At 42.8% G+C, this 244,032-nt stretch overlaps 1 protein-coding gene and 2 pseudogenes across 4 annotated transcripts; 2 read left to right on the forward strand and 1 right to left on the reverse strand.

Moving 5' to 3' along the window:
- Positions 1–71,235: 71,235 nt before the first annotated feature.
- FTSH11 (FTSH protease 11) lies at positions 71,236–231,736 on the forward strand. 4 transcript variants are annotated; one of them, XR_015688167.1, is made up of 19 exons: positions 71,236–72,332; positions 88,095–88,248; positions 88,373–88,465; positions 100,288–100,376; positions 101,416–101,542; positions 137,808–137,927; positions 149,399–149,449; positions 149,551–149,612; positions 188,119–188,176; positions 188,264–188,389; positions 188,475–188,555; positions 188,950–189,079; positions 201,016–201,164; positions 201,289–201,570; positions 226,259–226,357; positions 226,452–226,505; positions 226,593–226,802; positions 226,950–227,034; positions 227,259–231,736. XR_015688167.1 is itself a non-coding variant. In XM_087664683.1 (19 exons), exons 1-18 carry the CDS (start codon positions 71,554–71,556, stop codon positions 226,990–226,992), a joined length of 2,622 nt encoding a protein of 873 aa, XP_087520809.1. In that variant the 5' UTR covers positions 71,236–71,553; the 3' UTR covers positions 226,993–227,034; positions 227,259–231,736. The 4 variants fall into 4 exon arrangements, 2 of the variants coding, with proteins under 2 accessions (XP_087520809.1, XP_087520808.1); XR_015688166.1 differs by lacking the exon at positions 227,259–231,736 and adding an exon at positions 227,136–227,215; XM_087664683.1 differs by having other exon boundaries at positions 226,593–226,715; positions 226,948–227,034.
- On the forward strand, positions 209,011–211,178 carry LOC148016054 (uncharacterized; annotated as a pseudogene).
- LOC148016055 (uncharacterized) lies at positions 228,097–231,351 on the reverse strand (annotated as a pseudogene).
- Positions 231,737–244,032: the final 12,296 nt, after the last annotated feature.

Here is a 244,032-nt window from a genome sequence, read left to right on the forward strand (position 1 = left end):
ATAGTATCCATGTTGTTTGCCTCTCTAATTAGCTTGTTTTTCCAACAATCTTTGGCAATGTGGCCATACTTGCCACAGTAATGAAGTACTTATCCTTGTTAGCATTTGCATGCACTGTCTGTGTGACTGCCATGATTCTCGATCTCTAGAGTTGGATCTCCCCCTTGCTCAGAAGTATCCACCACCTCTAACATTTTTCCCCTGCTAGTTATTGGCATTCTGAGATACATGTTGTTGAGTTCCTCTACCATGAGCAAACCCTCTTTCATGGCTACCACGGGCTCTTTGATTTAAATAGAATACGTATCCCTGCCTTTTGAACTACTTGAACCAGTAGCTAATCCCAATTTAGCCTCTTTATGTATGAGCAAAGACACAAGCTCATTAAAATCTGGCATCTTAGATCGCAGTGAGATAGAGGTGTCAAAAGATTTATATTCATATCCCAGACCATTCAAGGTCACAACTACCAAATCCTCATCACCTACATCAGCTCCTACTAGAGCTAACTAATGTGCAATGGGGTTTATTTCAATCACATAATCTTGTATGGACCATCTGCTTTAACTCGATTTTGTGTGTACTAGTGGTCGTGCCATAATACCTCATCAAAATATTCCAAGTATCCTCTAGTGACTTGGAATTCATTATTTGCACGACCATTGCATCAGAGATACATAAAGACAGCCAATGGAGCACTCTTTGGGCTCATTCCATCCATGCACGATGTGCCCTAAGCTGATCCCCAGTTGCATTCTTTTCAGGAAGCTTAGGTTCAGCTTCCACACCTGTGACTAAGTCCTAGTAGCCTTTTTCAATGTGAAAATTCTCCATTCTGAATTTCCAAACAGCATAATTATTATTGTCTAACTTCTCACCCACTATTTGTGTAATGTTGTCACCCCTCTCAGGGTTTGCCATGTCTGCAGCAGCTGAAGTTGCTCAATTCAGTCTTCTAAGTATTAATGCCTAACTTCCTGCACGCAACCAATAGTCTTTTTAATGAGTCGCTGCTTGCATAACACTGAGGAAATACTCATACATTATGTAGTTATTCTAGTTCAGCTCATTTCAATTATCAAGTACCTATCAATTCATCAAGGACATCTAAGAATCCTAGTTGCATAACATAAATATGCTTTCTCTCAACTAAGACACTTTCGATTCCGAGTAACTGCACTAGTATCTCTACTATACCAGTAGTATATCAACTTAATACCCTGCTTTGCATCTCTAGAATTTTGATATGACATCCAGGAATGATATCGTACCATTGTAGACATTATCTATTGCATAACCCTTTTGCAAACAAGATGTCCAGTAGTGAATAGACAAGCAGTCTGTGACATAACCCAATCAACTCAATGATATCATGGACATATGCTACCCTCACTGAACCTCAGTATCATTGCTCATGCACTTTCCAACCTCTAGTTCGACTATAGCTAGTCAACAGTCTGTGACATAACCCAATCAACTCAATGATATCATGGACATATGCTACCCTCACTAAACCTCAATACACGGGTGTATAAGTATCACTGCTCATACACTTTCCAACCTCCAGTTACACTATAACTAGTCAACAGTCTATCAAACCAGCCTCATATAAGCCAAGCTTGAGCATACAATGCTCTTTAACATGCATGGGTTTATCATTGACCATTTAACACCATACCGACATCAATAATCAGTACCTTGAGCTCCGCAAAGACATTCAATTCAGGATTTGTAAAGATTCCAGCTTATATGGCTATGCAAAGTCCAATACATGCAGGGAATAGGTACTTAGAGTTCCTTCAACTGCTTTCTCAGATAGATTTATATTTTGTCACAGGATTGCTGACATGACCATGAGTGCTTTAATCAGTCATCATACCCTCCACAGGTATGCCGTTCATCAACAATGGGCTGCCTTAGTCATTACCAATGTAGAGAAAGCATTAAGTACATTCCATGTTAAACCAAGTGAACTTCAAACCTGCCTAAATGCTCAAGACCTACTATCCAAGCTCACATGACTTGCAGAATAACTTACAATCGAGTTCAAAGACAACTTGCACCCGTTGTTTCTACTTGGCACCTTGCCTAAATCATGGGATGTCTTTCGTATTGCCATATGCATGAACAAGCTTGATGGGCTGAAAATCAAAGATGTTGAGAGTGCTTTATTGACTGAGGAATTCAATAAGAAAAATAATGATGCTTCCCGCTCTTCACATGCATTGACCGTTAGAGGTGGCAGACATGGCAGGCATGATAATGATCATAAGGGCAAGGACTCTCAGAAGTCCAGGTCAAAGTTTTGTGGCCACAGTAAGTCCGTGGGGACGGAAGTCTGATCTCACCTATCATTATTGTGGGAAAGCAGGACATATTAGGCCGCAGTGCCATAAGATGCATGATGATAAACGCAAGTAAAAGGGAAAAGAGAAAGTGCATGAAAAGTCTTCTAAGCGCAGTATTGTACTTGTAAAGTCAAGTGTGAAGATAGAAGAGGTTAATGTCATGCAAACCACTGATTTAGATGATGATTAACATACTTTCAGCTTCTTCATGCAGTGCCTTACATGCTTTTGAGACACATGGCAGGCTTGTGCTTGCAAGAGGTGCTGAAATGCCTAAGGTCAGATAATGGAGGTGAGTATGTATCACGTGCTTTTGAGAAGTTTTGTGATGAGCGGGGTATTAAGTGTCAGTTGACCACCCCTTACACCCCTCCCCAGAATGGTATGGCTGAACGCATGAATAGGGCCATTCAAGAAAGGGTACGTAGCATGCTTAGCCAAGCTGGCTTACCGTAGCACTTTTGGGCTAAGGCAGTTACTACTGCAGTGTATCTCATTAACAAGTCACCTAGTAGTGCATTGACTTTCAGGTTGCAGAGGAGGTATGGGCAGGCATGCCCCCCTCTTTTGATCATTTGTGTGTCTTTGGATGTGAGGCATTATGCCATGTGCCCAAGGATAAACGCAATAAGCTGGATCCTAAAAGTGACAAATGCATTTTCCTTGGCTATGGAGATGCAAAAGAGATGGGTTACTGTCTATGGGATCTGCAGGTACAGAAACTGATCCATAGCCATGATGTCATCTTTCATGAGGAAAAATTGCATATGCAGCCTGAGAAAGTGGTTGAGGTACACAGAGTTATCTTTCAGGAGGAGCCACCTGCTCCCTTACAACCCGCTCCATAGCTAGCTAGACAACGTGCAGCATCACTTGATGCTCATGGCCTAGATGTTAGACATGCTGATGTTAGACATGATTTTGGTCAGGCAACAGAGCTTGGGTTGAGTTGGATTATGTACTGGTTACAGATGTAGGAGAGCCTCTCACTTAATGAGGCTATGCACAGGGGTGATTGTCACTCTTGGGAGAGGGCTATGTAGTCTGAGCTTGACTCATTGCATAAGAATCAGACTTGGGATTTGGTTTCCTTCCCTCAAGGTAAGAAGGCTTTGCCATGCAAGTGGGTGTACAAGCTGAAAAGTACCCCTGGACACCCCAAGCCAGCATACAAGGCTCGATTGGTTATTAAGGGCTTTAAGCAGAAGCATGGTGTTGACTTTGATGAAGTCTTTTCTCCTGTGGTCAAGATGACCACCCTACGCTTAATCTTGGCTTTGGTTGCACAGCTTGACCTGGACTTATACCAAATGGATGTCAAGACAGCTTTTTTACATGGGGACTTGCATGATGAGATTTACATGGAGCAGCCTAAGGGCTTTGCAAACCCTAGCAGGGAACACCTAGTGTGCAAGCTAAAGAAGAGTCTATATGGCTTGAAGCAGGCACCTAGGGAATGGCACCATAAGTTTGATGCATTCATGCAGTCACAGGGCTATAGCCGTAGTGCTATGGATCTGTGCTTGTACATGAAGAAAGCCCATGACGGTTCTTTACTAATTTTGGTACTCTATGTGGATGACATGCTTTTAGCAGGGATAGCTCATGAGGAGCTAGATGCTCTTAAGGCTCGACTCAAGAAGAGCTTTGAGATGAAAGATCTAGGACAGGCCTCTCATATACTTGGTATGCGCATTACGCGTGACAGATTTCAAGGACTACTCTATCTGTCACAGAGGGAGTACATTCATAAAGTCCTTGAGCGCTTCTGTATGCAGGATGTTAAGCCTATTGGCTGTCCATTACCTTCTCATGTCAAGGTTTCATAGGCCAATTGTCCGCAGATAGATGAGCAGAGGGCCGAGATGGCCAAGATTCCCTATGCATCAGTCGGGGCAGTCTTATGTATGCCATGATAGCCACCCGTCCAAATATTGCTTTTGCAGTTGGGGTTGTGGCACGTTATATGGCTACACCTGGCAAGAAACATTGGGATGTTGTGAAGGGTATCTTGAGGTACCTGAAGGGCACAACATAAATGTGTATTTGCTATGGCAGCCAGGATACAGAAGTCGTGGGGTGCACTGACTCTGATTATGTAGGACATGTAGATAGTAGGAAGTCCACTTCTGGCTATGTGTTCACTTATGCTGGAGGGGCTATCTCTTGGATGTCTAAGGTGCAGAAGTGTATGGCTCTTTCTACTACAGAGGCCGAGTATATTGCAACCACAAAGACTTGCAAGGAGGCTATCTGGTTAGGCCATTTGATTGCAGACCTTGGTATGATAGATGCTATGTCTACATTGCATTCAGATTCTATGAGTGCCATTCAGTTGGCCAAGAATCCGGTCTTCCATGCGAAGACAAAACATATTGAGGTGAGGTATCACTTCATTCGCAAGGTCATTGAGGACAGGTCTGTTGACCTTGTCAATATTCCGATTGAGCAGAATCCTGCAAAATTGCTCATGAAGAGCCTCACTACAGAGCACTTTGCCTTCCTCAGGAGATTGATGGGCGTTGGATGAGATGACGTATTTTTTCTCATCCTGTTGTACATGTGTACATGTTGTACTGTCTTTATTCTTTTTTTTTCTCTCTCACTGGGACAGATTCGCCTTTAAGTGGGAGGTTTTTGGGCGTAAAGGCACCTCCACCTAGCCGCCTGTGTATTAGTACACTTTACTACACTGACAGTACCTGCCACTACACACTGCATGTCGTGAACGCCCGTCACAGTCACTTATTCTTTATTCTTTTAGTGATAGTTTGAATAAAGAAAGGCTCGGCCACACATTGTGGTTGTTGGAGTTCCCACTTTGAGTTTCTCTCTCTCTCTTGCTCTTGCTCTCCATCTGCCATAACTCTCACCGCCAAGCTTCTTCCTCCTAGGTTCTACTTCCCTTTCAAATGCTTGAAGCAATAAGCGGTCCATGGGTTTTGGCAATCGAGCGAAAGCTCTTACAAATAGGAAGGCACACTTAGTACCATTGATCTCCGCCTTCAGCTTCTTATGCTTCTTTAGCTAATATGCATCCATTTGCATTGGTGCCTAGGAATCTCTAATGAAATGAGAAATATATACATTCCTCAAACTTAACCATTACTAAAGAGATCTCAAAGAGTTACATATACCTCGCATTGACTTGTTTAATTAAGGGCATGGCATCCAAACAATGTTATGCAACTAGAGGCAAAGGAATTGATGTCTACACCTACATGTCAAAACATTAAAATACTTGCTTATAAGATTGGTATGATAAGGCAATACACAAGAACATAATAAATGTTACTTATAAACACTCACTGTTAAAGATTCTAATTGGTCCTCGATACAAGCTTGCACACATGATTGTAAGAGAAGTTTCACCACTCATGTCCCCTACTTCTAACATTAGGTTCTTTCTCGGTTGCCTCTATACCTTTTCTATTCTAATTTGGCCCCACACCCATTTTCGCACTACTCGAGGAAATACTTTCTTCATTGTTACTTTCATCTTCTCTGACCTCCTCTTCAATGCTCTTCTCAGAGATTACCGATTTCCTCCTTCCCTTGCAAGCTTGCTAAGTCCAAGCAAATATGCCCTTACATGAGGGGCGAGATGGCATAGCCTCCCCCAAGGTTATTCTTCCCTCACATAGGCAATCACAATGCCCTCCTCTATGTTTGCACATGTTAGTAGTCTTGATTGTCTTGCTTTTCCCCTCCCTCCTGGTGAATGTCTCCCTCTATATTGTTGAATACCTCTAGTGATTACATGGCATGCATCTCAAGGGTGAGGAGGCATATCCATGTCCTTGTTCAACAACTTATTTGATGGTCAAGATCTTTCCTACACTTGTCCAAAAAAAGTGAGAACGAGCAAGTGAAATATACTTATTAACTTACGACATAGGAGAATCCGTCAAGTCAATTAGCCATTGCACAATTTTGCTTTCCTCAAGGGTGATTTTACTTGTACTAATGGCCATGACCTTCACACATTTTCAATGTAGAACTTTAACAAGGATTCCCACATATCTAGGGAGCAAGCTTTTTGAAGTCATCATCTATTGAACATGGACTTCTCTCACACATGCATCACCCTAAAAAATGGTGCCACAACCTTGCCTTTTGAACTCTACTCTTACCACATGATATTGTGTTATTGGTATTTGCTAGATGTGAGGATATGTATTGTTGAAACCCACATAGATTCATTTCCACGCACACACATAGCAATGAACAAAGTGATAGAGTGGACACACAAGTACACGCACGTGTGCACACACACATAGATGTAAGGATATATGAATGGCTGCAAGAGGCCAAATGGCCTACAAGCCCATGAGTTACAATCGTTTGCATGATGATACAACTATCCAAAAAAAACAACAAATGTAAGGGTAAATGAATAGTAAAAGAAAACTAAAAGCTACATGTGAAAAAAAGAGAGAACTCTAGTTGATGATACAATCTTATCAGGGTACAAAGGAGTCTAGCTCTAGCTCGAGCAATAATCTCTTGTATCCACTTATGAATGTGTCATTGATGCCTATGTTGAGGTCTAGGACATTTGGATTGACCAAGTTAGATTGCTTGATCAATACCCATACCCCCATTATGGGTAGACCATGGTGGTGTCAAAGTGCCCTCAGTAATCATCCCCTATGTGGACTGAGACTATGATTGTGGTGAAGTCTCCAAAGTCTTCTTCAACACAAAAGAATCTATCATTTTCCTCTAGTTAGGGCTTCATAAATTGATTCTATCTATCTCTTTCTCTATGAATGCTTCAATTCATTTATTTTTTGTTGAAAAGGGAATCCCTAGCAACCCCTTTTTGATGAAATAATTTTCTCCAACCCTCCCCCTCCTTGTCCCATTTCCTCTCTCTCTCTTCTTCCCCTTCTCTCTTCGATTGTAATAGAGGCCCTCACTAGATCAGTCACATGTGTACATAGTCTATGGGATCTACGTAGACATAGATATGCCTAAATGGCTCGAGAGTCCTCTCGACAACTTGCCAAAGAGGATGATACTTCACATTGGTATCCACAACTATCAACTTGGTTTCAGCTACATGGCTTTATCATGGACAAAATCCCCCCCTTATAACACTCCCTCAATGCACCATCTCTTACCTTGAGTTGTTCAAAGATTAGTAGGGTCATCAAGATGGATCTCAGCTGGACACCATGGTTATGCTTCGCACTAGTGCAAGAATTGCTAACAAAAATGCCTTTCCATATAGAGCATCTTCTCCATACTACAAATGATGGATTTATCATTGGTCCAAGATACATGGACACCCACCTCTCACACGGGATCAAATGTGCTATTGGCCAACTACACACCTCTTTAGATTAGTTACAAACTGACTAATAGATATAGATCCATACCACCAAAAGAAGTGCATATATTAAATATGCTAGCTAGAGCCAAAGATAGAGGAGCACTACATTTGCCGCTCCTCAACATACTATGAGATTTGAGGCCGTTTCCACTCTCTTTATAAATAGATTTGGGCCACTGTCTAAAGTCTTGGATTGTTAAGGCAACCCCATTTTTTCTTTAATTTTTTTTGAAAGCATTGTGTGTGTGTGTGTGTGTGTGTGTGTGTGTGTGTGTGTGTGTGTGTGTGTGTGTGTGCGTGTGCGTGTGTGCGTGTGCGTGTGCGTGTGCGTGTGCGTGTGCGTGTGCGTGTGCGTGTGCGTGTGCGTGTGCGTGTGCGTGTGCGTGTGCGTGTGCGTGTGCGTGTGCGTGTGCGTGTGCGTGTGCGTGTGCGTGCGCGCGCGTGCACGCATGCGTGCATGTGTGTGTGTGTTCCCATTGAGGAGGACTTTTCCAATGTGCGTGTGCATGTGCGTGTGCGTGTGTGCATTGTGTGTGTGTGTGTGTGTGTGTGTGTGTGTGTGTGTGTGTGTGTGTGTGTGTGTGTGTGTGTGTGTGTGTGTGTGTGTGTGTGTGTGTGTGTGTGTGTGTGTGTGTGTGTGTGTGTGTGTGTGTGTGTGTGTGTGTGTGTGTGTGTGTGTGTGTGTGTGTGTGTGTGTGTGTGTGTGTGTGTGTGTGTGTGTGTGTGTGTGTGTGTGTGTGTGCGCGTGCGCGCGCGCGCGCACGCCTGTGCGTGTGCGTGTGCATGCACGCACGCGTGCATGCGTGTGTGTGTGTGTGTGTTCCCATTGAGGAGGACTTTTCCAAAAAAAACTCCCAAAAGGGGATTATTAATAAACCCCCCTTTTGACAAAAAAGAATTTCGAAGCTCCCCTCTCCCTCATATATTCATATAATGCTAGTTTTGACTTATTGTAATAATAATATTCATATCATATTATTATATGAACATACCAACATTATTATCCACAATTAAGTATACTTATAAATAAAGTTACTATTTTTATATAATATAATATTACATTATATTAGAAAATTTTAATTATTATATTATTACTATTGGGGATTATAATAACATCAAATTATAATGTAGCTATAATAACTATCTAACATATAATAATATTATATATATTATATTATATTATATAACATGGTCATAATAACTACCTTAAATAACTTTATAATGTAAATAATTTATTATAATAATACTATACTACATTAATATATACTTATATTTGAATATGATTATATGTATAATGTTGTAATAATATTATATCTAGATTATTTTATAATATTATAACAACATTACAATATATAATGTAATATTATGTTATTATAATATATGAGAGGAGAGAGAGAGAGAGAAGAGAGAGAGAGAGAGAGAGAGAGAGAGAGAGAGAGAGAGAGAGAGAGAGAGAGAGAGAGAGAGAGAGTTGCCAAGCTACCCATCAAGCAACTTCAAAAATCATGCCTAGATTTCTTGCTTTTGGGACTCCCAATCAATCTTTGACTTTGTGTTTCATTCTAAGTGAAGTACCTTCTTGTAAGGTAGTTCACTTTGAGTAAACCTTGCAATTTAGTCATTTACCCACAATGGGGCCAATTTTCCTAAAGTTTCCAGTCATCAATTTAATTAATTTTATATGTGAGTAATTCTCATTAGATATTGATAATCAATATCTTGAATCATTGAGATTTAGTAGCATCAAAATATTTTATCAAACTTATTTTTATTTAGTGAAACCCAAGGCAGCTTATAATCTCACTGGTATTTTTTGCATTACTTTTAGAATTCAATATAATTTTTTTGCCACCCATTCTTGAATGAATATTTTTAGCCTGTAAACATAGGGTTTCTTTTGCTGAATATTCTAATAGAATTTTTGGATTTCTTAGGTAAATTTAATTGACTTGTCAGATCCATCCCCACATTGAATTATTAACCTAAGATTAAACCTATCTTATTTGAATTCTAAATATTTTGCATTTGTACATTAGTAACTAAGACATGCCCTAGAAAATGAGTTGTTTATTTCTTTTGAAAGCTAAGAACTTGAAAAACTTTGTTAAAGTAAACTGAAGCTAGTATGGACACTTTGAATCTCTCTCTCTCTCTCTCTCTCTCTCTCTCTCTCTCTCTCTCTCTCTCTCTCTCTCTCTCTCTCTCTCTCTCTCTCTCTCTCTCTCTCTCTCTCTCTCTCTCTCTCTCTCTCTCTCTCTCTCTCTCTCTCTCTCTCCCACATTTAGTGTGATGCCAAGATGGTGTTGGGGCTTGGCTATTACGGTAATATAGTTTGCTCGTGACTCGACAACACAAGCGTGTCATGACATGGTGTAGATTGTGGGCTTGACTAACATGGTGTAGCATTTAGAGTCAACAATGTTAAAATGGAGTCAGGACCTAGCAATAGCACAAATCCCTCTACTTTGTTGAAGTGGCAAGGGATTCAAGGCACTTGATTTCATGGAGCTCCCATCTCATGCATGTCTCCCACTACATGTCACTCATGCTTTTGGACCCCTCACTGAGTTGGGGCTTCAATAAGTCTTCAATGAGTCCCCAGGGCATTGCCTTCTAGGTAAGAATATACTTTAAGCTTCATAAATAAAGTGCACATGATGAAGTTAGCTAGCTTAAGACTACGACATGCATAACATCTCAAAATTAGCTAAACTTAGAAATTAACACAAGCTTTAAGCTTAGCAAAACTAACACCTCTATCTCTCTCTCTCTCTAATAATCATTTGAGTATATATAATTTATTAGATAAGTTTTTATATAGTATATTAGTAGTTTTAAAATACAATTATATAGATATACAAACATATGTATTAAAACTATTTTGATTGTTTACATAGAATGATTGTTAATGAGTAAATTGTTATTGAATGTATTATGTATAAGTATTCAAGTAAATGAGTACATATAAAACTTTGTATTTAAATGTCTATAAATACAGTATACATAAACATACATGAAATTTACCTAAGTAAATGTGTGTATACATGTTAACATGCTATTTATGTGTGTAAAGATATGTAAGATGAATAAGTATTTATGTCTATATGTGCAAAAATACATCTATTTGTATATATGTTTTATGCATGATTACATGTGTATGTATACATGCATATCTATAGGTACAATGTGTACAATTGTGAGTACCATTCATTTGCAATTGAGACAACAGTTGAATTGCGTATATAGTTTTTAAATAATGCAAGTCAAAATGTTGTATCAAAAATTAAAGTAAATACAAGCATAAGAATAAGGAAAACCTTGTGCATCACACCTTAGCCATTTTCTCACAAAAAGCCTTGAAAATTCACAAGGTAGCTCTAAGATTCCTAGTTAGTATTCTAAGAGTATAATTGAGCTCTCGTTTTCCTATTTATAGGGATTGCCATTACATTGCCTCCAAGGGTAGATTCATTTCTGATCTTCCAAATGAACTCAAGAGTCACAACCCTAACCATGTAAATTACTTTCATGGTCTTTTCATCCATTTTTTTTAACATCACCAAATAAGGTTGTATTCATGCTTAGATTGTCATTAAGATAGTAGCTTTTGACCAGCTTTTCACCAAATTCCAAATCGAGTGAACCAAGACACACTCCCATCAATAGATGGACTAGTGCTTCTTCTTTTCTACAACAAGCCCAAAGAGAGGGAATATTGATTATCTTAACAAGACCACTATGGACCAAGAGCTTATGGCTCACCACTCTCCAAATATGAGAGTTCATTTTATGGGAAGGTGTTGTCGTCCAAGCCTTGCAAAGCCTTCCTACCAATATGCCATCCTAGCCATTATTTGAGTGGCTAAGTATATTCTTAACCCCTTGACTTATATTTCAAATATTAGGAGGTCATATGATGCTATTGATAATGCATGAAAACAAAGGCACAAACCATTGTAAGAATTCAATTCCAAGGTTCATATTAACAATGTCAAAGCATGTAATTGGGTATGTTATTCCTTCTCACCTTCATCAATGTAACTTGTGAGAGAGTAAGAAAGAACTTGGAAGAGGCTTTTGCTTTGTATTCTCTAATTCCAATCATCTCCTTCTTCCTTCCACATCCACATGGTGAGTGAGAAGTGGTATTGCCATATCTAGAGAGAGAGAGAGAGAGAGAGAGAGAGAGAGAGAGAGAGAGAGAGAGAGAGAGAGAGAGAGAGAAAGAAAGAAAGTTATATTAATGTCTTCTAAAGACCAAAACTGGCCTATGAGACAAACTGTGATACAACTGATGAGGTCCAGCTATCCAAAAATAAAACTGTTGAGAGAGAATGCATGGGAGAAGTTTTCTTTCTCCTCTTCTTACTTCTATGTCTTCTTCTTCCTTCTCTTTGCCCATGGTAGCAACAGGAACCAAATTAAAGAGGAGGAGACTACAATGATCAAGGAGCTCAACCAAGGATTGTGAAGCCATGTTAAGCTATACTATAAAAAAAGATGGAAAATGGTGACTTTATTACATTTTTCTCGTAGATTCATTCTTATGTGCTTCCATAGCTTGGATAGAGTAGGGAGCATATTGGTGGTTCCATAGCTTGGATCGAGTGGTGAAGTTAGCCAGGTGAGAACTAGGTGTAGAGCATTCTCATGCATTCTATTCATTTGATTGATTTGCATAGATTACAAGGTTTTCATACTTCATTATCTTAAAGAGCATTCTTGGGTGCATATTTTTCATTAATGGAAGGTGCATAGCTCTATGATTTTCATTGTATTCATGATTGATTAGCATTGGTATTCAATTATTAGTGTTTCTAGCTTGTTGAGCATTGTCAATGCATAGCCTTACACTTCTTTGCACTTTGGTAGCTTGTAAGGTGTAGTGTACCCTCACTTGCATTATATAAGCACACTCTCATGGTTGGAGTTTTCCTTGAAAGGTTGTAGGCAACATTTCCAATGATAATTGAGCTTTTCAATCTGCTCCAACCCAAGCAACTCCTCGCGATCTTTGCATTAGTGGAACATTTTGCCTCTCAAGGGTGGCATAGCCTATTTTGGATCTTTTTGAGATAAAGCTATAGTTCTTTTCAAAAGTACCATCAAGGTATTGGACTTGGGAATACCTCAAGGCTTCTTTTGTGTTACTGTGACTCAAAACCACCTACATTAAGATTATAAAGCTTGTGGCCTTATTTAGCTTTTGAAGAGAATTTCTTTTAGGTGCATTATTGCTTCTATCATGACATTGTATTGGCAACAAAGACTCCAACTTTCCTTGTAGTATTCCTCAAGGATATGTGGCATACTCTACCCTTGAACCCTTGGAATGCCACTCTTCTTTCCACCTTGAAGGTTACAATGCTTACCTTGCCCACCTTTGAAATGGAGTAAGAGAACATAGCTCTAAAGTTTTCCTAGCAAAAGCCTTAGATTGGAGACATCCTAATCACCTTACCTAAAAACCCAAAGTCCTTACACCACCTTCTTACCTAATAATAGAGACCTTTATAATGTTTGAAGCACCCCTCAAGGTATTAATACCTCCAAGGTTCTTTTCATTGCCTCTATGCTCCATAGGCTTCTACTTTTGGCCCCTTAGCACCCCAAGGACTCGTCCTCACATTGATGAGAAAAGAAGCATCCCATCTTGAACAAAACCTTAGCCATAAGTGCGCTAACACATCAAGAATATGCATTGAGGTATTAATAACTCGAGGACATCCATCATTAAGAGAGACGTCGTTTTGAAGGTCTTGTATAAGTGGAACATAGTGCCAGCATGCCTAAGAGCCTAACGAGATTGGAGCTAACCTACTTGATCAGCTAGGGAGAACAAAGAACGTTCTTTTATTGGGCACAATATCCTTGAGACATTATTTGGAGGAATGCCTTCATGGAATGAATTCATTGGAAAAAGAAACTCATCGAAAGCTTTGCACCTCAAGTCTTATTGCTTGATATTCAAAGTTGACTTTCCTAAACAACAAAATATTTACATCTTGAATTTCTTGGAGAGAGACCCCATCCACACTTGATAGAGTACCATTGAGATATTGGGTCAATAAATACCTTGAGGTCTAACCATCTTGCCTCTACACCACTCGAAGCTCTAAAAACCACTCCAATTCCTTACATTGTACTCTAGAGCATTAGTAACACTACACTTGAAAATCTCAAAAAGGGAGATGTGGCAAAAATACCTTATCTATCCATAAGCAATTTCATATGATACTTCCTATGAAGGACACCTCAAGGGGCCACCATCATCCCTAAAGAAACTCTTAAGGCCTTGGCCAAGTTTGGTACTTTGCTTACATCATAGAAGGATCATTTTGCCTATCTAGAGACATCTCCAATCACCCTTGTTTGGGAAAAGTAGCCATATCCAATTTATTAAGGACCATATCCAACATATCCACTTTGCATCATAGAAGGATCACTTTGCCTACCTAGAGGCATCTCCAATCACCCTTGTTTGGGAAAAGTGACCATGTCCAGTTTATTAAGAACCCTTTGAATATTGTAAGGGGAACACCTCAAGGGATCATAGTCTACACTTTTGGCCATGATATATCTCAAACCAAACGTCCCATTTCCAAGCCTAATGCCTCCATAAGGCCTCAAGTAGTGCAATTGAGAAGGGCCTCCACAAGGCCTTCAAGTGGAATTGAGAAGGACTAGCTTGTTTTGATTAAAGTGAGACCACTAAAGCATTGCTATAGTACCCTCAAGGTATTGAAGTTGGGAATACCTCACGTCTCTATTGGGATTACCTTTGCATTCCCTTAGGTACAACTCCCTAAAAAACACATTCCCTTAACTCTTGAGAAGAGCTCCTATGTAACTAGAGGCATACATACTTGTCTTTTCTTGGAAGACCATCCATATTATTTTACACAAATATCCTCAAGCTTTTAATTGGTTGAATAGCTTGAGGGGACATCGATAAGGCCTTTGCAATCTTTTGATACCTATTGACTATTTGTGCCTGCTTCTAGGAGGTGGACCTTTGTGCCTAGGCATCCATTTGAACTGTGGTTCCTGGGCCTTAGCTCTGGTCTCTATGGTTTGCTAGCATTGAGGTTTGGCAGGTTGTGACAAGGCACGACCCCCCTCCTTAGGCTGGGTGGTGGGTTGCTCTATCGGTGGCTTCGCAGGCTTCGATGGAGCCGTGCTGCCCTTACTGAAAGCCATGATTATTTGTACGTTGCCAATGGCTAGATGAATGCATTGTGACTAGTAGTCCACATTGCATAGTATCTTCTTTTTAAACATACGTCCCAATAGCAATTCCACACCTGCATCCTTTGTATTTGAAAACACATAAAATATCATTGGTATGCTTCCAGACTCAATAGGGACTGCAACCTTGCACTTTCCTAGAGGTGCATATGATCGACCCCCAAATGGGCTGAGTTTGGCATTAATTGTGGTCTGCCAATTTGAATCCAATGGAGTCAAGATATTAAAGTCAGCTCCCTCATCGATCAATGCATCAAAAGTATGTGTTTTTTGGGCAGTGACAATCATGTGCAGGTAGGACGGCGGAGCTACAGCTTCCTCATCTTCATCTTCAATTTTCGTGATAGTGGCTACTTGTACCTTGACAGGGGATTCTAGCAATGGAAGCTCATGTAGTGGGTGTGTGGGAGGGTAGTACTTCTTTAAGCAGATGCCGTCAAGAAGCCTATGCCCTCATCCTCTAGGATTTCGAGTTCTACATTACCGGTTCGGCTGATGGTGCGAACTCTAAAAGGTCCTAGCCCTCTAAATTTCATCTTTTGTTTATGACATTTCATTGAGTACAATAGTACTAAGTCTCCCTATTCAAAATCTCATTGCTTGACAAGCTTGTCAAGCCAACTCTGCCTTCTCGCATATTAATGCATAGGTAGCTAGAAGTCAAGTCTCCGATAAGCATTCTAGCTCAATTAGGCACTCCCTCCATGCCTCTCTTCCATCACATCTCTCTTGAAGGGCCATTCTCAAGCTAAGAACAAAGAACTCTATCAGTAAAATTGCTTCAGTTCCGTAGGTCGACCTGAAGGGAGTCTATCCTATGGCCGTTTTATAGGCTCTCTAATTAGGCCCACAAGGCTGCCCCATTGGTTTGTTATCCTAGTTGCTGCGTGAAGCACAAACTACTTTGGTTAGGACGTTTACTAGAATCTTGTTTGTGGACTCAACCTGGCCATTCGCTTGAGGGTAGTACGGTGAGGATTTTTGATGGATGATCAGGAAGGTGGACAAGAGGTGAGCGATCACTTCATTGATGAAGTGCGTGCCTTGATCATTAACTAGTTCAATGTGGCAGCTAAATCATGAGATGACTTGCTCCACCCATTTCGTAAGATAATCGATGGCAACAATGATGTACTTCACCTGTGACAAGTATTGTGCTGCAAGACTAATAGGCCTAATGAAGTCAATCCCCCACTTTTCGAATGGTTGTCTTGCAATAATTGAGCTTAACTCCATTTTGTCATTGCGTATAGGTACCTTGGTCCGTTAGCACTCGTCATAGTGCTTTATGAATTGTAATGCATCTTGGAAAAGGGTAGGCCACCACAGTTGAGAGACTGCAACACATTGCGGGCTGTCGTATTTCCACTGAAGTATCCTTATGCAATCCCCCCATGTGCCTCTACAAGTACGTCATGCATTTCATGCTCACACAGGCATCTTCATAGCAACCTGTCCTACCCTAGCCTATAGAGTTGGCCTACTATCCAGCTAATAGGGTTGGACTATAAGAATGAGTCACCTAAGTTAGGCTTTTTCGATGAGTCTTTCAGGCAATCCGTATTCAAGCACTTAGACTATGTCATCTGCCTAGTGTGGAGTCAAGTTAGCTCTAAACAAATCTCATTCACTAGGCAAGTTAAACAGATGAGCATCTAGCAATTCGTTTGTAATGCCATGTCCAACGGCTTCTTTAGTGGGTATGCGAGACATATGCTCAGTCATGTAATACTGCTTCCCTTTGCATAAAACCATAGAGAAGTCAATTTCTAAGAGCAGAAGTAACCTGCAATATTCTCGCCATAACACTTCATATCAAGAAACAAATTCGGGCTTGGGATGTTTTAAAAATTACTCATTGAGCTATCACATAAGTGACCGCCCTTAATTTTTTTAATATCGATTCTTGCATTAAATCAATTCCGCAATCCAACACGAGAAGACACCTCAATGTTCCCAGCCAACAAGAAGCAAAGACGCCTTGTAAATAATATGTTAATGCAAAAACTCTTAATGCAATCAGGAAAAGTTACTATTGAGAAAGACTGAAGCGTGATGTACTCGGATATGTCATTGAATGCCTAAGTTGCCGACGGGTGAAAGCTAAGCGTGTCAAAATGCCAGGCAAGCTCCAGCCACTTGACATTCCACAAATGAAATGGAAGTTCATCAATATGGATTTCGTAGTTGGCTTACCTTCTGTTCAAGGAGGGTATAATTCAATCATGGTGATTGTGGATATGCTGACTAAGGAGAGAGAGTGAGAGAGAAAGGTGGCAAAGATAATAGAGCACACAAACATAGATGCATTGAGATGGAGGGGAGAAAGGGAGAGATATCAGAGGTAATGAATGTGTGAGAGAGAGAGGTAGGGGGAGAGTGAGTGTATAGACGTTTGTGGAGGTGCTCGGGAAAGGAAGCCTAGGGACTGCATACAATGCCATGCTCGACAATGGCCTTGTCGTGACTATGAAAAGGCTTTGAGATGTCACCAACATCAAGGAGTACTATACGACCTGCATGGAGATGATCGGTGGCCTCAGGCATGAGAACCTCATCCCCCTTCGAGCCTACTACTTCTCAAACTAGAAGAAGCTCCTCATCTTCAATTATATGCCCAATGGAAGCTTGTCTACTTTGCTCCATGGCAATAAGGGGTCAGCATGGCGGATGCTAAAAATAGGCCTTCAAGTTTAGTCAACATGATTAGTTAGTCTTTGTCCTTCCTTTATACAATTAGTTGTCTTAGTTTAAATTATTAGACTAGATTTAGTCATCTTATTGTAAACCATTAGTTTTAACGATTAGATTATATTATTATAGTTAGTAAATATATTAGTTAGTACGGACTTATGTCATATTAGTAGTGTTGGTTAATTAGTTAGACTTATTAGAAGTATTAATAATTTTACTAAGTAGCATTTGTAGTAGTTAATAATTAATTAGTAGTAAAATTAAAGGAAAAGAAAACAATATTTTGAACATATAGAAAAAACAAAAATGTCATGATCTTACAAATACACTGAAAAAAATGAAACCATATATCTTCAACAAACATGATATTTTGAATGGACTGTGAAATGGCACCTTCCCCCATAATTATTTAAATACGAAGAGACATGTGCCATCTCTTCGGCATGTTATATAACATGTTTTTTCATTTCATTTAGTTTTTGAAGTATTGTTAATGTCTATTTATTTGATTTATTTATTTGAAGTACTATTAAGCGAAAATATTGAAAACCATCTGTTACCGTGTTTCCGACCACGTTACCGCAGCACAGAGGAGCGGAAACTGGGAAGAAGGAAAAAGAGCAAAAAAGGTGCCTTGACTGGCAATCAATCCCTGAAAAATTCAAATATTCGGACACATCCCTCAAGAGGCTTCCGTGTTGGGCCACGGCAATAAAAGAGGAAAAGGCGCACCATTAAAATATGGGAGCGCCCCCAAATCTGTGTAAAAGAGTGCCAGGCTCGCTCCTGTGCAAAGTGTATGCATTAGTGGGAATAGGGTAAATTAGAATGGTGGGAAATGGGAAAGAGGGCCTAGGCTACGACCGGCCATGTAAAAGAGGAAAAGGGGATGACCGCCTGAAAGGGATTTAGGGTTTTGTATATAAAGTTGAAAAATGAATGAGAAGCTCATTCTTTGGTGTGTGGCAAAATGAGTCCTCTTCTTCCTCTCTTCTTCTCTCCTTCTTACTTGTGTGTGCTCTTGAGAGAGGGAGTGTGAGAGTGTGAGGGGGTGAGTGTGTGTGAGGGTGAGGGATCAAGAGGGTGAAGCTCTTCACCATCTCCTCTCCTCTTCTTCTCTTCTCTTCCCTTCTCTTCTCTTGCGCGCGCGGCTATGGAGGATGGAGCTTGGAGATGGAGGAGGCTTGAGGATGCTTGCGCTAGCATCTAGGATCGTGGAGCTACCGGAGTGCAAGAGAGAGGAGGGTACTTGATCGAGCATCAAGGTAATCTCACTACACTCGTAGGATCGACGGCGCGTCGGCTAGGTGAGAGATAGCCATTAGAGCTCGCTTGAAATGCTTGAAAGAATAAGCAGTCCAAGGGTCTTGGCGGTTGAGCGAAAGCTCCCAGATTTTGGTTCCGTCCCGGGACTAACGGATTCAAGCTTGAGCACTTGTGCGCCTCACATTGAGCATCGGAGTAGGGTATTCATCCCCGAAATGGAGCTTGAGATAGGTAGAAAGTTGGGTACTTTTAATCTTCGGAACAAGTAAGTATTTTGGATATTTTGGTTGTTTGATGATTGGAAAGTATGGAGAATCTATTCCAGTTTTTTGCCTTTGATTTTTGTTGAATTTAGCGTAGGTTAGAGCTAGGAGATCGAACCGGAAAAGGGTAGGGTTCACTGTTTCAAAACAGGGTAAAAACAGGGAAAAAGTCATGCAAATGCGCAAAATGCTTGCTAGTGAGGACTAAGATCGACAAGAGAGGGATCAGGGGTGTCAACGCCACAGCTGGGAGGGCATATAAGAACCGGGAGGCCAAAAGAGAACTCATTTGTGCCATTTCAATGTGAGAGAAAGAGAGAGAGAGCTAGAAAGCCCCAGGCCGTGTGATTCAATCGCAGCACCGACGCACTCACCGATCCATTTAGGTATATGAATCCCTCCCTCAAACCCCCTAGATGGTATCTAGAGGTTTGTGCTTGTAATGGTTGAGTAAATCATAAGAACTGGGCAGGATCGGCATCGCGCTGTTTCCGTCGCGCCGTTTTCGGCCCGTCCGAGCTATTGCTTCTGGGCCGAGGCCCAGAATCGGCCTTCGGCCCCTTGCCATTCGACCACTCGGTCGGAACCCTAGTCGGCACTCGGACCGTCTGAGTCAACCCGTTCGAGAGACCCTCCTCGGACCGTCCGAGCCAGAACCTTTTTGACCACGTGGCACATTCGGTCTTGTGCCATTCGGCCCGTTCGAGTGACCCATCCGAATTCCAAAATCGGAACTCGGCCACACCCCGGATTCGACCCTCGGCCAACTGCGGTTCGACCTGTCCGAATTAGCCTGTTCGAATCTGTCAAACATGCCATTCGGCCCGTCCGAGTAAAAATCGTCCGAGCCAGATCTGGAGATTCGGCCCTTGACCCCATGCCATTCGGCTGTCCGAGTGACCCACTCGGACCCTGCAATTCGGACCACTCGGTCCGAATGCAACTTTTTGTCAAAGTTGTTAGAAATTCGACCAGACCGGCAAATGCACATTAGCGCAACTTGTCGAAACCCTTCGGGCGTTCAGCACTTGATTTTGGCACACGGGATAAGAGAAATTGTAGTGCACAGCCGCTTAGCGGTGGGTAGTAGATAGTTGAGGGATCCACGGACTAGGACGCAAGCCGCTGAGCCATGAAGACCTGATCGATTGGAAGCAAACAAAGAAAAATACCAGGAGTCCTGAACCCTGACTGAACGGCCGGAAAATGGACCTACAAGCCTATCAGACCAGAAACGAGCAGGGGTGAGTGAGGCGCCGAGGAATTGCTTGCTACACTCACATTGAATTTTGCACTTGAAGTACACTTAAGAAAACTGAAAGCCTGATTGGGCACGAGTGCACGAGGAACAACACACTCACCGAGTGGCTGTAAATTAAGAATTGTATTCAGTAAATAACGGAACTCACTCAGATAAATCGCTCAAGGAACCCACCAATAGGAGAGGACCCAGGACATAGACAAACATGCAAAGCGCAGGAGAGAACAAAGCGAGGAGCGCCAACAACAAAGGACCTGTCACTCACGACTAGTCAGCCTGATCGACAACGCGGCGAGGCGCAAGAATTCGACCATGATGGAGGAAGGCTCAGACCATCGGTTTACCGAGGAGCTCGATGTGAGCGCATTCCCAGATGCTATATAGCAGATGGTGAGCAGTTACGATGCGCATGCCCAGTACGAGCACCGTGGCAGGATGGCAGATGCAATCATTGCAGACCTAGAGGAGGAGAGAAGGCTAGCTCGCAAGGCATTGCAAGGCATTGCCGAGTATAATAGGGATCAACAAGCCAGGAGCCTAAGGCAAAGCATGGAGTTGCACGAGGTGCAACGAGTGCTAAACTTGGCTGGCCGGAACCGAACGGACCAGGAAAGAGCACTAGAGGGAGACCTGATGCTGAGCTAGCTCCTCATGAAACGGCTGCTCGATAACACTACAGTAGAGTAGAGTGCCACTGCACTAGCGACGTCGCTGCTTGCAGGGTTAGGGGAAAACCAGGGCTCAAAGAGCCAGGCCAAAATACCGATTGTTGCCAAGCAACTCCACAAGTACCAGTCACACGACAATCCGTACAGCTTTGTAGAGTAGTTTGAGCAAGTCTGCGAAGCCAATGGCCTCAACGACCAGACTCAATGTTCGCAAGCATTCAGACTTTGCTTAAGCGATAAGGGTAGGACGTGGTATACAAGCCTAGATGCCATAGAACGAGCCAACTTCAATAACCTCAAGGATCTCTTCGTCAAGAGGTTTGCCGAGCCCGGATACTCTAACAACCTACTAGTACGCTTGATGAATGTCAAACAGAAGGAGAAGGAGAGCATCCGCGATTACGTGACCCACGTGAGAAGTCTCTTTAAAAGAATCCCCTTAGGCGAGCGACCGACTGACAGGGCAGTATCAACTGTATTCATCAGCGGAATTCGAGATGAGGAGTTATATAAGGCACTGGCAGGCAACTCAAGCTTGCAGTGAGACGTGGTGGCTAGGGTTTTTGAGGAAGCCATCAGAGTCGATGACCAGCTGAAAGAGCGGAGCTCTAGGGGCTCAAATCTAGAGGAAACCAACCCGCGGAGTTTAGAGAGAACGCCAGCCTCTAGTGAGCGGTCGAACCCGTCACCCCAAGATAAGGGGAAAGCCACTGAGACAGACCAAGGCTTGGCGGAGGTCAAGATGGAATTAGCCAAGATACAGGACATGCTGAGATGACCAACGCGCCCGCACATCCAGTGCATGTACTGTGGAGGAAACCACTTGCCGGCCGAGTGTCAAGCCCCTAGGTCAAGACCTTGCGCCAACTGCGGGAGGTTTGGCCACGATGCCGCACAATGCAGGCTACCAAGAAGGTTTCCATACTCGCAACCCTACGGCCAGCCTTATCTAGCTAACAGGCCGCAGCCATTCTTCGGAAGGGGAGCCCCATTGGCTCTACCCGCGCCTAACGATATGAAACTCGCCGTCCCTAGAATGGACATAAATCCCATCGGCATTCCTAGATCGCCTGGTCCTTATGTGACCCACCCACCGAGCGACGCTCCAGTTCATTACGTGGAGGAGCCAAATGATGAAGAGACCTACATATACCCTTACATCTCGCATGACGACGAGGGTAACGCGGTCCTCATGGATTATCGACCCGTGCCGGTGATGGCGTTGGGAAGAGGACGGGGTAGAGGTCTAGGAAGGCAGCCACAGGATCCAGTCACTTGTTGGACTTGCGGACACCCCGGTCATGTCTCATCACGCTGCCCTGAAAGAGAGCAGCAAAACAGGGACAAGGCTGATCAAAGGTGCGCAGAGTGCGGAATCACCCATCTTTTCATTGATTGCCCAAAGTGGAAGCCGTCCTCTAGCGCAACTAATTTGCCATCCATCCCATTAGGGCTGTTTGGTGTCGAAAACCCTAATGGGGAGGCCACACCTATCCCCTTATGAGTTATGACCCGAGCCCAAACCAAGCAGGCTGGCATCTCTCTGCCAGGACCTAGCAACCTGGACGCAGCCTCAATAGGAAAGAAAACCCATAGGCGGAAAAAGAAGAGGTCGGACGCTAAGGTCGCATTGAAGACCGAGAGTGCTACGACTTTAACTGCTGGGAAGAAAGTCTCAGACGCGGAGGCAGAGACTTCAGCCCCTAAGACAGCCGAAAAGGGAAGCACTAAGATAGGGGAATACCCGCACCCCAAGCGACAATTGGAGGCCATAGAAAAGGTGAAGGAATGGGTGAGGGAGGCTCAACAGCACCTCAAAGATGCTGAATGCATCACGGAGGACGAGATTGATGATCTCTCCAGCATAAGCATGCCAATGTCACCGCCTCAACCTAAGTCAGCCGAGGCTACTATGCCACAAGCAGTGCCACTGAGACCAAGACTAGATGCAACAGAGCCGCAGATCAGCCGCGGCCATTGGCCCGGACAATCTAGGTTAAAGGAGGGATGAGTATTTAGCAATCTCCTGACCACACTAGTGATCATCCCTGTAACATTTGGCCTAGGAGATCTGCTTAAGCAGCACCCTGCCCTATGGCAAGACCTTAGGCAGTGGGTTGAGGGCTCACAAGAGTAGATCACGGTAGACCCTCAAGACCAGGATGCAGAAACACAATTGCCCAGTCTCATGCTGCACTCTGTACCTAAATCTTTGCACGTTAACGCCTTTTGGGAAGGCTCTGAGATGCACGCAGTCCTGCCGGTCCTAGCCCTGGGTGACGCAACAAGGAAGGGAATCGTAGACATGGGAGCCGGGGTTAGTGTGCTTAGTCATGTGGTGCTGCAGACTTGGGGAAACTCGCCTGTTGAAGCTGCTAGGTTTAACGTCACGCTAGCAAACGGTATGAGAGTGAAACCATTCGGGGTCCTGAAAAATTGGCCAGTGAAGATCGCAGGAGTCCAATTCTCCGTTGACTTTATAGTCATGAAGGGAGTGGACTACGATGTCCTATTAGGCCGACCCTGGATGCGCAACGCTAGAGTCATCGAAGATTGGGGTAACGGCTTGATATTCCTTGGCAATAGAACTAACACCGTACGAATAGAAATAGACACTTGGAAGACCTCACCAGTCGACCTGGACTCCATGTCTGCTATGCTCAAAGGGAACACTCAGGTCAAGAAGCCCTATGAGTCCTTGACCAAGTATATCCCATGCCCAGAGGATGAGCGGGATTGAATGCACGTCCTCGCTACAATTGACCTGCCGTTCTCTGACCAGGAGGCATACGAGCAAGCCATCAAAACGGTCGGCAAGGCAAATGGAACACTTCCTATGCCACTCTACATGATGGCAGCAAGCCCCCATGGAGGGCCTGAGCCTGTTACCTTTCAAGTGCCTTCCTACAAAAGGGAACTCTAGGGAATACTGGAGTACTTAACGGACCGGCTAACAGGCAGCTCAGCCGCCAACTTCAAGCCACTCCAAGACCTCTTGGAGGAGTCCGAGTGGAGTGGACCAGGGTGCACGAGCTGAACCTCATGTATAACTAGGCCTTGGTCCCCGACCAATGAGACGAGGCAGAGCAAGCCTTGGGAGACGATGAGCAGTCGAGCGATAAAGATTCCTGTGATGAATACGAAGACTGTCAATCCTTCGGTGATGAAAGCGAGGGTGAAGTGGATACCATAGAGTACGACACTGAAGGACGAGAAATTGAGCAGATACGAGCAGACGCCAAGCCATAGAAAAAACAGGCCCTTAGAATTGACCAAGGAGTCATGTGTATGAAATGTGATCGTGCTTGGTTGGAATGCATAGGAGCCGTAGACCTTGAGCAAGCCGGCCTAGCCCAACCAGGAACGACATCAATGATTAGAACCGAATCGCCATCTGAACTGCGGCCACCAGGGGAGACCACCTCTTCTAGTGAAAATGGAGGGATTAACTATGAATCGGAAGTTACTTCTGATAGCGACCTAGAAATCCCTAGGCCACCCACCATGACCAGACGCACCAAGGGGGACTTACCTATCCACCTGAGGTGTAGACGGTTACGACAGGATGAGACAAAGCGTCCCAAGGATGCACGATCAGAGGAACAAAGAAAGCCGCAAGACCTCCCTAAACGCTTCACTAAATTCAAAAAAGGGGATAGGGTAGTGGTTCTGCTAGGTGCCAAGCGCCAAGGGCAAACAAGCGAACCAATCGAAGGGCCAGCCAAGGTCAAGGAGGTAAACCTAGCCCTGGAAGGGGAAGTACCCCGACCGGTGTTCATTGCCGAGGACTTGACTACTGAAGAACAGTTCAGTCTTGTCACTCTTTTGCAGGAGTACATAGACGTATTTGCTTGGTCCTTAGATGAGCTACGAGGGGTAGATCCGAGTGTTGTGACTCACAACATACCCATGACGTCGGATGCAACGCCGGTCAAGCAGCGACCGTACCCCATGAATCCAAAGCACGCTCATGCTGTCAAGGAGGAAATCGACAAGCTGATGAGAGCTAGATTCATTTACGAAATTGAGCACACAGACTGGGTGTCACCCATAGTCATTGTGATGAAGAAGAACGGCAAGATTCAAGTGTGCGTCAATTACAAGAAGGTGAACGCTGCTACAAAGAGAGACAACTACCCCTTGCCGTACACTGAGCACATGCTTGAGAGAGTGGTAGGTAAGGAAGCCTATAGTTTCTTGGATGGCTTCTCAGGGTACAACCAGGTGCAAGTGCATCCTGCAGACAGGCACAAGACCGCCTTTGCCACTGAGTGGGGCGTCTTTGTGTACGTGGTCATGCCCTTTGGGTTAACCAATGCCCCCGCTACCTTTCAACGCCTTATGTGCACCATATTCAAGGACATGCTTCGCAAGGAGTTGGAGGTCTTTGTTGATGACCTGTGTGTCCATTCAACCTGGATTGAACATCTAGACAAACTCCGCACGGTCTTTGAACGGTGTCGCTTATATCGACTCTCCTTGAACCCCTTGAAATGTCAGTTTTGGGTGAAGCACGGATGCATCTTAGGATACGTGGTGTCGAAGAACGGCATTGCCACGGACTTCTCGAAGATCAGGGTTATCATTGACCTTCCACCCCCAAGTAATTATAAGGGAGTTCAATGCTTCTTAGGTCACACAGGATACTATTGGCGATTTGTACTGAACTACGCGCTGATCGCTAGGCCATTGTACAAGCTACTAATCGTCTTCGAGTGGACCGAAGCATGCCAACGGGCGTACGAACAATTGAAAAAGGCTCTAACAATGGCACTGATTCTACGAGCCCCGGACTGGACCACTACCTTCCACGTACACATTGACGCCTCTAAGTTTGCCGTGGGAGCAGTGTTGTGCCAACCGGGTGAGCATAACTTGGACTACCCAGTGAGCTTTGCTAGCAGGCAACTCACTGAGATGGAGATGAATTATTCAACAACAGAAGGGAGGGACTAGCCATGGTGTTTGCCGTGAAGAAATTCCGGCACTATCTATTGGTCACACCTTTCATTTTCTTCGTGGACCATCAAGCCCTGCTCTACTTGGTGAACAAACCTTGTGCTCCAGGATGCATAGCTCGATGGCTCCTCCTGCTCCTAGAGTTCGATTTCTCCATGGTGGTACAAAAGGGAAAATAGCATTACATGGCTGATCACATGTCCCGTATACCCACAGAAGAAGCAGTTGTACAAGGCATCATTGAGAGTTACCTGACGCCACTTATTCCACCAGTCCAAAGAGAGAGACCTATTTAAGGCTGATCTGATGCCATACTGGGCAGATGACATACTCCAAGTGCTCGAGCACGGACTACTGGAGCGACCAATAGAAAAGGCATGACTTAGGCGCTTGATATTGAAGCTTCAGCCCTACAACTGATTGCAGGCCAACTCTATAGGTTGGGGCAAGACGGATTGCTGCGAAGGTGTGTGTGTAAACATGAGATGCATGATGTACTCTCAGAAGCGCACAACGGCATTGCAGGTGGACACTTTAGCGGAGACACGACAGCACGGAAGGTGTTGTAGTCCCAACTATGGTGGCCCACACTTTTCCGCGACGCCAAGCGATTTGTCAAGCATTGTGACGAGTGCCAGCGGGCAAAAGTTCCGATTCGTAAGGATCAAAGCGCGAAATTGCAGAGCTGAAACAGGAACTGAAGGCTAGGGATGAGAGGGAGGAACATTGGAGGCAGCTCCTCGAGAATGAGACGCAAGAGTTAGTAAACATGCAAAGAGGGCACAAGCTTCTCATAGGGCAGTACCAGGAGCTTGCTGCAAAAGCTGCTAAGGTGGATGCACTCAGGGAGGAGCTGAGTGCTAAGGACGAAGAAAGGCAACGAGGCATGGAGGAGCAGGAGGAGGAGCTCAAGCGGCTAACAGATCAGCTGACCTCTGAATGACAAGAACAAGAGAGGCTGGTCAGGGAACTAGAGGATTATGCATAAAAACTCATGATGTTGACCTTGAGACAAGGGGAAGGCCTGGAAGTGATGAACAAGAGGGCAGAGGAGTGGGCCGCGCATAACGAGAGGAGGGTGAAGACACTGGCGCGCCGCCTTGCTTTAACAGAAAAAGAGAAAATCATTACGGAGAGCTAGGCAGAGGTAGCCCAAGTGGCCTTCAGCGCTCAACAGAAGATCTTCATTGACACCATCTTGGACGCCACCCACATAGCACAAGGAGAGTCGCTGGAAGTAGTACAGAGGAAGCTTCGCATGGCGAGAAGAGCTCTACACACTGGACTACAGATGCCACCATTGCCGGCGGAGGTGAGGCTGAGTCTGGAGGAACAGTGGAAATACCTGACGAGAGCCGGCCTAACCCCCCAGGAAATAGATGCCCTCAGGTTTGAGGAAGAAGCAGTACACGACGCAGAACGGCAGGGGGAAGAAGCCGAGCTAGAAATCGATGTGAATCGCTTTAGGGAAGATGTGGTCCCGCAACCCCCTCACCACAGGCCCAAGATCCACCACAAGCAGACCCAGCTGCAGAAAGAAAAGCCATCTCTAAAGAAAGGCGAAAAAAGCTGGTGGAGGAGGCCAGACAGAAGCTGAGAGCTAAACCAGCCATGCTACCGTCCGCGCCTCTCCCTCCGTGCCTAGATGATCTCCCGGCGAGATTCCATGCAGAACTGGTGGTGTGGGAGGTGCAGGAACTAGGAAAGGAGCCATTCTCCTTCAGTTTTCTCCTACCCAACAGTCTGCGGAGGGTCCTGCCCCTCAAAGTGATGGACGAGGTGATCGCGGTCGGTGGCCGGCTGGGGAAAAGATGGCTGGAAGAGCGGGAAAAGACCCCAACCTCTTGGGGCACCGAAGCGGCCGACTACTGGCACGATAAAGTTTTTGAAATCCCCTACACTGTACAAAACTATAGGGACCAACCCCTGTGGAGGAGACGAGTATGCGACATAAGCATGCTCGCCTGGATGGCTTTTTGTAATACCCTGTCGTTCGAGCGGAACGACCCTACTTACATGGCATACCCTCGAAGGGTAGGCATAGATTTTGATGCCACCCTCCACGGGCGCTATGACTTCCCCGTCATTTATAACTCCACTGTAGCATCCTTCGACAACGCCCTTCTTTTTACCGCACAAAGCCTAGACGAATCTATGATGCGCTTCCTTGCGGACTTTTCCTCATGTCCTGACCCCGCCTTCATAACCACCTGTAACTATCTTAGGCTACTTAGGCTACTCCTTAAGCAGGACTCGACTCCACAAGAGCGTGGCCTGCCTCCCCTATTCTTCGACCCTAATGCTATAGATAATTGTGCCATGGCTTGTCTCATGATGAGGGCTACCCTCCTCCCTTCTTTTTGCCTAGCCCTCCTAGAGGACATGAACGACAGCCAGTTCACTAGATGCAACCACCCCTTCCTCTCCACTACCTCCCTACATGTCCGCATGAATCTAAAGAATTACATGCAGAGTCACCAATTTTTGAGCAAGTCTCTCCGCCCACCTTCTCCTCCTCATTCCGACTAAGATACTTGGGCCTATGTCTCATCTCAAAAAAAAAAAAAAGCACCTAGGGATCTCCCTAGCCCCCTCCCCCACTTCACGCCTAGGGCACATCAAGGGCAGGACTTTCAGACCTGTCACCCTAAGGCTCACACCGCACCACCAACGAAGCACAAGCTGGGTCCTCAAGTGTGGGGCGTTACCAAGGGCTTGCCCAAGGTTAGACCCATCTCCCAGTTCCACTGCCACGAGCACAACACACTACACGACAAGCAACACACCCCTTAGAGAGGGCACAACTCTTCTTGCAGGTTATATCGACTCTCAGGGGCTGGCTACCCGCGGAAGTCCGTCACCCCTGGCACCCCTTAAGGACCCAAAGCGTGCCGCCTCCAACCACCCGCCTGGTGCTAATGGCCACCATGATCGAACCAGCTCAAGGTGAGACTGCCATTGGCATAGATCTTGGAACTGTATCGTCCAACGATCCATGCCCTACGCCTCAAGATCCACGGATAGCTTACTGATTCCACCGGCCCGAGGACCTTTAAATCCAAGGCACAAATCTTCAATCCAAGCCACGGGGTTCAAGACAAACCGAGTTCAAGGGGTTTTACCAGAATAAATTCCCCCAACACCATCATTGCATTGCTTCAAGCGCTTCTCCTACTCACAAGACGACCGGCTACAACCGTGTGACAGATGCCGAGGGTCTCCATGGAGCTTACCATATGCCGGACTCGCTCCGGGTCATCATCCCTAACCACCCACCTACCTGTTCCGTCTACCAGCCGACCTAACGTGCCCCCTTGTCCCACCGCAGTGCCATGGGACTGGCACTTGGCTAGGAGGGGGGTAATGTTACCGTGTTTCCGACCACGTTACCGCAGCACAGAGGAGTGGAAACTGGGAAGAAGGAAAAATAGCAATAAAGGCACCTTGACTGGCAACCAATCCCTGAAAAATTCAAATATTCGAGCACGACCCTCAAGAGGCTTCGGTGTTGGGCCACGGCAATAAAAGAGGAAAAGGCGCACCATTAAAATATGGGAGCGCCCCCAAATCTGTGTAAAAGAGTGCCAGGCTCGCTCCTGTGTAAAGTGTATGCATTAGTGGGAATAGGGTAAATTAGAATGGTGGGAAATGGGAAAGAGGGCCTAGGCTACGGCCGGCCATGTAAAAGAGGAAAAGGGGATGACCGCCCGAAAGGGATTTAGGGTTTTGTATATAAAGTTGAAAAATGAATGAGAAGCTCATTCTTTGGTGTGTGGCAAAAGGAGTCCTCTTCTTCCTCTCTTCTTCTCTCCTTCTTGCTTGTGTGTGCTCTTGAGAGAGGGAGTGTGAGAGTGTGAGGGGGTGAGTGTGTGTGAGGGTGAGGGATCAAGAGGGTGAAGCTCTTCACCATCTCCTCTCCTCTTCTTCTCTTCTCTTCCCTTCTCTTCTCTTGCGCGCGCAGCTATGGAGGATGGAGCTTGGAGATGGAGGAGGCTTGAGGATGCTTGCGCTAGCATCTAGGATCGTGGAGTTACCGGAGTGCAAGAGAGAGGAGGGTACTCGATCGAGCATCAAGGTAAGCTCACGCGATCGAGCATCATTTAACTACACTCGTAGGATCGACGGCGCGTCGGCTAGGTGAGAGATAGCCATTAGAGCTCGCTTGAAACGCTTGAAAGAATAAGTGGTCCGAGGGTCTTGGCGGTTGAGCAAAAGCTCCCACACCATCATTCTCGCATGTAAAAGAGATAAGCTAAGCTTTTATTTATTTTTTAAATATGTAATTACGAAGTATAGCATGTTGTTTTCATGAACAAGTGCAGTGTAGTTAAATGATAAAAATCTATTGTTCTCATTAGCATCAATAGACACTACGCAAAAACAAAGTCATAGGGCATCCTTCAGGTCTTGTAGAAAAAGGAAAACTATGGCTTGTAGAAAAACATCATTAAAACCCTTTGCTGCACCTTGGTACGACATAGAAAAATTCAAATCATCTTGGGCAATAGAATGTGAAAGCATCATTGGAAGACGAACAATGTGTGCATCTTGTGGTATAGTCACAATGCCATCATGCTGTCATCTCACAAAAGAACAATCCATCTATAGAAGAAATACAAGTAACAATGGCCATGTCTTGCAAACAAAGACATAAACAAATACATGATCTCATTGTTGTCAAACTACACAAAACAAATTCTCAATGCAAAGCCATTTCAACTTTAACTATTGAGCATCATTGATATATCCATCTCAGTCCCCAAAATGACAAGACCAATTGTGAATGTAACCCTAGACTATCGATCAATTCTTGACAATCCTCTAGTCTCTTGGAATGATGGATCACTTTCGCGGCCATTTACTAGAATTGACTTGACTACATGTAATATTGCAGATTTGTTCGCTTTCAACATGCTACATAATCCACAGATCTAAAAGTACATGGCTATAGCAAAATATCCACATCCAAGGACAAGTCTTTGCATCCTCGGAAAGGCAATCCATTGAAAGGATTATAGAGCTCTATCGTGAAAGCTCTCCATTTGACCCCATGCTCCAAGTAGAACACGAGAATGAAAGAGGTTACGACAAGACGCATTCCAAAGAGCCGATCAACACAAGTTCATATGCATCATATTACGGAATAATAACCATATCATAGAAAGAATAGTGACATTTAGAACGGGCTGATTGCTTGCAAGAAGCTCGCCCTACCTAGATATCACATTGGAAAATGTAGCATATTGGTTCTTATTCCCACTTGGCCATGGTGCCTATGGTGGCAACATCTATCTTAGTGAGTGCATCAAGATGTGGGCATGAACTCTATTCTCTGTACACACCTTACACAAGCCTTACATCTTGATTCTGTACTAGCTAAAACAAGCTATCTTGATTGAACAACACAAGCACGACCTTGCCTACAAAGGGACATCAACAACTATATGCGCGCAAACAAGCACAATTCCAATGAGGAGGTTGTTAGGCACATCCTCTGCTATAGTATTCCCGCTTCAATATCGAGATCCCCATCTTGGCACTGACGTAACTGAAAGGACCTTATCACAATGGTCGATGTATGGGGCATGCCTCATTTCTTCCTTAGATTCACTATAGGCGCGCAAACAAGCACAATTCCAATGAGGAGGTTGTTAGGCACATCCTCCGCTATAGTATTCCCGCTTCAATATCGAGATCCCCATCTTGGCACTGACGTAACTGAAAGGGAAGTAAGGGCAAAAATATGAGAGCATATTGACCATGATGGATTGTGCCATTTTTAGCCACACATGAAGAGACCAACCTTGAGATTTCCAATACATAAACTCGTCATGAACTCAGGAAGACATCCAATCAAACAGATGTGAGGAGCCGCATCCACACCAATGGGATAACCCAAGAGCTTGGTAATTTCATCTTTGGAAACAACTGCTCCCTACCATCCCAAAACTTGCAAATTTGTATCTGTATAAGAAAGTAATATATATTTTTAAGCATTGAAATGAAGCCCCAAAGCCAAGCCAAACAAACTCCAAATAGCCATTGCCCTATTAACATTGGTTTGGTTAGCCTTAGAAACATAAAGGAATCGTTTGCCAAAGATTGACGTTGTGTTGGACATAATCTCCCCTTAATGTATTAGCAAACTCCAGTAAGCGTTCCTAGTCTAAATCTTGCGATTCCTCAGTAGTAGATGTGACTTGTGCATAGGAACGTGGCTGGTGATCGGTTAGCAGAGGTTCCTCATGGTGTTCCATCAAAGCATCAGAAGCATGTTTGCTGTGTTTGACTGGTGGTTGCAGATCAGGACCGGGTTGAACCTTGGAAGAGGGGACCGCCATCTTGGTGCATGGGGTGTTCAATTCAGACATGACTACTGTAGTAGCAAAGTACACGGGTTATTTTTGCCAAATCATCTGACTGATCTGTGATTTGTGATTTGATCTGATCTGAGATCTGCTCTGTTCTGCTCCAAAATCTGCTCTACTCTGCTCTGCTCCTCTGTTCTCCCCTTCTCTCTCTCTCTCTCTCTCTCTCTCTCTCTCTCTGCCTTGCATGATTTCTTCTCTTGAATAGCTGTAACAATCATTCATTGCTTGAGAACTATGATTTTGTGGATTTTCTTCAATGGCTTCCCCCCCTAATCCTCAATATCAAGTTGATTGGCCCCAAGTATGATATGTGGACTACATCTAATAAATAATGCTTGACGATGCACCAACATTGGGAATGAACAAAGGCAACATCGCAATTTCGGTTGATGATGATGATGCCAAGCATCATGCTACATTGTTCATCAGCAGCTTTAGCTGCTTTCATTTCCTTGATTACAGATAAGGTAACTGCTTCAGCAAGTAAGCACAAAGCTTCTCAACCTCTTTGGGCTTATTTGCAGGGTAGATATGATGGGACGAATAATCTCCACTGTTACCAACCTGTTTTAGCAAGCACAAAAAGCTAATTGATTTGTTGGATCAGCTTAAGACGGCTGACAAGACCTTTATGAATGATGATTGACATGATTCAAAAGCTTTCAGATTCCTTCCATGGTTTTAAGACCACCATCAAAAAGCTTTCAGATTCCTTCGGTGCTTTTAAGACCACCATCAATGTCCAAGACAAAGTGCCTACCCTTGGCAAGTTTTCCAACATGCTGTGGAAGGAGATTGAGGTCCATAGTCCTTCAAATAATGGAGGGGCCCTTGTGTTGTTTAGAGGTTGTGGTTAGGAATGCACCCAAAGCCAAGGAGAAAGAGGTGGTAACATCAACAACCATCACTAGTGTAGAGGGGGACTCCTCCACATGTATTATTGTGATTGGAACAATTGCATCTATAAATTACGTTGTTGTAATCAAAACTCAAACCCTAAATGCGGAATGCGAAACGCAAACGCAAAACTCAAAACTCAAAACTCAAACATAGAGACAAACATATAGAGAAGAAACTTTGAAGTGAATGAATGCTGTAAATGAATGTAAGAGTGTACAAAATGCCTAAGGGCAGAGCAATGAAGTGTTGGAGAGTGATGTCTACCAGAGATAGATCCTAGGTGCTGTAAAACACCAAACATAGATCACCAGAGAGTTAGGAGATTGAGGTGACTACCAGGATGATGCTTGAGGAGGAAGGCTACAACAGAAAGCTGCAAACGCAGCAATGGTAGAGCCGCTAGGAAGATGGAGAAGCACACCAGCTGCCACCAGGTCAGGAGAAGACCAAATGTAGGCTGCAGAAGATTGCTTGATGGATGGAGAAGGGCTGCCACCTAATGCCAGGGATTGTAGAGTCCGAACGCAAGCAACATGAGGGGCTGGTGATGATAATGATGCTGAACCCAACTAGAGGGAGGGCGCCAAATAATGGCGATAGCTGAGGAAGAAGGTGCTAGGCACTAGAGAGGAGTCGTGGAAGGAGTTGCAAAGGATAGACCACCATGTGGGTGAATGCTGACAACTGAAATCTATATGGTAGAGTAAGAAACTTGCACAAAAGGATAAGGTCAGTCTGTCTATTTATAGATGTTTAAGGGTGCCCCAAAAATTAGGGTTTTGGAGGACCACTGAAGTCTAAAATTCTCTCAAATTGCACATCACTTTTCTATTTTTCATTAATTAAGCATATTTTGGGACTGCTTAAAGATGCTAATCTCTCAGGCCCAAGACTAAGCCTAAAAGGGAAGGCTGACAATGTTTACCCCAAGGCATTCCACCCCAAAGTAGCCAAGGCATTGGACAAAGGGTGCACGACGGTTGCCTAATGGCCCACCAAGACTATAGAGGTGATGGTTATCTTACCAAGGGAGTCCAAGTAGTTACCTCAGAGAGGAGAAGACATTGAGCAAAGGGTGCTCGTACGCTGCCTTGGCCTACCGAGCCCTACAAAGGTGGACGGAACCACATTGAACTTTTGTTTTGTTTTTTTTTGGGTTTGGTGGGAAAGTTAATTTGATGGGTGGCAGTCAATTAAGTAACAATGACTGAGAAGACGGGTGTAGGGATGGTACATCCAACACATCTCAAAACAGTATAAGCTAACCCAATCACTCAAGGATGTCGATGATGAGGGAAAGGTGATGAAGTATCATGTAAAGAAGGATGGTGGTGTAATCCTCTGGTGGAAATAGCTTAAAATCTGTCCAGTGGTGCTCTATGGAGGGGGATGCATAGTATGCTATATGTTAAAGAATGCTCATGTAGTAGGTGCCATGTGGACAATGTCCCTTGTGGGAAATTGTTCACTTGCCCAAGTGCCCTAGTACAAAGATGATGAAATCATGCAATGCATAGGAGAATGTATAACAAGGAGGGAAAGTCGATGTTGAAGACAAGTGCCAAAACCCGCAGAATACGAAGAAGGATAAAAAACCCCTCTTAACCATGATGTCGATGCCAAAGAAGGAAGAGGAGTCTAATGATGTCGGTCTTAATGTGGTGTAGCGAACCTTGTGGATGAAGATGATGAAGCATCCCTATTTGAAGGGCAAGGATAGAAGTCATTGTCATGATAGCATCAAGAGAGATGCTGCATGATCCGGTGTGGGAGGGGAAGCCTCTAGGCTAGTAGAAGAGCGAGACTCCAAGTGGATGGAACCATGAATGAAATGGCATGTAGCTCCTATCTCCAACTCAAAAAGGAGTGGTGCAAACATGCATGTTAGTCCTACACTGAAATACAAAACCCTGCAAAAGAGATCAAAATTTGCAAGCATAGAAATAAGTAGCGAGATGCTCCAAAAAACAAAACTAAAAATAAAGGAAAGCAAAGCTAAGTATGGTGCAATGACTATGTAAGTATGCAGTGGAAGTCAAAAGGAAAAGGCTACATGTGTGGCCATCAACGCGTACGGCGAGGTGGAAAGTGGTCCTAGAAGGTGCAGTGGATGCCATAGAAATGGATGCATAAAGTGCAATAGGGGAACCTCTAGCAGACCAATCAACTAATCCTTTAGCAGTAGTGAAGGATGTAGGCTACTGAGGGTTGTCCACGTGCCACATGTCTAGTAGCCACTGGATAAGATGGAGCGGATGGTGCAGCAGGAGGAGGCGTAGTCCCACTGGACTAGCCAACTGGAGTGGAGGCAGTCACAACAATCAGTTGTGGTTTTCTAGGTGGAAGACCTTGGGCCTTCATATGACACTCCTTGTCCACATGGCTTGACTAGTAACTGCCGATATTCGGCCAACTTAACTTATAGATCATCCCCTTAATGAAAAACTCTTGAAGCTCAAAATCGAGATTGATATGTCGAGCGTGATCTGAGGCCGCATAATCATCAATGAGATAACTCCAACACTCAAATGTGAGGGGAAAATGCTATAATTGAGAGTGGAATTTAGGAAGCAACCCTTGCAATAACTAAATATTGGCCATGTTATTGCGAGCTCTCCATTGAAGGATGCAATTAGGGCAAGTCAATCGAGGGTCCGCTCAGTACCAACAATGAGGCCCCAAAGTCCTTGAGATAACGAGTCTTATCCATGAAGGCATTCTTAGCCGTTGCAATAGGAGTGGCAGTGCTAGGAGATAGAGAACGTGTGTAATGGGGTAGGGTGGATATGGGGATAAGGTGGGGGAGTGGAGTACACTTGGGAAGGAATCTGAGAGTGCCTACCATGCATATAAGAAGTGTGCATAGGGATTTCAAATGTGGGCATGGGCATACTAGGTATGGGCATGGTAACCGCATGAGGAGCCCATGGTGGAGGGATAGAGCAGAGGATGGAAATCCTTGCATAGGAGTGGCCCAAGGAATGTGTGATGACAGTTCATAAGTAAAGGATGGATATCCCTGCATCTGAAAGGTCCTGTGGGGGGTTGTGAGTGTCCAAGGGTAGCGAGGGGGATGCCCATCATATCCGCCCCATAGTGTAGAGATGTGGGAAAGTGGGGATATGTGGAAGGTGCACTGTTAAAGGGTGGCATTCCCCCTAACGATGCACCAAGGTGTGGATTGAATAGAGGGTAAGTAGATTGTAGGATGGAGAAAGAGAAAGTGCTAGGAGCTGAGATTGAAGATCCAACCCCTAGTGTGCTTTGAGTGGAAGTGGAGTCTAATCCTAGGTTTTGGAATAAAGATGCGAGTAAATTAGAATGTGGAGAAGATAGTGGTGGGATGGGAGGGAGTTGAGAAGTGTCGTTTATGTGCTCAAATGAAATAGATGGTAGAGATATACCTGATGAAGAGTGTCTGCTTCGAGAGCCTCCTCTATTAAGGTTAACATATTGAAAATCATCTGGATCCTGCGCAACAAAAGAAAAAACAGGAGAGGGTTTTGGCTCATTCGACTCAAAAGGGTTGTACGAACTTGACATAAGGCCCGGCTAAGATGAAGGAGATGGACCGTTTGATGCGCTGAATGCTGTGGTCCCCCTAAGATTAGAGAGATGGCCAGTCTCAGCAACAATCGGTCCAAATGGAGTAATAGCACTTGTTGGAGGGGTGTAAACCGAATTGTACATGATGTGCAAGTACTCTTCAAACTCCTCCTTTGTAAGATACCAAAATGTGAAGAAGAAGATGGTAATGGTGAAGTTCTGTCTACCTCCTCCTTGAGATCATAATGCCTTCTCAGAGCCTACAATGATGGAGAAGCTTGATAGGGCATCATAGGATCCGAAAAAGAAGGTGCCTAAGACATTATGAGTTAGAATCAAGTCATGTGTGAGTCTAGCACAAAGACTAGCCTTCACAATCACTGCATGATACTCTTTAAAAGAGCACTGGCTTTGATACCATGTGAAGATATGCTAAGGTTTACACTGAGGAGACACAGCATGTATGACCAAGACTGAAACACAAAGACTCAAACGGTGACAAGCAAAACTCAAATCCTAAACACAAAACATAAAACGCAAACGCAAAACTCAAAAATCAAATAGAGAGAGAATAAACTTTGAAGTGAATGGATGTTGTAAATGAATGTAAGAGTATATAGAATGCCCAAGGGCAAAGCAATGAAGTGTCAGAGAGTGACATCCACCAGAGACAGATTCCAAGTGCTGTGACCATGAGTTGGAGTGTGGAAGATGAGGAAAACACCAAAGGTAGGTCACTAGAGAGTCATGAGGCTGAGGCAACTGTCTGGATGGTGCTTGAGGAGGAAGGCGACAACAGAAAGTTGCAAACGCAGCAATGGTGGAACTGCCAAGAAGATGGAAAAGCATGCTAGCTGCCGCGAGGTGAGGAGAAGTCCAAATGTAGGCTGCAGAAGGTCACTTGATGGATGGAGAAGGGCTGCCACTTATCGCTGGGGACTATAGAGTCCAAACACAAGTAGCATGAGGGGCCAACAATGACAATGATACCTAATGCAGGTGGAGGGAGGGCGCCAAACAGTGGGCAACAGCTGAGGAAGAAGGCGAACTGTGGAAGGAGTAGCAGTAGTTGCAAAGGTCAGACCATCACGTGGGTGAATGCTGATGGCTGAAATTTGCACGGTAGAGTGAGAAACCTACATAGAAGGATGAGGCTGAATGGTGGGCAGCGTGTCTATTTATAGATGTTAAATGGGGCGCTAAAAAATCGGGTTTTGGGGGGCCACTGAAACTCTCTTGAATTGTGCACCACTTTATCGTTTTTCATTAATTAAGTGTGTTTTGGGGCTGTTTAAAGATGCTAATCAACTGTAAAGCATGTTTTATTCCTCTATGTTCTAAGTATACCCACAAATAAAATCCATGGATGTACTCTCCATTTTCTTGAAGGAATATCTTGAGGGTGGAGAAGTCCTCCACCTTTGACCTTTCAGTTTTATTGACCTGAGAGTTACTACATTTGAATAGCACTTCCTTGTACATTCCATGCCAATAAAAGTGCCTTTTAACAAGGCTATAAGTCTTGTCAACTCCTAGGTGTCCCACACTAGGGGCATCATGAGACTCAAAGAGTATCTTGGGTGTCATGAAGACATGCATTTTTGAAACCTCACTTAACATATGGATTAATTTTTGATCACATGATTAAGTAAATGTTGCACATGTGAGGTGCAACTGGGGTTAAAGTAAATTTATGAGCTCGGGACCTGAAGAAATCACGGGGTGTCAAAGGCAAAAGTTACTATAAGTTATGACGCACAGCTACTTGGTGGTATATGGTGCTAGTTGTTGGCCTAGGTCATCCATTTGGCCGTAAGTGTCAGTTGGTGACACTAAAGAAGTGGCGTTTAATGGTACCTAATGCCAATCTAATGGTCAAAGATGGTGTAGAGACACTCGGAATGGAAGTTGCCTGGCCAATTTAATTATTGGCTAGTCAAACTATTTTTCAGGGCACCGAAATAATTATTAGATTAATTTTCAGTATTTAAAGGTTAAAAATTAATATTTAATTATGAAAAATGCTGAAAAAACCAATTGGGAAGGTTGCACTTGTCAAAAATGCCCACGCAAGACTGAAAAACGTCTTTAGAGGCTGGAGAGAGACATTTTTATAAATTCAGCTTGCAAGAGAGGGAGGGGAGGCTGCTGATCTGATTTGCAACCATTGGAGGACCTTCTGAGGCTGCCAAGGGTAGAAGAAGATCAATCAACAGCAGGAGACAACATGTATAAGCTGTTGAGACACGATAGCAATAGTAAATGACTGATTTTTTTCAATTCTTTGCATCTACAAATTGTTGTGGCAGGGCAACAGCTGCATTTGACTGATTTTCAGTCATTCTTTGCGACAAAACTCTGAATTTTCTCTCTCTACAGTTTTCCCTCTCATCTCCTAGCCATTTCACAGCCTTGCTCCGAAGATCTCAGTATTTGGACCCTTGGAGGTTGAAAACTTGCAAATTTCATTTGGACCCTTAGAGGTTGAGAAATTGCAAATTTCTCAACCTCCAAGGGTTCAAATGTTGAGATCTTCGGAGCAAGGCTGTGCAAATTTCTCTGCTGTAAACCCTAATTTACAGCAGAAATTAGGATTTAGCAGCAGCCTCGGGAAGCATGCCGGAAATTAGAAGCTCCAAGACTTGGATTCAACAGGGCTGAAACTATTTTTAGCCTATTGAAGTGGAGGAACCAGCAAATAATTGAATTTGGGCATTTTCCATCTCCATCAAAGCGGGTGAAGGCCAATTGATTGCCTGAATCAAGGGGCAAATCAGATTAAAGACTTGCTGGTGATTTTAAACAGCAAGGGGAGTTGAAATACCGAAAGGGATTGGGAGAATCAAATTGTAAATCAACTTCTTCTTCAATAAAGCTAAAGAAATAGCGAAAGGGGCGCAAATTTTGGGGCCAATCGGGTGGGCATTGTCCAAGATCAGTAGGTAAATTTGTATTTTCAGATTTGCATTAACTGTTTGCTGCTGTAATTAAGTTGTAATCAGGGATTTACCACCCATCCACGGAAGGAAGGATGGTTACATGGTTCCATTGCTGGAATACTACTCAATCCCTTGATTTGGTGGGCCCGAAGCACCTGATTGCAAGCCAAAGCTTTGTGCTAGTGCTGATTTGTACTCTCAGCTGAGGAATTACAGCAATATGTTTTCATAGAGTGAGATGGACTCAAGCAGTGATAATGCCTCTCAATATGAACATTCACATGGGAATGAAGGAAATGCAATGCGTGACCTTGGACAAGGCTCAGACCATGGACAGCAAGCTGAAAATGTTGCTGTTGGGCAAGATGCACGGTCTTCAGGGCATAAGGAGACTGATGACCAGCAAAGTGAAGAGGAATTTAATGACCAGTTCAAGAATCGGATGAGGATAGCAGCAAATCTCTTTGCTGAATTGGCAAAGGATTCTCATTTACCCGATTTTTGAATGCTCTAAAGAAGGACAGTAAAGGCAAGAAGAAGAAGAAGAAGACGTCTTCTACATCTTTGGGACAGCAAGATGCACCAAAGATAATGCCAAACCCTTCATTTGAAGCTCCCAAAGATGCTAATGAAATAAAACAGTTGGTACCTACGGGGCCAGGAATGCAAATGCAAGGCCATCACAAAAGTGCCAATCCAATGGATTTTGGACAGTCGAGCATGCATGCTATGATGGGGCAGCCAGGATATTTTGGTGGAAGCACGATTTTTCATGCTATGGTTGGACAAGGACCGCATATGGGAATGTATGGCACAAATCCCTCTAGTATGTAGCAACCAATGCATGGTGTGCAAGGCCCAATGTATTCGCGTATGGCTGGAAATATTTAAAACCCTATGTATGGCAGTATCGGCTTGATGCTCGGGGCACAAAGTAGCATGTTTGGTACTGTATTTGCACCCCCGAATGCTTATGGGGCTCAAGGAATGAATGTTGGTCATGCAAATGCTTCGTTTGGTGTTGGTTTTGATGTAAATTCAGCAAATGCACCCTTTTTATAGCAGCCAGTGTATGACAACTTGACACCCAAAGGGGCAGCAAAAGACTATGATGAGGGTGGAAAAGGAGTGAAGTTTGAGTCCTTCAGTGGTGTATAAGATAGGCTGAAAGCTTTGACTTTCATTCAGCAGTTTGATGCAGCCTATTCAAGGGGGAACTTCACGGAGTCCTCAAAGATTCAAAAGGCAGCCACTTTCTTGAAAGGGAATGCATTACAATGGTGGTCTACTCTTTTGATGCAAGGTAGAGCACCGTCAACGTGGGTACAATTCAAGGAAATGTTTGCATCGAATTGGTTGACAAGTACCTTTGAGGTGGATATCACGATAGCTTGAAATAAGCTGGATGCCAAGGAATGTAAGAATTTGGAGCAATATAATAAGAAGTTTTGGGATGCATTGTTGCCTATTACTTCTTATCGCCTAGTACCCCTTCATGAGCAAGTGGAAAAATATATTTGTGGGCTGCCCAAAGGAATCAAAGATTTTTGCATTAAATCCACCGTGTCTAGCATGTCTTATAGAGATTGCTGCTACAGCCGATGCTTTGTTGCATGGGAAGGATTTGGGCTTCCTAGAGAGTGGGGAGAAGCCGAATAAAAAGGCGTTTAAGACTGAGAAAGGGGGTAGACCTGAAAATCAGCCTGAAAAGAGGCAAAAAACAACAAAGAAAGGGCTCGAAAACATTGGCACAACGTAGGAAATTGATGGCTGCAAATAAATGTTTTATTTGTGAATAGGAGGGTCACATTGCAAGGAACTGTTCCAATAGGCAGGAAGCTGGAAAATCAGAAAATTAGGGAGATTCTAAAGGAAAGAAGCCCAAAACATCAGTGGGATTGGTGCCTGATATTGTTAGTGATCAGTACAATGATGATGCTACTGAGTTGTGCAGAGCATGGGGCAAAATTAGGGATTAGCATCCATTGATTTTCTTTGATAATGGTACACGAGCCAACTTCATCTCTGTTGACATGGCCGCCCGTCCAGGCATCAGAGAGGATGAGATGGGACCCATGGGGGAAGTTGGAATAGCATATAAAGGCCATGCAGAGCGTGTCACACCGCTCATTGGAAAGCTTCGGTTGCACATACAAGGATATGTGGACAGCGAAGAGTTCTTCATTGCTCCACTTGAGGGTTGTGATGTATTGCTTGGTATGCCATGGTGTCACTGTATGCATGCCAAAAGATGACATACCGGCGAGACAGTAGGGTTGGTGGGGAGGAACATGGAGTGAACTCGGAAAACATGGAGAAGAGAAGAGAAGAGAGAAGAAACTCTGATGAATGGAATGATGAAGATCTGAATCATGGAGTGAATGTGATACAAGGGAACAAGGGTGCGGTAGCATAAGGAAGATGATGAAGACAGCCACGAACCATGAACCACAATGTCCTCCTGAAGGGGTGTGAGGGCAGTGGAGAGGCTGGAGAGAAGAGGTGATGGACTGAATGAATCAGCTGTAAGGAATGAATGAGAGAGTGGTCTATAAATAGGCATAGTCAGTCTAGGATGGCGCCTCTTTTTGGGGCTGCAAACCCTAAACGCAAAACTCAAAAATGCAAAAATGCAAACTGCGGGTGAAGGGTAAAGGATTTCTTAACACCCTCTCTCAGGCCCAAAAAGAAAAATAAGAGAAGAGCGAGATGGAGATGCAATGCTACATGTTGAAGAATGCTCATGCAGCAGGTGCCACTGGAACAGTGTCCCTCGTGGGAAAATTGTTCACTTGCCCAAGTGCTCTAGTACAAAGATGATGAAAACATGCAATGCATAAGAGGAATGTCGGACTTTTGGTGGTGCTGAGAACCATAAGGATATGTCTGTACTCAATCTCGGGAGGTGGCTCCATGCTGACCAAGTGACCAAGGCAAGAAGATGTAGAGAACCCCTAAGATCCAAGATTTCCACTGGAAAGGAAACCTGCAGTAAAGAACAATAGATAGAGTGAATTGGAGAACCTGATACTCAATCTCGGGAGAGAAGCCACTAGCTTCGAGGACAGCTTAATGTCCTCCGCGAACGGGGTGTGGGCAACAAGTTGAAACACCTGAAATTTGCAAAAATGAGATTTTGATGCAGTGGAAGAAGAAGAAAAGTGGATGCCGAATCAACCACCGGTCTTTGCCTTCACCGGAGTGGAGGATCTTTGCCGCTGTTTGAGCAGATCCAGCTCTGATACCATGTCAAAAGATGACGTACCAACGAGACAGTAGGGGTGGCGGGGAGGAACATGGAGTGAACTCGGCAAACATGGAGGAGAAGAGAAGAGAGAAGAAACTCTGATGAATGGAACGATGAAGATCTGAATCATGGAGTGAATGTGATATAAGGGAACAAGGGTGCCGTAGCACAAGGAAGATGATGAAGACAGCCACGAACCACGAACCACGAACCGCAATGTCCTCTTGAAGGGGTGTGAGGGTAGTGGAGAGGCTGGAGAGAAGAGGTGACAAATTGAATGAATCAGCCGTAAGAAATGAATGAGAGAGTGGCCTATAAATAGGCATAGTCAGTCTAGGATGGCGCCCCTTTTTGGGGCTGAAAACGCAAAACGCAAAAATGCAAAAATGCAAACTGCAGGCGAAGGGTAAAGGGTTTCTCAACAATGCATGCAATGATTGATTCTCGTGCAAAAAAGATCACTATTTAGCATAAGGGAAAGGTACTCATGCTTGATGTAAAGTTGAAAGGTGAATCTATCCTTGTTGTATCTGCAGCTGCCATTTCTAAAGTAATGAAAAATCATCTTTTAGCGTACTTGGTTTTTACTAAGGATAAATATGATAGTGAGAATGTTGGGAACATGTCTAAGTTCGAGAAGGATCGCATGTCATTTCTGAAAATGTATGCTGATTACTTCTCTCAGTCACTTCCAGGATAGCTATTACCTGAAAGGCCAGAAGATCATGGCATAGATGTTATCACTGGAAGTAGCCCACCTAATAAGCCACCCTACAAAGTTAGTGCAGCCCAACATGAGAAGATTATGAGTCAGGTAAATGAGCTGTTATAAAAAGGGTTGATTCAGCCCAGCTCATCTCCTTTTTGTTCTCCAGTTCTTTTGGTGCAGAAAAAGGATGGTTCATGGCATATGTGCATTGATTATCATGCTTTGAACAAGATCACAATAAAGAATCACTTTTCGATTACTCGGATCGATGATGTTATGGATAGATTGCAAGGGGTAGCCATATTTAGTCGTATAGATTTAAAAAGTGGGTATCATTAGATATGCATTAGACCGGAAGATGTGCCTAAGACAGCTTTCAGGACATCTTTTGGATTGTTTGAGTTTCTTGTTTTGCCTTTTGGACTTACAAAATGCTCTTGCCACTTTTAATTAGATAATGGATCATATCTTTAGGTCCCATAGAGGATTTGTGGGCACTTTCTTTGATGACATGGTTGTCTATTCAAAGAACGAGGCAGAGCATAGAAAACACTTGGACATTGTGTTCAATGAACTGCATGAGCATAGATTGGTTATCAATGACAAGAAAAGTGAATTCTTCTTTCATGAAATCCACTTTTTGGGGCATATTGTATCATCTGATGGTATTCGCATGGAGCTTGCAAAGGTTGAGGCAATACGATCATGACTGCCTTTGAGAAATGTGCATGAGATCCGCAACTTCTTGGATTTATGTTCTTATTGAAGGAAGTATGTACGCGAGTTTGTTGAAATTGCATCTCCATTGCATGCTTTGCAGAGGAAGAATGTACCATTTAGATGGATAGTAGTGGAAATTTCAGCATTTGAAAAGTTGAAGGAAAAGATGACTTCCGATCATGTGCTTGTGTTGCTCGGTCTAAGAAAGTCATTCATAGTTCAGTGTGATGCATGTGGTAACAATATTGGGGCTGTTCTTATGTAGGATGGCCAAGTTGTGGCTTATGAGAGCTGAATTCTCTAGGGTGCAGAAAAGACTTTGCATGTCTATGAGAAAGAGCTCTTGGCTGTAATTCATGCATTGTCTACATGGAAACATTATTTTTTGGGGGCTGATTTTATAGTGCAGATAGACCATCAAACTTTGAGATACTTTCTGACGTAGACAAAGTTGTTAGAGAAGCATATGAGATGGGAAAATTTTCTCTCTATGTTTCATTTTCAGATTGTACATATTGATGGTAAAAAGAATGTTGTGGTTGATGCACTGTCATGTAAGCCACAAATTTCAGCTGTCAGTATGGTTTATCACACTGAGTTGGATGCCATGAAAGAGCAATATGTTGCTGATTCGGACTTTTCTAATGTTTATGATCAACTTTGCAATGGCCAAAGGCATGAACACTTTGCGCTAAGAGATGGATTTCTGATGATGCATGGACGACTATGTGTCACAAAGCAGTTAAGACCTAGAGTTATCTCTGAAAGTCATATTCCTCCGTATGCAGGACACAGAGGTATTGATACCACAATCAAGGTAGTGGAGCATTTCTTTTATTGGCTAGCTTTGAGGGATGATGTAGAACAGTTTGTTAAGATATGCATCGTATGCCAGAAGGTAAAGCATGATAGGCAAAAGATGTCGGGTTTATTGCAGCCCTTGCCTATTCCAGATAGGCCTTGGCAGAGCATTGCAATGGATTTTATTTTTGAGCTTCCTAAGATACCTACAGGCAATGATGGGATATGGACGATCATTTGCAAGTTTAGCAAACAAGCCCGTTTCATTCCGGTGAGGAAGAAAATAAAGGCTGATTATATGGCACAATTGTTTTTGCAGCACATCTTTAAGTATCATGGTATGCCAGAGTCGATCATTAGTAATCGAGACTCCCGGATGACCAGCTTATTTTGGAAGGGTTCGTTTTGAGAATATGGGTACCACGCTGAAATTCTCATCATCCTTTTTTCTGTAGACACATTGTTAGTTTGAGGAAGCAAATTCCACAGTGTTAGATCTTTTGAGGTTCTATGTTTCAGACCACAAGACACAGTGGGAGCAGTATTTGCCCTTGGTTGAGTTTGCTTACAACAACAAGTGGCAAGAAGGTACCACCTATTCTACAAACTAAGGATAAGATCTTTGAGGCTGATCGTTATGTGGAAAACTTGGATGTGGCCTATGCAAAGATAAAATATGCACTTCAAAGATCGCAAGAAAAGCAAAAGAGGGCAACTGATTGCCACAAACGTGCTTTGTAGTTTGTAGAGGGTGATTATGTATTACTGCATTTGGAAAAGGCAAGGCTGAAAAAGATGAAAGGAAGAGAAAGATTGTATTCAAAGTTGAGTATGAGATACTATGGGACCTTCCAGGTGTTGGAGAAGATTAGCGATGTGGCATATCGGCTGAAATTACCTCCACATTGGCGGATACACAATGCCTTTCATATCAGTTTGTTGAGGTCTTTTCATGGTGATGTGCCAGAGAATATGTTTACTGAAATTCAGCCTGAGGTTGAGGAGCTAGATGAGATTTTGGTACTTGAGCAGAGTTTGGCACATAAGGAAAGAAATGTCAAAGGTAAAGTTTCCAGGAGATACTTGGTGAAATTTCAGAATTATTCACCAATGGATGCCAAATGGATGGAAGAGGATGACTTGGCAAATCGTCCTCAGTTGTTGCAGCTTTATCTAGATGCCTTTCAATTAGAGCCGACTTTAGTTCAAGCTCTGTCAGGTTCAGCAAAGCAAGGGTTCGGAGTATTGCCTGATGCTCAAGGGGGAGGTAGCACTTCTCTCCTCCAGTTATGGACAGCTCTCTTATGTAGTGGATCTCGGATGTATTCAGTATGCATCCAAGGTATTGCGCTGATAGTATGTTTGCCATGAGATCACTATCTAGTGTACTAGCCACTGTGAGATGTATGCAGATGAGTATGAGTTTCACCTGGGCACGGGAACTATACTTTTGCATCAGCTTATGATTAATTTAGCATGAATTTTGCCTCCATTTTGAGACAAAAATTCTGATCAGTTTCAGCTCAGTTTTTGATCAGCTTGAGAATGGTTTATGGTCACTTTTTGGATAAGTTGTGCATCAATTTTTGCACTGATTGCTAGTCAGTTTTTGCAATGAGTTTGTGATCAGTTTGAGGTCACATTTGCAATAGTTTGTGATCAGTTCTCAGATCAGCAGGTGATCAGTTTATGATCGGATTATGCTCAGTTTTCAATGGTTTACATCTAGTTCCATGGACAACAACATATGTTATGATGCCATTGATGTTTTAGCCATGGTTTATGCTTAGTTATGCTATGCTACGGGTTGGTTTTGCCAGATGAGTTGACTCATGAGAAATGAACATGTCACATGATAATTTGGCAACGTTTTTGAGATTCTTTGTGAGTCTTATGCTATGTTATGTTGGTTGGTAATTTTCAACATATGTTAGGCATAGGAATGGTTGAATAGCAGTATGCAATGTTGTGTTGACTATGATGCCCTATGGAAATTTCAGTGTAGTACTTTGCTTTTGATGCATTTGGCAGTGCAATCGAGGACGATTGCAAGGATTTCAAGTGGGAGGGCTGTCATGAGGACACGTATTTTTGAAACCTATTTTTGAAACCTCACTTAACATGTGGATTAATTTTTAATCACATGATTAAGTAAATGTTGCGCATGTGAGGTGTAACCGGGTTAAAGTAAATTTACGAGCCCAGGACCCGAAGAAATCATAGGATGTCAAAGGCAAAAGTTGCTATATGTTAGCCGCACAGGTACTTGGTGGTATCTGGTGCCAGTTGTTGGCCTAGGTCATTCATTTGGCCATAAGTGTCGGGTGGTAACACTAGAGAAGTGGCGTTTAATGGTACCTAACGCCAATCTGATGGTCAAAGATGACACAGAGACACTCGAGAACGGAAGTTGCCTAGGCAATTTAATTATTGGCTAGTCAAATTATTTTTTAGGGCACCGAAATAATTATTAAATTAATTTTTAGTATTTAAAGACTGAAAATTAATATTTAATTATGAAAAATGCTGAAAAACCATTTGGGAAGGCTGCCACTTGTCAAAAATGCCCACGCAAGATAGAAAAACGTCTTTAGAGGTTGGAGAGAGGCATTTTTAAAAATTTAGCCTATAAGAGAGAGGGAGGGGAACTTGCTGGTTTGATTTGCAGCCATTGGAGGACCTTCTGAGGCTGCCAAGGGCAAGAGAAGACCAATCAATAGCAGGAGACAGCATCTATAGGCTGTTGAGACAGGGCAACAACAATAAATGACTGATTTTCTTTAGTTCTTTGCATCTACAAGTTGTTGTGGCAGGGGAGTAGCTGCTTTTGACCGATTTTCAGTCATTCTTCACCACAAAACTTTGAATTTTCTCTCTCTACGAATTTCTCTCTCATCTTCTAGCCATTTCACAGCCTTGCTTCGAAGATCTGAGCATTTGGACCCTTAGAGGCTGAGAAATTGCAAATCTCTCTTCTGTAAACCCTAATTTACAACAGAAAATAGGGTTTAGCAGCAGCCTCGGGAAGTGTGCCGGAAATTGGAAGCTCCAAGACTTGGATTCAACAGGGCTGAAGTTGTTTTTAGCCTATTCAAGTGGAGGTACCAACAAATAATTTAATTTGGGGCATTTTCCATCTCCATCAAATCGGGTGAAGGCCAATTGATTGCTTGAATCAAGGGGCAAATCAGATTAAAGACTTGCTGGTGATTTTGAACAACAAGGGGAGTTGGAATACCGAAAGGGATTGGGAGAATCCCATTGTAAATCAACTTCTTCTTCAATCAGATTAAAGACTTGCTAGAGGGGAGTTGGAATACCGAAAGGGATTGGGAGAATCCCATTGTAAATCAACGTCTTCTTCAATAAAGCTAAAGAAATAGCGAAAGGGGCGCCAATTTTGGGGCCAATCGAGTGTGCATTGTCCAAGATCAGTATGTAAATTTGTATTTTCAGATTTGCATTTACTATTTGCTGCTGTAATTAAGTTGTAATTAGGGATTTACCACCCATCCACGGAAGGAAGGCTGGTTACATTGGGTGAGTTCTGGCACATGCCCTTTGTTCATCTAGCCATGGGTTAGGATTGACAGCCATGCCAATCTAGCAATGAAATTGTAGTCCCTTGCTGCTGAAGATCTTGAGTTTTTCCTTTGTCTTTTACATTCTTGTTGGTGCATGAAGATTTAGACCATCTGCTCTTTATTCTTGATGCAAATACAGTTAGACTTTTAAGTGCTCAGAAATGTAGAGTAGGTCAAAGAGAGTTTTCATAGTTAGGGTTATAGCCAGGTCTGATGGCCATCATGATAAAGGTCACTTGTGCATTCATGCACATTGTTTTATCATCAAGTACATGGCTAAACTTCAATTGATGTGCCCACTGTAATTTCAAGTATTTCCCAACACGACATTCTAATTTGATACTCCTGCTAATAATGCACACATGAATGCCAATTGGAATAAAAGGGTCACTGTCCTTCTATGTAAGACTTGGAATGTTCTCCTGCAATTCAACATTTAACTGTGTGTTTCCAATTGACTATGAATTTGAAAAGTTTGAAACAGGGAAGACCACCTCATATTAGACATCTAGCAAAGAAAAATATATGTTCGGAATGAGGTAAACAAATGCGAACAGACTTATGCCAACTGAAATGAAGGTCCTAAGTCATTCATGTTTTGAAATGCTATGCCTTACTCTGATATGTATGATCATTAGTATCTGCTGGAATCATGATGACTCTAATTCACATGTTTTGCGAAGAATGGATGTCAACCAGACTAAGCTTTTTTGTTGTTTAGCATTAAGAACCAGTTGCAATTTTTTGCTGTTTTCTTTCTTTCAGTGGTGTAAGTTTTCCTAAAGGTGAAATTATGTGCAGCCAATGCTTTGTGCAAGTGCTGTGCATAGCTACCTATATGCTAGAGTTCCGACTCTTGCTCATGTCAAGGAGATTAGAAGAAGATTGAGCAAACTGCTATCATGTGTGCGGTGCCCTCTGCATGGCCGCATACAACTCACAATGGGTTCACGTCGTTACCTTTTAGAGAACAATGATTATTTTTCTTTGCGTGACCTTGAAGATCTTTCCAGAGGTGTATTCGCAGGTATTGTATTTTTGAGTTCTTAAGATGCGTATACAGTTAACATTCGATGAAACTCCAGTAAAGGTTACAAGAGAAATAACTAGCCAATCTTAATGTTGGAGGTAAAGAATCTCTTCTGCAATATGGTCTGTTTGTTAGCTCTTGGCTAGTTTCTGAGGGGATGCTATTTATCTCATTGTTTCATGTTTCATAAAGGTGGTTTGAGCTACAGAATGTTCAGATGTATAAAGGGCCATCCAGTCAGCAAGGCAAAGCCATACACACAGATAGAAAACAGCCTAATCAGCCACATACTAAACCTGGTTGCCCCAACTATAAACCTGCCATAACAGTGGTAGTGATTGTAGCGCAAGTGAAACCTGAATGAAGAATATAATTGTACCTAGCTCTGCTTCTGTGCATTGTAGAAGGTAGGTCTTGTCAATTCCTTAAATCTGAGGGCCTTTATCAAATGTCCCAGAAGCTGAGTTTTTGAGCTGTAAACTTCTATAACCGTCTTGCATTCCAAGAAGTGGGTTTTCAAGGTCCCAAGTCTAAGCAGCTGACCATGGCATAGCTGTCAATTAGAAAATAAGACTTCACCTTTCTCATAGGAATGCACATTCTACCCCCAAGATCCTTTTATATATTCATGACTCCCAATTATACCTGGGATACTGTACAATCAAATGCACCTCATTGCATGACATCACTATTGAAGGTCAAAAAACCAATATTCCCCCAACAACCTAGTAGATAACCTATCACTGTGATGGTGAAACATATGGAATTGCAAATTCTGTTTCTTTGGCAAACTAGAAACTAATAGTTGGGCAAGCAGTCCTAGTGAAGACTCCATGTGAGGTATTCTGAGAATGATCTTTCATGTAATTTATGAGGTATATTTGAAGTTTTGAAACTTTTAGTGAGGTATTAACGTGAATGAACAATGAGGAAAATTCACTCCTTTGAATTACCTCCTAACTTGAAGGGATACATGCACCTGCATATTCCTCATCCAAAAGAACTGGTATGGATCGAGTGTGTTTTCATAAACGAGGCATGTAAGATGCAAATGATGTTATCATCTGATAAGAATGAACATGATCCAAGACTATTCAGTGAACAATGCCACAATCGAGAGGCCTCAATAGTGCCTGCAAAATAACTTCTTTGTCCTTTAACTTTTCACACCTGTAACATTATATTGATCTTATCCTGCAATTCAGTAAACTTCAAGGTTTTGTGCCTAAGTCTTGTTACAATCGTGGCATCATAGAAAGTGAAGGCATTAACCCATTATATGCCTGTTTTTCAATTATCTGTATATTTTGTGGTGGATAATGCCTGGTAGAAAGTCTGGAGATGGAAGCCAAGATCTTGTATTCTGGATCCCATGGATGGGTCTTCATGTCCTAATGTCTAGAGAACTTCCACCATTCTTAGCTACATGGACCAGACTGATGGACAAGCAATAAGGGATCTGTTTTTAGTCCCATTTGAGGTGGTGAAGTCAGCTCCTAGCATACAAGAAGAGGAAAGGAGAAAGTTAATCTTCTCTAGTGCACTCTGCATAGGATGAAGCAGAAAAAGCAGTCAGCAGTGGCATTAGGAAAAATTTGGACTCTCGAAAGGGGCCTTAGAATGAAGATTCCTCTCTCTCTTTGCTCAAAAATGGGGTCACAGCGAAGTTTTTGCAGTCAAGCTCTAAATTGGGTGCTTTTTTAAACTTATAATGTGCTTTTCAAGCTTTTTCTATCGATCTATAGGATGCCATTTGATTCTTCATATTTGAGAGGATTACATTATGTGATGTGGCATCTATACCCTCTCACCATGCACCCTTGTAGGGATCCATGTTTTCCCTTTCTACCATGGCATAGGCTTTGTAGCTATGCCCTGTCATTGGAGAAAAATCCCTGGTGTAGGGCAGTAGTGAGTTGACAGCTAGGTTCAAACCTCATAGAGCAAGGTCGATAAGTTGAGTCCCTCACCTGGCCTCTGGCTTATATAGTGCCTTCGGATGAACCAAACATCCCCCATGCTCATAAATCTCATTATGTCCTCATATAGTGGTATATACGGGGATGCCTCAATATTGTTATTTTCTTTGTGATGATGACTCTTCCATCTCTGTAGACAGCCCATTTACCTGCTTTTCGTGCCTCTAGAACACGTGGCATGTTTTCCCTCTCCATTTCCTTCCTCATGATACGCATTTTAGCACGGAGCATGGTCAACATCTCCTCATATAGTGTTTCATTGATTTTGTGGGATGTCTTCCCATATCTACCTGAACTTGGAGAGACATTCCAATCTTAGGTTTTACGCCCATAGGTTTTGTATCTCAGGTTCTTTGGCGGTGTATGAAACATTGTTTCCATGGTTGATTTTGTGTTTCCTTCATTGTCAGTTTCTTCCATCATGATTATAGCATATGCTGTAGCATAAACTGTTTATAGTCTGACTAGAGCAGTAAACCAGTAACATAAACTGTCACTATAGCATAAATTGTCAATGTATCATAAACTATCAATGTGACTGCACCATAAAATGTGACTATATCATAAATTGCCAGTATAGCATAAAACTGTCAATCTCCCCTAAACAGTCATTGTAGCATAAAGTGCCAATGTGTTTGCAACATAAAATGTGACTGTAGCATAAAATGTGTCACACTGGTGCTGTCTCAGACCTGGCAAGGGCATGATTTCTGGAGGAATCTGCAAATGTACTGCACAGGGTAAGTTCCAGAGCAGCCATAGGAGCTCCAGGGGCATCACAGACCCCTTTCACAGGGTGTGAGGCTTGGCAGTCAAGCCGACTTCTGGTGTCAACCTGTCATAATTTCAGGTTAAGTGCCAATGCAACTGAGAGAAAGAAAGAAAGATCTATTAACGTCTCTAGAAGGCCAGAATGGCCTAATGAGACCATAACTAATGCAACTGGCATCATCATCTCTCATTAGAAGAAAACAAAATTATGTCTAAGTCTACATGATAAACTGAAATGGAAAATGAAGAATATGGAAAACGAAGAATATGAAAAACTGAGAAACTGAAAAGAGTATAGAATATCTCCCTGTCAGTGTATGGAATCCACCAAGACTTTGCAAGCTCCCCCACGTGACTTGACATGGTAATCTTCATTTGTAACGAGCAATCATGATGCGAATGTGTCACATATGAGCATGCTTGCATTGCCGAGCAAGAACCCTAGGGTGTCGTGCTCTGCATAACGCTATAGCTATGTCTGCTGTGATGTAACATTTCCCCCCCTTTTTTTCTAAATTTTTTAAAAAAAAATTTCCCTTTCCCTCATTCCCCCCCCCCCCCCCCACACCCCATGTGCTCAGCAAGAAAAAGAGAAAGGTAGGAAGAAGGGGTAAGGAGAAGAAAAGAAGGAGAAGAGAGAGGGAGAAGAAGAAGAGATCGAGGAGAGGAGAAGAAGAGAAGGAGAAGAAGGGGGAAGAAGGAAAGAAAGGGAGAGAAGAAGAGGAGAGAGAGAAGAGGAAGAAGGGAGAGAGGGAAGAGAAGAAGAAGAGATAGAGGAGAGGAGAAGAAAAGAAGGAGAAGAGAGAGGGAGAAGAAGAAGAGATAGAGGAGAAGAGAAGGAGAGAGAGAAGAGAGAGAAGAAGGAAGAAGAGGGGAGAGAGAGAGGAGAGGGAGAGAAGAAGAGAAGGAGAGAGAAGAAGGAAGAAGGGGGAATAGAGGGAAGAGGGAGAAGAAGAAGAGATAGAGGAGAAGAGAAGGAGAGAAGGAGAGAGAGAAGAGAGAGAAGAAGGAAGAAGGGGGAAGAGAGGGAAGAAGGAGAGAAGAAGAGAAGGAGAAGAAAAGAGAAGAAGAAGAAGGAAGAGGAAGAGAGAGGAGAAGAAGAAGAGGAAGGGAGAAAAAGAAGAGAGAGAATTAGTAGAAGAAGGAGAAGAAGAGGTAGCAAGAGGAGAAGAAGAGAAGGAGAGAGAGAGAGAGAGTAGGTGAATAAGAGAAAAGAAGAAGAAGAGAGAAAGAAATAGTAGAAAAGAAGGGGAAGAGAGAGAGAGAGGGAAAGAAGGAGAGGGAGTGGGAGTTGGTGGGCAGCTGCAAGGAACCACACCCAAACCACCCTCTCAGCGAAGGGCCCACCCAGCGGTCTTGCCCAACCAAACCTGTTAACTCGAAACCCGTCAAGGTCCGGATTGCCCAATCTCCACGAGGCAAATGGCTCCCAAGAAGAAAGTCGCGGGAAGCGTAGGCGCCCAAGCCACCGGTAATACTGGAGGGCCGAGCGGAACAACCAACGCAACACACATGAATTAAGCCCAGGTTCTAAGCGTTAAGAATTAATTTAGGAATTAGTTATTGGGAAAGGGATGAAAGGATCCATGTCGTACATAGGGTTTTGTTTACTCTACGAACAAGTTGCATGCGTGAAACGGCAGAGTTGGAATTCGCATAGGTTTATACACATGAAATGATAGGAATTTACAATATTTCACATAAAATAATAGGCTTCCACCCAATCTAGTGCATGAACAATTATCTAGGATTCATGGTTCACGCCGTGATTACAATAAACACATGAAATGATAGTTCCCGTTCTTAGCATGCAAATGCACAAATGCATGGAAATTTAGGCTTTCATGTACTTAAGCCACACAAATACATGCATATTAGGATTAAAAAGTCATCGACTAAATGTGAAGGGAGTTAAGGATCGTAGAATGTGTCAGTTTATTAAACGACCCTTGTGCACGGGAGATGAGTTTGATGGCAAAATTCTGCATAGCATCGCACTAAGAGAGGATGGAAAGAATGTATGACAAGCCTTGCAATATATTTAATGTGTTTTAAAGATTATCAAGTATGTTAAAAGACGTGCAAAGAATCGAGGATTCACAACTTGGAACCCTAGGATAAAACCCAAGGGGAAGAGAGATTCAAAAGAAGTTGAGTGATTAAATACACATGCTTGTGAGTTGTTTTTAATGATCTTGTCTTAGATTATTGGAAGTGGATATCCTCCTAGTTTAAGCTATGCTAGTAAGCTGACTCTAAACGGAATGTTGATCAAGGCTTATGCTTGGTTGTTTTGAAAATGATATTTCTAAGTGAATTGGCTGGTTGCCTTAGTAAGAGGAGATCCTACTAAGGACAAGTGGTTTATAAGCAAAGTGATTGCTTGATGTAGAAAATGATATTTTCTTGATTGGAAATGAAAGGGATATTTTCCCTGGAAATTATTACTATGTTGGTTGCTTCAGCTGTGGTTGATTTCCTAAAGGAATAATTAAGGAAGGATGGCGCTAGCTACCCCCCGCAAACCGCCAAACCCTAACCAAGGGGGTTGTGAATCCGCGCCGGGAATGAGGACCGATTCCGCCGCGAGAGGTCTCTCCGTGGAAATCAGTTGGCGTAGGAGGACGCTTGGGTGCCAGTGGGGGCTCTGGCCGTAAATCCCAATGCCTCTGGGCCCTACACAAGTGTTCTACGTGACTCGAGATGGGATCTCGAGGCCTTGATTCTAGTTACAAGGCGGAATCTTGGAAGGATAAACCTTCGGGTTTTATTGCCGGAAGACGGAAGGATTTTTCTGCGGAGGTTGAAAGGAGCACTTAATTTTCCTGTATGGGCAGGAGACACACATTAATCCGAAGATAAGTTAAGGAAGTGTTTGATCTTGTTTTAAGTTGTCTTCATGTCTGTGGCTTAAATTACGTAAAGGAACCTGTGACTAACGGGTTAATTAAGGAAGTTGCTTTTATGTGTCAAGCATAACGTGGTAAGTAATTAGACAACTAAAACAACCCTTGAGGGAAGCGTGGTGGATGTGACCAATTGGTCTATCCTATGGAAGGGTGATCTCGGTTAGCCGAGATCTTTCCTCTAAGGAGATGTTACAGGAAATGGTAGGAAAAAGTCGGTCTATGACCTTAGACAATGTTGACTAGGAACCCGGACTTCAGGTCGATCCTAGTGGGAACGGCCGGATTAGTTCTGTTGCGGGGCAGACTCGAGAGACCCTAGTTGGCAAGCCCCGTGTCATTCCTTGGGAATGCCGGGAGGCGTCTTCTAAATATATCTCTCGATGGACTGCTAAGACGTGTCCCGCGATTTGAGGAGCGGGCACGTTACATGTGATGCCACTTATTGATGATGTCCCTCGATGGCGCTTGTCAGTAGGAGATGTATTGTTAAAGGTGGCAGTGGCGAGGGGGTCAACTATACTGAAAAAGTCTATAATTGTTCTCTGGAGGGGTGGATGTGATTGGGGTTGCCTTCGATCTCGTAACAATGTTGCTTTGTGCCATTGGAGCTCCAATAAGAAAAGGCCCAGACATCTCTAGTCCTCATAGTCCATCACCCGTCTCAATGGTCCAAAGCCCTCCTTAAAGAGACAATGGTAGTGGCGTGGGATATCATAGTATACAATGCATCTACAAATGTAGTGTTCCTCTGTCTTTGCCTCCCATCCACAAAGTTGGCACATCCTCTCATTTGTTGCAACATTGCTCCATCGACCTGTCTCAATCATCAGCTGATGTGATGAGGTGCGGATCTATCCAATAGCAACTCGAAGCTCGTGAGAAAGTTGAGCATCCATATATCTCGGCCTCACTATGAAACCGTCATGGGAAAGCTGCAAGAAGTAACATTGGTATTGTGCCATCTTCGTGCCTAATGGGAAAGGGGGACTTGGACCAAGTCCTCTTTGTCTCCACTTTAGTGATGTCTGCTCTGATCACTCTATTCAACTTTGAGCGGTTGAGACTCAAAGTGGGACAATCAAGATTGTGATTGAACGGTGGCAATCTGTCTATATTCATGCCATGCAAGTTCAGCCACGTGTTCATGTGTGCGTACCAACACTGTCTATCTCCCTTTTGCTGCAAGCTGTCTTGAAGACTCCAGAGCTAGCCTAGGGTATCGGTCTTGAGGGAGCTGCCATATTCTCTGGAGGAAGGTGATTGCTTGGAATAGTGCCTTAACTACCATGGGTGTTTCACCCAATTTTGCTTAGATGATCTCTTGTGGTATTGAGGCTTTTGTCCTTATCATACGTGCTATCATCATGACCACGGTCTCTCCATATGTTCCTAGCCATCGTGATGTCGTGCTTCAGGTCCGTTACAGTCCATGAGAGGTGGCCGTCTAGTATGATAAAGGCTTGGGCCCCAAATGGTTGCTCCATAGAGTAGTGTGGGCATAACTAAAGTGTTAAAGAGCCACAATTTGGTACGGGGCTCCTGGAAGTGTATGTGTGCACACTATCACTCTAGAGCGCCCAAAGCTACATATGCCCGTGGAAGCCTAGCCTCTGAAGTCTCCCTCCATGAAAATTGTGGCCCGTTGAGAGTGACCCCAAGGTATACATATTGCCTGACCATTTCCACAGAGTGACTGTCATACATAAACTGATGTTCTGAGCGTGTCACTCAAGGTGCTAAGGTGTTAAAGACCATAATTTTAGTCATTCCAAGATTAACCTTGAGGCCTTTCTCTTTGCAAAACACATGCAATGCATCCAGATGTTGCTGTAGCCCCTCGGGTGAATTGGAGATGAGCACAATATCGTCTCCATATAGCAAAATCGGTATCAATACCCCAGTTAAGCTAGCTCCCATACCACCCCATCTTTGTATGTAATCTGAAATTTCATCAATGTACAATCCAAACAGCAAAGGAGAGAGTGGACAGCCTTGCTTTACACCAATCGTGCTAGACACTGAGTCTGTTATGCGTCTAGGCACTCATACTCTACCTGTCATTGTCTCATACAATGTATAAATACACCATTGCATATCCTCTGGGACCTCAATGATTCGCAACCTCTGCATGAGTCTTGCATGTGGTACTGTGTCAAAAGCTTTGCGGAAATCCATGAAACAACAATAGATTTTATGCCTTTGTGATTGTCCCTCCTCAATCAAGGCCCTCAGTGTGAATATATGGTCTAATGCATTGTATCCTTGGTGGAAGCCAGCTTGTCCTACAGACCGTATCCCCTTTGTTTCAGCCCACCAACTCAACTCATGCTCCACAATAGAGGTATATATCTTCGCTAGCATATGGCCAATCATAATAGTGCAGTAGTTGTTAGTGACCAATGAGTCTCCGCTTTTAAAAATTGGCACTATTGTGTGGTCACACCAACTTGCTGGAAACCCCTCACATACTGCTCTATTGAACATATTTGACAAGATAGGGGCCACACAACAGGCATGTGCAAATGTTCTGCCACAAGGCTATCTTGGTCATGTGCTCTTCCATTCTTGAACCTCCAAATGGCATACCTCACCATTTTTTCCATAAAGAATCCACACTGTGTTGGCCTAGAGTTTGATGGACAGGAAATTTGCTCTTGTGATGGAACATCATATAGTGCACTAGCATGTTTATGCCATACCGTAGGTGATGTCAATTGAATAGGGGGTTGTCTACCATGAAATTTCCTTCATGCCTTCTTATTGTTCCTGCTCAAAATGAGCTCATACATTTCAGACTCTAGTTTGGCTAGATAATCCCTCTTCTTTTTTCGCACAAGACGACGGAAGACATTCCATGCATGCTTGTCTGTGCATGTCCCTAGCATAATATCCCTTTGTAGGCGAGTCCTAGTCTGTTTGCACTCATCATCATACCAAGCATTTCGAGAGGCAATGTATTTGCATGGTGCGGTAGAGCCCATCTTACATGGAAATGCCTCTATAGGTGCTGTATGTAAAACCTTCGCTAGAGATTTAGTGACATCCTCCAATGGTTCATGCTAGTCTAGCTGGCTTAAGCCATCTCGTACTACATCACTATAGATAGGCGAAGTTTGCTCTAGAAATTCATAGTGTGGGAATGGGTGTACCTCTGTGCATGTTTCCTGTATTTGGCCACATGCTAGGGTGAATTTTAGGATTGCATGGTCGGCTCCTAGACTGATCGTCTTGTCAAATATCTCAAAATGCTTAATGTCTAGAATTAATGTTGGTGAGCCCATTACAGAGTCCACAATGCTGGCTCCCTTTTTGCTGTTCCAACAAGTGAAAGCATCCACTCCCGGCCATCTCGATAAGCCATTGAATATAGCTAATCCATGAGGACTTCCTAATGCTAGCAAATGGGATCCATATGTTGTCATCTCCTTATCTTGAGATGTTGTGTCCTAGTTCGTCCAATGCCAACTCCTTAAACATCTCATGTTCAGTATCATAAAAGGTTGATTGCTCCCTCCCTGTTTGAGCATTAAAGTCTCCCAATAGTAGTATGTCTCCGATCCTTGTTAGAGAGAGAGAGAGAGAGAGAGAGAGAGAGAGAGTATATTAACGTCTCTAAAAGGCCAATGTGGCCTATGAGACCAAAGCAGTACATACAATGATGGTGTGTTTCTCATCTGGAATGAGAAAAAAGATGAAAAACATGCCTATAAGACTGAAAAAGAAATGAAGTAGTGTCCTTAAAAGGGAAACATGTTAGTGATCTGAAAGTGAGAGTAGAGAAAGGAAAACTCTCCATCAATGATATGTCTGTTCTCTAGGGAGGTGTATCTCTGCATGGCTGAGGCGTCTCGGCATCTGTCTCCTGTGGCGCTCAATGATGGCTTTAATTTGTCTGTGGTGTGGATGTCTAGGCCTTCGTCCGGGTGGACGTGGGCGCCTAGACCGGCTAAGTGCCACTGCTCTATCCAAAGGTATACCTACAGAGGATGAGGTCCAATGATGATGTACTCCTGTAGGCTGTGTGGCAGTAGTAGTGGTATCTGCCATACTCTGTCGTGTATCAGTGAAAAAGTCAGTGACTGCTCTCTGTTTATGTGAGCCGAGCTGTGGGGGCCTTCTACTCCGTAGAATTGTTGCTCTATGCCTCTGGAGCTCCAAGAGGAAAAATCCCAAGCATCTCTGATCCTTAAACTGCATGATCCGTCTCAGGGGTCCAAAACCCTCTCGAAACAGACAGTGGTATCTACCTCGTATGTCATAATATACAATGCATCGGCAGATGTAGTGTTCCACTGTCTCTGGCTCTCTGTCGCATAGTGAGCATATGCGTTCTTCTGTCTGTATACCCTCCCATCTGCCTGTCTCAATCCTCAGGTGGTGGGATGAGGTGCGGATCTGACCAATAACTGTGCGTAGTCCATGAGGCAGCTGTGTGTCCATGTAATTGGGTCGGGTGATGAAACCATCCTCAGATACCTGAAGGAAGTGGGTCTGGTAGTGTGCCATCCTCGTGCCATGGGGGGAGGGGGGTTGGATCTAGGTCTTCTCCGTATCTAACTTCAGTATGTCTGCTCTGATCACATGGTTTAGCTCTGATCGGCTTAGGTCAAGTGTAGGGCAATCCAGGCTATAGTCGAAGGGGGGTAGTCTGTCAATTTGCAGCCCATGTAGACTCATCCATGTACTCATCTGAGCATACCAACAGTGTCTGTCACCGTCTGCTGCTAGTTGTCTAGAAGAGGCCAGGGCTAGCCGTGGGTATCTATCTTGGGGGAGCTCCCATAGTCTATGTATGAAAGTCACTGCCTATTGTGAAAAGAAAAGGAGGAAAGATGCCCATTACGAAAAAAAATAGAAGAGATGGCTACACGAGAGAGAGAGAGAGAGAGAGAGAGAGAGAGACGATGGCAGCTGCCCCTCCTGATCGTCATCACACCATCGCTGCACCTTCTTGACAGGCATGCACACAACCTCCAATGTTGCTGCCCTACCCTGCATCCAGCCTGCGCACTTCTGCAGGTCAAACAGTGACCAGCAGGACTTGCTCTAGCAGCACACCGTATCAGACCTGCAATCACCCAGGAGGCAGAACCCCTGACTATCCTGCCATAGAATTGCACAGAGAGAGAGAGAGAAGGGAAAGGGGGCTTGGACCAAGTCCTTTGTGCCTCCACTTTAGTGATGTCTGCTCTGTACGATTGAGGCTCAAAGTAGGGTAGTCGAGGCTGTAGTCTATCTGTACTCATGCCATGCGAATTCAGCCACGTGCTCATATGTACATACCAACACTGTTTATCTCCCTTTGTTGCAAGCTGTCTTGAAGACTCTAGCGCTAGTCTAGGATATCGGTCTTTAGGGAGCTGCCATATCCTCTGGAGGAAAGTAATTGCTTGGAATAATGCCTCAACTACCATGGGTGCAGCGCCTAATTCTGCCTGGATGATCTCCTGTGGTATTGATGCTTTTGCCCTTATCATGCGTGCTATCATCATGACCAGCAGTCTTTCCATGTGTTCCCAGCCATCATAATGTTGTGCTTCCGGTCCATCACAGTCCATAAGTGGCATCCATCTAGTATGATAAAGGCTTGGGCCCCAAATGGCTGCCCCATAGAGTAGTGTGGGCATAACTAAAGTGTCAAAAAGCCACAATTTGGTATGAGGCTCTTGAAACTGTATGTGTGCACATTGTCGCTCTAGAGAACCCAAAGTTGCATATGCCCGTGCAAGCCTAGCCTCTGAAGTCTCCTTCCATGAAAACTGTGGCCCCTTGAAAGTGAGCCTGAGGTATACATATTGTCTAACCATTTCCATAGGCTGACCGTCATACATAAAGTGGTGCTTTGAGCGTGTCACCCAAGTTGCTGAGGTGTTAAAGACCATGATTTTGCTCTTTCCAAGATTAACCTTGAGACCTTTATCTTCACAGAACACATGCAATGCATCTAGATGCTGTTGTAGTCCCTCCGGTGAATTTGAGATAAGCACCATATCATCAGCATATAACAAAATTGGTATCAATACCCCAACCAAGCTGGCTCCCATACCAGCCCATCTCTGCATGTAATCAGAAATCTCTTCAATGTACAGTCCAAACAGCAAAGGAGAGAGGGGGCAACCTTGCTTTACACCCATCGTGCTAGAGACTGAGTCTGTTGTGCCTCTAGGCACTGGTACTCTCGCTGTCATAGTTTCATACAATGCATAAATACACCACTGCATATCCTCTGGGACCCCAATGGCTCTACTTTTAATATCATCTACAGAGAGAGAAAAATATTGATTTTCGGTTAGATGGTTCCTTGTATACAAATGACCCTAAAACTAGGCTAAGTCCACCTTTTGATTTTATTTCTTCATTACTCAATTACTATTGGGAATAGTGAACAAGATCTATTAGGTTATTACAAACACTTAGTTAGCAATATTCATATATATCAATATTATACGTAGGACTCATCAATCTTTGTTACAACTTCAAGGTTCTTTAAATGTGCTACAAAAATCCTTGCAAGTAAAGAATATAAATAATGTGAAAATTATTAATGTGGGGAAATACTAGTTACATTGGCTAGTATATAAGGTGTAAGAGGCTTCTTTTTTAAAATCATAAGTTAATACATAAATCTCTTCATATTACATCTTCTCTCTCTCAACTTTCATGGCTTCTCTCAACTCTTTCCTATCTTTCTTTCTCCTTGTTTAGACTTTTGCTCTTCTCTGCACTCATTTTCTCTCTCTCTCTCTGCAATCTTTTATAATTTGGTGTCCTCCTGATCTCCAAAAGGAGGCTAATTCATACAACAAAAGTGCTGGCCATTTCCAAGTTGCTAGATTGGCCTAACAAAGAATTGCAAACGAGATAAATTTACTTGGATGGCTAGATTGGGTGGCAAATTGTACGTGATGCTATCATTCTTGGTCAGCCCCATCTTTATTCTTTCCATCACATTCACTCGTCCTCTCGGGTGCCTAGAGGCTATAGCCAAATTTGGTCAACCTTGCAAGAGCAACTTCAACAACATACTTTGCCTAATTTTCAGCCTTCTTCCCCTTGGCAAGATTGGGTGTTTGTGAAACCACACGATTTCCTAAAAGTCTCTAATCAAATTAATCGTAAGATACTCAAGGGTAAGAGATGGGTCACTAAGAAAGCCAACAAAGTTTGGCACATGTTCAAGATACCAAAGGGAAGTGGCGGGACACATTTCTTCAACTAAGTCCAAGATTCCTTATCAGGGAAAAGTTTTCATATGGAGGCTACTTATTGTGGACCTTCCTATCAAAAATGACAGGTATGCTCTAATACCATGTCAAAATAAGCGACAATACAGAGAGATAGTAGGGTTTGTGGGGAGTAACACAGAGTATGTACAGCAAATAGTGAGAGAGAAGAGAAACTCAAAAACATAGGAAGAACATGGTGATGATGCACTGAATCATGCTATGAGAAGAAAGGCTGATACAACGGAGCCAAAGCTCAGAAGATAACAGCATTGTCCTGTCTGGCTCAAGCAGCAGCACCTGTGGGAAATCTACACAGTGAAGGGAGCGAAACGCAATCCTCCAAGCAGTGGGCTATCAAAGTAAGCACTGGAAGGTGAAAGACAACTATTGAGGGAATAGACTATAATCCTCTAATACTGTCGGAGATGTGGAAGATGATCACCAGCTATCAAGGGAGCAAACCGCAAACCTCTGATGCCAGGTAGTGACCTGGGCAACAAAACGCAAATCCCACAGTGTGGGAGCTGTCAAATGCAAGGAGAGCAGCCCAGATGCTAACTTCAAGTGGATAATGATGACGTCGGATGATGGAGGATGAGCATGGCTGCAAAAACATAGATCCCAGCAACCTCTATGACATACAAATGATGCCAAGTGATGGAAGAGGAGCCACGCTACAAAAACACAAGTCCAAGCAGCCCCTGTGATAGACGAGTGATGAGATTACTAACGCTAGGTGATGTAGACTATCGCCAAAGGGGCTAGGATGCTGACGCCAAGCTAGAGATGATGACGCTAGGTAAGAAGATCTCCACACTCAAAAATGCAAGTGAAGGTGGAGCCTGATGGAAAAGGGTGATGACGCCAAGCAAATGATGGTGACGCCAGGTGAAAGATGCTCCAAATGCAAGGCCCGATGATGGAACAAGGCGCCTAAAGTAGAAGAGGAAGGGTGAAAGTAGCCAAGAGCCATGAATTGTAATGTCCTCCTAAAGGGGTGTGAGGGTAGTGGAAGGGGCTAGTGAAGGAAGGAAAGGGTGTTTGATGATGAAGGAAGAGGGCTAAAGAATGATTGAAGAGAGTGAATCCATTGAGTACATCGACATCTCTCATACACAAATATGACAATGAAAGCTTGCAAGGACAAGGAATAACATAATGTATCTTGTGCATCTTTACTGTGATCGATCATTGAACTTAGAGCATGCAACATTCTATGACTACCACAAAAACTATAGCATAATCAAAACCACCATTGCATCTAACCACGAACAAACTCTTCGTGATGATTATGGCAATACCATGGAGCAACACACGAGACTGGTATGATTCACTAATTTTCACATAGGACACTGAGCTGAAGGTTTCTTCTTTAACATGTTATTGCAACGAACAAGCTTTAGGTCAAAGACAGAACTAATAAGCGCTGAGAACTCGTCACAATCATACTACATCGAATGCCAACTCCATGGTCTTGTGGCCAAGGAGGAAGACCTCAAAATGTTCATCACAGACTACACGTAAAGAAATCTGCTGGTCGTCTCAAACTGAACACACCAACAACTGACAAACATGATCATTCAAAAGATTCCTTTCATTAAAGACAACCCACGATAAGGATAAATATGTTACAACTCATGAAAGAGTTCCAAGCAATTGCTAACAAAACTCTAACAATAAAACATCAAGCTGTCTACAACCACCCCATTGATGCGACATACAGCCTACACATCGTTAGTGGCACATCAGGCAATGGAAAGAGCTTCCTCATACGTTACTAAAATTATAACCTCATTGCTAGGAATAAGAGCATACTCCTAACAGTAAGCACATAAGTAGCTACAACTAAACTATGTAGCCAGTCCACCACAGTCCACTACCAATTCAAGATACAAGTACGTGCACAACAATCTCTAGTACAATTGCAAGAGATGGACGAACACTACATTACAATAAGAGAAGTTGACACAATCATCACTGAAGAGAGATGTCCATGTTAACAAGGACAACGTTTGATATAATAGTGATGCCATGAGGCATATTCCATAGTGGATTCCGTGAGGTTTTTCGGTGGATTCCGTAAAACTAGAGGCATATTCCACGGTGGATTTCGTGAGTTTTTTAGTGGATTCTGTAAAACTATATGTATTTACTGGGGCTCATACACAAGGTGAATTCCTTGTGTGAGAAGTTGATTTGTAGCTGAAGACTGCTAGGTATTCACTATTGTTTGTTTATTTTATTTATAAACAATTGTGAATGCTTCAGTTGATGTGTAGAGCAAGTAGTGGTGGCTTTGGGTGGCACTAGGAGTTAGTGTAAGTCCAAGTGTAATTTTCATAATTATGATTAGTTATATTAAGTATAACATATAATATTATGTATTTATATGATATTGTATTATTACAATTATTACTCTATTTGTAAGTTATAAGTTTAAACTTCTTTAGTAATAATTAGATCATTGTCCTAGTACTATTAATTTATTTGTTTTTAATATAGACTATTTTAGAATATGAGATTTAAGATATATTTTTATTGAAATAAGCTTTTTTTATGGAATACCGTGCTATTTTCTTAATGTGGTTAAGTTTAGAAGGCTTTTCTAGCTTTCTTTATAAAAGCAACAGGATCGCACGCAAAACAGGAGAACAGGGTGAAAACTGAGTTTTTTCGTTCCTCCCTCATCCGGAATTGGAATTCAGAGCTTCAAGAGTCGTTTTGGGGGGTTTTGGCATACTCCAGATGAGGTGGTGATGTCAAAGCATAAAGATTCAAAGCACATAATTTTCTGCAGCAACTACAGCATATTTGCCATGTGTTCGGCTTCGCACCATTGGTATCAGAGCTTGGCTATGCTTCGAGTTTTCGATTGTATGATATCAATGTATAAAGGCAACACTATGGAACAATTGCAATCTATAAGACAAATCACTACAGATGAATATTGCAGCTGCATTTCTCATGTTTTGGACAGTCTTATATCCACAGTTGATTGACTCGAATTGATCCAATTTGTTCTTCTCTGAATTTGGATTATAGCATGCACTTGGCTATGCAAACAGGATGTTGCAGCCAAAAGGCTTTTGAAGTTTATTTCATAGTAAATCATAGCTTTGTTTTATTTTATAAAAGTTTTAAGTTTAAGCATATTAAGTCTTTATTTATGTAACAGTCTATATAGGAGAGACACTTGAAAGTCATCTAGCTATTGCATATGCTTCACCATAAAAATTCTCTTGAACAACTATTTTTCAGGTAATGTAACTTTTTACTGGTTTATATTTTGAGAATGGTGCAAAAACAAAAGTTTTAGACCTCATAAATATCTACAATTATTATTAGACACATATTTTACCAAATTTGATTCTTTAGCGAGTTATTTGAGTACTAAAATGACCTTGAATGCAAATTTCACAGCAATATGCAGAAAACTGTGTAGTAGCCAACTTTGAGCCCTATTTTTTATAACCTTACCTTCATATTTGATAATCCATCATAAGGACATGAATTGTAGACATTTTTGTTATCTACAACTCTCTAGTCATCATCATGACCTGATTCTATCTAGAAAGAAAGTTATTTATCTTAAAAGTAGGTCTCATAGTTAACCCAGACTTAGTGAACTTTGTAAATTTCAACATATACATACATCTAATTTCCTAGTAAGATAGCTTTTAATCCATTTGGAATTTAAGTATACTCCCAAAGAAATTTTTTAAGCTTGTACAAAGATCTAAAACGTATATTGGACATGGTTTTGTCTAAATATGCATATATTAAAAGATAATCATATCTAAATATGCCACGGAACTTAAGTATTACTATTTTTTACCAAGAGACTAGTATTTATCCAACTTTAGCCTTATCTTTAATATATTTCTTTTTAAATTTTAGTCTTAGTCATAAGTAAATGTTTTGTAAAATTCCTTATAAGCTCCAAGTCTCTAGCTGTAGACTAACTTGATTCACAAGAAGATGTCAGTTGTTTTTTAATTCAAAGTAGGCCTTCAATATGATTCTCACACTAATTTTTGACGATTATAGTATGCCTTTAATGTTGTTATCTTTTGATTTGATAAACGTTGAGACTAACAATTTTTTCTTAAAAGTACTTTGGAAAATTCTTCAACTTTCGAATGTTGTTGTGAATTCACGCTTTCTAGTAAAGATAGAGATCTCCAATCAAGGTAAGATAAGTAAGTCTTTTACTAGAAATCTTTGTTAAATTTTTACTTGCTACTAAACTAGAATAACAATTTTATTTGTTATTGTCGATGCTTTGAGTATGAGACCTAGCATTTATAATATTTATGTCTTATCTTTTGACTCTCTTACTCCCATGAAAGATATCTATAGCACTAATACTAGTTTTTAATCTTATTAGAATCAATTGTTTGCTAATAATTAGACTCTAATTGATTCATTGTCATATACTAGATACTTGGTTCAGTTGAAGAAGTGCAATGGATGACCGCCCACATCCTTAGTGCTTAGGAATGGTGGATAATTGCTATTCCACCCCGGGGGTATGATACCACGGTGGATTCTGTGAGGTTTTTCAGTGGATTCCGTAAAACTCTTTGTATTTGCTAGGGCTCATACACAAGGTGGATTCCTTGTACGAGAAGTTGATTTGTAGTTGAAGATTGCTAGGTATTCACTATTGTTTTTTATTTTATTTCTAAACAATTGTGAATGCTTCAGTTGATATGTAGAGCAAGTAGTGGTGGCTTTGGGTAGCACTAGGCGTTAGCCTAAGTCCAAGCGCAAATTTCATAATTATAATTAGTTATCTTAAGTGTAATATATAATATTATGTATTTATATGATATTGTATTATTACAATTATTACTCTATTTGTAAGTTATAAGTTTAAACTTCTTTAGTAATAATTAGATCATTGTCCTTAGTACTATTAATTTATTTGTTTTTAATATAGATTATTTTGGAATATGAGATTTAAGATATGCTTTTATTGAAATAAGCTTTCTTTATGGAATACCGTGCTATTTTCTTGACGTGGCTAAGTTTAGAAGGCTTTTTTAGTTTTCTTTACAAAAGCAACAGGATCACGCGGAAAATAGGAGAACATGGTGAAAACTCAGGAGAGCTTCAAGAGTCATTTTTGTAAAAATTACACGGCGCAACGAACAGAATCTGAGAAAGAAATAGAGAGTACACAATAGATAAGAGGAGAATCAGTAAATTCTTTAGCTCCAAACAACTGATACAATGTTGGCTTTGTCCACCTGTGCGCTTCCACTGTGTGAAGCTTAGATGGCGATCTAGACAGAAGATAGGTGAAGAGCTTAAGGCTAGCTGGAACAAACCTTTTTGCCATCCGGTCACATAGACCTCATCTGATATACAAGTCAGAACTCAACCAATGTCCGGGCTCACATTTGGCTTCTCCTCATAATGGGGGCCTTACAACTTTGAGTACCATGGATCATTGGTGGCACCTAATGAGGGTGGGGCATTGATCATATCTAACAATTTTGGGGGTTTTGGCATGCTCGGACGCCATGGTGATATCAAAACGTCAAGATTCAGAGCACAGAATTTTCTGTAGCAACTACAATATATTTGCTATATGTTCTTCTTCGCACAAAATAGTGAGCATCTACCAAGGCTCATTGCTCAGTCCATTCAGCAAGAAGCTTATAATACTATTTGGCGATCTTGCATAGTTACTACCTATCTGCAACCAGCAAATCGAGTTCTACGAATAATGTCACATCACCTCCTCATTATACTGGGCACATGGAAAGCAACACACTCTCCAAACCTCAGTTTGCCACATATGCAACTTGCCATTCCTATAGTTTCTACAAGTTATCATGTATCATTGTCTAACAAAGCAAGAGATACGTGAATGCTTACATTAGTGCATGATCAAGGAGAAGCATGTCCTAGGTTTTGTCGACCAAAAAACAATAATTGTATGCACACACAAGGAAGATAACACAACTACAACAAGTAGATTCTACACAAGTACTACACAGCTGAGCAGATCCACACCATCAAAGTTCAAATGAATGTAAACAATGAGCTAGCATTGCAAAACTGGCTGCATGACAATAACTTCCATGAGATAGACGAGATAGCAGTTGGGGCGATTCCAATGATAACTAAGAACATTGACCTCACCATAGATGCAACGACAAAATGATAATACAAATCCAATTTATAATTCATTCAACGGACCAACAACTCACCCTACAGCTCAACAAGCACCAACATAAGGCACCGAATAGCAAGTGGTACCATAAATCCACATTCTCTTTAACACTTGCATACGTAATCACCGATTACAAATCATAAGGAGCCATAGTGAACCAAAAGGTACTTCTACACATTAGAAGCGTGTTCACGCTCTGGACTAGTCTACATAATGCTCTTCCACATAAACGAAATAAGAAATTTGCATATCTTTGGCCTTCTAGATCCATCTCCCTTTGCTCTGACACCTTCCTTGACACCATGACTCAATTAAAGAAACAACACAACTCAACAAAAACACAAACAAAGATTAAACAAAACACATTCTATCATACAACAATCTTATACGCTTCTTGTAGCAAGTAATAAAACAATCTTCTTCTTTCAAACGTTGTTTGTTAATATACGAACATGTTTTCCTAATTTTCTTCTCCTACTAATAGATTTATTAACATATTAATGCGCTTTCCTCATTTACACCTTTATAGACACACAACACTCGTTGAAGCAAATATGACTCTGGACAAGGTACGCACAATTCAAATGATACCTAGTATGTATAAAAATGCAAATATATTACTTCACATAACCACATTAACCTATGCATGTAGATGGTTTAGCTATACATTCAAAACCACAAGAACGCCCATCACTAAATCGAGAATTGTCCTACAAATACACATAATCGTACCTACATAAGATGAGAATGGCAAACATCACTAGGCAAAAGGCATCAACATATGTCAACGGCTTCGCAATGTATAATTACCTCCAAAAATTGGTGGCCACATCCACTCAAATTCTCGACAATAAATATCATCTTACATTAGATGATAAAGCTCGCAACTAGTACACTACCTTCTACAAACTTTGCAACCTTCATTTTTACTTGAAATAACAATGCTAACTCATATGCACTTAACATGTAGGATTTCTCAAAGACATACTCAATATACTCAAACTCGAGTATGAAGTCTCGGTTGACAATCCACTACAAACAAACATGGTCCAAGCACATCTAGACACAAGAACAAACGGCATTGAAACATACCCAATTGCGTTGCTGCACTACAAAATTAACATCTTGCTTAACCAGTCGATAGAAGTTAAGAAAAAAGAAGGTAAGGATATACTATAGGATTACATGAAAATGAACCACTACAATCACGGTGGTGATAATCCTGCAATAACGATCGAGAAGGTTACATACCTATCGAGAAGGTAAGGATATACTATAGGATTACATGAAAATGAATCACTACAATCATGGTGGTGATAATCCTGTAATAACGATCGAGAAGGTTACATACCTATTGAGTAAAGAGGTCTACACCTAAAAACATGGTTTTAACTCCAATCCATTCAGCAACATAATCTATATAACATGCAAGTCTTCAAACACAACTTCTTCTCAAACATTAAAAAAGAACCCAACAATATTAACTTTTCTCACAGAAAACCAAACTTTAGCTATCGGTGCCAAACTTCCAGCCTCAACTATTGCAAGTCCTGCCACTAGCGCAAGCACTTCCATATTATCCGCCATCATATGTAGCCAAAATCCACAAGCTAATCCAGAAACACTAACACAAAGACACAAAAGCAAGTACTTCATCTACAGCATAAGGTGTAAGAAAAACGACAAGGAGCATGTAGGACAAACAATCAACATCAAGAAAAGAATCCAACAACACCGAAGAAATCCCGTTATGAAAATGAAGAAAGACATAGAAACATTCCAGCCGTTCGAGAATAACTTCAAGGTTAACATAAGAGCAATGGTTGATAGCATAGACAAGGCTATAAATTTTGAGTAGGCCACCATCCGTAAGAAAAATGCAACCGTAATAGGGTACAACAATCTACACAGAGACCCAACAAGATTTAAAAAGTATTATTTTTTGAAGAGAAGAAAACTCATTTAACATAGCAAAAAAATATGAATGTTCAAACTCACGATCATTGACTCGAACTATATAAGTATACATACTCTTTTTTCAAGATTCTCCATGTATTTAAAAAGCGCCAAATCTTATCTACAAATATAGTTCGCTTTGAAACACATCACATGTGTAAACACCATCAATAAAACTGCAACATAAGAAACATGCAAGAATTGCATATGAGACTTGGTACTCCTTTACTCACCTAAACGTGTAAAGCTAGTTTAGAATATCACAAAATTCGAAATCATAGCGCTGTGGTTATAAAATAACATGATGTGAGGGGGTGGTACTGTGAAGGTGAAGGCCGAGTATCTCTTCCTCACCACACATGACTCGCCTAAAGGACAAGCAGCTGATCAGGAAGCCAAATAAGAAGACAGCGATAGAAAGACACTATGCAGGAAGGAACATAAGGACTCTCTGACACAGCTCCTCCTCTTCTCCATCGCCATTGGAAGGACGAACGGGGCCAGAATCTCTCTCTTGAATCGGGAGAATTTTCGCGCCACAGAACGTATTATCGGTACCCCGCCCCCGCAGGCTTCTCCTCTGCGGTCCTCCCCCCCAGCCATGCCTTAGACAAGCCCCCCGGGCCCTGAGACGCCATGTGCCTCGCCCAGAGCTCCCTTATCTGCGGAAGCCGCACCGGTCCGGCCCCTCTCGCTGGCGGTGATTGTCCTCCCTTCATAGCCGACGCCTTCCACATCAGCCGGTCCGTCAAACTCTCCCATTTCCCTTGCACCTTCGCCAGATTCAAATTGCAGTGCCTCCCACCCGCCTTCGGCTGCACCGCGCTCCGCAGAGCACCTCACCATGTGCAATGCTTCCAAGGTTCTGAAGTCACCAGAGGTGAAGTCGCGCAGGATTCCGTAGAAAGTGAGGAACGGGCTTGCCAGCAGCCCTTGCATAGGGATTCGGAGGGTGTTGCTGGAGATGGTCGATCACAGGACATTGGAGAGGGCGATTGGCATCCATTGGACAGCGGGCAATCAAGGAATGCCGAAGTGGATGCTCTTGAGAAGTCGGAGTTTAGAGCAAAAACAGCATCCGAGGATGGTTTTTTAGAGATAGGAATCACCTCAGAAGGGGCTGGTGTTCCAGGCTCAAAAGGTATTTCACCACAGGTTGCACGGGAGGATGCTGAAGTAGGTAACAATGATCGCAGTTCAGGCGAAGGTGAGGTAGAAAATGCAGCTGAAGCAAGGCTACCTGTATGGTCCCGCCTGTGGGAAGGTGTCAAAGGGTTTCCACTGATAGAGCAGATTAGGCAGTGGAGCTTTTGGCAAGATAATCGGAAGCTCGAACATTTATTTCGGCTAGCTGATGCCAATCCTATGGATGCATCCAAGCAAAACGCACTACTTGCAGAGCTTAATAGGCACAGGTTTGCCACACCATCCCAACATAAAATTTCATGATTTGCCACTTAGCTTCTTATTAGAACTTGCAGCTTACTTGATGTATATGACACGTCTCAAACTTTTGGTTTTTTGTTGCACGGATCATTAAGGAACAGTTCAACTGCTGAGTGGCTGAATTGAGTATGTTGACATATTCGATATGTTAGACAAACATGAATCTGTTGATTGTAAATATTCATTTTTGTAGCTAAGGAGACAAGCTTGAGGCCGTTGAACAATGTAAGATAGCCCACAATGAACAAATCAGGTGAATCAAACAGGTTGCTATTGAGAAAATCAACCATGAAAATTTAAAGCCAATGTGAGAATATGGTTTGAGGCTGAAAGTTTTACTAATGGATAATATTGGAATTCCGAATTCCCCTAGCTTTGCTATGCATGGAAGAAGGCCAGATACAAACTAATCATAAAAGTCCAAATGGGTACACAGGGTTAATTGAATTGTTTGATGGCTTGAGGTGATGTTTATACTAGTCCAAGTTGACTTTGTCTAATTGTGTTTAGCCTACTTAGAATTGGTAGGCTTTTGGTACTCTTACCTATATGGACATACCCACATGGCCAAGTGCCAGTGGGCAAAGGCTCAAAAGATGGGTTGTATGGAATTCATGAACCTAGAACAAGAAGTACTCTTAAGAAATACAATGAAATATTTTTCCACTATCTAATGCTGCATCTATAGGTTAGGCACTACTAGTGCATCTAGTCATTCCTAAATGCTAAAACTCTATAATGCTTCAACCCTTTCAGACGGATGGTGGGTTTAATGCACATGTTCTATGTAGTAGCTTGGAGTTTGAGAAACATATAGATAGGAAATATATTGCCTTCCAAAATATACCAAAAATGTCTTCTAAACATTAATGGATGTAAGGTTTAACCTACAATTGTTATGCTAGCTCCCAAGCAGTCCATGAGGCTAGCATAGCATGGGGTCATTGAGGGGGTGATGCTTGATGGTATGGGATGCTGTGGTTTTATTGTTGCTTGTGCAAGTCTTGAGGCATTGGACCCTCTTGTATAGGGGCGCCATTGGATGATGGCTATGGCAGGTGGGTTTAGTGACTTTGTTCTCTAGGTTGTCATGTAGCTGGTGGGTGTGCTGGCACTTTGTTTCATGGTATAATAACCAAACCAGCAATGAGTTAGGACTGTAAATTGGGCACGATGGATTTAAACCTATGGTTTGCCAATTAGGTGTCTGTTCTTGCTGATGACTCGATGTGGATGATCATGATCTGCCTTGATCATGGCCATATTTGGAGAAGCAAGGAGATCCATTGACCATGACGGATATCATCTTTAATAGGTGCACATGCAAAGATTTGTCTGAATTCAAAGCCTAGTCGACTTGGACTTGGTCCACATCATCAAATAAATTGGCCATTTCATTAATTGGATATCTCGTTGGTTGAACTCGCTTGTCTCCTAGATGGGATGATTATTGCCTTCCAAGCAATGTGCAAACTCAGAGATCGTTGTGTTAAGCTATGCCAGAATTAGCCCAAAAATCTAAAAGATAATCTCATATTATTGGCCATCTGCTTTTGGCTCTCATATAGTCCAAAAAAGAATTGCATTTGAGTTTATAACAATTATGAGTTTCTTGAACTTTGGTAAGTAGCTTGCTCAAAAAGTTCTATAAAAGGGAATATTGGGCATTGCCACGGTCGTCCCTTTAATCTTGCATCATCATTGCTAGCCTTCCATCATTGACTTGTCAGCCAGGTTTGTATGCATTCTGCTAGTTGTTTCCTCCTCCACTTATTGTGTTTCTTCTTCATCCTCTCCTACTGTTGCAGTCACTCATCTAGCTATAATCTTCTTTCTCCTCTCTCCTCAGTCAGATTTTTCCTGCATTTCAAAGTCTAATACTATTATTAACACGCCAACACACACATGCAAGGCATGCTGTAGCAGCATTCTTTCTTGTTCACTGTCATCTCCTGCTTGCGAGCCTCAGTTTGACTCAGATGGGGACATTAGGAGCTCTGATATATCTGTCACGTGTTTTGACGGAGGAGGCAGTACGCATATCTCATTCTAGTTGAGATCTAGAAGTGTTCACACTAGCTAATTTATTCATCAGCATTTTTTCCAGCAATCAGCTATGATTATGCCACGTCAGCTACCACGTTAACATGCAGTTGGACTGCTTAGTTGGCCACTTTTTGGCTGTAGTCAGCCAGATAGAGCATTTTTTCGCTATATATATAGTAGTCGCTTGGTTGGTTACATTATATTCTGTTTTTGCAGGCTCCAGCACACTTCGACATTTGGGCATTCCTTTGTCTTCTAGTGCTGCCATCTGTCATCAGCTTGATCTGGTGCCCTCACTGATGCCTTGGGTTGTGTGTAGGGACTGATCAGTCCTTATATTTAGCATTCTTGCATTGTTCAATGCAGATTTTCCTCTTCCATTCACTTCTTTCTTTGCAATCTTCTTCTTTCCTTCTCTCTCTATGTTTGTGTTTCCTCTTTTGTTGTGCACTCTCGTAGCACCCACATGGTATGATTCCCCAACTGTGGTGTGATACCAAGAGATTCTAGCCTATTGCATTTTCCTTAGCTGTTGTGTTTTCCCTTTTTGGAGCCCTAGTCTCAGCCCCTATATGCCTATTCATGTGGAGGCACATCCGAGGTGTTATTCGGAGGATCACTTGCAACATTCATTTGTAAACACATGCCATTTTCTCTTGCTTTGTTTGTTTTCAAGGGATTCAAGATGTTAGACCTCTATGATTGGTAGGATTGTGTGGATAAAGAGCTCAATCAAGATCGTGAGGACCACTTTGAAGATTGTTGAGATCGCGAGGATTGTTTCAAAGACAACTCAAATTAAGAGGATAGACATGAATATCAACCCACTTGTGATGTAGTTGGAGATGTGGATAGTGACCGGATTCTCTCCTTTCCACCATCTCTTCATGTTCCTCTTCCCTCTTTATCTTTTGAGACATCTCATCCTCGTCTCACTCCTCATATCCTAGGTGTAGGTGCATATTCTACCCAATTTCTCCCTCAACCAAAAGCCTATTGCGCATCCCCGCTCAGGTGCAATCGTACATTTGGCAGCCCTCTAGGATAAGCTCAGTTCTCATGCCCATTCCTTTCTTTTATTGAATTGTGGTGACTCAGCACTTGTAAAACTTATCTACATTGCTTTCAAAATTTGGACCTGATTATCTATAAGAGTGTGTAATGGAAGAGGAAACACAAACTCAGAGAGAGAAGGGAAGAGAAAGATTACAATGAAAGAAGAGAATAGAAGAAGAAAATCTGCACTGGACTCTCAAAGAATGCTGAATGCAAAGAGGATTGACTAGTACTTAGTCTTAGGTGTCACTGAGTACATCAAATCAAGTTGATGTGGAAGGCTGCATTGGAAGATAGAGGAGAGTTCCAAACGTTAGCGTGTGCTGAAATCTGGAGTAGAAAACCTATGAATAATGGCTGTCCCTAAACCGTCACTATAAATAGCAAGAAATGCCCAAATCGGGCCCAAAAATGCTGGCTGGCTGCATCTGCAGCTATAAAATAATGCTTACAACCACATAAAATGTACATGGCAAAATAATAATATTGATCACCTTTGCCATGTGTGAACAAGTCCTTTGGCCATTGAATTGAAAGGTGAGAAGGATCGAAGCTTGCACGCTAGAGCTATGGTGAGAGAGCAAGAGCAAAAGCAAGAAAGAGAGACAAGAAATGGAAACTCCAACATTCACAATGTGTGATCGGGCCTTTCTTTATTCAAACTGTCACTAAAAGGATAAAGAATAAAGTGACGGTGACGAGCGCCCGTCACCTGTAGTGTGTAGTGGCGGTGACTGTCAGTGTAGTAATACACGGGCGGCTAGGCAGAGGTGCCTTTACCCCCAACAACCTCCCACTTAAAGGCGAATCTACCCTAGTGAGGAGTGAAAAGAAAAAAAGGAAAAAAAGACAGTACAACATGTACACATGTACAACAGGATGAGGAAAGATGTCATCTCATCCCACGCCCATCAACCTTTTGAGGAAGGCAAAGCGCTCTGTAGAGAGGCTTTTCATCAGCAGATCTGCAGGATTCTGGTTAGTCGAGATCTTGACAAGGTCAACAGATTTGTCCTCAACGACCCCACGTATGAAGTGATACCTCACCTCATGTGTTTCGTCTTCGCATGGAAGACCGGATTCTTGGCTAACTGAATAGCACTCATAGAATCCGAATGCAGTGTAGGGATAGCATCAATACCAAGGTCAGCAACCAAATGACCCAACCAAATGGCCTCCTTGCAAGCCTTAGTGGCTGTAACATACTCGGCCTTTATAATAGAAAGGGCCGTGCATTTCTGCACCCTGGACATCCAAGAGACAGCACCTCCAGCATAGGTGAATACGTAGCCGGAAGTGGACTTCCTACTATTTGCATGTCCTGCATAATCAGAGTTAGTGTATCCCACAACTCTTGTATCCTAACTGCCATAGCATATGCACATATCTGCAGTGCCCTTCAGGTACCTCATGATACCCTTGACGATACCCCAGTGCTTCTTGCGAGGTGTAGCCATATAGCGTGCCACAACACCAACTGCAAAGGCAATATCTGGATGAGTGGCTATCATGGCATACATAAGAGTGCCCACTACGGATGCATAGGGAACCTTGGCCATCTCGGCCTTCTGCTCATCTGTCTGCGGACAATCAGCCTGTGATACCTTCACATAAGAAGGCAATGGACAGCCAATAGGCTTTACGTCCTGCATGCGGAAGTGCTCAAGGACTTTATGAATGCACTCCCTCTGTGACAAGTAGAGGAGTCCCTGATGCGTATCGCATCTAATGCACATACCAAGTATGTGAGAGGTTTGTCCCAGAGCTTTCATCTTAAAGCTCTTCTTGAGCTGAGCCTTAAGAGCATCTAGCTCATCATGAGCTTTCCCTGCTATCAGCATATCATCCGCATAGAGTACCAAAATCAATAAAGAACCATCTGTTAGCGATGCCTGTCGTTAGATCCTGTCCGTATAGGCAGACTGGTCGGACTGACCAGTCGGACTGCCATGTGGCAATCCGACCTGTACCTGGTCAGTTGGAGCCGCATTTAATTCAGCCAACTTGCATATTTTGGGCGATTTTATGCTGGCTATTTATAGCCGATGTTTTGTAGTCTTCCACACTTCTGATCGCAGGTTTCAGGCTGGAGATTCGTGCAGATTACATCTCTGTTTGCAGATTTCAGACTGGAGATCGTGCAGACTGCAGCGGACTTCGAGGTGAACTGCAGGTTGCATCGTCGAGGTGGAGACACGCAGTCTCGCGCACTGCGCCCGTGTACGTATCTGCATATCTTTGTATACAGCATACTTTATACAGCAGATCTTTATCTTCCACTGTCTCTTTCTCTCTCCTCTCTGCGTTCTCTCTCTCTCTCTCAGTCTTGGTCCCACGCTTCCGCATCGCTGCACTCTAACATGATATCAGAGCAATGAAGAAGGGCTGACTGAGTGAAGAACCAACTTGAAGAGGAGATTCCATCGCGACACAAGGCTGCGTTTCCAGCGTTCGAGGGCGAGCGGGAGGGCTGCGCATCGGAACAAGGCTGAAGCGAGCGTGGGTGCGCGGGAAAGGAGTCCAGTTGGTGGGTTTGCTGCTGTTTGAAGAGGAGGAAGGCTGAGTTTTCAGCTTTCAAGTGTAGGTTTTACTTTTTCATCGCCTCCGGCGGATGAAGAAGGTTCGGGACGCGGAAGAAAGAGCCCTAGCAGACTGCGTTTTCACAGCCAGAGGGGGCTGCTTTTGCGTTTGTGAAGGCATTACAGGTGAATATGTCTACAGAGATTGATTTGAAGTTCCAGACGATCATGGATCGGAAGGTGCCCGTCTTACCGGCTCTTCCCGCAGTTCAAAAGCTCGATGGCGACAATTACTGCATCTGACGCGTGATGATGTTGGCCATCCTTGAGTCCTACGATTTGGCGGAGCTTGTACAGGAGATTGGCTGGCTCTCGGTGAGAGATGAGTCTAAACTCTCTTCCGATGCTCGTGCGGAGTTGGCCAAGGCACAGTCTCACTGGGACAAACTGAATGCTCGGATTCGTTCTTTTCTTTTTCTGTCTTGTACTACAGCCGTGATAGCCCACATCGAGCACTTGACGGTTGCTCGAGAGATATGGCTGGAGCTTGATCAGATATATAATCGGATGACCCTTATGAAGCGGGTTTCTTTGGAGGTGCAGATGCGGATCTTGTCCGTAAACAAGTCTTCTTCGTTGCGGGAGTACATCAACAAGCTTAGACAGCTTTGGATGCAGGTTCAGAATGCGGGGAAGCCGATTTCCTCCGAAGACATGGCGATCACACTCTTGTCCCAGTTGCCCCCACGATTCGGTGCTTTCTACTCCGCCCTTATTGCTTCGGGGTGAGAGTCTACTCTTCGGTGAGAAGAGCTGGTTCCTATGGTCTTGGACCAAGAGGAACAATTGAAGGGACATTATGTTTCCAAGTCGGAAGCCTTGACAGGTCAAGCCTCTCAGAAGAAGGGGAAGGACCAAAAGAAGAAGGAGGACAACAAGTCCAAGAAGGACAAGAACAAAGAATCCACATGCCATATTTGTGGAAAGACCGGCCATTGGAAGAAGGATTGCCCTGACAAAGACAATAAGGACACCAATAAGAAGGACATGAAGGATTCTGGAGCAGTGGCTGCACCCTCATCAGCTGCATTTCTTCATCTAGCTGTCATTGAGGACTCTACACCGAATGCTTCTGATGCTACGATGATAGCTCCCCAGGCTCGAGAGTGGATCGTTGACAGTGATGCCTCCCGGCACATGACTCCATCAGTTGGTGTTGCCCAGTTGCGACCTTCGAGTGGGCAGATTCTCATTGGAGATAGCTCTTCGGTGTCTATTGCAGGACGGGGTGAGATGCAGCTTATTCCAGATGGACGTGGTGGTACCCATACCTCAGAGGTCTTGCATGTGCCAGGCTTGGGGTATCATCTACTTTCGGTTCATAAGATTTGTTCACTTGGACTTTTGGTGGAGTTTGACAGTGATTCGGTGCGAGTCCTTGATCTTGGGTCAAGGAAGGTTCTCACATCAGGATATGAGGAGAACGGCATCTACAAATTGACGTCTTCTACCGCCCTCCCTACTCTTCTTCTTACCTCTCAGACACAGTCAGAGCTATGGCATGCTCGGTTTGGTCACCTCAACTATGATTATCTTCGGAGGGCGTCACGTGGACAGCTTGTTCGAGGGTTGCCGGATATAGTGGTGAGCTAGCAGCCATGCGTCTCCTGCATTCGTGGGAAGCAGCATAGGGATGCGATTCCCAAGAAAGCTTCGTGGCGGTCTACTTTCCCGATGGAGCTTGTATATACGGATCTTTGTGGCCCTATGAGGAACAAGTCCTTGAGAGGAAGCTCGTACTTCATGTTGATCGTAGATGACTACAGCAGGATGACTTGGGCCTATTTCTTGGTGTTGAAGTCAGAAGCTTTCTCCCACTTCAAGGATTGACTTCTCTTTGAGGAGAACCGATTAGGCCGGCGATCGAAGACCTTGCGATCCGACAAGGGTGGTGAATTTGTTTCTAATGAGTTTGCTCGTTTTTGTGCAGATAAAGGCATTCACCAGGAGTTTGCTAACACCAACACTCCTAAAGAAAATGGCATTCTTGAATGGAAGAACTGAAGTGTGATCGAGATGGCGTGCACCATGATGGAACACTGACAGACACCTCAGTTTCTGTGGGCCGAGGCTGTGGCTACTGCCGTCCACATCCTTAACCGATCCCCCACTTTGGCCGTTGATGGGATGACACCTTTTGAGGCTTACTTTGGGACCAAGGCCGATGTTTCTTATTTCAGGTTTTTTTGGGTGTGATGCCTATGTTCACATTCCCAAGACTCATTGTGATAAATTTGAAGCAGCTTCCCGAAGATAGGTATTCGTTGGCTATAGCTCTCAGTCCCAAGGCTATCGCTTGTATGATCTCGTCAAGCGGGATGTGTACACTAATCGAGATGTGCGGTTCGTGGAGGTTCCGGCCATAGCAGCGGGTGAGGAGAATCCCGTTCTTGGAGATCCAGGGGAGAGTTGGGCTCCCGAGACAGCTCCTTTGGAGCCAGCGCCTTTTGATTCCGATTCTGTTTCCGATACAGAGTCTACTGTTCCACCGGTCACCCTCGAGGAGTTACCACCGGTAGATATTCCAGAGTCTTCAGCTGATGGAGAGAGACGAGGAGAGGTTCGGCCTCCTCCTTGTTGGGCCCGTGACATACTCCGTGATTTAAGGATCGAGGGGGTCCCTGAGGAGTGGGGACCGCAGGATGGTCCGCGGCGGTCACGGAGGCACCAGGCGCATTCTATGGAGCTTGTTTGCTCTAACTATTGTTTGATGACCCGTGTTATGCAGGATCGAGAGCCCACCTCCGTGAAGGAGGCTTTACAGTCCGCACCATGGAAGAAAGCTATGGAAGCCGAGTTGGAGGCTATTGAGAGGAATGACACTTGGTATCTCGTGCCTCGTCCCCTGAATAAGAAGGTGATTGGCGTCAAATGGGTCTTCAAGACCAAGTACCTTAGCGATGGTTCTTTGGACAAGCACAAGGCTCGCCTTGTCGCTAAAGGTTTTGCACAGCGCCCAGGGATTGATTGTCATGATACTTTTGCCCCCACTGCTCGTATGGCGACTATTCGAGCTGTTCTTGCCTTGGCTGGCCATAGGAGATGGCCTGTCTACCAGTTGGATGTGAAGTCGATCTTCCTCAATGGTGATTTGAAGGAGGAGATCTATGTAGAGCAGCCTCCTGGCTTTGGATCTTCAGATGGGAAAGTCTACAGGTTGAAGAAGGCCTTGTATGGCCTCAAGCAGGCTCCGCATGCATGGAACGAGAAGATTGATTCGTTCCTTCAGTCACAGTTGGGATATTGGCGTTCCAAGGCCAATCCGTAGCTTTATGTACACACTTCCGACGCTGGTTATGTGCTTTTTGTGTTGTATGTTGACGATTTGATTGTCACAGTGATCATGCACCGAAGGTCAAAGAGACAAAGGTAGCTTTACATCAGGCGTTCGAGATGACGGACTTGGGTCTACTCCATTTCTTCTTGGGCCATGAGATTTATCAGTCTCAGAGGAAGATTTTCATCTCTCAGCAGAGATATGTACAGGAGCTCTTGGTTTCTTTTGCGATGGAGGATTGTCGGACCATTTCTACTCCTATGGATCCGAATTGGAAGGCCACTTCATATTCAGCTTCTCCTATGGCGGATGCTTCCCGCTATCGTCAGTTGATTGGATCATTGATTTGGCTCCTCAACACTTGTGTTGATCTTTGTTTTGCTGTTGGTCTCTTGGCGGGGTTCATGAGTGAACCTCAGACGGTGCATTGGCAGCAGGCTGCCCAGAGGATACTTCTGTATTTGAGGGGGACATCTGATTTAGGGATTCATTATGGAGCAGGCACGGGTGGTTCAGATCTTGTACTTGCAGGTTGGAGCGACTTGGATTGGGCTGGTGATGTGGACCATAGACGGTCTACTACAGGTTACTATTTTACCTTGGGTGCAGGTGTTATCTCATGGAGTAGCAAGAAGCAGTCCATGGTAGCCCTTTTGTCTACTGAGGCAGAGTATCGGGCCGCGTCTTCCACCACATGTGAGGCTGTGTGGGTTCGGAGATTGTTGGAGGAGCTTGGCTGCCCCCAGACTCGTCCTACTTCGCTGCAATGCGACAATGAGAGTTGCATTGCCTTGGCACGGAATCGTGTTTTCCATGCCTGGACGAAGCTACATCATGACTGCGGATGACTTTCCGCGCTTGCGGATCCCAGAGACGGTAACCCATCTCGCTTGCATTCCCATAACCAAGGAAAATGCATTTGACACTCTTAGGATCCAGCTTACTTCTCTTGTCCTTGGGCACATGGCAAAATGCCTCACATCGAAAGACACGGAGATGCGCGTAAGAGGGAGGTTTTCCAGTCCATGCATCCTCTGCAACCTCGAAATCCAAACCACTAGAAGGTGATCTGTTTATGATATTCACAGCTATACTAACTGCCTCAGCCCAAAAGCTCTGTGGTAGGTCTGTATGGCTAAGCATACTGCGTACACGCTCCTGGATGGTTCTATTCATCCGCTCAGCTAAACCATTCTGGGGAGGGGGGTGTAGAGGGCGGTTAACTGACGCTTAATATCCCTCTCATCACATAACTGCTCAAAAGCACGTGAGATATACTCACCCCCATTATCTGTTCTTAGGCATTTTAGTCTATACTCAGACTGGTTCTCAACCAATGCAAGCCATCTCTGAAACACAGCCAAGATATCGGATTTCAGCTTAATGGGATAAGCCCAAACTTTCTGTGAAAAATCATCTATGAAAGTAACAAAATACTTTGCACCGCCCATAGAATGACAAGGCATAGGTCCACAGACATCCGAATGTACCAATGCCAAGGGCTTACTCATGCGTGGCCTACCAGACTTCTTATGCGTAGACCTAGTCTGCCTACCATAAAGACAATGCTCACATGAATCAAAACATGCATAATCAAGGAGCGGTAAGTATTACAAACCAGAAAGCATTTTCATTCCGTTTAAAGACATATGGCCCAAACGGGCATGCCAAAGAGATACATGTGGGATAGAACCCACAGACAAAACATGATCAAGGGAAGAAGCGGATACAATCAAGGGATAGAGTTTGCCAGCCTTGGATACTCATTGGAAGCTAGTAGACAATGTTCTTCACAACCTATGCTATTGAAACCCTCCGAAGTTGGTAATATCAAGACAATGGCACTATGGCGATCCTCAGAAGAACGAATTTTGATACCTTCAAGACTGAATATCTTCCTCTCTATAGTGGAATGAAAGCTGAATTCAGAGACATTGAAAAGAAGGAAGTAGAAGAAATGTTGACAAGAGAGTCCTCTAGAGACTGAAGCCCTTCTGATTCTGTTCTCTTGAGAGTAGATTTTAGAGGCAATTTTTGAATTGGAAGAAATGGAGAAGTCCCATGTTTGTCATCTTGAACTTCTTGTGAAGTGTTGCCTTGGTGGTCTTGGCCATCTGTACATGGTCGCCTGTCAAAATCATATCATCCACATAGAGCACAAACAAAGCATGTGTCCCCTCTGAAAGGTGAACATAAAGTTGTGAATCGGTTGTGGAGCGTCAATACCGCAATGTCTGCTAGAGGAACTAGTCTATCTTCCCGTTCCAAGCATGTGGAGCTTGTTTGAGGCCATAGAGAGTCTTCTTCAACCTATATACCTTTCCGTCGGATGAGGAAAAGCCAGGAGGCTACTGAACATAGATTTCCTCCTTCAAATCACCATTGAGAAATGGAGATTTCACATCAGGTTGATAAATTGGCCATCTCCTATGGCTGGCTAAGGCAAGAATGGCTCTAATGGTATAGCCATCCTAGCTGTAGGTGCAAAGGTGTCATGGAAATCTACCTCTAGGCGCCGTTGGGCGAAACCCTTTGTTTTGAGTCACTCCTTGTGCTTATCTAGAGTACCATCACTGTGATATTTGGTCTTGAAGACCCATTTGACACCAATCACCTTTCTATGAGCGGGTTGAGGCACAAGGTTCCAAGTGCCATTCCACTCAATAGCATCCAACTCCTGCTACATAGTATTCTTCTAATGCGGTGATTACAAAGCCTCCTTAACAAAGGTGGGCTCCCTATCCTGTATAAGACGAGCCATCTGACAATAGTTAGAACAAATAAGCTCAGTGGAATATACTTCGTTCCTCCAAGAATTTTGTGGGCCATCCTATGATTGCCACTCCTCAGGGACTCCCTTAATCCCTGCCTCACGGAGTGTGTCACATGTCCAATGAGGAGGAGGTCAGGTTGCTCTTTATTTGTTGAAGTCTTTGGAACATCCACCGGCAATGGCTCATATGGGGTGGTGGGTGGTGAAAAAGAATCCTCATTTGAAGAAGAAGCATCCCCAAGAGGCACTGGCTCCAAAGGTATAAGCGCGGGGGAGAACATGAGAATGGCAATACTATATATATATATATATAGAGAGAGAGAGAGAGAGAGAGAGAGAGAGAGAGAGAGAAGTCAACACCACATTGAGAGGGGAACTAGCCTCTTCCCCTTTACAAGAATTTATTGAAACAAAACCATGGGCACCAAGTGCTTGAACCATATACAAAAGGCTAGTTGTTGCAATTCTGAAAATTAGGGTTTTGAAACCCTAATTTTTGCAAACTCAGATAGCAAGTTGATTTTTTTCTTTAGTGCTTGGATTAGACCAAACTAAGTAGAAAGTGCTTCTTGGATAAGAAAAAGATAGGAGAATACAAAGCATGTGGCTGAAATTTCAGCATGAGAGCTTATTCCAAATGAAGAGAGAGATCTCCAATATATAGGCGTGGGTTTGGGTGCTTAAAAGTGGAAAGTAGAGGCTATAAATGACAAGTGTTTGCTGAAAATGACAAGTGTAGGAACACTTGTCTCATCAAAATGACGCGTCTTCTTCTAGACGCCACATGTCACTTTTTTAGAGAAAGAAGCTTCCAAACCTTCTACTCTAATAATCTCTCAAATGGTTAAGAATTTGAGATAGTTGTTGAAGACAAAATTGTTTCTTGCGAAATTCTGGAGCCTTTGACGTGAACATAATTTCCATTCGAGTAACTTTTCAAAATAGTAACCTCCTAAATTTTAGGAGTCGTCAAATTTAGCTTCTAGAGAGCTTCATTATATAGGTTCCTAGAATAGAGAGTTTAAGGCAAAGTCCCACATTGTTTGAAGATTAGAATATAAGGCTAAAGCGCAATGGTAGATCCTATGAAAGATATTGCATGATTTATATGCAATGTGTGGGATATACTCAATTTGTCACCAACTAAGATGATGTCTATCTAGCATATGAATTTCATATCACATACATGTGGCATAATAAATATGTAGGGGCTCCTTAGAGGGCAGCAAGGCTAGATAGAGTATATGTTGATGATGATGGTTGGTGGGCAGGGCTTGGAAGCAATGTGCTCATCCTTGTCGATGTGCTAGCATCTGATCACAAACTAGTTTTGCTATGCTACATTGTGGTATGTACTACACAAAACAACCAAGGGCCACTACCTTTCAAAGTAAATGTTCCTTTTTTAGAAGAGCAATCATTCTATGTAGTAGTCTAGCGGATTCGGAAGGAGGAGTTCTCTTCCCCTCTATCTAACCTAGAGGATAACTAGCAGAAGTAATTAAGTTTCCAAAGGGATATATGGGTGCAACAAAGTAACGAGGAGAGGACTAGCCAAGGTTTTTGGCTACTAGTTTCAAAGGGAAAGTAATAATTGCTCTTTCTCTCTCCCTTGTTGACACCCCATCTAATCAAATTATTGAATAGCATAGAAAACTTCATGCATCCCAAGAGCAACATTGAGCTAAGTTAGCCGACTTACAACTAGTAGCCTAGGTTGCATTTTACATTATTCAAAATTTGTATTTTATGCGAATTATGTTTGAATTTCATGTTGTGCCCAAAATTTGGTCATATTATTTGATGACATGTCAACTTTTGAGGAAATGGCCAAATATTTTATGTGCTGGGCTGACAGTTTCAGACTACTATCATGGGCAGGTAGGACATGCAAGCAGCCACTTTTGAGGCTCAATCAGCAGATTTGACAGGTTTAAACATTGTTGGACACTCTTTGGCTGTTGGTCGGCCAGGTTTGCCTACACTACCTATTCAGGGGCTGGTGGTCTCTTGCTCCGGTCTTGCATACCACCTCTTCTTCATCCTCTCTTGCTGTTGCAGTCACTCAGCCAGCCATTGTCTTCTCTCTCCTCTCTCATTAGATTTCTCCATCTCCTACCTTTCAGAGTTCAGTGTCATGTTCACTTCAGTTTCACAAGGATACAGCCCTGTCTAACTTAATTGAAAAGACAAAGTATTGATTCTCTGTAATATCTTGATGTTGACCTTGATTATGTCAAGAACCTGAAAAAAGAAGTAAAGAAAGTAATCCTTTAAAAATGTGCTGGCCAAGGGTCCCCACTAGGACCAAAGTTGGATGGCCCCCTCTTCCAAAGATTGGAGGAGAGTTCTAGATCAAGATCGAGATAGGCTTTGTTACATCGTTGGACATGTGGATGGGTAGCATTGGTCATAGTGACCATGAAGTGACCTAGTGTGGTTCGATTAATTATTTTACTTCATTGGAAAGACAAAGTAGTGATTCTCTGTAATATCTCGATGTTGGGTCCTCGATTATGTTCAAGAACCTGCAAAAAGAAGTAAAGAAAGTGATTAAAAATGTGCTAGCTAAGGGCTTCCACCAAGACCAAAGTTAGGTGGCCCAATCTTCCAAAGATTGGATGGGAGTTCTAGATTAAGATTGAGATAGATTTTGTTACATCCTTGAACATCTGGATGGGCACTAGTAGCATTGGTCACAGTGGCCATGAAGTGACCTAGTGTGGTTCCAAGAGCAGGCTGCTTCACTTACCCCTTATTATGTATAGGAGAGAGCAGGCTACTTCATTTACCCCTTATTATGTATAGGATAGTGTTGATCTTCATTTTGGGGACATCCACATCCATCATTGTCTACATACCCCAGTCATGACACACTTGTGTAGTTGGTCAGTACATCAGGTAGTTGTAACTTCATTGTACATATTCATTTCTCCCATGGTCTTTGTGACTCTAGTGTTAGTCCCTGCTTCGGTTTTCTTGCACAGCATTGGGGCTAGGGCTCCCATGAAGTCTACCATTACTTAGAGCTTTTATCCAATTGTCTACCGCCTCTTAAGGTTGAGATCAGTCTTTTATCCTACAGTTTAAGACACTTCATAGGAATTCCAACACATTTACTAAGCCAACTATCCTCCAGCACAGAGAGTTAGGATTGAAAAGGTCAAATATTTACATCGATACCCCATCTGCAAGCTAGGGTTAGTATTTAGTTTATAAAGCCTTTTAACAAACTATGTTACTGCATCAATTCTAAATAAGGGTGAGGATGTAGTAGAAAACCCTAGGCAATGACATGCTCACACTTTGTTTATGGTAAAAGATTGCAGTTTTTGTTTACTTTTTGATTATTCTCTTGTCATTGTTGGTTTCCAACACTTACAAGTCAATTTAGAGAAGTTCAGAGTGTGGAAGCTTGTTAATTGTTAAGAATCAGGATTTGTATCCTTATAGGTGACAGGAATGCATAATGTCTGTACTGCATTTTTATCTTATTTCTTGCCCTTAAATTAAGCTTTATGGTGAAAAATTGTATAGGGAATCAATTAAGAACATTCTGCTTCCTGTGAAGGGCTATATATTTGGACATCCAGTCAACTGGTGATTTTGTATTTGTGGCTGTTCTCCTATGTTAATTGGGCTACAGGTTTTGGTTTAGCGTATTATGAGTTTTGGATTATTATTTTAAACTTCTGGACATACAACAGTCCTCTGAATGTTTGATCTCAACTTAATGTCTATAGTCTTGTGATCGTGGGTCTGCAGTTGGGGACTTAGTTTAAAATAATTTATTGCTCTCATAATAATGCACTTTTGTTTAACATAGATGTGTGGATTATAATGTTGATCCCAACCTCCAAGATTTGGCATTATTCTGTTCCAACTTACACTGAACATCTGACTTTGTAGAGTTTTGGAATGTGTGTGTCATACAAAATTTAGCTTCTGTGAAGCACTTATCTGGGGCTGATTAAATTTTCTTGACTCCTCTGACCGGAAGTCCTGAAGATGTGATCAAACGATTTGAGCAAAGAGAACATGCTACTGATTCACAATCAGTTGTGGAGTATCTTCGAGCACTTCTTGCTACAAATGCAATTTCAGAATATCTGCCGGATGAGCGATCAGGGAAAAGCTCAAGCCTTCCTGCACTGGTAGTAATTCTATTCTGTGATAGGACTTGGGTTTTGAAGGCTTCTACTATATGTGAGCCTTGTATGTACAAATTATAGTTCTTTTCATCCATTATATGTAACTGATTTGACATTTTTGTACCAGCTGCAAGACTTGAAGCATCGAGCAACAGGAAATATAGATGAAGCTTTGGCCACCCCAGGTCTAACAGAGAAACACCCTCTGCATGTTGTCATGGTAAGATAGGTTTTGAAGGAAAATACTAAGAACTAACTCAAGTTACTGTTTGCAAATACCTTCTCTTTGATGGAGACTTTGTTGGAAGGTTGATAAGATGAATGTCAGAAGCAAGGCACCTTGATGAAAGAATGTCAATTTTAACATTTATGTTTTATTAAATAGTCTTACCTGGCCAAAATTTATCGATATTGTGTAGATAAATATAGAATTAAAGATAACATACTTGTGTTGCATTGTTTGTTGACTCACGAATTCTTGTGAATTCCGCACAATTCATGATAGGGACTTGCTTCCATTATGACTGCTAGAAGCGAGTTACCTAAATGAAAGATTGATGCCATAGCATTTATGTGTTTTAAATTTGTTAATACAACTGAAATTAATAGACTTACCAAAACATAGAATCAAGGGTTATATGCCTATATCACATGGTTTTGTTGACTCATGGATTCTTGTATATTTTGCTTTGACAAAGGTTCACAATTTGCCACCATGGGCTGCTTACTAGTAGGTAAACAAATATTACTGCATGCTTCTCAAAGTCTTTGTGGATGTGTCAGCTTATTGTAAGACTGATGTAGTGAAGTTGTTATTCAGTTAATATTTAAGCAGCACTATGGACATGTGTAATAGCAACCCCTTCTATTGAGACAAATGTATACTCAGTATCATCTATGAGGTGATTATAAATAGTCCCATGTAGAGTTGATCATTCTTTCTTCTCATTGGGGCTTGTGACATTAATGAGCTCTGTACAAGGTACTTAATGAAAGTGTAACCCGCATCAAGTGAACATTAAAGTATGCAGGAAAAGCATAACTCTCATCGATTGACCATTAAGTTGGATATTTGTGAAGGGAGTTTCTGGCATTGTGAATGCAAGCTTGTAGAAAGGCTGGTGTTGTGAAAGTGTAATTCCGTCAAAATTTAAGCTGCACAATGGATGGACTCAAACAGAAATTCTACATTGTCCAAAGCAGCCCAAACTGCTACTATCACATTACAACCTCTTGCAACCTTGTGCACTGCTATTTTGCCGCAACATGTCTAGCGGAGATGAGAAAACAGCTTGTTCTTGCATGCATGCAACAACCTTCCCTTGCATGCCTTGAAAGCTTCAGAAATTGCTTCCATCTGCTCAAAACTGGTACACAAACTCTATTTTACGTTTTTTCAGCCTTTTCCTTGAAGTTTTGGATAAATAGCATATTTTAGTCCATATCAAATTTTTAGTATCCAGGTCACTGCCCAATCTAATATTTCCGCTGAAACTTACACACCAAGGTTCAAAAAGCCCCAGTTATTCAAACATGCACATTGCACTTGCACATAATTATTTAAACTCTGGCTCTCAACTAATGAACCCCTACCACTAATGGGCTTGTCCATGTTGTGCACAACTTTATGCAATGTCATACCTGCCTAAAGAGCGAAGAGTTTTAGTGGTCCCCAAAAACCCTAATTTTTTGGGGCACCTTTCAACGTCTATAAATAGACGGGCTGCCCACCATTCAGCCTCATCCTTTTGTGCAGGTTCCTCACTCTACTGTGCAGATTTCAGCCATCGGCCATCTACCATATGCTGTCCAGTCATCACCGATTGCGGCCCATCACTGTCCAGCCCTAAGTGGCTTGTTTTTAGCCATCGACTTGCTGTCTTCACATGGTATTAGAGCCATTGCTATTCTAAAGAGGATCCTACGGTGATTGTGGAGGCTAGTCTTTGTGCAAGACTCAAACGTGACTCGATTGCAACTCATAATGTCAGACACCTTATTTTTCAGATTCTATGATGCCCTATGAGGCTTCTCCATCGTTGGAGGCTTTGAGAAGACATTATGGTCTCGAGGAGGAGTTAGACACACCTTCATCTTTACCATCTTCTTCTTTTTGTTTTGGTCATCTTACTGATGAAGAGTTTGAGAAGTACTTAAGCATCATGTATAGTTCAGTTTACACTCCTCCAATGGGTGCTACTACTCGGCAGGACCAATTGGTGAGATTGGCCATCTCTTGGATCTTGGAGGGACTACGATATTCGACGCGTCTGGCGATCCATCTCCTTTATCTTAGCGAGGCCTTATGTTAGGTTCCTATAACTCTTTTGAGTTCTATGAGTCAAAACGATCTCTTGTTTCTCCTTTTGGTGTGCAAGAGCTCGATGGTTTTCAGTATGTTAACTTTAATAGAGGAGGCTCCAAAGTAGATGCCCTTACATTCCACTTTCGCTCAAAGCACACTAGGGGTTGGATCTTTCATCTTTGCTCCTAACATCTCATTTTCTTTCCCACTATCTATCTACTCTCCATTCACTCCTCCTCTTGGTGTATCGTTAGGGGGAATGCCACCTTTTAACACTGTACCTTTCACCTATCTCCACTTTACCGCTTCCTTCCACTTTGGGACGGCTATGATGGTCATCCCTCTCACTATCCTTAGACATTCACAAATCCTCTACATGACCTTTCAAATGCAAGGATATCCATTCTGTGCTTATGGACCGTCGTCACATATCCCTTGGGTCACTTCTACACAGGGATTTCCATCTGTTGCTCCTTGTGTCCCTATCCCTCCACCTTGGGCTCCATAGGGTTAACATGATAACCGCCTATGGAGCCCAAGGCAGAGGGATAGGGTGGATACTCCACTCCACTCCATCTTCTTATCCACCCTACCCCCATTACTTCCTAAGTGTACTCCACTCCATCTCCCTATCCACCCTACCCCCATTACGCACCTTCTTTATCATTTCCATACAAAATACTTGGGGATTACTTCCAAAGTGTACTCCACTTCATCTCCCTATCCACCTTATCCCCATTATACACCTTCTTTATCTCTTAGCACTACCATGCTTATTGCAATGGCCAAGAATGCCTTCATGGATAAGACTTGTTTTAATGGGTCGAATTTCACCACTTGGTCAAACTTCATGCAACAAGTGCTTGAATCTGAGGGACTTTGGGACCTCATCGTTGGTATAGCCCATGCTGGACCCTCTAGCTCACCTTGATTAGATCCATCAATAGAGAGCGTGCAATGCCACAACCAATGTTGAGTTAATGCAAGGTGTTGTTTTGTGAATTTCACTCTCAATTATAACATTTTCCCCGTGCATCCGAGCATTGGAGTCATCTCATTGACCGCTATGCGGCACGAGATTGCACTATCAATCTCGATTTTGAGCTTTAAGAATTTTCCATTAAGAAAGGGGATGATTTGATACTCAAGTTGACTGAGTATCGGCGGCTACTCGCCAAGTTTGCTACTATTGGCTTTCCAAAGTCAGACAACGATCAAGTCACATTTTTCTTAAACAAGTTGTTCGACAAATGCTACCATTTTATTGAGCACATTATCTCACTGCCTAGATTGCCGACCTTCTACGAGTTCGAGTGTCAATTGTTGCATTACGCGAGGATGCATGATCAAGTTTACCAGAAGTTCTCAAGACACATCCATTCAAAGGGGCGAGGGTTGGTTGCCTCTTCTTTGGGAGGGAAAACCAACAGCGACAAGATGCGAAGGCAAGGCAAAACAAGGGTGATGCCAATTCCTCCGACGGAAATAAAGAAACACGACTCCTTTGGTAGCATATTCGTAAGAAAAACAAGTTTTGCACACATTGACAGAGGTTGGGCTATGTGGATGAGGAGTGTTGTACTAAGGCTAAAGGTCTTTCTCCTAGAAAACAACAGTAAACTGTTGCGACTACCTCCACTCTAGTCTCCAGCTGGCCAGTCTAGTGGGGCTATGCCTCCCACTGCTTTGCCATCTACTCCCTCTACCCTAGCGGCTATTGGTATATGGCACGTGGACAGCCTCAACTGCTATCTGCTTCACTACTATTGAAGGATTGACTGATTGGTATGCTAGTGACTCACCTATTGTACTTTGCACATCCATTCCTAGGGCATCAACTACATCTTCTAGGATCACTTTCCCACCTCACCGTATGCGATGGTGGCAACACACTTCATCTTTCTCTTTTTAGGCTTCCGCTACATACTTACATACTTATTGCATTGCACTTAGCTTTGCATTCTTTTATTTTATTTTCAGTTTTGTTTTTTGGAGCATCTCACTTTTCACGCATTTACTTGTAGATTTTGATCTCTTTTGCAAGGTTTTGTATTTTAATGTAGGGTTAACATATAGGCTTGCACCAATCCATTTTGAATTGGAGACAGGAGATGCGCGCCGTTTCTTTCATGGCTCCATCTACTTGGAGTTTTGCGCTTCTACCAACATGGAGGCTTTCCCTCCCGTGACGGATCATGCAGCATCTCTCTTGATGCTATCATGGTGATGACTTCTATCCTTGCTCTTCTAGTAGGGATGCTTCATCATTTTCATTCACATGGTTCTCGGTCCCACATGAAGACCGAGATTCTTAGGCTCCTCTTCCTTCTTTAGCCTCAACATCTAGGTTAAGAGAGGGTTCCTACCCTTCTTGGCATTCTATAGGTTTCGGCACCTGTCTTTGACATTGGCCTTCCCCCTTGTTGTACCTTCCTCTATGCATTGCATGATTTCATAATCTTTGTATTAGGGCGCTTGGGCAAGTGAACAAATTTCCCACGAGAGACACTTGTCTATTTAAGATTGGTTGCAATGTAAATGCAGCCAATATATATTTATTGTTACATAATGTGGCTCCAAAAAAGAAGGCAAATGACTTTGATGAGGGTGGCAAATCAATGTAGTTTGAAGTATTTGAGTGGTGCACAAGACAAACTAAAGGCCTTGATATTTTTCAATAGTTTGATGTTGCATACTTATGAGGAAACTTCATTGAGTCATTTAAAGTCCATGACGTAGCCACTTTCTTGAAGGATAATGCATTGTAGTGGTGGGCATCACTTCTTATACAAGATAGTGCACCAATCATCTATAGATTAAACACCTCAATATTGCTTAGATTCTTTGTATCACTTCATTGAAGTTGCCTCGGTCTCCTAGAGTTGCTTTCTTGCAAGTAAATATTGCATGATGCAGATTGACCTTGTCCATGCTTTGATGGACTTTTCTTCAAAGTGTTTGTGTTTGCATGAACTCTCAAAATAAGTATTTCATGCTTTCTTTCTTCACTCTACACATAGGACATAAGTAGGGATATATACCAAGCTTGCTAAATTTGTCATGTATGAATAGTTTTTTGGCTATAATTCTCCACATCGCATATTCAATCTGTTAGAGAGAGTTGCATTGAAGGCCTTCTTCAATCTTCTCTTCCTCAAGTAAACAGTGGCTCTAGGTTCATATCACTTCTAGCTCTTGGCCTTTTTTTGAAAAGTTGATGTGATGACTGTATGTATAAATTTGATTCTTCTCAATGCAAGAAGTGACACATGTTGCATGAGCATTCTTTAGCATGTAGCATGCTATGCATCCCATTGTGCAGAGCACCTCTAGATGTATCCTAAGTTGTTTCTATTGGCGGATTACACCACCATTCTTTTTCACATGATACTTCATCACCTTTCCCTCATCATTGACATCCTTGCGAGGTTGGGTAAGCTTGTTTTGTTTTGTGATGTGTTGGGTGTATCATCCCTACTTTCCTCTTTTAGGACACTATTACTTAATCAGCGGCCTTCTTTAAAATTAACTTTCTCCTCTTTTGGTTCACTCTTTCTTAATCAGCCCCCTCCCCTCAAACTAACTTTCCATTAAAAAAAAAATAAATCAATGTGTTTCCATCCCCCTTTGTAGGGCTTGGTAAGCCACTAAGTAGCTGACGAGCACCCTTTCAATGTGATGACTGTATGTATAAATTTGATGCTTCTCAATGCAAGAAGTGACACATGTTGCATGAGCATTCTTTAGCATGTAGCATGCTATGCATTCCATTGTGCAGAGCACCACTAGATGTATCCTAAGTTGTTTCCATTGGCGGATTATACCACCATTCTTTTTCACATGACACTTCATCACCTTTCCCTCATCATTGACATTCTTGCGTGGTTGGGTAAGCTTGTTTTGTTTTGTGATGTGTTGGGTGTATCATCCCTACTCCCCTCTTTTAGGTCACTGCTACTTAATCAGCCGTCTTCCCTCAAATTAACTTTCTCCTCTTCTTGGTCACTGTTACTTAATCAGCCCCCTCCCCTCAAACTAACTTTCCATTAAAAAAAAAAAAGTTCAATGTGCTTCCATCCCCCTTTGTAGGGCTTGGTAGGCCAGTGGGCAACTGACGAGCACCCTTTCTGCAATGCCCTGTTCTCTTTGGGGTGACTACTTGGACTCCCTTGGTAAGATAACCATTGCCTATGTAGTCTTGGTAGGCCACTGGGCAGACGACATGCACCCTTTGTCCAATGCCTTGGCTGCTTTGAGGTGAGACGCCTTGGGGTAAACATTGTTGGCATTTTCCTTTTAGGCTCAGTTTTGGGCTTGAGAGGGGGCGTTGAGCTAACACACACTTTATAGCTGATTAGCATTTTTAAATAGCTCCAAAACACGCTTAATTAATAAAAAATGCAAATTTGGTACATGGTTCGAGAGAGTTGCAGTGGTCCCCCAAAACCCTAAGTTTTTGGGACACCCTTTAACATCTATAAATAGATGGGCTGCCCATCATTCAGCCTCATCCTTTTGTGCAGGTTTCTCACTCTATCGTGCAGATTTCAACGATCAGCCACCTACCATTTGCTGTCCAGCCATCATTGACTGTAGCCCATCGCTATCAGGACTTTTTTCAGCCATTGCCTTGCTATTTGGAGGTCTCCATTTGCTATGTCATAATAGCACCTAATTAGCTTGCATTTTCAGCATCTTGTGCTAGGCGACAGGCCGTTGCCATCTCTCCTGCTAGGCAACAGTACCTGTGTTTTTGCTGTCCAGCAGGCCATCTATACCAGTAAACCCCTCTCCTATTGTCGTCTCAGTTTCATGACACTTTGGTGATCAACGTTTGGTGTTTCTCACTCCAATACTCCGACTGATGGTGGCAACACTTGGGATCTCTCTTCGGTGGACGTCTCACTCCCACAGTGTATTGCTATTCCCTTGGGCATTCTATACATTCTTACATTCATTTACATCATTCATTCACTTTAGAGTTTCCTCTCTCTGTGTTTGTCTTTGTGTTTGAGTTTTGAGTTTTTGGATTTTCGTTTATGGTTTGAGTTTTTACTCGTCTCTGTTTGAGTCTTTATGTTTCAGTCTTGGTCGTACATGTTGTGTTTCCTCAGTGCAAACCCTAGCACATCTTCACAATAGGAACCTCTTGATACCATCATTATTGGCTGCCTAAGGCTGTATGCTGCTAGTCATGGATTGTTCACTGTTGCCACAGGCCTGCACACCTTGTGTCTCAATGTTTGACACTGCTGCTGATCATTCTTTTAGATTGGCTGTTGGTTGCCACCCTCTGAAGGTTGGCATACTTGCATTTTTACCCATGTGCTTGTAGTTTTCAGTCATTGGTGGATTGACATTATTGTGTTTGGTATTTGTCTCGGGTCTGTCCGACACACTCAAAGCTATTCTTATTGTCTCCAACAATCTCTCATCTCACATCTACTTGGTCGTTGAGTGCTTTGTTAGCTGCCTTTGCACAGTTGCCCTACACTAAAGTGCCCCTAGTGAATTCGCACCAAGTCACTTTAATAACCAATGTTGCTAGTGCCAATCACTGTCCAAGGTAGTGTCAATCAATGTCCAAGGATGTAACATGAGGTGGTACGCAGTGGGAGTTCTACCGCTATTAAACGACTGCGAGTATCATCAATTCTGAATATGAGTATTGAAGCGGGGGGATTTTGGGTGGGACTCACCATCCCCTTGCACATGTCTTCACTATTGACTTGTCCTGCTAGTAGTGTTGCAAGCTGCCCTATCTGAGAGAACAGTGGATATGCCAAGTGTGGACGATTGTGGTCCCATGACCTTCCAATGATTTTTTGGATGCCATTGTAATGTGTAGAAAAGTAGGTTGTTGCTATGATACCAACGAGATGCCCATTGATGTTCCAACTTGCATCCTAGACACAAAGGATACCATACTTGTGTAGATATGAAACCATATGGGGATGGACATTAAGTGCACCTCTCAATGTAGAGAACTTGACATGCTTCCCTTGGGACCAATAATATTATGGGCCATGCTAACATTGTAAGGGCTGGCTACTTGTACTACCAACTAACATTGAAACCAGCCTTCTCTTTGGAGAAAGGGTGGCAAATAACCTGATTTAACACTAACTACAGCAAGTATAAAATTCAATAAACTGCAAATGCAAACATTACCACTTAATCTTGGATAATAGACAGCCCGTTGGCCTCAAAAGTAGTGCCTCTTGTTATATTTCTTTAACTTGTATTGCTGAAGATTGAAGTAAACTGAGATACAACTTGATCTCCTTCAATCTTCAATATATCTTGCTGTCCATAACATCCGGCAAGCCTTTAAACCAATTTTCCCCTTGATTTTCTTCGGGATTGGCCTTCAAATTTGCAGCAAACTTTTTGTTGTCTACTAGCTTCTTGAAATTCTCTGAAATGTCAAAATTTCATCCGTTGAATTTTCCATACAAGGTCCCAATCTCTAAGCGTTTTTATCAAGGTGACTGGTAAACCCTAAATTCTATTGTAAATTAGGGTTTAGCAGTAGAAATTCTTTAATTGCACCCTTTGGTAGTGAATTTGGTTGAGATCTCTTGAGGAAAGGTGTGAATTGGTTGAGAGTTTGGAGAGTTGGAGAGAGAGAAAATTCAGAGTTTCGTTGCCAAAATTGGCTGAAGTTAAATGTTGCTTTGCTGGGAATGGCTGATTGACTGCAGCTCACCATCAATAGGAGCCCCACATGCAGTTACTTGCCCTTGTGATCCCCAAAATTGTTGTCACTTGCTTGTAGATAGCTTACAAGGGCTGCCACCTACTTCCAACGGCCTCTTGTCCAGCAAGGGGCAGCTGTTGGACAGCCTTCAATGGCTGGGCTGATCACAATGGCTGGAAAATTGCAATAGTAGCTCTTTGTCTCTTCCTCTCCTAAACTCCACAGTGCTGGAATGAGGCTCCACCATCCTCCAATAGCCTTTTCCTTACTTGTAGGGGCAAGTTTTGCCAAGTGGCAATCTTTCAAATGTATTTTTCAGCAATTTTCAGACCAATTAAATTAATTTTCAAATTGTTGATTCAATTTTTAATTCTTGCTTTAAAAAATAATTTTACTAGCTAACAATTAAATTAGCTAGGTCAATTTGTCATCCAAGTAATCTTGAGCATTTATTAGCCCTTGAATTGTCATTAATTAATTAATTAATGCCTAGTTCCTGATGTCTCCATTGATATTAATTCCCAATAAAATCTTTTAGGCTAGAATAATCTCACACTAGGTACCACCTAGTACTTGTCAAGGATAACTTGTTACAAAATTTTCCTTTGATACCCACTAACATCTTTGGTCCTCGCCTGTCATTGTGAATTAATGGTCTTGCACAACATGTGGACTTCACATTTGTACATTTGTTGATAACTAGATCAAATGCTATGCAAAGCATAAAAAACTTATGTCCTTGCAATAGACCTCGCGCTTGAAATCATTACAATGGGGGATTATTCCCAATTGCACTGCAATGTATTAAAAGCATCCATTGGTGCTAGTGGAAATACATGCTAGTATCATAGTCAAACAACATGCGCACCTATTGCTTAATCATGCTCATGTCCTTTATCTATCAAAAATTCATGTCACATGATTTACACACATGAATCACAACTACTATCTAAACCATACTACACTTACCTTGTAGGGTGGCTTATTGGGAGGGCTACTTCAAGGATAAAATCTATGCTATTTTTCTCCGGTTTTTCAGGTGGTAGTTGCCCTAGAAGTGACTGAGAAAAGCAATCAACATTTGATTTTTCAGCCTTTTAGGTGGTAGTTGCTCTAGAAGTGACTGAGAAAAGCAATCATCACACATTTTCAAAAATGACATGTAATCCTTTCTAACTTAGATATATTTGAACATTTTCCTTATCAATCTTATTCTTGGTGAAAACCAAGTATATTGAAAGGTGATTTTTAATTACTTTAGAAATGACAACGATTAATACAATAGGGACAAATTCCCCTTTCAACTTTACATCCAAAGTATAGGCCTTGCCCTTATGTTGAATAGTGATCACTTTAGCATATGAATTAATCACTGCATGCACATGATGGCGCCAAGGCATAACAAGCAAGACATTGTAACCCTCGAGTGGGTGCAATGAAAAACTCTTTGCTGACCACATATCCTTGAATGTGCAAGCAGAGCTTCCCAATGAGTAGTTTGATAGGCTATGCATAGCCCTTACATGTTGGACAAACTCCTCCCATGGGTCCCATCTCATCCTCTATGATGCCTAGACAGGTTGCTATGTTTATGGAGATAAAATTTACTGGTGTCCCATTATCAAAGAAGATTAATGCATGCAGGTTTTTGATTTTGCCCCATGCTCTGGATAACTCAGTAGCATCATCATTGGACTAATTAATAACAACATTAGGAACCAGACCAATGGACATTTTGGGCTTCTTTTCCTTGGGATCTCCTTGATTTTCTGATTTTCCAACTTGTTGCTTATCAAGACAGTCCTTAGCCATGTGGTCCTCCTACTCATAAACAAAGCATTTATTTGCAGCCCTTAATTCCTTGTATTATGCAAGTTTTTTCCAGCCCTTACTTGCTGTTTTGGCCTCTTTTTAGCCCAATTTTTAAATTTGCCCCTTTTCTCAACCTTTGAAAACTTCTTATTTAGCTTCACATTCATTTATTGGAAGCTAGAATCTTTTCCATGCAGCAACTAATTGTTTCTATGAGCTGAGATATACTAGATATGATGGATTTAATGCAAAAATTCCTAACTCCTTTAGCCAGCCCACCTATATACATTTCCACTTGCTCATGAAGATAAACTAGATGATAAGAAGTTACTAGCACCAAGGCATCCCAAAACTTCTTATTGTACTGCTCCAATTTTTGGCATTGCGTTGCATTAAGCTTATTTCATGTTGTCATACTATCCACTCCAAAAGTACTTGTCAAGTGATTCAAAGCAGACATTTGCTTAAATTGTACTCATATTGATGGTGTTCTACCTTGCATCAAGAGTGTGGACTACCACTATAATGCATTCCCCTTCAAGGAAGTGGTAGCCTTCCGAATATTGAGGATTCGGTGAAGTTGCCTCCCGAATAGGCTACATTAAATTGTTGAATAGAAGTATTAATTTTAAAAATTATTTATGGTTTAGAAAAATAATCTGATCGGCCTAGAATTTAATTGGCTTGGGCAATTTATCACCCAAGTAATCTTGAGCACTCATTAGCCGGAAAGGGAGGGGAAAAATTAAAAAAAGGTTTTTTTTTTTGGGGGGGGGGGGGGTGTGTGTGAGGGATTGGCAAAGCAAGCAACACACAATTCCAATATTTCAATCCTTAAATTAGGCTTACTCCTTAAAGCGATATAATGTGCAAAGACCTTTTCTCTAAGGTTCTAGACTCCTCTATTAACTTTGGAATTTTGAATGCTCACAAATTTGGTGTGCCATCTAAGCAGAATGTCATTTAAACTGTGTTTGCATGTAAGTTTGGAGCTGTAATATTTCATGTATCTTAGATACCATGCAGACAATATTGCTCCTTCAAAAGGGCAGCATGTTTTCTAGAACAATAAATTGGCCCTTCAAACAAAAGTACATATTTATAGTTCCTGACGGCAAGTCTATTTGTTTGTTTCTCTAAACTTGTGGTTTAATCATGTTTTTCAAAAAGACATTGGTTCACTGGTTTATCTAACAATGGTCTTTATTTGTACGTTTTTGTGTAGGTTGATGCCAAAGGTGGAGCTAAATCAATGCGTTTTGTCCAAGAGCTTCTCTCAACTTGCTTGTTTATGATCTTTTTCAGTGTAATGTGGTACGTGTCCTTCTATCGCTAACTTTTAATCAGAAATTTAATATGCTACAAATTAGCTTTCTAGTAGATATGTACATATTGCATTCTGTAATTCAATGCATGCTTCACCTAGTAGACTTTGTGATGGTGGCATATACCTTCACTTCCAGAGATATCATTATTTTTATTCCCAAGAAGAAAAAATCGTGCTAGAAAGCACCTTAATGAAAATTATACTATGCTGAAGTACAAAGCGCAAGCTCCCTTAACATAATGTAAAATAAAAGGTGGGCAGGGGCCATCAAGGGGAGACATCTTCTTGGCTATTTGCCCAAAGAAGATGTTGAGTACAAGGCTGATGAAATAACCATGCTGGTGGTGGCCAGTAATGCAAAATCATGTGAGGAACTGCAGCATCTTTCATATACCTTGAAGAGTATGAATGTTATTTGCCCAAATAGAGGAAAGGATCTATGAAGTAGGGGGTCCTGTGCTGCTCTATGGTCCCCTGGATCATGTGTCCACACGTATTGATTGGAGATATTACTGATGAGATCCCTCCTGTGACAGGGACCCGTAGTCCACCTTCCAGAGATATTATGGAATCTTATTGCTCATGTTTATCAACTTACATATTCTGTCTGAAACTGATATTTTGCCTGCTGTAGACAGTGCAATGGCTATAGTGAAAGGTCAGAACTTCTGTTCTAGTTAAGCTTCAGAACAAACATGAATCTTTTCCAGAACTGTAAAACCAATTATTCTGTTTGTTTTGGCCAAAGTGATTGAATAGTGCAGTGGTAGACCTGATTGCCATAGTTTAGGATTTCTTCTGCATGTGGAAACCTACTTTGTCAATTGAGGGTGGTCCTTTGAACAGCTTCTTAGGATTATCCAATGTCTGAACTGATATATGCAATGGCACATTCTGATTACAGATTTGAAGTGTCGAGATGCAACAGTGCAGGAATTTGGCTAGGATCGTTTAGAATTTGATGATTTAAAGGAGGTTTTGTCCTAATAAAGTGCCCTAAGCTTTGTCTTTTATATACTTTCACAGGGTTATTTTTGCAGCCTTTCTTCGTAAGTATGTCAGTAGCATGGGTGGTATGGGCCCATCATCGAGTATCAGCGCTGGCACTGCATATGCTCCAAAAGAGTACAACAAAGAGAATGTTCCAGAAAAGGTTTTTCCTGCTCCTCCAATAGTTTTCTACAGTTTATCTAGCTGCAACTGAGATTTTCTATCCTTTGATTGTCAAAATTTTGTATTGGTGAAGGGCGAATATCATGAAGAATCTGAAAGTGTTCTGTTTTGCTTGTACATGCTAATCTCTATTGGGTCCTCTTTTAACTCCTGTTCCTGGAAATGCCCTATGGGTGTTCTATATTTTAATAGTGGCACGGTTGGTTTACTGCTTATTAGTGATTATGCCATGGTAGTGCAAGAGCAACTTGCTAGGATTCATGAAGATAGAAAGTATCTTCATGAAAGTATCTTTGCACCAGCAACTTTGCAGGTTGATATTAGCTTTTCACAATGCTTAGGTTGACTTTTTGAACTTTGAAGTGACTTTTGTACTAGATCAGTCAACACTCAAACATTAGATATCAGATCCATTTTCATGTCCAAAATGTACAAATTTGGGTGAAATGATCATGCTGATTTGTGGAGGAGGAGGAATGCATCAATGCTGTTGTGCCAAGCTGTTGGGGATTGCTTTAGTCATTGTCCATTGTGAAGGAAAACACATATGCAATGAAACATGAGGATATTGGTGTAGTGTACGACCACAGAAGTACAGGAAGCTGAGTATCAGTGATGACATCTAATTGAGGAATACCTAATGTGGCTGCCAAGCGGTCAAACAATGTTCGACCCAAGTATAGACTCTAGAGTGTGATCTTAAGTCTCAATCAGCCCAACCAACAACTAGACACACCAGTACCAGGAGTTTAACATGGAAAACAGATCATCCCAGCCAAACTCCAGCACCCTTGTAAAAAGCTTGGTGATATCATCTCAAGGATTGGGCATTTACCATTTTTCCAAAATGCAGTTGGTGGGAAAAGAACCAATGCAGAGAATAAGGGAGATTCACCAATTTAATGGGCGTTGCCACAAATTGGCTTACTGTCTGATGCAGCCCTGCATGACTCTGTAGAGAAATGCCCTTACACAAAAGCTCAAATACAATTGTATGACAAAGCACAAACTGATAATAGAACACAGTTAGGGTTAGGGTAACTTAGAGACAATGAACACAGAGAATAATAAAATGGATCAATCCGATTAGGATACAATGCTCATGCAGCAAATGCACCATGCAGTGAATGAATATTGACCCCTGAACTCCTGTGTCTTGAGGATTGGGGCAAAGAGTATGAGCTAGAGAGTGTGTAGTTCTGGTAAAAACAGCAGCTAGAAGAAGTAAACTCAGCCAAGTGGTAGTCGCCAAGTGTTGATATCAGCAGCTGGACTGCAAACTCAGCCTCATCAGCACCAAAATAGTGGACAGTAGCAGTTGCGCGACGAACAACATCAGAATCGGGGCTGAAAACAGTCGCCAACAGCAATAGTGGCTGGGTAGTAGGCACTAGTAACAACTAGGTTTACAGCAGTTTGGGACAGCTCCAGTTGAGCTATCCTCTGGGTACGGGTTGTGGACAGTGAAGCTTTGGCACTTGCAAGTTACAAAAGCGAGATTGACTGAATGAGGGAGCTTGTTTATTTATAGAAAGTTTGGAGCCTCCTCCCAAATTAGGGTTTGCATTTGGGATAGGAAACTCTCTTGGATGGTGTTTCTTTTTAATAAAAGGTTGAAATTCGACTAATTTGAGTTTTGGGGTTGCTTAAACAAACCTAATGTATTTTTAGCTCATCAACCCCTCTCAAGCTCAATACTAGAACCGGAAAGGGACCGTGAACAAGCCCAAGCCCTTTTGTCTTTTCTCTTGCCCAAAATGTCCCACCTCAAAGCAGGTAGGGCATCGAGCAAAGGGTGCATGCCGGTTGCCGAGTGACTTATGAAGCTTATAGAGCTGATGGTAATCTTACCTAGGGAGCCTAAGTGTTCACCCTAGAGAGGCGAGAGCATTGGATAAAGGGTGCACATCGGTTACCCAATGGCCTACTAAGTTTTGCAAAGGTAGATGGAAACTACAATGGACATTCTTTTTAATGGAGAGCTTTTGTTTTGTTTTTCAAAATATTTATTATTGAGTGAGGTTTTTCAACGAGTTTTTGGTCTATTGAGTAATTGTGCTCCAAAGGGAGAAGGATAAGGGACCAAGACCTTTACAAAACAAACAAGGCCATACCTACCAATACTGGGTGTCGATGATGAAGAATAGTGGAATGTGGGGAGTATGCGGTGGAGGCGAAAACAATAGGTTGAAGAAAGCTACGCAAGCGGAGTAAGCAAAGCAAGTGAGGGAGACTATTGCTAGCTATATGCAATGTTGTGAATATGGTAGATCTAGAGTCGACCACTCCAAAAGATTGAAAAAGGATAAATGCCCATAGATGCATGTTTACAAGAATAGAATGCCAATGCACTAGATTTATGCAAGAGGCAATGCAAATGATTATGCTTATGCAAAATGCAATGCAACGGTGCCACTTGACAGTGCCCTCATCGGGGAATTGTTCACTTGCTCGAGCACCCTTTTCCGATCATGATCATCCTAATGATGTGGATGATGATACAAAGTACAAAATCGTTTGAATCAATTTGCAAGCAATACCGTGCCACCATCAAGCGAAAAGCTATTTCCCCTTAATTTACAACTGCTGCATTGATGAATGGGATGAATAAGCTTGCTTATATGTAGGTGCGGCTTTATTCATATATTGCCAATAATGAAATCCACTTTGAATTTTCTCCAAATGTGCTTGTCTTTGCCAACAAATGCTCAGTTCACATGTTTTGGTAGCCTATGTACTAAATGCTTTGGTGATGCTTGCATTGTTTAATTGCTATAATGTATGAGCTTCTCTGGGTGTTGGCATAATATTTTGATAAATTCTTCATGAGGTAATTTCCCTAAATCATCATAATATGTTATTGTTATTAAGTAAAGTGACAGAATGATATGCACTCATACCATATGAAAGAGACAATAGGGTTTGGGGGAGAAACATTGAGTGTAGAGCAAATACTCAGAGAAGAAAACTCAAAAACTCGAAAGAAGAAGATAATGAATGATGAATCATTGAATCATGCTGAATGGATCAAGCTAAAGCTCGAAGATGACTACATTGTCCTAGCCGGTCAAGTGGTAGTATTTGGGAGTGACACAGTTGTTAGGGTAGTAGGGTATTGAAGGCAATGCTGAATGGTGAAGGAAAGGACAACAATATGTAAAGAGATTGAAACGTTGTCCCCAAGGGTCGTTGAAGTTGAGGAGGAAGATCACCAGCAAGAATCGTGAACTTAGAAAGAGAAAAATCAGTAGGGTGGCTTGCATTTGGGCAAAAGACACCTTCAACAAGGATAAGAACTGCAAAACATAGCCACTAGGTGATGTGAGAGTTGTCATTGGTGCCGGGAAGGAGTCAGGTAGCAAAATGTAGCAGAGAAGTTGATGTGTGGTAGGAGAAAGGTGTCGCCAGTAGAGGAGGGGGTTCACCAAGAAGACTAAGGGTAGTGGGCGGCTAGATGAGGTAATTTGTAAGCGAGCACGAGCCACAAATTGCAGTGTCCTCCTTGTGGGGTGTGAGCAGTGGTGGAGGGTATGAAGAGAGGAGAGATGAATGACAGATGGATGAATGATGGTGAGTGAGAGTGTAGAATGAGGGGGGGACAGTGCTATATTTCTAGGCATAGATTGTCTTGAGTGGCACTCTAGTAAGTGGGCGCCCAACCCTTTTTGGGGGATGTCAGTGCAAAACCAAAAGGAATGAATGATAAGAAATATACTAAATGACTTGGTTTCTCAACACCCCCTCTTAGACCCAAAAAGGAGTGAAAAAGAGGGGAGAGAGAAGAAGATCCATCCTCGAATCCTAGTGTTCCACTTGTAAGGTAATATGTAGCGAAGAACAGTAGACATGATGAGCCAATAGAACGTGAAACCCAATCTGGAGAGAGAACTTGTAAGCTCTGTGACTCCATGCTGGAAGGAATATGAAGGCCTAGCCACCAAGCCATGGCTAAAACATCCACCTTAAGAAAGAAAAGGGTTGTCAACTGGGTGTTAAGAACTGCATGATGGATAGGAACTCCCTTTGAAGAAGAAGAAAGACAATCCCCCTTTGAATTCACCTTGGTGAGAGAGAGGGAATCACGAAACTCATAAATCACGGTCTTTGGAGTGCCGGATGACGAAAGAAATGCCGTTGGCAGTGTTGAAGAATGTATTTTGGGATCCAATGGAACAGAAGCTTGATAGCTCCCAAAGTTGGCCCCTTGAACTTGAGTAGAAGAGAGAGTTAGGGAGGGGTATCACATGAATCTCCTCTATTGCTGCATTAGAATTGGTATCCGCGGAGCGATATAAGGGAGGTGAGGAAATAGATAGCTCTAGGGGTGCCATTGGTGGAAAATAGCCTCTGTCTCTCAATGGAGTGGATTGTGAAGTAGGAGTGGAAGGAGTTGAACAATCTTTGGTGGTATGACCCATAGGAGGTGCACCCAAAATCTGTGTTCGTAGAGGCTATAGCACCGAAGTGACAAACTTGTAAAGGGAGGGTGTAGGGGAGAAGAAGATAAGGGTATCTCTTGATAATGCATTGGAAGTAAGGGAAATTTGAAGGGTGATGCCGAACTCGCAACCTGTCTTTGCCTTCTTTGATGAAGAGGATCTTTAACTCTCGGAGCACATTTGCTTTGATACCATGTCAAGAGAAGCGATGAGACGGTATGCACTCATACCATAAGAGAGAGAGAGTAGGGTTTGCAGGGAGAAACACAGAGTGTATGGCAAACATTGAGAGAAGAAAACTCACAAACGTGGAAGAAGAGTAAAGAAAATAATGGATGATGAATCACTAAATCATGTTGAATGAATCAAGTTGATACAATGGTGCAAAAGCTCGAAGGTGATTGCATTGTCTTGGTGAAACGTAGTCATTGATGCTTGAGTTTGGTAGCAAAATGCAGCCAGAGAAGTTGACGCTTGGTAGGAGAAAGTTGTTGCTAGTAGAGGAGGGGGGTCACCAACCGGCCGGAGGGTAGTGGGCAATTGGATGAGGTACTCTGCAGCCAAAACACAGCTTGAGGGGTGAAGAAATTGGCACTCGACAGTAAGGCAGCATGAGCCATGAACTGCAGTGTTCTCCTTGTAGGGTGTGCAGTAGTGGAGGGGTTGAAGAGAGGGTAGAAGAATGATGGATGAATGAATGATGATGAGTGAGAGTGTAGAATGAGGGGGGTCAGTGCAGTATTTATAGGCACAGATTGTCTTTAGTGGCATGCTGGTAATTGGGTGCCTAGCCCTTTTTGGGGTTGTCAATGCAAAATTAAATGAGAAGAAATATATTGAATGACTTGGTTTCTCAACAATTGTTTCTAAATATTTGTTTAGGGTACATGTCCCATACCCTACATACAAACCTCGATTGTGACTTCTTGTTAAATACTCCTTGTATTTTTCTTTGAGTTGTTTTGTGTATGCACCCCATCCATAGACACTTTTTACCCTCTTGTACTCTCCTTAGCACTCTCTCTCATCTTCAAGGCTTTCTATAGCCTTGCTCCAAAGATTACAGCATTGCGATCATGAGAGGCTAAGAGATGTCAGATTTCTTTGCTGTAAATCCTAATTTGTAGCAATAGAAATTAGGGTTTAGCAACAGCCTTGGGAAGCATGCCAAAAATTGGAAGCTCCAAGACTTGGATTCAACAGGGCTGAAGCTGTTTTCAATCAAATTCAAGTGGAGGGACCAGCAAATCAATGAATTTGGGGCATTTGAAATGACCGATATGGCGCAATACGAGAAAAATGCAGGTCTAGAATGATACTCCTCATGTTGTATTTATGGATGATATACGAATGACCGATATGGCACAATAGGAGAAAAGTGCAGGTCTGAAATGAAGCTCTTCGCGCCGCATTTACAGATGACATACGAATGACCGATACTGCGCAATAGGAGGAAAGCGTGGTTTGGAAATGAAGCTACTCATGCCGTATTTGTGCATGACCAATACGGTACGATAGGAGGAAAGTGTGGTTTGGAAATGAAGCTACTCGCACTGTATTTGCACATGGCCAATACGGTGCAATAGGAGGAAAGCTTGGTTTGGAAATTAAGCTACTCACGCCGTATTTGCGCATGACCGATACGGCATGAATACAGTGAAGTATTTTGGGCAGCAAGGGGAGTTGGAATACCGAAAGGGATTGGGAAAATCCCATTGTACATCAACTTCTTCTTCAATTAAGTTAAAGGAATATCGAAGGGGCCATAAATTTTGGGGCCAACAAGGTGTCCTTTGTCCAAGATTGTGAGTTAATTTGCATTTTTCAGTTTTGTAATAAATATTGCTGCTGTAACTAAGTTGTAATCAGGGAATTACCATCCATCCACGAGGGAAGGCTGGTTTCATGGTTCCGTTGCCGGGATACTGTCAAATCCTTTGAATTGTGGGCCCGTGGCACTTGATTGTAGCTTGGGACTATTGCATTAGTGCTGAAATTGCTCAAAGCAATGAATTACAGCAAACATGTCTTAACATGGTGATATGGGATCGAGTGGAGAGGATGCATCATTTCTTGGTTAGTCACGGATGCAATGACCGATATTGGGCATGGTTCTCAGCATGAATAGCAACTTGAAAATGTGGGAAATGACCCAAATGTTGGCAATTCAATGCATAAAGAGGTTGATGACCAGCAAGGGGCTGAAGAATTCGATGATATCTTCAAGGGTCAAATGCGTACAACAATGTAGTGACAGGTTAGGCACGGAGATCTAGACACACAATCATTACGCGCAGTGAGAGACAGAGAGTAGGTTTTTAGATAGATATATATGTGTAAGTACAAGTGCTAAGGGTGTGTTCACACCCGAGCACATTTAAAGGCACGAGGCCTTTATTCCCAACAACCTTCCACCTAAAGGCAATGTGCTTGAAGAGGAGAAAAGAATCAACTAAGTCTAGGTATTTACAAAGCTGAAATACATATATCTGTCCAACTCCCATCATCTGTCGGCAATGAGCAAACCTCTCTGTTGGAAGACTTTTTGTGAGAAGGTTTGCAGGATTATCATGTGTATGCACTTTGACAAGCTCAATGCTCTTGCTGTCAAGTACATCTCTAATGAAGTGGTACTTCACCTGTATGTGCTTTGTCTTTGCATGAAAGATATAATTCCGTGCTAGCATGATAGCACTTTGACTATCACAATGGAGAGTAGGTAACTCTGAGATGCCAAGCTCTCCCACAAGACGTGAAAGCCATAAAGCTTCCTTGCATGCCTCAGTGGCAGCCACATACTCTGCCTCTGTAGTAGACAATGCAACACACTTTTGTAGCTTGGAGATTCAAGAGATTGTTCCTCCTGTGAAAGTAAACACATACCCAAAAGTGGACTTTCTGCAGTCCGTATGACCAGCATAGTCTGCATCCGTAAAGCCAACAACAGATGCCTTCTGCTTTCCAAAGCAGATGCACAACTCCTTTATGCCTTTGAGGTATCTCATAATATCTTTCACTGCATCCCAATGCTTCTTGCCAGGGGTTGCCATGTATCTGCTAACCACTCCCACTGCAAAGGCAATGTTAGGACGTGTAGCAACCATAGCATACATCAAACTGCCAACAATTGAAGCATATGGTACCTAGGCCTTTTCAGCCTTCTCATCATCAGATGTAGGGTTATCCTCTGCACTAAGTTTCACATATGGAGGCAATGGAACCCCAATTGTTTTTCCCCCCTCCATATTGAAACGCTGTAAATCTTTGGAGATATACTCTTGCTGAGATAGATAGAGTAAGCCTTTCGATCTATCTCTGAGTATTCGCATGCCAAGAATGTGATTTGCATCACCAAGATCCTTCATGTTAAAGCTGCCATGAAGACTTTGCTTCAATGAATCCAAGGCATGAGTATCCCTGCCAGCAATCAATATGTCATCAACATACAAAACCAAGATAATCAGGCTGCCATTTGCTGCCTTCTTGGTGTACAAGCAATGATCCACTTGACTTCTATGAAAGCCTTGGGATTGCATGAATGTATCAAACTTATGATACCATTCTCCTGGTGCTTGTTTCAGCCTATACAAACTTCTTTTGAGTTTACATACCATTTTTCCTTTCCCTTGTTCAACAAACCCTTCAGGCTACTGCATATAGATGTCTTCTGTTCGAGATCATAGCCTGCACAGTCGGACCAGCAGCTGCACAGTCGGACTGTGCAGTCAGACTGCCACGTGGCAGTCCGACTGTCTGCAGCCCAGTCGGCTGCATTTAATGCAGCCGACTTATTCCAGGCTGCGCCCTATTTCTGGCGCCCCAGTTCGTGGCAGTTTTCGACTATTTATAGTCGACATTTCCAGCAGTCTGGACACTCTTCTCTGTCGCAGATTACAGACCGGTGCCGCGCAGTTTTCTGTCTCTGTTCACAGATTTCAGACAGCAGACAGTGCAGACTGCAGCAGACTTCGAGGTGGACAGCAGGTCGCATCGTCGAGGTGGAGACACGCAGTCCAGCGCACTGCGCTCGTGTATATCTTTGTATTCAGCATTCTTTATACAGCAGATCTTCATCGTCCACTGTCTCTTTCTCTCCCTTCTCTCTCTGCGTTCTCTCTCTCTCAGTCCTACGCTTCCGCACCGCTGCACTCTGACATGGTATCAGAGCAGTGTTTAAGGGCTGACTGAGCGCAGAATCAACCTGAAGAGGAGTTTCCATCGCGACACAAATTTGCGTTTTTTGCGTTTAAGGGCAGACAGGAGGGCTGTGCCTTGGAACAAGGCTGAAACGAGTGTGGGCGCACAGGAAAGGAGTACAGGTGGTGGATTTGCTGCTGTTTACTGCTGTTTGACGCGGAGGAAGTTTGAGTTTTCAGCCTACAAGTGCAGGTTTTGCTTTTTCATTGCCTCCGGCGGGTGAAGAAGGTTCAGGACGCGGAAGAGCCTTAGCAGACTGAGTTTTCCCAGTTAGAGGGGGCTGCTTTTGCGTTTGTGAAGGCATTGCAGGTGAAGATGTCTACAGAGATTGACTTGGAGTTCCAGGCGATTATGGACCGGAAGGTGCCTGTCTTACCGGCTCTTCCTACAGATCAGAAGCTCGACGGCGACAACTACCGCATTTGGCGCGTCATGATGTTGGCCATTCTAGAGTCCTATGATTTGGCGGAGTTGGTACAGGAGGAGATTGACCGGCCCTCGGTAAGAGATGAGTCCAAACTCTCTTCCGAAGCTCGTGCGGAGTTGGCCAAGGCCCAGTCTCATTGGGACAAACTGAATGCCAGGATTCGATTCTTTCTCTTTCTATCATGCACTACAGCCGTGATCGCTCACATCGAGCACTTGACGGTGGCTTGTGAGATATGGCTGGAGCTTGATCAAATGTACAATCGGATGACCTTAATGAAGAGGGTTTCTTTGGAGGTACAGATGCGGACTTTGTCCGTAAATAAGTCTTCTTCGCTACGGGAGCACATTAACAAGCTAAGGCAGCTACAGATGCAGGTTCAGAATGCGGGGAAGCCGATCTCCTCCGAAGACATGGCGATCACACTACTGTCCCAGTTGCCGCCACGATTCGGTACATTTTACTCTGCCCTCATTGCTTCTGGGCGAGAGTCTACTCTTCGGTGGGAAGAGTTGGTTCCTATGGTCTTGGACCAAGAGGAACAGTTAAAGGGACAGAATGCTTCCAAGTCGGAGGCGCTGACAGGTCAAGCCTCTCAGAAGAAGGGGAAGGACCAAAAGAAGAAGAAGGGGGATAACAAGTCCAAGAAGGACAAGGAGAAGGATAAGGACAAAGACTCCACATGCCATATTTGTGGAAAGATTGGCCATTGGAAGAAGGATTGCCCTGACAAAGACACGAAGGACACCAAGAAGAAGGAAACCAAGGATTCTGGAGCAGTGGCTGCACCCTCATCAGCTGCATTTCTTCATCTAGCTGTCATTGAGGACGCTTCACCGAATGCTTCTGATGCTGCGATGATGGCTCCCCAAGCTCGAGAGTGGATTGTTGATAGTGGTGCCTCACGGCACATGACTCCTTCATCAGATGGTGTTGTCCAGCTGCGACCTTCGCGTGGGCAGGTTCTCATTGGAGACAGCTCTTCAGTTTCTGTTGCAGGTCGGGGTAAGATGCAGCTTATTCCGGATGGACGAGGTGGTACCCATACCTCAGAGGTTTTGCATGTACCAGGTCTAGGGTACCATCTCCTTTCAGTTCATAAGATTTGCTCCCTTGGTCTTCTGGTGGAGTTTGACAGTACTACAGTGCGAGTCCTTGATCGTGAATCGAGGAAGGTTCTATCATCTGGATATGAGGAGAACGGCATTTACAAATTGAAGTCTTCCACCGCCCTCTCTACTCTTCTTCTTACCTCACAGTCACAGTCAGAGTTATGGCATGCTAGGTTTGGTCACTTGAACTATGACTATCTTCGGAAGGCGTCGCGTGGACAGCTTGTTCGAGGGTTGCCGGATATAGTGGTGAGCCAGCAGCCATGTGTCTCCTGCATACGGGAGAAGCAGCATAGGGATGCCATCCCCCACACAGCTTCGCGGCGGTCTTCTTCACCGATGGAACTAGTATCTACGGATCTATGTGGCCCTATGAGGAATGAGTCCCTATGAGGGAGCTCGTACTTCATGCTGATCGTGGATGACTAAAGCGGGATGACATGGGCCTATTTTTTGGCACTCAAGTCAGAAGCTTTCTCGCACTTCAAGGATTGGCTTCTCTTTGAGGAGAACCGATCAGGCCGGAAGTTGAAGACCTTGCGATCCGACAAGGGAGGTGAATTTGTGTCTAATGAGTTTGCTCGGTTTTGTGCAGATAGAGGCATTCACCAGGAGTTTGCCAATACCAATACTCCTCAAGAAAATGGTATTCTTGAACGGAAGAACCGCAGTGTGATCGAGATGGCGCGCACCATGATGGAGCACCGACAGACCCCTCAGGTTCTGTGGGCCGAGGCTGTGGCTACTGCAGTCCACATCCTTAATCGATCCCCTACTTCGGCCGTGGAAGGGATGACTCCATTTGAGGCTTATTTTGGGACGAAGCCAGATGTTTCTTACTTTCGGGTCTTTGGGTGTGATGCCTATGTTCACATTCCCAAAGCTCACCGTGACAAATTCTAAGCGGCTTCCCGCAAACAGGTATTTGTTGGCTACAGCTCCCAGTCCCAAGGCTACCAACTCTATGATCCCGTCAAGCGGGATGTATATACTAGCCGTGATGTGCGGTTTGTGGAGGTTCCGGCTTCTTCAACGGGTGAGGAGCATCCCGTTCTTGGAGATCCAGGGGAGAGTTTGGCTCCTTCTACAGTTCCATTGGAGCCTGTGCCATTTGATTATGATTCTGTTTCTGACACAGAGTCTACTGTTCCACTGGATCCTTCTGAGGAGTTACCACCGGTGGACATTCCAGAGTCTTCTACTGATGGAGAACGACGAGGGGAGGTTCGGCCTCCTCCTCGCTGGGCCCGTGACACACTCCGTGATTCAGGGATCGAGGGGGTTCCTGAGGAGTGGGGACCGCAGGATGGTCCGCGGCGGTCACGGAGGCACCAGGCGCATTCTTCGGAGCTTGTTTGCTCCAACTATTGTTTGATGTCTCGTCTTATGCAGGATCGAGAGCCTACCTCCGTGAAGGAGGCTTTACAGTCCGCCCCATGGGAGAAAGCTATGGAAGCTGAGTTGGAGGCTATTGAGAGGAATGGCACTTGGTCACTTGTGCCACGCCCCCCGAAGAAGAAGGTGATTGGAGTCAAGTGGGTCTTCAAGACCAAATATCTCAGTGATGGTACTTTGGATAAGCACAAGGCTCGCCTTGTTGCTAAGGGTTTTGCACAGCGCCCAGGGATTGACTGTCATGACACCTTTGCCCCAACAGCTCGTATGGCAACCATTAGAGCTGTTCTTGCTTTGGCTGGCCATAGGAGATGGCCTGTTTATCAGTTGGATGTAAAGTCGGCCTTCCTGAATGGTGATTTGAAGGAGGAGATCTACGTTGAGCAGCCTCCAGGCTTTGGTTCTTCCGATGGGAAAGTCTACAGGTTGAAGAAGGCCCTGTATGGCCTCAAGCAGGCCCCGCGAGCTTGGAACGAGAAGATTGATTCGTTCCTCCAGTCTCAGTTGGGATATCGGCGGTCCAAGGCCGATCCGCAGCTGTATGTTCACACTTCCGAGGATGGTTGTGTGTTGTTTGTATTATATGTTGATGATTTGATTGTCACAGGTGATGATGCATCGCAGGTCCAAGAGACAAAGTCAGCTTTACATCGGACGTTCGAGATGACAGATTTGGGGCTACTCCATTTCTTTTTGGGCCATGAGATTTATCAGTCTCAGAGGGGGATCTTTATCTCTCAACAGAGATATGTACAGGAGCTCTTGGTGTCTTTTGAGATGGAAGACTGTCGGGCCCTCTCTACTCCTATGGATGCGAACTGGAAGGCCACTTCCCATTCAGCTTCTTCTTTGGCGGATGCGTCCCGCTATCGACAGTTGATTGGGTCTTTGATTTGGCTTCTCAACACGAGGGTTGATCTATGTTTTGTTGTTGGGCTCTTGGCAGGGTTCATGAGTGAACCTAAGACGGTGCATTGGCAGGCTGCTCAGAGGATACTTCGGTATTTGAGGGGGACGTCTGATTTAGGGATTCATTACCCCGCAGGGACAGATGGGTCAGATCTTGTACTTGCAGGTTGGAGGGACTCGGATTGGGCCGGTGACGTGGACCACAGGCGGTCTACTACAGGTTACTGCTTTACTTTGGGTGCAGGTGTTATTTCATGGAGTAGCAAGAAGCAGCCCACGGTAGCCCTTTCGTCTACTGAGGCGGAGTATCGGGCCGCGTCTTCCACCACATGCGAGGTTGTGTGGCTTCGGAGATTGTTGGAGGAGCTTGGGTGCCCCCAGACTCGTCCTACATTGCTGCGATGTGACAATGAAAGTTGCATTGCCTTGGCAAGGAACCCTGTTTTTCATGCCCGGACGAAGCACATTGAGATTTAGTACCACTTCATCCGAGAAAAGCTTCTGGATGAGACCATCACTGTGGAGTATTGCAAGACGGAGGACAATCTTGCGGATTTGTTTACGAAGGCGCTTCCTCAGGCTCTACTTCGGCAACATTCCAGATCCCTCAGGCTTCTGCCCTGTCCAGGCTTTGAGAGGGGGTGTTCGAGATCATAGCCTGCACAGTTGGACCAGCAGCTGCACAGTTGGACTGTGCAGTCGGAATGCCACGTGGCAGTCCGACTGACTGCAGCCCGGTCGGCTGCATTTAATGCAGCGGACTTATTCCAGGCTGCGCCCTATTTCTGGCGCCCCAGTTCGTGGCAGTTTTCGACTATTTATAGTTGACATTTCCAGCAGTCTGGACACTCTTCTCTGTTGCAGATTACAGACCGGTGCCGCGCAGTTTTCTGTCTCTGTTCACAGATTTCAGACAGCAGACAGTGCAGACTGCAGCAGACTTCGAGGTGGACAGCAGGTCGCATCGTCGAGGTGGAGACACGCAGTCCAGCGCACTGCGCCCGTGTATATCTTTGTATTCAGCATTCTTTATACAGCAGATCTTCATCGTCCACTGTCTCTTTCTCTCCCTTCTCTCTCTGCGTTCTCTCTCTCTCTCAGTCCTACGCTTCCGCACCGCTGCACTCTGACATCTTCATGCAGATCACCATGTAAAAACGTAGTCTTGACATCCATCTGTATGAGCTCCATATCCTCAACTGCAACCAAGCCCAAAATGGTTCTCAATGTAGTCATCTTGACTACAGGAGAGAGAATCTCATCAAAGTCAATTCCATGCTCCTGATTGTATTCCTTTGCAACCAATCTTTCTTTGTACTTTAGTGAGGAACTAGAAGTGACCTTCATCTTGTAAACCCATTTGCATGGAAGGGTTTTCTGCCCTGTAGGCAACTGCACCAAGTCCCAAGCGCCATTTTTTCCAAGAGATTCCATCTCTGACAACATGGCTTTATACCATTTCTTGTTGTCCTATCTGTCCATTGCTTCCTTGAAGCAAGACGGTTCACCACAGTCCGTCAACATGACATAATCAGCCACATTATTTGCACTAGGAACAAATCTGTCAAGTTGTCTAGTAGCTCTAGATGATCTCCTAACCCAATGGTCATTGTTTGCTGGCTATTCCTGCAAATTTCCATTTTCAGCATGCTGTCCTGGCATTTCAGCTTGCAAATCAACATTAACAGCTTGCTGTCTTGGCTGTTCCTGCACATGTAGTGGCTCATTTTCATGGGCAATAGCTGGCTGATCATTTCTAGCATCATTTTCTGCATTTACAGGTTCATTTATAGTAGGTATTTGCTGCTGTACAGCGGGCACATTTTGCTGTCCAAAAGGTATTTCTTCCCGGAATACAACCTTACGGACCTCCTCAGTCTTTTCAAGCTGTTTGTGCATGCGATCTTCCCGGAAGATAACGTCATTGCTGCGTACTACTTTCCTTTTCTCGGGATCCCATAATCTATACTCCATTTCACCCTCATCACCATATCCTAGGAAAATGCATTTACAGGACTTTGGCTCAAGTTTGCTGCGTTTTTCTTTAGGAATGTGCACAAAAGCCTCGTAGCTAAACACTTTCAGATGAGCATATGAAGGTGGCTTGCCCGACCACGCTTCTTGGGGAAACCCCCCCCCCGCGCAAAAAAAAAAAAGACCTGTTTGGTGATCGATTAATTAAATGAATGGCTATCATAACAGCCTCTGCCTAAAAACCATGGGGTAATGCAGCATGAGAAAGCATCGTACGGACCTTATCTTGTATGGTCCGATTCATACGCTTTGCAACTTCATTTTGGGGTGGATTATGAGGGGCACTGAGCTCCCTCTTTATCCCTTTGCTGTCACAAAATGCCTGCAAGGCCTTGGACACATATTCCCCACCATTATTTGAGCGAAGACACTTAAGTGTCTTATTTGTCTGATTTTCAGCCAATGCCAAGAATTTTTTAAACTTGTCAAGCACTTCATCCTTGCTACGGATAGGGTAAACGTATACTTTCCGTGTAGCATCATCGACAAAGGTGACAAAATATTTTTTTCCCCCTAAAAATAATCTTGGCATTTGACATACATCCGAATGCACTAACTCTAGAGGAGAAGATTTCAAAGAAAGAGACTTTTTGTGAGATGTCTGTGCATGTTTGCCATAAATGGAATGATCACAATGCTCAAAATCAGCATAACGAAGACAAGGTAAGTAACCCAAACGAGAAAGCACTTTCATTCCTGTTTGACTCATGTGTCCGAACCGGCCACGGCACAAAGAAACGCTTGGCTGCTCAGTCACGGCAACAACATAGTCACGCACACTAGATACATGAAGTGAACTCTTGCAACCTCTGGCAATATCCCTAGATCCCTTACAGATCTTTCATTTTTCATCACCAAAGGTGGTATGAAGACCATCATCATCTAGCCGCCTTGTGCTAATCAAGCTCTTCTTGAGCTGAGGTACATGTTGTATTTGCTGAAGTGTAATGAAAGAGCCATGTTGAAACTGTAACTGCACATTGCCAATACCTAAAATGTCACATGCATAGTTGTCCCTAAGATGGACAACACCATGTCAACCCCCTGTATAGGCGGAGAACCACTCACGATGAGGGGTGACATAAAAGGAAGCACCTGAATCAAGAATCCAGATATGCATGTCATCATCCGTATCTGCAAGTAAAGCATGTGCACCAAAATGTGAAGAGACAAAGAGTACATTACTCCCACTATCACTGTCATGAGTGACTACATTCACCTCTTCAATTTTTACACTGCTCTTCTTAGGTTGACTGTCCTTCTTCTCTTCCTTGCTATCATCTGTCTTATTGCCTTTTCCTTTCTCTTTCTTCCATTTTTAGCAATCACGTTTAAAGTGATCCTTCTTGCCACAATGATGACATTCAACATCTTTGCCATGTGATTTACTGGGTCTCTTGCTATCATATTTGCCCTTTTGCTGTGATCTGCCCCTAGTATGCAAAGCACTGGAAGACTTACTGGATGCATTGTTTTTCCGATTCATCTCTTCCATAAGTAGAGCACACTCTACATCAGCATACAAAAGGATCACATTAGAATTGCTCATAGCAGTCCTGAATGTATTCCAACTCTCTGATAGAGTGCAAAGCAAGAAAGTTCTGGAAGATGTTTTGATGCAATTGGAGCAGATTCATTGTAGAAATTTTGGGGCTTTTCACATTGGTGATGTATTTTGAGTTGATTTGAGACTGGACAGTGAAATTTGCAGCAGATTCACTGTTGAGTGGGAGTCTTTTGAGTTTTGGATGCTTCAAATGTTGAAAAAGGACAGCTTCTCTAGGTACATGTATTGCTAAATACTCACTCTGCAGTGAAACAGTGGTAAATACAGCATTTGGGTCATTGCACTTGGGAATTTTGGTGATGTATTAATGAAGTGGGTAAAAGGGAGCGACGGATCGAAGGTTGGACTCGAGAGCTATGGCGAGAGAGCAAAATCAAGAAAATGAGAGATCAGAAATGGGAACTCCAACAGTCACAATGTGTAACCGGGCCTTCCTTTATTCAAACTGTCACTAAAAGAATAAAGAATAAAGTGACGGTGACGGGTGCGCGCCACCTGCAGTATACAGTGGCGGTGACTGTCAGTGTAGTAATACACGACGGCTAGGCAAAGGCGCCTTTACCCCCAACAACCTCCCACTTAAAGGCGAATCTGCCCCAGTGAGGAGTGAAAAGAAGAAGAACTACAACATGTACACATGTACAACAGGATGAGGAAAGACGTCATCTCATCCCACGCCCATCACAGAGGAAGACAAAGCGCTCTGTAGAGAGGCTTTTCGTGAGCAAATCTGCAGGATTCTGGTCAGTCGAGATCTTGACAAGGTCAACAGATTTGTTCTCAACGACCCCATGTATGAAGTGATACCTCACCTCAATGTGTTTCGTCTTCGCATGGAAGACCGGATTCTTGCCTAACTGAATAGCACTCATAGAATCCGAATGCAGTGTAGGGATATCATCAATACCAAGGTCAGCAACTAAACGACCCAACCAAATGGCCTCCTTGTAAGCCTCAGTGGGTGGCTGCAACATACTCGGCCTCTGTAGTAGAAAGAGCCGTGCATTTCTGCACCCTTGTAAGCCTCAGTGGGTGGCTGCAACATACTCGGCCTCTGTAGTAGAAAGAGCCGTGCATTTCTGCACCCTGGACATCCAAGAAACAGAACCTCCAACATAGGTGAATACATAGCCGGAAGTGGACTTCCTACTATCTGCATGTCCTGCATAATCAGAGTCAGTGTACCCCACGACTCGTGTATGCTGGCTGCCATAGCATATGCACATATCTGCAGTGCCCTTCAGGTACCTCATGATACCCTTCACGGCATCCCAGTGCTTCTTGCGAGGTGTAGCCATATAGCGTGCCACAACACCAACTGCAAAGGCAATATCTGGACGAGTGGCTATCATGGCATACATAAGACTGCCCACTGCGGATGCATAGGGAATCTTGGCCATCTTGACCTTCTGCTTTTCTGTCTGCGGACAATCAGCGTGTGATACCTTCACATAAGAAGGCAATGGACAGCCAATAGGCTTTACGTCCTGCATGTAGAAGCGCTCAAGGACTTTATGAATGTACTCCCTCTGTGACAAGTAGAGGAGTCCCTGATGCTTGTCGCGTATAATGCGCATACCAAGTATATGAGCGCCCTGTCCCAGATCTTTCATCTCAAAGCTCTTCTTGAGCTGAGCCTTAAGAGTATCTAGCTCATTATGAGCTTTCCTTGCTATCAACATATCATCCACATAGAGTACCAAAATCAATAAAGAACCATTACGAGCTTTCTTCGTGTAATGACACAGATCCATAGCACTCCGGCTGTAGCCCTGTGATTGCATAAAGGCATCAAACTTATGATACCACTCCCTAGGTGCCTGTTTCAAGCCATAAAGACTTTTCTTCAATTTGCAAACTAGTTGCTGCCTGCCAGGTACTGCAAAGCCCTTAGGCTGCTCCATATAAATCTCATCATGCAAGTTCCCATGTAAGAAAGCCGTCTTGATATCCATCTGGTATAAATCCAAGTCAAGCTGAGCAACCAAAGCCAAGACTAAGCGCAGGGTGGTCATCTTAACCACAGGAGAAAAGACCTCATCAAAGTCCACACCATGCTCCTGCTTAAAACCCTTTGCTACCAATCTAGCCTTGTATGCCGGCTTGGGGTGTCCAGGGGTACTTTTTAGCTTGTACACCCATTTGCATGGCAAAGCCTTTTTGCCCGTACGCAAGGAAACCAAATCCCAAGTGTCATTCTTATGCAGGGAGTCTATCTTAGATTGCATAGCCCTCTCCCAGGAGTGGCTGTCACCCCTGCGCATAGCCTCATCATAAGTGAAAGGCTCTCCTGCATCTATAACGAAGACACAATGCATCGAGGGCTGAAATCTATCAGGTGGACGTCTGTCTCTAGTAGACCGTCTCATGGCCTGTGTCATGGCAAGCTCTGCTGTCTGCCCAACTGCTTGTCCAATGCCTTGACCATGAGCATCTGCTGCAGCTGTAGGCTGTTCAACTGGCTGTGCGGGAGCTCTCGGCTTCCCTTGAAATATGACCCTGCGGATCTCAACAACTCTCTCAGGCTGCCTATGCATCTTGTCTTCATGGAAGACTACATCATGACTGCGGATGACTTTTCGCACCTGCGGATCCCAGAGACGGTAACCCATCTCGCTTGCATCCCCATAACCAAGGAAAATGTATTTGACACTCTTGGGATCCAGCTTACTTCTCTTGTCCCTGGGCACATGGCAAAATGCCTCACATCCAAAGACACGGAGATGCGCATAAGAGGGGGGTTTTCCAGTTTATACCTCCTTTGCAACCTGGAAATCCAAACCACTGGAAGGTGATCTGTTTATGATATGTACAGCTGTACTAACTGTCTCAGCCCAAAAGCTCTGTGGTAGGCTTGCATGACTAAGCATACTGCGTACATGCTTCTGGATAGTTCTATTTATCCGCTCAGCCAAACTATTCTGGGGGGGGGGGGGTGTAGGGGACGGTCAACTGACGCTTAATACCCCTCTCATCACATAACTGCTCAAAAGCATGTGAGACATACTCACCTCCATTATCTGTCCTTAGGCATTTTAGCCTATACCCAGACTGGTTCTCAACCAATGCAAGCCATCTATGAAACATAGCCAAGACATCGGATTTTAGCTTAATGGGATAAGCCCAAACTTTCCGTGAAAAATCATCTATGAACGTAACAAAATACTTTGCACAACCCATAGACTGACAAGGCATGGGCCCACAGACATCCGAATGTACCAATGCCAAGGGCTCACTCATGCGTGGCCTATTAGACTTCTTATGCGTAGACCTAGTCTGCCTACCATAAAGACAATGCTCACATAAATCAAAACATGCATAATCAAGGGGCGGTAAGTACTGCAAACCAGAAAGCATTTTCATTCCGTTCAAAGACATATAGCCCAAACGGGCATGCCAAAGAGATACATGTGGGATAGAACCCACAGACAAAACATGATCAAGGGAAGAAGTGCCAGAGTGCAGCGGTGCGGAAGCGTAGGACTGAGAGAGAGAGAACGCAGAGAGAGAAGGGAGAGAAAGAGACAGTGTACACTGAAGATCTGTTGTATAAAGAATGCTGAATACAAAGATATACACGAGCGTAGTGCGCTGGACTGCGTGTCTCCACCTCGACGATGCGACCTGCTGTCCACCTCGAAGTCTGCTGCAGTCTGCACTGTCTGCTGTCTGAAATCTGCGAATAGAGACAGAGATCTGCACGGCACCGGTCTGTAATCTGCGACAGAGAATAGTGGACAGACTGCTGAAGTCGTCAACAATAAATAGGCAAAAAAACTGCCTGAAATGGGGCGCCAAAATAGGGCGCAGCCTGATAAAAATCGGCTGCAGGCAGTCGGACTGCCACGTGGCAGTCCGACTGCACAGTCCGACTGTGCAGCTGGACTGTGCAGCTGCTGCCTGAAAACAGGCTATGATCTCTGACACCCCCTCTCAGAGCCTGGACAGGGCAGAAGCCTGAGGGATCTGGAATGTTGCCGAAGTAGAGCCTGAGGAAGCGCCTTCGTAAACAAATCCGCAAGATTGTCCTCCGTCTTGCAATACTCCACAGTGATGGTCTCATCCAAAAGCTTTTCTCGGATGAAGTGGTACTGGATCTCAATGTGCTTCGTCCGGGCATGAAAAACAGGGTTCCTTGCCAAGGCAATGCAACTCTCATTGTCACATCGCAGCAATGTAGGACGAGTCTGGGGGCACCCAAGCTCCTCCAACAGTCTCCGAAGCCACACAACCTCGCATGTGGTGGAAGACGCGGCCCGATACTCCGCCTCAGTAGACGAAAGGGCTACCGTGGGCTGCTTCTTGCTACTCCAAGAAATAACACCTGCACCCAAAGTAAAACAGTAACCTGTTGTAGACCGCCTGTGGTCCACGTCACCGGCCCAATCCGAGTCGCTCCAACCTGCAAGTACAAGATCTGACCCATCTGTCCCTGCGGGGTAATGAATCCCCAAATCAGACGTCCCCCTTAGATACCGAAGTATCCTCTGAGCAGCCTGCCAATGCACCGTCTTAGGTTCACTCATGAACCCTGCCAAGAGCCCAACAGCAAAACATAGATCAACCCTCGTGTTGAGAAGCCAAATCAAAGACCCTATCAACTGTCGATAGCGGGAAGCATCCGCCAAAGGAGAAGCTGAGTGGTAAGTGGCCTTCCAGTTCGGATCCATAGGAGTAGAGAGAGCCCGACAATCTTCCATCTCAAAAGACACCAAGAGCTCCTGGACATATCTCTGTTGGGAGAGAAAGATCCCCCTCTGAGACTGAAAAATCTCATGTCCTAAAAAGAAATGGAGTAGCCCCAAATCCGTCATCTCGAACGTCCGATGTAAAGCTGACTTTGTCTCCTGGACCTGCTGTGCATCATCACCTGTGACAATCAAATCATCAACATATAATACAAACAGCACACAACCATCCTCGGAAGTGTGAACATACAGCTGCGGATCGGCCTTGGACCGCCGATATCCCAACTGAGTCTGGAGGAACGAATCAATCTTCTCGTTCCAAGCTCGCGGGGCCTGCTTGAGACCATACAGGGCCTTCTTTAACCTGTAGACTTTCCCATCTGAAGAACCAAAGCCAGGAGGCTGCTCAACGTAGATCTCCTCCTTCAAATCACCATTCAGGAAGGCCGACTTCACATCCAGCTGATAAACATGCCATCTCCTATGACCAGCCAAAGCAAGAACAGCTCTAATGGTTGCCATACGAGCTGTAGGGGCAAAGGTGTCATGACAGTCAATCCCTGGGCGCTGGGCAAAACCCTTAGCAACAAGGCGAGCCTTGTGCTTATCCAAAGTACCATCACTGAGATATTTGGTCTTGAAGACCCACTTGACTCCAATCACCTTCTTCTTCGGGGGGCGTGGCACAAGTGACCAAGTGCCATTCCTCTCAATAGCCTCCAACTCAGCTTCCATAGCTTTCTTCCATGGGGCGGAATGTAAAGCCTCCTTCACGGAGGTGGGCTCTCGATCCTGCATAACTCGGGACATCAAACAATAATTGGAGCAAACAAGCTCCGAAGAATGCGCCTGGTGTCTCTGTGACCGCCGCGGACCATCTTGCGGTCCCCACTCCTCAGGAACCCCCTCGATCCCTGAATCACGGAGTGTGTCACGGGCCCAGCGAGGAGGAGGCCGAACCTCCCCTCGTCGTTCTCCATTAGTAGAAGACTCTGGAATGTCCACCGGTGGTAACTCCTCAGAAGGATCCGGTGGAACAGTAGACTCTGTGTCAGAAACAGAATCATAATCAAACGGCACAGGCTCCAATGGAACTGTAGAAGGAGCCAAACTCTCCCCTGGATCTCCAAGAACGGGATGCTCCTCACCCGTTGAAGAAGCCGGAACCTCCACAAACCGCACATCACGGCTAGTATATACATCCCGCTTGACGGGATCATAGAGTCGGTAGCCTTGGGACTGGGAGCTGTAGCCAACAAATACCTGTTTGCGGGAAGCCGCTTAGAATTTGTCACGGTGAGCTTTGGGAATGTGAACATAGGCATCACACCCAAAGACCCGAAAGTAAGAAACATCTGGCTTCGACCCAAAATACGCCTCAAATGGAGTCATCCCTTCCACGGCCGAAGTAGGAGATCGATTAAGAATGTGGACTGCAGTAGCCACAGCCTCGGCCCACAGAACCTGGGGGGTCTGTCGGTGCTCTATCATGGTGCGCGCCATCTCGATCACACTGCGGTTCTTCCGTTCGAGAATACCATTTTCTTGTGGAGTATTCGTATTGGCAAACTCCTGGTGAATTCCTCTATCTGCACAAAACCGAGCAAATTCATTAGAGACAAATTCACCTCCCTTGTCGGATCGCAAGGTCTTCAACTTCCGGCCTGATCGGTTTTCCTCAAAGAGAAGCCAATCCTTGAAGTGCGAGAAAGCTTCTGATTTTAGTGCCAAAAAATAGGCCCATGTCATCCTGCTATAGTCATCCACGATCAGCATGAAGTACGAGCTCCCACGCAGGGACTCAGCCCTCATAGGGCCACATAGATCCGTAGATACTAACTCCATCGGTGAAGTAGACCGCCGCGAAGCGGTGTGGGGAATGGCATCCCTATGCTGGTTCCCCCTTATGCAGGAGACACATGGCTGCTGGCTCACCACTATATCCGGCAACCCTCGAACAAGCTGTCCCTGTGACGCCTTCCGAAGATAGTCATAGTTCAGGTGACCAAACCTAGCATGCCATAATTCAGACTGTGACTGTGAGGTAAGAAGAAGAGTAGAGAGGGCAGTGGAAGACTTCAGTTTGTAAATGCCGTTCTCCTCATATCCAGATGATAGAACCTTCCTCGATTCACGATCAAGGACTCGCACTGTAGAACTGTCAAACTCCACCAGAAGACCAAGTGAGCAAATCTTATGGACTGAAAGGAGATGGTACCCCAATCCTGGTACATGCAAAACCTCTGAGGTATGGGTGCCACCTCGTCCATCCGGAATGAGCTGCATCTTACCCCGACCTGCAATAGAAACTAAAGAGCTGTCTCCAATGAGAACCTGCCCACGCGACGGGCGCAGCTGGGCAACACCATCTGATGAAGGAGTCATGTGCCGTGAGGCACCACTATCAATAATCCACTCTCGAGATTGGGAAGCCGCCATCGCAGCATCAGAAGCATTCGGTGAAGCGTCCTCAATGACAACTAAGTGTAGAAATGCAGCTGATGAGGGTGCAGCCACCGCTCCAGAATCCTTGGTTTCCTTCTTCTTGGTGTCCTTCGAGTCTTTGTCAGGGCAATCCTTCTTCCAATGGCCAGTCTTTCCACAAATATGGCATGTGGAGTCTTTGTCCTTGTCCTTCTCCTTGTCCTTCTTGGACTTGTTATCCCCCTTCTTCTTCTTTTGGTCCTTCCCCTTCTTCTGAGAGGCTTGACCTGTCAACGCCTCCGTCTTGGAAGCATTCTGTCCCTTTAACTGTTCCTCTTGGTCCAAGACCATAGGAACCAACTCCTCCCACCGAAGAGTAGACTCTCGCCCTGAAGCAATAAGGGCAGAGTAAAATGTACGGAATCGTGGCGGCAATTGGGACAAGAGTGTAATCGCCATGTCTTCGGAGGAGATGGGCTTCCCCGCATTCTGAACCTGCATCTGTAGCTGCCTTAGCTTGTTAATGTGTTCCCTTAGCGAAGAAGACTTATTGACGGACAAGGTTCGCATCTGTACCTCCAAAGAAACCCTCTTCATCAGGGTCATCCGATTGTACATTTGATCAAGCTCCAGCCATATCTCACGAGCCACCGTCAAGTGCTCGATGTGAGCGATCACGGCTGTAGTGCATGATAGAAAGAGAAAGGATCGAATCCTGGCATTCAATTTGTCCCAATGAGACTGGGCCCTGGCCAACTCCGCACGAGCATCGGAAGAGAGTTTGGACTCATCTCTTACCGAAGGCCGGTCAATATCTTCCTGTACCAACTCCGCCAAATCATAGGACTCTAGTATGGCCAACATCATAACGCGCCAAATGCGGTAGTTGTCGCCGTCGAGCTTCTGATCTGTAGGAAGAGCCGGTAGGACAGGCACCTTCCGGTCCATAATCGCCTGGAACTCCAAGTCCATCTCTGTAGACATCTTCACCTGCAATGCCTTCTCAAACGCAAAAGTAGCCCCCTTTGACTGGGTAAACTCAGCCTGCTAAGGCTCTTCTGCGTCCCGAAGCTTCTTCACCCGCCGGAGGCGATGAAAAAGCAAAACCTGCACTTTTAGGTTGAAAACTCAAACTTTCTCCGCGTCAAACAGCAGTAAACAGCAGCAAATCCACCACCTGTACTCCTTTCCTGTGCGCCCACACTCGTTTCAGCCTTGTTCCAAGGCGCAGCCCTCCTGTCTGCCCTTAAACGCAAAAAACGCAAATTTGTGTCGCGATGGAAACTCCTCTTCAGGTTGATTCTGCGCTCAGTCAGCCCTCAAACACTGCTCTGATACTATGTCAGAGTGCAGCGGTGCGGAAGCGTAGGACTGAGAGAGAGAGAACGCAGAGAGAGAAGGGAGAGAAAGAGACAGTGTACACTGAAGATCTGCTGTATAAAGAATGCTGAATACAAAGATATACACGAGCGCAGTGCGCTGGACTGCGTGTCTCCACCTCGACGATGCGACCTGCTGTCCACCTCGAAGTCTGCTGCAGTCTGCACTGTCTGCTGTCTGAAATCTGCGAACAGAGACAGAGATCTGCACGGCACCGGTCTGTAATCTGCGACAGAGAATAGTGGACAGACTGCTGAAGTCGTCGACAATAAATAGGCGAAAAACTGCCTGAAATGGGGCGCCAAAATAGGGCGCAGCCTGATAAAAATCGGCTGCAGGCAGTCGGACTGCCACGTGGCAGTTCGACTGCACAGTCCGACTGTGCAGCTGGACTGTGCAGCTGCTGCCTGAAAACAGGCTATGATCTCTGACAAGAAGTTGATACAATCAAGGGATAGAGACTGCCAGCCTTGGCACCTCTCGTAATCATAACTCTGCTACGAGTGATCTTCCATGTAGAGTCTCCAAAAGATACATGATAACCTGGGTCATCAAGCTGTCCAGCTGACATGAGACTGCATGTCAAAGCACGTACATGACGTACATCCTGCATAACAAAACTGCTGCCAGAAGGAAACTGCAGCCTAACATCACCAATGCCCATAGTATCAAGAGAGCTGTCATCACCCAAGCGCACAGTACCCGAAATAGTACGGTATGAATGAAACCAATCTCGGCAAGGTGTCACATGAAAGGATACACGTGAGTTCAAGAGCCATCACTGTGCATACATAGAGTGTATCTCTGTCATCTGCGAAGCACTAGAAGAAGCTGCAAGGATATAATCATCATCATCAACATCCTCAGGTTGCATAACATTGATCTCTTCAATTTTAACACTGGACTTTGCAGACACTATGCTGCAATTAGAAGACTTATCCTGCACTTTGTCTTTCCCCTTATCTTTGCGCCTTTCATGGTGCAATTCATGGCATTGTGGCCTAATATGGCCATTTTTCCCACAATGGTGACAAGTAACATCTGCATTTCTGCCACGGGATTTGCTACGTGACTTCCCATAAGATTTGGACCGAGATTTTTGAGAATCCCGTCCACGGCCATTGCCATTGCCATGCTTTCCATATCCATCATTCTTGTCTCTAACTGTCATAGCATGCGACACACGAGAGGCATCCCAATTCTTACGGTTAACCTCTTCTTGGAGAAGAGCACTCTCAACATCAGATAATTTCAAGGTAGTAGTAGAGGCACATAATGCAATGCGGAATACATCCCATGACTCATTAAGAGTACCAAGCAAGAAAAGAGGAGTGACTTCCTCTGCAAAAGTGATGTCCTGCGAAGTCAAGTTTTTGAGTATAGCATGGAACTGGCTCAAGTGAGGAGACATAGTCACATTCTCCTTTATGCGCAGATCCATAAGCTACTTCAGCCGATACATTTAACTCGTTGGACTTTTCTTGTCATAGAGATTCTTGATTTTATCCGACAACTGCTATGCACTCTGTTCTTCCTCAAATACATTGTAATGAACTTGTTTTGTGAGAGAATACAATAGTGGACTTGCATAACTCATCAAGCTTAAGCCATTGCTCATCTGGTATAGTTGCAGGCGGATGCCCGCTCAACCTCAATGGTTTGATCTGCTATTTCTGCACCAACAATTGCCAAATCTGTCTCTTCCAATAAGAGTAATTCGTACCATCAAGCTTAGTGATGTTGAAAATAACATGATCAGTGGACGAACTCGCCATAATGCAGGCTGGAAGATTGCAGAGAGTTCAAAACTGCTTGCTGTTTACTGCAGAAAATGACAAAAAAATCACCAAAATCGAGGAAAAATAGCGAAGAAAGTGGAATCAGAGCTGCTGCCCACCAAGTACTAGTGAAAGTACATCATTTCAGAGTGTTTCAGCATGAAAAATCCATGTCAGTCCATACATATATGCTTGCTGTAATAAATTTCAGATTTCAGTAAAAGAGAGCTAGCATTGCCAAAATCAGATCCTAAGGCAATCAGATATTGCCAAGACCAAAGCCGGCATCATGCGGGCATAGCATAAGCATATGACAGTCGATAAGCATGAATCCAACACCCAAGTATTTCATACAAACATCTGCCAGTGAGTAGGCACACCCCCCAATCAACGGGGCAAAGTGTTCCTGCCACTACCAAAACTTGACACAAGTAGGTGTTAGTTCACAAAGATACAGATCCAAAACTGAGAGTTAGCTCATAAGCATACAGTGAACCAAGATATATGATGTATCATCCCAAAAGGTAAGAAGTCCCAAAGTCTCAAATGTTTGTAACTGCTCAATGGCATGTAACGGCTCAATGCCTAAAAGTACCGCCTACTCAATGTCTGATAAGCATTCAAGAATGCTTCCACTGGCACAAAAGTCGTATGTACGAGCTTAAGAGCTCAAGCCAAGGCAAGACACAGTGCCAATGACATAAGTCCAAGACAATACATCAATAGTACATCCTGAACATGTAGGCGGTAGAGCATCCGTATGTAGCATCCGTAAGCATGTAAGACATCAAATACATCCCAATCCAAACTCTGACAAGCCAAGTAACATCCAAGACTACTCCAGATATTCCAAAATGCATCCAAGGTGGAGCTTCAATGAGCACTCAAGCTCAACGTATGTATAGGGTAATCAACTGTGAGCATCAAGCCGTAGGCAACGGATATGCATAAACCCAAGAAGCATCATTGTCAAAGCATATACCAATGCCAATAAGTGCGGACTGAAATAAGCTCAAGCTTCCAAAAGCATCCAGATTCAATGACAAGCTCAAAGTCATCCCTCAATGATCAATACATCATAGCATAACCCAAGATATACATCCAGAACCAATAGGCATATGTCAAAGCATGAAAGATAGCTTCAGCCCAAGAGTATTCAGCATGCATTTACTGTTATAAATTGTGTATTTTCAGCCCCAAAATCAGGCCAAAATCATAGCATTACATGTAGCTTCAATTCCCCAATCAATCGGGATGCAATAGGGCATCAAACCGGTTATGTAGTCATGCCCAAACAAGCATAGGCATACAAATACATGCTGTCTCAGACCTGAGATCTGTTGCAGAAGATTTTGTCATCAGAATTTTGCAAATCCGACATCACCATCGCGTCCAGAGCGTGCCAAAACCCCAACTTAGACTCTCACCTTGCCTGAATCGGGTTCCGAATGCCCGAAATATGACAAAAAGAGTGATTTTTTGGGCCAGATTTTGAAATAGGTGCAAAAAAAAACGTAAACTGGCTGGGGGGGTCTGCTGTCCCACGTGTTAACAATGGGGCCCAAAGGGGGCACAAATGAGGGCCAAAGAAGGCCTACACCAAGCCTCAGTAAGCCTTGATAGGCTGGATGCAAGATCCAGGTGAAGGAAGCTCCAAGAGATGTGAGCTATGGCTGCCCACAACTTGTTTACAGCCTGTGAGACTTGAGAACTGAAGTAAACCCTGAAGAAAATGATCAAATACCTCTGATGTAATGCCCTGAAGGTGCCCAACAATGTCGGAAAGGTGCTCGGAAAGCCGGGGAGTGTCGGGAGCTCAAAGGAGTCGGATATGGCTGCCGGGAAGGAGACCCAATGCAAGTAGGGAGTTGATGGGATGCTGAGAATGCCACGAACCAAGCTCAAGAGTCGGAAAGCAAAGCTCTGATACCAGTTGAAAGGGAGCGACGGATCGAAGGTTGGACTCGAGAGCTATGGCGAGAGAGCAAGAGCAATAAAGGGAGAGGTTAGAAATGGGAACTCCAATAGTTACAATGTGTGACCGGGCCTTTCTTTATTCAAACTGTCACTAAAAGAATAAAGAATAAAGTGACGGTGACGGGCGCCACTTGCAGTGTGCAGTGGCGGTGACTGTCAGTGTAGTAATACATGGGTGGCTAGGCAAAGGCGCCTTTACCCCCAACAGTGGGAGCTGTCTTTAATGCAAATGTATCAGTTTTGATTCATGTATATGCTGTAATCAGTACTTGAGATTGAAATTGCAGCTAAACATCTGCTTCTTGGATACCTTGGAAGTACAAGGGTGTGTACTTGCTGTTACAATTTAGCAACCTTGCTATTGGCTGAAAGCATTCAGCCCTTTATTGTAGTTGTGTATTGCTGAAGATGGTTGGCAGTGCATCTACATCTGACACAAAGAATCTCTTTGAGATTTGTAAATTCGATGGCAATGGTTTTGATCTTTGGAAAGATCGTATGCAGGGTATACTTTTTCTAAAAGATTGTGATGATGCTTTAGCAGAACATAAGCTTGTTGATTTGTCAGATGAGGATTGGCTAAAATGAATAAAAAGGCCATTACTTACATCAAAATGGCCATCATAGATGATACCTTGGTTGATATAAAGGGGCTTGATACTACCTATGTAGTTTGGGAGAAACTCAAGGCTACTAATGAGAATATAACTCCTGTCAATCAAGTATATCTCATGCGGAAGTTGGTCAACTTGAAGCTTGATGAGTCCAAGCTTGTCTCATAACATTTGAATGCTTTTCACTAGTATTTTGAGTCAGTTACAGGATGCAGGTTTGCCAGCTTTTGATCCTAAATTGAGTGCTATCTTCTTGTTCATGACCTTGCCCGATTCATGGGAAGCATTGGTTGTGTCATTGATCAATAACCCCAACTTGACATTTGATGGTGTGCGTGGTTCTATTCTCAATGAAGAGATTAGACGCAAGGCAAGTGGGAAAAAGAGTGGATCAGCCTACAATGTAAGAGGAAGAACTCAAAAAAGATCTAATGCTGCAAATAAAAACAAAAATCGTTGCAAAAACAAAGAAAAACAGCAATATGTAACTTGTTATCAATGTAGTCGCAAAGGGCATAAAAAGCCCGATTGCAGGTACTTTAAAAGGAACAAGAACATAAGAAGTCGCCAAATGCAAAAGGCAAAAAGAATGACAAGGATGGTAGCTCTATCCCTAAAGAGACGGAAAAAGCAAATGTGGTATCTAGTGTTGTTATTGAGGAAATAGAAGAGGATAAAGATGCTGATTTGTTGGTTGCATTTCAGATCCGCTTGCTATGCAGTGGAGGACATATATATCACTGAAATAGATGTGATAGATGCTTTGTTGTCAGCTCATAATGGTTTGGCACAATTGTGGATTGTGGACAGCGGTGCTTCATTTCATGTAACTCCATCCTTAGAGTATTTTTCTACTTATGCAGAAGGTAATCTTGGAAAAGTCTACCTTGGCAACAATCATGCATGTGATATTGAAGGAATGGGCACCATACACCTGGCTCTAGAAAATGGTGAGGAATTGATTCTTTATGAGGTTAGGTATGTACATGGCATCAAGAAGAGCTTGCTTCTTGTTGGGCAAGTAGACAACAAAGGTTACTTCACTACTTTGGTGGTGGTATGTGGAAAATACAGAAATGATCTATGCTAGTCACTAGAGGTGGTAAAAAGGGGACTCTGCATTATCTCTATTGTAAGGCACTTCCTGGAAAGTTTGTTGCAGTTGCTGAAGTACAGTCACACATGGAGTTATGGCACAAGCGTCTTGAAAGAGTTGATGTGAGAAACTCAAAGCTTGACTTTTGTGATGATTGTGTTCTTGGTAAACGTGTAAAGAGTTCATACTCTCATGGAGCCTCTAGGAAGGCATGTATCTTGGATTTAGTCCATGATGTATGCACCATGCCAATAAAAACTCATAGTGGTTTCCGTTATTTTGTTTCTTTTATTGATGACCATTCTAGGAAGATTTCGGTCTACTTGCTTAAGCAGAAAAGTAAGGCATTGGATACTTTTAAAATGTTTTATGCATTGGTTAATACTCAAAAGGGCTTAAAGTTAAAATGCATAAGAACAGATAATAGGGGAGAGTATGTATCTAAAGAATTTAATAAGTTTTGTGATGTGAATGGGATTAAACGAGAGCTTACAACTCCTTACAATCCATCATCTAATGGTGTGGCTCAGCGAATGAATCGCACGTTATGTGAGAAGATTCGGTGCATGCTGTCCACAACTAATCTCTCGCAATCGTTTTGGGGAGAGGCACTTTCATATGACCACTTAAGGGTCTTTGGCTGCGAATGCTATATTTATGTACCTGTTGATAGCAAAACCAAACTTGACATGAAATCTCATAGAGGCATCTTCATGGGTTATGGAGATGAAGGTGAAATGGGCTATAGAGTTTGGGTTCCAAGTATGAAAAAGGTGCTACGTAGCCGAGATGTGGTATTTAACGAGTCAAAGCTGTTGAAAAATGTCACATCTAATGACTCAGGCAAAAAGGAAGTTAAATTTCAGCATAATCAGTTACTTGAGCAGCCATCAACCAATGAAAATTCAGCTCCTTTTAATGATGATTATGACAATTAGTGTATCATTATTGAGCCAGATGAAAATGGGCAGCAAAGGGATGCTGAACATTTAAAAGAAGTAGTGCAAATCACTGCTTATATATTAAGAAGGCTGATGATGGAAGCCTTATTATACTTGTGCTTTATGTAGATGATATGCTTATTGCTGGTAAGCATAAAAGCCAGATTAATGCATTGAAAAGATAGCTGAATTCAGTCTTTTCCATGAAGAATTTGGGTGCAGTTGAACATATTTTGGGCATGCATGTAACACGAGATAGAGAGCAACAACCCTTATTTCTCTCACAAGAAAAGTACATCAACAAAGTACTTGATCGTTTTTCTATGGCTGATGCTAAGCCCCTTGGTGTACCTTTTCCACCTTATCTTAAGCTTAGCAAAGCAAATTGGCCAAAAGATGATAAGGCAGCTGGTACTATGAAGGGTGTTCCTTATGCTTCAGCTTGTGGTTTACTCATGTATGCTATGGTTGCCACTAGACCTGACATTGCTTATACAGTGGGAGTTGTAAGCAGGTTCATGTCAAATCCTGGCAAAGCACATCGGGAAGTAGTGAAATATATCTTATGGTACCTTAAGGGCACACAAAGAAAATGTATTTGCTATGGAAAGGGTATGTTAGATCGGTAGGGGTATTGTAATGCAAATATGGTAGGTGACTTGGATACTCGCGAGTCTACTAGCGGGTACATCTTTACCTTGACTGGTGGGGCGGTTTCTTGGTGCTCTAGATTGCAAAAAATAGTAGCACCCTCTACCACTGAGGCTGAATATATTTCAACCATTGAAGCTTCAAAAGAAGCAGTTTGGCATGGTTGTTAGGCCAAGGATTTTGGGCTGCCCACCAAAACACCTGTACTTAGATGTGATAGCTAGAGTGCTGTATGCCTGGCTAAGAATGCCATGTTTCATGCACGTACCAAACATATTGATGTTCGGTATTATTTTATCAGACAGGTTTTGGATGATGGTCTAGTCACCTTGACTAAGATCAAATCACAGGATAACCTTGCAGATGTTCTTACTAAAAGTCTTGCAAAGGCCCAACATGAGCATTGCATTAGACTTGTGGAAGTTGGTAAAAGGTTCGCTTAGGACCTTTAAGTTGTTGGATATAAAGGCCCTTTACGCATCTCCCGTGTACATATTACTTTACACACGTGAACTCACCCTAGTGGGTGTAAGTGTACCGTACCCTAATTATAAATACATTCTTTTATTCTTTGTGTGTATCACATTGGTAAACACCTATACGATGACTCACTCTCACTCCATCTCACAGTTCAATACTGTTCAATTCTGGATTATAGAGCACCTCGATTAATACGCCTACTCCTTGCTCTCTGCTCTCTCTCTCTCTCTCTCTCTCTCTCTCTCTCTCTCTCTCTCTCTCTCTCTCTCTTTGTGTCTGCGTCCGCTTCAACTCTACAGTTTTTTTAGCATTATCCATAGTTAAATATTAATTTTGAGTCTTTGAATATTGAAAATTAATCTAATAATTATTTCAATGCCTTGAAAAATAATCTAACAGGCCAATAATTAAATTGGCTAGGCAACTTTCATTTCCGAGTATCTTTGCGCCATCTTTGACCATCAGGTTGCATTAGGTACCATTAAATGCCACTTCTCTAGTGTCACCAATTAACACTTATGACCAATTGAATGACCTAGGCCAACAATTGGCACCAGATACCACCAAGTACATATGCAACTTAGCTTATAACAACTTTTGCCTTTGATATTCGATGATTTCCTTGGGTCCCGGGCTTATAAATTTACTCTAACCCTAGTTACATCTCACATGTGCAACATTTACTTAACCATGTGATGAAAAATTAGTCCACATGTTAAGTGAGGTCTAAAAAATACATGTCCTCATGACAACCCTCCCCTTTAAAATCCTTGCAATCATCCTCAATTGCACCGTCAGATGCATCAAAAGAAAAATAGTGAACTTGAATTTCCACAAGGCATCATAGTTAACACAACATTGCGCACTATTGTTCAACCATTCCATATGCTCAACAGACATTGAAAATTACCAGCCAATCATAACATAACATAAGACTCACAAAGAATCTCAAAAACATTGCCAGATTATAATGTGACATGTCTATTTCTTATGAGCTCAACTCAGCAGGCAAAATCAAACCATACCATAGCATAACCAACATGGCTTAAACATCAATGGCATCATAACATATACTGTTGTCTATGGAACTAAATGTAAATCATTGAAAACTGAGTATAGTCTGATCATAAACTGATCACTTGCTGATCTGAGAATTGATCACAAATGGCTGCAAATGTGATGCCAAATTGATCACAAACTCATTGCAAAAATTGACCAGTAATCAATGCAAAAATTGATCCCAAAAGTGACCATAAATTGTTCTAAAGTCGATAAAAAACTTAGCTGAAACTGATCGGATTTTTAAATCTCAAAATTGAGGCAAAGTAATGCCAAATTGATCATAAGCTGATGCAAAAGTATAGTTTCAATACCAGGGTGAAACTCATTCTGATCTGTATATATCTCATAGTGACTAGTACACTAATAAGTAGTGACCTCATGCAAACATAGTGTCAACACAGTACCTTGGATGCATGTTGAATACATCCGAGATCCACCACATACGAGAGTTGTCCATAATTGGAGGAGTGCAAGTGCTACCTCTCTCTTGAGTATTAGGCAATACTCTGGACACTTGCTTTGTTGAACTTGATGGAGCCCGAACTAAAGTCAGCTCTAACTAAAAGGCATCTAGATAAAGCTGCAACAAATGAGGATCGTCTTCAAAGGCATCCTCTTCCATCCATTTAGCATCCATTTTGGAATAATTCTGAAATTTCACCAAGTATTTACTAGAAACTTTACCTTTGATTTTTCTTTCCTTATGTGCCAAAATTTACTCAGATACCAAAATCTCATCCAACTCCTCAACCTCAAGCTGAATTTAAGCAGACATATCCTCTGGCACATCATCATGAAAAGGCCTCAACAAGCTGACATGAAAGGCATTGTGTATCCACCAATGTGGAGGTAATTTCAGTTGATATGTCACATCGTTGATCTTCTCCAATACATGGAAGGGCCCATAGCATTTCATACTCAATTGCAGATACAATATTTCTCTCTCTTTTATCTTTTTAAGCCTTGCCTTTTCAAAATGCAGCAATATATAATCACCCTCTGCAAATTGCAAAGCATATCTGTTGCGATCATCTGCCCTCTTTTGCTTTTCTTGCGATCTCTAAAGTGCATATTTTATCTTTGCATAGTTTACATCTAGGTTTTCCACATAATGATCATCCTCAAAGATCGTATCCGTAGTTTGCAGAATAGGTGGTACCTTCTTGCCACCCTCAACCACCTCAAATGGAGCTTTGCCCATGGAACTATGCACTGTGTTGTTGTAAGCAAACTCAACCAAGGGCAAATACTACTCCAATTGCGTCTTGTGGTTTGAAACAGGGCAGCTCAAAAGATCTAACAGTGTGGAGTTTGCTTCTTCAGACCGACCATCTGTCTCTGGTTGGAAGGATGATGAGAATTTCAGCATGGTACCCATATTCTCAAACAACCCCTTCCAAAATAAACTGGTCATCCGAGGGTCTTGATCACTAATGATCGACTTTGGCATACCATGATACTTAAAGATGTGCTGCAAAAATGATGGCATGTGGAATTGCTTGCGGAAGGGATTCCAACACAATCCTCCAATTTTACCGGTGTTTTGGGTCACCAAATCCTTGAAGATTCAGGGCAGACATCAGGAAAAATGTATTCTGACATGCAGATCTGATTTTCCAGCCACTAAAGTATTAACTTTTGTACTCATCAGTTATGTATTGTTTAGTGCTTATTTTCCATTTAGTTAGTCACAACATTAGATTACAGCTATTTTGGGACTTGGGAAATTCCCTAGCTTTTTAGATGTAACATTTTGGTCTCATAGTCAGATGTGGCATTTTGTAGACATTAATATAACTTTCTTTCTTTCTCACTACTGGCACACTAGAATCAATGAAGAATTCAAACAGCTGTGCCCAGCCCACAAATATGCATGTACAAACCCACTCATGAGCTAACTAATCTGCTAATACAGAAAAGTTTGAAGCATTAGCAAAGCTTTAGGCTTACTTCCATTTTGGGGATCGATCTGCAAAATCCTTGTTTCGTTCATATCATTCATTCTAAGGGGGTTTGCAAAGTAAACTTGCTTTTTCCTTTGAGGCATTCTAGTGTGAATACACATATCCATGGGCACCTTTTACCCACTTGTGTGGGAGGGGTTTTTTGCTCATGTGAAAAACTTCAGTGTGCTATATGACCTTGGGCTTGTACCTTGTACTTTCATTCTTTTGATTCATTATAGTGAAGGTACTCTTGCATGCTTCTCTCTGCGTGTGTATTCTCACTCTCACTCACTCTATTCCACTTCGTGTCTATTGAGCTGCACATTCGATCCAACACTTGTCACTTATTGTCCATTCCATTTGTGAAGAATCCCATTGTTAGTAGTGCCTTTGCCTTTTTATAGGATGGCTTGGTCAAGAACTTGTTCCAGTTTCCTTGCAATCTGTATAACTGAGATGATGGGAATGTAGGGTCATTACGTAGCTCTCCTAGGCAGGAGGCTTATTAGAGGCTTGCATGAGTTGTCTATTGTGAACTGACAACCATCTGGAATGTAATAGATTTATCAAGACTCTTAAATGGGTTCCATCTGGCGAAGTAAATGTGAGTTTTAGGTCCAAAACCTATCCAACAATGGAACAGTATCCCTACAATACTTGCTTAAAAACTGTTTGGTTGTTCTCTTTGCTCTATAGGTCCTTGCAAAAATATTTTCATATGTGAACGTCTAGGACTGTTCAATTTGCTGTTATATCACTTTGTGGTGTTTCAGAGCCCAGGATGACTGTGACCTGTCTTAACAGGGTATCATTTTGTTTGGGGTCTGCTTTTCTACAAGCAATTTGTTTTATGTGTTCCTGGGATCACAGTCTTAAACAGGGTTTCAATTCAGAGACTGCTGTTTTATGTGGGCTTTTGTTTCATGCGTTGATTGGTGATAGTTTTTGGTCATATAGGATAGCATTTACTGATGCTTTCATTGAAATTTGGGCGAAGCCATCTGCAATGGTCAGAAATTTCCAATTTTCTTAGCTTTAATAGCTCACATGTTTTGGCTTATGATACATATTTTTTGCAGCAAACTTCATTTTTCTCAAAGATTTGAACGATAACCTTATTTGTTACAGAACACGAAAACCTTCAAGGATGTGAAAGGCTGTGATGAAGCGAAAGCCGAGTTAGAAGAGATTGTAGAGTACCTGAAAGATCCTCCTAGGTTCACACGACTCGGTGGCAAGCTGCCTAAAGTAAGTTGAGGTTTTCATATTTTGCATATTTTGTGAAGTATTTAGTATAATCATGGAAGCTTTCTTGTCATATTCAGTTTGTGTCCACACCATATTCAACCTACAAATGTACCTCAGGGGGTGAAAATCACTTTAAGCATTAATAATACTATGGATCATCTGCATTGGATTTCCTTGAAGGTGGCTCAGGCATTTTTCCATGTATGCTATGGTTTTCCTTTACTTAGAGACTTACATGGTGTGCCATTATCTGTCTGCTTTGCATCTTGATTCAGCCTCAAGCAGCTTCTTTTGGTGTTTGTTTTCTGCTGTTTCTTTATCCTTGCAAAATATTGAATCTCCTATTCCTAGGAAGTATATTGGTGGGTTATATTTTGTTCAAATGAGAAGGGAAAAGAGTAAGGGCCAAAGGTGGGCTATGTTAGTGAAGAAATGGGAGGGGGCAATGGCAGGGGATAGACAGGAGGATGGATAGAGGGTAGTCAGAAGTAGGAGTGACTGCATGCGATGGGGGTCAATGAGAAGAGGTTAGGAAGCTTGTGAGGAGAAGGGAGTGCAAGAAAGTAGGATGAGAAGATGATGGGTAGCTTGGGATGAGGAGGGCAGCATGTCAGCATCAGGAATGCTATACAATAAGGCAAGGGAGGCCACTTCATATCAAAATCTGATAGAAGTCTTAGTCAACATTCATCTTTAGAAGGTGGAATAGAGGTTCATTATTGCCTGAAATGTGGTGTTTTTGTTCGGAGGATTTTTGAAAACACCTGTCAAACTTTTTCTTTCCCAAGAATACTCGCCTTTCATGTGTTAGAAACCGAGTCATTGCTGACCTTTGCCTGTTATCATATGTGCAGTTAATCTGATTTCTTGGTCGATGTAATTCTCTCTTTGTTAATGCTTGCAAGCATCCTGTTATGTACTCAAAGGATGGTGACAAAGAATTGTCATTGTCCTCCTTGGTGTTGATTGCTCTTTTTGTTCACAATAACCTCGAGTTTCAAAACTGTCTAGGTAGGAAACAAGGTACCCGCAATATTAATTTTGGGAAATGTCCAAAACAGAAATTTGATACATAGTAAAGATTAATGGACCTAGGATTTCTATATTAAACATGTAAACAAATAACCCTATTCATTGATTACGTACACATGTAATTGCCAATTTTGATTATCAGGTTCCAATCGGATGCCAAATGTCATAGAATGCAGCTGTTATGAATACATTGCCACAACCCGTAATATCAAGAGACAATATTCAATCAATAAAAACTTGAAACATTCTGATTTCTAAGGAGAATAGTTCATACATGGAAAAACTACTAGATTCTAGATCCAAAGTTCAATCACAAACACAATCTTCAAAGTTGCTTCTTGAATCCGAGCTAAGACTAAAGAGGCATTCATAGTTATACTCATGCACCTTATTCTAGAGACTCTTTTGAGGATTTGGACAAAGATCATCCATACTCTTTGTGTTGGGTGTAAAGGCCCCTTTTGCTACTCACGTGTGACCGCACTCTTGCGGGTGTGAGTGTACTGTACCTTAAGTATAAATACATTCTTTTATTCTTTGTGTGTACCACATTGGTACACACTCAACTCAAGTCTCCACTCTTACTGCACTCTCTACTGCTGAACACACCTCATTCTCTCTACGCACACCACCTAGGCACTCATGCTCCTCTTCAAACTAGTATCAGAGCTCTGGTGAAGGTATGCGTGCTTCTCGAGGACAATGCGAGTCAGTTCAGGCCCGGCATGTGTGTAGGCCACAGCTAACCAAGCTGTTGACAGGTCAGTCGACAATTTCCAGGTAGGCGCAGGTCACGAGCAGCCAACGGCAGTCTGCGTGACCAGCAGTGACCATTGGCAGGCAGGCATGACCAGGCGGCGACCATAGGCAGGCAGGCGCAGGTCACGGGAGGCTGTTGTAGGAGATCAACAGCATTTTGACACGTTTCGGGCAGTTTTCATCAGTTTTTTAAATGTATTATTTTATTTCCTGCAAGCAGGTCCCCTGCTCATTGACCCGGGTTCGTGTGCATAAGCACAATTCTCAAATTTGTGCAGATTTGTGCCGGAAAAATTTGGGGTTTTTCCCAGATTTGATGCTGTTCATGCGAAACCGTGACATTTGGCCCAGAATTTGCAGACGTTGTGCGCGTTTGCTCTGGAAATTTTGGGGCTTTTCATGTACAAGTGAAATCTTGCTCAATTGATCCAGGTTCACTGAAATTTGTGCACATTTGGACCTTGAAATTTGGGAGTTTTGCTGAATTTTTAAAATTCTGCAACATTTGCCTGCATTTGACACTTGGGATGATGTATTAATGCAATTGGGGCAGATTTTCATTTCTGAGTGAGAGAAACTTGGACTTGGGATGTATCGAATGTTGTAAAAGGGTAGCTTCTCTTGGCACATGTATTGCTAAATGCTCATCGTGTAGTGAAACAGTGGTACATATAGCACTTGGGTTATTGCATTTGGGCATTATGGTGATGTATTATTGAAGTGGGGGCCGTCTTTTATGCGTATGTATTAGATTTGGTTCATGTATATGCTGTAATCAGCCCTTGGGACTGAAATTGCAGCATAATATCTGCTTCTTGGGCACTTTTGGAAGTACAAGTTTGAATATTTGCTGTTACATTCAGCAATCTTGCTATTGGATGAAAGTATTCAGCATTTTATTGCAGTTTTTATTGCTGAAAATGGCTGGAAGTATGTCTACATCTGACACAAATAATCTTTTTGAGATTCACAAATTTGACAGCAATGGCTTTGATCTTTGGAAAGATCGTATGCAGGGTATACTTTTTCTGAAAGATTGTGATGATGCTTTGGCAGAACATAAGCCTGTTGCTTTGTTAGATGAGGATTGGGCTAAAATGAATAAGAAAGCCATCACTTACGTCAAAATGGCGGTCATAGATGATATCTTGGTTTATATCAAGGGACTCACCATTGCATATGTAGTTTGGGAGAAACTCAAGGCTACGTATGAGAATACGACTCCTGTCAATCAGGTCCATCTCATGCGAAAGTTCGTCAACTTGAAGCTTGATGAGTCTAAGCCCACCTTAGAGTATTTAAATGTTTTCACTGGTATTTTGAGTCAATTACAGGATATAGGCTTGCCGGCTTTTTATCCTAAGCTGAGGGCTATCTTTTTGCTCATGACTTTGTCGGATTCATGGGAAGCATTGGTTGTGCCATTAAGCAACAACCCCAACGTGACATTTGATGGTGTGCATGGTTTTATTCTCAATGAGGAGATTAGACACAAGGCAAGTGAAGAAAACAATGGATTGAACAGAGGTCAAATGTTGCAAATAAGCATAAAAATTGCTTCAAAAGCAAGGAAAAACAGCAACATGTCACTTTCTATCAGTGTGGACGCAAAGGGCATAAAAAGTTCGATTGCAGATACTATAAAAAGAAGCAAGAATGCAAGACACAGGCTAATGCAAATGGCAAAAAGAATGAGAAGAATGGCAGCTCTACCCCTAAAGAAACAGAGAAAGCAAATGTGGTATCTAATGTTTTCATTGAGGAGATAGAAGAAATTAAAGATGCCGATTTGCTGATTGCATCTTTAGATCCACATGCTATGACAATGAAAGACATGTATATCACTTAAAGGGATGTGATAGATGCTTTGTTGTCTACTCATGATGGTTTGTCACAATCGTGGATTGTTGACAGCGGTACTTTATTTCATGTAACTGTATCTTTGGAGTGTTTTTCTTCTTATGCAGCAGGTAACCTTAGGAAAGTTTATCTAGGGAATAATCATGCATGTGATATTGAAGGAGTAGGTGCCATACACTTGGCTATTGAAAATGGCTAGGAATTGATTCTTCATGATGTTAAGAATGTACTTGGCATTAAGAAGAGCTTGATTTCTGTTGGGCAGTTAGTCAACAGCGGTTACTTTACTACTTTTGGTGGTGGAATGTGAAAGATACAAAAAGGATCCATGCTAGTCACTGGAGGTGGTAAAAAGAGAACTCTATATTATCTTCACTACAAGGCACTTTTTGAAAAGTTTGTTGCAGTTGTAGAAGTGCAGTCACACATAGAGCTATGGTACAAGCGTCTTGGACATATGAGCCAAAAGGGTCTATAGGCACTTTCTTCACTTGGAAGAGTTAATGTGAAAATCTCAAACCTTGACTTTTGTGATGAATGTGTTTTTGGGAACACATGTAAAAAGTTCATACTCTCATGGAGTCTCTACGAAGGTATGTATTTTCGATTTAGTCCATTTTGATGTATGTACCATGCTAATAAAAACTCATAGTGGTTTCCATAATTGTCTTTTATTGATGATCATTCTAGAAAGCTATGAGTTTACTTGCTTAAGTAGAAAAGCGAGACATTGGATGCCTTTAAAATATTTTATGCATCTGTTAGTACTCAAATGGGTTTAGAACTAAAATGTATAAGAATAGACAATGGGGGAGAGTATGTATCTAAAGAATTCAACAAGTTTTGTGATGTCAATGGGATTAAACGGGAGCTTATATCTCTTTATAATTCATTATCTAATGGTGTGACTGAGCAAATGAATCACACTTTATGTGAGAAGATTCAATGCATGTTGTCCACAGCTAATCTCCCACAGTCGTTTTGGGGAGAGACACTTAAAACCGCGGTGTATATTTGTAATTGATTTTCACATTGTGCACTTGAAAGTGGCATCCTTGAAGAGGTTTTGTTTGGCAAACTTGCTTCATATGACCACTTAAGGGTCTTTGGCTGCAAATGCTATGTGCATGTACTTATTGATCGTAGAACCAAACTTGACATGAAATCCCACAGAGGCATCTTCATGGTTTGTGGAGATGAAGGTAAAATGGGTTATAGAGTTTGGGTTCCTAGCATGAAAAATGTACTATGCAGCCGAAATATGGTTTCTAATGAATCAAACCTGTTGCAAAAGGCCACATCTAGTGATTTAGACAAAAAGAAAGTGAAATTTCAGCATAATCAGTCACTTGAACTGCCATCAGCCCGATGGAAAATTCAGCTCCATTTGATGCTGGCTTTGATAATCAATGTATCATTATTGAGCCAGATGAAAATGGGCAGCAAAGGGATGCTGAAAATCAGCTTGGGCAACAAAATCAGCATGCTGAAAATGAGTTATAGCAGCCCGAAAATGTATTACAACAACCTGAAAATGCAGTTTGGTAGCCAAATAATGAGGTCATTGACATTTCTTCGGATATGGATTCATTGCTTGATAACATAGATTATTGGGTGAGAAGGCCTATACGTGTTAGGAGACCTATACAGAGGTTTGATCCCTCTTTGGACTGCATTTTACTGACAGATGAGGATGAGCCTCTTACATATAAAGAGACATGACTTGCGATTTAAAGAAAAAGTGGAAGTTAGCTATGCAGGAAGAAATGAAATCTTTGTATCAGAATAATACTTGGGATTTGGTTCATAAGCATTTCATCCAGATAAAGCACAAGGATTATAAGGCTTCCATCATCAGGCTTCTTTATATATAAGCAGTGATTTGCATTGCTTCTTTTAAACCCATGTGAGAGCATCAAGGCATCAAATGCTTTATACCACTGTCTAGGAGCTTGTTTTAAACCATACAAGCTTCTCTTAAACCTACACACCAAATGCTCCTTCCTTGGCATAACAAAGCTCTCTGGTTGTTTCAGGAACAACTCATCTTGTAAATCACCATGCAGAAATGTAGTTCTAACATTCATCTGATTAAGCTCAAGACCCATAGATGCAACAATAGCAATGAATTCCCAAAGAGTAGTCATTTTGACAACAAGTGAAAAGACTTCTTGAAAGTCAATTCTCTCTTTCTATGTATAACCCTTATCCATAAGCTTGGCTTTGCGTTTGGATTTGCCATCCGCACATTGGATTTTATAGACCCATTTGTTAGGAATAGCTTTTTTATTTTTGGGTTAATCAACTAACAAGATAACTAAATTCAGTCTTTTCCATGAAGGACTTTGCAACAGCTGAACACATTTTGGATATGCGTGTGACGAGAGATAGAGAGCGGCAACTCTTATTTCTCTCACAAGAAAAGCACATCAGCAAAGTACTCGATCATTTTTCTATGGCAGATGCTAAGCTACTTAGTGTTCCTTTAACATCATATCTTAAGCTTAGCAAAGTAGAATGCCCAAAAGATGATAAGACAACCGGCCCTATGAAGGGTGTTTCTTATGCTTCAGCTTGTGGGTCACTCATGTATGCTATGGTTGCCACTAGATTTGAGATTGCTCATAGAGTGGGAGCATAGTATGGGGAGTTTCGGAAACGTCGGAAACGGAAACGAGAAAAACTGGAATTTCGGAGTTTTGGCCAAATTTTGGAAATAAAGAAATGACGTTTCGGATTGTACATATCAATGCCTACAACAACATGTATGTAAATTTCATACAAAAATTTGAGTCTTCATGTCATATGATTAAAATCATGATTCATTACATATGTCATGACTCATGAGTGAAGATTCAAGAGACAAGACTCAATGGTTGAAACTTGAGATAGCTTAATATAATTAAGACTCAATTTTTAAAACTTAAGGCAAGAAAATGGATTATACTTTATGACTTATGAGTCATCTATGATTTGAAAAGCAATGAAGACTGACATTAAGAATAGTGGAGATTGACATCAAGAACAGTGAAACAAGATGCATAATAAGTAAAATCAAGATACAATGATACTCTTATGGTCAGTTACTAGTGTAAACTTATTACCCAACAAATAGTGTCTCCAAAGCTTTAAAGCATGGATGATAGCTAGCAATTCCAAATCATGCGTAGCATAATTCTTTTCATGACTCTTCAATTTCCTTGAAGAGTATGCTACTGGATGACCTTCTTGCATGAGCACACATCCCAAGGCAAGTATGCTAGCATCAATTACTACCTCGAACTCTTTATTGAGGTGGTCTGGAAGTTTTAGAATCAATCTGTCGAAGCTATTTTGTTCGAATATTCATACAATCTGCCAAAAATCCAAAGTCAAGTGAGCACTGAGCACTGTATACTAGTCTTCAGACTCTAGTAACTATCGAGTAATAAGTATCAATATCAATGAACAATTGGCAATTACTATCTGCAATCCTAAATTCACTCTTGTGTATCTTGAGTCATGACTTATCCGGACTCCAAGGATCCGTGTACCATCTTCGCGTTCAACTCCGGGGACCCTCATTGAGAGGTCTTTTCTTTCCTTTCTTTGTAGAGGTCCATAGGAATAGACATTGGATTGACATTGGCTAAAATAGATCTAAACTTGTTGTCCCCTTATTTTAAATCCACTCTTGGACAATTTGCTATCTTGAAATTGTCTTGAGATCGTGTGTGATATCCCAGAGATACCACAGGAGAAGCAAGATATCTACTCTATACTCTATGTGAAGCTATTGGCATCAGTGCATGAGACTCATGCAATTTACCTCTGAAGGCTTAGGGGACAAAGCGGTCCTCTCAAAAAGATCGAGATTGCAATGGCAAAACACTAAACGCTCCAATTGGATAGTTTTCAACTTGTTTCTCTTTTTGGTGTGGAAGAGGACCCATGTGCTCTAGTTTTTCTCACCAGACCTCGAACTACAATCTTGTCAGAGGATACGAATGACAATGCATTTCTATTCAAATTTAAGAGATTGAGGTTAAGTAATTGGCAATTGCTAATAAGCAAGCCGCAAAATCAAGATTTATGTGAGCAATAGATTATAGAACTTGTTACCTAGGTTGCATAATGTATTAGATTATCACCAATGATATATCAAAGTAGAAGTGAAATTGCCATATTTCTCCTAGGCTGAAGCTATGTCTTTCGAAGCTTAGATATGGGTCGACGAAAATGAAGAGAATGATTGTGGAATGCGAGTAAATTATCATCTACTCTCCTCATCATATCTATATTATTCCTTGTGAGGTGCCTTATGTAGTCCGTGAAGCCCTTCTCTAACTCATCACCAGTGTATTGCTCCTTGTTGTGCCAAAGGGGATACAAGATATGTGGGATAACATGGATTGACTTATGGAACCAATCCCATCGTGTATTCCACACTACATGAATCTCATCAACCCTTGAGAGTGAAGGATGATGAATCATAGATAAAATAAGCTAAAAACTTAGAAGCTAGAATAATGATCAATTATCAATGAGTCGTTAACACTACATAATTATATGTTTTAAAGTTAATAACTTACTTGTCCTGGAGCAAAAAGATGTTGCGAAGCAAGGTCTTGTCAATTTTATCCATATACTCATATAGAAGGCCCAAAGTACTCCTCTCCATATTAGTGATGTGTAGTGTAAATAGGAGTGAGACTTTTCACCAATGCCTTTGCCTCAACCCACCAACTCTCATTTAAAATATTTTGCCTAAAAGCAAGAGCCTTTGGAGACTCTCTCTCATTCCATGTGAGCTATTCCCAGCATGCAATGGTCCGTATCAAATTTGGACGGACCCATATCAACCTCTCTAATACAATAAATATATAAGCAAATCTAGTGGCAGAGAGCTTCAATAGCTCAAGTGTGCTATTGGCTTGAAACATGCTTGTGACGGATGGTCTCTTCTTCACAAATCTTACGATGCTTGTTGCCATCTTGAAGATGTCATTCACGTAAGATATTTATTCAACATCTTTAATAAGCAAGTCAAGGCAATGGGATGCACATGGAGTCCATACTATACTAGGAAATTCCTCAAGCATACGTCCCATAGACAAACAATTGCTTTTATTACCTATCACCACTTGGATCACATTTAGACTTATACATCCATGATGACTTGTCGCATGTGCTCTTAAATGAAAGCTCCTGTGATGGTAAGACCCGAGGTAGAGATATCGATGGTCGTAATGAATATGGTGCCTTTGCATGAAGACACCAAAACATTGTAAACATTCCTTCGGCGCATTTTCGACTATCCATTGCATAATATTGTGTATCTATATTTCGCCCATGTCTGCTTCAAGGGCTCCAATTGAGTCTCTATGGATGCTTTTTCCTTTCGAAGCTCCCATGTGCGTAATGCATCCATGGATGGGCCTTCCCACCTACACCCTATGCAGCTTACTGCCTTGATTGTTTTTTTCCATTGATACGAAGTGGCCACATTGAAAGGGATAGCACACTGAATAAATAAGCGTGTGACTTCCCTAGTTGCCTTCACAGTTGCCTACCTTTGAAGTCTCGCATGGACACTTACACCATGCAAGGAGCCCTTTTGTCCACCACCACTAGAAGATGCCAATGGGGTTCTTTTTACACTTGGACTCAATATGGATATGGATACATTTCTTTTTGATGGGCCGCCGGGACCTTCAATTTGGCTAGCACCACTAGGCCCACTAGCCTCTCCTTGCCCCACTTGTGTTTCATTAGCCCGATGTGGTATTGGACGAGAGGATTTATCATCTTCTAGCTCAATACCCATATGCTTTCGGTGCCAAAGATGGAGACTTATTGTTACTTTTGTTGGCACATTTGCACAAGGCTTGATATCTTTGTTGGGAATGCATGCCAAGTGGTCTTTCACACATGTTACACTCCCCGATTTCTCCAACCACAATAGTTTCACCGCCAATTCTTTTATCCATTGGAGCCCTCGTATCCTTGATTGGAGTGACGTGTCTCCAAAATGGATCCGACGCCATGATTAGGTAATGGGAAATTGGAATTTGGAAAGAGGATAAGTAATAAGAACTTAGAAGAAGATTGAGGAGGAGGAGGAGGATGGAACTTGGAAGAAGAATAAAGAAGAAAAAAGATGGAAAAAGAAGAAGGAAAGAAGGAACTGGGAAGGAGAAGAACTTAGAACTTAGAAGGATGGAAGGAGGAGGAGGAGGAGGAGGAGAGGAGGAGGAGGAGGAGTGAGTTGCAGGAGGTAGAGAGTTGGAGTGCATGAGACGAACGCGTCGAAGACTGGACGAAAATGCAAAGTGAAGCCGGTTTTTTTGTGGGTAACTTGCTTCCCGTTTTCTCGTAGGATGTTGGAACCCCGTTATCCTATTTCCGTTTCGGGCCGAAACGGCCATTCCATTTTGGCAACTTCGAAACACCGTTTCAGGGTACTATGAGTGGGAGTTATGAGCAGGTTTATGCCAAATCTTGGGAAAGCACATTGGGACGCAATGAAATGCATCTTCCAGTATCTTAAAGGTACACAAAGAAAATGTATTTGCTATGGGAAGGTTACGTTAGATTTGCAGGGATATTGTGATGCAAAACATGGCAGGTGACTTGGATACTTGCAAGTCTTCTAGCAGGTGCATATTTACCTTGACTGGTGGGGCCATTTCTTGGTTCTTTAGATTACAAAAGATAGTAGCACTTTCTACCATTGAGGCTGAATATATTTCAGCCACTGAAGCGTCGAAAAAAGCTGTTTGGCTTGGTCGTTTGGTCAAGGATTTTGGGCTGCCCACCAAACACCTGTACTTGGATGTGATAGTTAGAGTGTTGTATGCCTAGCTAAGAATGCCATGTTTCATGCACATACCAAGCATATTGATGTGCAGTATCACTTTATCAGACAGGTTTTGGATGATGGTCTAGTCACACTGACTAAGATCAGAACACAAGATAACGCTACATATGTTCTCACTAAGAGTCTTGCAAAGGCTCAACATGAGCATTGCATTCGACTAGAGGGAGTTGGTTAAAGGTTCGCTAAGGACCTTTAAGTGGGAGGTTGTTGGGTGTAAAGGTTCCTTTGCTACTCCTGTGTATAAATTTACTTGTATATGTGACCTCACTCTTGCAGATGTGAGTGTACCATACCCTAAGTATAAATACATTCTTTTATTCTTTGTGTGTACCACACTGGTACACACCCAACTTGAGTCTCCACTCTCTCTGCACTCTCTACTGCTGAACACACCTCATTCTCTCTACGCAGACCACCTGGGCACTCACGCTCCTCTTCACTTTGTTGGAGACGGGAGAAGTTGCAGGGTGGCTGTGAGAGGAGGATGAGAAGGAGGGATGCCTTCTTGCGGCCTGTGATTTTGACACCTTTCACACAGCCCTTCGGATGGAATGGTATTGGTCACTAGATTGGTTGTTCACACAACCAGTGCAATTATGATGTACTTAGCTACTCTTTACAGGGTTCTTCATATCTTGTACCTCACGTCAGGGGGATTTTCTCTGAGATGTTATATATATATATATATATATATATATATATATATATATATATATATATATATATATATATATATATATATATATATATATATATGAAAAAAAGCAACTGCATCTGTATATTTGTAGAAGTCTCACAAGGAACTGATAAAGTTTAGTGTTTGATATTTGCCTTCAGAAAGCACTGTTATACGTATTATATTATTAGGTCAGAGCAGAATATTTTGATCTGCTTCTTCTTTACTTACAACTAAATCAGCTTTTTGGAACTCTCACCTACTGACTGATGGTTTTGATGTCAGGGTGTGCTTTTAACTGGTCCTCCAGGAACTGGAAAGACTCTTTTGGCTAAGGTATCATGATTCCTTCTGTGTCATATAATGGTGAGCCTACATTTTTCTCATGGAAGACTCAACCTTGAGAGGATTATTCCATCTTTGTTTATGATGTTCAGGCGATAGCTGGTGAGGCAGGGGTTCCATTCTTTTACCGAGCTGGCTCTGAGTTCGAAGAAATGTGAGATTCCTGTCCTTCTTGACTTTCTATGCCTTGATAATACTGTTAAGGTTTAAAACCATCAATTTTACCTCTGTCCTACTCTCCTATGTGCACCATAAAAGGTGACACAAAACAATGTCAAACGGGTCTGAAAAGCAAGGGTCTCTAGAAACATTTAGTTTGTACGCCGCAGAGTTATTGCCAGCCACGTAAAGTTCATCGTATCTTGTTCTTAGATTTTACTGCTTCCGGTCATTCTCTTGTCAAATGCATTGAGTTTTGTGCCTGTTGCTTGAATTCAGATATGATTTCGTCGGTCTCTTTGCTGTAAATCGATCCAGGCCCTATGTTGTCAAATTTGAATGAAATGCCATGAATTCCTTCTGGACTCTCAGTTTGGGTGTCTAAATAGTCACGTTCTCAAAACCTTTTTCTAGTTGAAATGGGATCGTTTTTCCATTGGGAACTCCAACTCTCTATTATCTAGTCAAGTCGATTTGAGATAGGAGTTCTGCTTTGTTACTCAATTCCACTAGGCTTCAACATGTGGCTATATGGAGTACTGTTACTAATTCACAAGCTAATGTTGATTGTCAAAAAATCTAAGCAACAGAATGCTGGCATATTCAATAGTATGTGATAGAATGTGTATTTCTTTGGTCTCAAGGAAAATTATTAAAACACTTGAAGAAATACTAACGTGTAAATTCGTTATGTACAATGTGCAAACGTTTTTTATCTAGCACGAGAGATTGTAAGATCTTTCCTGTTCAAGAACGCATATGTCAATTTTATTCTTGTGTTGAATTGCTTTGTCATCAATTGCGCCACTATTTATTTCTTTTCATATGTGAAGATGGAAAATCCAGAGATAGACTCCTTGATCACTTGAAAATTTCGCACGAGCTTATTTTTAATTACTATGTGGGTGTTTCTGGAAAATACAGTTAATGGTATATGCTTATTTCTTGAATGTTAGAACTTTATTTAGCTCCAATATTGATGTTATAATGTCACTTCTGAAAGCAGCATGAATTTGAAGCAACACAAGCAAGAACGATTTTTATTTACCAGAGATGAGTTTTATCTGGATGTTCTTAATCAAGTCATGTACCATGCTGCAATGCTGGAAATGTGGTCCCATCTATGGCACTGTTGTGCAGTCGACTGAGTAGAGAAATGCGCAAGTGCAAGAGAATATCCCCATCTCAGGTTACCTCTGGATATTGAATCTGTAACATTTGTCTCCTCTGATCAAAAACTAGCTGTGAGGCGAAGAATAAAAAACTGAAACACACTGAATCCACTGTCCTATTCTGGGCACACGAGGGAGATGTTAAGCTACCTAAAATTGCAACTATTGTTTTTTTTTGGGCTTATAAAATAGCCCCAAAAAGCATGTGTGGATTTTAGATGCCACATAAGAATTTTCAATAGGACACTGTGGATTTTAGATACCACATAAGAATTTTCAATAGGACAACTAGCTTAGTATGTCCTATGCACTCTCACGCTCATCCCTTTTTCATCATTCCTCACCCTCATCAATGTGCGCTCTATCATCATCATCATCATCATGCAGTGAGTGCAATATCTAGTCTTGTTGGTAATATTCCAGCAAGCTGATCTAGTATTTTTGTGCCATTTGCAGAAGGGGACCCTGCCTTCTGCGGACTTGCCTTCCATTAGTGAGAGTTCTAACTTCTTGCCACCCATGGACTTTCCCTTTCTTGTAGTTGAACTAGACTTTGAAGACAGAATTACAGAAAAGGAGGTCTTCTTGTGGACTTGATCATGCAAACGAGTGTAATGCCATAGCTAACATTTGAACTCCTAGAAGGTTAGCAATCAGGGCAATGAGATAACTTGTTGCATAAAATGGAAGTAAATGGTTGGTAACATATTTAAAAAGAATGTGACTTGATTGTCATGTGACGTCTACAAATGCCAAATAGGCCTATGAGACCAAAATGTTACATTTAAAAAGTTAGGGGATTAGCCCAAGTCCCAAAATAGTTGTCATCTAATGTTATGACTAACTAAATGGAAAATAAACAGTAAACATTACATAGCCGATGAGTACAAAATGATGTCTAAGCCAAATAGAATGTGGATTGCTTAGGAGGCACTCTCATTCCAATATATCTCTCATGGCTCTATCTAGCATATAGAGGCTGAAGGGATGAGGTATGGTGCTCGGATGATGGTGTAGTATTATCTATATTTGCGGATGACGTGGACTAGCTAGGCATGGGCGATGTGCTGTGAATCTCTCTACGGCTATGTCTAGGGTGGTCCCTCATGGTGGGGCTGCCAGTCGGTCCGATGAGGCCTCTGTAGCGGAGTGAGTAGTCAATGCTCTGTAGAACTCTGTGAGTGTGTTAGTGTGTGGCTCTATGTCTTTGCTCCTAGGTCTGTAAGAGGTGCTCTCTGTGGCAATGCAGCTTCAGTAAGAAGAGCTCTACATAAGTAGTGCTCCTCTCTCTGTGGCTCGAGTTGACAAAGCTCACAAATCATATCTTGTGGGGGAGAGGGAGTTTGCACTATATCTCCCTATCGTGATTCGGAGCTCATCTGAGGATGTACGGCATTGTCCAATGGTGCATCATACATCATGAGATAGGTGTGCATCCATGTATCTTGGGCAGACAACAAAGCCATTGGGGGGGATATGTATTGATTATGCTTTCGGTTGAAAGCCATCTTCGTCCCCAGATCCTCAGTACATGACCCCCATTTTTTGGCTGTGTATATCTGAATAAAGTCAAGCTTGATGATGCGGTTGAGCTCCAAGTGAGGGCAATCTAAGTTGTAGTGTAGTGGTGGGAGGTGGTTCATATAGCCGTAACCATGCCTTTGTTTGACCATATCAACAGGCAGTATCCTTGTGTAATGCTAGTTGTCTAGAAGACTACTGGAATGTGATCTGGGAGTATCTTTGTCTTGGCAAGGTCGAGAGCCTGTGTAGGAAAGTCACTGTTTGGAAGAGGGCCTTTGCCACTATGGGTGGTTAAACCGGTCTATGACTCACATAAAGTGGCAGTTTCTTCAATTAATACCTGGGCTTTTCACACACACACACACACACACACACACACACACACACACACACAAGGACCTCACTCCCTCGCTCAACACCAGATTGGCCCCAAAGACTGGCGCCCCTCGGTATTTCTTTATCAATTAAAAGATGGAAAGTTACAAAAATGAAATGTTCCAAAATACATTACCTGTGAACAATTGGTTTTCATATTTTTTGAGTAAATCCCAGCTGCATAAGGACAATACAACATGACCAGAACAACATCCCTTTTAGGAAAGCATTTTCTGTGACCATAACTCAATAATTCAAGTGCAAAATTGCAATCTGCAAAACTATGTATTTACTATTTTTACTGTCCAACATATCCAGAACAACCTCCCTTTTAGGAACACACTTTCTGTGACCATAACTCAATGATTCATGTGCAGAATTGCAGTCTGCAGAGCTATGTATTTACTGTTCTTACTGTCCAGCATATCTAGAACATCATCCCTCCTACCCTGACATCATTCCAGCAACAAAACGGTCCCACAAACAGCACTAAATCAGAGCTGAAAAACCCTGTTTCAGTGTGGCATGGTCATCACTTTCTTTAGTTCTTGCATTGGAGAAGCCAACAACTGCTCCTAAACCTGGATAGTGAGGCTCTTGCCTCAGGAGAAGTGCAAAACGCAAAATTGTACCTTCAATGGAATCAACCCATCATGTAGAGCATTTCCTTTGAGAATAGAGAGAGAGTTGATCAGAGGGAGCAAGCTCTACCTCCATACGTGAGTCAGAGACGAAGAAGTACTCTCCATAGCTGATGTACTTGCATCAATCTGCCCTCAACTCCTCCAAACTTCACTCTTAGATGTGCCCCTCATGCCTATTACGTTTTTTTTTAATGCTCTCTCTCTCTCTCTCTCTCTCTCTCTCTCTCTCTTTTGGGAATTTGTGCCGCATGGCATACATGTAACAATTTTCCCGTTTAAACCTTCAGGTCTAAAATTCTCCATGATCAGTGCAAAATTTGACCTCGGCATTGGTCAAAAAGTCAGAAGTCTATGATGCATTCTTCGCTTTTATTGCACTTGTTGAAAACCAGTCTGGTTGTAAAGTTAAAACTCTCCGTTCGGACCAAGCACGGAAATACATGTCCTCTATGTTGAATTCTTTTCTGAAGCAAAAGGGCATTGTTCATCAGGTCACTACTAATACTCCACAACAGAATGGGGTTGCAGATAGGAAGAATTGGTCACTCATGGAGATGGCTAGATGTATGTTGAAGGGAAAGAACTTGCCTCACAATTTTTGGATGGAAGCAATCATGTGTGCTTTCTATGTTTTGAACAGATGCCCCACCAAAGCTTTGAAGAAACTTACACCTTTTGAGGCTTGGAACAGCCGGAAACCTTCTGTTGGACACTTTCGTACCTTTGGGTGCCTTGCATATGCACACATTCCACAGGTACTCAGAAAAAAGTTGGATAACAAGGTTGTTAAATGCATTTTTGTGGGTTATAGCAGTGAAAGCAAAAGCTACAGACTCTATGATCCTGTTTCTAAAAAGGTGTCTGTTAGTAGGGATGTACTATCTGATGAAAAATCAGAATTGTTTCTGGCTGGTCTAGACACATATCAGGCTGCCCATGATGTATTTGAAGGGCTGCTGCCCATTACATTTGGTAATTCAGCTGGAGTTTCAGCAAGTGAACTCAATCTTCAGCCAGCTACTCCTTTGGAAATTGCAGAAAATCAGCCATTGGCTGATCTGAATATTAGGCAAAGTATTGAAACTGAAATTCAGCAAGAGCTTATGCACAGTCAGGAAGCAAGACAGATGCCTAGATGGTATTTAGAGACTATGAAAGATACTCATCTGGATGCACCCATGGCTGGTCGTACTAGAAGGCAAGCTCATATGCATGATATTGCACATACCATGGATTTTGTTATGGAAGCAAGTTCCCTTGATAAAGAGGAGCCTGAATGTTTTGAGGATGCACAACAGAGTGTGCCTTGGATGGCAGCAATGAAAGCTGAATTGGATTCTATCACTAAGAATGAAACATGGGATTTGATGTCTTTGCCATTTGGGAAGAAAGCCATTGGAACAAAATGGGTATACAAGTTGAAATGGAATGCAGATGGATCCACTGACAAGTACAACGCAAGGCTTGTAGCTAAAGGCTATGCACAGAAGAAAGGCATTGACTATGAGGAGACATTTGCTCCTACTTCCCGCATGACAACCATCAGGTCTATGGTTGCTTTGGCTCCTCATTATGGATGGACTGTGCATCAGTTGGATATTAAAACACATTTTTACATGGAGAACTTCATGAGGAAGTATGTACAGCAGCCCATTGGTTTTGCAGTTGAGGGCTCGGAACACTTGGTTTGCAAGCTGAAAAAAGCTTTATATGCTTTGAAACAAGCTCCTAGAGCTTTGTATGCAAAGATAGATGCTTTCTTGCTTAGCCAAGGGTTCATAAACAGCTCATCTGAGTCTACTCTTTACGTATGTAAAGAGGGGAGATCCCTGCTGATCATTTGTCTTTATGTTGATGATCTCTTGCTTAAAAGGACACATGTTAATCAGATTTTAGCATTCAAACAAAATTTGGAGCAAACTTTTGACATGCCAGACTTGGGGTCTTTGCATTATTACTTGGGCATTCAGTTCATACATGATGCTAGAGATATTGGGTTATCACAGTCAAGATACGTTGGTAAACTTATTGAAAAGTTTGTCTTACAGGATTGCAAGCTAGTGTGTACACCAATGGAACCTAGACTTAAGATGTCATTACATGATGATAGTGATTTGTTTGATATACATACATATGCTCTAGCAGTTAGATGTCTTATTTACTTATGCAATACTAGGCCGGACATACAGTTTGTAGTTTCAGCCTTGAGCAGATATATGCATCAGCCACGCATGTCACATTGGCAAGCTGTTACTTGTAGGGTACCAGATCTCTTGGATTGCTTTATGCCAAGCGAGGACCAGTGTAGTTACATGCTTATAGTGATTCTGATTGGGCTGGTGATTATGGTTCACGTCACTCCACTAGTGGCAATTGTTTCTTTCTTGGCTAGTCTTGTATATCTTGGCTTAGCAAGAAACAGTCCACTGTTGCCACATCGTCATGCGAAGCTGAATACAAGGTAGCTTTCACTACCACAGTTGAATGTGTATGGATTAGTCACTTGCTAGCTGATCTGGATGTATCTATCTTAGAGTCTACTCCTTTGTTCACTAACAGTCAAAGTGCCATTGCAGTGGCATGGAACTCAATGTTTCGTGCACGCATGAAACACGTTGATATACATTATCACTTTGTCAGAGAGAGGCTTCATGAAGGTGATATCAGGCTTGTGTATTGTCCTACCACCAGTAATGTGGTAGACATCTTCACCAAAGCTCTTCCTCGTGAAAAATTGGAAGCATTTCAAGATGCTTTAAGTTTGATCTCCTTTGGTGGCAGATGATCCTTGTACTCTTGATCACTCTTCACTCCAAGGGGGTTTGTTGGGTATTTCACTCACGTCTCACTTACGCCTATGCTCACATAGGAGTGACGGTGATCAATAGGACATTGGGGCACTTTTACTCTCGGTAGCAGAGGTTTTTTCCCCCAGACTTATGGTATTATTTTGTATGTGCTTATGAGACATACTTACGGCCACTTACCGTGTTCGGGTGTGAACACCCTCTACAACCCTAAGGTTTAAGGGTTGTACCTTGTACTTTTAGTTAACAGTCTTTCAGTCTATTGCATTGGGTGTCGTGCTTTACTCTCACACTATCTAATGTTTTCTGTGCTAAGCTTCGATCGTGCCGTCCTCTCTTACATTAATCCTCGTGCAAAAACGAAGAGAATGACACAAACAGATTCTGGGGTCCAAAAATAGTAACTCTCTAAATTTTAGGGATGGAGGCCTTTGCATTCCTGAAGTTGTTTTGAGCAACTTTTATCATTGCAACCACATCAAAAAAGTGTAATGTGGCTCAGTTACGGTGACTTTTATTCTGTGAGCATTCTCACACGTGCATCTTCTGTCTTGGCCAGGCTCATTGTCTTGCACTATCTCGCGTGGCCAAGCACACAGTCCCAAACCACTGGTATTCTATTCTTCAGTGCCAATTCAATATGGAACTGGTCCTAAGGCTCAAACAAACCATTAGTTCAATTTGTCCCAATGGCTGCCTCTTCTGGCCATGCAAAGATCTCTTGTTAATCCAAGAGAACTCTGGGGGTAGAAAGCAAGAACAACTAAAGAAAAGAAAATTAAATTATTTATATAAGTAATTAAGGAAAGCAACTGCAAAAAGTATCACCTCCTGGTGACAGGTGGTGCTTCCTTCTTTGCTTTGGTAATCTAATGTGGTAGAGGGGTCTTACTTTGAATCAACCATGAAATCAACAATATTAGGGGTCTCTGATGTACTCCCATCCCTCATACATTCCCTCTCCCTTGGGTAGTGGTTGATCTTGTGTGGCTCTCCTGGTGTGGTAGATGTTGGATTCCCATATGGAGACCCATATAGAAGTGCTAGTGTGACCAAAGTGTCGAAGAGCCAAGATTTGCTGTGGCCCTTGATATTGTATGTGTGCACATTGACTCTCCACTGACCCTAGAGTTGCATAGCCTTGTGTTAGTGGCCTCCTGAAAGTGAATTTTGACCTTGAAACTACAATCCCCAAGTGAACATATCTCTAGACCACCTCCACTATCTCGTCTCCATATGTGCAATGGGGTATTGATCGCGGAATCCATTGGGAGTATTAAACACCATAACTTTGGTTTTGCGAAGATTCACTGTGAGATCTCAATCCTGGCAGAAGGCGTATAGTGTGTCTAGGTGGCCTTGCAATCCCTTTGGTGTGTTGGAGATGAGGACTATTTCATCCCCATATAATAATATGGGTGTCAAGGCTGCCCACACATATAGGGACCCCATATAGAAGTGCTAGTTGGACCAAAGTGTCGAAGAGGCAAAGCTTCGTTTGAGGCGTGTGATACTATATGCATGTGTAGTGACTCTCCACCGACCCCAGAGCTACATAGCCTTGTGCCAAACTATCCTTCGCTACCCTCCTCAAGGTGAATCTTGGCCTTGAAGCTATAAACCCCAAGTAAACATATCTTTAGACCACTTCCATTGTCTCCTCTCCATATGTGAAATGAGTTACTGATCGTCAAATCCATTGGGAGGAGTTATTAAATATCATAACCTTGGTTTTCCCAAGGTTCACTGTGAGATCGCCGTCGCGGCAGAAGGCTTGAAGTGCATCTAGGTGGCGTCTCTCTTGTGTGATGGGGATGCGAACTATATCATCGGCATACAATAATATGGCTATCAATGGCCCCCCCCCCCCCCCCCCCCCCCCCCCCCCCCCGACAACAAAGAAAAAGAAAGGTGAGCTTTCCCCTCTCTCCAAGTCCATCAATGTAGTTTGATATCTCATTATTACAAAGGCCGAATAAAGTTGGTGAGAGAAGGCATTCTTGTTCACTCCAATGGTGTTGGTGATCTCCTTCGACAACCCTCCTAGTGCTTGTACCCATGCTGTAACAGACGTGTATAATGTTATACCCCGTATCTCATGTTCATTGGGACCTTTGGCTAGTATAGTTGCTGCATGAGCGTAGCACATGGTACCGTATCAAAGGCCTCGCGGAAATCTAGAAAGGAGATGTATACCTGCTTCTACTGTGGCCTGATGGTTGGGAGTGTGAGGATACGATGTGCACATTAAGTACTTAAGCTCAGATGAAGGGGGAGAGCGCCTCTCCAATGAATTTAGTAGTTTTTGAAACTGAATGGAATGTAAAGGTAGTTTATATGCAAGGTACACTCCATAGCAAAATGGACTTGTTGAAAAGAAGAATAGGCACATTGTAGATATTGCATGAGCCTTGATGGCTTAACAGAACATGTCTCATTAGTATTGGGCTGAAGTTGTCTCTATAACTATGTATATTATGAATAGGACTCTCATTGCTTCAGTGCATGATATAAGACCAGAGGAGAAGTTTACTAGCAAGAAACCATATTTTACACATGTTAAAGTATTTCAATGCATTACATAGGGGGGAGAGTCACCATATTTGCCACTATATGAGGATATTATACATTATTTTAGTATTGGAGATGTCTTGTTGGCTAGGGACTTCAATGCTTGCACAACACAAAGAAACTTTCCCTTCTTCGAGACTGAGGACCACACATACAAAGAGATGGTACTAGAGGAGATGGAGCTCAATTGGACATCATAGGACATGGGTAAGTGCATAGATTACTGTGACTACCCCCTAGACTTGGCAGGTGCACATGGATTAGCCATCCGATTGTACAAGAGGTGGCTCCTTTGGAGGATCTATACACAGACTAGGAGTGAGCGTGATGGACTATCTCTGAGGACCCTTATTTCTCATCCTCAATATACAATCTTAGAGTGTCCCCTCGTCCACCAGTAGTGGCAGCCAAACACACTTATCGACAATCGACCATCACCTATAGACATGATGTGATCCCTCTAGCGAGCAACCATTCAAGATTTCCCAAATACCACTTCTTGAGATGCATCCCCACATACCCTTGGAGGAGTTTACACCACAACTTGCCGGAGCACTTCACATTTCAGTTGGCATGTATTTTCCCTACGCATGTCCCCATTCCACCCCTCCAAGTAGAAAGGTCCCAGAGAATAGCTAGTATGACAAGGAGTGTAAGGAAACCCGTCTTCATCTCTAGCAAGGCGAAGCACAAGGGATAAACACGCACAACTAGACACACTCGATCTTTCATAGCCTAGTGCAACAGAAGAAGATGGCATATCTATCCAAATTGGAGTATGAGTTCTACTAGTTATTACTGGGATAGGATAACAAGGAGGCATGGAAGGCATTCTATGATCCGGCTTACACCCATTTTCTCCCTAGATACGTGGCATGCATATGCTACCTCACTATATCAGATACTTGGGCAATTTCCCATTGCCTTGACCATCAGAGGACGGACCCACGTCATCTACCTTCTTCAGCACAGTGAGGATTCATGATACCATTGATGGACTCTAGAATGGTTGAGCTCAGATCCATGATGGACTAGTAGGAGAGCACCTATCACATGCTAGAGATATACTAGCACCCCTTCTAGCCTGCTTGTTCAATCGAGCCTTGCGTGAAGGCTTTCCTGGCAATTCATCAGCTAATACTATAGTACCAATCTTGAAAGCTTGAGACCCCATGGTTCCTACAAACTACAGAACAGTCATGGTTGGCCACGCACACTAAGCTTAATGGATCAATACTAGAGCATGAGGTGGGGAGTTTACTGGAGCAAAGTAGGCCCCGTGTAGATATTATGGGGGTGATCTATATGTATCCAGATCCACATGAAACGAGCTTCCTCATCCCTTTGCATGACCTGCACCATATCTTGTAGCTCCTCCCTGCATAGGATAGCCACTCCTCCAGATCCTTTGGTCTTTGGTGGCATGCTGTCTCCTATCTGTAGCCTATCACCTTTGGCAAGTGCGTGTCTGGACTCTAGTGTGTCTCTGTATACAAGACGATGGCTCTATTAGTGAAGGTCTCCTGGAATAGCCCTACATCAGTCCTCATCTCTCCATTACTGTTCCATAATATGAACTCAAGTGTCTCATAGGCTGTGCCCTTTCATTAGCTCCTATCTGTGATAATGATGCGTTCATCTCTGTATACTGCCTATACTGCCCATTTGCTCGCTTTGCGAGCCTCCATAATTTGTGGCATGCATTCCTTATGGTGGGCTACCTTGGTGAGTGTGAGATCATCCTCAAGATAGACTTTTCCTCTTTTAAGAGCACTCATTTGATAGAGGACGGCTTGTTGTGACTCTAAATCAAAAAATTTGAGGATAAGGGACCGGGCCTTTTCTGGATCCTTCCCTACATGCCATGTGTTTTCCATAATTTGGAAGGGGGAGAGGGGGGGGGGGGGGGGGTTTCCTCCACTCCCATCTTTCCACACATGCTGTTGGCATTTTCTAGAGGGCTTTCTCCCTCTCTCCATCCAACCATACGGACATGTAGAGCAATAATTTTCCTTCTCAATCTGTGTGCTCAGATGGGTTCAGATTGGTGGTATACAGGGGGCTGTAAACTTCATGTAGTGGCATGGGGGTTGTGTAGTGGCTGGACCAGAATGGAGGGGTGTATGGGACAGCAGGTGTGGGACTAGGGGAGGCACATGATTCAGGGAGGTGGCAGAGCCTAGGAGAGACGAGGGGCTGAGGGACATGAGGGCGTGGGACTGGGGGAGGCGGCCTGATTTAGGGAGGTGGCAGGGCCTAGGAGAGACGAGGGGCAGAGGGATGGATGTGGGGAGGCACCTGATTCAGGGAGGTGGTGGGGCCCAGGAGAGATGAGGAGCTGAGGAACATTACAACTTGGGACTGGGGAAGGCTTCCTGACTCAGGAAAGTGGCAGGGCTGCCCAGGAGAGAGAGGGGCTGATGAATGGTGCTGCCAGTGATGACAGGATTGCCACTTAATGTTGGATGTGTCAGAGATAGAGAGAGAGGTGTGTAGCTTAGCTAGTTAAGTTGAATGTGTGGTGACCAAAAGGTCTTGATTTCAACTCCTACACATTTCGCACAATAATTTAGTATAGGTGTAGAAAAAGTGAGATATGTAGCAGGGTTAGTGGGTTGATAAAATAAGTGGTTTGCTACTAGGGTAGCCACTTGATTATGATGTGAGAGAGAGAGAGAGAGAGAGAGAGAGAGAGAGAGAGAGAGAGAGAGAAAGAGAGGCCGTCGCCTGCATCTGGAGGCCCGTCGCCGTCGCTTGCATCTGGAGGCCCGTCGCCTGCCGCTGCCTGGACCTATGCCCGCCGTCGCCTGCATCTGTGTGTGTCCTTGCCGTTGCTTGGACCTGTGCGTGCCCTGTCGGAACGGACCTTCCACGCGGCAGACGCCCACCGGTTTTGACCGCCTTGCTGGCCTGCAGTCCTCCTCATCGTGTTTGTCTTGATCTGCTCAGGCGCCATGCTGCAGAAAACCCTTATTCGACTTTTTTCGTCAACGATAAGAAGCGGTGACAGAGAGAAAGAGCTAGAGCAATAGAGGAAGGCGTAAATGCTGTTCCTGCGCTGGCCCCTGGCACCTGCCCTTGCGACCTGCACTCTCCTGACCCGGCCCGCCCCGTTTCTCGTGTCCTGCATACTGCCTACCGTCAATCGTGCTGTGCTGCAGCGTGGACGCCCTGACCTGCGTATCACAGATTTGCCAGGTGGTGATACAACATGGCTGGCCTGGATATGGCTTTTATCGACCAAACGGTGGCAGCCCTTCGAGCCTGCGGGCAAACACACCAAGCATACTTCGGAAGAGACAATGGATCATCAGGAACGTTCTTATGCTCAGGTTGCCTCTGATTCTGTGGATTCTCAGGATGTTGACTGGTGTCACAACTCTATAGAAACAGAATTTGTATCCTTTTTCATTAATTTGTCTATATAATGATTTATTAAATTTATTTTCTTTGCACTAATTAGATATAAAGAAAAGTGCATTGAAGCTGGCCACTGATAAGTGGTCACAGGTTATGGTGGACCCACGCGGTGGGTTAGAGAAAAGATAGTTCACACTTCCACCTATATGGCCCGATTGGGCGCCTGTGACTAGAATTCACGCATACCATAGTTAGACTCGCACACAGAAAGGATTGATGCTTCGAAGTGTGGGCTAGATCCAACAGAACAGACAGTTGCAATCAACAAGATGGCATGATCATGAAATGCTTGTATAATGTGCATGTGTGGGCTGGAAGCTTGAAATGCACATTTCTTTGCATAGGAAAGTCACATGAAGATTCTGATACCGTTTTTGCGATGTACATGGAAAAAGCTTTCATATGACACCCATATTGGGGGGGTCCCTAAATTTTAGGAGGTCCCTAAATTTTAGGAGCCTCGAATTAGCCTAAAAATGCTAGTCCTAACAAATAGGGATGTCATTCTAAAAATAGTAAGTTTTGTACTCTGATCGTGCTTACTAAATTTGGTTGTTTCTATTCTTGACAGTATTCAGTCCAAAAAGGAAGGCCATAGAGAAGAGACAAGTCAAGACACTTGTCACACAAGTTTCCAAGTGTCCCACCACTTGTCACATCTCATGACATGTGGCTGGACACTTGTCTTGTGCTACTCCACTTTCCCCTTTTGTACTAGCTCTTCCCTCTCCTATAAATAAGAGCTCGTTTTTGTTCATTCAACATCATTTTTCTTTACTGTAAACTCATGTACAGCACCCACAGATAGCCAGAAACTGGCCCCATCCATCCCCATCATCATCCCCCGCTTCTCTATTATCAAATTCCTCCATATTCCCTCTTCTATCACTGCTGTTTTACAGGACAGCAAGCCTGTAAATTCATTACAGCACCTCCTTCTCAAGCTCTTTCTTCCATTTTAGCAACAAGAAGCAAGCGCTATACATGTACTACTGTTCAACGATGGAGAAAGACTGATTTCCCCTCTTTCTTCTCTCATACTGTAAAGAAATCAGTTCTTATCATTGCATAATAGATAATGCATGTGTGTTTGTACATCTTTGCATGATCTTGTGAGAGTGAGAATTACTTCTCCTCACTCTCAGGTTGATTGTAACTGAGCTCTTCCCTAAGGGACTTGGGTTGAGCAGAAATACATTCCTCCCGGGGAGGGGGGGGGAAGGGGGGGGGTTTGCCCATCTTCAACCCTCAATCTTGTCTCCATTACTTTTACATTTTCATGGCTGTAAATTTGTGAGTAATTTTCATTTTCAGCTTTAAGTGTTCATTCTCTTTTATATTAAATCTCGAAAACAAGCGAATATCATAATTGTTAAGCATACTACGTTGTTCGGGGCATTTACAGTGGTATCAGAGCTCTGGCTCGGTCCTGACCCCAACATTGGTAGTGCTTACAATTATAAGTTTGTTTGTTTTCAGCCCTTGCATTGAGTGCTTAAGCATATTTTTTCTTAAGAGTCTCGATGGATCAGTCGAGTGCTATCCTTCAAGCCATTCAAAGTCTTAGAGAGGAGAATCAACAAATTCGTGACCAACTTCTTAAACTAGAAAAAGTTGAGAACCCCAAAGAATTTAAGGAAAGAAGCCCACCTGCTTCAAGGAGATAAAGCCATACCAATGAAAGGAGCCGATAAAGAAGTCCAACTACTTCTAAGAGGCAGTCCCATTCTACTTCAAGACAAAGAAAGAGATCGTGTCGAAGCTCATCCTCTTCTTCAAAGTCATCTGGCGTCTACTCTGATGGACCCTCTTCTAGCGACGAAGAGTCACACCCTTCTTGTGGAAGACCTCATCATCGTCAAAGGCGTCGACATTCTTCACCCTCGTCTCCATCTTCATCCCCATCAAGCACTTCATCATCTTCAACCTCAAGATTCGGGCATGAACAAAGGCATAAGAAGAAGAAGAAGACTAAGTCACTATCTCAACCTGAAAAGAAGATCAAGTTCAGTATGTATGATGGTTCCCGAAATCCTGATCTTCTTCTAAAGTTTATTCGTCAATTTTAAATTTTGTATGGTCGTGACAAGTATAAAGAAAAAGAAAAGATTAAGTTTGCAGCTTTACATTTAACCGACTTAGCCCATACTTGGTGGACGGGGTTGGAATATGATCATGCTGTCCCAAAATCATGGTGGTCCTTTTTTCGCATGATACAAAGCCAATTTCTTCCTGTTCATTTTAAAAGAGATGTAAAAATGGAATGGGATCGGCTTTGGCAAAGGAAAAATGAGTCACTTGGTGACTATACCAAGAGATTTTGGGAGCTACTTTTGAAGGTCCAATATTTCAAGAAGATCAGCAGTTTGGAAAAGCTTAGGAAGTTTCAAGGAGGTTTGTATTTTAAACTTTGTACTGCTCTTAATCATTATCATTGTTCTAGTCTCAGGGAACTCATTGACCATGCTGAGACATGGGAAATGGAGCACAATGGCAACAAATCATTCCAAAAGAATGATAAGAAGAGAGTAGCTGATGATGAGGAGTATTCAGCCCCAAATGAAGGACAAAAACAGCAGCAAAAGCAGCCATCAAATCAAAAGAAGATGAAGCCCTATGCACCTCCTAATGCTCCTCAATTTCGCTCCAATCTATACCCACAAGCAAAGCAACCTTCGGAAGAAGAAAAGCAACGCTTCATGAAAGAAGGGAAGTGCTTTAAATGTGGACAAACAGGCCACATAGCGAAGCAATGTCCAAACAAGGGACAAAGCAAGGTTTTTGACAACAAGCCTAAGTCGCGAGTGAAAATCAATACTATCAGTGATGTAGTTGTAAACACAACTCACACTTTAGAGATGCGCAAATTATTAAAAGCTTGGGGACAGTTGCAAGGTAAGCAAGCACTATTCTTGATAGATCTTGGGGTGAATGAAAATATCATTTCCTTGCAATTAGCTAAAGAGCTTGGATTAAAGAATGAAGAGATGGACACTCCGGCAGAAGTTCGCCAAGCTTTAAATGCTGATGAAGGTGACACAGTGAAGACTGTGATACCCTTCATTGGCAATCTCAAGTTTGAAATTCAAGGCTATAGTGACGAAGATACCTTCTGTATCGGAGACCTTGATGATTGCGATGTGATTCTTGGCATGCCCTGGAATCATAGAGTAGATTCAACCATCTTGTCTCAGAAAAAGAAGGTAGAATTCACCAACAAAGGCAAGAAGTACGAGATCCAAGCTGGAGTTTCTGGAGACACCATACCTATGGTAAGCCATATGCAAGTCTCTAGAGCAATTAAGGATTGTGTTCAATGTTGTTTGCTTTATGTCACTGATGTAAAAGATAATATGAATGCTGAAAACCAAGAGCGACTTCAGCTCTTGGAAAAGTATAAAGATTGTTTTTCGGAAGATCTTCCTTATCAGCTTCCCCCAGAAAGGCCAGAAGACCATCATATTGATATTATCCCGAGCAGTTCTCCTCCTAATATAGCACCATATCGTGTGAGCCGTCCTCAACAAGAAGAAATCAGAAAGCAAGTCAAAGACCTACTCAACCGTGGGCTAATTAGGCCAAGTAGCTCACCATTTTGTTCACCGGTTCTTCTTGTTCAAAAGAAAGATGGCACATTCAGGATGTGCATTGATTATCGAGCCCTCAACAAAATCACTGTGAAGAATCGGTTTTCTATTCCGAGAATTGACGACATTTTGGATCGTCTAGGAGGCTCAAAGGTTTTCAGCGGCATTGATCTAAAGAGTGGTTATCATCAAATTAGGGTAATACCACAAGATGTACATAAAACTGCTTTCCGCACTTCATACGGTCTTTATGAATTCTTGGTGGTTCCTTTCGGATTAACCAATGCACCAGCCACACCTTTAATCGAATGATGGAGCGCATCTTTAGAGAGCATCGACAATATGTCAGTACTTTCTTTGATGATATTCTTGTTTTTAGCAAGAATGAAGAGGAGCATCATCAACACTTGGAAATTGTTCTACAATTACTTCAACAAAATCAACTCTTGGTAAATGGTAAAAAGAGTGAATTTTTCATGCATAAAATAAATTACCTTGGGCATGTCATCTCTTCTGAAGGGATTCAGATGGATCCTGAAAAGATCAGGATAATCCAAGAATGGCCTCATCTTCATGATGTACATGAGGTGCGATCGTTTCTTGGCTTATGCTCTTATTACTGCCGCTTCATCAAGCATTTTGCACATATGGCTTCTCCACTTCATGACCTTACAAAGAAGAAGATCTCTTTCCAATGGAAGGAAAAAGAGAAAGCAGCCTTCACAAGGCTGAAAACAGCTCTTACTTCTGGACCTGTTCTTATCATTCCAGATCTGGTAAAACCATTTGTGGTGGAAGCAGATGCTTGCGGTGATTGTATTGGTACAGTGCTAAATCAAGAAGGCCATGCCGTAGCCTTTGAAAGCCGCCGTCTAAATGATGTGGAGAAAAGGTATGATATTTATGAAAAGGAGCTCTTAGCAGTGGTTCATGCTTTAAAGATATGGAAACATTATCTTTTAGGCAATGAATTCCTTATTAAAACTGATCATCAAAGCTTGAAGTATTTCAAGACTCAAAAGCATTTGCAGGAGAAATATGCAAGATGGGAAAATTTCTTGTCTATGTTTCATTTTCAAATTATGTACACTCCAGGGAAACAAAATGTAGTTGCTGATGCACTTTCTAGAGTGCCCCGCATTGCAACTATTACAGTGGCTCATCATGAAGATTTTCAAACGATGAAGAATACTTATAATGAAGATACTGATTTTGCAGCAATTTGGTCAAATTTACAGCAAGGAGGTTCTCATCCAGATTATTCCATCAAAGACGGTTACCTTCTCATGAACAATCGCCTTTGTGTCAAAGGTGCTTAAAGAAAGTCATGAACTCCCTTATGCAGGGCATAGAGGGAGGGCAGCCACTCTAAGTGCAATTGAGCGCTACTTTTATTGGCCAACATTACGAAGAGATACACATAACTTCATTGAGGCTTGTCTGGTATGCCAAAAATCCAAGTATGATAGGCAGAAGATTCCAGGATTGTTGCAATCTCTTCTAGTGCCCAAAGATCCATGGGAATCTATCACAATGGATTTCATCTCAGGTATTCCAAGAACACCTCAAGGTCATGATATGATTTGGGTCATAATTGATAGATTCAGCAAACAATCACATTTTATTCCATGTCATAAAACATTGAAATCCGCACAAGCTGCAAGACTTTTCATTCAACATATCTTCAGATTACATGGTATGCCTTCTGAGATCATTTCAGATAGAGACTCCAAATTCACAAGTAACTTTTGGGATGCTTTATTTGAGAATTTGGGAACCACTTTAAAGTTCTCCTCAGCTTTTCATCCTCAAACTGACGGCCAAACAGAGGTGATGAATCTCACTCTTTTGGATATGTTGAAAGCTTATGTTAGTGAACATAAGTCACAATGGGAGAAATATCTTCCATTATTGGAGTTTGCTTACAACAATACAGTGCACTCATCCACAGGGAAAGCTCCAAATGAAATAGTACAGGGTAAAGTGATTCCTCCTCCAATTATTCGCACTAAAGATAAGATTTTTGCTGCTGATGAGTTTGCTTCAGATTTAAAAACAGCGATGGATCAAGTTCGAGCCACTATCAAAGTTGCCCAAGAGCGACAAAAGAAGCAAACAGATAAACGAAGAAGACCTTTGGCTTTTGAAAAAGGTCAATATGTCTTGCTAAAGTTTGATAAAAGCAGGCTCAAACAAGGTTCCGGTCAAAATTCATCTTTTCCAAAGCTCTCCAGTAGATACTTTGGACTCTTCAAAGTGATGGAGAAAATAAATGAAGTTTCTTATCGACTTGAGCTTCCTACTCATTGGAAAATACACAATGCTTTTTATGTAAGTTTGCTAAAACCTTATATAGGACCAAAACCAAAGGAACCCATTAGTGAAGATCCCCCAGAAGTTGAAGAAACAGAGCAACTCTTGGAACCTGAACAGATTTTGTGTCACAAGGATCGAACCACGAGAAGTGGCCTTGTGACACGAAAATTCTTACTAAAATTCAAGAATCTACCCACAACAGATGCACAGTGGGTAGATGAAAAATTCATGAAGGATTACCCAAACATTCTTCAGCCATATCAAGAAGCTTTTCAGCTGAGGACAGCTGAATAAAAGCCAAAGGGCTATCACAACTCTATAGAAACAGAATTTGTATCCTTTTTCATTAATTTGTCTATATAATGATTTATTAAATTTATTTACTTTGCACTAATTAGATATAAAGAAAAGTGCATTGGAGCTGGCCACTGATGAGTGGTCACAGGTTATGGTGGACCCACGCGGTGGGTTAGAGAAAAGATAGTTCACACTTCCACCTATATGGCCTGATTGGGCGCCTGTGACTAGAACTCACGCATATCAGGGTTAGACTCGCACATAGAAAGGATTGATGCCTTGAAGTGTGGGCTAGATCCACCAGAACAAACAGTTACAATCAACAAGATGGCATGATCATGAAATGCTTGTATAATGTGCATGTGTGGGCTGAAAGCTTGAAATGCAGATTTCTTTGCATAGAAAAGTCACATGAAGATTCTGATACCGTTTTTGCGATGTACACGGAAAAATCTTTCATATGACACCCATATTGGGGGGGGGTCCCTAAATTTTAGGAGATCCCTAAATTTTAGGAGGTCCCTAAATTTTAGGAGCCTCGAATTAGCCTAAAAATGCTAGTCCTAACAAATAGGGATGTCATTCTAAAAATAGTAAGTTTTGTACTCTGATCGTGCTTACTAAATTTGGTTGTTTCTATTCTTGACAGTATTCAGCCCAAAAAGGAAGGCCATAGAGAAGAGACAAGTCAAGACACTTGTCACACAAGTTTCCAAGTGTCCCACCACTTGTCACATCTCATGACATGTGGCTGGACACTTGTCTTGTGCTACTCCACTTTCCCCTTTTGTACTAGCTCTTTCCTCTCCTATAAATAAGAGCTCGTTTTTGTTCATTCAACATCATTTTTCTTTACTGTAAACTCATGTACAGCACCCACAGATAGCCAGAAACTGGCCCCATCCATCCCCATCATCATCCCCCGCTTCTCTATTATCAAATTCCTCCATATTTCCTCTTCTATCACTGCTGTTTACAGGACAGCAAGCCTGTAAATTCATTACAGCACCTCCTTCTCAAGCTCTTTCTTCCATTTTAGCAACAAGAAGCAAGCCCTATCCATGTACTACTGTTCAACGATGGAGAAAGGCTGATTTCCCCTCTTTCTTCTCTCATACTGTAAAGAAATCAGTTCTTATCATTGCATAATAGATAATGCATGTGTGTTTGTACATCTTTGCATGATCTTGTGAGAGTGAGAATTACTTCTCCTCACTCTCAGGTTGATTGTAGCTGAGCTCTTCCCTAAGGGACTTGGGTTGAGCAGAAATACATTCCTTCGGGGGGGGGGGGGGGGTTGCCCATCTTCAACTCTCAATCTTGTCTCCATTACTTTTTCATGGCTGTAATTTTGTGAGTAATTTTCATTTTCAGCTTTAAGTGTTCATTCTCTTTTATATTAAATCTCGAAAACAAGCGAATATCATAATTGTTAAGCATACTACGTAGTTTGGGGCGTTTACAACTGGGAGCATTTACTAGAGTTTGCCAACACTCTGCTTGGCGATTATGTCCAACATAATCATGAAGCTTTTTCTGACTCGGGAACTGAAGATGTTTTGGAAGCCATGGTGGACTCGAAAAATGTCTTGCGCTCATTTTCGATGTTTTATGACCGTGCTGTTATACTCTTCTTCATTGACTGGATCCTAGTGCTTTCTTATATTCGCCAGTGGCTGCACAATCTACTACAAGGGGAGTGTGTTGAGGAGATTTTTGTTGGGCCCCGAGGCTTCTATGAGGTGCTATTGAAATCTGAGAAGCACTGTGCTGATCTCTTGTCTAAACAGCCATTGTTTTTTGATCGCCGTTTGGTCCATGTTGTTCCATGGCGCCCAGTGGGCAGATTTTCAGCGCCTGCTTCAACGTGAATGCCCAGTTGAAGTGGAAAATTGTCCGAGTGTCTATTGGCCACTGTTAAAGGATGCCATGGCCATTGTGGGCACTGTTCTGGTCCCCCCGAGCCTAAGGGCCATGAATCGTAACCGTTTGTGTATGTTATGGGACACTGCTAGGAAAAGGTCTGCTTAGTTACGTCTTAATTGCTCTGGCATGCATCCTTTGCACTTTCGTTTAAAATGGGGCAACTTTGCAGGGCATTGCTTTTCCTGTGGAAAATCGGGGTATTTTATGGCCGAATGCCCAGAGAAGCAACCGACTTCAGATGCTGAGTATGTTGTGCTGCCCATGGAAGATATGGTGCGTGATGCTCTGTCGCAAGATGCAACCCAGCCACCTAATGTTTTGGATAAAGGTAAACAACATGTTTTGGGTTTGGATTCCTGTGGCAATGATTGGGTAGATGTACGTGCCAAACAAGGTAAAAGGTTTGATGCTGGCCTGGCCGATACTGGGCCTAATGCTTCACAAGATTCCATGCATACTTATATGCGCAGGAAAGAAATGTTGTCTTCAGAGCACACTGCTCATACTATGGTTTCCTCTGCTCCCTGTAATCAATCTACTAGGAAAGTCCAAAGGGTCCACATGCTAAGTTGGCTTTTGATACTAGAGGTAATGTAATTACTCCATGGGATCGCCGTTATCCCCGTTCCATCCCCAAGACAGTGGATAGTCCGTCTACCTCTAAAGCTGGCCGTCAGAACTCTTTTGCCGTGTTAGCTGATTTTTTGGATGAGGGAGTCCTTGACATTCTAGCAGAAAAGGTTAAATCGAGGCAAGCTATGCCTCGTTCCTGATTTTCTTTTTGAATACATATGAAGATAGCCACGTGGAATGTGCGAGGCATTTGTTCTCGCCATAAGCAACATGCCATGTGGACTGTATTGCATGAGAATCAGTGGGATATCTTGTGTGCTGTTGAGCACAAGAGTCACGGTGAAGCAGGAAAAGTTGTGGATTGCCATGGGTTTCGCTTGTTTTATGCACGGGCACGTGCCATGCATTATTCTGGTGTGCTTATGATTGTACATGAGAAATATTAGCCTGTTCTTATTAAAAATGATGTACATGGCTATTTTGTGGTGATTGAAGTTTTAGTTGAAGGAGAGATTTTATGGTTACTGGGCTTCTATGCTCTGAATGACCCTCTATCCCGCCGAGATCTTTGGAATACTTTGCAGACCTCCTTGTCACTTGGTAGACGGGGTTTTTTTAAGGGGGATTTTAATATGTGTGTTGATTCTTCACAGTCCACATCAGAGCATTCGGTGATGGACGCTTCGGAAAGTCGTGTGTGGCATGTGTTTGCTCTTGCTGTGCTTCAGCAAGATCTTTGGTCTTGGCTACACCCTTCTTCTACAGGGTTTACTTTTCATTCTGCGCAGTATACAACTACGTGGTCGCGGTTGGACCGCATGTACATCATGCAGGATGATGATTTTCTTCCTGAGATGCTGGAAATGAAAGTGTTGCAGCAATATGCCTTGTCGGATCATTTCCCTCTACAGCTTGAGATACTTGCACAATCCATTGCATCTTTTATGCAAATTTTGGATAGAATCCCTTTGCGTTTCAACTCGTCTTATTTGAAGCATTCAATCTTTCAGGACTATATACAACAATTGATTGATAGATTTTTATTGGACTTTGCCTCTAAGGGCAATGCTTCTTTTGAACGATTGCTCTCTAATGTGCAGCGGGTTGCTCGGCAGTATGGGATCCATCATGCCTCTCTTGGTCGGCGGCCTCGACAAGCAGCAGATGACTTGCTGGCTTTGGTTCGTTCTCTGCTGGTGGACACTCTAGATGATGTATTTCTACTGTCACTGGCGATGCGTTTGGCTGATCTTATTAAAGAGTTTTAGTTGAAATCTTATCAGTAGGCCAAATTGCAAAATTTGATTGAGAATTTGCAAGATAGTGGTTGCCAGACTCATAAGTTCTTTCGAGCTCTACATGCATCTCCTGCTAGAGAAAATATGACTAGACTCCAGGATCGAGAAGGTCGAATGGTCATTGATCCTCTGACTATTGTGAATATGTGCAGGAATTATTTTCTAGACCTTCTTGGTTCTTCTCCTTCACCTTCTGACCAAGTTACTCATGCATGCTCAGTTTTCTATGATCTGGTCCGTAATCAGGTCCCACTTGATATGCAAACTACTTTGGAGACAGATATTTGTGAGGCGGAGGTTATGGATGTTTTGTTACACCTGCCCAAGGATAAAAGTCCCGGTTGGGATGGTCTCACCAATGAATTCTTTGAGATTTCTGCTACCCAACTGGTGAAACCATTGACGACTATGTTCCAGCAGGTTTGGGAAACGGGGTTCATGTCTTCCTCATGGAAAGAAGGTCTTATTAAATTGCTTCCAAATGTTCCTTCGCCGTCAATGTTGAAACATTGGAGACCAATTTCTTTGATGGGTTTGATGTATAAAATCTTTTTCAAAGTGATGGCGAATCGGCTCCACAAGCATCTTCCGGTCATTGTGCATCCTCTTCAATATGGTTTTATTAAGGGCCGAAACATTCTGCATAATATCTTAAATGTGCAAATGGCGATTGACTATGCAAGGCACTCTAATCAGGAGGTGGTATTGATTCAATGGGACCTGGAAAAGGCTTTTGATGATTTAGACTGGTCTTTCATTGCAGAACTTATGTCTACTATGGGCTTTGGTACTCGGATGTCTCGTTCGATCTACACCATTAGTGTTGCGGCTTCTTCGCGAGTTATGCTGAATGGTGGTGTTACCGAGCCATTTGTCCTTGCACGCTCTGTGAGACAGGGTTGCCCTTTGAGTCCTCTCTTTTTTGCCCTTGCGACTCATCCGGTTCTTTCGATGTTATCTCATATGGCAGCTTCTACTCAGTTGGTTGGATTGTCTCTTCCCTTTGGGCAGCACTTCATCGCTCAATCTTTGGCTGATGACAGCTTCATGATTTTGCGTGTGGACAAGGATAATATTCGCAAAGTATTAGATGTTTGGACGCTCTTTGGTCATGGTTTTGGTCTTCATATCAATGTTTTCAAATCAGCCATTCTTAGTTGTACGGAGTCCGATTTACAGTCATTGGGCTGGTAGGGACAGGTTGTTCCGTGTGGTTCCATTGTCAGGCATCTTGAGTACTCTTTGGGTGTTGATGTTCGGCCAAAGCAACTACTAGAGTGGATTTCACAGAAACTGGCAGCTAAGTTTCTGTATTGGAAGTCGCAGGCTTGGCCCTTCCATGTTTGCCTCAGAGTGGCTCAGATAATTATGTTGCCAATCCAATGCTCACATATTTCTTGCCTTTGCTGCCTTGGACTACTACTACTTTGAATGCCCTTACTGAGCACATTTTTTTCATGTTATGGAAGAAGGATTCCTTGCATGCAGGCATTTCATGGATTTCTTGGTCACATACATGTACCCCCAAACGCATGAGTGGTGGGGCTATTTTGGATGCCGAAGCTCATATGTTGGCACTTCGTTGGTCTCTTTTTTGGGCCATGTGCGTGGATCATCACCCGTGGGTCGTTATAGCCCGTTATTTCCTTGAGGATCATGGGCTTGTGCATGGTAATACACAAATTCGGAGCTCCTGGTGGCATGTTCTTAATGCAGACTCTCGGTTTTCTAGTCCTTCCTCATCTCTGCTTGTTCATTTGGTCTGCTTCTGGAAATTGATTCTCCAGAAGGTGCGTTGGCATCTAGTGGAGGGCCGCTTACATACTAACTCTTTTCAACTGGAATTGTTGGCAGCCTCGCGATTACTTTCTTGGGAAGGAAAACCAGACGAAAATTTAACCGCATGGCACGTTTGGGCTTGACTTCAGTTGCAGATGCCACCCTTGCCAGTCGTAATGTTTTGATATCATTTTGTACAGCCAGGAGGCTTTTCAGAATCCCTCGTGGATACCGTGATTTATGGGAACAGCTTTTGTTAGTGCTCCAGAGTGGGCAACCCTTTCCTGCTCTTGCTTTGGATTGTCCTTGGCAGGACTGGGACCTTGCAGGTCGGTTGAGTTTGGAAAAGGCCTCAGCTAACTAGGTGTATCATCTTCTGATTAAAGATCATCAATGGCTAGTTCCTAAAGCTAATACTGTATGGGGATTGCGGAAATCTCAGTCATGGTGGAAGGCAACTGTGATGGAGGGCTGGTTGAATAAGACACCTTTCAAATGCAAGGTCTTTCTTTGGAGGGTGATGATTGGTGGTCTTCCTCTTGCTTCAGCCCTTTCCAAGCGTCAAATCTCTAACGGCAATTGTTTCTTTTGCACCACTACTGTGGAATCAGCCCGTCATCGATTTATTTCTTGCCCTCTCGCTAAGAATATCTGGTCGCTCTTGTCAGCGGTTTGGTGAGCAGTGGTTGGTTTCTCGCTAAGCCCTTTTGATTGGGTTTTTGTACGGCCAAAATACCCCATACTGGCACAGTCGCATATGAAGATCTTGTTTCACTTTCTTTTATACTGGGGATGTTGGCACAATTGGACCACTCGGAATGCCTTTCTTTTTGATTCGGCCTCTAATGTTCCGGGACATATTGTGAGGCTTAAAGGTCTCTTGCATTGGCGGATAGATCTCATTCAGCACTCTGACTTACTCCCTCGGGAGGACTTACTTCCCTGACATATGGCAATTTCCTCCACGTCTTTGCCATGACTTTTGTAACTTTTTGTTTGTTTAGTACTGAGATTTTACACACGATGGCTTAGAGCCATCGTGTATCTTGTAATCATGTAAACTTGTACCTTTTTTTCGTAATTAATACAATTACCTTTTACGAAAAAAAAAAGAGAGAGAGAGAGAGTCGTATTAACGTCCTTGTGAGCCTTTGTTGCTTGCTGCGTTTTGGAACAATCCCTTTGTCATGTTCTCCTCTTGTTCACATATAAAATATTTATTTATAGCCACCATTAATTCTTTTTGTTGGGAAGCTGATTTCCAAATATTTCCTTACTGTTTTTTTCCTCTGCTGGGTCTTATTTTCAGAGCTACGCTTTTGCTGAGTGTTGGAAAGCTTATTGGATGGCTTTAGATCATCATTCTTAAAGCTTGTATACTTTTCTCGCAGCAAAGTATCAGGTCTACATATGGTCTGAATGAGTTGTGAGATGCTGGTCATGGCGGTCTTTATGCAAAATTCCCTGATTTCCTTGGGAAGCGCACAACAATACTTCTCAATTTGCTCCGAAAGGGGGACAACACCATAAGAAGTGATTGACAATAGTGCCCCCAACTTAGTTGAAGTAGTCATTAATATCTACTTCAAGGGTACTTGTCAATCAAATAGAAGCAAACAATTGCTTAAGTTGAACCCATGTTGATGGTGCTCTACCTTGCATCAAAATGGTGGACCGCCATTGCAATTTATTCCCTTTCAAAAATGTGGTTGTTTTCTAGATCTTAGAGGGTTTGGTGAAGTTACCTCCTAAGTAGATTGCATCAAACAGTTGAATGAAAGTCAATACTTTCAATCTATCTTTTGCACCATTGAAAGTTTCAAAGTTTACCTCTTTGCCATCCTCATCATAGTCCTTTGTTGGGCCCTTTAGAGTCAAGTTATCATGAACCGATGGATGCTAAAAGGGTGCATTTGCTGTATTGGCATTGTGACCAGTGCCATACGAAGCATTTGCATGACAAGCATTCATTCCTTGAGCCCCATGCACGCCAAGGGGTGGAGATGCATTACCATACATACCACTTTATGCCCACGGGATTGTGCCAACATTACTATACATGGAATTTTGCATTCCACTTGCCATACATGGATTTATTGGGCCTTGCATTCCATGCATTGCTTGCTGCATACTTAAAGGATTCAGACGAGACATCCCCATATACGGTCCTTGACCAGCCATTTCATGGAAAATAGATCCACCTCCAAGGTGCTCATGTGCCTCATATTCGTATGCATTCCTTGCTATCCAAAAATCATTGGATTTGGCTATGACAAGATGGCTTTGCATTTGTGTGTCTTGTGTCACGAGCATAAGTTGCTTTTGCTTATCACCAACGTTTGGAGCATCTTGAGGCTGCGGTGGCTCTTCTTTGGGAGCTTCTTGCTGTCTAGGAGCTCTAGAGGATAACATCTTTTCTTGCCCTTGCTGTCCTTCGAAGAGTTCACGAGTCACATAACTTGAGGATCCTCAACCACTTGGGCAAATGTTTCAACTGTTGTTCTCAACTGAGCCTTAAATTGGTTATCATATTCTTCATTTTCTTGCTGGTCAATAGCATTTTGTGGCTTTGAGGGACTGACTTCTTGTTCTCAACCCACATTTTCTTCTTGCTGCCCATGCTGTGTGCCAATTCCAAGATTAGGCATTGCATTTCCCCTATTGCTTTGTGTACCTTTAGATCATGAGACATCATTATGACCTGAACCACTATATGATGATGTGCTTGCTGTAATGCACACAGATGATCACAATTTCAGCAAGAACGCAAATTCTTTGGCTTGCACACAAGTGCCTCGGGCCCACCTATTCAAGGGAGTTGATGTATCCCGGCGATTGAAGCATGAAACCAGCTTCCTTCTTGGCAAGGGTCATAGATGACCTGATTTACCACAAATTACAGCAATCAATAAAGTACATAAAACTGAAAATACACTTTACCACACTAATCTTGCACAACCGTGGCTCCAATAACTTGGCAAGTATTTCTTTATCTTGTATTGCTTTAGGTTTAAATACATTGAGATATGGGCTGATTCCCTTCAATCTTCAATACAAATGCCTGTCATAAAAGACCGCGGCAAGACTAAAGTAATGGACTCACCCCTTGTGAGAGAGGAAGGCAAGATTGAAGCTCAGCATAGAAAACGCTGGACAGTATGAGAGTGAAGCACGACACCCAATGCAATAGACTCAAAGAGTGTAAGCTGAAAGTACAAGGTACAACCCTTAAACCTTAGGGTTGTAGGGGGTGTTCACACTCGAACACGGTAAGTGCCCGTAAGTGTGTCATAAGCACATACAAAATAATACCATAAGTCTGGCGGAAAAAACCTCTCTTACCGAGAGTGAAAAGTGCCCCAATGTCCTACTGATCGCTGACATTCCTATGTGAGTGTAGGCGTAAGTGAGGCGTGAGTGAAATACCCAACAAATCCCCCTGGAGTGAAGAGTGATCAAGAGTACAGGGATTATCTGCCACCAAATGAGATCAAACTTAAAGCATTGCGAAATGCTTCAAATTTGTCATGAGGAAGAGCTTTGGTGAAGATGTCTGCCACATTACTGGTGGTAGGACAATAGACAAGCCTGATATCACCTGCATGTAGCCTCTCTCTGACAAAGTGATAATGTATGCCAATGTGTTTTGTGCATGCATGAAACACTGGGTACCGTGTCTCTGCAATGGCACTTTGACTATCACTGAACAAAGGAGTAGGCTCCGTAATAGATACATCCAGATCAGCTAGCAAGTGTCTAATCCATACGCATTCAACTGTGGTAGTGAAAGTTGCCTTGTATTCAACTTCACATGACGATGTGGCAATAGTGGACTGTTTCTTACTAAGCCAAGATGTTCCAAGAAAGAAACAATTGCCACTAGTGGAGTGACGTGAATCATAATCACCAACCCAATCAGAATCACTATAAGCATATAACTGCACTGGTCTCACTTGGCATAAAGCAATCCAAGAGATCTAGTACCCTGCAAGTAACGGAAGACACGCTTAACAGCTTGCCAATGTGACATGTGTGGCTGATGCATATATCTGCTCAAGGTTGAAACTGCAAACTCTATGTCCGGCTAGTGTTGCATAAGTAAATAAGACATCTAACTGCTGGAGCATATGTGTGTATATCAAACAAATCACTGTCATCATGTAATGACATCTTAAGTCCAGGTTCCATCGGTGTACAGGCTGGCTTGCAATCCTATAAGCCAAACTTTTCAAGAAGTTTACCAATGTATCTTGAGTGTGATAACCCAATACCTCTAGCATCATGTATGAATTGAATGCCCAAGTAATAATGCAAAGACCCCAAGTCTGACATGTCAAAAGTTTGCTGCAAATTTTGTTTAAATGCTGAAATCTGATCAACATGTGTCCCTGTAAGCAAGAGATCATCAACATAAAGACAAATGATCAGTAGGGATCTCCCCTCTTTACATACATAAAGGGTAGACTGAGATGAGCTGTTTATGAACCCTTGGCTAAGCAAGAAAGCATTTATCTTTGCATACTAAGCTCTAGGAACTTGTTTCAAAGCATATAAAGCTTTTTTTCAGCTTGCAAACCAAGTGTTCCGAGCCCTCAACTGCAAAACCAATGGGCTGCTTTACATATACTTCCTCATGAAGTTCCCCATGTAAAAATGCAGTTTTAATATCCAACTGATGCACAGCCCATCCATAATGAGGAGCCAAAGCAACCATAGACCTGGTGGTTGTCATGCGAGAAGGAGCAAATGTCTCCTCATAGTCAATGCCTTTCTTTTGTGCATAGCCTTTAGCTACAAGCCTTGCGTTGTATTTGTTAATGGATCCATCTGCATTCCATTTTAGCTTGTATACCCATTTTGTTCCAATGGCTTTCTTCCCAAATGGCAAAGACACCAAATCCCATGTTTCATTCTTAGTGATAGAATCCAATTCAGCTTTCATTGCTGCCATCCAAGGCACACTCTATTGTGCATCCTCAAAACATTCAGGCTCCTCTTTATCAAGGGTGCTTGCTTCCATAACAAAATCCATGGTATGTGCAATATCATGCATACGAGCTTGCCTTCTAGTACGACCAGCCATGGGTGCATCCAGATGAGTATCTTTCATAGTCTGTAAATACCATCTAGGCATCTGTCTTGCTTCTTGACTGTGCATAAGCTCTTACTGAATTTCAGTTTCAGTACTTGCCGAGTATTCAGATCAGCCAATGGCTGATTTTTTGCAGTTTCCAAAGGAGTAGCTGGCTGAAGATTGAGTTCACTTGTTGAAACTCCAGCTGAATCACCAAATGTAATGGGCAACAGCCCTTCAAATACATCACGGGCAGCCTGATATGTGTCTAGACCAGCCAGCAACAATATTGATGTTTCATCAAATAGTACATCCCTACTAAGAAACACCTTTTTAGAAACATGATCATAGAGTCTGTAGCTTTTGCTTTCATTGCTATAACCCACAAAAATTCATTTAACAGCCTTGTTATCCAAGTTTTTTCTGAGTACCTGTGGAATGTGTGCATATGCAAGGCACCCAAAGGTATGAAAGTGTCCAACAGAAGGTTTTCGGCTGTTCCAAGCCTCAAAAGGTGTAAGTTTCTTCAAAGCTTTGGTGGGGCATCTGTTAAAAACATGGCAAGCATACATGACTGCTTCCATCTAAAAACTGTGTGGCAAGCTCTTTGCCTTTCAGCATATATGTGGCCATCTCCATGAGTGACAATGCCCTTTTGCTTCAGAAAAGAATTCAGCACAGAGGACATGTATTTCGGTGCTTGGTCCGAACGGAGAGTTTTAACTTTACAACCGGACTGGTTTTCAATGAGTGCAATAAAAGCTAAAAATGCGTCATACACTTCTGATTTTTTGACCAAAGTGTAGACACAGCAAAATCAAGTAAAGTCATTAATAAAAGTCACAAAATAGTAACATCCTCTCAATGACTTTGTCTGCATATGCTCATATACATCTGAATGTACTAACTGCAACCTGGCTATTGGTTTAAAAGCAACATCACAGGGAAACAAAAGATGATGCATTTTCCCAAAATACATCCTTCGCACAAGTGCTTAGGAGGTCTCTCGAGTAGAGATAATCCATGTAGCATCTGCGTACACTGCAAGAGTAGCAAGCTGCCAAATTTCACATGGCCCATCCTAGCAAATCATAACTTTGCTTGTATCATAGCAGGGTAAGAGTGGATGTCAAATACCCTGACTGATCAACTGAAAGAGCATCCAACTCGTATAACCCATGACATAAAGTGCATGTCAATACTAATGTCATGTTCTATTTGTCTCTCACCATGCATTTGTCATTATCAAATGTGACTTGCAATCCATAATGTGCCAAAGAAGAAATAGAGAGCAAATTCTTCTTTATGCCTGGCATAAATAAAGCATCCTGTAGGTGGAGGATAGAGCCATGAATGGCTGTGAACACAATCTCCCGAATACCTCGAACACGGTATGATGCATTGTTGGCATACTGTACAGACTTGCCAACTGGAGTAGCACTAACAGAAGCAAATAAATCTCTGCGAGATGTAATATGCCTAGAAGCACCACTGTAAGAAAAACCAAGTGCATGCATCCTCAGTAGAGCTAAATGCTCGATCAGCCCAGGAAGTGTCATAACTGTATGTGTAAAAACAATAGTTTGTGTTTGCAACAAAGGATGCAGACTGGGTAGTAGTAGAAGGAGCATCGGTAACAGACATTTCTGACTTGTTTTTCTTCTTTGGCAATGCGCTTTCTGCACTTAGTGATGTAGTGGTCTGGCTTCTTGCAATAATTGCATTTGCCATTTTTGGCTTGCGTACCCCTTTGTTTTTTACTTGCTTTAATGTGCCAGAAGTCCTAGAACTCTGCGGAGCATTTTTCACTTGACTGCCTTTGCCCTTCTGTCCAGACATAAAAGCCTGCTTAGAGGCTATAGCATCCACATCACTATTTCTTCTTGTTTGCTTCTCCTCTAGAAGCAAACTCACTAGCTTAAGAAAAGTGATTGGCTGTGCGGCAATCCTCATGGTGAGGTTTAAGACCGTATGAATAGCCAAGTACGAAGGAGATAATGAGTTTAAGGTGGTAGATATCATCTGTGCATTCGAATAGTACTCATCAATATTCATGAGTTGCTCACACAAGTCTTGAATTTTGTTCAAGTGATCCTAAGTAGAATCACCTTCATACATTTTCAATGTCTCTAGCTCTTTTTTTAAGAAAGAGATGTGAGTCTCATTTTTGCCTTCAAATTTGTGCTCCAAAGTTAGCCAAGCTTCTCGTGAAGAAGCTGCTGAATGAATGTGGGGGATGATTGACCGCTGAACTGCCAATGCAATCAATGACAAAGCCTATGCATGTCGCATATCCCATGCTTTTTGAGCTGTTGATCTTTGGGGAAGTGGCTGAAGTGCAACAACCTGAGGTGCCCGTTGTGCATGTCCTCTTGGAGGAGCAGTTGGAGCTACAACTTCAGGTCTAGCTTCTTCTCCACTGACATAATCCCAAAGATTTTTGGCCACAAGTACATTCTTCATCATGAAGGACCAAAGTTAATAGTTATTTTCATCCAATCTGTCCTACTTGGATACATAGGTGAAGACATCTCCTCCCTGATTTGCCATGATTATCAATTACAAACAAAAAAGACCAAAGAGCAATGTCGAAGTAGGACTAAACTGGAAATCTGAAAATTTCCAAAAATTGCAGGAAATAACTTTTTGCAATTAGTGTACAGAGGTGCACTCTATCAAACTGCCTATAATGCATGTAATCCAATGTGCAATTAGTGTTGATCAACACTATACCAGCAAAATCCCCAAATTTCTTGCCTCAGATTTGTTCAAAACAGTCTGTCAATGACTGCAAGTGCAGTACATATACCAATATCCCCAGAAAACATAAAAGCCCCAAATGTTTTGATGAATGTGCGAAAAGATTTGCATCTAATGTGTCCCAGACACGTTTCTTTAATTTTGTTGCAAGTGCAATACATATGCCAATATCCCTAGATAACATAAAAGCCCCAAATTTTTTGATGAATGTGTGAAAAGATTTGCATCTAATGTGCCCCAAACACGTTTCTTTAATTTTGTGCATGCTGTGTAGGAACCTTGCTTCTAGAAATTTATGCTGTTATTAAAAAATTTAAAAAATTCTACCACAGAAATGACGGGTTGATTGGTGCAAATTTGTCAGCTGGCAGGCGTGAGATTGTGGTGAGCTGGTGCAGATTCGTTAGGCAGGTGTCAGGCGGGTACAGTTGTAAGGCAGGTGGACGAGCTGTGGATTGTTGACGGGCGGCATAGGAGACATCTGGCGAGCACTGGCGGGGCGTGTAGTAGCTGCCGGCCAACGTGGCGGTTGCAGGTTGACGTGGTGTCTGGTGGGCCGCGACAGGCACAAGGGCGTAGATGACGGGCGAATAGGAGGCGGCTGGCGGGCCAGAAGAGTCAAGTGCATGATGTCCAGGCGGTAGGTGGGAGAGTCCAAGCGGGTGGGCTCATGCTGGCGGCGCCTGCAGCAAACTGGCAGGGCGTGTGCAGTCTGGCGTGAATAGCAGATTGATGTGGCGGGTATAGGCCTGGCGGATGCAGGACGAAATGTTGAAGGATAGGGCGTTGGTCAAGCTGCTGCAGGTCGTGCTGAAATTGGGCAGAGTTGAGCTGAGGAGGACCACGGAGCTGAGTTGAGCAGAGTCAGTGCTGCTGCTCTGATATCAAATGTGAGAGAGGAAGGTAGGATCGAAGCTCAGCACAGAAAACAATAGACAGTATGAGAGTGAAGCACGACACCCAATGCAATAGACTCAAAGAGTGTAAGCTGAAAGTACAAGGTACAACCCTTAAACCTTAGGGTTGTAGGGGGTGTTCACACCCGAATACGGTAAGTGCCCGTAAAGTGTATGTCATAAGCACATACGAAATAAGACCATAAGTCTGGGGGAAAAAACCTCTCCTACCGAGAGTAAAAAGTGCCCCAGTGTCCTATGGATCACCAACACTCCAATGTGAGTGTAGGCGTAAGTGAGGTGTAAGTGAAATACCCAACACCCCTTAGATTAGCTATAAATTCTCAACTCACAGTTGATTTTGAGTATGGGGTCTTCAATTAGTGGGCATGGATCCCGAGGTGGCAGAGAAACCCTAATGGCTGCTGCAAATTAGGGTTTCAGCAGCAATTTCTTCAATTGCAAGTTGACTATCACCAATGGGAATTGTTGGGGTAATGTTAGAGGATGAAACGACTATCTTTTGAATGGTAGCAACACACATTCCCACACAACCCCCACCCACTCATTTCCCTTTTCCAAACAGCAAAAATCCCTTACCCTTGTTTTTAAAATTTAGCAAGGATTTCATAGAAATCACTTTTTTTCCTTGTAATGAAATAGATATGTGAAATGTTACACATTGAAATATTTGATTAGTAAAACGTGTTTCATGTTTCACACTTGGTGAAACACATTTCATGGTTATTATGCTAGATAGTTGTATGACACTCTAGGCATTCTTCTTGCTCCGATAAGTTGTAGGACAAACATGAGTGAAGGTTGTGGATCTAGAGGAATCTAGGTTTGATGAGTTAGAGTGGAATCCTAGAGAGAGGTCTTGACCTTTTTAGTCATGTAGTGGTTAGTGAGTTTCTTCTATGCAATGCCAATTGGCATGCACACTTTGATTCGTGGAGAGAAGGATTGGATATCTAGCCGTAATTGAGATTTGGTATAATAGAGCATTACATTACATTTCGAATGGACATTCTCAATGGCTTGGTCCGCACAGATTTAGCAAGATGGGGCAACAAATTGCGTTGTTCTTTTAGGAAGCCTAGTTGGTGTGGGAAGGCGCTTATAGGTTTGTACAAGTGGTTGAGCCTGGCCTATGGTATGAGGGATGTGAGCTCCATGAGCCCTTACCTCACCCGCGGTGTTGCGTCGTGGTGGAGAGCAGGTTGATATTGCGCCATCCCGTGCCCGCGAACCTTGTGCCTTGCGCGTTTCGCGCTGTGTTACCTTCGCGAGCCTTCGGGCCGCCTTCGCAATATACTTGGGCCCTCAAGAGGGGCCCTTCGTTTTTAGCCCCGCACCACTTGTTGTTTCCTCGTGACATGTTGAGATACGCTTCCGCATGCTTGTGGGCACGCCGATAGGTGGGTGATTCCCCTTGACGCGGGCTCTTCGGGGTTGGGTCTCTCCCCAGTGGGTCTCTCCCCACCCCAAGGCGGACCCGGGGTGGTTCGTGACACTTGGTATCAGAGCAAACTCCGCGGTAGGTGCTCCTCATGCCCTTCGGGAGGCGAAACCTGGACCGTGAAATGGCCCCCCAAGGTGAAGTCTAAAGCATCTGTGCTAAAGGATGAGATTGAACGGATGTATGCCGAAAAGAGGCAGCTCCTACTAGATCACTCGACGTTGGAATCCAGGCTAGGCGATTTGATGCAACCCGTCTAGTCACCTTGCTTTGTCTAGGTGCTCCGAATATCCAGTCCACTTAGGACGAGCTCCCACCTCCTCTTTCGGCGTCCAGGTGTGCTCCAACGCAAGGCAGGGTGCTCGATGCGGGAGAAATGGCTCTCTCGCGACGTGCAAGAAGGCATGCAGCAACATCGTGTGCCCCTCGGTGCGTCCGTGTACATGGTGCTCCCGACCCAGGAAGGTCCAAGCGGATGAAGACGGCTGGCGCGACATGCTGGGATCGCGCCTTCCGCGCAAAGAGACATGCTATCTTCGAAAGAGGGCAGTGTGGGCTCTTCTTCAAGAAGATAGCTCAAAGTGCCAAAGCGCCAATCTGGGCAACCAAGGCCCTACTCAAGAAAGTGCGCACAAAGAAGAAGATCTGCGCAACTAAGGCCCATCACCTCTCAAGGGGGGGTGCGACTCCACAACGCACCCCTAAGAAGACATTGAGGTATGCGGTTACCCCGTGGTGACCAAATGCTACCTCATGCAGGAGGAGCGACGCATCCACTCCAGCGTGGGAAAATGCTCTCTCTTACCTTGTACGCGGATTGACAGATCAGGCCAATCGGGGCCACTCTCCGCAAGGTGCCACCTCTTGGGCCCTTGCATTCATGGCATGGCACGCTCCTAGCTGAGCCTCTTGCCTTGCTTCCAGTCCCTCTGGCATGGTCTGCGCACTCATACTGCCAGGATCCCAACTGGGTCACCTTCCACTCTGTGCTTGTAAGTTGGTCAGCAGGTGGATGGATTGAAGTGCCCAATAAAAGTTTTCTTCCTAGTCTATGTCTCGGGACCACTCCACACTTGTAATGGAGTCAGTGGGTGGTTCATCTTACTCCGAGTACGAAAGACCGTGTTCCACACTTGTAATCGAGTCAGTGGGCATGGCACCTAGTGGGTAGACCCTGGCCGGCTTGATAGCGAGTCGGCAAAGACCCCCGAAATTTTGGTTAAGTATGAGTCTAGCGGGATAGACATTGGCTGCCTTGATAGCGAGGCGTGTTAAGACCCCCGAACTTTTGAACATACATTACCAACTGATCAACCTCAGATGGTTTTTGTAAGGACTCGATGAGGACATCGAGTTCATCAAGGGGGGATGTGAGCTCCATGAGCCCTTACCTCACCCGCGGTGTTGCGTCGTGGTGGAGAGCAGGTTGATATTGCACCATCCCATGCCCGCGAACCTTGTGCCTTGCGCGTTTCGCGCCGTGTTACGTTCGCGAGCCTTTGGGCCGCCTTCGCAATATACTCGGGCCCTCAAGAGGGGCCGTTCGTTTTTAGCCTTGCACCACTTGTTTTTTCCTCATGACACGTTGAGATACGCTTCCGCATGCTTGTGGGCACGCCGATAGGTGGGTGATTCCCCTTGACGCGGGCTCTTCGGGGTTGGGTCTCTCCCCACCCCAAGGCGGACCTGGGGTGGTTCGTGACATATGGTATATTAACGAGGGCGCTTTATGATAGTATTGCGTTAGGCAAGGCCACCACTAATGCATGGCATAGGTGCAATACACTTTTTATACGATGTAAATTCTACTAATGGAGGTTGGTTCTTCCTTTGGCTTAGGCCTTGAGGTCCTTGATAGTTGTCATTTAAATGCCCCATACAACATAGTATGCTTATAATTACAATATTCACTTATTTTTGAGACTTCTCAATTCGAGAAAATAGAAAGAAAGAATATAGAGAATTACGACCATGGATATATATGAGAAATGGAGATAAGTTGAAGGTTAAGGATGAGCACACACATCCCAACACTACTACCGCCACACACACACACACACACACACACACAACCACACCACCACCCGACAAAGAAGAAACCTTAAAATAAATTTTTAAAAAATGGGGAGATACATTTTTGCTCAACCCAAGTCCCTTAGGGAATCATCTTAATTACAACTAAAGTATTTCTTAATTTCACAGGATCAATCAAAGGATAAACATACACACATGTATAAACAAACCAATAACTATGCAATAAAAACATTTGGTTTCTTTACAAGATGAGAGTAGACAGAGGAAAATCAGCCTTTGTCCATTGTTTGCGTCAATATGGCTTTCATCTTGTTTTTGAAATAGAAAAGGAGCTTAAGAAGGAGGTGCTATAATGAATTTAAAGGTTTGTTGTCCCGTAAAACATCAACGAAAGAAAAGGGAGGATTGAGGTATTTGATGATGATGGAGCGAATTTGAAGCTTTGTTGTCTTGTAAAACAACAATGCAAGACATAGGTCATGAGGTGTGACAAGTGTGGAACACTTGGAAGCTTGCATGGCAAGTGCTGTAACACTTCTCTCTTCTCTATGTTCTTCCTTTTTGAGCTGAGAACTGTCACAAATAGCAACAACCAAAATGTCAAAACTCAAAACACTTCTATTTTTAAATGCTATTCCTATTTTTTAAGACTAGCATTTTCAAGCCAATCCAAGGCTTCTAAAATGTAGGGATCCATTCAATATGGGTATCATATGAAAGCCTTTTTTTGACTACATTACAAAAGCAACGTTGAATTCTTATATTAGTTTCATATATAAAGATATGTGCATTCTAAACATTCAGTCTACATAAGCACATTGTACAAATTTTTTATGATCATGTGGTGGCTTACACTTAAAAGGCATTAATCCTTTCCATAGCAACATGGAATGGCGAGTTTTGGGTCCCTCGTCTTTGTTCCCCCTCCCTATTCCCTGCTCCATGCCTATTCCATGTGACTATATGGCCACATGGAATGGCAAATCATGGCGTTCCCTGTTTGTTTCAGTTCCATGTTGCTATGGTCCTTTCTATGTGTGAGTTTGAACTTGATATGTTGAGTTCCAATCATAGGTGCCCAATTAGTTCATTATGGTAAAAGTGTGTACTATCTTTCTTCTAACCCACTACGTGGGTCCACCATAACTTTTGACCATTCATTAGTGACCAGCTCTAATGCACTTCTCCAGGTGAATACCTTCTCATTGATAGGAGCTGTGGCAGATGTTTCTCCACAACAAGGGCCACCATTGAGTGTTTTTCACCTTTAGGGTAGCCACTCCCAATTGTGCTGCAACCCCCTCCTTGGCATCTCTCTCCCATCCCTCCCAAACTGTTGAGAGAAGCATCATGTATATTTGGCGCATCTCTTTTACTGCAGCTATGCTGTGGAGCCCATGTGCTTATTTAGTTTTGAGTATGTAATTAGATACACTTAACTATGACTAAGGGTAGAAATGTAAGGGTAAGTACTGCTTTAGAATACCGATATCTTGAGCACATGTACTTCTTTGATTTTATGTATAACTAGTGACACTTCATTTTGGGAAAAAGGAAAACTCCAAATTATCACTGAGGGTAGATATGTGAGGGTAATGTTACTGATATGTCAACTGAGAGTGAGATGGCATATTCCTTATTAAATGAATATAAGTGGATGAACTCCATATACTGGACCTCCTGTTGTCACAAGCTAAAGCTGATACCTTTCCCCAAAAAACCGTGATGTTTTCCAGCCAGCAAAAAACTTTTTCATTTTAAAAAGCATAAGTTGGGAACCCTATTTTCCTGTGTGTGCAGACACCTTTGTGTCGTAACAGCACCTAGGCAATCATACCATTTTGAGTGCTTCTCTGTTATGCATTGGTGAATTTCCATCTTGGACACAATTCTGGCCTCTACATTGTGTACAAGGATAAGGCTTCTCACATTGCTCTATAGATTAAAAATTATAAGCAACATGTGGTTTCTAATTTATCTGAGCAGGTTTGTAGGTGTTGGTGCACGGCGTGTTCGTGCTTTATTTCAAGCTGCAAAGAAAAAGGTGAATGGAATATTAATGATTTTCTGTAGGCAATATTCAACCATTACTGCTCTATTGAAGCTTTTCTAAAATGGGTATGTTTTCCAGGCACCTTGTATAGTCTTTATTGATGAAATTGATGCAGTTGGATCTACTCGGAAACAATGGGAAGGTCATACCAAGAAAACACTTCATCAGTTGCTAGTTGAGATGGATGGATTTGAGGCAAATGAGGTGCATGCTGCCTTTGGAATTCGAAGAGATTTTACAAGTTTTTTCCCATTTTAATTGCAATTCTAACATGAGAAAATGAGTGCAGGGTATAATCGTTGTTGGTGCAACAAATTTACCTGAAATACTGGATCCTGCTTTGACTCGCCCAGGAAGATTTGATCGACATGTATGCCTCTAAACTTTGCTCATCCACTGGGTTCTCCTAGTCTATGGCCTACTGAATTAAGCTTTCTACTTTGTCCAGAGTTGGCTGTGTCCAGATTGTTTCTTTGGTACATCTTATTGTTGTGTTTGGATATGTTGTGATCAAAATGTCTAGCGCTTTGTCTGATTCAAACGGAATACATGTGATTTGTTAGCCATGCAATAGAATCCAGCTCTCTTAGTTCTTCAGAAGTAGTGTGAAGCTAATAGTTGCTGAGACTAGAAATTGTGGCGACTGAGATCGTTAGTTCATATTCTATGTGACACAGCTTTACAATTGCCTTGACAGTTTGGTATGCAGGAAGCACTGACGTACACTTTTGAAATGTCTAACTGGGTAGGAGGTAATGTGACAGGTGGTGGTCAACAACCCCGATGTTCGTGGCAGGCAAGAAATTCTAGAGCTTTACTTGTTAAACAAACCTGTTGCAGAGGATGTTGATGTGAAGTTACTTGCGAGGGGCACTCCTGGTTTTAATGGTGCAGGTATTGTCTCTACCCAAAGTTTGCAAATGGATAATTTGCAAGGAACTCTGCCATTTTTTTCTTTCTTTACACAGATGCAGGCACAGTGAAACTAAAGCTTGTTTTTACCTCCATGTCACCTCATTAGGGCAGCACGTGTGTGATTTGCAAGACTCATATTTAGGTCAAATGAACAATGGAGCTTAACAAAAAATAAAAAATCCTTCAGTGTTTCCCTTGTCTCCCTTCCCTCCCCCCCCTTCCTTGCACTTTCCTGCAGCACATCAGAGCCATTTAAAAAAGGTCTCTCATAAGTTTGTTCCAAAGTTCTCCCAGTTTTTCTGTGGTTTCCTTGAAGTGAGGCTGTTTGTCGCTATGCTTTCATCAGGGTGAAGCTGCTTTGAGTTGTGTGGAGGTTGTAATGCTTTATTTTCGGCTAGTTTGGGATGATTATTCGAGATCAATTTCCTCAAGGATTGGTTTAAAGGCTCAATTTTGCATTGTCAACCATGTGAGGATGTGTTTGGTTGATTTGTTCAAGAATTTGGGATGTTGAGGTTCCAATTAAGACATAGCTCACTAGAACAGATTGTCTTCCATCAGATTCTTTTGTCTTGCTGTATTTCATTGTTGAGAATTTTGGTAGATAGCTGCAGGAACCAGGTGTCTGATTGGAACATATGAGGAGGAGTTTGTTGTCTCTCGTCAATGAGGGGTGTGGGCCCTGCCCACCTTAGGACCTTGCTTTGCCTCTCTACCGTCCGCATGTTTTTCTGCAGGTTGTGGAGTTAATCAAGTGTAAATAAATGTTACACAACCCCTTCCTAACATTTGTATCAGAGCTTGAAGTCTTTCTTCTTTAAAAAAAAGGTGGTTTAGGGACAAAGTATTGTTGATGACTGATTGAATTCACTTAGTTTGAGGGAAGAATGGGACATTTGATTACATAAGCACTTTATGGAAAGAGGAAGAGAACCCTTAGCTAATAGAGGAGAATCACTAGTGAATGTTGAAATTTGGTACAAGAAGGGAAGTTTTTTGAGAAACCTTCTTTCTATAAAGAAGTGCCACAAGAAATGCCTTCTTCTATGGTCAAGATAATCAGAACAGTAGGCTCAATGGGCATGATTAAGTCTAGGGTCACAATCATGGAGATTCAGGTCATGCTGCCTTCAAGCTATTTCATAGACAAGATATATCCTTTTTCCTCCTCCTTTCTTGGATTTCTATCAATGACTATGGCTGAAACAAGAGTAATGGATCAGTTTGACTATTTTCTGGTTGATTTTCACATGGATACTCCCTTTTTGTAGGAGATTTATATTCTCCTTTTTGGACCTTAAGGCTTCACCCATGCCTCAAAAGTGTGTGTGTACGTGTGCACATGTGCGCGTGCGCGCGCGAGCACACACACACACACGCGTATGTGGAGAGAGAGAGAGAGAGAGAGAGAGAGAGAGAGAGAGAGAGAGAGAGAGAGAGAGAGAGAGAGAGATGGCTCCAAATACCCCACTCCGGCATAGCCACATATGAAGCTCATGTATCACTTTCTTCGATATTGGGGCTGTTGGCATAACTGGACCATTCGGAATGCTTTTCTTTTTGATTCCGCCTATAATGTTGAGTGGCATATTGCTAGGCTTAAGGGCCTCTTGTAGTGGCAGTTAGATCTTCTCCAGCATTCTGACTTGCTCTCCAGGGAGGACTTACGTCCTTGGCATATGGCAATTTCCTCCGCGTCTTTGCCATGACTTTGTAACTTGTAGTATTTGGAACCTCTTCACATGATGGCTTAGATTGTCATCATGTATCTTGTAATCAAGTAATCTTGTATTTTTTTCGTAATTAATACAATTACCTTTTACGAAAAAAAAAAGAGAGAGATGGCTGGGAGGTGGGGCATGCATACTGCAGAGTGGGTTGGTTGGGGGTCGCACTCTGGACTGGAGTTAGGGGCAGAAGATGAAGACGATTGAACGAAGAAACAGTAGTTCCGGGCGACTTTGTTTAAGTTTTTCCTTGTGCGTTGGAATTGTTGTTCCCTGCAGGAAATGGACAGCGTGGAATGTTGTGGCATGGTAGTGTGGAAACATTCCTGTCCGGTAGAACACGGCTTCTGTCCCTACGTCTTAGGAAATGGTGTTTTGGCATTTCAAGGCCCCATTTTGCTTGTTCCATGTGGCTATGCATTTAGTCTTTTCTTCTCGGTGGGAACCATTCAAGACAGACTTTGTGGCTTAGATTCCATTAGATCCTGTCAGGTTTCGGCATATGAGATCTATGTTGCTCCAATGTGAGTCCATACTCACGTTACAAGGGACACTATCATCTCAAGATGACGACTTGCATGTATGGCCTGTGGCAGCGTAGAGGGCTAACATGAAGAAGGGGAAGTAATACTTGTGTAGCAAAAGGGGCATGTCCATAAGGATGACAAGAAGGAGTGGCTTTAAAGGAGCAGGAGAAGAAGAGCAAGGATGAATCCAACTCTGCATTGTCCTCGGACTCTGACTCTAATTCTGTTGTCACAGTCCTACGTTTAAGGCTAGAGTGACCCAAGAATCTATCTTCTAGGCCTAGTGATTATGTCATCCCTCAAGATTTCTTGGGAAAAGGGAGGATTGTGAGAAGCGCCCCGGGGGGTTATCCATATCTAGGTTCAAATGGACTTTGAGCACAGCTTTCTACATGCATTGATGAACTACAAGAGTTCAAATCCTAATGCTAGTGTGCCTCAAGGTCCATGATGGTATGGTTCAACAACAAGGTGGTGATTGCTGCTAGTTTGTTCTCAATATGGTTGAAGGCATGGAAACCATCATGGCAGCCAGAAACATAAAAAAATGTTTAGAAATGAAATGTTAGAAACGTGTTTCGTAAGTTTCTTTCAAGAGGGGGTAAAATAAGAAATGCGGGTTTGTTTATATAGAGATTTTTAAATAGTTTTAACCTCTATGGAACTCTCTCTTAAACAAAGAAAGGCCATTGTCCATGGTCACAACTTGCCTTCTATAGAGTTGTTTGCATAGGGAACGAGATTTGGCTATTTCCACTTAAAATGGTCATGGTTTTGGAGTGAGTATTGACATCAACATTAGTGTCTTTATGAGGCACTGTAGTAGTGGCTTGATCATGCATGGCTTGGGTATCTATGGTCCTATTCCATTGCGATTCTTGTTTTTATCGTGATGTTACATGTTTCTTGTAGACCTTAAGCTATGATATGGGACATGGTAGGGTCTAGGGGTTCCTAGGTGCTTGTATGCTATCATCATTGCATGTTTTATTATACTATTACCAATGATCTGAGAGAGGGCGTTAGGTTTGTACATACCATGGTTTGGTATTTATTTCTTGCATTAAGGATAGTCACCTTCACGGGAAACATGGGTGTCATTCTTTGCATTTTGGTGTCACTTTTATGTTGGCCAACTAGCACATTTATTGTCTGCTCGTACTAGCCAATTGGAGACACTGCTACTTGTTATCATTATGTTGGTGTCCTAATAGTTTAGTATCATACATCTCATGCTTCTCTTACATGGATTCTATAGCCTGTTCATTTTGAGTTCTTATTTTCATCTCTTTGTATCTTGTCTTTTCACTCTTCTGTTTATCGATGAATCGCCACAAAAATTTAGGGATTTTCACACTGCTTGTTGCATCAAATTGAGTGTGTCAACATTGCATAAAGACTCTCTAAATTGTGTAGGCATAGCCCCTGGTGAACTCCCATGTGTCCAAAAGTGAGTGCCACTACAAGTAAGCAAGGGTTAGTCATAGCCCTCTATGAACTACCATGTGTCCACAACTGAGTGCTGCTGCAATTGTAAAGACTCTCAAAATGCTTTCTTAAAATTACGTTAAATTTTTTTGAATGTAAAAAAATGTGATTGGAGTTGGACACTAGCCATGCACACATATGCTAAGACCCTCCCATCACATCTCTCTTAATTTTCTATGTGTATGAGTAAGATAGATGAAACTAGCCTTCCTTCTTGGCAAGGGTGATGATAACCTAATTTAACTCAAATAATTGTCAGCATCATATACACAAATCTGAAAATACACACTTTACCACTTGATCCTGGATAACCGATACCCGATTGGCCCCAACAACTAGCACCCCTTGTGGTATTTCTTTATCTGATATTTCCCTAATGTCGGAAAATGACGGATGGGGGACCAAGATGGCATTTAAAAATTCAAAATGTACTTAAAATTTTAACAAATTCTTTACCTTGACTTTGAAATTTGAAAATTCTACATGATGAAGATGGGATTGGCAATGGTGAAAGTACTTGGAATTGGCTACAGACAGGTAAGGAGTTGTGGGACTGGCTAAGGTACTTGGCTATAGACAATTTTGGGGATTGGATGCGGACAAGCATTTGCATTGGCAATCAATAGGATGCCTTTTCCACACAACACCTTAATAGCTGCATTTGTGGTTGGCCAGACCGCAGGTCAAACACGTTAGGTAGGTCCTGTTAGTCAGCCATGCAATGGGTCATAGACATTGGATAGCCCCGTTACAAACTGCCATCACATTCCTGCCACAAACAGCATGAGCCATCACATTACACTTCACGTCCGTCACCTTGTGACACCTATAAAAGTGACGCCATGAATGCCATCACAAACAGCTTGAGTTTTCATGTTACGTGTCCCGTCCCTATCACCTTGTGATACCTGCAAAAGTGGCATCACTTTTAAAAGTGACGTGTTCTCAAACGGATTTGTCATAGGGACGATGTCCCGGTGTCCCAAGGGTCCATCCCTTGCGTTACGTGTGACTATGTCTAAGGTTGAAGTACAATGAGATGTAAGGTGATCTCCTTCAATCTTCAATAAACTGGTTGTCATAAAATGAACAGGTACACTGCCCCATTATTGTACAATAATCCGGGTTTATATATTGGGTTTTCAATGTCTTGTATGCAGGCCATAATAATTGGTGATTGGGCTACCCCTTGGTTCAGCTGTAAATCTCTTTGCATTGAGCTGCAACTAGAGTGCTAGGTGTTCAACAATTGGGCATAGACCTCAAAGTGGTGTGGAAACCTTGATTTCTACTGTAAATTAGAATTTTCAGTGGCAATTTCTGCAATTGCTCTTCAATAATTGGGTATGGATCTTTGGAAACCCTGATTTATGCTGTAAATTAGGATTTTCAGCAGCAATTTTTGTAATTGCTCCACCCGCAACTAGAAATTGCTGAGAATGACTGTGGGATTGATAGAGGATAAGAGTGGAAGATGTATAGAGAGAAAATCAGCTGAAAGGAGTATCTTTTGATGGGTAGCTCTGATGGCAATTTTGATGGCACTAACAACTTCAAAAGGGGGGATAAAACCCCAATCTGACTGGTGAGCTCTCCTCTTCTATTGCTACCTCTCATTGAGATGGAGAAGGAAACTTGCTGCCCCTATCCCATCGTGCTAGGCGATCAGTTGTCGCCTCTGAGAGCTCCTCCGACGGCTCTTCCTTCCTCTCTCAGCCTCCAAATGCGAGAATGATCTTCAGCCAACCCCCAAACAACCTTCCTCTAGTTTGCACGGGAAGTTTTGACAAGTGGCAGCCTGTCCTACAACTTGGCAGCTTTCTAAAAGTACTTTCCAGATTTAATTAAGATTATTTTCAGAATTTAATTTCTGAAAATTAATCGGTTATTCTTTTGATGCACCGAAGAATTGCCTAGTGCCCATCCACAACAAATGTGTGAACCCCATGGGACATATAATATCCCAACATTAATTAGCCTTGGACTTGGCATTAATTTATTAAATTTTTGCCTAGTTAGTAGTCTCTCTCATGTCACTTGTAGATATTTAATGGCTCAACTAATGGCCTAGACCCAAATTGACACCAAGCACCCACAAGCACATGTCCGACACAACTTTGTACTAATTTTTGCCGATGTCACCCATTGATCACTGGGGTTACGTTGCATTTCACACATGCACATCACATGTGCATAAACTTAAAAATGCCAAAGCTAAGTATTAAAAATAACGTCCTGGTGATATATCTCTCCCTTGAAATCCTTGCAATTGTTTTCGATTGCAATGTACGTGACGAAAGCAAACTAATACTGAATTGGAAAGAGTATAGGCATCGTTGCCAAAGAACATCATCTGGCTGTTGCTATTCTACTATGTTGATATCCAACTTATGCTGAAATTTCAGCCTAGATAACTAACTCATAACTGACCAAAAGAAACTCTAACTGCTGTTAGAACCACTATGGATGCATCCATTAACTTTATCTCAAAAGTGTTCCGATGAGTCAACCATAAGCTAGCATAATTGAGCATCAACCATGGCTAAACTATGAATGGCATTCATGGAAGTGGAAATGCTATTTCCCCCTTGAGCATCAAGCAATGTTGTGGACCTTCGAAGCTATGCTGAGCTGTCCCGTTCTAAAGTTGGCTCTGATTGAAAAGCTTCTACATAAAGTTGCAACAAGTGAGAGTGGTTTGCCAAGTTCCCCTTTTCCATCCATTCCGCATTTGTTGATGAATATTTCTGAAATTTCATCAATTACCTCTCGGAAAATTTGCCTCTAATCTTATCTTCAACTTGCTGTCCATTGGGACAGTCCCTTGCCATGTGCCTCTCCTGCTCACATACAAAACTTTTATTTGCAGCCATTATCTCCTTGTCTTGTACAATTGATTTCCAAGTATTTCCTTGCTTTTTTTGCCTCTTCTTAGTCCTATTTTCAGATCTGCCCTTGTTTTCAAACTTGGAAGACATTTTAGATGACTTCTCATCATCATTTTGGAAGCTCGAATCCTTACCATGGAGCAAAGGATCGGCGGTACTTGATGTCTCTTTAAGTTTGTGAGATGCTAGTCACAGTGGCCTTTATGCAAAAATCCTTGATTTCCTTAGGTAGCCCACAACAATACTTCTCCACTTGCTCATGAAGGGGACAACTCGATAAGAAGTAACGGCTGGCAACAATGCATTCCAAGACTTCTTATTATAGTGATGCAAGTTTTTGCATTGTGACACATCCAACTTGTTCCATTAGTCATAGAATCCACTTTAAAGGTGTTGTTCAACCAATTAGAAGCAAACATTTGCTTAAATTGTACCCATGTTGATAGTGTGCTACCTTGCATTAGAAGTGCAGACCACCACTATAATGCATTTCCCTTCAAAAAAGTGTTGCCTTTCAAATCTTAGAGGATTCCATGAAGTTGCTTCCCAAATGGGTTGCATTAAACTATTTGTTGGATAGTTTATTGAGTACTCATTGCTCAGTACATTGAGTCTTGACTCATGACTCTCAACTTTATTTTTGTATGTATTGTTGGCTTTGCATTATAAATTATGGCTCTTGAGGCTTGAAAGTTTAATCATAATTCATTAGAGTTTTAATTGTTTTGGTTGTGTGCACTATACATTGAAGTCTTATTTGCAGCATCGATTGGTTTTAATATATCTTATGCCATTCATGCAATATGATGTTTAAAGTGTGCTTTTAGAGTGTCTTTGAATACTTGTGAAGTTGCTTAATGCAGAATTGTTAAAAAAAAAGCTTAATTTTGTCTTGTTTTTATTTTCCCATTTTCCTTGTCCCTCGCCCGTTCCAAATTCCAATCACATTCCTTGTTCTCATTCCTATTTTGCATTTCCCATTCCGTGTGGCAATGACTAAATGAAGTCCCTTGACTCAAACTTGATGGTTTGGAGCTGACCATAGAGTGAGAGTTTGCATGGATGATGGAGCCTCATACATCTGTGAAGCTTTATCGCTATCCGGAAATGTCACATAGGAGTTGACCAGTGGTAGGATTTTCTTCAAGAGAAGAGCTCAGTATGCCACTTCATTAACCGAGTCCTGATTAAGGATGGTTTGTTGAATTCTTCCTCTATCCAACTACATGGGAAGGTGAAGGTCATTGAAGGTGTGCTCACACATAGGCAGCATAACACAGAAGACGATTCCTTTACATTGCTGCCTATTCTTAACTTTGGTCATTAAAAGCACCCTCATTGAACTGATTGAATGAAGGTCTTATTAATCATTATTTGTGGTTGGGATGCAAGGATGAGTTCATTTCTTCAAACCATTTGTTTTTTCCTCCCCATTTGTGGTTGGGATGCGAGGATGAGTTCATTTCTTCAAGCCATTTGTTTTTTCCTCCCCAACAAATAGGGAAAAGAGAACATTGACACACTGGAAGACAAACACCACCTCTTTCTCAAAAGATTTTAGGAGAGGGCATTGTACTTTCGACCACATCCTCTCACTTTGAGCCATCATTGAGGAAGGCATTGCATATGGGATTTAGATCTATTGTTGCTTTGTGGGTAAAGCATTTGATATTGTGCCATGAGCCAAGATGGCACAAAGGCCATAGGATCTCAAGCTCTTGCTGAGATGCACATGGTTGTGGTGGCATTAGTTGAGTTACCCACATGATGGGTCTGAGCTCGAAGAGGGATGTGAAAGGAGATCATCAACACCATTGGGGCGAAGCAAGGTAATGGGTTGTCTTCTCTAGCCGGTCTTAGGGATGCAGAAGTACTTTTACTTCTATATATTGATCACATTGTGCTCATCTCAGGTGCTTGAGAGGGGTTGCAACAATACCTAGATATGTCATGTGTATTTTGCCAAGACAAAGGCACTATAATGAATCTTATGAAAATTAAGGTTATGGTGATCAATGCCTGGTGGAGGGGTGATCAATGCCTCAGTTTACATGTGGTGAGGAGATACTAGATCATGTCCAAAGCATGGTAACCATGAAACACACTTCACCAAGGCTGAAACACGTTTTACTTTTGAGAAAAACTATTCTTTGAGTGAGTTTATTGGAGCTAGCTCAAAAAGATGAGTAACATTAGGAAAAATACAATACCTCTTAAATTAGTGTTGCAAGAATGTACGATTGTTTTGAATTGGTGTTTGACTGCAAAAAATAAGTAGTTCTATTGCAATGAAAATGGTCATAGGCAATAGCATTGATGGGAGAAATGGAAAGACTGCATAGGAAATAATAGCTTATGTCAAACTATGAGGCAAAGGCTTGCAAAATGCCCGTAATCCCTTGATATGTGAGTATGTTGAGAGTTGGTGCAAAAGAAGACAAAGCATTGTGTATTTACCTTATTTGAGGGTACAATGACACCTTGTCAATTATAGTATGTTTTGTTATCTACTGAATAATAAACATTTTAATAAGTATGAAAAATACATGAAGGGGTCAAATTGCTCGCTTATACAAAGGTGGGGCTTATGTCCAAAGTCGTCAACCACATGTAATCAATGAATGTGTAGAGCAGCTTGTTTTTGAGTTGTGGCTTTTGGTGTCACTCGAGTGGGTTGTTTGTGAGACCCATGAAAAAATATGGTAATGTCATTGTGGGTTTGGGGAAAATTAGGCATCTAGTAATCAAGTAAAGAGGTGGTTTGTGTGCTTAGTGTGGCATAGTATGGGAGGGACTCCACAGGGGGATTATATTGTAAAAGGTGCAGTTGATATTTGTGTGGTGTGTATACAGAAGTTGAGGCGGCGATATTAGACAATAGGTAGAGGAGAGCCACTACAAGACTGCAATTTTGTATTAGCAATATCGTGGAAGCCTCAAATGCAAAACCATGTTCTTATAGTGAAGGGGCTGCTATGTAATGGACGTCATTTGTAGGGCATGGACACAAGTGCAAGAAGGGACAACATTTGACATGAAATTTGCTTTGCTCTAGCAAATAAGGTGCTTCACACACCTTGTTTGTGGGAATTCCCATAACAACACACTCTATACTGTCCTCAGCTAGATAACTCCAATCAATTCTGGGTACACCTTCTCCCAACATATGCATGATTGAGTAGTTCATCGATTCTCTCCCTTCTGCCTTACTACAATAATCCTGCATGTGAAACATGACGAGTACTCACATTTTATAATTCAATGAAGGTCCAGCATGATTCAATAAAGTATTATTGGATATTGGAAGTTGGAAGCATCCATCAACATGTACATGAGAAGATTGACATGTGACCCCAGACCCTAAGTTGTTCCATTCTGCAATTATTGATATTGGTTCTTATAGCTCCCTAGACAGGGAAGGCATCTGGGGAGTGGTGTAAGAGATTGACAATGACATTAAGCATGTGAGAAAGAGCAATGCAATGGAGGCTCTTCAATGTGTTTGGAGTATGCCATGCACATAGTAAATGGGATGACTTGAACGTCAAAGGTGAGTGTGAGGGCATGGAGAATTTGAGGTCGAAAATCTGATTTGTGAGGGCTGGGTGATGGACTCAAGGCTAGCCCTACATGGGAAAAATCACAGCAAATTTGCACAACTGGATGTATTCCATTGTAAGAAGATGGTGCCTTTTCCCTTCTGGAAAAAATGGCATATTGCCACTAAAATGCAGACTAAGAGAAACATCATGCACTTCCAAATGAAAGGCAATGATCCTCTACCCCTATGCAGGGGCAATTGTAGCTGATCTGCTTTATATCTTAAAGTTGATGTTCACAATATCTGTATTTTGTTGTGATGATCAAATGGTAAATACCTCTTGCCAAGGATGTTGTGTAGCTAAATGACGACCTTTTCTTCTGCCCGATTCTCTATATCACTTCAATGCCAGCTCTCAAACCTTTCCTTGCTGTCGTTATTATCATTGCTATCATCTTCATCATCATCTCTCCTCCCCTTCAGTTGCTGCTGTGCTGCCCATCAGTCCAGGAGCTATCACCCTGCTCTTTGGCATCCTTCTCTTGCCCGTCACCAGCATCATTCTGCTGCACTTTGCTTTTTCTCATCATTCCTGCTGTTAAACTCTGTTGCCAGAACTGTGACTGTGCTGTATGCTTCTCCAGCCACCTATGTTACTGCGTTCTCAGCTTGAAGCCTCACTCCTGCTGTTATTCAGCTGTCCAGCCTCATTGGTTTTGCAGTTAGCCATCTCCATTCTGCTGTGTTTGGCTTTTGCATCCCTCATACTGTTCAGAGACTCTGGCATTTTCAGCTTCTATTGCTGTGTGACTGCCTCATCTCATTCTACATCAGCATTGGGCATTGAGTGTTGATGGCTACAACCAGAGCTATCTACACAACTAGGCAACAAGCATCACAGAATGACAAAGGGTGCTACTACTACACTAAGATGAATACATGGTTGCAGTTATATGGGGTAGACATGGGATAGTCTCCCACCATTATGGTACAATTTGGACTCCCCTTTCTTAGGGTTTAGTTGAGAGGCCCAAGGGGCTCAATATGGCCAGCAAGATGGATGTCATTTAGTTGCACATGACAAGGACACGGGTCACACCTATTAAGGTGCTTGGGATGGATGTGGCTTTCTAGTGAGAGCATATTCCTCATCTTTCTTCTGTTTCATTTCAGTTGCACATAGAGACAGGTTGCTGGGGACTAGATTCTTCCATTGCCTGTCCTGTGACGGATACGGACCTTGACAAATTTTCGAGATCAGCTTTGCCTTGGACTTTGCCTTTTGGAGGTATGCTCACATAGAGAGAACTTTGCAGTCCCCAGGGAGGCACCTTAGTGATGTAGGCTGTAGACCCTTACAGACTTTGTCAGAGCTGCAGCCACCTTTCTGATAGGTGTACCTGTTTGCCTAGGATCCTTGAAAAGTGTGGGAGGGCTCTGTTTATTTATGTTTAATAAGCAATAAACAGCATAAATAAAGAAAATTCTAAAGCAAGGATTCAAAGGATGCATTGGTGAGGCAATTGGTAATGGCATTCACTTCAATTGGTGTGTTTGCGGTGGTACTTTTTTGGGTTGCAGTTTGGACTTTCTTTACATCTGAGTTTGGCTAGGCCAATGAATCTGTCTGCTGAGGTAAAACAATTCCAGAGTTTGAAAAAAAAGAAAAGAAAAAAAGAAACAGGAGTGAGTTAACCCCACCTAAACTCATAATTCATTAGTTTATAGTGTTTTTTGTTGCTAGATCTGGCAAATTTGGTGAACATGGCGGCTTTAAAAGCTGCTGTTGATGGAACTGAGACTATAAGCAATGCTCAGTTGGAATTTGCGAAGGATAAAATAGTAATGGGTACTGAGCGGAAGTCATTTGTACAGTCCGAAGAATCCAGAAAAGTAAGTACATCCTTTCTAAAGCATTTTAAACTAAAGAACACAAATGACCTTTTGAATGCTGGAATCATCTGGCTTATCCACTGAATTACATACCAAGAGTTTGCTGTAATGCCTGTTGTTGCAGTTGACTGCATATCATGAAAGTGGTCATGCAGTGGTGGCTTTCAACACTGTTGGTGCTCATCCTATACACAAAGCTACTATTACTCCTAGGGGGAATGCACTTGGCATGGTATCACAAATACCTGACAAAGATGAAACATCTGTCAGTAAGGTGCAAATGCTTGCTCGGCTTGATGTGGCTATGGGCGGACGTGTTGCTGAGGAGCTGATATTTGGGACAGAGCAAGTGACAACCGGTGCACGCAGTGATCTTCAACATGCCACAGCCCTTGCACGTCATATGGTATGCCATATCTCTTCTTATCTCTTATACTTGGCTTATTTTTTCAGTCTTGCAATAATTGGGTATTTGTGTACAACATCATCCTTGGACATATATTTCTAGGTCTTTTTTTGAGGAGATTGGCATCACATGGTAACACTACTATCTGGGCCTCATGGTGGAATATTTTGAAAAAGTTCCATCTTTTCTTCTCTGCCTGATTATCTCATGGCAGGAGATTCTCTATTTCACTGTTTGGCGCCCCCAACTCTAGAAAGGAAGCTAATTCCCTGCAAACGGAGGTCTTTGCTACAGCTTGGTTGCTTGATTGGTGTGAGAAGCACATGGAGAGGATAAGTTCAATAACATGGCAAGATTGGGTTTGAAGATTGTGCATGATGCTGTCACTCTAGGTCAATCTTGGATTTACTGTTTCTGTTGTATTTGTCAGTACTTCAAGGTGCCTCGAAGTTATAGGCTGATTTGGGTGACTTTGGAGGACCAGCTTAGGTGGCTTTTCCCTTTCCCTACTTTTCAATCTTCATCCTTGTGGTTGCATTCAGGGGAAAGTGTTCAGATGGAGGTTTTCTATCAGTGGTCTTCCCACAAGGGCTAAGGATAATGCCTATGCAATTATGGGACATGCAATCTTTGTGACTAGAAAAGTCCTGCATGATAGATATATTGGTTGAAACAACTTATGGACCTTCGCCCGAAGGAAGGGACTTGTCACTTCTGAGTCATGGAACACTTTCTGTACAGCCATGTGTGCTAATATGCCTAAGGATGGCTTAAAACTCTAGGATGTGAAGGGTGCTTTACTCACAGAGGAGATAAATAAAAAGAATGTAGATGCAACTCATACTTCTCATGCATTGACTGTTAGGGGTAGACATGATGGTAAGAGCGGTAATAACTGCCATGGTAGAGACTCACAGAGGTCTTAGTCTTGCGAACGGTCTTGTAGTAAGTTCTGTGGTCATAAGTCCTCTTTGACATGTTATTATTGTGGAAAGTAGGGTTTTATTCAACTACATCGCCATAAGATATGTGATGATAAGTGCAAAGAGAAAGGCAAGGGTGGGGTCACAAGATCTCCCAAGGTTGATGTATCTTTTGTACTACATGTGATGAGACTTTTGGTCATATTTTTATCTCTTGCTTGATTGCAAGACAAATTTGGAACTTGATGTCCCATGTCGACCTCCATGATATCATTCATTCTTTCATTGTAGAGGGATATCGTTTGTACCATCCCTATTGTGACTACATCATGGTCCCCTTCTCTTGTCCCTATAGCTTTGTATTTTGTTGCCTTTTGGCTTCATTTGTATTTGTTGTCGCCAAAATAATAGACATGCTCTGATACCATGTCAAAATAGTCTGATGGGACAATATGCACTTATACCATCTCAAAGAGATAGTAGGGTTTGTGGAGAGAAACACCGAGTGTACAACAAACATTGAGAGAAGAAGAAACTTAGAGAAAACACAGAAGAAGAAGAAGATGAATGATGAGTCATGCTAAGTGAATCAAGTTGACACAGTGGAGCTAAAGCTTTAAAGATGAGTGCACTTTCCTGTTTGATCAAGTGGTAGTATTTGAAGGAAATTTGCATTGTAGAGGGAGCAAAATGCAGTCCTTTGGTAGTGGGATATCGAATATAAATGTTGAAGATGAAAGATAGTTGTTAAGGAACCAAATTGCAGTCCTTTGAGGCCGTCAAAGTCGAGGAAGAAGATCACCAGCTAATGATGCGTACTCTGAAGGGTGAAGGACCTGAGGGCGTGCTAGATGAAGGAATCCAACCCAAGATGGAGCAGAAATTGGAAAACACAACCGTTTGAGATAGCAGGTGCCTGTTAGAGCCAATGATGATGTCGGGAAGACATTTGGACAGCCAAATCCAGCCAAACAACTAAGGCTTCAAGAGGATGAAGGTTTGTAGATGGAGAATGGGCCACCAGATTGCCAAACGCAGCTAGATGATGTTGCTAGATGGAGTATGCCTTATGTTGGATGGAAGGATGATCCAAATGCAAGGTAGATAGTGATGGCAGGTATGAAGGGCTAACACTTGTTGAGAAAAAGTCTCTAGAACTAGAAAACACAAGCATGATGATTCCAGATATTGATGATGATGGTTGTGAGGTAGAGATGGAAGCTGAAGCAACAAACCGTAATATTCTCCTCACGGGGTTTGAACAACAATGGAGAGGATGAACGAATGGGGAAGAGAGTGAGAGAGTGTCAAAAGGAATGAATGTGTGGGATAATGGATGGGTTGGGTTAGTGCCATATTTATAAGCACAAATTGTCTTGAGTGGCACCCACTAAAGTCTCTTCGGTGCCCAACTCTCTTGGGAGACACCTTGAAAGCCCTTTTGGGGCTGTAAATGGAAACCAAAAATAGGAATGGAGGAGGGAAAATGTACTGAATGACTTGGTCTCTCAACCCTTCCTTCTCAGGCCCAAAAAGGAGAGAGAGGATCAACCCTAGGATCCCAATGTTCCATCTGTAAGGTAACAAGTAGTAAATAGTAATAGATATAATGAGCTGATAGTTTTGAAACTCAACCTTGGGAGAGAAGCCACCAGCTCCATTATTTCAGGCTGGAAGGTATACGAAGGCCTAGCCACGAAGCTATGGTTGAAACATCCAAAGTCTTGAACCAAGAAGAACCTATAGATCAGCTAGATCAAAGAGCCAGGGAGGCACTTGTAATGGGTCGTGTTATTGAGGGGATCTCTTGCTGCAAAAAGCTTGGACTCTAGGTCTATGGGGCAAGAAATAGGTCAGATCTTCAGCCATACCAAACTGCGAAAGAAGCTTCTAGATGTACATGTGTTGGGAAATAAAAATGCCATGTATCATTCGATAGATCTTCAATCCAAGTAAGAAGTGGAGGATCCCAAGATTCGTCATATCGAACTCCTGGCCCATTATCTTTCAACTACGATCAACCTCTTGTGTATCGCTTCCTGTAGTGATAAGGTCATGAATATACAAGGTGACCAAGATGCACATGTCCTTCTCAACCTTGTAATAAAGGTTGAGATTATGATCCCATCAATGGAAACCACTATTCAAGAAGAATTGATCAATCCGCCAATACCCTAGGAGCTTGCTTTAGGCTATAAAGGATCTCCTGTAATATTCGAGCTGTTGGTGTGAAATTCTCAAAATAGTTCAAACCTTCTCTTTGAGAGAATCTCTTGGCAACAAGACATGTCTTATGCTTATCCATGTTCCCATCTTCAAGATACTTGGTCCTTGCCTGGACCCACCGCCTGACCCACCGCTTGATCCTCCCCCCTGCATGATCCCTTGCATGATCCTCCGCACGAGCTCCTCCCCCAGCATGATCCTCCGCCTCCTCCACCCGATCCCCGCCACCTCTTCTATATTGCGGCCCGGATTCTGTCCAATAGACTCACCACTCACGCTCTGCCCATGGCGAGCCGACTGTCAGTGGGGTTTGATACCTCCCTCACTGTGAGAAAACAGCATTCCCCTACCCCCCCTCCCCGCCCCACCCCCCTCCTTGCCATTGGCCCCCCCTCTAGTTGCTCCCTCCCTCTGTAGGAACTTCCCCCCCGGTAGCACAACAAGGTGTTTGAGCAAGGACGCACAATGGAAACCTCTAGTCAGATGCCGGTGCATTCTATGAGTGCCCCCCAGTCAAACACCTTGCGCATTGTCCTCTCTAAGGAACAACTCTTAGCCATCCATGCCACAAAGTTGGAGCTCAAAGAAACAACGATCTTTGGTCTGGTAGTAGGACACTTCCCATCTAGGGCCGAGCTTCGGGATTGGCTTCACTCCACGCTACGCAAATCGCGGAGGCGGTTCTCATGGGTCAAGGGATCTTCATGGTATGACTCACCTCGACAGACGCAACCCGTGAGCTAGTGGATAGCTCACCCTATGCTTCCACGAAGGGGGTCATATACATGGTTCCGTGGTATCGGACGGATCGACATCTTACTTTTGCAGGAGCACCAGCTCACTCCCACGCAGGCCCATCAAGTAGGGAAGGTACTCCTACGCAGTTCACATACTTACTGGGAACACCCCATCGGTGCCCATGGCAGGAGTGGAGGCGTATGCACCTCTATTGGCCTGAGTCTCACCGCTTGTGTACATGACCATGGGACGATTGTGGCAGGGAGGGTTCTATGGATTAAATTGGATATTGGGGACTTGTGCCTTGGAGTCCTCAATTTCTATGCCCCTATCGAGGTTAGGGCATGCAATAGGTTCTGAGTGGAGAGCGCAGCAGGACTCTCAGATGTTGACTCTTGGATTGTTGGAGACTTCAACAACCTAGAGGCCTTAGAGGACTAGCAGGAGGGCAGAGGCAGAAACTACCAGGGTATGGTTGGGGAGGAGCAAGAGGCATGGGAGGTCTTCCTACTAGCAGTAGGAGCAGAGGATGCTTGGAGAGACCCAACTTTGCACAAGAGGGAGAGGTCGCTGGACTTCTCTTGGGGATACAGGCGGCTAGGTGGAGTTTTGCTGGAGCGGCTGGATAGGTTTTATGTGGGAGAGTGGGGATGCTCTCCCGGAGGCTAGGTAGGGTAGTTGGCTGGCACCTCTTTGTCTGATCACTGCCCGATTCTCCTGACACTTGATGCCCCAGCCTTTGCCCTAGACACACAATCCTGTCAGATCTCTGACTCGATCTACAAAAGGGAGGAGGTGAAGAGATAGATTGAGCAGCTCTGGACTAGGGAGTGGGTAGGAGGGACTGGATCGCAGAGGAGGTTGTGGAGGTCCTAGACGAGTCGAGCAGTATCTGCCAGGAGGCAACCCTACAGGTCAGATAGCAGAGCTGGGAGGAGGAGAGAGCACTCTGGCGGGACGTAGCAGCCACGTAGAGACTACTATAGGAGGCACCAGGGGGTCCCATTCTCCACGTACAGGAGGTGCGCATAGGAGCAGCCCTCGACGGCCTAGAGGATAGGTGCTTGGAGTTTTCCTTCTGCACCTCAGCAACCTTTTGGGTGTGGAAGGGGGTCACAGTGTGCAGGGAGTTTTTCCAGGTGGATCCCCCTCGTACCTCAGGAGAGCAGATACGCAGCCTTCGGGATCAGTATGGGAGGATTTGCTCTAGCTCAGATGAGGTGATGGAGATTGCCACTGTCTACTACAAAAACCTTTTCCAGTAGGAGACAGCCTCAACCAAAAGATAGCAATGCAAATAGCAGGTCTGGGACCACATCCCGTTTCTCGTCACAGAGGAGATGGGACGCTCCCTCCTAGACTCCTTCACAGAGAAGGATCTAGAGGAGGCTTTCCATACACAGGACGGGCATAAATGCTTGGGAGAGGATGGTCTTTCTTAGCCCTTGTTCACTACCTACTAGGAGGTGGTGAAGGATCCCCTACTACTGTTGGCCTTTCAGGAGATTTTCAGCTCAAGACGGATGTCAGGGAGTCTATCAGCAAGTCTTATTAGTCTCCTCTCCAAAGGGGGAGACCAGTTGGAGCTATCTCAATGGAGACCGATCACCTTGTTGTCAGTGGCCTATAAGGCACTGGCCAAGATGATTGGTAGGCGACTCCGCCCTGTACTTCCAGACATCATTCGTGACACACAGACAAGTTTTGTCCAAGATAGGAGCATCCTAGACAATGTTTTCACCTTCTTTAAGGCGATAGAGTAGGCGGAGCACCATGATCAGGGATTGACTGTACTACTCCTGGATTTCGGAAAAGCCTATGATAGGGTTGACTGGGACTTCTTAGAGGGCACCATGGTGAGGTTGGGCTTCCCCCAGGCATGGATCCGCGGGGTCTCCGCACACTACAAATTGGCTATCAATAGGGTTCTCATAGGTGGCAGGCGGGGGAAGGAGTTTCTGCTAGAGAGATCGGTTCGGCAGGGCTACCCTCTGGCCATGTATCTGTTCCTACTCTCTGTATAGGCGATGTCTCACTTCCTCAGGTCACGTGTGAGCAGGTTACGTGGCCTCTGACTTCTGGCGAGATAGGAGACGAATCTCTTAGACTCAAAGTATGCAGATGACACACTACTCTACATAGAGGACGATGAGCTGATGGTGAAGAGAGTGAGACTAGCTCTCGAGGTGTTTTGCATTGCAGCGGGAGCGAAAATCAACTGGCGAAAGTCGGTTGGTTTTCTTACGGACCCGGACTCTAGCACAAAGTGGGGCGCTCGCTTGGGATTCAGATGGGTGTGTAGAGGGCAGATTGTCTGTTACCTAGGGTTCTAGTTGGGACTCGACATCACTCCTGCCCAAGAGTTTCTTCCAGTCCTGGACTCTATTTGGCGGAAGCTGACCTATTGGAGCACTGCCTGCCTTTCCCTAGCGGGCCGAGCCCTGGTGGTCAACGAGGTCCTCCTAGCGATGGCTTGGTACATCGTCTCGTGTTGATGCTTTTCTTGGTCCTGTGTAGTTCAACTTCGCCGCCTAGTGCGGAATTTTCTCTGGGCCGGGTTAGACAGTTCCAGGGACTCTCGGGCCAAGGTGGTGTGGGCGACCATCATCAGACATCGATCAGAGGGAGGGCTTGGGATTATAGACTTAGAGTATTAGAGTCTAGTCCTTTTGGGCAAGCTAGTAGTCTGTGGCATAGTAACAGGGGACGGAGGGGACGACAGCGTGGGACGGGGGGATGCAGTCCTAGGGACGGGACCGGGTGGGGACGTTCCGGAACGGACGGACGTCCCGTCTCCGAGTGGGCACGCCGGTGAGCCAAGCGGGGATGTGTTCCCGGAACGCGTGCGTGTCAGGGACGCCAACTGGGGACGGCCCAGGGAGTCGTTGGGCCATTTTTGAAAAAAAAAATTGACTGTTTGGCTGCCAACGGCCATTTCCGCCATGCTCTTGCCAATGTTTTCTCAAGCTACACTCACACTCCAAGGCCAAGAGTCTCAACTTCTCAAGGCTCTTTCTCTCCCTCTCATTCTCAAGTCTCAAGGTTGAAAGTCGGCGTGCTCAAGGCTCTTCCTCTCCCTCTCAAGTCTCAAGTCTCCACTCTCTCCTCCCTTGGCCCTCAAGCCTCAAGGCTCAAGGCTACCCTCTACATTGTACAAGCTTTCTCTCTCTCTCTCTCTCTCTCTCTCTCCCTCTTTCTCTCCCTCCCTTGGGCCTCAAGCCTCAAGGCTACCCTCTGAGGCTTAATCTCTACTATCTACATATATTGTACAATGTACATGTATTATGTTACATGCTCATTGTTACTACATAGTACATAGTACATAGACTATACTACTTAGTACTATAGTCTATAGTACATACTACATGCTCATTGCTCTACTATCTACTCTCTTTCTCTCCCTCTCAAGTCTCTAGAGTCTAGACTCTACTCTCCCTCCCTTGGGCCTCATAATTCATTGTTTAAGCCTCAACTTTCAAGGCTCAAGGAGCTCAGCCTCAAGGGCAAACTTCAAAGGCTACTTCTCATCAAACGTTCAAAGTTTCTATAATCTATGGCATCTTCATTGGCTTTTCCATCTACAAACCAACCCACATCTACTGCGGCATCCACCTCTTCACAAAATGATAATCATGAAGGAACCACCGGCCCCACTCGAAGGAGAAGACCCGCGATACATCGATGGTCATGGTGGGATGAGGTCGATTGTTTTTTGTATGGTTCGGGAGGCGGTGCTAGAGCATGGACATGCAAACTTTGTGGATACAAACGTAGTGGTGGTGCCAACAAGGTGCGAGCTCATCTCTTGAGCGAACTCGGGAATGAGGTGAGATATTGCACAAAGGTGACCCCGGAGAAAAGACAAGAGCTTCTTGATAAGCTCGCAATCTATGAGGTCTTGGGTAGAGGTGTGCCATCACATACCTTCCCATCGACACCTTTTGCATGTGGCCCATCCGCATCAACCACCTCATCTTCTCGTCCTCGCCAAAGTACCCTCGAGGAAAATTGGAATCCTCACTTGAAAGAAGAGACGGACATTACCGTGGTTCGTTTCTTCTTTCATGATCACATTGCTTTCCGTGCGGCTCGGGGAGTTTCTAGTGTCAAGTGATAAATAATAAATTATTATGCTCATTGAACATTATTATTTATCATCATATTGATTCTTAACATGCTCTCTTTGGTTTATGAACATTGGATAGGTTTCCATACTTTAGAGCCATGATTATGAAGATTGGGGAATATGGTTCTTCCTATGTTGCCCCCTCTTCGGAAACCCTTCGCACCACCCTTCTTGAAAAGGAGAAGAGGAGTGTTGAGGCTGCTGCGGCAAATATGAAGGAGCTATGGGCCAATAATGGTGTCACACTTCTGGTGGATGGATGGAGTGACACCCGCAAGCGGTCTATTCATGGAGTGGTGGCCTACTCTCGTGGAGAGATGTATATTGTCGAGTCACATGACGCCTCTGGTCTCGGGAAGTCCGCCGATGTGCTTGCTGCGGAGTGGGCAACAACTTTAGAAACCATGGGAGCAGAGAATGTGGTGACCATTTGTGTAGATGGCGAACCGGCAAATCGAGCAGATTGGAACATGCTTCAAGCCACATATCCTCACATTACCGTCTCTTTTTGCATGGCCCATTGTCTTAACAATCTCATCAAAGACATTGGGGCCCTACCATGGGTAGCTCTTGTCATGGATGAAGCCAACAAAATTGTCACCTTTGTCCTCAATCATGGGGGGATTTGCCATGAGTTTTTGCCATGAGTTGTCAAACCTCGCTCTGCTCAAATATTCAGAGACACAATTTGCTTTCAACTTTCTCATGTTAGGCCACTTGTCCACATGTAACGGGGCATTACGAGGACTCTTTCTTAGTGATGAGTTTTCTAGCATGCCAGAGGCTTCCACAGCAAGGGGGCAAGAGTGCAAAGCACGAGCAAATGACACGGCATGGTGGGAAAGTGTAAAGCGCATTGACACCATGATCAAACTAGTCATGGACCTCTTGAGGGTTGTCGATGGCATGTTGCCATGCATCGGCAAGGTATATGAGGCCATGGATCGGATGATAGAGCGCCCCAAGGTTTATGTTCCTGATGAGAACTACGATGAGATCAAATCCATGTGTGTGACAAGGTGGGATGCCTACTACTCCCCTCTCCATGGAGCAACCTACATGGTGGATCCCGAATTTCAAGGTTGCAAGCAGGAAAAGCATAGAGAGATTAGCAATGGCTTCAGGATTATCTTGGATTGTCTAATGCCATACGTGGGTATCAGGCGCAAAATTAGAGATCAATTGCAATTATATCGTGAGAAGAGGGTAGTTATGGATTGCCAGATGCACAGACGAATCGCTTCAAGATCGGCTCAGCACTTTGGTGGGAGGATTATGGTGCAGATGGTCTAGAGTTCCAGCGATTTGCCATCCGCATTCTCTCACAATGTTGTAGCTCCAGTTGCTTGGAGCAACTTTGGCCAGTGTATAGCCACATCGCCTCTATGAAGAGGAACCGCCTTGGAGTGCATCGTGCCAATGATTTGGTCTTTGTGAGTTCCAACTTGCGAATGCTTTGCAAAGGCATGGTGAAGAAAGCAGATTCATTCACCGAATGGGAGTAGGCACAACAAGATCTAGAGGTTGACCCACTTCACATAGCTGAGATTTTGGAGGACCTTGAGGGAGGGGGGGGGGGGGGGTTTCGTCCTTGACAGAGGGTAGCAGGATGAGGGGATAGTTTTCCTTTTGTGGAGGAGGATTCGGGTGGTTGGCCTACATTGAAAGACATCGTGTCTGGACCCTTATGTGTTCTCGGAGGAGTTCCGGGAGTGGCGCCTCTGGATATGGGAGAGCAAGCCACTTGATGAGTAGGAGTGGGACCCTGGAGAGTGGGCTATGGCCGGGCACTGTGGTTGCCAAGAAGCCACCGAGGTTCTTGGAGTACATAGCCAGGATTGGTAGACACCTACTGATGTAGGAGGACATGGACTGAGCGCCTTCGCATAGCAGATACTGGGCAGAGTACAACATCATGGATGCTTTCTGGCGGACTTTCTGGCGCGGCCTATGGGGTAGCTAGAGGCCGAGGAGGGTATCGTATTTCATATGGTTGTTAGCACATGGAGGCGTGGCGGTGGGGAGTTGGCTAGCCCAGATGTAGAAGGATGGAGGGTGTAAATGTTGCACATAGTAGTTTCTAGAAACTCCAAAGCACTGCCTTTGGTCGTGTGACGCGGCGCAGCTCGTGTGGAGAGGAGTATGCCACATTCTCCACTGTCTTGCACCAACCTTGGATGTATCTCATGGGGAGTTCTCTGCTGGCAGGTAGGCAGCCAGGACTGTCACCTTTTGTATGAGGCCCGGATGTAGGACACGATCTTCATCATTGAGGCTGGGTCATGCACAGTGGTCGACGGCTTGGAGGCTATACCCATCTGCCAGGTAGTGGAGCCCACATCAGACCGCTTTGAGGTATGGGAGATTGTAGGGAGTTTTACTGGATGGCACATCTGGAAGTTGCGTTGTCAGGAGGTTTTTGGCATGGAGAGACTTTTAGTACATGCGACTTTGACAGAGCTTTGGACCTCCATCATCCACACCCTCTGTGGCCAATGGGACTAGGTGCAGGGCGAGTCTCGAGCTCGCCAGGAGCTTGCTCCTTGACCGGTACACATGATGTATTTATGACCTTGCACCAGCTCCAACTAGTCTGTCGAGCATGAGCATTCCGTTGTAGTAAGCTTTTTTGAGTAATATAATCAGCCACATTTTACTTGCCAAAAAAAGAAGAAGAAGTGAATTATCTTGTTAGGCCTGTAACCTGGCTAAGATGCGTGGGCCAAAAGTCGTCGTCTCAGGGAACTTAGTATCCGTGAATCTTGCATGAGCCGTTGATACCATCGAGGAATGGTGATAGGCTCATTTCGTTGCAAAGGAGGTTGAGAAGTGTCGAGTACCTGTAAAGCACTTGTCTATGGAACAGACTCTCCCTCACTAAGGGAAAATGGATCCTCCTTACGTGATGATCAAAGCTCCCCCTTTGACGGCTCACCCCCACCGTCCCTCCCCTCCAAAAGGAAACTTGACGAGACAAGGAAGGGGTAGGAGTACTTGATGACGAAGTAGTAGATAGAGGAGTTGTAAAGGGTGGAAGAGGAGAGGGTGAAGGGGTAGGAGGAGGAAGAGGAGTCGCACACGAAGAAGGGATGCTGAGGGGTAACCTGGAAGGAATGGGAGGGACTAATGTTTTTTTGGGGTTTTTGGGGGGGGGGGGAGGGGGGCTTTTAGTCGAAGATGAGGAACTATCAATCGGATCCTCAAAGGTTGCAGCTTCATGGAAGATCACATCCTTGCTAACCTTGATCTTCCGAGTTGTCAGATCAGAGAGCCGATAGCCCCATGGTCGTACTGTAACCAACGAAGATAGGCTTTGTTGACTTGGAATCAAGTTTGCTCCATCTTTTCTTCTTGTCCACATGGATATATACCTTACATCCAAAGATGTGAAAGTGGAAAATGGAAGGCTTCTTCCCAATGAAAGGCCGGTAGGGAGTCATATCTTGTAATGTTAAAGTAGGTGACCAATCGTGGATATGGACCGCAGTAGCCATGGCCTCACCCCATAAGAAATAGGGAAGGCTTCTATGCTCCAACATCGATCGGCGGGCCATCTCAAGTATAGTTTGATTGGCACTCTCTACCACACCATTTTTAGATGGTGTGTTTGAATAATAATATTCCACCCGAATACCCTAATCGCTACAAAACTTAGAAAACAAGTTAGAACAAAACTTGCCATTGTAATCAACTCGAACATTGTGAACTTGGAAGAAGGTTTGCTTCTATGCAAACATCTTCCACTCATAGGAATGGGAGTACATCTCGCTCTCATACTCCAAGAAATAGGGCCATACATAACGACTTATGTCATCAACAACCATCATAAGGTACTTGGCCTCCCAAGAGAGGCGGTGCCCATAGATCAAGAAAGGTTGGTGTGAACCAACTCAAGCGGTATAGAAGCTCTCCGAGTAGCAACTTGTGGATGAGGTTGCCTATGCTACTTGCCCCAGAAGTAGCTAGGACATTATGTGTGCATGGGAGGGAAATCTAGACCATAGATCCAGAAAGGTCGGTGTGAACCAACATAAGCGGTATAGAAGCTCTCCCAGTAGCAACTTGTGGATGAGGTTGCCTATGTTGCTTGTCCCAGAAGTAGCTAGGACATTATGTGTGCATGGGAGGGAAATCTAGAAGTCCCTCAACCATCTTGCTTCTTGAAGTCCGCCGAACAACATTAAGATTCAAATGCCCATAACAAGCATGCCAAAGTAGTCGAAGCTTATATGAAGATCGTGCAACAAGGACTATGAGTGTGTAGAGTGCACCCTCTTGTTGTGTACCTGTCCAAAGAGCAGCTCTTGAAGATGCATCCTCCATTGTAACTACATCCTGGGTAAAGATAACTCACGTACCTAGCTGTCTAAGGCCGTAAATAGATAGAAGATTAAAGCCTAGATGTAGTACATAGAGGACTTTGGCCAAAGAAGAATATTGATCGGGCAAGAAGGGAATGGTCCCCATTGCACGCACGGGGATTGAAGAGCTGCCACCAATGGTGATCTTGCTGGATTGCATAACTTGAAGCTAATTTTAGTGGTAAGTCATGTGGGAAGGGGCCCCACTATCGATGATGATGGAGCTTGACTGAGTTGAGAGTGAACACAACGAATAACACACACACACACACACACACACACACACACACACACACACACAGAGTAGAGAGCAGTAGAAAGGAGAGTGAACATGACACTTTTGATGTTCGATACAAAAGACTAGTGTACCTCTTTAGGTTTTAGATAAATATATATGAAAGTACAAATGTGCTAAGGGTGTGTTCACACCCGTGCACATATAAAAGGCACGATGGCTCTTTATTCCTAACCACCTCCCACCTAAAGGCAATGTGCCTTAAGAGGAGAAAAGAATCAGCTAAGTCTAGGTATGTACAAAGCTGAAATACATATATCTATCCAACTCCCATCATCTGTCGGCAATGAGCAAACTGCTCTGTTGGAAGACCCTTCGTGAGAAGATCTGCAGGATTATCATCTATATGCACTTTGACAAGCTCAATGCTCTTGCTGTCAAGTACATCTCTAATAAAGTGATACTTCACCTGTATGTGCTTCATCTTTGCATGAAAGAGGGGATTCCATGCTAGCATGATAGCACTCTGACTATCACAATGGAGAACAAGCTCAATGCTCTTGCTGTCAAGTACATCTCTAATGAAGTGATACTTCACTTGTATGTGCTTCATCTTTGCATGAAAGACGGAATTCCGTGCTAGCATGATAGCACTCTGACTATCACAATGGAGAACAAGTAACTCTGTAATGCCAAGCTCTTCCATTAGACGTGAAAGCCATAAAGCCTCCTTGCATGCCTCAGCAGTAGCCACATACTCTGTCTCTGTAGTAGACAATGCAACACACTTTTGTAGCTTGGATATCCAAGAGACTGCTTCTCCTGTGAAGGTAAACACATATCCAAAAGTGGACTTTCTGTAGTCCACATGACCAGTATAGTCTGCATTTGTAAAGCCAACGACATATGCCTTTTGCTTTTCAAAGCAGATGCACGAATCCTTTGTGCCTTTGAGGTATCTTATAATACCTTTCACTGCTTCCCAATGCTTTTTACTAGGGTTTGCCATGTATCTGCTACCCACTGCCACTACAAAGGCCATTCAGGGCGTGTAGGAACCATAGCATACATCAAACTGCCAACAGCTGAAGCATATGGTATCTTGGCCATTTCAACCTTCTCGTCATCAGATGTAGGGCTGTTCTCTGCACTGAGTTTCACATATGGAGGCAATGGAACCCCAATTGTTTTCCCCCCCTCCATATTGAAATCTTGCAAAACCTTGGAGATATACTCCTGTTGAGATAGATAGAGTAATCCTTTTGACCTATCTTTGAGTATTCCCATGCCAAGAATGTGATTTGCATCAACAAGTTTCTTCATGTCAAAGCTGCCATGAAGACTTTGCTTCAGTGAGTCTAGGGCATTAGTATCCTTGCCAGCAATTAGCATGTCATCAACATACAAAACCAAGATAATCATGTTGCCTTCTTGGTGTACAAGTAGTGATCCACTTGACTTCTATGAAAACCTTGAGACTACATAAATGTATCAAACTTATGATACTAGTCTCTTGGTGCTTGTTTCAGCACATACCATCTTCTCTTTTCCTTTTGCCACAAACCCTTCAGGTTGCTGCATATATATCTTCATGCAGATCACCATGTAAGAATGCAGTCTTTACATCCATTTGCATGAGCTCCATATCTTCAGCTGCAACCAAGCCCAAAATGGTTCTCAATGTAGTCATCTTGACTACAGGAGAAGATCTCATCAAAGTCGACTCCATGTTCGTGCTTGTATCCTTTCACAACCAATCTTGCTTTGTAACTTGGCGAGGAACTAGAAGTGACCTTCATCTTGTAAACCCATTTGCATGGAAGGGTTTTCTGTCCTTTAGGAAACTGCACCAAGTCCCAAGTATCATTTTTCTCAAGAGAGTCCATCTCTGACAACATGGCTTTATACCATTTCTTGCTATCTTGTCTGTCCATTGCTTCCTTGAAGTAAGATGGTTCACCAAGTCTGTCAACATGACATAATTAGCCACATTGTTTGCACGAGGAACGAATCTATGAGGTTGTCTAGTAGCCATAGACGATCTTCTAACCTAATGATCATTGTTTGCTGGTTGTTGAGCTTGCAAATTTTCATTTTCAGCTTGCTGTCCTGGCATTTCAGCCTGCAAATCAGCATTAACAGCTTGCTGTCCTAGTTGTTCCTGCACATCCAGTCTCTCATCATTATGGGCAATGACTAGCTGATCATTTCCAGCATTATTTTTTGCATTTGCAGGTTCATTTACAGTAGGTATTTGCTGTTGTACAACGGGCACATTTTGCTGTCCAAAAGGCATTTCTTCTCGGAATACAGCCCACAGACCTGCTCAGTCTTCTCGGGTTGTTTATGCATGCGATCTTCCCGGAAGATAACATCATTGCTGCATACGATTTTCCTTTTCCCGGGATTCCATAATCTATATCCCATTTCACCCTCGTCACCATATCCTGGGAAAATGCATTTACAAGACTTTGGCTCAAGTTTGCTTCGTTTTTCTTTACGAATGTGCACAAAAGCCTCGTAGCCAAACACTTTCAAGTGAGCATAGGAAGCTGGCTTGCCCGACCACGCGTCTTGGAGGCCCCCCTCTCCCTGCGCCCACAAACCCCCAAAGACCTATTGGGGGACCGATTAATCAAGTGAACAATTGTCATAACAATCTTTGTCCAAAAGCCATGGGGTAATGCAGCATGAGACATCATCGTATGGACCTTATCCGTATGGACCGATTCATACGCTCTACAACTCCATTTTGGGGCGGATTATGAGGGGCATTGAGCTCTCTCTTTATCCCTTAGCTGTCAAAAAATTCCTGAAAGGCCTTGGACACATATTGCCCACCATTGTCACAGCGAAGACACTTAAGTGTCTTATCAGTCTGAGTTTTAACCAATGTCAAGAATTTTTGAAACTTGTCAAGCACTTCGTCCTTGCTACGAATAGGGTAAATCCATACCTTCCGTGTAGCATCATCGATAAAGGTGACAAAGTATTTCTTTCCCCCTAAAGATAACCCTTGCATCTGACATACATCGGAATTTACTAACTCTAGAGGAGAAGATTTCAACGCAAGAGACTTCTTATGAGAGGTTTGTGCATGTTTACCATAAACACAATGATCACAATGCTCAAAATCAGCATAACGAAGACAAGGCAAGTAACCCAAACGAGAAAGCACTTTCATTCCAGTTTGACTCATGTGTCCCAACTAGCCATGCCGCAAAGAAACACTTGGTTGCTTGGTCATGGCAACAATATGGTCATGCACACTAGATATATGGAGAGGATACAAGGTATCACTTTTACAACTCTGGCAATCACTCTAGATCCCTTACAGATCTTCCATTTTCCATCACCAAAGGTCCTGAATGTATCCCATTGTTCATAGTAGTCCGGAATGTATACCTCCTGTATGTATCCCAACTTTCTGGCAGAGTGTAAAGCAAGAACATAGCCTTCAATTCTTCATCAATCATGAACTTCAAGGCAACCAACTGGCTGAAAATGGAGTTAAACTCACTCAAGTGAGTACCCTCTTTCATACGTAAATCCATAAGCTTTTTCAGCCAGTAAACTTTACTTGTGGCACTCTTCTGGGCATATAGTTCTTCCAATCGAGTCCAAATAGCATAGGCAGAATCCGAACCTTCAATGTTAAGCAGCAAGCATCAGAAATCGATAACTCGATGGTTGAGCGTGCAAGCTCATTTAACTCATCCCAGTCTTCCTGTTCCATATCTGCGGACTTTGCCCCTTTGGTCTTAATCAGCCTTGCTTGCTTCTTCTGCAACAGGATATTGTAGCACTGTTTTTGCCAGAGTGCAAACTTCTTTGCTCCTTCAAGCTTCTTAATGTGCATGAGATGACTGCTGTCACTGCTGCCAGCCATGATTTTCAGCCCAAATGTGACCAAAGATTCAGCAACTGCAGGCCCAAACTGTCACACAAGTGACCAAGGTATGAATAAGTACCAACCAACAATAAATGACCACGAAAAAGCAGAAATTTCAGATCTGCAAATAAATTTTCAGAAGCACTAAGCCTTGTGCTACAACACTCCACAATTGATTACAGCCGTTCCAAGGATAAATACACCACATTACATGAGAAGTCCCAAATTTTAGTTGCAATTTTTGTTGTACATGCACCCACGGGCACAATATTTGACACGCACGGTGAAAAACCCAAAATTTTTGTGCTCAAAGCTTCAACCATACATCTGCATTGTCTCTGATATGCATAGAATAGGCCAATTTTGCCAAAATAGAGCAATTTCAGCAAAACCCCCAAAATTTTCCAAGTGCTAGATGCCCAAATTGCATGGACTTAAACCCGCATGTACATAAAATGACCAAATGGCACACAAATTTCGCCCAAACAGCAAAATACCCAAATTGCACGGGGTCCAATGTGCATCAATGTTGAGAATTTGGGTAATTTCAGCCCAATTCTTGTATGTACATGAAAAGCCCCGAATGTCGGAGGCAAAATGTCACAAAGTCCTGCAATTTCTGAGACAAATATCACTGTTGTGTCTTACTCACATCAAGTCTGGACAAATCCCCCAATTTTTGGCACAAATCTATTCAAAATTCTTAACTGTGCTTACACCACGAGCCCACCAAGCCAAGGGGAAATTCAAGGAGAATTTTGGAGAAAAAAGACGAATTTGTGGCCTTACAAAAAAGTGACGTGACGAGGTCCGTTGACTTGCCAGTCATGTCTTGTCTCACGCGTGTAGGTTGCGCACGTCTATCAGCTCCTTGGTCTGGTTACACGCTCGTTGGCACCGGCTGGTCTTCTAGTCTTTTCGCATGCTCATTGACGCCCGTTGGTCTTCTAGTTGACCTAGTCGTTTTTACTCCTCAACTCCGTATGGTCACCCACTGGTGCAATTGATGCACGCGTCCTTTGTTGGTCGAATGCACGTGACCTGTGCCTAGTCACCTTGCTTCTCAACTCCGTCTACTGCACTCTATTTTGGTTTGCCTTACGTGTCGAGTGATGTTTGTGGACTGCAGTCAGTCCTATGAACTAACACTCTTGGGAAGCACGAGTGCTATAACCAAGAGCTCTGATATGAGTTTGATGGAGCCTGACTGAGCTGAGAGTGAACACGACGGATAACACACACACACACACGCACACACACACACACAGAGTAGATAGCAGTAGAAAGGAGAGTGAGCACTACACCTTTGATTTTCGGTACAAAAGACTAGGTACCTCTTTAGGTTTTAGATAGATATATATGAAAGTACAAATGTGGTAAGGGTGTGTTCACACCCGTGCACATATAAAACGCACGATGGCCCTTTATTCCCTGCAGACGAGCCAAGGCTGCTCCTTAAAAGAAAAAGCAAGAGTTGTATCCTTGACCTCAAACAAGTGTACGAAGACGGACTCAGTGGTAGTAGGTGTAGCTTTCGAATCCTTGGATCCCTTCTTGGGCTCCAAATGGGAATACTGCTTGGTCTACTTCTCATCCTTGGAATCATCCTTCTTATCCTCCTGTTTTTAAGTGTGTGGCTTGCCCTTTTTTCTGCTCCTAGAATGCCTTTGTGGAGACGGATCCACTAGTCCCCACCTCTTTGAGACGCTGAGGTCCTTGAAGTCAGAAGGTTGGTATAGAAAACATTGTACTCAGGAGATGGTAGGTGAGTCAATAGAATCATGGCCATATCTTCCGAAGCTCGTCTAGCATATCCTCCAATTTGTTGATGTGATCCTTCATAGAAGGAGATAATGAACATTGAGCATTCAAACCTCCTCCAAGGAGATCATGTGGGTAAATGTCTTTGGATGGTAAAGAGATGCAAACTTCTTCCACACCTCCGTTGGAGACTTCAATATGCGAACATAAACTAAGGTAAAACCTTGTAAACACCTAAGGAGAGAGGAAGCCACAGGGCTGCACGATCCATTGATGACCCATTGGTCGGGTCTTCCCTAGGCCGGGGAACGAGGAGAGCTTTGGGCAAAGAAAGAAGCATAGGCACTTGTACAGTGGGTGCCATGTAAGACATCTTTAGGCTAGTGGACTGTGCCTTATGTGAAACATGAAGGGAGGGGGGAAGAGAGGGGTTCTCTGAATGGGGAGTCCACAGAAGGGATTGAGACCTCCGATAATCTGACAATTGCTCAGAGGAATAATGAGAGACCTCATCCTTCGAGTTAGTAAAGCCGAAAAACTGGTATTCAGACATCTTCGAAACCTACAATCACCTAGAAAGCTGCATTTGATGATGAAACAGCACTGAAATAGGAGGTAGTTAGCTAGAGTCGGGATGTTAATGTGCTGTCTGCATAGAAATGGTTGTTGCCTGCACCAAGAAGCTGTCGTCTTTGTAGACAGAGACTCTTGCCAACGGTAAAGGGACGTTGGAAAAGTAGGAGAAATCTGTGTTTGACAACCAAATGCTCTCGCTTGGCTAGAAGGACTGTCGCTTGGGCAGCAGAGGATGCCGGCAGTAGTGGGATGCAGTCACCTAGATCGAGGAAGGTTGCATTTACAGAAAATACGAATTTGGAGAGGGTCGCATGGCAGTTTGGAGTGGTCGCTGCAATGAAAATCTCCTCTATGATTTCTCACGAGGCAATGATACTATGTGAGAGCGCAACAGAAGAGGGAAGTCAAACACAGAGAAAAGAAGACAACAGGAAGATGAAGGAAGAAAGAAATCTGCACTAACTGAAATAAATGCTGAATACAAACAGAACTGATCAGTCCTTGCACGCAGCCCAAGGCATCACTGAGGGCACCAGATCTGGCTGGAAACGTTGATGGCAGCAGCAGCACTGGAGACAGAGAAGTGTGCCTGGAGTTGGAGGAGCAGCCTGCACAAGAAGGTGATCTGCCCCAGCCAGCCAGCCTGGTATACATAGCAGTAAATGGGCCAAACTGGCTGAGCTGATGCTGGCCGATCAGCTGCCAGATGGCCGACTGCATTCAGTGCAGTTGGCAGCATGTAAAATGCTGGAAAAAAATTGGTTGACAGGGCAATAAAATCAGGAGGGATAGGACAGGGTGGCATAGGCTGGGAAATGCTGAAAATCCCCATGAAACTTGAGAAATGCACACTAAAATGCAAGAGCTCCCATGTCTCTATCAGACTATGACAAGAGTTCACAACTGAGAGATGACAGACTGACAACACTAAAAGTGACAGGCTAACAGGTATATCACCTTATGATTAGAGATTGCTATTGGTTGGCCACTAAGACAAATGTTGTGTGGGGATTACATAAAAGTAAGGCAGGATGGAAATTGATTGTTATGGAAAGCTGGCTCAATAAGACTCGATTCAAATGCAAAGTTTTTCTTTGGAAAATGCTGATAGCTAGTCTACCTCTTGCCTTACCTCTCTTTAGGAATTGTATTTAGAATGGCAACTGTTTCTTTTGTATTACTAGTATGGAAGCTTCTTGATATAAATTTATTTCACACCCCTTAGCTAGAAAGATCTAGTCCTTGTTGTTTGACATTTGGAGAGTGGCGGTGGGACCTTAGCTGCATCCTTCTGATTGGCTCTTTGGTAAGGCAAAATATCCCACTCCCAAGCAGCCATATATGAAGATCTTGTTGCATTGTTAGGTTTTGGGGCTGCTGGCACAATTAAGTCACGACTCACCCAAAACACCTTCATATTGAACTTGGCCTCGGGGGTTCTAAGTCATATTGCTAAGCTCAAGGGTCTTCCCCTTTGGCAGTTGGATCTTATTTAGCATGTTGGCCTTCTCCCTAGGGAGGGTTTAGTTGCTTGGCATATGACATTTTCTTTTGCTCTGCCATGATTGTTGTATTTCTCATGTGATTAATATAATTACTCACTATGAAAAAAAGACAGGGAGGGAGGGAAAAAAAAGGGGGGGGGGGGGGGGGGGGTATAGAGAAAGAAAGAAAGAAATATGAACATTTGCAAAAGGCCAATGTGGCATATGAGACAAAAACCAATACATCTTTATCCAATGTCATCTCATCACAATAAGGCTGAAGTGAAGTAACATGAAATAAATAAATGTATCCTAATATGACGCAAAGATCTACTAAAGTCAAAATGAATCCAGTAACTGAAGACTATATCTACATTTATATGATATCTAGCTAGAGTGGTCCATCTCTTAGAATCTCCATCCTGAAATGGTCTAGGGCTGCTCTGCTAATGTGTGGAGGGGTGACTCTCCTGTGTCTCACAATAATGGCTCTACATAAATATGTTTATGATTTATTAACTATCCTTGGCTAGGTGGTCGAGGTCGTTGTGCTTTGCAAAGTGCAATGGCCTGGTCTAATGTGACTCCATGGCATGATGTAGATATGGTCTGAATAGATGGGGCTGAATTTGGTAAGCTAGTGGTACTTGTGGAATTTGATTTGTGAAAGAAGCTTGTCACTGGCCTCTGCCTGGGTTCTTCTAGGTGTGGTGGTCTCCTACCTCATAACAATGTTGTGTAGCACCTTTGGAGCTCGAGGAGGAAAAGCCCTAAGCATCTCTGGTCCTTGTACTCTATGACATGCCGAAGAGGACTGAAGCCATCATGGAAGAGATAGTGGTATCTCCCTCATATATCATAGTAGATTGTGCCTCTACATATGTAGTGTTCCTCCCTCTCTAGCTCTTGATGGCAGAGCTAACATATCCTCTCCTTTGTTGTAATATGGATCCATTTGCTTGTCTCTAACCACAACTAGTGGGAGGAGGTATGTATCTATCCAATAGCAGCTCGCATACCATGGGAGATGTGTGTGTCCATGTATTGTAGTCGAACAATGAATCTGTTCTTTGAGAGGTGTAGAAAATGATTGAGGTAATGCTCCATCTCAAATTCTAGAGGGAGAGGTGGATGGATCTAAGTTCTCCTTGTTTCCACTCTCAAAATGTTAGCTCTAATTGCTGAGTTCAGCTCAGGTTGGATAAGAGGGAGTTTAGGGCAATCCAAACTATAGTTAAATGGGGGGAGTCGATTGATGTCTAGCCCATGTAGGCTCATTCATGTTGTCATCTATGAGTACCAATAGTCTTTTTCCCCTTCTTGTGCTAACTTTTTCATCCACGTTGTCATCTATGAGTACCAATAGTCTTTTTCCCCTTCTTGTGCTAACTTTTTGGAAGAGGCCAATGCCAATCTAGAGTATAGCCATCAATAGTGTTCTCTTTCTGGGCCTGTGTGATCTGTGAGCAAGGTCAGTTGCCTATGATATAAGGTGTAACCCCATATTTGACCTCCGTACAAGAGGATAGGAGTGACTAAGGCGTGAAACAACCATAATTTGGTGCGGGACTCTTGAAATTGTACATGAGCGCACCGACTCTCAAGGCCCTCAAGTGATGCATAACCTCTTACTAGTTAGGCTTCAGCTGCCCCCCTCAATGAAAATCTTGGGCCAGAGAATGTGATTCCCAAGTATACATATTCCCTTACATGCTCCGCTGCATCCCCTCCGAATGTGAATTGATACATAGATCGGGTCACCCATACTCTCGAGGTATTGAAAACCATCACTTTGGTTTTTCCAAGATTCACTGTGAGGTCCTTATCCTTGCAAAATGTGTGCAAGGTATCCAAGTGTTGTTGCAAGCCCTTTGGTGAATGAGAGATAAGTACAATATCATTTGTATAAAGTAGTATCGGTATCAATACTCTAGTTAAGTTAACTCCAGTCCCTCCTCCCCTATCAATATATTCAGACACCTGATCTATATATAATCCAAATAATGTGGGCGAGAGTGGACATCCTTGTTTGATTCCTATGGTGTCGTCAATTCTTTCAGACATCCCTCTAGATATTCGTCTACGGCTTGTCACTTTCTCATATAATGCATAGATGCTCCACTGCATAGCTTTTGGCACACCAATTTCTTGCATTCTTTGCATGAAACATGCTTGAGGTACTGTGTCAAATGCCTTACAAAAGTCTACAAAGAAACAATAGATCTTTTGGCCTTGAGCCCCTCTTTCCTCAATAATTGCTCTAAATGTACTAAGCTCATGTTCCAACATGGAGTACTCTTCTGTCCTCCCTCTCTGCCCATGTACTAAGCTCATGTTCCAATATGGAGCCATATATCTTGGACAATGTGTGGCAAACCATGATGGTCCTGTAGTTACTAGGGATCAAAGAATCACCGCTTTTAAATAATGGAACTATAGCATGGTCTGACCAACTCTTAGGGAATCCCTCACAAACAACCATATTGAACATTTTGGCTAGTATGGGTGCTAGTATGTCACATGCATGCTTAAAGTGCTCTGCTACTAAACCATCCTCATGCTGTGCCTTTCCATTCTGCAATCTATTGATTGCTTCTGTGACCATCTGGTGAAAAATGCCTATTGTTTTGGCCTACAGGCCTATGAGGCTGTATGGGTGTGTCTGTCCTTGTACATCATACAGTTGTCTTCCATAATGCAGCCAAGCATAAGGTGGTGTAATCTGTATAGGGGGTTTCCTTTCATGAAATATTCTCCATGCTCTTTTGTTGTCCCACCCCAAGAATAGTTGATATATTTTTGTCTCAAGCTTTGCCAAGTAAGTACGTTTCTTCTTCCGTACAAGGCATTTGAAAAGTGTCCTTGCTTGGCAGCATGTCCGAATGCCTAAAGCAATCTCCTTCTGTAGCTGTGTGTGAGTGTCTTTGCATTCATCATCATACTAGCCATTTTGGGGGGCTGTAGAGCATGGAGGTTTGCCTGATGATACGGTGTATGGGAATGCATACATAGCTGAAGTATGCAAAGCTTCTGCCAAGTCTCTTGTGCATTCTTCTAATGATTTGTCACAATCTAGTATTTGTATCTTGTCATGCACAGAGCCACCATATATATGTGGGGTCTGCTCTGCAAGGTGGTATTTGGGGTGCCTTTTTTAGATTGCATGGTCAACTGCTATTCCAATGGGGTGCCTTGAGATCTCAAAGTTTCTAACGTTTGGTATCAATGTTGGTGAACCCATCAAGTAATCCACTGTACTTGCTCCTCGCTTGTGGTTCCAACATGTCAAAGTGTTTTGATCCTAGCTAGCATGAGAGGCCATTGAAAATGGCTAATCCATGTGCATTGCCCAAAGCTAGTTAAGTGTGTTCCATTGGTGTTCATTTCTATATTTGGGGACATCGTGTGTAGGCCCACCTCGTCTATATCAATCTCCTTAAACATGACATCATCTTGTATATAAAAGTTATTTTGCCTAGCCCTAGTTCATGCATTGAAGTCCCCTATTAATAACACGACTCCCAAGCTGACATATTTCATGATATCTTCGTACAATACATCAAATGGAGATCCATCTTGTGGAGCATATGCTGAAATCATAGGGGAAAAATAGCATATAGCAATGAAAATATCATGTGATTATTCTGTGTGTTTGACCCACATGTATCGTGCATCTCTGTCTTTTTGTGTCACTTGCACTGCATCTCTAAGGTCTTCACGAAAGAGTTTGACCTACCATACTTTCTAGCATGTGGGCGGAATGCACTCTCCCATCTGTACCCATGGACCATAGTTACCTGGAACGGGGAGAACATTCAAGGTCGGGGAACGAGAACGGGGGGGAACAACACATGTCTTAAGTGCCCCAAATATGCCCTGCATGACCCAAATTGCCCCAAATAATGTCCCTCTAATTGCCCCAATACCCCTCAATGCTCCAAATTGACCCAAATGTCCCAAAATTGACTGATTAACCCCATAGCTCCAAATTGCCCCAATTATCCAAAATTCCCTTGAAATTAGACAATATAAATGGATGATTACCTTGGAATTGAGGATAGGCTGAAATTTGATTGTGATTTGTAAGAGTTGATAATGTAGCAAATTTGAACTTTGCATGGACTCTTGATTGGCTTGTGCGTTGTCTTGACACTTTGAATCTTCAACCCGAGAGAGAGAGAGAGAGAGAGAGAGAGAGAGAGAGAGAGAGAGAGAGAGATTAGTGTGTGCACATTAGGCAATGGAGATGGGTGAACATGTGGTAGAAATGTCTCTTTGAGATCTAGGCAGAAGTGGTTCAAATGACAGTTTAAGTACTCTCTGTCCTGTTATGGACTTTATTGGACACCTCTTTTTCAAAATGCAGGTGTCTGAATGTGGGATGAGTGAAAGCATTGGACCAATTTTCATTTCAGTAGATGATCAGAGGCCAAGTCATGAGATTCAGAGGAATATCGATGCAGAGGTTACCTTCTGAACTTAAGGGTTCTGCCATACTTAACATAATTGTTTATTGGCTCTTGTTCAGTTTTGTCATTATTGAGTGCACATTTTGACAGGTGGTAAAATTGTTGAAAGAGGCATACGAACGGGTAAAAGCATTGTTAAAAAAGGTGTGACTGGCTTCACAATATCATTATTGGATCATTTCTTAAGACTGCATCTTTCAATTAGACTCACTATCAATGAATTATGTGCAGCATGAAGCTGGTCTACATGCCCTTGCAAGTGCACTGTTGGAACATGAAACATTGACAGCCAAACAGATACAGGCAATTCTCTCCCCTTTACAGCAGGCAGAAGACACAACCGCTGAAGTAGCAAGCTGACAAGCAACACATGGACATTGCCTGCCTTTCATATAGTAGCCATCCGTTTTGAAGGGTTCTTGTAACATGTCACAACATCGGGTTGGTTTAAAAGCAAAGAATCATTATTCTTTTGTATATTTCCACCTGAATGCAAATGTTGTAGTCCTTGAGGAAATGAAAGTCCACAAGGTTTCGCGAAAAGGGAAGAAGTCTTGATATTCTGCATTCTTGACATGATCTTTCTAGGATTGTCATTGGTGTTATTGGTTTGTCTGCAAGTTGCTGGTAGAAGGCGATCATTGCTGGGGTAGAAGGGCCAGTGGTGCGACTGGTATGTATAATACCATATGACAGTCCCATTATAAAATGATTTTTATGTCGTATTATAAGAATGTGCATCACATGTTTCTGCATCATGAACCTGTATTGCAGACTTGCAGCATGGCTGTATTGGAAGCTCAGAGTGACCTGTCAATGGACCTTTTAAAAAAAATTGAGTTTGTTTTTGGAAAGCCTTTCTGTATTCACAGGTAATGATAAGGTTGCTCTTCACAGGCAATATTTGAAGCTGTGAAAGGATGAATTTCAAAAGATTATGTTCGTTTCTGCTAGAACAGGTCACTTCTCTTACTTAAAGGCCTTGCATGTGTGGAGCAGAAGTTTTAGTGTCTTCATGATACTAAAAGTTTCTGCTAGAACAGGTCACATCTCTTACTTAAAAGGCCTCACATGTGTGGAGCAGAACTTTTAGTGTCTTCATGATACTAACATCACCCTAACAATTATACGAGCCATGGGGAAACAAGGCATGGAGAACGAGCATAAACTTGTGTAAAATACTTGCTTGAAATTACAAAGATAGGTTTTAAGTATTCACATACAGTTAGCAAGCCTTAGTTTCAGAGTCTGGAGTGATTATATGTAGGCAAGTCTTGGTTTCATCAATGTTATCGCTACCACTTAACAAACTAGATCTGTCCTTCAGCAAAACTAGATTGGGTCTTTATGATGCAAGGATGTGCACGCGCGCACACATGGAGAGAGAGAGAGAGAAAGAAAGAAAGAAAGTTATATTAACGTCTTCTAAAGACCAAAACTAGCCTATGAGACAAACTGTGATACAATTGATGAGGTCCAGCTATCCAAAATAAAAGTGCTGAATGAAAAGCTAAAAACTGGAAACTGAAAATATGGTGCTGTGAGTGTGATAAGTGTCGTGTATGTGTATGTGCGTATGTAGCTCTGGTACTCCAGATAATGGCTACAAAAGGGGAACAAATGTCGGCTGTGATAGGGAAACAACTGTCGGCTGTGATAAAGTGGTGCGATGTGTATATGTAACAGATGCAGGGAGATATACTATCCTGGGATGTAGTAGCAGTCGTCGAAGTCGCTAATAGCAGGTGATCCCTCCTGGATGCAGGATGTGGTACATCGGCGGTGGAGAAAGAGCAAACTGGAGATCTGAGATCCAATGTGTCGAGTGTCGTCAGATCTCAGTCTGCTGTCGATGTAGATCAAGAATCCTCCGGATCTCCTGTCGGTGTGGCTGTGGGGTCCGAAACCCACGGATCCTCGTGCGGCGTCGGGTACGCTGGTCCTTAGCCTGCTGTAGTGTGAGCCCGGAGGTCTGGCTGGAGGCTGGTACAGTAGCTTTCACTCTGTCTGTCTGAAAGAACTGTGTAATAGTCGTCTGGGTGGGCCCCTCTCTGACTGGGACCCGCTGTGTGCTCTGCTCTCTGATGTGCCATGCCTCTCCCAGAAAACGGCCAAATGATCTCTGATCCATATCAGTCATACATCCCTGAAGTGAGCTGCTCAATGTGTATCTAGATCTCAACTCTGAGTATGCCAGGCATTTGAGAACAAAATGCTCCTCGCTCTCCACCTCTGATCTGCAAAGGGGGCATATCCTCTCCTCCTGTGGGATGCCACTGGCTCTGCCACTCTCAATCATAAGTTGATGTGATGATACCCTGAGCTGTTCAATAAGAACTCTCAATCGATGTGGCATATAGATCTGCATATATCTTGGAATCTCTATGAATCCCTGCTCTGATATGCTCAAGAACTGTGTATAATAATGTGCCATCTTCGATGGCAGTGGCTGTGCAGGGCTGACCCATGTCCTCTGTATATAAACATGCCATATCTCCTGTCTGATGACTCTGTTCCTCTCAGAGAGAGAGAGGGTGTAAGTGGGAGCCTGAGTATCATATAGAAGAGGTGGGAGTCTATCAATGTCTAGCCCATGTCTATTAAACCAAGCTCTAGCCTGTGCATACCATGATGTGGTATCCCTCACTCGAGCCATCTCTTGAGATGCCATACATGCTCTGTATGCAATGCGATCTCTCTCCATATCCTGAAATCTGTGTAGAAAGCAGACTGTCTGAAATAATGCCTCGACTAGCATGGGCGGTGTGGCAAGCTCTGCTCGCACAATGTCATGTGGGACTGAGGCCTTGCTGCGAATTAATCTAGATATCATGATCACCTGAGGTCTCTCCATCAATGTCCATACATAATCGGCAAGGCCTGGTCCCCATATAGCTGCTCCATACATCAGTACTGGAGTGACTAGAGTATCAAAGAGCCACCCCTTGGTGCAGGGCTCCTGGAAATGTGCCTGATGACACTGTCGCTCCATAAGAGCCAATGCTGAGTATCCTCTAGTGAGGCAGTCACGAGCTGCCTGTGTCATCGAGAAAGTCCTTGAAGCTGCTGTAAAGGTGACTCCCAAATATACATATGATCCAGTGACCTCAATACTCCCTCTTGCTGCCATGAAAATACTCTGTCTGCGTATCTGAGCTGATGTATGGAATATAAGAACCTTGGTTTTACCAAGGTTCATTGTCATGCCTCTCTGTATGCAAAAATCATCCAATGCTAATAAATGCTGCTGTAATCCCTGAGCTGAATCTGAGACCAACACAATGTCATCTGCATATAGTAAGATATGAAGTGTGGCTCCACTGAGATCTATACCTCCACCAGCTCGCTGTTGAATAAACTTTGCTATCTCATCAATGTATAGCCCAAATAGAGTCGGTGAGAGTGGGCATCCTTGTTTCACACCAATGGTGCTCACAACGGGATCTGATATACCTCTCGGACATCTGACTCTGCCAGTAACCTGCTCATATAGTGCATAAATACCCCACATCATGTCATCATCCACCCCCAGATCGAGTAGGCGTCTGAAAAGCCTCTCTCTCGGAACCATGTCAAAGGCTTTGCGGAAATCCACAAAGCAACAATACAATCTCTGTTTCTTCACTCCTGTCTGGTCAATCAGACAACGGAGAGTGAAGATGTGGTCTATGGTAGAAAATGCCCGTCTGAACTCTGCCTGTCCAGGTGTGCGCATGCACTCTCTCTCTGCCAGCGTGCTGAGCTCCTCCTCCATCACCATGCCATAATGTTTGGCCAAAATTGGCCCCATCATGATGGTCCTATATGTGTTAGGATCCATAGGATCCCCTGACTTGTGGATAGGTATAATGGTGTGCTCTGTCCACGAGTCAGGGAACCCCTCAGACAATGCACGGTTGAAGAGGTGAGCAATGAGTGGAGCCAATGTGTCTCTGCCATATATAATATGCTCTGCTTGAAGATCAAACTGGTCTCGAGCGCGGCCATGCTGTAACCGTGAGATAGCATGCTTCATCATACTAGTGGTGAAAAAGGATGAAATACCCGGTCTCGGTGTACAGGGTGTGGGTATCAGCGGCTGTGCGGGTACATGATATAAACTCTGTGCGTATCCATGCCATATTGCAGGGTCATGTATCGGTGTGGGTGAGCGTGGTTCTCTAATCTGCCTCCATGCCTCTGCACAATCTCTGCTCATAAGAAGGTGGTATATATCCCAATATCTCTCCTCCTCCCATTCCCGCTTTTTACGGCGGGTCAAGCGGTGCATGCGTCTCTGCGCCTGTCTGTGTGTGATCTCTCCTCTGGCCTCCAAATTGCGTAGCTGTCGACGTAGATCTCTGCACTCATCATCATACCACCTGTTCTGTGGCATGGTACCGGTCCGAGTGGGGTGCGTGTACGTGTGATGTGGAAAACTGAGTGTAGCAGAATCATGCAGAATGCGTGTGATATCAGTGGTTAGTGTATCAAGGGGCGCGTATGGATCAAGTGACGTGATGTGCTCCTCCAGATGCTGTGAGTAAACATGTGAGAGCTCATGAGTGAAGTGTATGGTAGTATGCATATGGGGTATGATATCTGCAGGTGGTGATGGTAATGAGGTGAGGAGTGAGAAAGTGAGAAAGGTATGATCGGCACCGAGTGGAAGTCTCCCAAGGTCGAAGGACTCGATAGTATCCATCCCATCGATCGGTCCGAGCAGATAATCTACAGTACTCTCGCCCCCCCCATGTGGGAAGCATGTAAGACCTCCTGAATATGGCCATCGTGCCATCCCGTTATAAATAACGAGATGATATCTACTACCAAGCTCAAGTAAATGCCCTCCATACCTTGTGGCGTCTGGCCCAGTATGTGCTGACTCTCGACTGATCCCCAACTCCTCAGGGTCTAATGCTCTCATGATCTCTGGTTGCTCCATATCAAAATTCTCTTACTGTCGGCTCTGTGTGTACCCGTTGAAGTCTCCCATAAGGAAGACCTCACCCAAACTAGAATACAGAATAATGTCCTCTGAGAGCTGTGAATAAGGGGAGGGGGAATCTCTGGCCTGAATATCACCCTGCATAGTAGCATATCTGGACCCTCGTGGTGAAAAGTAGCATACTGCCATATAGATCCATCTCTCATGTGATATCTGCACTCTGATCCATATGTAACTGGCTTCCTCATCTCGTCTCACTAACTGGATATGTCTCTGTATCCCCTGACGGAATAGAACTGCCACCCCTCCTGAGCCCCTAGATGTACTCTGCCTAGTAGTAGCCCGAGAGAGAGAGAGAGAGAGAGAGAGAGAGAGAGAGAGAGAGAGAGAGAGAGAGAGAGAGAGAGAGAGAGAGAGAGAGAGAGAGAGAGAGAGAGAGAGAGAGAGAGAGAGTCCCTTGGCATATACCAGTTTCCTCAGCTGTTCTGCTGTTTCCTTAGTTCTTTGTGACTTGTACTTATACTGCAATTAATATAAATACTCTTTATTTGAGAGAGAGAGAGAGAGAGAGAGAGAGAGAGAGAGAGAGAGAGAGAGAGAGAGAGAGAGAGAGAGAGTCCCTTGGCATATACCAGTTTCCTCAGCTGTTCTGCTGTTTCCTTAGTTCTTTGTGACTTGTACTTATACTGCAATTAATATAAATACTCTTTATTTGAGAGAGAGAGAGAGAGAGAGAGAGAGAGAGAGAGAGAGAGAGAGAGAGAGAGAGAGAGAGAGAGAGAGAGAGAGAGAGAGAGAGAGAGAGAGAGAGAGTGGATGGAGATTTGATTTGGTTACAGTACTACCCCATCCAAGGGCCATGCTATGTAGGAAAACAAAAGAGGATCGAGTGTCAAGGATCGTGGTGCAACCAAATCTCACATAGAGATAAAGCTGTGTAATTATGGTCCATATCTCTTACATCGATTTTGGATTTGTTTGAAAATGACAGATGATTTACTAGGTGTGCAAAATTCTGTCTAATTGCATTATTCTAGCAGGACCATAATATATTCAATGTTGAAGACCACAATCTAGGCACATTCTTCAAGTTAGAGAAAGGTTTGTGGGGCTTGGGAATATCACTAGGATCATTGTAAATTTTATATTTCAGTTGCTACATTATACATATTACATGAATTCAGTGTTTGCAAGGCATTTCTTTATATTCATTTGTTTTAAAGACCATTCCTTTGCCTTAGCCATTGCCATTATATCTCAAGGCTATTTGCATGAGGGAGATCAAAAGGGATACTCATAATTTGTGCCATGTGTCTATGTAGCCATTACTATCTTGTATATTGGGTTTGGTATTGTTATTTTAGAGTGCAATGGAGTGCGAGTGAGGAACAGAGCTTCATATGTTTTTCATATATGCAATCATTACAAAAGTTGAGATAATAGCCTTTTACATCAAACCTCCTTGAAGAGGAGAAACCTTGAAGGCATTTTTGGCTCATTTGGCCAAGTTTTTTTGTGCCAAAGTTTCATATGTGAATGAACTTCAGCCACAACAAAAAACTTGCTAGGTAATGCTTTACAATGTATATAATACAAAAGCTCATCTTTGTTGCGTTTGACAATTTGCATAGAGCCCTTATGGACCTTCCAAGATCCACTACCAAAGGTAGTAAAATACCCTCTTGTATCAAGCTGCCCAATTAATAGTAGACTTTTCTTTATGCTAGGTATATATTTGACATCTTGTAAAATCAGCTTTTGGTCATTTTCAAGGGTCAAGTGAATGCTACCTAGGCCCTCTATTTCACAGGTATAATTGTTGTCCAAGTAAACCTTGCTTAGGTAACTTGCAGTGTATTCAAGAAATGACTACAGAGAGAGCAACATGAAAGAAGACACTAGTATCTACTATTCATAATTGGGATAGCTCGTCATGACCTAAAGATAAAGCATTACTTACTTGCTTTTTTAGTGATGTGCATATCACTTGTTGCCATAACATCTACATCATTATATGAGGCTTCAACAAGTATCGCTCCAGTGTCAGAGAGCTCTTCAATGACCACACTAGTTATCACCTTTCTTGTCATCCTTTTTTTTTCTTGTTTCTCTCTTTCTTGTTCTTGTTTGTAGTATCGATAATCACACTTTTTATGCCCTTTACGCCCACATTGATAGCACATAACATCTTGTTGTTTGCCCTTGCTTTTACTCTTGCTTTTGCTTTTACATCATGGTTTCTAAATCTAAAAAAAAGCCCCAAAAGTTATGCCAAGATGGCACACTGTGCTTGTGCACGTGAACACCCAGTGCACCGCTGGATCCACGTGAGCTATTGACTAGCGCTGTGGTGTCTGCCAGACCTGTTGCTGTCGATTTGGCACGTGGTGTCCACCAAGTTTGTCGTTAGCACGTGTCACTTGGTGTCCATCTGTCGACATGCTGTTGCGTCTGTAGAGTACATGCTCCTCTTGGTCGGACGCTAGTTACTGTGACCTCCTGGAGAATCCCAAAATATTGCAAGCATTGCATTTGAAATAAATTTATTAATCTAATTGCTCAATGCTTAGTTGCTAAGGCAAGCACAATCAATTGTGAAAGAGGTTTCTCCAAGATCAACTGCGTCAAGTCTAATGACCACAATCGATTGAGCTTAGAGAATGTTAACAAGCCTATATCAATGATTCATAATAGCATTGATTAAATCGAATATGTATAGTATAAATTGAATGGAAAAGTTATCTTACACATGAATTAGAAATTTATCGTTGTTAAGTGCTTTTGATTAAAAAGTTTCCTTGCACAAAGTTTAGATCTTGAAAGGTTAAGCACACATCATTCGAAGGTCATATTTTGAAAAGTCACCTTCAAGTGGGAGGGCAAGATCATAGAGAGACCTTCAAGAGAAAATATGGACTAGCCCTTCAAAAATGGACATTGGGACTCCGACCCCACCGACTACCTTCGACAAACAATCAACTGTTGACTCTGACCTATTTGAGCAGAAAATGACCTATGCCTTGCTGTCGAGTGATTGTCTGAGCAAAAGCGAGCTTCTTCTCGTGCGCAGAATTGACTCACACTTCTTGGGAAATGTATATAATGTTGCCATAGCTTTGATACCAATTTGTTGTGACAGATTGCAATGGAGTGTGATACAGAGCATGAATAGAGTTGAGAGTGAGAATGAGGGAATCCAAAGATGAGTGTACCAGTAAGTGTGTTACTCTACACAAAGAATAAAAATTTATTTATATGTTAGGGTACAAATAAGGGTGTGTTCGTACCTGTAAGTTTATACATGGAGTTTAATGGCACTTTACACCCAACAGGTACATGTGAATTTCGTTTCACTTTTAACCTGGGACCTTCCCCTCCAACAATGGCACTATCCACATGTTTTGGTAGTCTATATAACCACCTCATCCAATATTGGCTCCTACTAATGTCAACCATAAGCAACCACCCTCTTGGTTAGAGATAGTGCTCTAGGCTTATTCTAAGCCATGAAGGTTAACGAATAAATATGGTGTCTTAAGACTTGTCTAAAATTGATGCTTTACAACTTCTAGGGTGCTTTACCTAACCCATCAACCCAATGTTAATTACACTAATTACATTCAACTTTGAACATATGGCTAAGTTGCACAAGGTAATTGTTGATAACCCCACATGATCTTGAAAATAATTGTAAAGGTCCCATGTATATACATCAACCACCAACAATAACTTGACCAATACAATTTTGAACATCTCAAAGCAAAGAACTTAGTGCACACATGCTCACTACACCATCGAACAACACCACTCAAGAGGTGCAATTGCCTACACAAGTTCAAATGAGCTATAGTGTTTCTAATATAATCAGCCTTTTTGAGCATGTTTTCCATCTACGAAGCTATTTTTTGGATTGTAATTGCATATATAATTTCTACTAGGATCATGAGTGGTTGAGGCCTCTTTTGATGTCCCTTTTAATAGTTAATGATCGTTAGAAAGTTCTAAATACTCATGGAAAGGCTTGTTACTAAATAGCCATGTTAGTTACTACTCAAGAGAATGGAATAGAGATAATGATAGTGATGTGGGGGATAGTATTCCAGGCCTAGTTGACTAGAATCCTAGAATGGGAAAATAGAAACATGTTTGAGTTGCAAAATGTAGCTTTGGTTGAGACAAAAAACAACACAACGAAAAAGTGGGTGTTATGTTGATTTCTAGGAATATTTTAATATTGGATGTGTAGGGTTGGGTAATATCATTTGTAATTTTAAAAAATGGGTGATATGTTGATATCTAGGAATATTTTAATATTGGGCGTATAGGATGGGGCAATATCATTTGTAATTTGAAAATCTAAACCAAAACACTTGAATTTCTCAGTAATATAGGGTGAGTGTTTAATGTTAAAAGAGTTTTGATAGGATACATTATACTATCAAAGGTTGTAAAATTACAATACATGAATTTCAAAAACTTTCAAGATCAGGTTTTAAAACTCAATATAAACATTTGTAGTATGTAGTGAACGATGATGTTGGCATCCATAGACTTGCACTATGTTTCTACTAAAAAAGGAAAGTGTTATTCTTCATGGCTATAGAAATGGAGTGAATGAATAGTAAAGGAGAGGAAAACTAGCTCTAATGAGTGTGAATAGCAAATGATGAAGAGAGGAGAGGCATAGCTCAAAGAGTGAAAAATAGTTGCAAAACTAAGAGCAACAAATTGTGTGGAAAGACATGGAAAAAGATTAGAAAGTTGCAGGATGAGAGATTAGGTTTTAGGGGCTATTGACAAATGTGGATCTCATGTAGAAGCGAATAGTTAGAGAGAGTGAGAAGGAGGTAAAAGAGGGTGAAGAGTTGACAAGAGCGAACAGAAATTGCATGTGTGGCCATAAGCAAAAAAGTCGCTTGAAAGTGGGCTTTAACTTTCTTGTGTGGAAACACATTCAGGTTCATTTCACATTTTTGTTTCGCATCCCCAAAAGAACGTTTCAAGCAGTTATGACTTGAAGCCATGTATGTGGTTTCTAATTGTATTACACTATACTTGTCATAGATGAAGTGCAACTGTGGGATATTGTTGAGAGTTGGGAGCTAATAGTCCATATCATTGCTTAGCCTAGTTGGCTTATAAATGTAGCCATGTCCACTCCATGGATATACATGCGGGGATCTAACCTCAATATTGTGTGAGTCCTTTTTTAGCAACCTTAATGGATCTTAAGCAACTCGCTAAGGAATTTTTGCTTACTCATTGGAGAGATATGAACGGAAAGTTTTCATCGATGGCGTTCCATGAATCATCGTATATGAAACAAATTAAACATAAATAATCCATCACTTGCATTTTACTAGGCGCTTGAGCAAGACAAGGTCTTTGCGCATGCATGGAAGGCCACTTTGGTCAATTTGTATTACAGAAACTATTTATTTAGAATATCTGGGAGGTGATTTGAAGGCCATGAGGAGATACCATGCGTAGGATTCTAGATTTTTACAAATCCATTGAGTCATACATTGTTTGGAATTATAGACTCAAATGGCATTTTTACGTGATTGATTATAGCTTGCAAGTCTTTTATTTACATGGCTAATCTTGTGAAACATTTATTTGTGTTGTAAATTGATGTCATATAGTATGTCCAATCAGAGCACTACGAACATTTCAAAAAATGACAATAGATTTTAATGTCGTCATGAAATTGGTCAATGGATACACACACATGAGGTGTATGTTGTAAGTGGTTGAGTAAAACGAGCATCCTAGACTTGATGAGAATCCCATGTTGCATACAAGAGAGGGGAGGGTAGGTATCTTTACCAAGTGTGGTATCATAAACTTGTGGAAATTTCAATGTTCTTGTTTTGCAGTATGCACCATTGGTGATGTTGTTTAATATATTAAATAAATACACATCCAACATTAGAGATTGATATAGAGTACATATTGAACTATCTAGCTATAGTCATATAGATTTATGCTCAATAAACATTCACGATGGTAAAAAAGTTCCAATAGGAGTTGTAAGGTCTAGACTTATCACCTACCAAAATCCTTGTGAAAACCCTTGAAGGTTTGAGTTTAGATAAAGTGTCATTTAGCTATAGCCATATAGATTTTTGCTCAATAAACATTCACGATGGTAAAAAAGTTTCAATAGGAGTTGTAAGGTCTAGACTTATCACCTACCAAAATCCTTGTGAAAACCCTTGAAGGTTTGAGTTCAAATAAAGTATCATTTTAGCCAAGATTTAGCCAAGTTGTATGTTGATATGTCAACTATAGTTGCTCAACTATCAACGTTCATCTGTGCAAGGTCTAAAGTGAAGCAAGTCTACCTCAAACCCTTGATCGAGATTAGTGGCCCCAACTGAATGAACCATAGTGGACAAAATTCTTAGTTATCTAGTTTAATTCTAAGCTGTAATAAGGGGGATCTTGCATATGTCCCATAAAGTTAATAGCGATAGTTGAAGGTAAGTTCTATACATTTTTTTTGGGTAAGGGAGACTCATTAAAGAAGTCTCTAAAGCTCATCGAGAATGTGGTAGGTATTTACTTCTACAAAAACATTGAAAGATCTTGCTTTCGTTCAAAATAACCATTATGCTAGTTCAATATGGCACACTTTTAGTCCCAAATACATCTTGGACATAGTGCTAAATACATCGTAAAAAGTTGTATCTTTATTGTATTTAGCTTAGTATGCCGCAAATCACAATTCAACCGAAAGAACCCTTAGTCTTTAGTTAGTGTATTTAAATAGTATGACAATATGCATGAATGAAAAATCCATAGGTTCAAGAGGCGTAAACTAGCTAAAAGCCAATGACTTGAATTGTTAGGGCTAATATCTTATGAGCATGGGTATTGTAGATGGGGGAGGTAGTGTTCATGATGCCATAAATATGGTTGAAATAGGTGGGCTTGTATCCTTCACCTCCAATCAACACTTTTTGGCTTGCTTGGGCGAGTGGTTATGGTTTCAGTTTCATACAAGCTTAAATAGGAAAACAATCAAAGTTTGAATCGAGTTCTAGGCAAGTATAGTTAGGTGATAGTCATAGTTTTCGGGTGAGTGGCCATATTTTTAGAGTAACAATGTGGTTTTAGGCAATCTTACATATTTTTAGGTCCATAAATTTTAAGCAACGGGCCACACTTTTAGCCAAGGATAATGTGATTGGATATCATAATGCTTAGGGCTAGTATTGTTAGTATTAAACCACATCAACTATTTTATGGAGCTTCTTGTAGGTGATTGTGGTGTGAGTATCTATGCTTTAAAATTGGTGGACTCGTGATAGATTATATGACATATTATAGCCTTCAGTTTCTTGGGATTTCAAGGATCTAAAAAATAATGTGATAGCTTTATGTATGTATCAAGTGTTGTGTCACAACATACCTTATTTGATGAATATATGATGTGGGAATAAGGAATAAATCTTTGCTTAGCTTCAAACATGTAGCATGGGAATAGGGAATTTCATTGAGGAGTTCCTTTGACATATTAAGCTCTATTATCAGGTGCTTATGCCAAGGCTTCATTTTAAGAATTTGTAACTTTAACTTTGTAATGTTGATGAAATAAAGATTTTAATATATCAAGTTGATAACTTTATGCAACTTACTATACACATGCTTTGTGGTGTAGGAATAAGGAATCAATGTTTACTTAATGTCAAACATCTAACATAGGAATAATTAATTTCGTATGGGAATCCTTTGTGATTATAAGTCTTGTTGAGGGGTGCATATGACTAGGGTCAATTTTAGGAAATATTAACCTTTAAGATAATGCTGATATAAATAATTAAAGTATTTAATACCAAGTTGATAATTGTATGCAACTCACTAGATGATTTGCATCAGTTTTGTCTCCAAGGGCATACTCAATGCTAGATCTTCACATGCAATCAATATATTTGCAAGGTCTTGTGAAAAATAAATGTTAGTCCAAACCTATTTGTGCTTTTTTGTCATCGATGAGAAAGATGCACCCTTTGTATCTCCAAATTCAAAGGTATACCCTTAATGTACTATTGCATATTTCTCATTGAAGATAGCTTTGGAATGGTAGACTCATTCACTTAGGATTTCTCTTTGGCAATTTTGGTAATTAGGTTTCCTACTAAAGTCACTTCCTTGGATTTCATAGTTGATCAATCTATATAGGCATTCCAGATAAGAATATATTTTTTCCCTGAACATGTAGTTAGGAAAATATCTCTTAGGCCAATTACTAGATCGAAATGATTGTGGGATTTTAGCCTTCCTTTTCAACTTAGGTAAGGGTTTTCTAATTCCAATGCTTTTTTTTTTGTTGGAAAAGTGTAGATATGGTCAAATGTAGTGAACTCGAAAAGGCATAGATATAATCAGATGTAGTGAACCCAAAAAGGTATAGACAATTTAAATGCATTAGAAGGTATTTGAAGATTGGATAACTACCCCAACTATGTTGAGTATCACAAACCATAGTTACTTTCCAAAATTCATGACTCTACCTGTTACTTTTGCAAGACACACAAAAATAGGTGGTGAATAAGTCATTTGGCACTTGAGGTTTGTAGCCCATTAGTCTCCAAGAAAGGGCCTAGACAATCACATATCTATGGTTTTAGGGTTGTGGCTATGAATGTGTAAAACTCTCATTGTAAAATAGAGTTCTTGCGATGAGCAACACATCTTTTGGATCTTGAGACTTTTCCTCTTAGAGCTTGAGATTGGTATTAAGTGGGTGAACAAGAGTTTGTGTGGTGAGAGTGAGAGTGAGTGGTAAGAGTTGAGAGGTGATAACTTCTCCCCTCATTCTTATCATCATCATCATCATCATCATCCTCCTCCTCTTCTCTTTACATCATGGGGTTAAAAGATGCAGGGATTGGATATGGGGGGTACACTCCAAAGGAGCATTGAGCATAAGTTTTAGTTGCTTTGAGTGAAACCAAAAGGCAATGATGAGATATTTGAGGTGAGTTCATTTACTATTGTTTCATTTTTTCATTTATGGTTCTTAACTCTCACTCCATGCAATAGTAGAATGGAGGTATATGATCTTAGAAGGATTCTAAAAATTTTGTCCTATTCAATTGCTTAGCTTGCTTAATGGCTGAGCATGATAATATTGGTAGAGATAAGAAATATGGAGCTTCTTTTTGTTTTGTGTGATGATAGGACGAAAACATTATAAAGTAGGACATACAAAGGGCTTGCATCAACCTAGGTTGAGGGAGTAGAATAGGTAAAGCTGAGGCTGAAGAGATGGGCTCAACTCCAAGCTAATACCTCAATGATTGAGAAGAAGAAACTCTTTTTGGATTTTTATTTTACTTATCTCTTGGTCCATTAAGTTAGTAAATCTTTCATATGATGGGAATTCTCGTATGCAAGTCTTTTAGTATGATGAACATTCTTGCTTTATAAACCTTTATTGAGAACAATTATGTTGTTTGTGCTAAATATATATTTAAATCAAAGTTTCCAATTTTGCTATTTGGTACACAAATCATTGTGAAATGCATTCCACTTTGTTACATGTAACTTTTTATGGACTTTAAGTTGATCTTTACTATGAACTCAAAAATTGATTATGGAGGAAAGATCGATACAATGTCAAATATCATGCTCACATAGATAAAATTGCAAAATTCTAGTAAAATTCACAAAAAAGGGATATTGGTGAATCTTTGTATTTGTATGAATTTCTTATGTATATGTAATTCATAGGCATGAAAGTCTACCCATGTTTTTTGAATGTTTGAATTCAAAAGCCATTCACATAAAATTGTCTTGGCAGCGCCACTCGCCAGACCCGCCAGATTGCTGCATGCCCTATGCTGAATTCTTTTTTGAAGCAAAAGGGCATTATCCATCAGTATACTACTAATACTCCACAGCGGAATGGGGTTGCAGAGAGGAAAAATCACTCACTCATGGAGATGGCTAGATATATGCTAAAAGCAAAGAGCTTGCCACACAATTTTTGGATGGAAGCCATCATGTGTACTTGCCATGTTTTGAATAGATGATCCACCAAAGCATTGAATAAAATTACACCTTTTGAGGCTTGGAACAGCCAAAAACTTTCTGTTGGACACTTTCATACCTTTGGGTGTGTTGCATATGCACACATTCCACAGGTACTCAGAAAAAAGTTGGATAACAAGGGTATTAAATGCATTTTTGTGGGATATAGCAGTGAGAGCAAAGGCTACAGACTCTATGATCTTGTTTCTAAAAAGGTGTTTGTCAGTAGGGATGTATTATTTTGATGAAAAATCAGAATTATCCCTTGCTAGTTTAGATACATATCAGGCTGCCCGTGATGTATATGAAGGGTTGCTGCCCATTACATTTGATGATTCAGTTAGAGTTTTAGCAAGTGAACTCAATGTTCAGCCAGCTGCTCCATTGGAAAATGCAGAAAATCAACCATTGGCTGATCTGAATATTCAGCAAAGTACTGAAGCTAAAATTCAGCAAGAGCTTATGCATAGTCAGGAGGAAAGACAAATGCCTAGATGGTATTTACAGACTATGAAAGATAGTCATCTGGATGCACCCATGGATGGTCATACTAGAAGGCAAGCTCATATGCATGATACTGCACATACCATGGAGTTTGTTATGGCAGCAAGCACCCTTGATGATAAGGAGCCTGAATGTTTTGAGGATGCACAACAAAATGTGCATTGGATGGTAGCAATGCAAGTTGAATTGGATTCTATAACTAAGAATCAAACATGGGATTTAGAGTCTTTACCATTTGGGAAGAAAGCCATTGGAACAAAATGGGTCTACAAGCTAAAACAAAGTGTAGATGGATCCATTGACAAATATAAGGCAAGGCTTGTAGCTAAAGGCTATGCACATAAGAAAGGCATTGACTATGAGGAGACATTTGCTCCTACTTCCCACATGACGACCATCAGGTTTATGGTTGCTTTGGCTGCCGATTATGGATGGATTGTGCATCAGTTGGATATTAAATTGAATTTTTACATGGGAAACTTCATGAGGAAGTATATGTATAGCAGCCCATTGGTTTTGCAGTTGAGGGATCAGAACACTTAGTTTGTAAGCTGAAAAAAGCTTTATATGGTTTGAAACAAGCTCCTAGAGCTTGGTATGCAAAGATAGATGCTTTCTTACTTAGCCAAGGGTTCATAAACAAATCATATGAGTCTACCCTTTACGTATGTAAAGAGGGGGAATCATGCTGATCATTTGTCTATATGTTGATGATCTCTTGCTTACAAGGACACATGCTGATCAAATTTCAATATTTAAACAAAATTTGCAGTAAACTTTTGACATGTCACACTTGGGGTCTTTGCATTATTACTTGGGCATTTGGTTCATACATGATGCTAGAGGTATTGGTTTATCATAGTCAAGATACATTGGTAAACTTCTTGAGAAGTTTGGCTTACAGGATTGCAAGTCAGTCTATACACCAATGGAACCTGGACTAAAGCTGTCATTACATGATGATAGCGATTTCTTCGATATACACACATATCCTCCAGAAGTTGGATGTCTTATTTACCTATGCAACACTAGGTCAGATATACAGTTTGCAGTTTCAACCCTGAGTAAATATATGCATTAGCCACGCATGTCACATTGGCAAGCTATTAAGCGTGTCTTCCGTTACTTGCAGGGTACTAGATCTCTTGGATTGCTTTATGCCAATGACGGACCACTGTAGTTACATGTTTACAGTGATTCTGATTGGGCTGGTGATTATGATTCATGTCACTCCACTAGTGGCAATTGTTTCTTTCTTGGCTCCTCGTCTTACATATCTAGCAAGAAATAGTCCACTGTTGCCACATCGTTATGTGAAACTGAATACAAGGCAACTTTCACTACCACAGTTGAATGTGTATGGATTGGACGCTTGCTAACTGATTTGGATGTATCTGTTATGGAGTCTACTTCTTTGTTCACTGACAGTTAGAGTGGCATTGCAGTGGCACGGAACCCAGTGTTTCATGTACGCACAAAACACATTAAGATACATTATCTCTTTGTCAGAGAGAGGCTACATGCAAGTGATATCAGGCTTTTTATTGTCCTACCACTAGTAATGTGGTAGACATCTTCACCAAAGCTCTTCCTCGAGACAAATTTGAAGCATTTCGCGATGCTTTAAATTTGATCTCCTTTGGTGGCAGATAATCCTTGTGCTCTTGATCACTTTTCACTCCAAGGGGGTCTGTTGGGTATTTCGCTCACGCCTCACTTATGTTTACGCTCACATAGGAGTGTGGGTGATCAATAGGACATTGGGGCACTTTTTACTCTCGGTGTAGGAGAGGTTTTTCCCCCCAAACTTATGGTATTATTTCGTATGTTCTTATGACACACACTTACAAGAACTTACCATGTTCAGGTGTGAACACCCCCTACAACCCTAAGGTTTAAGGGTTGTACCTTGTACTTTCAGTCTATTGCATTGGGTGTCATGCTTCACTCTCACATTGTCTACTATTTTCTATGTTTAGCTTCGATCCTGACTTCATCTCACACTTTAAATGTGATGATTGGAGCGATACAACTCTACAAGTGCACTTGGAATCAGTTGATATGGTCACACTTTCTTACCATATCAAACATTCCCATTTTATGCAAATGGCTTTTGAATTGAGTTGTATCACTTAAATATGAGATTGTTCATACCAATGGGGTTGTAGCGCTCAATGGTGAGTATGTGGGTTGAGTTCT

The sequence above is a fragment of the Lygodium microphyllum genome, chromosome 23 (assembly GCF_053477565.2).
Source record: "Lygodium microphyllum isolate KBCC chromosome 23, Lygodium_microphyllum_v1.1.10, whole genome shotgun sequence".
Lineage (NCBI taxonomy): Eukaryota > Viridiplantae > Streptophyta > Polypodiopsida > Schizaeales > Lygodiaceae > Lygodium > Lygodium microphyllum.

Bases quoted from the DNA above. Each gene is read 5' to 3' on its own strand.
- FTSH11 (XM_087664683.1), top strand. From the start codon at position 71,554: ATGTGCCTCGCCCAGAGCTCCCTTATCTGCGGAAGCCGCACCGGTCCG. The intron at 72,333-88,094 runs GTTTGCCACACC...TCTGACCGGAAG, and splicing joins GCAGAGCTTAATAGGCACAG to TCCTGAAGATGTGATCAAAC. The intron at 201,571-226,258 runs GTATGCCATATC...TTCAAAATGCAG, and splicing joins CAGCCCTTGCACGTCATATG to GTGTCTGAATGTGGGATGAG.